Raw genomic sequence first — 286,511 nt, forward strand, 5'->3', positions numbered from 1 at the left:
CAGATCTCAGACGATTTGTTGCTGACCGCTGTAACTGAAATTGGTTATGTAAATTTTCCTAACTACTACAGACTAATCTAGATAAAGTATTAAATTGCCTGTAATAAAAGGAAAGAAAAACATGCATGAATTCAGTTTAGTCTATAAACAACTTTCTATTAGAAGTTTTACAAGTATGTCTTATTGTTGTTAAAGTTATTTTATTGGGCATTTAATATTTGTTCATTTAACTTTATTTGTACTGTCGGCGATTGTGATTGTGGCGTCTTATAAATTTGAGTTGGTAACACTATTTTTCTGTTCTAACCTGTGTTTAAACTTACGTGCTGTGAACAAGTGTTTATTTATCTTCCTGTTTGTCGAAGTAAAACTAATAGAAACGAAACAATTCATGCTTGAGAATAAAAAAAAATATGTGTAATGGTGTCACGTAAAATTTAAAATCCTACATAACGTGATATTAAAATGAACACAAGTTTTACGTAAGAAATTTTAAAAAAGTAGTGCTATTTTTATTCGTTTAATATGAATACTTCATGTGCCAGCAGATTTTTAAAAATTAAACGCAGTCTAACACATAAAGACGTATTATGCTGTTTTTTTATTACTGCTAGGAGTTTTTCCACTAGAGAACTCTTAAATGAAGCGTACTGTCGCACAAAGCTAAAGTGTCGCTGTAAGTGTTATATAAACATTTAATGTAGGATAGTAAAATTGGCAAAAGAATAGTTTTTTATTCAACATTTATTTTAAGCTAAAAAGCTCCCACAAGATGTCAATCCCCAAGGAGTTTTCGCTTGCAACGAGCTTGATCTTTCTGAGGTGAAGGTATATGGGTTTGATTATGATTATACACTTGCTCATTATAAGCCCAGTCTTGAACATTTACTATATAATCTGGGACGGGACATGCTACTTGAAAAATATAAGGTATGAATATTTTATAAACAAAAACATTATATTTTCATAATTAAAGTCACATAAATATATTCTGTTTCCCATTATTATAAACATTCTGTAATAAATAAAGACAAATTTTAACAATTACTATTACTATTTAAACAACCCATATATCCATACAGATAGTTTTAAGAAAATTTGAATCTTCAATAAAATTTTGATAGCCTTGCCTTATAAATACACTTAAGATTGGTAAAAATAAGTGTTCATTAAATAACCTATATTTTTCCTCACTTCCCTAAGGAATTAGAGGTGAGTTCTAGTATTTATATGTAGCTAGTTTGGTTTTCTAATTGACATGTTGTGATGAGTAGTAAGTGTTTAAAGTTATTTTATAATTATTTTGTATTAAGGCAATCTTATTTATTTTCAGTACCCTGCTGGAATAGCTAATCTGGAGTACAAACCCGACTTTGCTGTTCGAGGATTGCATTATGACATTGAAAAGGGATTACTATTGAAATTAGATTCATTTCTACAAATACAGTTTGGGGCTGTTTACAGAGGGTTGACACCTGTATCAACTGAGGAAGTTCTTAAACTGTACAAAAATAGAATTATACCTATAGCGTATGTTGAAGGTGACACAAGGGCTCACAAGGTGAAGAAATGATTTTTGTTATAAACCCGAAACAAATATAAAACAAGTGGTGTTATATTATCTTTGAATTCTTATTTCATTGCTAATATTTTCTTTTTCTTTTCTTTATGAAGTAATCAATCATCGGTAACCCACATTGCTTATACCTAGTTCTCTCAAATAATATGCATTAATAGGTTTAGTTTGGAAATTTATTCAAATTATTACATATACAAAATTATAATATTAATTTGTATTTTTAAAATTCTTTAACTTTATGCTGAAAACGCTGTAAATAAATAACTAGATGTTGAGGTCAATGAAATTATTGTGTTGTAAGCATAAATGTGTGATACATTAAAGTATTGATATAATGAACACAGCACTTGTAAGCAATCATTCATTTGTGATCTCCCCTTTCATGAATTGTATGTTAGAAGCTATACAAACATGTGCAAACTACATGTTGAACAACTTGTGTCCTAGTTTAAATCAAATAATTGATTATATAATTTAGACTCTATATTTTATGACAATTTTCTGGATTGATGTATATCTAATCAATTCCAGCTTGCTAAAGGTAAGCAAAATATTATGTAACAAATCAATGCAAAATACATATTTTTCATGAAACAATTGATGAAAAGACCCCAAAAATCAGGAAATACTGTAGAAGAAAATCGCCAAAAAATATTACTTGAAAAATACAAACTTAAATGGAAATTATCGCCAAAATTTTATGAGATGTGAGTAGAGATGGACAGTGAATAGGTGGTTTAATCATAACTAACAAAAATAAGACATTAATTTATACAAAAAAAAACCTTGAAAACTTTCTTGAGTTGTTACTAAATGGTGTTAATAGGTTTGAATCCTTAATAATCCAGATTTAAAATCTGTTTTTTTTATCTGGATACATTGTTTTGGTAACTGTTTCAGATCTATGCCTGAAGAATTAATTATAATATTTTTAAAACTCCTTACATTTTATATTTTTTCAGACAAATATAGCAAAGATGGTTCATTTGGCAGATTTGTTCTCTGTACCAGAAATGGGTTTGCTGTGTAATGTTGCTGAGTATTTTAATAAAAATCATATAGATTATCATCCAGAGATACTCTTTTTGGATGTCAAGGTAGTATTTGTTTTTATTATCTTATCTTCATTTGAATCTGTATTTATAGTTTAACTACTTATTATTTTGTCATAAAAGTACCTATGTGAAGTTGGTATAACATTTTCTTATATACAAACAACATATTTATATTATTGTATTTACATACATTCTTTCTTGTAACATGTTCCAATACTGTATCACACAATCTGAATTTATTGGATATTTTGATAAAGTTTTAGCGCACATTTTTTTATGAATTTTAATAATCTAAAAGGATTTTTAATTTTTTAGTTGAATATATTTTTTTAGAACTCTGTACAACATTGTCATCCAATAATGCACAAAATCGTTGCTCAAAACGTGGAGGAATACGTGAGACCAAATTCAGGTCTTAAAAAATACTTTCGACTTCTTCAAGAAGAAGGAAAGAAGCTGTTTCTAGTCACTAACAGTCCCTTTCATTTTGTGTAAGTTTTATTTTTTATATTTAAGTTTTTGTAAAATAATATCTTTAGAAAAATGTTTTTGACACTGTTATTACTTATTGCATATAGATGGAATTTGAAAAGATAAAAATAGCAAAGAAAGAAAGTTGACTAAGTATTTGGAATTGAAATGGAAATTTGACTCAAAACTAACTTTATTATATTATTTATGTTTTTATTCTGTTTACTTTACTTTCAAATTTTTTTTAATACCTATGATGGCAGCTAAATAAGGTTATTATTTAGCTAATTAGAGTGTATCATATACATATGTGCTAAACCAAACCTCATTTCAGGAATGCTGGAATGGAAATGCTTGTTGGTCACGAGTGGAGAGATTTCTTCGATGTCGTTATAGTAAATGCAAATAAACCTAAGTTTTTCACAGAAGTTTCAAGGCCAATTAGGGTGTTCGATAAAAATGCAAATACACACATATGGGAAAAAGTAACATCCTTAGAAAAGGGCATTATTTACTATGAGGTATATATTGTTTTCCTTTTTTTTCTTAATAATTATGACTATGAATTATCTGAAAATTTGCTTAGTTATTACATTTTTACATATTTCGATGATTTTTGTCTTTCATATAAACGTGCTTTCGTTGCCAAGTAAAATACCAGATAATTATGCATTATGATTACTTCTAAAGCCAAAATATAAACCGACTTTATAAAAAATGACAAACAACCGCCCGACAAAGGGAAGGGTGTCTTATTAATGGTGTGATGATTAAAATTAAGTTAATTATATATTTATTTATTCACTTATATATATTGATTGTGAAATAAGCCAAGAATAAATAAAATTCACTATATGGGAACTAAATTATGCTTTCTGACGCGACGTTGTCATAAAAGCCAGTTTAAAACTTATTTTATGGCATTTTAAATGCACAGCATATATATTAAGCTAAAGTGCAGTATAAAGAGCTTGTTTATAAAGACGCTTTCACAATAAAAATGTGTGGTCTCGTCTCGGTCTCGGCTGTTGAAGGGATGCTCCAATAAATAACTTCTGCTCTTTCGATCTTTATGAAGCTAGGTGTGAACTAGCCTTTATCTTTTAAAACATGAGCTAATAACTAACTTACGATATATAAGAGGTAGTAGGATTATTAAAAAACTAACTTGACTTATTTAAGTGTTCTTCAATCTAAGTGACACTTATATAACTTATAAAATATATAAGTGTAGTCCTATTGTATATAATTCAAATTCAAAAATGATTTATTCATGTAGGTAACATAATGTACGCTTATGAACGTCAAAAAAAGAAATATACGTTAAATGCTTCTAATTTTACATTTACTGCCAGTTCTTCAATCAAGGGCGTAGAACGGAAGAGAAACGAGAATTTTATATTACAATTTATGAGTGTATGAAACTGACTTTTACATTTTATTGGCTACAAGTGTACGAAGATTGCTAATATTTGCTTTGCGCTTCTAATTAGTAACTAATATATGTCATGAATCTTAACTAATCTTAGATTATTACTCTCGTTTATTTTTTTTTAATGACACAAGGACAAAATATTTATGAGGTAATTGATAACTATTGCTATTTGTATTAAAGGTATATACTATATTATAGTTTTATTTCGTTTTTTAATTTCAATATCGCATATGAGTGATAAGGACAAAACATGTAATAGCAATACTAATAAATTTATAACGTATAAGGGTACAGTGAAGCAGATGCAGGATCTGACGGGTTGGAGTGGCCATCAAGTTTTATATTTCGGTGATCATCCGTACAGCGATCTCGCTGACGTCACACTTGAACACGGCTGGCGGACTGGAGCAATTATTAACGAACTAACGGTATGCATAAATATTAAAATGTATACTACCATAAAGTTTTTTTGTTACATTTTGTAAGGAATTTATAATTTGACTCTACGCAGTATTGCTTCGTAAACTAAAAAGGGGAGCATTTTTTATTTACAATATAAAGTTGGCCAAGGCTCGGCACATTGATACATTGGCACTTATAGACAAACAGAAAAAATCTATGCTAAAAAAAATGTAAACACGAAACTAAATTGAATGCGAAATGTGAGGGGAGCAACTATGGATATAGCTTGCAAAGCAACTAGCTTGTTAATCAAATTTCTCAATCTAGATATCGGTTATCTTTGATCAAAACTAATCCTTCTAAAAAAGACCGTTCGAGTATTACCTAAGAACTAGTGGAGCGAGGGGTCTTTGATTTTCTTCTTTGGTGATTACGTAATATTATTTTTGAGAGTTGCTTAGTTTTGCTGACAAGAGGAACGGGGAGAGGATACTTGAACGACCCCACAGTAGACACAGTTTGTATGCCAGGATGCCTTAGGTATCTTGAGAATAGGAAAAGAAGTTTAAATTTAGTTAAACGCATCTTAAATCTTAATATTTCATACCGAAAACTTAATCTACTTAACGACTGCTACTAAGACTTAACTACTCAATATGCTCTGAAACTAGAAACTCCTTATAGGCTTCAAAAATGCTGCATTGTGATTGGATCCGACTCTTCATGAAATAATAAAGACATACTCTTACTCAAACTAAATCTTAATTAGTTTTATTATTTAAATAACCTTAATTATTAATACATTAAAATGTAATCGAATTTAAATAATTTCAGCACGAAATAAACACACTAAACACAAGGACGTTCAAAGAGAACGCGAACTGGCTTCAAATGCTCACCCAGCTTATCGAGGACCACCAAGACTATAAGCAGCCTGAGGCACTAGAGATCATTGATAAATGGATGGCTGAGAGAGATTACCTCAGGTAATATGTTCACGGCTTAGTGAAGCTCAGTACTATTTATTATTTAAATATATGATACGATAATATGAATAGAATGGATAGAGGACTCAGTAAAACTATATTTGAATATATGAAATATATGTCATATATATCTCTATGTGTCATATAATCAATATGAAACTTAATACTTGGCGATTAAAAAGAGTGGCGGAGAGTTTATTGCCAGTTCTTCGCTTCCGTTCTACGCCCTTGATTTGAGAACTGGCAATAAATGTAAAATTAGAATCATTTAATGTATATTTCTTTTTTTGACGTTCATAAGTGTTACATAAGTTATTTTACCTATATGAATAAATGATTTTTGTTTTGTTTGTTTGTTTGACCGTTGTACTTGCAGTGAAACATAGCAATGACATAATAGTTTGTATAAATGCTGGAAGATATAATAACATCCTCATATGGAACGTTAATATTGATTTAAATTGTCCTTGGACATTTGTCTTTTGTTAATGCCTTGTAGGTGTTTTACCTGTTCCATATATTAACATAAGAAATTAACGAAAATTAATCGTTTGATAAGCATATATTGTTCGTGTGACGTGTTATTAAAAAATAACATTGCTTTTTGTCAATTTTACAAAAATTTTACAAGTTTTCAAAGGAGTCCGTTTAGTAGTAAGTTTAGCTTTTGATATCAACAGATTTCTCGAGGGAATATGAAAGTCGATTAAATTTGTCTAAATTAGGTATTTCTATTATATTTTTTATTGAGTACTTCATTAACTCCACAATGTCTTAGCTTCCTGAACGGGAAACTTTCAGAACACTCTGTCCTGTTTCAATTCCCGCCAATTGCTGTTATTTGATTAAATGTAGTTAAAAATTAATTTATCTTTTCAGAAACGCAACAAAATCAGTCTTTAACCCTCAATTTGGAAGTGTTTTTCGTACATATCACAATCCTACGTACTTTTCAAGGCGTTTATTCCGATTCGCGGACATCTACACGTCAAATATACGACATCTTCTAAACTACTCACTAACTCACACGTTTTATCCTCGTCGTGGTGTAATGCCACACGAATATGGTTCTTATTTCGTCTAGAATAGGAAGTCTATTACAGTATATTATAATATATTATATTATAGTATATGATAATATTATATTAATACAGTATATTTTGCATTATACACGCACAGTATTTATGACCCAATCATGAAATCAACGAAACTTTGAAGGATATTGTATTTTTTAACGTGTTTATTCCATGTATATAAAAACAAATTATATATTAGCTTACGGTTAGATTAGGCGGTAAAAATCGAATACAAAAATCGTCACACGCTTGAACAGAGACGGTACAACTGTGCAAGCGAAACTATGACTACCGCCATTTTATATAAGTTTTTTTTCTATATATCTTTGTTTGTTTTATAGAGTATACTTTTAGGTTCAAAAAACAACGTTGAAAATTTATATATTTTATTACTATTGTTTTATCGATTTTGTTTATTGTTATCTCATAAGCGTAGATATTATACAATTAATGGTTTTCATTACTTCGATATTAATGAATTAATGCCATTTGTTAACGCACTAAGCCTCATCTATTTAATACATTGTCCTTGTTACTCTCTTGGCATTTAGTAAATGTGACAATCCATTCAAATGTGAAGATCCATTACTATATCGAATGGTCGTGGGTGAGTTTAGGAATAAAACTAGTTTTTGATAACTATATAATTAATTTGATTTTTAAATGGCTTATCATTTATAAAGGTCTTGTTACAATTAGTAAGTCCAGCTTTATAACTTGTTTTTATGTATAAAATCCCAGCCGTAATGCTTATAAGTATTAATTCTATATAGGGAATGGCAAAGGCACTAATCTAAAAAAAAACTATCTGGTTGATTGCGATTCTCATCAATACTCAAGTCATTAACAAATATGAATGAAAATCTCTACGCTCTATCTATCTATATGTGAACGCTTTTAATCTACGCTACATTGATAGTTTTATAGAAAATCTCAAATCAACTGGTATTATAGAAAGGTATTGCTCAATAGTAGTTCCTATTAATTAGAAAAACTATCTTTTCTAATTCTTAAAATGTTTTCATAACGGATTTATAAATGTGAGTTACAATTCAATGAAAACCATATCAATTAAACTAGTCAAAGTTAATCAAACTGAAGCAATCATCTCGTTTTATATTTAGTTTTTTACATTAATGTTAAAAATCAAATCAGTGTTACCGTTTTATTAATTTATGATGTGTTTAATGTTTTTTTAACAAAAGATATTATGTAGTGAACACAGTATTATAAATATACGTAGCTTATTGTTTTCTTGAGCTTCATTTATAACAAGCGCTAGATATCATATGAGGTATTATATCGGTACTTTGACATACTATGTTCTGGGGTTGCCATACAACTAAAAATGGAAAGCTACTGTAAATTAGTAGGACGTAAAGTTTTGGTTTATGTTCCAAGAAACTGTTGTTAAGCGATTAAATACATTTATAAAATATTGATGTTTTATCAATTGTGCCAAAATCTACGTCCTACTGTGATGAGTAATAGGCAATTTGTTCTTGTCAATAATTGGAAATGCGATTTTAAATTTATTAAGCTTATTCAGAGCGTTGTGTGCCAAACACCTAATTTATTACTATAGTTATAGTGAAAGTGATCTTGCCATAGATAATTCTCATTGTTTACGCATAGATAAAATTTAATTGTTAAAGACTTTTATTTTATATTTTAATTGTTGTATTATTTCGTTGTCTCAGTCAATTAAAGTAGATATATCATAATACTGTGCCCCTTATGATAACATGTGCCATTAAACAGTTGTGTCAAACTCGTGTTTTATTACTATATTCGTGGACTATAATTATTATATTATTGCAAGCATATTCTAGCGGAAACCTCCCAAATCACTACATTAAAAATGCCTTTAAATAAAAAACCTTTTTTATTAAGGTAGGAAGGTGGTCTTAAACCTATTTAAAATATGACTACCACATTATTTTATAATAATATATGAATTAGAAAACCGGGTATGCAGTGTCGATGAGAACAAGATTTTCGGCTTTCAATGTTTTGGTTTGGATGGTGAATGGTATGTTGTTGTAGTGCAACTTGCAAGGACGGTCCGGACGTGCCATAAAGCATAGAGTGTACAAGGCTGTCTCCAGTTCAGGGGATGTGCCGACAAACATAGTGATTTCAGGTGCATCTTTGGTCTCACTAAGGATCGAATGTTGCTTGAGAATCAGCCCTTTCTGTGAATAATGACTTTCAATTATACCCTTTCAAAATAAAATCCAAGTAAACGTACATAACTAGAATTTTAAGTTATTATTTATTGCTATATAAATATGCCCAAAGTCATCACTGCAGTGTAAGAAGTAATTTTCATTTAAAGATCGTTAAAACACATTAAAAAATGAAAACTATTTGAATATTAAAATCTGTGCTTCAAAAACTCATTAATCTTTTAACTTTCGAAAATATTGTTCGCTTTTGAATTATATAAGAAAATGCGTTCAATAAACACAGTCTATCCTTAATTAAATCTAGTCTGATTACACTGAGATCATCACAATTACAGAATTCTACAATCCCATTAAAGTTGAGTCATGGTAATGCTTTAAGATAGAGTCAACAAAAAGGTTGCGTATATTCTGTATCTGTTTTATGATTTTCGCTTAGAGAAGATATACATGATCAAGAAAGGCTAATGATAATACAAGATTTACTTACTCCTCCTAAGTCCAGTTTGTTGATGTAGCCCAGGTAGTTAGCTTTGCGATCCATTTCTCGCTTCGCGAAGAACAACCAGCTGTGTAGACCTGAAACAAATTATTAAACCATCTTACAATACAGTGTGTACTCATAGCATTGTTTCCTGATAACTTGGATGATATTAATTATAAAATTGTATTTTCTCTCATATTAAAGTTACTCGGAAGGAAGACTTCGTAAAAAAAACTTAACCTTTACTAAATTGTATCAAAATCAAAATTCATTTATTCAGTTTAGATGCATCTTAGGGCATGCTTATGAATGTCAAAAACGTTTACAAAAGAGCAAAACTACGCCATCCGTTCGCAAAACTACCAGGAGGACTTGTTCTGAGAAGAACGGGCAAGAAACTCAGCAAGTTTTACCCTCCCTCTACATAACAATAATTCACAGGAAAATGTGATAAACCACAACGTCATTTAAGTTACATATGTATAAAATAAAAATCTGTTCTGTCATTAACCACATTCACCATTACATACGTAACATTACAATGATACCAGTTTTATTTAAAAGTTTAGCTGTATAAATACTCTATATTTATTAAATATATGTTTTTTACGGGAAATGAAAAGACTTACCTAAAACTTGGTCGGATTTCAGTTCGGCCATGAAGACGTTCTCAAACGCGCAACTGCATTTACACAGTCCTGTCCAATGACGGGCATATTTCGTAAACCAAATTTTTTTCAATAACTCCACTTGCTCCGGATATTCATTCATTTGATTAAGACCTGTTAACATTAAATGTGTTACTTATCTTCTGATGAAAGAGAAATATTGCCTCTTTATGAATTTGTTACTTGCCTTTGCTCACCAGGAATGTCATCAAACTTCTCATAGGACCAGTAGCAAGGATAGTATTAATGTATGTGACTTGTTCAGTCTCCTCCTACAACATAAAACCGTAGGCTAAAATTCTTTGTTTAGTCTATATCCAAAGCAATATATGACATAGCATTGCTTAGGACATAACTTACGTTTTAGTAATTGCATATAATGATTATTCTTTATGTTCAATTATTATTAGTAAGAAAATGCAGTTAAACACAGTTATATATATCTATTATATGTACTAATAGTTGTTATCAAAACATATCAAACGTGCTTACATTTGGTGTTACGAACTCTGGCCTTATCACGTTCTTGTGATAATTATCAAATAATGCCGCGAATGGCCTGATTGTCGGTCCATTCCATACATTCTCCGGAACATTTAAAAGACTGAAAAAAAATTTAAACATTTTATAGATGAATGGCTGGTAGTTTGCTGGGTTATAATAAAGTTACTCTACTTTGGTATATATGACTTTTCTTAAAACTAAAACATATATGTATAAGTGTAGTTAATGTAATAAATAAGCGTTTTGAAAAGTACATTCTTACCTAGACTGTGCTTCGTCGCTCTTAGACATAGGGCTCGTTTTGCCTTGCAAATTTACTTGAATATAGTTAAAGGCGTTGTTTATGTCAGCGTTGAACATTTCCTCGCTGATGCGAAGAAGGTCCTCGTCCGTTGTCGAGTCCTGCACCTGTTTAAGCATCTCTTCATAGCTCTTTTTCTTAGCATAATCAACCACGCCACCGACGACGGTTCCGATTTGCTGGAGAGTGTTTGAAGCGGTGTTGCCCTGTTGTCCGGTAACAGAGTTGCCGATTAAGTTTGGCAGGATACTATTGAATATTTGGCCTGCAGCTGAAGCAATATCATCGGACATGGAAGCCCCCACACAAAGAAATAATATAAGAACAATCCTCATTATGGCTGATACACAACAACTAGAGTTCGTTTACGGCGTACTAGTGATACTCGTGCCCCGTAAGTAGCGATACTGCACGACCTTTGGGTTACGTCATCTACTCTGTATGGACTGAGATATGACACGTTAAGATTCAGCTTGCGGATTTCCAGTTTTAGCATCGTCGGCTGTTGTGAATTGGTAATGAGAATCGCTATGTTGTACACAAAATTGACCTTCATCTTTATTAACACTGGCGGTAATGTGCTGTACAAAAAAGAATATCTCGTTTATTGTTTACTGCATGAGGTACCTACAGTAGTAAAATAGAGTATAATGTGAAAATTTTATAATATATGCAATAGTTGTACATAAAAGAAACTCGATTAGGCTAGACAAGTTATAATGAGCACTTTAAATTATATGTAGAAAGTGGTCAATTAAATAATACGAGTGAGTTTTTGAAAATCATACATGTGAACATAAAAGAAAGTCCGTTGGAAATATACTCAATAGAAGCCCACCGTCGCAGCCGAGCGCCCACGGGCAATGCAGCTTGCGTGATGCGCGCACGTCGAGAAAAATCTTATTTTACTTAATGTATTATGCATCATCTTAAAGCATCTCCGCTCGGGTGCTGGTACAGAACTGTACAAAATAACCGTAATTCTTAATTGTTGTTATTAATACAAAACAAAGAGCATTTGAGACACTATTATGTAATGCGTTTCAGAAATATGAAATTGTATCCATCGCAATTCTCCAAGAGTACAGGAACTACCAACGTTTGATTTGCAACGTATGTGTTTATTAACATAGACGGATGCTTCAATTTACCTACGATTGTGTAGTTCTAAATAAAGGCATTTTAACAAATTATTATCATGACCATACTTTTTATATTCAAAGAATATATATGCCTATATATGCCTACACAATGTTCTTCGAACACGAAATATGAAAAGCTAAAAGACTCAAAAATATAAATTGTTTACATTAAATAAATTTACCTACAGTTTAATCTCAATACTGAGAAGAACATATCATAAGGCCACGACTTGTAAAGGTCAATCGTGAAGCTATCATACTCGACCAGTAAATCGAGAAGGCTGACGCGGCCCCGACATATTACAAACAAGCTTCGACGATTCAGTGTCAAAACATATTAGTCTATAGTCTATACCTACACGACATAAGTACTGTGCGCGGTGGGAAAATGAAGCTGTACGCATTTGTTATACTCCTAGCCTTTTGTTACGTACAATGTGAGTATTCTCTACTTTCATAAATACGCAAGATATAATCTTTGTCAGCAAATTAGTTGAATGTTTAGAAATTTTCGCATCCCATGTCAACTTTTGTTTGGGATTACGGATTAGTGTGTACTATTCAAATTAGTGTAATTTGTCTTCTTTTCCCTATGAAACGGTAGTTAATTAAATTATCATAGATAAACTATTAATTTATTTAAAATCTTTTACAGGCAAAAAAACATATGCGCCCATAGACAAAAATGCTAACATAGCATTCATTAACATGGAAGCTGGTGGTTTGGGACCGGGTAGTAAAAAAGCCCCACCTACACCAGTGCCTAGCAAAGCCCCGGTACCTCCAACTCCAGCTCCACAACCTGTAACTACATATAAATCAGCACCGACTACCGTTAAACAGGCCCCGATACCAGTGGTACCAGCCACCAACCCTCCTGTTCAAATCCGGCCAAAACCAGTAAATCCTAGTCCTGTTGTTAATCCAATAACAACCCCTGGACCTGGTTCCGTGAAGCAACTTGTGAACTTCTACGATAGTCAAGGAAAAGCGAGCCCTATCCGCCCCTACAGTTACAGCCAAGCAGTCAAACAAGGCTAAACTATTTAGAAAGATTGTTACGTAACTCAAATTTTGTGTATAATTCTTTGAGACTTATCATTAAAGCAATAAATAATGATAAATATATACTTAATGTTTTTATACCTTAGGCTAATTTAGAAATTACGAGTTAATCTGGTCAGTATCGCGATTATCAACCGGATACATCTCATGACATAAAAGGCAAGTTAAGACGTAAATAATTGTCGTAAAACCTATTCTAAGTGAAAGTAAGCTAGTTCCGGAACGGGGAATGCGAGGGAGACATTTTCTTGGATGTCTTGGGCAAATGTTAATTGACTAAGAAATTCACCAATAAATTAGATTAATCGGTTTTTAAAACTATTACAATCGATTAATGTAACGATCTTATTTTTCAAAATTATTATTTAGAAATTCAAACTAAAACAGACACACCTATTTTTATCATTAATTTCAATTACTGTTGACTGAATTATGTTATAATAAATGTTATTAACAATAGCTATAATGTATATATTGATTCTGATATAAGGCAATAAATGAATAAAAATAGAATAAAGGAAGTGTCGATAATTTTATATTTATTTTGATTATACTCTAAATTGATGGACTATTTTTAAAACTTCGATCAAGGACAACAAGGCTTGACCCATAGTTAGGATCCTCGTCCATTGCTGAATACCAAGTTTATACTATATTAAAAAACTCGTAAAATAAACTCCTAAATAATTTGTTCCGACCTAAATTATTGTTCAAACCAACTAAATATTATGTCAATGCCCGTTCAGTGTAAGTTCAAACGGGTGGGGTCGGCAAATGTGCTACTTTCACTTTCGATTGTGAGTCAGACTGCTGTTGCGTCTACAGGACCTTTTGCAGTTCACAATACGTACACACGACATAATATTGTGTAAGGCGTCCGCATTTATGCATTATTAATTATATTTTCATGATTCGTTTTGAATCTATCTTTGGATGATTGACATAAGTTAGTTATAAAGAATAGATAACAAGTGTAGCTCTTCAGGGGTTTCTTTAATCTGTTAACAAATCTAGTATGTTAGGTGAAATCCTTAGATTTACACAAACTGCAAGGTTACGGATTTAATAGATGCGAGAAATGCGTAGTTAGGTAATTAGGCTAATCTTCTTTTTATATTTAAATTCCAAAATTTATAAGGACACATGCTGATAGCAGTGGGGAACCCCGCCATTGGCTTAATACTTATTCTATAGAAAACATAACATCCTTTTCGACACTGAAATGAATGACTTCGAATTGCCACCACTTCCTTCACTTCCCTGTAAGTGTTTCTGCGTCATTGAAGTAAGTATAGCTTTGGATACGATGGGCTCCATTGCCAAAAGAGTGCAGGTCGTTTTTCTCACCACGACGCGCTTAACCTCGCCCACTTGCCTCCGCCAATTTCCCAGTCATTTTGCAACGGGAACAAACCCTGTTTATGGGAAGTATCCGTTTCTTGAAAGGTGGGACAGGCTTTGGTATGGAAAGCTACGATGCTGTGGATATGTTAGCCCCGTTTCACCATAACTGAAAACATTCAACGGCAAAAATATGTCTTTTCTCCAACTTTGGTTTTTTCTTTTGCAGTAGATACTCTTGGATCGTGGGGTTATTTCAAGATTTAAGTTGGTAGATAGATGGTAGATGATGTAGATAGATGGAGACCCCAGAGCTGGTGATTTCCTCGCTTATTGAAGAAGTATGGCAATACAGCGAAGAAATGCTGAAAAGGGCCCAAACCTTTTTAATTTATTTTAGTTTTCTATCGTTTCATTTACGATTATGATTAATTAATTTCGAAGAAGACAAAGAAAAATGCCAATTAAAAGTTTGATGTAAAGGACGACGAATTGTAAATCAAATCAATTCTTCATTTATAAGTTTGTATTAAAGCTTAGTTATAGAGATGTCTAAGGTCTTGTCTGCTGCTTATGCCATAATATTCAACTAATTAGGTTCAAAATAAATTTAAAGTATTTAACTATACATAAGTTGACATTGAAATATTCTTTTTAAAGCCCACATTACGCAACAATACAAAGTATTATAAGATAAAATTATTAAACATCTTTTTTATACATCGCTCGTGTATTAACAATTTTACGCTTTCTAGTGGTTTCTTCATCCGGTTTAAGAGGCAAATCAGATCGTCATATTGAGAATGATGAGAAATATTATATTTATATCTGTATGGGCTAAGTTAAAACATTACATAGTTGACGACTTTATAGAGTAGGTATATTATTTTATTGACCCTCCTAGCTCTCTCATGGATAGTGAATATTTTCATGTGTTACATCGTTATTTTATTATTAGCAAGTCAATGATCAATTTTAGATCCCTAACAGTCTTACATTTAAACAAGGTGAATCTCAAACAAAACAAAAATAATTTTAGATTTCTTATTACCCCTAATATAAAGTTTACAAATCATTACATTTTCACATTTACAACATTAAGTATAAAGCTATTAATATGCGGATTTAGACATTAAGAAATTGAATAAATCTAAAAATTAAAAATAAATATAACGTTATTAGTAAGCTAGTTGTCCCCCGCGGTTTACCCTAAGCATCATGTCATCATCATGACTAACAAAATTATTGGTTCAATTCGAACCAGTATCTCCTAAGATAAGGTCTTTCAAAAATATAGTTTTATATATAAAGATCGATCGAAGAATTTATATATTCGCAAATAATATTAGCGTACAAAGTGGCTTTGCCACAGTCGTTGGAAAGGGTAACCTAAAGTTATTATTGAATATAACTTGCAAACAAGAGGTTATTTAATTAGCATTCACGCGGCGAAAGTGTTATTAAACTTTGTAGTTGTATGAAATAATCCCATCAACATTACAAGCTATAAACTTATTAATTGATTGAATAAAAGTTCTTCTGAATTAACGTTTCATGATGCTTAATTAATATTACAAGACATCTCACCTACGCTATGGCACTACGCGACTTATTATCTGCTGTCCGCCTCTATGGCCTAGTGTTTGACCTACGTGGTTATGGTGGTCAATTCCCGAAGAAACAATTTTTTACATGGGAAGAAGGTTGATCAGAATCCCCATGTGAGAGACGAGACCTTGAACCACTCATTTCATTTCAGTAATGGAATAGAAACCTATATATACAAATATATAAACTGAATAATTTGCTAAAAAAGAAATTTTCCCCTTACTGGTTATATCGATGTATATTTTTAATGTTATTTCAAAGGTCTAAAATATATCATAAACTGACATCGTTCTAGCCAACTTCATAGATGGAATATTAGGAAAAAAAAATAAAAAAAAGCTTTGTATAACATTCATTGATTTGGAATTAATTACGTTAGTATTACTATTATTAAAATATTTTAAGATTTAGAGACTCGCAATAACATGCCACTATCATTGAAGTTAAGCCACACAGACCTATGAGGTATCAAGGATTCTAAGCATAAATTTCCTAAACTTTCACTTTCTCAAGGCGCCCCCGGACCTAGAGTTACGAAATAAGATCCGTCCTCATTCCATTCGTGTCCTCATTCAATAAACCTACCTCATTTCTTCTGACGCACATATTATATAACTACTTACATTTTTAGACTTAGGGTCATTGGTATTGTGTTACATTAATCCTCTGAGCACGTACATGACCTACAAATGTATTTATTCTATTGGTATTAATTGTTCAATTGTCAAATCTATTATAGTATTAAGTATTGTCTTTTTTTATTAGGATAATGTATTGAGGCATTGTATGCATGTGTACACAAGACATTTATTGTAATAAAAAACAATATGCCTCTTCTTCTTCTTTTCTTAGTGCATAATAAAATGTAAAGCAATTGACTGTCTTTGTAAGAAGCTGATGCCTATAATAGGACTTGAGAAGCCCTGTCTCGTAGATCATCAGCCTTCCCTTACGGATAGGAAATATATAATAGCGCATTCTTTAGTATGTAATTGTAAAGCGTTTGAAAGGACAACATAATAGATTACTTGTCTACTCCGCTGTAAAGCCGTACGAAATGAAAACATCGTGAGGAAGCCGCCAATTCACAAATTCAAAATATCGACACCATGTACCAGCAGAAGGCCGATCATCTACTTGTCTATGAAATAAAAACTATCGAAGAAATGGCTGCAATTTGAGACACACGTCAGAATTTTAAAAATACATACGCTTTGAGTGTATATGTGAGATGATCATTTAATACACAGAATTTACTCTGCATGTCTTTTTGTACTTTGAGTTGCCATGCTAAGGTACTTCTAAACGATTAACGAAGCCTAATACTAATTATATTGAATATTATTTTTTTATTATTAAACTTGTTTTATTTTCTTTATTGTTCATATTATAATACATAGGCAAGGCAACATCTATTCCACGGCGTACAAGCATAATATGCTAATGAGAACATTTTATTTATCAATGAGTAATCTAACCCGATTTCGAAGTGTTTCATTGATGTTAGTGACACACTATTGTTATGCAAAGCGGATCTGCAAGTGCGAAACGCGGTGGATACAATAATTTAAGTGAAAACTGATAATCCACATTTTTCCGAACATCCGCCTTCATGCAGGCTGTGTTTTCAATACCACGTCACGTGCGCATTTCAATTTATTATTGTTTTGATAAATTAATTGAACAATTCTTTAACAGGCCAAGATAAACTGATCACTAATATCCCGTATAACGTTGATCTATTTATTGATAAAGAAATGGATTTGTTTTTTTAACTAATTCTGTCGTCTCTATTATTGTTATTAACGCATTACCAGCATTTATCAAGTGTTAATCATCTTCCTCTAGATACTACATAAATGTAAAGAAATTAGAAATTTTTATAAAGAGTTATTACATATAATATATACATTAAGATATTTCATACGTCACATACCTACTTAATTATTACGCAACTACAATAAATTAAGAAATTCTTCTAACATGCTGATTCGCTAAAAGTATGAAATTGATGAAAAGAGTGAAATCGAATAAATTGTCCATTGTGAGGTGCACGAATTTGGCAAGCATTACTTTCTGTTTTGATCTCGACATGCGCCGGCGCTGGTGTCGGAATGATATGAGATTATACGCACTTATTAGCGTCACAGTTACGCTTTTACATTTCCTGTATTACAAACATACATTATTGTTTTAAATTAAATTAAGACAGGTTTATTACATACAAATGATTGAGGAAACTAAATCTAATAATAATACAGATACATAATCCAGCATCCTGGAAATACTTACTTACCTATATAAGTAGTTAATCAGTATGTTTTGTTAAAAATCTATATAGATCTTGCAAATACATCGTAAGTCCCTGATACTGTTCTATGTACACATAGAAAGAATTTGTGCTAATTCGGATGCACACCAGGGTTGAATACTTGTTCGCCACAAATGTTACTCTCCTGATAATATAAATGTATGATATATGTAAGGATTATACATGTTGAAACAAAAATTAAATAGTATATATGTAAACATAAAGCAAAAGTTTTTCTCTGCCTGAAATAACTGGGTCCATTATTAAAACGCGGAGTTCAGCAAAGGATTTTTTCTTAGATATTGATTTATATGTATGATTAGATCACATACAGAGAAACAGTTTCTTTGTACGATGTTAGTCGATTCTTCATTTTTATCAAACGTTTAATATTTTCAGATTTATAAGTAGTGTCCATTGGCTTGATGATTTTTAAAGATCAATCTTTCATAAACAATATCAATACTATTTTTTTGTATTGTGTAACGATAAAATTAACATTATGAGTGGATACATGGACTATATTTATTTCCAAAATATTTTGAATATATGTATATCCAGTGGTGTGAAACCGCAACAGGCCGCTAATTATCGAAGCATTATTATATGTGATTTATAAACATTTTACTGACATGACAAATATAATGGACGTTATAGTAAAAAAAAACACAGCTCCTTTGGAAAATGTAGTAGTAAGTATTATTTTTTAATACATATAGAAGTTATATATATATAATACATTACATATTCTTGTATAATTTCTACGGTTAATAATAGATATTTCTATGACAAAAACATTTGTTTGTCTTCGATGCAAGAAAGTTCTCAAGTCAATGAATTTGAAACAATGGAAAGATGAAAGATCATTACTAAAATATAATTTCGAACAGTTTTCTCTAAACTTTGTATACTAACTAAAATTATTTATTATCAGTAAAAAAAAAGAAATAACCCGCTTTAAAAGAATTTAGTTAGACAAGACATACATGTCGCCGTGTAATTCTCTTCGGTTACGACACGCGGATTCATTCATGGTTACCCTTAATGACGTCACAATTTCCAAATCCTCGCCAAACTGCTGGATCCGGGATTCAAGCTCAATGGAAGTCACAGGTGTAGACTCGACTTTCACGCGTATAAAAAGACGCGGGCGGCGGCGGGCGCGACCAGTTCGCTTGCTATCTATCAACTCGCGTGTGCTTTCCTCTCACGAAATCGAAAGTGATTATTCGAATTTGAGACTGTGATTCGATCTGTGTGAATCGATTGTGTGTGACTGAACAGTGATTGGTAGCTGCTGTTATCCTGAAACTGTTTCTTCGGACTTTTTACACTGAAAGCTCATCTGAAAAGGTACGGATTTATATAGATAGTGAATTTGGCTAATTATGTGAAATGAGAAATTTGCAAATCATTGGAACAGTTGTTTATGAATATATAAATGAATACGTAATCCGTAAGACAACAAACAGCTAAAAGATTTCTCATTAACTATAATTTAAATATCTATATATAATATTTTATGTAATTAATATGAATATTACAACAAAAAAATATGTATACGAGAAGAGACAAACTTGATGATTTTTGCATGACCGTTGAGAAAGTTGCGTAATTTCACTTTCACTTATATAATCTAGAATTGTTATCTTTCGCATATCCACGACGTTCGAAAAGCGTTTTGCATGTTTAAATGTGGCAGCTGTTACATTTGACACGGATGAGGTGGTAAAATAGGCAATATGTATATGTAATTAAGAGCTATAAGATCGTAAGAAAATTCTCTAGAAACGATATGTGGAAGGCTCGAGGAAAGTGGGTCAAGCGTCACACAGCACGCATTTTATAGGTGTACGGCGATATTTCTTGTTTCAGTTAATAATGTGAAATGCCCGCATAATATTGCATTTAACATTGTTTTTCATCAAATCTTCTATCTGATAATGTATCTGTACGCATTTTAGAAAATTTCAAATTGATGAACAGATTTTAATTCGTAAATTCTGCGTATATAAATAGATATACTTATCAATTTATAGTTTTAAATTGTAGGTGAAATAACTAATAAAAAAACAGCGAACGAACTAACTATTTAGGATATTTAAGCGTTGTTGTTTTGAGCATAAAATACTTAATAAATATTATTAATACATTTATGGACTAAGAAATTATGTATTAAATATGTAATTTTGAAGTCTCATCTTCAATGTAGCCGGATGCGGAGATATACATGTGCTACACATGAGTAAAGTGCTCTTGTGAAATTCGCCAACAGTAGGTTTTCCCGACTATTGTTCGGACGCACTTCGATTTCGTAACTTTTGAGTCATCTTTATGGCATTTCGAAATGTTCATGAAGCTTAACAATATAATAATGTGCTTTACTTTGAATTTTTTATTCTCTAAGTTAAAGACATAAACGCGTGAACTGTAATATGACGTTCCTTTAAAACTATAACCAATAAATATTTGAAGAAAATGAAATTACAAAGTTTTTACACATGGTTTAATACGTAATAATTCATTCAGACTTACTTATAAATTATGATATTAATTAATAAAATTCCATATTTATTTGTCATTTTGATAACTTACCATATTTATTATTTGATGGTAATAAACGTCATTAAAAACTTAATATAGCTGCGTAATTGTATTAAATTAAATAAGTGATAATCGTCACTTTCTCCCTCGTATAGATTTCATATTTGAGAGATTTTTTGAATGTTATGGAAGGAACAAGGTGAAAGCGTTAATAAGTATGTTAAAATTTCCGTCAAGAAGTCTTATTAATTTACTAATTGCAGAGTAATTAGATGCTACCCACCCCATTCTGTGAATATATTACTTCGTTTAAGCAATTTTTATAACTTTCCTTTTTACTTTTGTTTAATAATATAAAAATTAAATGTAACTACTATATTTAGAACACATAATTGTGCACACATCTATATCTTAAAAACGTAAATCATAGTACATAACGACAAATATGTACAGTACAAATTAATACTTTACATTCCTTATTAAGAACAATAATATTGTCCGTAAACTTGAAAGTTATGTTATTATCCCAAGACTATGGGAGATCAAAGGACCTTTAATGTAGTTTGTTTTGCTGAAAGAAGACTTTGTTTATTGATTTTCTAAAAAATACTTGTCTTGTCTTAAAAAATCCCTAATTTTTTTGATGCCAATAAATAATTATTATTCTTATTTAACATAGTGTTTTAAAGTAAAGTAATCGATGTAGACAAATTAAGAAATCTAATGGTGTTAGTACTGGGGATCTGGCCTGATCGGTCTATTTATACCAAACCAATTAGGAAAACATTGATTTAGAAACTCTTCTTCGATGGAGCGGGTCCATCTTGTTGGGAAATTAAGTTTTCTTGCCGGAGCAAGTAAACTTAAGATAAGAAATCTCACCATGGTTTTCATATCTTTTCTCTTTAAAAACACACAAAGAGTATTTAAAAAATTGGTATAAAAAAATGAGGGCTGCTTTTTTTCACATTTGAGTCGGTTCGATTCCCAGACGAGTCAAATAAGTTTTAGAAATCCTTTTAATGCAGTACTTACTTTTTAAAATAAAATACAGTCTTTCAGCTAAATATCCTATTTTCTATATTTAAGGTACATTCTTTGATGTCCAATAGTCTTGGGTCGCCCTGTACTGTAAACACACCCATGCCGCTTTAACTTGTAATAGTTTAGAAACATTTAATAAGTATCTTATTTTTAAGCCTCTCGCCTCAAGGAAAGTAAACAAACTTTCGCATTTATAATATCAATCGATGTTATTTTAGATTAAGTATCAGAGGCACGTGTTATCTCCGTGGTGCTTGTGCAAAGGAAAGTGAGTCAGTGTGTCACAAGTGCCTCACCACTCCCAGTGGTTATAACACTTCACTTGTTCTAAAGCATTTGTTTTTAATTAAAAATTTATTGCTTCCTCTGCATGCCTTCTGTTGCATTTACATCTCATTTGTTTGTGTAAACTGTATGCAACTCCAATCAATAACTTTCTAATGGAATCGATGTAGAAAATTTCAAGTAACTTTTTATTATTTCTTTTATCGCTTTTTTAATACACATTAGGTCGACATAACAGTACTAATTTACGAGATGTACATTACATTTTAAAATGCAGTCTTACTAAACAAAATACTAAATATAAACTAGAACATTATTTGCTGACATTCATTTAAGAAAAACTTTCTTGTTCCGTCATTGTGATCGAATCCAAAGTACGATACGTCAGTATTGTTCTAAGGCACACTTTACAAGTGGGACTATCTTTTCTTCGGCCTGGGAAATGAGCCACCCGACTCGTTCCGATTAAACGCCAAGTTCACAAGATTAGAACGTCATTTATCATAAAATACTTATGTTATTTTATCAGTAATAAATAATAAATAAATCAGTGGCAACAACCTCGTTAGGTCTTGACCTCATATTTCTGAATGTGTTTCATAATCAATTTTTAAATCTAATAGGCAAGTAGGTAATCAGCCTCCAGTGCCTGATACACGTCGTCGACATTTTGGGCTAAGACATTGGGTCTAAGATATGAACCAATTCGACTTAGGGTCCTTCAAGAAAAGAGCGTACCAATTCTTAAAAGGTCGGCAACGCACTCGCGAGCCCTCTGGCATTGAGGGTGTCCATGGGCGGCGGTATCACTTAACATCAGGTGAACCTCCTGCCCGTTTGCCCCTGTCATATTAAAAAAAAAAATGTCGGTTTCCTCACGATTCTTTCCTTCACCGTACGAGCAAATGTTAAATGCGCACATAGAAAGAAAGTCCATTGGGATCGAACCTACGACCTCTGGGATGAGATTTTATCAGTAATCTCAAACCAAAACTCTGATTCGATGGTAAAAATATTGTATTACGCTTCTGTTTTACCAACAAATATAATTTGAAAAACTTGTTAAGGTTATGCCGACATTGCATAGGTAATTTAAAAAGTTTTCGTAAGCAATTTCACGCCTCAATTACACAAATTATTTAATAGTTACATAATACCTAACAATGGAAAGTATTTAATATAACAATGTGTTAATACTTAACCAGCCCGTATCACTTAACGAGGTGATAGAGCCCCTATAGGTTTTCATTTCCAATCTCTGCACATGAGTTTTCCGCGGGGAAATTGATCTGATTTCACTTTTGCAGCAACCGGTCATTGGAGACATCGGAAATTTCTCCCTTGACATTCAAGGATAAATTGCCTTTTCTGTTGACATTTAGGTAATATGTTTTAATCAGAAATCGGTCGTCAAATTATATGTCGATTTAACTGAACGTTTTACACCCCAGATGTGTATATGAATGATTTAAACTGTTCAGATCAGGAATTGCATAAAAACAAAGTTATATTTATACTGAATTACACATTTTCATACGACAATCAATTTACGTATTAAGTTGTGGAATATATTCATAAGTGATTTACATTACTGTTATAGAATAATATATATACTAACAATCATAAAACAGTTTTCGTAAGTTATTTCATTGCGGTCTGTATTCTTAAGTTTTCTCTCGCATCCATCATCTCATTTACAAGTCCTATAAAATAAGTCGTAGAGAAAACGAAAGTACGTGGCAATTAAACACTACAATGCTCTCTAACTTAAAATAAGAAAGTGGCTCATAGCATTAAGTTAAACTTAAGATTAGCCATATGTTGTACAACATTCTAAATTACTCACGGTTATTTAATAAAGTAATCTTATGTTTTTCTTGGGAGAAAATTTTTTTGTATCGTACATTAAAGCATCTTTGAATGGTCATAGCTACTTTGATGATTCTCTAATACGTCTTATTTGATGGACATATTAAACTGTGATTTTATACTAAATAAAGTACTTTTAACTTTACGTAATTTTATGTAGTATCCCTTTCTCTAGTAAACTAATATAACTGAATATTTATACTTTAGTATAAATATTCATTTATGTTCGTCATTTCGAGAAACATCAGAATTCAATAGATTTTATACTAGTTTAGTCTTTTTTATGCATTTCTGAATTAGCCGCTAAGGATTTGGTGCTGTCAGTTGTCTCTAATTATACCATGTTCGTAACTGGTTAGTAACTAAAGTGAAGGGCTGTCGCTACTAAACTAGTGCATTATTTATTACATGGGCGATTTCCCGCGAGCCGATGGCGTTTTCTCCACTTTCATCTGGTATTTACGGGTGTGCACTTGCTTTACGACATTCTGATATTTGGTCCTATGAATCTAGTCTCGTTTAGCTATACGAACCATATAAGGTTGATAGATATTGTTAGAAAGAAATCGTATTACGGCTTATGTAGCAGACAAAATGGAATTGTATGCCTATTTCATATACTATTACTTTTATACGTATTTTAAATATTTTTTTTACATACTATACTTTTTTTAATATGTCCAAAATTTAGGCAATGTTTTTTGGTAACAACAAAAATGTTAAGCATTGTGTGTTTTGTGATATGGCTAATATTCAAGATATTTTGCTTGGCTATTGTTAGGTGCTTTCACTTTCACGTTTCCGCAATAGCGATACGAAGGAAGTCAAATTATGGCGAAAATAACGCATTGTCTTTCTGTCCTATTGTTGACGTAAGGAAGGTGCCTGGGGCTTAACAATGCTTTAGATAATATATACTAACTACATTGTAACTTTGTAATTATTATTCGTGGCACTTAGCCATAATAAGGCACTTTTTACATAATTAATCCTACGTACGTATCAATTACCTATCAATATATTTATTTGTTTCAGGTTTTCTGCCGTATAGAGTACACGCAAATTTATGCCACCGAAAAATTTATTTGTAAGTATTCACCGAAAGTGATCCACATTAGATCGAATTTTAATATTAACTGAGCAAAATTTATTAAGAACCAAATTTTTTAATATTTCGATGTTTCGATGGTATTTCAGAAATGGTATTCAACAAATTGACAATATTTTTATTTAATTATTCCTTTTTCACCTACGCGAATTATAATTATTACGCAAAAAGTATCAATATCGGCATTTTGAAACTTTTTGCGCTTAAAAACTCTTTCCTATACAAATTATAATGACATTATTATATTCTGTGCAACGCAGGTGTCTTGTACACATATCATTTATCTATATATCTTATAATATATATAATATTGGCAATAGACTGAGTTTACTTCGATATATGGACTTCAGAAAACTAAAGTAATTTATCAATTCGAACTAGACTATGAAATAGCGCGTTTCACCAAAACGAACTTTCTGTTTTATAATATATAGTATATTTTAATTATAACTAATTATTTTCTAAATTTAAATTAAACATAAAATTTAATTTCCGTCTCACCAATTACTTTTAGTTGACGTTGCGTAATACACACTTCAAAAAATATCTCTCACGAACGTTTCTTTGCCAAAAATATAGCACTTTCTCTGAATGTAATTACCTTAGTGTGAGTGAGTTTGCGGTTACGTAACACATTTGTAAGAGTGAACCCAATTAGAACAAACCAAATAGTGAAAGTGGTCAGCGCAGGATCATAACCGTACCTAATAGTTTTATCTCATAAAAATAAATTCGGAATTTAAATACTTTTGTTATAATAATGATGCAACTGAAAGAAAGCGTGTCAAAAGTAACTCGTCCTTACATCGACGTCCGTTTCGACACAAAGTCAAGGGCCTATGCGCCGGCCATTATCTCACGATGTTGCATAATATCGGGAGCATCGGCCTCGTCCTTGAATTGTAAAACTTTCACGACCGATTATTATGGACCATGATGACCCCCATCAGTTTTTGTAGAACAATTTAATGCATTGTGTACTTTTGATGCACCGAAAGAATTTTATACGTTCGATTATTTTTATTGCTACAATGACTTTATTATGAGTCAGCATATTGGAATAAAATAAATTGTTATTAACTTTTCTAATAATAGAAAATGCCTAATTATTATGACTGTATACAGTGATTGTGCAAAACAGTTACAAAAATAATCGTATAATCCTAAGTATTATTATGATATGACGATATAGCAATTTCAGTAGTAATGTCAGTGTCAATGTCAACATCAGTAACCTATGGGCGATTAGATTTGATTAATCATAATTTATTGTATTTTGTTACTTATAAGCCTAAATTAAAATCGCTTACACTTTCAGTATGCAAGACAAAGATGAATCTGTTTTTACAACAGAAATTTCAAATTAAAAACGATCCCATAGTGAGTGTGGTTAATTAAAAGCTTGTCGGGAAGTAGGTGCGTTTTCTATTCTTAGCAAGTGCGGATGCCGTCAATTGCTGTTACACGATAGTTGGATATCGGTTGTCGATAGGAACGAGGTTTCTACGGAACTTCCGGAACTACGAGAATGGAAATATTGGGAAGTGAGAATCAGAAACCGGACTCCATACAATGCCCCACATTTCTAATAGCGCGTAAAAACAACATCGATAATATCATATTTGATTTAGGTTAGTAAAATGTAAACATAGTTGTTTAATGACATGCCAGTACTATTAAAATATTACTTTTGGATAACAAGTTAAACTGGAATTTTAAATCCATTCAATGTGTCTTAGAGAGATTTGTTTAAAAAAGTATGCATAGCGTATTGTGCAATGCGTAGAATTATTATTTTCTAGACAAGTAAAACTCAATTACGCAATAAAGGTCAGGTGCAAACTAATGTGGGTTTGCGAAAAAATCGCACTTGCGGATTCTTCACTGTCATACCAATGAAAGTTACCGGATTATGTGCTAATGCCAAGTGCGGCGAAGAAAGCGAGCCTTGCCGACGGAGCTTTTTAATACAGTCATCTCGCTCTGCCAAGTTTGGCGTGTACTCGTAAGAGAAAGACTATGTACATTTTAAAAGAGAAAGCGGGCCACGTTACGTTTCTCGTTGCCATTATCACGGGCATTGAACGTAAACCGGCATCGACTATATGTTTAGGTTTTTATTCTTAAAGTAATAAGGTATAGTTTTATGTGGCTCGAGCCCGTACTTATGATGCGTTCGGTGGTTTGCCATTGATACAGAGATGCAAAATTCGGAGAGCAACGAACTGTGGGCGGTGAAAGTGTTGCGTGGTGTAACCTTGAGCCTACGTCGCTTTCGTGGAATTTGCTCAAACGCACCAATACAAAACAAATGTTACAGGTGTTTTGTCAACGTAATTTTGATTGATGTTTCTCTTGAATTACGCTACGAAATTTAGGACATACTCGAGTATCGTATCCGTAATCTTTCGAATACTAATCATTCGAAAAAGAATAAACTAACTGAAGAATCTTATAGAATAGCAGACTTTATAATTAAACTAATTCGTATTTTTAAAATAAGTAAATCTTATTAAAAAAATCTAATAAACTTTGCGTTCAGCGACTATAGCTTTACGTACTCTTTGAAATCAGAGATCTACGACAATCTCAGTTGTTTAATGATTAAATTTCTCTCGATCTCTTCATAAAAACAACAAAATAATCGGACTCCATTCATGCGTCTCCAAGAATAGCATATCTGCCAATGCGCCTGCGATAATGTAACGAGCGAGAACCACGTGCCATTCAATTTGTTTTACAAGCTTTCATTTCTAATGAAAAACACTTAAATCGCATCACTCTTATTGTCAACAATGTTTTGTAATTCAATTGAATTTTCACTTTTTAGGTCAATGATCAAAGTCTTACTAATAATACTTTTCTCACGCACCAAGAACCTTATTAATAGTTTTTTAATTTATTAAATGCATATCATCATATAGGTTTAAACTCTAAATATTTTACTCTTAGGTCGTACATAGTAATTTATGAAATAATTTTTGACTGTCTACACGAACAAACTTAAAAGAAAAAATCTTATCGAGGTCGACTTTCGTGGGGTGTTGGACTGAATGAAGTTTTATTATAACTAAATAATTGAGTAATAATGCCTATTCATCGCGGCTTAATGAGAGTTTTGACAGAGTAATCAGTGCCAAACTTTTAGATGTAGACCTCGGTTAGCCCGCGGCGAATATGCTCACGGCACCTGTTATTTGTCTATTTCAATTATATAGTATTTGACAGATAGATCTATGGTCAAATGTCAGCAATCAAGTAAATGAAGACGTCAGAAAAATCCAGGTTAGGACGTAGAGAAAAAAGTCTTAATTACAACATTCGACATAGATTGAGATGTTAACTATGAGGAAGAATTTTTTGCGTGTTAATAATTTAGAGATTATTTTAAAATCTAATAAAATTCTTTATATTTTTATACGTTTTAAACTTCAATGTTTGTGTACTCTTTTAGGGAATATATATTATAAATCGAGAAACGTTTTTTTAATGTTTTCAAAAAATGAAAAGTCGGCGATATTATTACATATATACATATGAAATAGACAATGGTTTGTTTGTAGAATGATCCTATAGTATTAAGTTGCAAGTAAAAATTTTCATCAACAACTAAAGTAAAATTAATAAAACAAGACGAATATTGCAAAAAGTAATAGATTAAATTAACAATTTCAGCTTCTATTTATGTAAAACACTTCTGTGATACTCATAAAATACCAAAAATGTTCTCATTAATGAACATGCATTTGATTGTGATCTCGAACGCTGAGATGTAACTTTCTAACATGCAGTCTGGTGAAATCGGCATCTCCAACTCGAAGCAAACGGGCGTGCCACTAGCTATCCATATTTTGCTCTTAAGAATATTTATAATACAATATTTCTAGAGCTTTCATAAACAGTGTATAAATTAGAATACTCTTACAATATCAAGTTTGCTTTAATTTATGTAAAAATTTGGATTCGGTACATTTATAGTCTTCTAGTTTTAAATAGCAGTAATTTATTGCCATGAACTTATTTAAATAGCATGGTCAAAATTTCCTTAATTAGTATATTGATTCAATTATATATGTATTCCATATATCATAAAATTAAATTATATATAATAAATTGAAAACGACCTTGTGTTGAGTCAGGTGAAGGCCGCTCGTTTCCTCCGATCGCATCAGGAGCGTATCGGAGAAAGATGCATCTGGTGCAGTTCCGGTAGACCGCTGCATTCGGTCAGTGGGTCAATGGAGGGGAGTGGTGGGGACCGGGGTAGAGCTCGCAAGTGGCAGTGTTCGCTGTTCGCCGTCATGCGAACACCCGCAGCGTCCGTGCGCCCGCGCCTATAGCGCTAATGTGTAGCGCAAGCGCGAATTGAATCCACTCATGTGTCTTGTTGGTTGCAGGCCGCTGACTGACCGGACTGCGATTATGAAGACCAGGCTGCTGTTTCTACTCGCGACGCTCCTTTATCAGGTGAGTTTATTAGACAAATTATAGACGACAAGCTAATAAGTATGATTAAACATTTTGTGCTTTACAACAAGCGGCAGTAAACGTTTTCTAAAATATAGATGCTTAGAATTTAGCTAAATTACAGGAGAATAAAGAAAAAATATATATTATATACATTTTTTAAAACATTGCCAAAAAATCATCCCAAACCAAATACACACTACCAGTTCAGCTAAAAATTAGGAAATACGAGTAGCAAATATTTTTCAATACAGACAGCTTTGGTTGACAGAATTGCTAATTTAGATAAAATAAATTATGATATAGCTTGCTAATTTAAATTTAATACATAAAGGCAAAATTTATGTTAGTATATTTATCGTAGATACAGTAAGCTAACCGTTCGTTAAGCAATGAGGTATTAAGGCGATCGCTGTATGTGCAGCGTCATAGCGTTTTTCATCAATTACTAGATTTCACCACAACTGTACTCTACATACAGTATTCCGTTCGTCCATAGACTACTTTATAATAGATTATTACCGTTTCATTTGGATTTTACCGACAAAATTAAGAAAAAATAAGTTAATTAACTATTAGAGGGGCTGACAGAATTATATATTATTTCCCTGATATGTTGTATTTATTTTATTAAAAGAAACCTCTGTCAGATTTATTGCATGTTTGTATTTTTATTTGGCAAACAACGCAACACAGATATCTCTTTCATATTTACAATATAAGCTCAAGTATATTAGATACATACCTACTGTAATATTTATATATACATATTTTGAAAGTCTAGTTGATACATTTTTTTTAAATGCAACATTATACTTAGCAACAAAAAGTACAATGATATGACAAAAGTATGTATATTAAAGCAGTAATGATTGCAACAATATAGTTTTTGTAAAGATTTCACCGATAGCTTTAAAGCGCACGATGTACAATAAATGTAGTTAGACTAATACATCATAGATACTTATATTTGTATAGCAGTAGTATTCAATAGAATGGTTAAAACTCTTATGATTCTTACTGGTTAGTGTTGATATCAACATTCTCGTGCTCTCTCTCGTATTCTCATGCTCGTGTTCTCTTTTATTTATGCGAAAGTCACACATTTAGAAATTATTTACTTGTGGTTTTTACGATATCTTAGATCAATCAAATGTTTATATTTAATTCGATAAAAATGAATTATTGATAGAACTTTTACGGATACAATTATTTTACATGCGATAAACATAATACTGGCCAATTGAGTTTCAATAAAAAAGATAACAAAAAGTGAAATTATTTGCCAAAAATCAAGGTCAGTTACGTAAATTTAAATGCAATCGAGACAGTGTTTATTTCGATTTCTCGTTAAAGACTCTGTAAAATATACGACCAGCATGACATGTCTACCAAAAAGCACTTTCACTGCGGATAAAATTCAAGCTTAATCGATGATATAATCGGTAACAAAATCGTGCAAACGATTTCATTTTCTGTCGTGCTTCTTATTGTATATTATGATTAGATAATATGAATAATAGTTAATGTTGGTACTATGGTGACATAACGTATTTGAATACAATAGGAATTTTATCGGGTCAGTTTCGATTGATTTTTGGCGGCTGAGCACTTATTGCCGAGTGAGTGAAACATGGAAACTAAATCTTTTACTTTGTATATTAATTTTAAAACACTATTAAATAAATAACAGTTCATTACTGTATAGAACACCGCTGGTTTAAATTTTTTATATAAAAGTTTAAATTTTTTAAATAGTTTACTTTGAATTTCAGTTATTTAACTTTCATTCAGTCTCCTTAGTCTGTGATTTTGAAATCATGAAAAGAAACACACTCAATATACAGTATAACACAATTAAATTATGTATTATTATAGGTATTTAATACAAGGTGTCTATGGATATTAATCATCACATAAATAATATTAGCAACCTACAACAATTAAATAAGGTCACAGGTAACAGAAGCCCCTAATATTTTGGCAAAAGGGAAAGGCTTAAACAGGAAGCGGAAGTGGTTATCTTACTCGCTTACCAACTGCTGCTTATAGACGTTATTTTCAATTTGTAGTAAAAAAAATTATATCGTGTAGATGAGCTAATATCGTGAATGTCTATACACATTTCAGTCTCTATTTTGATTTTAATTAAGGATGCAATTTAGTCACACGTTTTTGATAATCTCAGCACATTTTAATTATAAATTAAATCAATATATTATTAATAAAACTAGGTTAAAAATATTGCTTTAAATATTATCAGTTATGTTTCTTACGTTAGCTGAAAGCACCTAATGTATATCAAGAATTTTCCTAAGAAACCTGTAAGGGCCAGTTGCATTTCCTTTTGCTATTTACAAACTCGAGCAGTAGGTAATTTCTAACTGGTTTAGAAAATGCGATCGATTAGAAGCAAGTGCAAATCTTTATTACCTTGTAAGTATATTAAGTTATAATACCGTCAACCTTGTATTTTTTTTTAAATTGCCGTTGCCCGTTATTAAATAGCTATTGTAAAATGATAGTATTGTTATTTAATATAATATTGCTGCAATCACTCGAACCTGATCTAATATCTGCCGCACCATAGCGCCTAAAAAGAAATCGTAATTAATTGTGCTTGTTTAACCAGTTAAGTAGCCAAAATAATTTAAATAACCTCTAAAGCAATTGAATACAAATTATGTTAAATTAATAACAATTCAAATCTTATGCAAGACAGTCGTTAAGTCCGTGAAAGTATTTTACTAGGTTGATTAATATTATAATTTTCTCGTGGCATCCATCAATGTAGAAAGTCGGAAAGATCGGCGCAAGCGCAGGACGGCCGCGGCGCGATGCGTGGGGAAGTAGAGTGCGACGTACCCGCGCATCGGAATGTGCACTTGGCCAACGATGCATTTACTTAATTGTCTTAATAGTAGGGTATGGGGTTGAAGTAACATTTACACATACATAATGGCTGATCTATATGGTGTGCCTCCCAAATTTAATAAATGCATCAATCAACAAAACAAATTTCATTACGAAATACTTTATAACTAGGATATACTTCTCTATAAAAGTGGTTTAGGATAGATTTGGTAAACTAGAAATAACGCAATTCGTTTTCGTTCTAGGATGCAAGATGCGAACCGCCAGTAGACTCAGCATCACTACCACTGGAGCACCGTGGTGGCGCCTACGGCCCTCCACTACCGCCGCAGACAGATGATCCCTGGCCATTGACCTCACCTGACAGTCCCAAAATCAAACATCTCCAAGTCCAATGTGAAAAAACTCATATGCGTGTCAATATTGAGTTCGATAGACCGTTTTATGGTATGATATTCTCAAAAGGATTCTACAGCGATTCACATTGTATGCACTTAAAACCGGGGACCGGACATCTCAGTGCCACTTTTGAGATCTTCCTTAACAGTTGTGGTATGAGTAGCTCCGCTAATCACAATGTAGCAGCATATGGAAGCCCTACGCCTAGTGGATCGTACGTAGAAAACACGATTATTGTGCAGTACGATCCTTACGTTCAGGAAGTATGGGATCAAGCGAGGAAATTAAGGTGCACATGGTACGACTTCTATGAAAAGGCTGTCACCTTCAGACCGTTCCAAGTCGACATGCTACATGCCGTTACAGCAAACTTTCTCGGAGACAACTTGCAATGCTGGATGCAAATTCAAGTGGGAAAAGGACCCTGGGCTTCAGAGGTGTCTGGTATAGTCAAAATTGGACAGACAATGACTATGGTACTTGCAATTAAAGATGATGAGAACAAATTTGACATGTTAGTAAGAAACTGTGTTGCGCACGATGGTAAAAGAGCACCAATCCAATTGGTAGATCAATATGGATGTGTAGTAAGACCCAAAATTATGAGCAAATTCCAAAAGATTAAGAACTTTGGCCCTTCTGCTTCTGTCGTATCGTTTGCGTACTTCCAAGCTTTTAAATTCCCAGATTCTATGAATGTCCACTTCCAATGTGTCATCCAAGTATGTAGATATAATTGTCCTGAGCCTAAATGCGCTGGCCTAGGTGCCGATTATGGGGTTCCATTATTGGGAGGTAACACATTGGGAGCAGGTGAATATGGCCTCCCCAACGGTGAGTACGGACTTCCTCCATCCCCACACTCTGAATATGGTGTTCCACCGGCGTATCCAGACCCTAGGCATCCCGCAGACTCATCAGGTGCTTACTCTGAAAAACGAGACGACACAGTTCCTCCACCACAAGGACAGGCTTCATCTACACCTAATGCTCCAAGTCCTTCCTCACCATCACCAAATAGAAATGATGAAGACGACGTCAACCTTCCTCCACCACCACCTCCGGGACGACGTGGCGTATACAACACAGTCAAGAGGAAAGATGAAGGACACGGTAATCTGGCAACGTTGGGTGGCCGCCCGCGATCTGTTGAAGATTTACCCGAAACATTAGTAGGAGTTAGAAGAAAACGTGAAACATCGACACCATCACGTATCTATAAGCGAGATGCTCAAGAAATGACTGACGTAAATACAAGCAGAACGATACAAGTAGTGGCGCCAGGTGATGTTAACTTTGCTTTAAACAATGCGGCTACCAACGAAACAGTTGTGATTCAATCACCGGGTACTGATCCAGAAACGATATGCATGTCAGTGCCATCATTCGTGGCAGGTTTGGTCATGTTATTATTAGTACTGGTAGTAGCGTCACTGGTAGCTGCTTTTCTCTTTGTGCGAGTGCGGGCGCTAGATAGAAAAGGAACACACGGCGCCACCGCATACTATGAGACGGACTATGTGAAACATACGAACTAGATGCAAATGTGTAGGGTGCGAATGTGACGCGTGGACGTTCAAAGAACTCTTCTCAGATCCAAAGAGCGAGCGAGCATCAGCCACGGCTGGGCGGCGTCACTCACGATGAAGGTGACACTGACGTGAACGCTGGTCAGCCGCGGAAGAGGTTCGGTGACTTGTGACTTATTTATTTAGAGTATTTAATGTGTGTGATGTATTGTTCGACTGCATTTTGTAAATTATTTTATTCGTGTATGAAACGTTCCCTGTACTGTATTTTTAGTCGTTCTGTCTGTTGTAATTTTGTAAAGAGTCGTAAATAAGATACTAGATATAAGTTATATACCAATTAAAGTGTCGTGTGAGATTGTTGTAATTATTTTTTTCTTTAAATAACTCACAATAAATATATACTTTGAGGGAATTGTGCTTTGTGTATGATGATTTGATGTAGCTTTATGGCCCGACCATCAGTCCCCTAATCTTAAGAAAAAATAATGTTACGAATTTGATAACGGCCCAGAAATTATACATATTAAGAAAATAAAAATGGTATGGTACAATATGGCATTATTTAAGTATTTTCTGGCTTGTTCTTGGTTCAATTCCTGAGGTACAATCATTATTTCTAATTAATAGGCATTCTCAATTATGCCTTAAAATACGCTTGTTTAATAATCAATCTTATAAAAATACTTACACTATTCCACTAAAATTCTAGAAAGAAAAGACAATATGAAAACTAAATATATTTATTCATATGACCAAAATAAACTAAATCTTATATAAAAATAAATTTCTACTAAACATAAGTAAAGTAGGTAAGTAATAATTTTCATAAATGTATAATTAATTCTCGCATCTTTTGTACGGTATGTATAGTATTTCGAGATAGTTTACATAAAATTAAATATAGTGAGAATATAACAAAACCTTATTTCCATGGTTTAATCATTTTCTTTTTTGCACATTTTTTACTGGTGTTTGGAACTAAATTCAGTACTGACGACATCTCGGATTTAGTTGGACTTTTATATAAGACTTCCAAATTATCTTCATGTTTCGAACAAATGATATCAACCAGATCCTGCACAAATACGGTTTTTGTAAACATGTCAGAATAAATCAAATTTGTCTTTATTTTCAAGAGTGAAGAATATTAGAATAGCTCATAAAAATAATATTGTTATAAAATCTAAGTACGTGGACATATGATGACATCTACATACGACATCTCTATACAGTATTTATTCAAAAATGGTTTAGTAACACAAGAAAGCGCCTAGAAATAGATAAAGCTAAACTAAAAATATATAAAAAATACTAAAACCCGTTACAGGAAATGGACAAAAACTTATTTCTTCCTTTTACTCTCTTTAACCAGAAACTTGGGGGCAGGTAATTTTAATTATTACAACAAAATTAATAAAACCAATTAAAAACTTTTAAAGTCATTTTGATGGTTACTGCTCAAAATATATATACATGTTTAATATATTACCGTCTTGAAAAATGGAGATTCAATTGTTCGAGTTTTATTTTTATTTGCCTGCAATTTCTGAGGTCGTAGCCTCTGTAGTTGTTTTGGTGAATTGGGCATGGTAGCAGCATCAAGACTCCCCCTACACTCTGTTTGTGTGTATTTTGTCTTCATTTTAGTTTTACAAGGTTTTACATTGGTCTAAAATAAATAAACTGTATTAAGTACAAAAATAGGTAGGAACGATAAGTGTTAGGAGAATTATTGTGTCCAACTAACTCTATGGTTTCATAATTCAGTGGGTAAGGCTGCCAAAGCTCATAGCCAGAACAATCCATAAAATGGACGCCTAAGATACCTTACAAGTTTTGTCCTCGTATTGGGGCGGTGGGTTACAGAGCACTTAATTTTTCCATAATATGTTATGCAATCGTTATTTAAAAAATATAAATTAGTGTTGTAGAAAAGGTTAATATGATATCTACTACTGATACTTACGATATTATTTTGATTGCGCGTTGGCTCCTGATAAACTTGATTGGATTTTGACTCTAAACCAAAATTGTTACAAAGACGAGGAATTCTTAACCTGGTCTCAGATTGCGTATGTTTGCGTACTTTTCTTCGCCTTCGGGTTCTTCTTTTTGAGTTGCCTTCGCTATGTTTTGGATGCTAAAAAATTATATTTTTAAGAAGATTGAAAATGTTTTCATTTTTGCGGTAAGTATATAATTAATAATAAACATAGGTTATATTGAGTTAATACATGTTCGGTAAAATTTTTAAATAAAAAAAAATAGTGTTTCTGTATTTAAAATTCAACATAATACTCGCATTTAAAAATAGAATTATAACGTATTTTTTATGGCATTAAAAAAATACTGATAGCGATCCGTTTGTTGCTATATGATCACACACGACAGTATATAATATATAATATGACGTTACACATTTATAGCTAGCTAGTTAAGTATAAGCAAGAAATTGCCGTAATAAATATTAAGGCGCAGAAGGGCAATTCTTATCAACATGTTAAATACCTGTATCGACGGCAACGCTAAAATCCTGTGGCGTGGAGTCAATAAAGGATCCTGCGGCGGCCTGCGACAACGCACTGTCGATGCAGCTGGCTGCATTGGATAATAAACGGGAGAGCTCGCACTTTGCCGCTGACGTAGCTAATAGAACAGGCCATACTTTTAGTAGCTTGCATTTTTTTTCTTTCAGTACTTATAACTTTGATCTTATTTAGCACACGGAGTATTTTAAAAAACTGTTTGCAGTAAATTCGAGGGGGGGGTTGCCTACCTAAGTATACTTCACCGCCACATTCAACCATCTACAAAATATACATTGATTAAATATAAAGATGTAAGAGACAGGCTCTTACATGCGATTCACCTGGATCGCGGTGTGTGCTTCCTGGAGCGCCTTGAGGTAATTGCTTGGGTTCGTCATCACCTGCAGCATCTTGATGAACATGAAGCTTTATCTTATTGCGCACTAAATGCGGCTTTATTTCATCAAACCACACATCGCACAACTGAATGAGAAACATATTTATATTTTTTTCAGTCGTAATTTTCTATGTGTACGACCTACGAGCCGTTAACTGCTTGTGTTTATTAGCTTCCTCATACTTTAATGTATAATATGATATGTATAGGAAAACTATAATTTTATGTTAAATTTTTAAGTCGCTTGATCACATCGACCTTAAAACTAACAAAAGCAAATAAAACACTAAATTGGTCTTAAATAATACTTAATATATGGTCTAGCAAATCATAGAATGATCATAAATATAATATAAATAAGAAAGGTCAGAAACCTACATTAACTAATGCATTTTCCAGTTCATATCGCACAGTTTTGGGAATTTTACTTTTACTCCTTGCTTTTGCATTTTTATCCGTCACATCTGAGATTTTGTTGGGTCGGATAACGTTCTCTTTACCCACTACTAACTTTTTCCCTACGACTTGAGCCATTATTGTTGCATTTTTTTCTTAGATGAAATCAAAATAAAATCTTTAGAAGTTTCTTTTAGGCATGGATATTTTTCACAATATTTTAAACAAAATTAATTTTTGACACGGTTGTATTGAATGACTTTGACCATAGATAACATAGAAATATTTTTGGCAACTTCAATAGAATTCCATAACCAACCGAAAATAATTTTTATTGCTCTCTGTCCTAAACAATACTATTCGATTTTTGGTATTACATTAGAGGGTAGATGCAAAAAGTGATTAAATACTCGATTTTCGCTTAAAAAATAATAGTTCTATTTTGGAGTCGAGACATATCGTTCAAAAACACGTTGAAAACAGATTTATAGGCCATTATGGATTTTCTTTTGTGGAAAACATTAGCTCTTACCTTTTCGAGAAAACTGATTAACCTACGAAAGAAGTTTACGGAGAAAAAAAGTGACGCGATTAATGATGTCCTAATTTACGGAAGTAATGATACCGAGGAGTGGAAAAAGCAAGTGGGTCTCAACAACCTTTTCTGTATTTTGTACATGATAGTTCATGCTGCACGAACAATTAATGTATCAATACCCAGTCTGGAAAGTGATTCCATAACAAAATCTCTAATACAAGTGAAAATAAAAAATAATGTGGAAATAAGGCTAATTGTGCACAGATATGCTGAATATTGTAACTTACAGAATTTAGCAGAAAACGGCATACGCGTCAAAGTTATAAATTCTACAGTGAAACTTGAGCATGAATTCATAATAATTGATGGAGATGGTAGTGATTCTGTTGCTATTTTGGGTTCATTAGATTTTGAAGTGAATCGCGTTAACTGCTCCAGGGATATAACTATTCTATCCTCAGATTTTGATCTTGTTTCAAGTTTACAGCGCGAATTTGATAGAGTGTGGTGTTCGGTGGACGACACAGAAATAAACAATTTTGACGATATCGACGAATAAACATTTAATATTTTTCTTGAATAAAATTTTTAAATATTCATTGATGAAATCTCTTAATATTTGAATGCGTAATTGTAATTTTAAACATATAATAATAAAAGTCAATTTCAGAAAATACTGTTTTTATTATTTCCATAAAAAAACAAATTTTGATTTCCTCAAAAACCTATAATTTTAAGGCAATTCCCTCATTATTTGTACTCGAGTTTTTATAAAGAGAATTGTTTTATATGCCAACTTCTAAAATAATAAATCATATTTATAAAACATATGCTTACAACAAATAAAACACTCCTTACACCATAATCGCTAAAATGGAACTGTACAAAGTTTAATTTTATTATTTAGATAATTAAAAATATAAAAACTATTAACTAGTTTTACTATCTTATCACAATGTGTGTTGTTAAATGTCACAATTTAAATACTGCTTCAACAAATTTTAGGGATTAAGATGACTGAGACTTATTTTAGAATGTCATAAATTAGTGCATACTTTCATCTTTGTTTCGTCTATAAAATTGCTAGTATGGATAATACTATTATAGTATTTGCAAGTATGAGTCACACTTAATAAAACAAATAATTATTATACAATATATACAAAATACATACATTCCAATTTTTTAACTATATGTGCATATAAAAATATTGAATTTACAATAACTCCAGTTACAGTTAAAATTATTAAACATATAATGAGACCATTCACTTTGTTTTTAGAAACGCTTTCCTATACTTACTCTTATATACAATAAATTATTACATTGATAATAATGCAGTAATTTGGAGTTAGAATATCTATATTTAATTGTTTCTCCAACAAATTAATATTGAATATTATTTTGTAGGATTCAAGGAGATTTTACTGTTATTTACTGGTACAGACAATTGAGTAAGTAAAGTAAAAACAATTGTGTGTTATTATGTTTTGTCATTAAAGTTAATTCTGTATGTTAATAATGAAAGTTTGACAGTTTGATGAGAGTAGGTCACATAAAATATTTATTTTTATAATAGATCTTTACCACTTTGTCACTGAGAACTGTACATCCTATTTTGCATTTATTAGCGCAGTATGTCTGATATCCTCACAAAAAAAGGTTTTCTAGTCATTTGTAACAGAAATTGACTGTCATGCATCTAATTCCGGGTCACTCATTATATCCTGTGTGCCTGTGGATTGAGGTGATGGCTCAGTATCATTTGTTCCTCTCGGAGAATACTGACCATATTCACATGGAGAGCTTAAATTGTCAGGAGAGGCTGGGAGCTCTTCATCCATTAATATTGTAGCTGGTAAGGATGCCGACACTTCTTGTATTTGGCTTGTGTATACTGTAAACAACAAAACTTAATAAAATAATAACTAGGAATGGATTTTATGATATATACAGACTGTAGGATGTAATCAGTATAACATAAATTTATATAGCCAGTGGTTAAAGTATCTTCATACAATACAATTTGCAAAATACGAGAAAGATTTATTTGGTAGTTATTACAGCAACATGTTTTATGTATGTACACTTTTCTGCACACAGTAAATAATAAGCACAAAACATTTGATTAAAGTCCAAGTTGCAGATAATAGGTGGAATATCTATTACAGGCAACCCATTCTAAAAGAGAGCTAAGAGTAACACAGAAATGTATAAAAATATAAACATAAAGTAAACATAGTCTTTAAGTTAAGATTTAGTTTAAATTTAATAATATTTAAAAATTAAACTCTGTATAAAGATTACCTTTGAGACTCGGTGACTTATAATCTGTACTGAACCCAAGAGATTCTTCCATGGCCTCCATTGTAAGTGAATCAGTATCGAGACTGTCCATAGATCCTGAACATGATGGTGAACTACTTGGATTTATATTAAGTGATAATTGTAGGGTATCTATATGTGGTAAGTGTGGACGAACCTGAAATTTTAAACATATTTGTATATTAAAGCACAGCACTTATAATGGGTATTAAGTTGAAAGTGTTGAGAGTTAAGAGTGTTGAGAATTGAGAGAGTTGTCTTTAAAATATATATTTTTTACCTTCAATCCATCTGCCCTATGTGGATTTCTGCAACCTTTACATTTACATTCGGTACAAGGCTTACTCTCAACATAACAGGGACAACGCTGACCACAGCAAGTAAGTTTACCAGGAGTTGCTGTTGCATTACCACAACGGCAACCTTTTCTTTTACTACCAGGGTTGCGTGATCGGTTTGAAGGCTTCTTAAAGGGAAGTTGATTCACCTGAAAATGGTTAAAGTAAGTTATTCATTTTTCATTCAGATAAAATTTACAATATGAAAGGCACATATAAATTTTGGAAGTGAAAACATTCTTACTTTGCCATCTAGTAAGCTATTCTCACTTTGTGTTACTTCTGTGTCATCAGCATTTTTTCTTTTAATTGTTATTTTGTTGCCAGATCCTGCATACATAACTGAATATAAAGGAGATCCATTGGATATATCTCTGTTATTGGTGGTGCATTTATTAGATGACCTTGTTTCTATACTAGTTGATGATGAAGCAGCCTGGGTTTGAGTTGATGAAGAGTTATAGACACATGGCAAAATACTATATGCTGATTTTGATAGGCCAGCATTACACTTATAATCATCATCAAAACGGGCTCCCTCCCTTATCAAATCTATCAAACCTGAACTAGCAACAACACCACCATTTTGCCCAACTACTGAAGCATCTTCTTCTACTAAAACTCTGTATGTTTCTGTATCCATAAAATACTCACAAAGTTTTTTGTAACATTGAAGAAGAGTCCTTAACAGACTGTTTTCGGTATAATCCTCATAATCCTTACACTCACCACAAGAGGGCTTTAATTTCTTTCTTCCACCTATGCAATTTTTACACACATGGTGCTGGCAATTAGAACTTTCAGGAGTAAAAGGCTCTTTTAGTAAATTTCCGCAAACAGTACATGATAATGATTGTCTTAAATAAGGAACAAGACGATATAAATCAGACCAAGAACTTTTATCCGATGGGTCAGCTAACAGTATTAATCTTGAAGTTGATGTGTATAAACTTGTAGCATTCATCTTCATTTAACTATAGCGAGAATTTTACATGAGAAACTGTTGTAGTCTAATTAATATACACCAAAACACAAAATAACACTGGGCAAAAAGCCGCTTTGGAGTTTGACTAGTTTACATTTCAAAATCATTAAATGTCAGTAATGACGTCTGATAGTAGTCTGTACATTTTTTTAATTTTATGACCTGGTAACATAGACCTTTAAGTCATAACTTATTACATAAAATGTTCAATACTTTGGAGTCACAACACTCCACTAAATTTCGTCATTTAAATTGTTTGAATTGTATTTTTATAATATTAAATAGGATCTTTTAGTAAAACGTTGAGTGGCGGCAGGCGGGAGGAAGAAACACATTTTTATGCATTGGTAACACTAGGCAACACAAGTTTTTGAATGAGAAAACTTTATGGTGGGTTTACACGCTTGCCATGCCTTGGCAAATTGCAAACTGTGCCAAACCTCTACAATTCTCGTTTAGTGTTTGGATTGCGTTTACACGCTTGTGAATGCGTCAGTCTGCAATATACATCCAAGCATGGCGGACACCGAACTTGTGACGGCTATTACATTTGGTTTAACGTACTTTGAAACATCATCAAACCATAATATGATATTATGATATGATCTTTTTTTACATCGGATTCCAGATACATGGTTCCATTTGGTAATGTTCCAGAAACGAAAGACTCTCCTCATTAAAATAAAAATAAAATAAAATACATAGATCACAATAGCTTCTAAACGCAGACCAACATGTAAATGCATCGCAAGCGCTTGCCGCAAACGCCCTTTGATCTGCGTTAAAAAACCGACACTCGACTGGATCGGAAGCAAGCCGGCACAAGCCCACGCAATCCAAGCCAAACGCCCTGTTTACATGCTTGCGAATGTCGATACTTGCCAAGGCTTGGCCAGCGTGTAAACCTACCATTAGCAATTGAAAGCAATGTGTTGACTGTTGGATCGTTCTTTCTGATTGACATTGATTGTCTGAAACAATCCCAAATGTTGCATGGTGTGACGGCGCAGTATTATGACCAAATCTCAATCTGTTTATTGTTATAATGAAATCTCGAGTTTCACTAGTTTTGAATTTGTTAATTATTAGTTATATTGAATTATTCTGTATATAACTCAAGTAGATACAGATAATAAACAGACAACCCTTTAAACTTAGATTTTTTTCAAATTTAACAAAACTATAGTTTTATTAGCGCGCAATGAGGCTAAAACACAACTTGTGCTTGGGTATTTTGCTTACGTTAACTTCTGCATGCTTGACGTAGGTGCTATATAAAATGAATTAGAGAGAGACTCAAATTCCGCGTGCGATGAAGAGACAGAATCGACACTCCACTTAGCAAATGAGTGTCCAAGATAGACACTCTACTCTAGTAGATATAATCGATACGAACGAAAGCAAACAAAATACTCTATGTTCAAGAAAAACCTCAGCTCTGGCGGTAAAAGGTTACAATAAAAAACTCTCGTAATTTATACAATATTTTATTGTATAGACAAAAATTGATGTGTTTATGTCACAACCGCGGTCTTCCTGATTTTAGTAACTATGCGTAAGGTGATTAGTAAGATGATTGATATTGAGAGTGAGAAACCTAGAAAGTATTTTTTTTATTAATTCTAGCGATTACTTATTGAACGGTATATATTGGTTATTATTGGATTTTGACATTTGTAGTCATAGTTCGCGCTAAGTCTCGTTTCTGAATGTTACTCAAGACCGCTAGTAGCCCGCAGCCCATAGAAAAGCAACGCTGAGCGATGTAAATAATGTAATTGATTCGCATCTTTAGAATTCGAAGTTTAGTTATTTTTCTCATAGAAACCCTTTCCATCGTTTTATGCATACGAATGCCAAATAACCAAATATAATTTCGATAGCTGATCTATAGCTAATATTATATTATTTATTTACATGTAGGTAGCGTATTACGGAAATTATTATGATGAAATAATTTAAACGATATTTGGCACAATTAACTAATAGAGTCGTTAGAGATCATAATAAAATAGTCAATTAAGTATCTATCTACCCGAAGTGTGTACTTATAGCTCCTTCATAAACAAAGAGACTTATCAAAGTACTCTAATACACGACTTGGACAAATAATCGCACAACCAATCAGAACATATAGATAGGACGTCAATTACACTAGATATTTGACTGTGACGATGTTGGTTCATATAGCCATTGTCTCAAAGTTGAATAGAACGGTTTCGTTGATGGACAAGAGCTGATAAAAGATAACCGCGACAGTAGCATTTGATCCTCTGTATGGAAAACATCTCTATAGTGGTCGTCGGTCGGGAACGTCCTAATTGAATCAATTGAACAAGCGTCTTCCGTTAATTTGCGGGTCTGCAAAGTGCGTGTGTCTGCTAATGTTTGTGTGATGCTGGTGATGTGGATACCGGAGTTCGATATTCGATGATTATTGCTGACTTTAAAATGAACAGGTATTTTAATTAGCTTATCTGATCGATTTCTTGATGATAATAATTGCCAGTCGAACTGCAGTTAGAAACAATGTTAAGATTATATTTTACATATCTAGAAAAGCAACACTGAATAAACGCACATCAAAGTAATTGTTAATAATAACTATGAATTATATCTCGGTACCGTAATCGCTATAAAATATAAAATAATCAACATTATACATGAATTTTTACATTTCTTTGGTTTTTTAATAAGCGATGTAATGCTTACTTGTATGAATGAATATTTTGTTGTATATTCCTTAAATAATAATAATAATAGAAAAGCAGTGAAGTTTTGTTGGAAACTTTAATTCTGAGGTACATATTATAAAAGCAGTTTGTCGTAATGACGCCTAATCGAATTATAATAATCTTCTTTATTTTAATATATATTTATTATTATCTATATACTATATATAAATATATATGTATCGGTAATTGTCGTTAGTCTGAATATAATAGGTACATTATATTAATTTAGGCACACCTCTTTTGAAATTATCAATATAAGTCGCATAAATGAATCATATATCAAGATAACAAAAAAATCGGTAAATAATCACTATTTTCTGTTAAAACAATGTGTCGCCTGAATTCATAGAATTATATTTGGAATGCTTATCATAATAGTTTGTGTGTATATAGGTATGTTATAGAATATTTTTAGTCAGATTAAAAAAAATATATTTTTGAGATGACTTTGTGATCAACAACAACTGTTGCCTAGTGGTTTAGTTATATATATTTTAAGAAAATTTGGCAGCAACTAAAATCAACAGTGAAAACAATTGCTAAACGCAGTCTCGGTCAATAATTTCCTCTTGATTAACGTCGTTAGGGCGTTGGCGCATCATAAAGATCAATCAGACAATTGAGGCCGTTACGGATGATGCGCAGGAGTGTCCCTAACAATGTAGGTACAGCTTCCGTTAAAGGACATATTTCATTCGGGAACTTCCACTGAAAGTAAACTTTTATTTTTCAACAATTTGTTTGCGGTGTATATATCTCATTTTAGTTGCAATACTCTTCAAAACGATGTCTGCATATTTCACGTCCTTGTAGGGGGCGCTTGCCGATTCTTTAACACAAGTTTGGTGTGCATCAAACTCAAACTCAAAAATATCTTAATTCATAAAGGTAACCTTTGTACACAACGTCAAAAAAAATCAAATTAAATTCATTGTAAATTTACATTTCTGTAAAGGGCGTAGAGCGGGTAAGAAGAACTGGCAAGAAACTTTCCGCCACTCTTTTTAATCGCCAAGTTTTTAATACAAATTGTTTGAACTGATCCCAAGGATTAGGATCATTTAATTCATCATAATGTATTACAGTATTAAAAAATCTAAACAATTGAGAGAGCATAAAGAAGTAACGGGCCTTATTATAAAGATTATCAGTGAGTAGCGTTGCAGTTTTTCCTCTTAACAAAGGAGGTATTTTCAGGGCTTATGAAGACAATTAAAGAAATTAATTTGACCTCTACCAATTAAGAAGTTCAGACCCCCAGTGTTCGCAAGTGATGTACGCTTCAGATGATTCACAACTCCATGTATTTTGCAATATCAATTTATGGATATTTATCTAGATTTGATATAGTTTTTAATCTATAATAGTTATATAAAGCAATATAAAGAGTCTGTTATATTGATAGCGAAAATATGGAGTACATAGTTACATAATATACATATAATAAGAACAATCGTTGTAACCTATTGGTTTTCTTATGTAATATATAGAAACAGCGTGCATGGTCACGGTGACCACGTGACCACGATAAAGCACGCGTAATGTCGGAAAAATTTAAAATTATGTTAAATAATTATAAGCTATGTTAATAAAAGACAATACTATAGAAAACATAGTTTGAATAAAATATAATTACATTTAGGAATATCGGAAATCATAAAATTTGCTGCCCTATGTAACTGAGAGACATGCTCGGTTGTCCCAAAATAAGGGTTAATATTTAAATAGGTTTTTGGCATAATAGGAGTTCCAGTTTTCGCTTAGTCTTAGCAAACTTGAATGCGTTACGAACTAGGCCACGTAGGCAGCGTCAGGTATAATAATTAATCAAACAGTTTTATGACAAAGTTAGTTAGAGATAATATAAACTACAGAGCTGTCTGTGTACTAAGCCTTGTATATTTTTTATCTTCATAAGAGCCAAAATACTGTGACACATTTACTATCATCTGATCAAGGCTGGATAATATTTTAAATCTGTAAAACATTTTTGCTACACATGTAGCAATAACGTGATTCCAGAAAAATGTTAGGAAAGCTACACAATTCATAAATGTTTGATGGTCGTCAGTTGTTTTTTATGGATATCTCATACAATAGTTCTCGCTGTCATATCACGAGGATGTTCCATTATACTCTGCACTATTATTGCATTACTTCAGGACCGCTAATTTGATATTAATTTAGCTATCATTATTTTCATTAAATAACGTGACGCCAAGAATAAAGTTATTCTACAATGTCAGCGTGTGACGATGGAAAATTATAGGGCCGATGTGTATGTAAACATAAACACAGTATTTTTCAGGAAATGTTTGAATAGAGATTTGTCATTCACTATGTACTTGCTTTATATCATAATACAATAGATACTCGAAATGACTGTTAAAGAGTGATTTTATGGCTGGATTACGTGGCCTCATTATTAGATTATTTTCAGCAATAGATTAATTTTACTCTGATTTATCTGATTAGGTTTTCAAACTATTCTATTAATTACTTGATAATGAAATCCGAAAAAGTTATTCACAATATTGAGGTAATTTAAATAATCGATTTCCTCAATTCCTTTGTATGTATTTAAGATTTAAAAATCGCGTTAAATCTAAGTACATATTTCTTTAGAATGTTGTTTATTATATTAAAACTTTTTCTGTTTCAATTCCGAAGCCCTTCAATGGACATACGACATATTATTATAACATATATTACGTAATTTTTTATAGAACAGGGGGCAAACGGGCAGGAGGCTCACCAAATGTTAAGTGATACCGCCGCCCATGGACACTCTCGATGCCAGAGGGCTCGCAAGTGCGTTACCGGCCTTTTAAGAATTGGTACCCTCTTTTCTTGAAGGATCCTAAGATTCGTTGTTTTCCAGACTCTCCGGTCATGTCTAATAACTAGTTAGCCACACTGGTGTTCGGTTTTTTTCATTTAAAAATATTGATAAACATCTTCTTGAATCTACATTATAATGTTACTAGGCCAACAACAATGGGTTTATTTCTTTCAGGAGCGAAACAAGTATTAGACACTTAAGATATAGCTCCTGTATGAAAAGTCTTCAATTTCTAGAACAAAGGCGTAGAAACTTGAATCGTGTTTAAACACGGGATCATAATTACTGGTACTTAGCGACAATTTGCTCTGTTTATTTAGATAATGCAGAAAGTAAGTTTTATAAGAGAAGCGTAATCGTAATTAGTGATATGTTTACAACATGAATAACATTTACAGTATAAAATAGTGTACAGAAAAATTTCGGAGCCTATGTAGACTATTACTAGTACTATAGTTATAGACAACGTTGATGGTCTAAATTACTAACCGTGTCTATATTAATAAAGTAAACGAAACAGTTCAAATATCTTCTTTCGCTTCATTTTTGATAAATTTTACTATGTTTCTGAAGTTTGTAACTGTTATCGAAAGTGCTTGTGGTACCGTCATAAAAATGCGGTCGTTGGTAGCCCACCTAGTTGCCTAATATTATTTATACGTACATTATGGTGCAAGTGATAAGCACATCAAGACACGCGCCAATATCTATCATAGATACGTACTTACGTTAAAATAGATTCTATTTCAATTCATTTTTATTTCACAATGACATTAAAATGTGACGTACATATAACGAACTTTTTTATTCTTATCCTTAAGTCTATTTTCCTTTTATTCAAACTTACACTTACTAGTAGTATTCACGTTTTCTTAGTACGTACATATCTTATCTCAGGCAGTAAATACAACAACTCGTCTTTGTTTATTTGAACTTCTGACCCGCGGACTGCATTCCGATAACATCATCAACCCTTTCTCAAGTCAATAAATATTTTTTTACAGATTACAAATATGTATACTGGTGTTATTCAGTTCTGTATCTGCTAAACAGATGACGGATATTGAAGCTCTTGCATCAACGCCAACTAGATGCACCTATGAATATGCATATGATATGTACGGGGCTCACTGCGGTGGTCTCAGACTAAATAAGATACCAAGTCTTAGAGCTGGAATAGAGGTAGGTTTGAATAAGTATAAAGATTGATTATTTATAAATGTTATATGATTCTGATACTTAAGTATATATAAGCCAAGAAACTAAGCCGGGCTGCATTTTTACAACCGTGCTTACAAATCATTGAATTCTATTTTTAAAACATGATTCGGTGTTGACACACCTAAAAACAATACATTTTATCATGAATACAAGACAAGTATTAATACACTTGTCTTATCGACAAAATTTAATTTAAGTACTTTTAAAATATATTTTTTTAACTTTATAATGAACGAACAATATTACCTTCATGATAAGTTGTTCAATGATAAGCCTGTTTATCTCGACATCGCATCTTATCTTGAAGTATATTCCTAGTCACCGTTAAATTAGAGAATGTAGAAAATGTATTTAAAATTTGTAAAAGGAGCGTTAGTAAGACTGATTCAATATCCGCAGTGAGATTTTCTATAGAACAGGGGGCAAACGGGCAGGAGGATCACCTGATGTTAAGTGATACCGCCGCCCATGTACACTCTCGATGCTAGAGGGCTCGCGAGTGCGTTGCCGGCCTTTTAAGAATTTGTACGCTCTTTTCTTGAAGGACCGTAAGTCGAATTGAATATGCAGCAATTTGTAACAAAAGTGTCTGCTTCATAGCTCTAAACTATTAAATATGTTGTATATTTAATAAATAATCAGAAGATGGTTCGTAAAATTTAACTTAATTGATTTCTTATTTCAGATCCTTGACTTCAGTGACAATAAACTACAAGAAATACACGATGACACATTATCTTCGTATACCAGCATAAAATTCCTATATCTGTCTGAAAACCAAATATACTCTATCGACGAGAACGCATTCTACTACCTAACCAACCTCCAAACTTTAGATCTGTCTAAGAACGTTATTCTGACCCTGCCAGAGTCAATTTTTCACTTGCCAACCTTGCGTAATCTGTATTTACACGGAAACCCTCTGCTACATATTCGTTTAAGCAACCTTCAATTGACTAAGCCCATTAAAGCCCCGTTAGAACTTTTGGACTTGTCAGAGTGTAAGTTAAAAGTTCTACCGGACTGGGGTATTTTGCCTCAACTACTTCTTTATAATATATCACACAATCCTTTAACTGCCCTTGAGGCCCAGCACTTTAGTTCCATGTGCAAGTTATCCAAAGTGGATCTGACAGAATCTATAGACAGTCTACAGTTATGCGACATGAGATCAACAATATCGTGGTTTCAGCTCAAGAACATATACTTCCAGTTAGCAGATTATACCAGGCTTAATTCTCGAGGTAATTTTTTATGGAAAAATCATACGCCTTATAAAATTAGTCATATTAGCAGTACATAAATATCATTTGTTGCGTTTGAATTCAAAATTTATATTACAACACAACAGTCTCACTGGCCTTAGGGGGTGGCAAACAGAACAATAACCCCAGGCCTCGCTCTGGCAAGTACCTCGCGCGCAAATTCAATGACACAAGATTAGCTTTCAGCCCCTGCTTTTCTTTCAATCGAGAATAATGTAGCTCATTTACTAGATTATTGTGCCTTTATTAAAGAATTTAGCCTTAGCAGCCCGCAAACATCAATTTTCTAATGTATCATCTTTGTACTTGTTAATTTAGTAAACCTTTCAATGTAAAATATTTTAAAACACAAATTTCATTTATATGTATAACTTTAGCATTTCTCCACAAATATGACAAAATACCTAAACCAAACACGTATTTGTAATACATAAATCTACGTATGATTTTATGCATGAATTAAAAAAAGTTGTAGTTGTAAATATGCGCGAATAAGACATATTTATTTATATATTTCAGATCTAAGACAACTGGGACTTTTGTAAAGTTGTAAAATTTTTTTGGGAAAGACTAGTTGTATAAAAATCTATCGTCTAGTATTTTGTTCTTTTCAGAGTTCGAGCACTGTAAACAAGAGGAACTGCCTGATAATCTCAACATAACTTATCATCAATGTCAGAATCAATACACGCAGGTGAGTCCGACTTCCTTTTTAATAAAATGCAATGTTGGAAACAAAATATGTCTACCAACAACCAACTTGCCAACTTTTGAGTCTAACGATATATTTAACGAAAAAACATTTGACCAGCAGAACACGGCATAGTAATCATATATTCATATTGCTATTAAAGAAAATTTAAATGAGAAATAAGAGTAATTATTCATTATTATTTTTATTATACAAATTGTGATTATTACATTTATTAGCTTAAAAAAAATCATAATTTCAAGAACTCGCTAAAACAATTCCCTCGCAAGATGGCGTAGCAAACACGTTAAAAGACATCAAGTTTTTATGTGTAAATTGTTATTCTTAAATAACACAAATATGTACCTTTATTTCGATGATAAACAGTCTCCAACGATTAAACACCAAGATAGCATAAGAATCCTAATTTAATGTAATTTAGACACGTAGACATATTTAATTAGTTGTACGGTGAAGTACCACAAATAGTATAATAGCGTAGATTAATCAATATCTTTTACTATAAATATTTATAATGAATTAAACATTATTTACAAGTTATATTAACTCCATACCACTTTTTAATGCTTTCTTTTATACAGATTAGGTACTTTCTCAATCAATAACATGTATTTTTAATTTTTTAATATTGTCAAATAGCCCATTCACACGTTGTGTATTGGAACATATGTTTACTAAGTAAAAACTAGTTACAATTAAAATCACACTTGTACCAGGAGATTTAGAATTAAGAGTCTCAATTTATTTTTTTATGTTTTTAATTTTCAGGCTCAGATAATAAAGTCTTCACGTCGTACATGGCTCACCATCGGTGGTGGTTTGGCCGGATTCCTCGTAGGATTCGTCTTATTCCTTTACGTCATGCACAGACATAACGTCGCACAAACGAAAAAGCTCGATAAGGAGACCAAGAAAATCCCTCCCGATGGCGACAAACAAGCATCTACCGTCCTTTTAAATGATGTAGCATAAGTTAAATGTATACTTTTGAATTAAGTGTCGAATAAGTAATAAGTAATGCGCTGGCCAAAATGGTTTACATACTTTATGATGTATATAAAAACTAAATCAGTCTATTTGCACTTATTTAATTGAATTAATCTTTCGTCTGTTTCTGTCAATTTTATTCACGCTGCGATGAAGATACTGATGAGTGAGTATTATAGTGAAAACGATGCAATAAGAGTGATTTATTAAAAAAAAAGACCGATATTGGAATTTTAATATGTACATAGTTAGATGGCTGTAAAGCATTGAGAGACCTATTCCAAAGAGTTTAAGTTATTTATAAGGCATTTTCATTAAAATCGCGTAAGAGATTTGCAGCTATAACTTTAGTCATGTGACCGTATGTATTTTACCCAAAGATGTAATTAAAGAGTACGTTAAGAACATGCGAGGCTTAAAAGGCTGACTAGAATAACATATACCAAATATTGGTGTACGCCATGTTTGCATAACGTATAGAATAATATTAGAACCACTTTAATATAAAGGTAATTGTGCGTTTTAAATAATGTTAAAGAATCTCCGGGTTTACAGAAACAGCACGTGATTTAATAAATAGCATAAAATGTAAAACAAAACATAATTTCGTATTGATTTCATTAATTTATTATTTTTAAAAACTCAACCCATTCTCACTTATATGAGGAAATGTTGAAACTAATGTGTGAATAAGAATTTATATTATTAAAGAATTGATTTTGTTTTGAATGAATTGGATTGTTTATGCCAAAGAAGTTATGTTTTTATAAAGGACAGTTTAATATTAAGTTTAAGGGTTAATATTCACTTATGACATGTTTAACTAACTTTCTGTGATAAACATAATATTATCAAAGATTAAAAATATTTTATTTAGCCAAGCCGTTTTATTTTATTTGACATTCAACATATTCCCTCTATCTATCTATATATACATATATATATATATAATGAAAATGGTCTTCGTTTGAGGCTCAATCACGCCTAAACCACTGATCGTATCGACATTAAACTACGAAATTTTTCCTGGATGGTTTATGGCTATTTATTTTTCGAATTCTAACGTTCCTTCATTTTTTATTGCTGTTTTACTTTTATGAACATTTAACCCGCTTCCCGCAAGCGTTTTCTCTTGATTCTTTTGTTTTCATGGATTTCAACGGAGTTACTAAACGGATAATGTTCTTTTACATTCAGCTAAGAATCTACTTACAAATTTCCATGCATCCCACGCACCCCTGCACACCCACTCTAATTTTTTCATAAAAATAAAATGCCGTATCTATGATCGAGTATCACTTGATAACGGCTGGACCGATTGGGTTAATTTTTTTTTATTGTCTTCAGAATTGTCAGGAGAATGTTTATATGTAAGAAAATTTGTAAAGTCTGCTAAAACGTTAAAAATTTCGATGATAATCGAAGTATTCCAATTTCTATAGTTACTCATCACGATATCTCGGGAACTATAGGACTTAGAAATGTGAAACTTGGTAGGAATATTACTTTCGTTATGTAGAGGTCAACTAAAAACGGATTTTAAGAAATTAATCCCCCAAAGAGGATTGCGGGGGCGTTAACAATGAACAATTCCCGTTTTTAAACTATAGCTCCTATAAATTCCAAATTTGGTAGGAATCTTCTGTAAGAGATGTAGAAATAGTCTATGGACGAATTTTACGGTAGCTCACCCCACAGGGGGTTGCAGGGGTGGTTTAACAATGAAAATTTTTCTTTTTTAAGCCGTAGCTCCTACAGACTCCAAATTTAGCTAGAGTCGTCTATATGTGACGCAGAAATGATTTAAGAGCGGATTTTACAACAACCCACCGCCGAAAAAGATTGCGGTAGTGGGTGTTAAAATGTGAAATTTCTATTTCCAAACTGTAACCTCTATAGACTTTAAATTTGGTAGTAATCTTTTATTTGTCATGCAGAAATCATCTCAAATAGGATTACGAAATTCTATTTCCAATAGGGATTGCGGGGGCGGGTGTGAGAATGTTAAATTTATGTTTCCAATCTGTAACTTCTACAGACTCCAAATGATTATTTTTTTACTGTTTAAATAGAAAAGGTTAAAGTCAATAGTTTTTTTTTATTTAATTAATTTCATTTGTTTTTATATAACCTAATTAATTTTATGATAAAACGTCAGTTCATAAGCGGTTGAGAAGTGAAATAAAAATGTCAGACAGATAAAGTATTGAAAGTTTATGTTTGTGTGCTGACTATGTGTTTGGTTCTAAAAACTGGTCTCATGAGATAAATCTTATATATAAAATTCGTGTGTCGCGGTGTTTGTGGTTAAACTCCTCCGAAACGGCTTTCCCGATTCTCATGAAATTTTGTGTGCATATTGGGTAGGTCTGAAAATCTGACAACATCTATTTTTCATCCCCCTAAATGTTAAGGGTAATCAACCCCGAAATTTTTTTTTTCAATTTCAGATATTTTTTTTTTATGACACAGCATTAGTAAATACATATAACCCTGAATTTTCAACCCTTTACAATCAACCCCCTATTTTAATTTGATTTCTTTGATTCTTTATTTTTGATATTTAGATAACTAGCAAAAATTGTAATTTAAAATATATTCTCTACATTAATAAATATTGATTTATTACCCTACATAAATCATTCTTTTGAATACTTACAGTAGATAATTATTTTTATTGACCTAAAAAATGTTTCTTACAAATAATATACATGGCAAAACAACGTTTGCCGGGTCAGCTAGTATATACATATATATATAAGTTAATATGCTCCAAATATCTATTGAAATGTCATTACAATATTATCAACTTATTGATGTTTATACACTGATGATTAATTGGATACAACTTTAGAAATAAGTCAATCCTAGGAAATGGGATATAGATACGAGAATTCATTATAATAATATATTTATTTTCGAAAAACATAAATGAAACATAATCTTATTGTAAATGGTATGTTTTAAGACGACCTAGCTAGTGTGGGCATGTAAATTAGAATAAGGAAAATATGTATAATTTGTCAATTTTACAGTTTGATACACAACCATTTTAATTGTTTAAGAGTTTTAACTTATAATTATTGGAATAATTAAACACCATTGTACTAAAACAATTATATTGAAATGAAATAAAACATGTCAAACTAAAAATCGCAAGTATTTATGGAGCATCAAATGTAACATTGCTTTGTTATGAACATGAAATTTCCAAGGCATTCATATTGCGTAAAAACTGTAAATAAATAAAAACTTTGCACATTGTACCCTCAGTTGGCGAGTTCTAAAAGTCACCGTCGTCTCATGGAAACTTACTGAATGCCATCATCAGGATAATTCCGTTGATTGTTGTCCAAGATAAGGAAGTCACGACAAATGTCTCAAGTATCCTTTTTTTCGCTTTCGTTAACCGTCTTTGAAGTGGGAGGGTCTTTATCTTTTGCCAAACGTTGTTTACTGAACTTCCCCATGCCCGGTTGGTAAATAACGAGGCTAGGGCGATCCTGCAAAACATTTACTTTTTCAGAATCAATACTATACAGAAATAAAAACATCACAATACACTGGCTAAAAGTTTACAGAACATTGGAATGTTGATAAAGCACCTTAGCCACACTATAAAAGGGACATCTGAAATTTCTTTCAGAAAATCACCATTTTTTGATGAAAATAATTAACCCCAATAAATGTTTACCTTATTTCTGATTCTTCTCTCAGTCCGGCAATCAATACTTTCACCCTTTTCTTTTTCCTCAGAACCTTCTCTATCTATAGACCTACTCCTGTCATCTAAAGATTTCTGCCTTTCTAAACTGCCTTCTTTACTCAAATCTCCTGGATCCAAGCTATTTCTTCTCATTCTTATATCATTTGTATTAGTAATATTCTTATTTATCTTTTCAGTTTTTGATAATTTTGAATCTTCACCTTTTGTTTTGCTTTCCAAGAGTTTACTCAAATCTTCTGTTTTAACATGAGGCAACTGTGTAAATGGTTTTATATCATCATGATTCAAGTTCTTGGGCTTCTCAGATATCATTTTATTTATAGCTGAATGTTTCTCTGATTTAGCATCAGTGATTTTGAATCTTTCCTTCCTTGAATCACTGTACTTTTTACTTTTTTGTTCTCGAGGGGAATCAATTTTTTCACCCTTGTCTTTTTTTATATCAAACTCATCTAGATCTTCTTCACCTTTATAGTTTCCTTTCTTATCTTCAAATTTCTTCCTCTTATCACTGCCAAACGCAATTTTGCGATCTTTATATGTGTGTGAGTCATAAATGTCACTATCATCTTTCACATCATTTGATCTATCTTTATCCCATTCTCTTGGCTTGATGATATTCTTAACATCATTTTCTATAATAATATCTTCTTCCTGTAAATATATATAAAATTCAAAATATCATTTCAGTGTTTACTTCATAACTGCTAATATTTAAATAGTATATTATTTTTACAATTACCAACTTCACAACAGAGAACATTATGATACATATAAGAACTAAAGAAACAAATGTAATAAAATAATTATTCTATTTACAATAACGATACACAATCTAAAATACTTTAAACAATAATTGTTATCATGAATTAAAACTGAACCTTTAAAAAAGGGTCACCACCAGATTTCTGACTAACTTCAATTGCACCTTGCTTATCATTAGCTATTGATGAAGTCAAAGTAAAAGTATTATGTGTTTTCATAGTAAGAGCAGGAAACTGGATATTCCAATCAGAGCCTGTATTGATTATGTCCTCAGGACCTTGACATTTTACTAAATCATTTAATTCAGAATTGATATTATTATTGCAACTTCTGGTTTTATGATAAATTCTTTGCTCGCCATACCATGTACTCTGCTTGTTATGTTTTCGGATGATTTCATGTCTATCATGAAAGCTTTCATCATCTGACAGATCTCCACATTTCTATGACATAATTAAGTGCTTGTATCTTCAAAATATAGTTTTTTTTAAAAAGAAATAAGCACAATATAGGACTTACTCTGATTGAAGAATCTTTAGACTTCCTTTCAATTCTCATTTTACGTTTGTCATTTTCACGCCTGCGTCTTTCATCTCTACCCCTTTTGTCTTGTTTTCGAGCAGCTAAGTATTCAAGCAGTGGTGTTGTTTGAACTTTCTTATCATTGCCTGAAACATACATAGAGGACAATAAGCTGTGTATGTCATGTGACTATACAAAATAATATAATATTATGTGAATAGTATTAAAACTATTAATTCATAGTATACTTTAAAATTAATTTTATTTTACTACATTAAAATATATTTTGATAGTAATCTGTATTGGTTACAATAGGTTCTGTAATACCTTCTATTTGGCATTCAATAGAAAATAATATAAACATTTCAATCCAAACCCTTAATAGTTACCAAATATTGCTTGCACTTCCACTACATTTACAGAATTTAATTGTTTAAATTTCAGACTACTAACCATCATTTACAGGATATGAATATTCCAGTTTTGGTTGGGTGTCAGCTTCTTGGTCTTTACTCAGATATTCTAAAAATTCCTGATATATTGGATCACTTTCAAGTGTTCCACATTTTGGATCCTTTTTTTTCTTTTTCTTAGGAATTCTTTGAAATGGTGCATATTCCACAATACCAACATACTCCACACCTAAAATGGAATCCAATTAGTAGCTACTACGTACACAAATTAATTGAGTAGATAATTTAGAATACCTAAAATCCTATATGAAGATAAATTAATTCAAAAAGTTATAATTTTTATTTTATCTTTATTAATTCTAGTTTCATATTAAACTTACCCTTTTCATCCAAAAAAATATAACCATCAAATTTATCCCTAAAGAGATAAATATCATCAACATTTACAAAGTTAATGTAAGCCCTCGAGTAAATATTGTTACCAAGAGACGTGTCTGGCTTTGCAAAATAGAAATAGTCGTGTTCAGGTATCGGAGACACCTGCTCAAGAAATGCCTCTTCCGTCATAGTTGCAGGCAATCGCCGTAATATAATCTAAAATAAAAATTCTTATGATAAGAAATAATAAATATTAAACTTAAATGAGGCTACTCCGCATTGTGTCAACTTACTTTAGTGAGGGGTCGCTGTGGTTTTGCTTTTTTGTCTTTATTCTTACTGACAAAAGTTTTACTGCCTGAATCCGAATGGGAATCCTTCGCATCTTGGTCTTCGGTCATTTTTATTTGTTTGAATCCTATATAATACTTAGCATAATGAAAAATATTGGACAATTCCGATTTCCATGCTATGATGTGAATTGTGACGTTGAAGCGTGTGCAATTTAAAATTTTATAATGACATTGATATTTGATAATAAGTATTTAATTCCTTACTGACGGGCATAGTTTTCATAGTCTGTGGCGGTGGTCTACAGAGATATATTCTGTATGTTATCACGCTGCTTACCTAAAGAATAGTTAATAGATGCCCCCGGGGTCTAGCCATATTAGAGTCGAAAATTTTTCGACTTACACTACCGCTTTAGGTTATTGTATTGTCGAAAACGCTTCGTTCGTAGCCAAGCTACATGTCAATTCACTATCGCAAAATCGATAGCGTAGCTCCGAGCTGCTGTTCGTAGCACCTTGGGGTCTAGTCAAGACAGCTTAACAGTAGTGTATGTAGGATACAATAAGCGAGAATAAGACAGTGCTACGAAAAGACACATTAATATGTATTTTGTTAATGCTTTGATCAATTTAAAAACTGATAAACATGTGTAAGATAGCTCCAAGGTTTATTCAGTAGGTAACTTTAATATTAGAACATTAAAAATCACTTAATTTGTCACTTTGCTGCTTATTGTCAATTAAAGTCTAACCAAACAACGTCAGTAATTCCTAATGGACATGAAAATTTAAGTTTTTTTCATTAACTCAATTACTTCAATATTAACTTAGTAGGTGATGAATAATTAAAGAAAATTGCTGCTTACTATTAATTATCGTTCACTCGATTTGATATTTCCAAAGTTCATGAAGCATAAATCTAACTTGAGTTGATAAATTTAAGTCAATATCTTCTAATATAATATATAGTCATTAGTTTCTAATATAATTACAATAACATATTTATATGTTCATTAGCGTCTGCTTTAACATCTGCAATTAATATTAAATGATGTGATTTAATATTTTACTTTATGATTTAATAAGCAATATGAAATGGCTAATGATGTTTACAAGAAACAAGTATCTTTAGTAAACAAGTCACATAAAGTATTTTGCAAATTAAAGAATAATTTAATTAACTTACATGCAATGTAGTAATAAAAGATACAATATAAATAATATGTTCGAATTTCAGTCTTCAGAAAACTACTTTTAAATGGAAGTAACTAATACTACTATATACACTACTGTTAAGCTGTCTTGACTAGACCCCCTCGTAAGTTTGTATAGAATATAGCATAGAAGAATAGGTAACCTACCTACTTATGTAACAACAATTTTTCTATGGAGATAAGTATTAGAAATCCCAAAACTCATCTGTGGAACACGGTCTTGTCTGTCTTGTGAGGTTAAAAAAAAATTAAAAAAAAATCTTGTGAGGTTAAACTAATGTTTACAAAATTTATTTAAATTCTCATAAAATAAAATAAAGTTTAAAATAAAAACCGAATACTAACTTAATAATGGCGTGGTTGCTTCCCTTGACTAGAAATTTAAAACAGTTGAATTTGCCAATTACGCGTAATCTAAGCACTACTAAAATAATGACTTCTCAAACTCTTGATACGTCTCAAGAAAAACTTGGTGGATTTGCAAAAGCCTTCGAAAAACAAAGCCATATTCTTGAGGAAACCAGTGGCCCTCCGCCTACATTTGCATCGCTTCTCCGGAATTCAAAACTTATTGATGTAAGCATAATTTAGGTTGTTTCCTAGGACTTTAAATAGGGAGTAATTTATATCACTAGAATTTAATTAAGCCTTATAAAGTATTACAGTAAGAGTAAGAATCAATCTATTTTATACCATTTCATTTATTAAAATTATGCTAATTGGTATGATTTATTTTTAGCTTGGTGACCCCGTAGGGAAGATCGTTGTGGGTAAAATATTTCATGTTGTAGAGGATGACCTGTATATCGATTTTGGTTGGAAGTTTCATTGTGTGTGTAATCGACCATCTACAAGAGCTGAAGAATATGTGAGAGGGGCAAGAGTACGATTACTAATTAAAGATCTTGAGTTATCATCTAGATTTCTTGGCTCCAGTACTGATTTAACTCTACTAGAAGCTGATTGTAAGTTACTTGGTATTGTATCAAGTCCTATTAAACCTGGTGAAAGGAACAAATAGTGTATAACTTTTAAATAAATTTGTAATTGTTGTTAGTTCTAGTAATAAATATTAACTATTATTTAAATTGCTTATTACACAATACCCTGAATATTTGTTTTAAGGTCCCTTTTAGTGTTTGAAAAGCAACAAAATATTATTTCTGGCCGTAATAGAAAATGTTTTCTTATCCTCTGATGCCTTTTTTAAATTTGTGGCATTTTCATAAAAAAAATGTTTCAATTATAAGATGAAATCATATTGTTTTAAAATTGTCAAGTTTAGGGTTAGGCTCCGCTCGCAGTTATTATACAACATTTGCTTTCTAAAATAAAATGCATTTTATAATTTTTTGATTTACATGTAAATGATACAACCACCCACTTTTTCAACTTTAATTGACATATTGAACGGGACAATATACCTACTTAATCATAATTCAGTTAACACACATAGAATTATTACTAGAAATATTATTGTCATATATTTTGAGATAAAAGTTACATTAAAATATTTAACATTCCAGTAACAAATTGTTAATTTTTCTGAGAGAAATATGATAAATGACATATTTCATGGAATGTCTCATGTTATTATTGGACAAAACATATTTTATTGAAATATGTAGTAAGCAAGTAATTATGTATTGAGATTAAAATTAATATCACAGCTTATATAAGCAATTTCTTCTATAATCATAGATAATGTGTAGTACACAACATATGAAACTAGATCATTTAGTAATTGGATATTACAATTAATCATAAATTTAACCTTTTGTGTTAAAATCAATCAAACTTTTAATATGACATAATTGACAGCTGCTTTTTTTATTTCATTCAGTAAGTTTGTATTCATTTAACATTGACCACATACAATAATTTATTTTTCTAGTGTTTTATATAAATTTAACAAACCTAGTATACAAGGTTTTAAGTAATTTTAAAAAGGTGTTTCACTGGTAAATGCAAGCCAAATTGTAATTTCTGCATGCTTAAATATACACAATATCTGGTATCTACTATAGGTAACACCAAAATATACTTTTTTATTTGAATCAATGATTCCACATTATGTATTTTAATTTACTTTATCGCCATTTCTTTTCACTATCTCTTGGATGCTTGGATCGTTAACAGGATCATCAGCTTGAGGTTGGACATCCAAAATGTCATCAACTGAAGATGAGGGTTTGGGCTCCATTCCAAGCGGGTGAGTTATTTCCCATTCTTTCAAGTACTCCACTACAGATGTGTGTCCAAAAGTCTCCGCCTCATTAAGGGGTCGGCTGCCCCAACGGTCCTGGGGGTCGTGGGGTACATTACATTGAGCCAGGAGGAATTCCACACATGCCTGATGCCCTTCAGCAGCAGCAAGGTGTAATGCTGTACGTCCGTCGTAATCAGATAGCGTCATGTCCATGCCGGAAAGATGTTGTCTAAATTACAGAAATATGTTAGATCAGATAAAATAAAGGTGATACTTGGAGCTAAGCAGTGGCAAAATAACATAATACTAATACTTTACTGCAAGTAAACTTAGTGAGAAATAAAATATAAGTTTCCTTCCAAGCGACGTAACTTAAAGTAATTCGACAATGTTGGTAGGACCTAGTAATACAATCGTGATGTGTTTATTAGCAAGAAAATATTGATATGCTTGTGATGATGGATCGTAAGTATCTAATTTAATAGCATAACGAGTTTCTAAGCATGACAATCATTACTTGGGTTACTGTAAATTGTCTTTGTCTGGAGATGGGGTCACCTGCTCGGGTTCTTTAGATTGGTTTGATGTTCTGACAAAAATTTATTAATTATACAACTTTTTTTCGCATAATATATAACATTTAAATATAGACTATACATACCTCCTTAGTGCACTTAAATCTCCACTTGCAGCAGAGAATAACAAATTAACAATACTAAGTCCTGTGGATTCGAATTTGTAACGCCGAGGGTCTTTCTTATGACTGGCATACCGAATGTTATCGTATTTATGGAAATTGAACCGCTTAATAAGCTCCTGAAAAGGTAATTCAAAAATTAAAGAATAATCAATTTATATTGTGCATTTTACAATGCAAAGGTATTTGTTACGTTTCTCCTGCTTTGACGGCCATGTGCGGCGGAGCTAACTGGATTTTATATACACTTATATAGGGAATCATATATAGGGAAACCCTAGATACTTAAGTTTATTTCTTTATCTTTATTATAAAATATAACACACCTCACAAAACTGCAAGCCCCTGCAACTGTTTCCTAAAGGATCAAGCGGTGGCGACCATGTGCATATACCCATAACATTTGGTACCACTATAAGCATAGCACCAGAAACTCCTGACTTCGCTGGTAGTCCTACTTTAAAGGCAAATTGTCCTGAATAGTCGTACATTCCACAACTGTGCATAAGTGATAGAACATTTCGCACTGAATCAGGCCTTAGGACTTTCTCATCCGTAATAGGGCAGATTCCTCCATTAGCCAATGTTGCAGCCATAATCGTCATTATATCGCAATTAGCTTCCATAGAGCAGCACTGCAATGTAAGATCGAGTTAGAAAATTAAAATAATATAGTAATTAATTACTGTATTCCATTCACAAAGATTCATTAAATTGTAAAGCAATACCTGAAAATAGAAATCCATACATTCTCGTAAATTAGTCTTATCGGGATAACATTTGTGCTCTCGCATGTAAAATCCTAGCGCGTAATTCCTATCGGCTGCTTCACGCTCCGACAGAAATACCGCGTTATTGAAGCCCAAAACTTCATGGCCAGCCAGACGGCTGAAGAAAGACATAACGTAGTCAAATTTTTCCGCCAAGGTCATTTCAGGCTTATCCAAAGTCTTTAGTAATGAGCAGACTAATATTGCCCCCGCGTTAATCATGGGATTGTGCGGCTTCACTGAAAAGTTGTACTTTATGTAAATCACGAATGTAGGTACTTAAGTGTTGTATGTAATAGTTATTAAAACTAAGTATAGGTTTACGTGCAATAACGGAACGTGTTTAAGATAATTCTTGAATATTTATATTTTTAAATGACTTACTGTTATGATCTAAAACCAGTTCATTGAAGTTTCTGCCGCTTGGTTCGGTGCCAACATATTGATGAACGACGTCGGGGCCAAGGGTCTCAAGTGCCATTGCATATGTTAACGGCTTGCTACAAGATTGTAGAGTGAATGGCACATTTACATCTCCTGAAAATGTCATTACATGTTAACGATGATTGGTATTAGGTACGAGCATGTTTCTCAACATATTAAAAAAAAACAACTTTATAAAAACTTGTTATTTTCTTTTAATTTTGTTATATGTAAACCACTTAAGTGGTTTAACTCGGTCAAGATTAGGCTTATCTGTGATCATCCTAATGAAATTACGTTTTCTTTCCAACGTTATTAATAATTACTACTCACCTATCGAAAACCTTTGTCCATCAATTGTGCAAACACTAACTCCCCAATTGTCTGAATTAGCTCTAGCCAGTTGTGGAATGTAACTGGCTACTTTTCCATCCGTAATACTTTTTGCTGTCCAGTACATTTCTTCAATATCTTTAATAAAATCTTGAAAATCGGGGATAACGAACTGACTTCTAAATGCGCGTGTTATTAACACTATGTTTGGCGCAATGACTTCTTTGAATCTCTTTTTATCTAACTTGAGTGTCTCTGGCGATCCTCCTTCGAAGTTAGATTCTTTATGTACTTTGTACAGATTGTGCATAACTTCTTTAACTCTTGGGTCATTCTTTTTTATTCCGGTGGTTCGCAGAGCCTGCGATTAAAAAAACTATTATGGTAGACTGTTATTTTCTGTGTTATGGGTCCAGAAACGCACCACTCTAATGATCTGAATGCAGTACATTAAGCATTGATAAAAAAACAGTGAATTTAACATACAGCCAAGAACTTTCCAACGGGTAGTAGTCCTGTATCCTCATTCTTGAACATGTCAAACAGCACATCATCAGCATTTTTGTGTGATCCTTCTTTTACCCTGTGTAAATGGTATAATAAAAATTATACAAGATTCTTAATGGAAACTCACATTCTAGACAGTATACAAGTGAAGCGTTAATCTTATCTACAGTAAATTCCATGATCACGAATACATTGTGTTGTCGAAGTGATTACAAGTGACGTAGGCGGGTGTGTCCGCAACGTAGTTGTAACAGTCAACATCACCTGACAATGTTGGGTTTTAGCCAAAATATCAATATTAATTTACACATTCTTTAGGCAACATAAAACTAAATTTTCACAAATTAACTAAGATTAACAACCTTTCCGGTGACTGTATACGGTCATAATTCGTAATACGATTTGATTATATTCGTCCGGGTTTAATGTTAATTTTTTTAACCGACTTTCCAATCTGTATCCAATCCGAAGTCGAATGTGTGCACGGAATATTATTATAGAAACATTTATCACCGAAAATGTATTAATACCTAATCCTAAATGTTATATGTTAGGTTTTAGTATTCTAAGCTGACATTTATAGCAAATAAATATTTAAATGTATTAACAATATCAAAACTCCTTGCATGTCTCTCATGAGTTCTCTAACTTTTACCAGACCAATTTTATAAATTTCATGTTGCTTATTTGTAGACGTGAAAAATTATAGCCTTTATTATGAAAACACTTCACAAGAACATTCTCGCTACATATTTATTGCGATGCAAATATTTAAGATTCCAATTATAATCGAAGCATCTATAACTGAGCACACGTCAACACATTTGTTATTAATATAAATAGGAAATGTACTATGTACACAGCAGTGCTAGCCTAGTGGTAATGCGTGCGACTCTCAAACCTGAAGAAGTGCGTTTGGACTAAGGCTGTGCATTATTGATAACTCCTTTATATTTGTTATAATTACTACGATGAAGGAAATCGATATAAGTCTAAGATTAAAATCGATAAAACAGACGTCTGTCTGTGTATTTTGAAGCTTGTAAGTGCTTTTTTTATGTAAATAAATAGTGACATATTGTCGAATTTATTCAGGTTTATAATTACAAACACAAAAATCAATTAAAATTCGTCGATATATATATTACAATATTTATTTGACGCTGAAACTGTAAATGTACGAAAAATAACCGGAATGTCTATATATAGGTACTGTGTTTTATATGCATGCAAAACCTTAGCATAATTTTTAAAGTAGCTTTGTTCAAGTCATGCAACACTCATACTTACGCAGGATCTATGTTGTGAACGAATGAGTAGAATCTGCAGCATGAAAATTGAGAATAGCGTAGTTAAATTTCAACAATCCAAAATACAAAATAATTTTTCGCATACACATAGATTCGCATACTTAATGTCTAGACATAGTGCTAACACTTAAAAAAACTGTTCTAACCACCACTGTACCACTGAATAATTGTTTTCTAGGTACCCACAATACGGTGGTGGATGGTGATGATGAGTCGGTGTGGGGACTACCGATATATGAAATTTGTTACAACCATTTTGTAATAAATAAAGTTATTGTTATTATTAAATTTGAGTATTAATGAATATGCGTGATAATATTTATAGAAATATTATCGCATAATATTTTTTTCATTTAAACCTGATAATATTGAAAACATGATTTTATTTTTTTCTTAATTTACGTGAATAATTTCTGAAGTAACGAGACGGTGCTTATCTTGCTAGATAGCAATGTATCTTGTAATAATAATTTTCAGTCTTGAAAATGTATTAATTTATAATTATAGCATATGATAAAATATTAAATTCAGTTGGTCACCGTGACCACGCACGCTTTAAAGCACGCGAAACGTCGGTTTAATTTAAATTATGTTTAAATAATTATAAGTTTACAATAATACATAACTTTAATCCGTTAAAAAAGTGTTTTCTTTGAATATTAAATTCCCTTTTCACTACTTTATTATTATGAAGTGTGAAGTTTGTTACGATTTTAACAGTTTTCGAAAAGGCCGTTTTCAAATGAGTACCTAAATAATTTATTATAGGTACGTTATTTCGTTCCTACACGAGAAATATACTGCAGTTTAAACTGTTACTAAAAGTTGAAGCGCCTTATCTTATCTTAAGATTCATAATTTTGTGTTACGTATAACATCCTATGTTTCTACCTGATTATGTATTGTTAAACGTTATAGTGAAATTTTAAATGTCAAGGGTGAGACAGATTTGCTGCCGGCGCCTGTTATATCAATACGGTCATATTACGAGATCAATAGGAGTCGATGTGGGTCATTAAAATTAATTTATTTTCAATAGAATTCTTGATATGAGTGATTATTTTTTATCATTCTATATTGCAATGTAATTGAAGTGTCTGAGTATTGTGTATCAACTAACCTTGCATCGATGGATTGAGCAGCGTAGAAACTTTGTGCAGAATTTCTCCATTTCTGAAATAAAAGGTTTAAAATCACTATATTGGTCAAGGTTTAGATACTTAGGGGCACATAAATGATGGAAAAGGAACACTTACAGGTCTTTCTATTACATAAACGGGTCTTACTTGGCTGTAATTACGCTTACAGATACATGAAGATTGTTGTTTCTGTAATGATTTTGCGGCTACGGCAATTTTCCGAAGTTGACGCGTATTCATTGCGGAAGGCTGTTTCGAAAAATGAGGGACACTGACGGTGCGTAAGCTCCTAGCCGACGCGCATGCGCGAACTGAGTCGGTCCAACTTGCGATTTCAATAGAATAGTGATTTTCACGTTTATCTAATTTATTTACTCTTATGACGCGCCTTTACGTGTTAATCAAATATTTTAATAAGTAATTGTGTAGGTGTGTTTAAGTCACGTTTAGATAAATTGGTCTATATAAGTTTATTTCTGGACTACCAATATTTCATCTCTTAAACATAAGCTTATAAAAAAATCCAATATTTACTTCTCATTCAACCTAAAAACCCACCTATTACTAAACGTATTCCAGAAGCGACGGTTTGGGACTGAGAATGTGAAACGAAACGACAGTGCATTATGTTCATTCCCTCTCCTCTTTGATTATCTAGTTGATAAAAGGCCCTGGGACTAGTGCTGGGCAGGCTACTTCTAATTAATTTGCTATTTCTGTTGTAGAATTGTTTGATGATTTGCTTTTTATTTATTTTGACAATGATTATTCCATTTTCTGTTATAATGTAATAAAACAATCAAATTTATTAAGTAACTTCTTTATCTGTATACACAGTAGACATAATATTGCTAAAGTTTTTATAAAGGCCACATAGTTTATCGTTATCGATTACAAAAAATAAAACAGATCAATAGCCATTTCTTACTTTAAAAGTTTAGACTTTTAAGGTTGAATCATTAACTCCATTTTCTTCCAGTAAGCTCTGCATTCACTCTCAACCTCTTTATTAATGCCGTCACTTCACCTACTCAGTGGGCGGCCGCGGAGTCTTTTGTGCTGTCGAGGTGTCCATTCAAGGAGACTGCCTGGGTCCATTGGTTACCACCCATGCGCGCTATGCGATCTGTCCGCCGCCACTTAAATATTGCGACAGCCCTTACTAAGTCGCTCAAGCCGGTATTTTCACGAATGCAGTTGCACGCTCCATCGCCCGCTGTGCGTTGTATGAGCGTTATGGTTTCGGAGCCATAATTAACAAGTCAGTGTCTAAAGAAATGACGCACTGATTAAAGATCTTTCTTTTGTGTGCTATAGAGAGTGGACCCCGCATTGTCTCTCCATTTTTTTCGCCCCAAAAGCTGCCCATGCCAGCGAAGTGCATCTCTAGTATTGACTTTCACATCCCAATGAAATTTTGTGCCGGTGGTTGTTGTTGCCTGGTTCCTTGGAAGTTCATCGTTAAAGCCAACTTCGCAGAATTCAGGTTTAGGTTGCTCGACTTAAAACTACAGTATAGATAATTATTTTATCCATATGGTTGACATATTTAATGGGATCAACGTTGGAAGTTGCAGTAATAAGACATTTCATTCAAAACCGATGAACGTCGACCTTCAGACACACATTCACCGTCAACACACACATTGAAACGTAGATGTATTTTTTTTTGAAATTCTTTTGATTATTTGAGTACCAGCTATTCTTATTATTATTTAATAATTTTCACAATACATACAATACGTTTTATATATACATTTCTGCTTTGCTATGTATAAAATTATATATATTTATATTTAATCTTAGTTTAGTGTAAATTAAGAATTCATATAAGATATTTGGTGTTAAAAATGATAATTTTTAGAGCCTGTCGTGAATTATTAGGAAATATTGTTGAAATAAAATTTGCCAAATTTCGTAATATAAGATTGGACGGAGATGTTTCATTTAGTAAAATTAGAAATTTTACAGCAATTAAAAACACGATTCAATTTGCAGACATAATATTTTTGTAATTAATAATTTTACCGTAGTTATTATTTATTAAAAAAATAATTTATTATCATAGAAACATAGTTACATAGTTACACGAAATAGTATTTTTTTGTTTTTTTTTATAGAACAGGGGGCAAACGGGCAGGAGGCTCACATATAGTTCCGACAATATGAAGCATGTTAACTGTTATGTAGTAATCCAAAAATTCTATAATTAAATAGCGGGTTGCGGGTTGCGGGTTGCGGACTTATAAAAGAAAATAAGTATAATCGGTTATTGTACCTCAAAGTTACTGTCCGAAGCCATAACGAACTCTTCAAAACTACACTTTGGAACGTAACGCATGCGTGAAAATTAAGTTCACAAAACACCTGCGATGGAACAGGCGGAGTACCACAATCTCAATCAACTGAAGCTTTCAGCCAGTCACATATAAATATAGTGGTGTATGAGCGCCAAGATATGTAATATGTTGTGCGAATCTATAAATAGTTCGAATATTAGTCAACGAATGAATCTTCATGGACAATATTTCAGAGCGTTGTATTGTGCGCCTACTAAGCGCCTGTAAAAATAAACGAATATATTGTGTCTTTATTTCACGTGCCATTGTTTCACTGTTATATTAATGCGAAACACAACATAATGTCTGATATACTAAGTAGGGATATTAATGCATGTAGTAAATGTCTTTATATGCTGAGCAAAAATGGCAATAAATGGTCTACCTCTAATCTAATTAACAAAACTTTTACTTCTACTGAGGTTCCATCTATGAATTTGTTAAACGACATTTGTATCGATGTCCGTGTATAATATAAATTTATTTATTTTTAAAAAAGTTTTTAGCATAGCAAAACTGCCAGTATGTACAATGTACGCGTCAATGCTATTTGATTTAAACATTGTTTTTTGTACAAAATATTATTAATATATTAAAAAAAATCAAAATAGCCAAATACTTTGTACAAACAATGTAGACGTCTGTGCAGAGATTAGGCGGGCGGATCACAGACTTGTGGACGTGGGTGCGAATCCCAGCTTAAACTTTTCTTTCTATGTACACAATTAACACTTGCTTGTGTACGGTAAAATTCAATAAGAGTTTAAGATCAAGTATGTAAATACAGAAACCTGATCACATACATTATTATATAGTGTTAAAATTTAAACATAATCCAAATTATAAAAAAGGTATTAGTACTGGAATATTTTATTTCAATATACGGCTACAATAGGTACTTAGTTTTAAACAATATTTTATAATAGAATATAGCAATCTGGTAAATCATCATTATCGTTTAATAAACTTAAGATATATAGGTTTTGAATTTCGTAAAACTAAATCAGCTGTAAACTCAAGGTCTTTCGATGTTGTGACTGGCAACAGCTTGTACTTTTTCACTAAAGCTGATAGCGCTGACTTCATTTCCATCATTGCGAACTTTTGACCTGAAATTAGTAATGATTATAGGTTAAAATCGCAGGGAAAAATCAAGGCGGACCCGCTTGGGGTGCCGGGTATAACTGTACCCTAGAAAATTGTATAGTTTTAACTAAAATATCAAACAGAACCCAGATAGTCAAAATAGGTAATGCTCAAAGCTCAGAAATACCAGTAACATGCGGCGTCCCACAAGGGTCTATACTGGGTCCACTGTTATTTTTAATATATATTAATAACATTCACGAGCTCGGTTTACATGGCCAAATCACTCTCTACGCTGATGACACCTGCTTATTTTATTTCGGTATAAATATCCAGACTATGGTTGCTCGAGCTCAGTCAGACCTAAATTCTCTATATTCTTGGTTTCAACAAAATCTGCTAACCATAAATATCTCAAAAACATCTTATGTAATATTCAGAGCAAAAAATAAAATCATTCCTATGTTTCAACCGTTAAAAGTTAAAGACGTTGAAATCACTAACAAAAAATGGGAAAAATATTTGGGTCTTAGAATAGATACATATATAAAGTGGAACTTTCATATATCACACATAATTACCAAACTAAAATCACTTATAGGCAGATTTTGGTCAATATCAAAATGTATTCCTCAATCCGTACGTCATTTAATTTATAATTGTTTAGTCAAGCCACATTTCATATATCTAATTGAAATATGGGGTACGGCATGTAAAAACATAATTTCTAACTTACAAACACTACAAAATAAATTAATAAAATCATTATTTAGATACAATTTTTTAACACCGACTAATAAAATCTACCAAGAAACCAAAATTATGACAATTAAACAACTGTATGTATATAGCACCTGTATTTTGATAAAAAAAATTTTAAATAACTCTATCCATAGTTGCTTGTCGTTTAAAAAAATCAAACACACAACGACACGCAATACTCGTCGAGCGAGTTTGCTTATCTTACCGAAGCCGCGTACAAATTATTTGAAGAAATCTATTAGGTATGAGGGTGTGCAATTATTTAACCAATTACCATCTCAAATTCGCAATATTAGAGTGTTTGACAAATTCAAAAAGGCATTAAAGATGCATGTTAGAATGAACATAGCTGACTAAAATTGTTACGGCTAATGGCGACGTGTATCTCGCTCGTATATAATATATATACATATTAATATTAAGTTTCTCATGTAAATAAAATATTTCTGTTTTTGTAATGAGAAATAAAGTTCTTTAAACATTAAAATATGTTTTATAGCTTTATCTCAAATTAAGTGAACCTTAAAAAGTATTTTTATAATAATACCTTGAGACGTACCTAATAGCAACCAATTGTATTAGTTTTATACGGAAACAAATATTCTCCATATTATATACTGGGCAATTCCTTTATAAAGATTATTGTATTTTTGATGTGAAACATCTATAGCCGCACGTAAAACCGATTTCTGGCGTGGCGACGCATGCCGTGGCGACGCGTCGCCTCGCTATATGATATACAGTCTAAATGCAGTAGTAAATTTCACATTAAAAATATTTAATGAAAATAATGTTTATTCAACAAATAGTCATCGTTATCTGGAAAAAAAATCGTAATATTTTATTTTATCATTATGACAAATTTACCTTTACATACTTTTACTAAAAAACTCAAACAATACCTATCTTGTTACGCTGTCCTATACTGATACAGAAAACATTATTATTGTACAAAAATAGTAGAGATATAAATTTGTTAAGTAAAATTAATTATTTAAATAACGTTTAGATGTAAAAGGAAGAGACTGGCTGCCCACAACACAGGGAATCCTAGTGTGGGGGCCAGTGCACACTACTTTATAGAAACATTAATGTATTTTGTGTCTAATAAAGTTATTTCTTTCTTTCTTCTTTCTTTCTTTCACCTGGTTCCTATCACAGTCTGTGCTTTTCTGCATATTACTTTTACAAAATAATGTCGATGTTTCACATCTGCCAGGCGTCCCGTTACGGCTCACATTTTTTAATACATTATTACTTACTCACCCACTACATACTCATTTGACATTACCGCCACAATGATGATTTTCGACATCATATTTACGTATAAGAACAGTAAACTTACTACTACTTACTATAAGAACAGTAACTCTACATCCGTCCAACGCAATTCAAGGGTTGCTAAATGAACGCTACAGATATTGAGAGAACTACATCGAACTTGCTTACCTAAACGTTGCTATTGGAAGTTTTAGTTCGTACTTAGGTTATGGGCGCAGTTGCTCAAAAGTCGTAATTAGGCTGGTTGTTATTGTTAATGTGCGAACTTTCCCCTACCTAGATCTTGCCAAGTTTCATAACTAAAAAAATTAACCTACCTATACAATTTCTAGGTCCTGCACTGAAGGGGACGTAAGAGTAAGGATGTCGTCCAACACTGTTTTCAGGCAGGAAACGGTCAGGATCGAATTTTTCAGCGTTCTTGAATAAGCTTTCCTGACGATGTATGTCGTATATGTGAATGTGACACATAGTTCCTACAGGCACTGTGTAGTTACCTGAAAATGTTTTAGTAGATATCGTAACATATAAAACGTTACTGAAAACGTGGGGTTTATTTTAAGTCTCTATACTACTATTCTAACTTTTAAAACATACATAATAACAAACATAAATTAAAAGTCACTTAGCTTTCCACATTTAAACCGTAAAAAGTATTTAGATTGAATTTGATTTTCAATAAAAGAACTCTTTTATTAGAAAATAATAGAAGCGTTAATAGCGTAAATAAAAGAATGCATCTGTACTAGTTATTATAAATAACGAAATTATTTTTATATTATTTTAAAACAAAGCGTTTTGGAATTGTCTCTGGTATATATTATGAGACCACGTACCAATCGAATTTATTAACGTAATATTGTGGTCAGTGAAAGATCAAGTTAGATACAATTCAGTTTAAAGAAATTCACATCTTGAGTTTTCAGACAATTACACATACTTGTTATTAAAAAAAATACTTACTCAATTTAACTGTTTCACTCAAAGTGCGACTAATGAACGGAACAGGCGGGTACAATCGCATACTTTCTTTTATGCATCGGTCCAAATAATTCATCATTGTGAAATCTTCTAATGTTACATCTTCCCTTCCGTTAAATATACTTTGCAATTCTTGATAAATTTTTTCCTGAAAATAAATAAATCAATGCAACTGGCGGTGCTCATGAGCAAGACGTTCTATGGGCACAACCAACTCGTACAGCAGTAAAAATCACGAAAACAATTTCATGTCCTAGACCCAGGTTTATTTTTTATTTTTAAGGATATAAGTACTATAATTATATATATATATAATTATATATATATATATACATTTTATTATAATACTTCTGTAAAGTAAAAGTAAAGTAGGTCTTAAACATGTGTGGGGCACAAATTGTTTAAGACCTACTTTACTTCAGAAGAAAATAATGCAAGAAACGGTCACAATCTCGGATCAAGGCTCATATTGGGTGGTAGTGCCACAGAGTTATTATTATTTATGTTTACCTGAACATCTTGATTCTCGGCTAATGTCATTAAACAAAATGTCAACCCGGCCGCTGTTGTATCATGACCCTGAAATATAATTTATTTATATTTATAACCAGATGCAAATCAATCCTCTATTGGATAAGTGTGATAAAAATTCGAGCAGAATATAATTTTGGTTGTTCGATTTGCCAAACATTAATGAAATTAGAATTCCTCCCGGATCAAATATTATTTTATCATTTTCGAAATTAAATTATTAATTAACATGTCTACAGTGGATTTCGCTTTGTTATCTGGATTTTATCTGTTATAGATTAATTACTTGATATCAATCTGAATCTAATTTGACTATGCTAATTCATACAAATAAATGATGCAAATACATATTTATAACTTTAACTGCCTCTTGCTAAGAAAATATTAATTGATAATAATGAGTGTGAGCTCTTAAAAATAAATATCGATTCAAATCAATATAAATTCGATTGCAAATGTTGCCAGCCCACCCAGCTTTGTAATTGAATGAAGATGATTAATGTAGGATTTCAGTAATTAATTGTCACATATAGCGGGTTTATGTTCACTTAATATTAATCATACTGAGATTTTACCTCAAACATGAATGTGTTAACTTCTTCTAAAATCCCGTCTTCGTCAATCAAACCTTCCTTCTCAGCTGAGATCAGCAAATCTAACATTGCTGCTCGTGTTTTCTTCTTATAAACGTACTGATCACTGTCAGCTAAGGAGTCGCTTTCTATTTCATTATTTTGAAAATTTTGTTTCCTTTTATTAATAACATTTCTGATAAACGTATGAATGGTCGATAAATATCGCACCTGTCTGATGCCACTAGGACTTAAGTTAAACAAAAAATCTGGATAAAGGTAAATTCGAATGAAACGATGGAGAAAAATTTTAATTGTTTCGTATACTGCGTTCTTATATGTGAGTCCTGAATACATGGGGTCGTTATCAAGCTCTACCCCCATTGCACTTTCTGTAAAATAGAAAAACCTTATAAATAAAAGAAAAAGATAAAAACATTATTATGTGTAACATAATAGATGAGATTGATACCGTGATTTTAGGTACTTGACGTAATATTATATTCTTTACTCACACACAAATAAACCTACAATTTTATAATTTAACAGTCAAAACCGTTATCCGACATCATAAATCGCGACATTTGACATTTTTTTGACGAAATCGCTTACTACAACATATCTCAGTAAGCGACTACATTTAACTGATATTTTGGAAGAATTATATTTGTTAGAACGACCAGCCGTATTGTAAACATTTGATTAGGTGAGGGCAGTATGCCCTTTCCATATCTGGCATACTAAAGTCATTAAGATCGCAAAAGTAAACAACACCCAATTGACTTTGCTAATTGAATTTAAGGAATTTAATGAATTTATTAAATTTGTGTTTTAACCATCAAATGTTACATCTCTACTACAACCAATGAACCAAGGTGTAATAGGATTTTGAAATCTCATTATTGAACAAGATTAACATAACTTTAAATTATCAGTCGTTTCGCGTGCTTTACATCGTGCGTGGTTACGGTGACTGAAGACAAAAGGTGCTGAATGCCAATAACAACTTTTTCTATAGCTGTGATACTTTTCATGTGTATTAAATAAAATGTACTTTTATTATATACATGAGTAAATTAATAATAATACGTTCAATAATAAGCATTATACGTACTTAATAACAACGTCATAGGCTAATACGACTGTCGGTTTTACGACCAAAATAAGTAGGACCTTCGATGTTGTTATAATAGATTTTTACTATACTTATGCACAAAAAGTAGCTTAAGTAGCTATCTGCTATACACGATGTTGTTAAATAGAATTTAATGTATTATACTAAATAAGTCAGTGTTGATCACTTAACAAATCATTACATTGTCTGTGACTGATAAAATATGTAATATAAATATTTTTATAGATTTATTGCACGTATTATTTACTATTCGAAATGCCCTGTTTTAATTAAATATCACGTGTAACATATGTATATGTTATGTATTAAAAACTAACCTACCACTTATAGAATTAAGAGTATATTCGCTCAATATTGGAACGATATCAACGGATTCACCACTGATTTCGCCCATTACATTCACCAGCTTCTGGCTATTTTCTTCAATTGTGAGAAAATATTTGCGCAAAATGTTGAAATGAAATGCTGACGTAAGAATTTTTCTTCGTTCTTGCCATTTTGATCCTTGAAAAATATAGTTAATGATACATATTAAGATGATACATGTTTTAAAATTGTTGCTCATTAAATTTTTTTATCGTTACGAAGCAATACGCAACAGCCTGTAAATACTAGTTTAAAAAAAACATGCATATAAATCTCGGTTACTTTTCATAACTTTTCTAGATTCACATTTCACATTTTTGATGGGACATTCTTAAATAATATTTAGTATTACGCTATTTAAAGAAAATAGCCATAGTACTTAACGTCTCGGGCAACCATAGAGCAAACAATTTTAATTTGTATTAATGTGTGAAAAACAATTAAACATTGACACAAATTTGTACCTTTGCTTACCAATAAACCGTCATGAAGCCATGGTTTGAAAAATTTATAAACAATACTTTTCTCATGATGCTTCATAGTTGACATGACAATCTGAAAATCAATATGAATCATTTGGTATACCGTATTTATTTGGAGATAGGATTGATATAATTTATAAAAAAAAACAATTTCGGTAATATAATAATTTTAGAACACTTTAATTTTGATAGTATAATATCAAATCATTTATTCTTTTGAACGTTAAATAAAATATACAGATGCTTCTAGTTGCCTCTTTCAAAAGGTACTTTCGTTGGAGAAGAATGGACAAGAAACTCCACACATACTCTTTAAAATAGATTTTATAATATTTGTATACATTAGTTAAATAATTATATGAAGACAATGTACTCTTAGAATAAAACTACTATACAGGTTTATTATTTTAATGTTAGTATACATTTTCCTCATATACTTAGAAATATCGAAACCGTAGAATATTATACATACATACAAAGAGTAATAAAAAAAAAACAATAAAACAGTGTGTGAGATATATATCAAATACAACACTTTGTATTATAAAACAAAAAATAACAATATATGTAAAATTAGATCAGCAACCTATTGGTGCAGGAACAGCATGTTTTTAAATCTATATATATAAAAATCAATCGCTGTTCGTTAGTCTCGCTAAAACTCGAGAACGGCTGAACGGATTTATCTTATCTTGGTCTTGAATTATTCGTGGAGGTCTAGGGAAGGTTTAAAAGGTGAGAAAAATTCGAATAATTGCCGGGAAAATCCTCAAAACAGCATATTTCTATTTCCCATACAAACGTTTTCTAAATAAAATGGAGAGTCAATTTGTAATTTATTACCGCTGCATAAAGTTCAAATTCGCGTGCGCGTTGGAGGACCTAATATCGCGTTCTGAAACTCAAAAAAAGTGACAGTGAATCTCGAACGCGACAAAATTGCATAGTCTCAAAATACATAGTACATAAATAAACACAATTTTAGCTAACTTCAGTTGTTACTCTGTCCGATTATTTTTTTATTTTAGCTAACTTAAGTTGTTACTCTGTCCGATATTTTTTTTAATAAGACTATATAGAAATCGAAAGATAAATCAATAATAATAAAGACAAATTAAATTATAAATCTTAAGTTAAATTCTGAACGCAATCTCAATATGTATTTGACATTAGATTTGACAACCAACTGATATGTCATTCCATCCTGTCGCATTTCAGAGCACGGAAAAAATTATATTATCGTTATATCTATCTTTGTGGCTACGTGCGCGAGAACTTTCTTTACTTTGGTGATCCTTTGTGATAGTGACATTCCAAGTAATGTGTTCTTTTTTGTGATAGTGACACTTTACTGCTAAATGAGCGGGAAATTTTCTCACTTTGATTAATTACAATTTACGATGCCGAGGAGAAGACGAAACACCAATTTGCAACATCGCCAAAAATATCGCAATGGCCAAGATCCTACAGGTATGCAAATTAATTGTTTGGGATGAATGCACAATGGCCCATAAGAGGTCACTGGAGGCACTGGACAGAACGTTGAAAGATCTTCGTGACAACCAAAATATTTTCGGTGGGGCCATGATTCTGTTGTCAGGTGATTTTCGTCAGACTCTTCCAGTTATTCCCCGATCAACTGTTGCTGATGAACTAAATGCATGCCTAAAATCATCAAATTTGTGGCAGTACGTAAAGACACTCCACTTAACAACTAACATGCGAGTATTTTTGCAACAAGATGAAACTGCTAATGTGTTTGCGAAGCAGTTGTTAGACATTGGAAATAATAAAGTTGCAGTGGACACCTCGACCGGATTCATCACATTACCTACAGATTTCTGTCACATCACAGACTCAAAAGTGGAGCTTATTCAGCGAGTTTTCCCAGATATAGCGCAAAAGTTCAATAACCATAATTGGCTGGGTGAACGAGCAATATTAGCAGCGAAAAATAATGATGTAGAGGATCTTAATGCGACCATTCAGAATTTTCTTCCAGGACAGTTGGTTTCCTTCAAATCAGTCGACACCGTAATGAACCAGGATGACGTAATCAACTATCCCACTGAGTTTTTAAATTCACTGGAATTGCCTGGATTACCACCTCACAATTTGCAGTTAAAAGTAGGATCAGTTGTCATCATGCTGCGTAACATTAATCAACCTCGACTATGCAATGGAACAAGACTGGCTGTGAAAAGACTGATGAATAACTTCATTGAGGCGACAATCATAAAAGGAAAATACAAAGGAGAGGATGTCTTGATCCCGCGGATACCGATGATTCCAACGGACTTACCATTCGATTTTAAACGCTTACAATTTCCAGTACGTCTGGCCTTTGCGATGACCATAAATAAATCGCAAGGACAGTCTTTAGAAGTTTGTGGAATCAACTTGGAGTTTCCCTGTTTCGCGCATGGACAATTATACGTCGCGTGTTCGCGCGTCGGAAAACCGTCTTCTTTGTTTATTTACGCACCACAAAACAAAACAAAAAATATAGTTTATGAGAAAGCTTTAAATTAATTAACAGACTGTATTTTCACTGTGTGTGTCTGTGAATACCAAATTTAAACCTTATAAATAGCCAGTATTTCAGGAAAACTCTGATTTCTAAGTAAGCAACATGATGTATCGAAAATAATAATAAAACTTCATGCTTTATTCAATAAATGCTTTTTCATTAATAATTATTTTGTTTGTTTTAAAATCATTTTATACAAATGATTAGGTCTTTTATTTATCGATGAGGCAGTACGAAGTCTGCCGGGTCAGCTAGTTAATAAATATTTTTAGATCACCCACTTTAAACTTTTGTTAACGTAAGTATAGTAAGTAAGGTATAAGATAGGCTGTAGAGGACTTTTTTTAGAACTCTTAAGGAGAGGAGGAATTTCAAATCATGTCCGTTCTTTTAAACATTTTTCATTCGCTTTGCTTCTATTACTAGTAGTATCCTTTCTCGATAGTGAAACCAAATAAGTATTTGACCTCCGTTCAATAAATACCACAAAACAGTTATGTATACATCTTAACTTACGACGTCACAAAGGGCAAGATAAAATTATTTACTTAATAAGAAATTGTTTTGTGCTCAAAAAGTTATTGACCTGAAATTAATATCTATTTCATTTCAAACTTCGTCATACAATAATGTTATTGAAAAATTAATAGCCACACAGAATGTAACTATGTTGAGACTGGGAATTGTTATAATTTAACTGGTTTTCATTTTATGAAGTTAATAAGTGTTATGTAACTACAAAATATACTTAACAACACATTTTTTTAAATATATCTTCTTATTTCTACCTTGTTTTTGGTACTGTTACATACAAATGTCTTGTTATTAATTAGTGACAGATAGATGGAATTGTAATATGTTGAAAAGTATATTTACTTCGGTAAAAAATTAGATTCAGAAGCGAGAGATGTGATTGAGATAAAAGGGAGAAGAGTTAAAAATACGTGAAATAAATATTAAGGTTGTAAAGAAATATTTATTTTTGCCTATAATACTTTAGAAGAGAATTTGGAACTTATGCCTTATTTCATGTGTGATCGTGTTGATGACGTCATGATGCTATGGCATTCCAAAAATGGAAATTTACATGAATGCAAAAAACAATGTAAATATATTATGACAACGAGGCATGGAAAGGAACATGCTTAACATTAAAATGCTACACAAAAAACTGTTTACCTTTTGTTTTGTTTTATGTAACTTGTATCAGTTTAGTTTATTTTTATTTCTTTTTGTTTCTGTTAAGTATGTTTTTTTTTTGTTTTCCCTTTACTATTTTTGCACTTCTTGTCTACCTTATCTAATATACTCATAGTGGTTTTTCCCTTTACTCACAGTGGTTGTCTGGAAGAAATCGCTCTAAAGCGATAAGGCCGCCAGTTGCTTGTCATTAAATTATGTTTAATATTTTCCTTTTATGTAATGCAACGAAGTGTTTAAAAAAAAAGGAAATAAACATGAGATCAGCAACAAAAAAAGTGGAAGAGGGCGGGTCATGTAATATGCCTCACAGATCACAGGTGGACGAAAACAGTAACTTCATAAAGTAGCCCACCAGGTAAGCGCTACAAAGGCAGACCCAAATCTAGATGGGACGATGACATCAAAAAAATCGCGGTTTTATAATAATCGATCCAAATATCTCAGGATAGAGAAAGATGGTAAGCCTTGGAGGATGCCTTTGCCGAAGAGGGATACATCCTAACTGAAAATTATATAATTACTAACACATAGGATACATTAAACGGACATACCTCAGCGTCATTGGGATTAAAAACATGAACTGATGCTATGGATAAACTGTAGAATCTAAAAATTCCGTTGAATTGTTTAGCACATTCCCGGCCTAATTTGAACAAACCGACTGCAACAGAATTATTTTTTAACATAAACTACGCTACGCATTCTTACGACAGAGCTATCAAAATCTTTTTACTTGAATCCAATCCAAAAACAGTAGTGGAATTTCCAAAGAAAAACACGTCTTTGAAGCCTGGAATTTTCTTTATAGTTCTGGCGTTTTCATTAAAATTAACGAACACTTCCACCAAACATAATATCACAACTAATGCGAATAATATAATTGTAAACATTTTATTTTAAAAAAGTTTCACATCAACTACACCGTTCTTATACGCGACTCGTACTCGATGCCCACTTCATTTATGCTGTATTTAATAACACAAAGTATATTTAAGTACGTTTGAACTTGTAGATTGATTATTACTGTTTATGTTACCGTCTGAACGTAATTCAAATAAAACATTTAATTAATATAATATTGTGAAAACTCCTGTTTACATGTCATAAAATGCCATGCCGTTATAAAACTAATTGAAATTTCTGGTGGGAAAGTTCTTACTGCTTGAAACGTGTAAATTCCATTGATTGTGAGGAGAAGAGGTTTATTATAAAACGAGAATTAAGGTTCGAAAAATAACGGTAGCACCTGCGACCCATTGGCGGAGTAATGATTCATTTTTATTCATTCATTCATTTGAATGGTGAAAGGCAACTTATCCTTGACTTGTTATTTTATATTCTACATATATTTATGTATTTTATATTGGATAAAACTGGATGGAAAATTTTAATAATACAAAATATTGTGTGGAAAATGTTAATAACGTCAATTTAGTTTGGGAGTTTTACACTATACCTAGTAATCGTAATTTCGAAACACATTAGACAGTCGTTTAACTAATTTTTCGATATTTACTACTTATTTTCTAATGTGATATGGATAATGGCATTGTTTTTACTCCGTGCACATGATAAGAATTTAGGGCAAACCTTCTGAACTAATGCAACAAAGAAACCTTGTTGCTTGATAATATGCTAACGGAACTCATTATTGAAATTATGTACCTACAGAGAGATAAAGTTTACATTACTAATAAATTTTATATCATCAAATATTTTATACCAAGCCTTTGGATGAACTTTATCTTTACCAGTTCTGAATTCTTTAAAATTATATCAGCTGTAAACTTTAAAAAGATATATATTTAATACAGAAATAACATAATACATAAAAATATATCTAATAAAATATATTCTCATTTCGCGACGGGATTATTTTAAAATCTTCTAAGTACCTAATGATGATAAAACTGACTTCCATCATCGCAAATTTTTGACCTGAGATTTTATTGTTTGACATGTAGGTGTGTTTCATAGGTGCATATAATGTATTCATCGGTGTTTCATTAATCATTAAATTAAAAATTGTATAGCCTATTGTAATAAACCTTTACGAACTTAATATTTCAAGCAGAGTACCACAATCGATATAATAGTAATACAATAGGTATTTTTTACACGTTGGGTTACGTTATCGATGTATTAATACAGATCCCTGCATGCGCAATGTAAGATTCTAATGGTTAAAGATTTTTGGTCTAAAAAAATGTCTCCTTCCTTAAATATTATTGATAATATAAGTTGATATATTATTTTAATAAATTACATAATAGCAAAACAGCCTGAACATAGAATATACGCCGCGTCAATGCTATTTGGATAAAAAATTGTTATTTGTAAAAACTATTTTTTATTTTTGGATGGATGGACGCTTGTGGATATGCACCCCAGCTTAAACTTTTCTTTCTATGAACAGAATTAAAACATGCTTTTGCACGGTAAAAGTAAATACAATAAGATCAAGTATGTAAGCACAGTAAGCTGATCACATACATAATTTTATACTGTTAAGATTGAAACATAATCCAAATTAAAAAAAAGTTATTTATAATGCAATATTTTATTTAAATATCATAAACTTTTTTTAGTTTCGGCAGGTTTAAACAATCTGATATAATAGCAATCTGTTAAATCATCAATGTCTTTTAATAAATTTAAGATATATAGGTTTTGCAGTTCGTAAAACTAAATCCGCTGTAAACTCAAGATCTTTCGATGTTGTAACTGGCAACAGCTTGTACTTTTTCACTAAAGCTGATAGCGCTGACTTCATCTCCATCATTGCGAACTTTTGACCTGAAATTAGTTATAACAGTTAGTTAAAAAAACCAAACCGGGTATATACTACTTACTCAACTACATTTGACATTACCGCCACAATGATGATTTTCGACATCATATTTACGTATAAGAACAGTAAACTTATTATCCACTCTCCATCCATCCAACGCAATTCAAGGGTTGCTAAATGAACGCTACAGATATTGAGAGAACTACATGGAATTTAGTATTGTCTTTTATTAACATAACTTTTACACATTTAAAGAAAAGCACTTTTTAACGGATTATAGTTATATCGACTAAAATATGTAGTCGATACCAACTCCGGGGAAATAAATACAGATAACATAACATTTTCTGCAGCTGTAATACTTTTTGACATTTAACACCTTTGTCTTCAGTCACCGTGACCACGCACGCTGTAAAGCACGCGAAACGTCGGTTTAAATTTAAAATGATGTACAAATAATTATAAGTTTAAATACAATAATATATAACTATAATCCGTTAAAAAGTGTTTTTCTTTATACATGGAATTTGCTTACCTAAACGTTGCTATTGGAAGTTTTAGTTCGTACTTAGGTTATGGGCGCAGTTGCTCAAAAGTCGTAATTAGGTTGTTATTGTTAATGTGCGAACTTTCCCCTACCTAGATCTTGCCAAGTTTCATAACTACCAATATTAACATACCTATACAATTTCTAGGTCCTGCACTGAAGGGGACGTAAGAGTAAGGATGTCGTCCAACACTGTTTTCAGGTAGGAAACGGTCAGGATCGAATTTTTCAGCGTTCTTGAATAAGCTTTCCTGACGATGCATGTCATATATGTGAATGTGACACATAGTTCCTACAGGCACTGTGTAGTTACCTGAAAATGTTTAAAGGATATCGTAAAATATAAAACGATACTGAAAACGTGTTGTTTATTTTATTTTTCTGTCTATTATTATTTTATATTCTACCAATATCGCTTTTAAAACATACATATACCGTAAAATGTATTGAGATATTCCCCTTTAGTATAATAAACTAATTTTTACTCTTGTATCATAAAATATAGAAGCATTGGGTAAATAACGTAAATAAGAAAACAAAACTAGAGTTTCCAACTATTCGACTAGTTTTTATAAAGACAGGAGTCCTTTTTTTTTGAACAAAGCGATTGGAATTGTCTCTGGTATATATGAGACCACGTACCAATCGAATTTATTAACGTAATATTGTGGTCAGTGAAAGATCAAGTAAGATACAATTCAGTATAAAGAAATTCACATCTTGAGTTTTCAGACAATTATACATAATTTTATGAAAAAAATACTTACTCAATTTAACTGTTTCACTCAAAGTGCGGCTAATAAACGGAACAGGCGGGTACAATCGCATACTTTCTTTTATGCATCGTTCTAAATAATTCATCATTGTTAAATCTTCTAATGTTACATCTTCCCTTCCGTTAAATATACTTTGCAATTCTTGATAAACTTTTTCCTGAAAATAAATAATTCGATTACAAAAAAAAAATTATATTAAAAATTATAAAAATTATTAAATATTGAAAAAAAATATTAGGCTGTTTATTACAGCGGCTTTTTCCATGTGTAATTGTAACAATTGCAACAAATATGGCTCTATTCAATATTTTTGCATAGAAATCATTTAACCATTTGAAATAAAACGTAGGATGTAATTTGAAAAAAAATCAACTGTAAGATTTTTAGCGATCAAAATCAAATCAGAATATAATATGATAAATTTTGTAATTAGCAGTTTAAAATTGTGTTTATCATTGAAATATCTTTTGAGTATATTATAGGAATATACCTAACAATAATATAAATTTATTTTTGCTTGAAAGCAAAACTTCCATATAAATAATAGTAATTCTAACCTGACGGAAATAATAATTTAAATAAATAAATAAAAAAACCTTAATATAGTGTTGGTCTAGAATCTAGATGCTTAAGTGTGAGAATGGCGGTGCTCAACAGCAAAAATTTTCTAAGGGTGCAACTAAGTCGTACAGCGAAGTTAAGTGTGATATTAAAGAAATATAACATGTTTCGGGCTCAAAGGGTTACCTACTTTTCATTAGAAGAAAATAATGAAAGAAGAGCCCATTATTATTATTTATGATTACCTGAACATCTTGATTCTCGGCTAATGTCAATAAACAAAATGTCAAGCCGGCCGCTGTTGTATCATGACCCTGAAATGTAATTCATTTATGTTTATAACCAAGACATTGCGTCTATTTTTAAAATAGGCGAACAGGTGAAAAACAATTCTCTATTGGTATCTATAGATGACTCCGGAAGCATCAGTGTGACAAGAATTCGAGCGAAACACAAACTGTTGGTTGTTCGATTTGCCAAACAAATTCAACCCGGATCTAATTTAATTGGCTATTTTCTAAATTAAATGATTTAACATGATAACAGTGGATTTCGCTTTGTTATCTAGGTTTTATCTGTGATTGATTACTTACTTGATATCAAACGTGAATTACTTTGTAATTCATACAAAATAGATTATGAAAATACATATTAATATAAAATATTCAACAAGTACACGACCATACAATAGAACTTAATCTATATTTTGCTGAGATAATCGTATATAAGTCAAAGTCAAAAATGAACGTCAAAAAAGAAATATACTTTAGGTGCATAATTATTATTTTCACCGATCAACCTCCTTCGTGCCTTCTCTATCTACACGACACTGGCGTGTAAGTACCTTGTGCCCAGTTGGCACAAATTAAAGCCATTAGAAAAAGAAAGAAATATACATTGAATGCTTCTAATTTTACATTTACTGCCAGTTCTCAAATCAAGGTCTTAGAATGGAAGAGTATTAATAATATTGAAACTTACCTCAAACATGAAAGTGTTAACTTCTTCTAAAATCCCATCATCGTCAATCAAACCTTCCTTCTCAGCTGAGATCAGCAAATCTAACATTGCTGCTCGTGTTTTCTTCTTATAAACGTAATGATCATTGTCAGCTAAGGTATCGTTTTCTATTTCATTATTATGAAAATTTTGTTTCCTTTTATTAATAACATTCCTGATAAACTTATGAATAATCGATAAATATCGCGCCTGTCTGATGCCACTAGGACACACGTTAAACAAAAAGTCTGGATAGAGGTAAATTCGCATGAAACGATAGACAAAAACTTTAATTGTTTCGTATACTGCGTTCTTATATGTAAGTCCTGAATACATGGGGTCGTTATCAAGCTCTACCCCCATTGCACTTTCTGTAAAATAGAAAAATCGTATAACGAAAAGAAAAACATAAAAATTTGATTGCACATAATAAATGAGAGACTCCACTCCCACACTTGTCCCTTGATTTCGTGTCATGGGCATTCCATTTGGCATATTAATGATTTTAGGTACTTGATCTTACATATTCTACATAACACCTACAATTTTATAATTATACTTCTGATGCACAAGTAGTAGCTACCTACTACAATGTTGCTAAAAGTTGCAGCAATTATTACTAGTATAAAGTGCGCTGTTTAAATTTAATAGGTGAGCCTCCTGCCCGTTTGCCCCCTGTTCTATATAAAAAAAAGTGTAACAACCGTTTGTATTAAAAACAACATACCACTTATAGAGTTAAGGGTGTATTCGCTCAATATTGGAACGATATTGACGGATTTGCCACTGTATTTTTCCATTACATTTACCAGCTTTTGGTTATTTTCTTCAATAATGAGAAAATATTTGCGCAAAATGTTGAAATGAAATGCTGACGTTAGAATTTTTCTTCGTTCTTGCCATTTTGATCCTGGAAAAATAAAATTAATTATGGATATTATCTATTTGACATGGTAAATTGTATCAAGATTGTTGGTGATTTAAATATTTTAGCGTAGGACTTTTTTTTATCTCACAATTAAAGAAAAATATATTTCAATACTTGCAATACAATATTTCTCGAATTACGTGATACACGTCGATAAATACGCCACTGCTACATTGTTAATATTTTCATTTTTAAATAAATAACTCAGTGGCGCTACAACCTCTTTAGGTCTTGGCCTCAGATTTTTGAATCTGTTTCATGATCATTCTTAGGCAAGTAGGTGATCAGCCTCCAGTGCCTGACACACATCGTCGACTTTTTGGTTCTAAGATATGTGTCGGTTTCCTCACGATGGTTTCCTTCACCGTTCGAGCAAATTTAAGCAAACAGTTAAATGCGCACATAGAAAGAAAGGTCATTGGTGCACAGCCTGGGATCGAACCTACGTCCTTAGGTATGAGAGTCGCACGCTGAACCACTAGGCCAACACTGCTCATTTTAACATTTACAATTAAACTTTTTGTGATTTTCCATTGAACTCATTTCGATACGGATCTACGATATTGAATGAAAATAGCCATAGTGCTAAAAGTCTTGGGAAAGCTTAAAGCAAACAATTTAAGTTTGGATATGCATGTTAAATATAGTTGGTCAACGACACAAATTTGTACCTTTGCTTACCAATAAACCTTCATGAAGCCATGGTTTGAAAAATTTATAAATAGTACTTTTCTCATGATGCTTCATCGTTGACATGACAATCTGTAAATCAGTATACCTCATCATTTCCTGATATTTCATTTATCCAATCGACCTACATTTTCGGGCTTTTAATAATTCGGTGGAAAATGGTTCGGTCGTAATTAATAACGACTTTAATAATAAGAAAAGTAAAGATTTTTTTTTAAGTCTTACAGAGGAAGTGAAAGGAAATTCATGTCCGTCTTTCAAATATATTAGTTTTAGATTAAGCACCACGCTACTACTACTACCTTATCAATAAATAAATACTGAATTCAAAATATACAAATAAAACAGCTATGTATCATATATATATTTGATGTGCAATAAATACGACATCAGAAAGTGCAAGGTATAACTGTCTACATGATAAGAAATTGTTTTGTGCTGAAAATAGCCAAAGAAACATTATTGACATGATATTAATATTTAATTAATTTCGAACTTCGTCATAACATACAACAATTTTATTAAACAGTTCATGGTCACACATAAAGTAGATAACTGTGTCGAGACTTGGAATTGTTATAATTAAACTTGTTTTCATGTGATAAAGTTGATAAGTGGTCTGTCACTATAAAATATACTTAACAACACAACATTTTTACAATAAGTAATGTTTAAATTCTATCTTGTCTTTGGTAAGCTATTTTATTATTATGGTATTGTATACAGTATGTTACGTACTAATGTCTTATTATTAATTAGTGACACATAGAATAAATTAATAAAATCACACTAAGGCCTGTTTCACAATGTATGGATAAAGTACCAAATAGCTATGCAAATGCAACACATTAATTGTTTAAGGGTTTGTTTGATTAGGATTGCCTGGAAGAGATCGCTTGTTAGCGATAAAGCCGCCGGCTGCATCCCTTGTATTTTTTTATTTTTGTTTCTTTGCAACGAAGTGTTAATAAATAAATAAATTATTTGAAAGATAAAAAATCCGAATAAGACACTTCGCGTTTCATGTCAAATACCGCTATCTGACAGTCGTGAAACGCAACAAACACTAGTTTATCCTACCAATAAATAATAAATAGCTTAATTGGAACTTATCCGGACATTGTGAAACAGGCCCTTAGAATATTTAAGATGTAAAACATACCTCAGCGTCATTGGGATTATAAACATTAACTGCTCCTAGGGATAAACTGTAGAATCTATAAATTCCATTGAATTTTTTAGCACATTCCCTACCAAACTTGAACAATCCGACTGTAACAGAAATGTTTTTTTTTAACATAAACGCTTCGTATTCTTACAACAAAACTATCAAAATCTTTTTACCTGAATCCATTCCAAAAACAACAGTGGAATTTCCAAAAAAAAACACATCTTTAAAGCCTGGAATTTTCTTCATAGTTCTAGCGTTTTTATTATAATTAACTAACAATTCCACCAAACATAATATCCCCACTAATGTAAATAGTATAATTGTAAACATTTTATTAACAAGGTTTTTTTATATCGTTAACAACGTACTTTATACGCGTCTCGCAAACAAAGCCCACTTCAATTATGGTGTTATCATTATAATTATATAATGATATATCTCCCTATTAGATAAAATAATTAATAATACAATAATATTTATGTCCGTCTGAATGTCTATATTGATTAATACCGTGGTTACTTCGGAACCTATTACCAGTAAATCATTTAATTAAATGATTAAAATGGGGAACGCTACCAGTATCTTCGGAACCTTGCCTAAAGGGACTCCTTTTAATAATATTTCTTAATCTTTAAGCTTAGTTATTAGATACATTTTTATGTATTATGTTTGGAATTGTATGTAAATAAATTTTAATTAAAATTATATTGTCTTCAATGTGATAGAATATCATTTTATAAGACTACCTGAAAAATCTTGCTTCGCGGAACGTGTAACTTATTTGAAATTGTCACCATTTTATATTAAAACAAATTTATTCTCTGATAAATATAAGTATAACCAAACTTTATTTTGTGATTTTTTTAAGCCAACAATTTTTTCTTAATAGATAACTTTAAAATTGTTTCTATTTCATTGACTTCATTCAATTATTTGACCTCAAACCAATGTCCGTTTTTGAGTCAAAGTATCAATGGTCACTTTATATTGAGTTTCGAATAAGTACAGCAACGTTTGGCAAAGTGTGTACGTTTCAGCCTTTTGGTGGCAGGTCGGAATTGTCGCTTAACATCAAGTGGAACTCCGGCCTGTTTGTCCCCAATAAAAAAACATGTCTTTGACACCGTATATTGTTCTACTCTATATTCATGTACATACAAAAGTCGATGAAAAATATTAATACGACAAAATGTTGTGTGTCAAATGTTAATAACGATTACATATTTTGGCAGTTCTACACTATACTAATTAAAAAATAGTACTTCCTAATACATAATACCAGGATATTGTTTTTAACCGCGCCCTTGATATGATTCCAGTGCTGACCTACTGAACTTATGTATATAAAACATAGTTGCTTGATAATATGCTCATGGAACTCATTATTAAAATTATAAATATATAGATCAAGTTTATTACAAATAAATTAAATATCATCAGATCATATTTTCACCAAGCCTTCGGATGAACTTCATCTTTATCGGTTTTGAATTCTTCAAAATTATATCAGCTGTAAACTTTAAATCTTCACATTTTGTGACGGGCTTAATTTCAAATCTTCTAAGTATGGATGATAAAACTAACTTCATCTCCATCATGGCAAATTTTTGACCTGAAAATTTATTGTTCGATGTGCATGTTTTTTAGGTGCATAAAATGTATTTGTGAGTGTTTTATTGGTAATTAAATTAGAGCAATAAAAGTATAAGCCTTTTGTAACAAAACTTTACGAAGATAATTATTTCGAACACCTTACCCGCTTTTTACTATGCAGAAATTAATCATGGACGAGAGAATCTATTTTTAAAATTTCTTATACTGTTAATGGTTTTACCCAAATCTTACACGTAGTTATTAACTCTTAGGTGCTAAAAAATTTATTAAAAAAAATATACTGATTAAAAAGTTACCAATACAATTTCTTGGGCCAGCACTAAACGCGATATAGGCGTAGGGGTGTCTACCCACACTGTTTTCCGGCAGGAAGCGGTCTGGATCAAATTTTAAAGAATTTGCGAATAAACTTTCTTGCCGATGAAGGTCAAAGATATGTATGTGGCACATCGATCCTTTCGGCACCACGTAGTTACCTGAAATCCAATAAAATCAACAGAAGACTTTAAGACAACTCTTCAAATTCTGAGTCCGAAAACAAGTGAATCGAAATCTAATTCGGACATAATTTTTAAAGAAATTTTCATTGCCAATGTTCTTCAAAGCATGCTTTATATTATACCTTTGTTACAAAAAAATAATATAAAGTACATCGTTTTATTATACATTACTTTTATAACAGCATTTTGTAATTAAGATTTTTTTATTCTCCGTAATATCTGATATTATTATTGGTTACCCGAATAATGCAGTATTTGATTATCACAATTTTACATTTTTTTTTAATTTTCACTTACCATTATTTTAGCAGCAACATTCAACTTACTCAACCCGTTGAAACGGAAAAAAGTAAATCTTAAGCAAATGCCGGGATTCTATAAATACAATATAATCTACTATCTATCTAAAATATGTATGTATTTTTGTATTACGTATGCGTTGTATTCAGTACCTTCTCTACCACATTGAAATAGTAAGAAAAATCCTTATTATATTGTGCAATTATCTTTAATATATTAATCAACACCAAACTTTAATAAATTGATATGTTTTTAAAATAATAATTTATTGTTTGTTTATTTAACCTTACTTAAAGTGACGGCTTCTGGTAGTTTTCGACTGATAAATGGCACTGGTGGATACAACCTCATGCTTTCTTTGATGCAGCATTCGAGATAGTGCATTGACGATAAATCTTCCAATGTAGCGGTTCTTGTGTTGCCCATAAATATTGTTTTTAGTTCATCTACTACTCTGTTCTGCAATCATTAAGGATTTTTTTGTACATTATTATCTTATATCTAAGAAATTGTTAATTTAATTATAATACAGTGTTTTTTATTCGAACTCATGAGTTTAAAACTCTTACCTGTATCGCTTTATTCTCTGCTAACAATAGTAGACAAAACGTTATGGCAGATGATACAGTATCGTGACCCTGAAAACATATTTTGTATATTTTAAGTAACTCATTAATTAATGATATTAACAGAGGTTTCCTGCTTACTTCGAACATAAAAGTGTCTACTTCTTCTTGAATACCAATATCATCTGTTAATCCTTCCTTTTGCGCTGATATCAAGAAATCTAAAAATGCTGTCCGGTTTTTCCCATAGTGGGAATCTTTATCAGTATCGTCATTGACAGCATTCGTTTCTGAAATATCTTTGAGCTGTCCCTTTCTATTTTTTATTACGTTCTGAGTGAATTTATGAATGGTCGATAGAGATTTTTGATGGCGTTTGTATAAAGGCGTTAAACGAAATATAAAGTCTATAGCAAGTGGAACATAAACGAATCTTTGAAATAATACATTCTTTATATCGTGGATAGCGTCTTTGTACTTTTTGCCACCAGCGTCCTCGTGTAGCTTTGTTCCCATCGCTGTTTCTGAAAATAAATAAAGATGTTTGAAACTGATATAAAATTCTAAGGTTTAATTCTAGAGGCTAGTTCTATATCGTATTCGTGACCTTTTTTATTTATGAAATTATATTGTATTCTAATAATTGACCACGATTACTGTAAATTCTTACTCTAATTCACGACAATGATTTGTCATTCTATTGGGTTAAGTGTAAAATTATCTCTTGTCTCGTGTGCTACAAGCCGTTTCTTAACCAAATATGATTTTTTTCAATTTATTAGATTAGGAATCAAAAAAATATAACTGAAATTTCACAAAACTAGAAAACCACGTAAGGTTTACTTTGTTCTTCTTCATATGACAAAAGCCCTATTCCTTACATAGAATTCATAATATGGAGTAAAATAATAGAACAATAGGGGAAGAGAAACAAAAAGCAAACAATTTTAAAAAGTGTATTAATTAAAATTAAGACCTACTTTACGAAGGAAGCAATTAATAATGACATTGTTTTGCGCAATACCTACACAGATTCAATCTTCAGGCCAGGCCAGGAATACTGCGATAACATGACTGAACAAACATCGGTGCATGAGGACATTCTCCTATACTGTCCGGCGTTTGGACACACAGTTAGGAACTGGAGCTAAACTAACATAGCTATGACAAAAACTGCATTGCCCCAGTTAATGTTAATATTAACACACTCGAAAACATAATGCAGAATCTATGTGAATGGATAGTTCAGAAACATCAAAAAAAAAATCCCATGAAAACATAGTCCCAGCAAATCAAAGTAAATACAAGATGTAGTCTATTACAATAAAGTCCCATCCGTGTTATGGAGGAGATCGAAGTAAAATTTTATAAAAAACAAAAACTATATTTTATAATATTTTTTAGCATAATATTTACCGCAAATGGTTGTCAAAGTAAATTCCGATATGACAGGGGGTATATCCGTTGCTAATTCATTTATTTTATCTAATACTTTCAAAAGACGTTCCGTATTGTCCACCATAGCTGGATAGTATTTTTTTAAGATATTAAAATGGAATGTAGGAGTAAGAATTTTTCTGCGTTCTTGCCATTGTGGTCCTTAAAATAAAAATGATTAATAAAGATCATATTTTTAATATGAACTAACCTAAACAAAACTTTAATCAATATGTATCACTATTATATTTGTATCTCGAATAAAATAAAAGGAGAAAAAGCAAACGGGCAATAACAGTGAATTGTAAACCTTAAAAAGTTATATCAGAACCTATCCCATGAGTAATTCTACATATTAAACAGACAAATACGCGCCAGAGACCAAGGTTTTTATATAATATAAATGTTAGACATTTGCTGTCCTATCAAGCTCTAGAACTTATTCATAATCTCCAATATGTCTCAACGTTAAAGCATAATACGTGAGAAGCGTTTTCTTCGTTGGACCGTTTTTAACCGATTAACTTTGCATAGCCGGAAAATAAATATTTCTTTATATCAATTAAGAATAAATTCTATTGGTTCATTCTATTGGTAAATCTTCAAAATCGGTTTAATAGATCCAGTGATTACCTTCTCACAAACTTTACCTTTAGTCTATTAGTATATATTATATTGACATTAAAATACCTTTGCTGACGAGAAGCCCATTTTGTAGCCAAGGTCTCAATAACGTGTAAATCATACTTTTCTGATGATATTTGAAAGAAGAAAGTACTATCTGTAATATAATACTTAATATACAAAGCGATAACTTACACTCTTTTGTCTCTTAGTACGTAAATATGTGCTTATTGCTGTATAGTAAGTTCTACTGCAAATCACGAGAGTTCAAGTACCAACCGAGCTCATATATAAACAAAGAAAGATCACATCCCAAGCACGCGGTATCATATTTTTTATAATAGCTTGAAAACGTTCGACACACAAGATTTAATATAACAAGCACTTATAGGCATTAGGCTAACATAACAAACACGGAGAGAAAAGAAAATTCATCGATTCATAAAATATACAAACTTAATATAAATTAATTTTGAAGTAAGAGGGGAGAAACGATAGATATCCTGACCAACATAATTCGTTTATTTGAATTCTTCTGAAAGGAGTGACAAATGAGATTATGGGATGAAGGTATATCTAGAGAAATTTAAATTTTTGAAGGTTGGGGCAATTACCTGATTTTTAAATATATTAAACGCAATGTATATTTAAATAATTTATCATACGCATTTTTATCCTAGGTAAATATACACTATTATATTCATTTTATATATGATATAGCGACTTACTTTAACATCTTCTGCATTGTATATGTTTATACAACTATTTGGATACACATAAAATCCATATATGCCCTGAAATTTTGTTGCCCAAACTCTTGCCTTAGCGAATAATTCCTCTACAACAATATATTGATTAAAAATATTTTAATAACTTAAAAGCTTTATATCGCGTTGCATTTAATATACATATAAAAGTTACCTGGCGACACTAATATTTCTAATGCGTTCCCAACTATAAAATTAAATCGAAATCCTGGAATGTTTCTCATCATCCTTGCTGTTTTATTGTAATTAAATAAAATATGCAAAACACATAATATGCCAATAACGAAATACACAGATAAAAACATTTTGGTTTATTTCCTTAAAAACATTCACTCTTAACAAAACGAAACATATTCTTATTAAACTAGTGTGAAAACGTATTCGTCAAAAACATTCTTACGTAAGTTGTAAAATAATATAAAGGCATTAAATTTACAGCATTCGTGGTTAATAATACGCTGTAAAGTCACGATTATTTCTTAAATAGCAGTTAAAATTAATTATAAGACCTACATTCTTAAACTAATGGATTACACTCGTTTTTCAAATTTGATTAAAATAGGCTCTTTTGGGCGGAGTATAAAATCGGCAAGGTATATTATGTCATCTGGTTTTGTAATCGGTAGGACTCTATAACGTCGTAGCACCGTGGATAATGCAATTTTCATCTCCATCATAGCAAATTTTTGACCTGAAAGTATTTAATGTATTGACTTCCTGCACGTGAATTTTAACCAATCCAAACTCATTTCATAAAAGATAACATGTTAAATTACCCTTGACACAAGCGCAGACATCAACAATTATCTCCATTATTTATTACACATTTTCTTAATAGGGGTTAAATCAAGATATACTCATTTTAATTAATTATTTTGTGTGCAAACTAATAACTAACTTGTGAATGAACTTTTTTAAGTTATCTTAAAGTCAAAGAAAACTAGCATACATCTTAAATCCAAAAATCAAAGTAATTGCGTCTGTCACTGAATACTATCGACAAAATATGTATGGAGGCCAACGCTAACAGGATAAGGGTACATGTGTCATATATGTATAACTATAATCACCAATACAATTCCTTGGTCCAGCACTAAATGGGATGTAAGCGTACTGGTGCCATGTTGGTTTCTCCATAAATCTTTCTGGTATAAATTTAAAAGGTTCTCTAAACTGCTGACAGTCGTGGTGTAGTTCACGAATCATTATGTTCACATCTGTACCAGCTGGGCATTCAAAAGTTGCTACAAATGTAAGATATAATATATATATATATATTTATAATAATGTACTACTATTAAGATTGGAAAATAGTTTTGTGTTAGTTATATAGTTTGTTATAGTTTGTCCAGTTATCGGCGCAGTATTAATAATGCAAGTACAATATCGCTTTCTATGCAAGTTATATTATTTTAACAGCAGAGGTATTTATGAGTAAATGCACTAGAATATAGTTTAGATGTTCTTATTTACAATAAGTATTATGCTTACCTAATTTAACTGGTTTCTCAATTCTTCTAGAAACAAAGAAAACTGGTGGAAACATTCTTAAACTCTCTTTAATACAACATTCCAAATATTTCATTTGACATAAATCATTTATGGTCGGAGTTTGGTCGGAGGTAAGAATTTGATTCGTTTCTTCTACAATTTTATCCTGAAAAGTGTATATGATCGTGAGTTAGTTTTCTATATATAAAATATTCCACTACTTACTTACCTGAATATCTTGATGGTTAGCCAAAATCATAAAAGTGTATTGAAGTGCTGTAGCTGTCGTGTCGTGGCCCTAAAAGGATTTTAACACGTGTTATAAATGAGAATAAAAGAAGAAAAATAATTTACGAACACAAGTCACGACGACTTTTTAAATTGTATTAGCAATAATATACTATTTAATCCAACGTGGATTGTTTGATGACGAGACATTTTTACAATATAGGTTTTAGTCAAATAATCTAATTGTAAAAGATTTCGATTGAACAAAACAAAACCACCAACCTCAAACATAAAAGTATCCACTTCTTCATCTATTCCATTTCTGTCAATACTGCCATTTTTCTCAGCTTGAAACAATATGTCTAACATAGCTAATCTCTTTTTCCCATAAACATTTTGGTCTTCATCAAGTTTATCAATATCCTTTTTTATATCAACGAATTCTTCTCTACGTTTTTGAATAACCTTGTTTCTAAATGAACTAGTCATGTCTAGAATCCTTTTTTGACATCTTCCAAAATGTGAGAATCGAAATACAAAATTAGAATACATCCAAACCCTTTGGGCTCGATGGCAAACAATTGATCCCAATTCATGTATGGCATTTTTGTAAGTTTTGCCGAACTCTGATGTTTCTTCATCTAACCTGGTTCCCATGGCGGTTTCTGAAAACACTTTTATCACTCGTACCTTCCTACAAATATATCCATGATCATTTTCTTAATTCAAGTCAATTGATCAAATGATTGTTTGATGTTTTTTTGTTTACACCAAACAGCATTTTCTATGGTATGCACATTATTAATATTTGTTAGAATAACTTTAAAGTCCTCACCGCATATAGATTTTAATGTAAAATCAGTTACTATATCCATAATATCAGTTTGGGGCTTTTCTGTCTCAAATTTGATTCTTTGCACAAGTTTTGCGGAGTTTTCAACCAGAATTGTGTTAAAACTGCGCAGAATGTTAAAATGGAAAGCTGGTGTTAAAATTTTCCGTCGCTCATGCCATTTTTCTCCTAAAAAGCAATGTATTGTTATTATTGTATTATAATTATTGTAATCTTAATAACAAGGACGCAAATATTTGGAGTTAATTCAATTATTCATACATGTTTAAAAGTTTATTATTTAAATATCCTGTAATTATGTATGATATCGAAATAGATTCTATGTTGGAAGGAGTATAAAATATGATAGAGCAATGACGTATACTTCCTTCACCGAATATTTATTTTGGGCACAGAAGGCAGTGAAGACAGTAGTCACATAATTGCCAGTCAATAAGAAGAAAAAACAATTGGTCAAAGTTCTCATTATAATATTCTTCTTTTATGGCAATGTATATAACTTTTGTATTTAACTTTTTCCGATCAAATCGTCTTTTGGCAACTATAAAAATATTATAGATACTATACCATCGCTCAAAAGCAAGCCATCTTGGAGCCATGGCTGAATGAAACCGTACAAAAATCCTTTTTTATTATACTTGGTCCCAGATATAAGAATCTGTGAAAATGAATGGTTTTAAATAGTTTCCCTTTGGCTTTTTATATGGGATATATATATACAATACAATATTGCAATAAATTCTTATCAGCTCCCCTATTATCATGAAGAGACAAAAGGCTGCCGTCCAATATAACTTGAGCTGTCATGGACTTATGTATCTAACATACCTCAACGTCTTCAGGATTGTGAAGAATGACAATTTTCCTAAAACCCAATTTCACTCGAAATATCTTTTTATATTTATTACATAACTCCGTAAAATATCGGAATGTTGTAGCTGCAAAAATACACAGATCAATACACGATTTTTTTAATAATCATTTATAATTTAAAAAAAACATACCTGAATCCGTGAGAAAATCTAAGGAATTTTGCAATAAAAAAATCCCTCGTGGTCCAGGAATTTTATCAAAACTTTCATTTTTCATTAACAAATCCAAAGCAATAAGGAATACGAGTATAATTATTAAAATAAGCCACATAAAGATTGTTGACATTTTAAAGATTTAATTACGAATAAAAATAAAGATCGAAGAGACAATCAAACTCTTCACCAATGTGTGAATAAATAAACGAATCGGTCGTATTTATTGTACAATTAACAAATGCCTGATAAGCCAACATTATTACAGTAAAAATGACCCTTGACCCTTATCGGCAAGGTTATTATGTTTTAAGAAAAATACACAATATAACGCAAACATCTAACATCTTAATATCGTACATTAGTGTGTCATTCAATACTTTTTAATATATCGTGTTGTACATATTTTGTTATTGATTGACGTTTAGGAGATGTTGTTACATCTCCTACTACAAAGAATTAAAACTCATCAACTCAAATTCTGTCTCATTAGTGATATATGTGTAGAACATTAAATCGTCCAATATTTTTTTTATATTTAAACGTGTCTATGAAATAAATACAAGTATTGTATTGTAGTATACTTCCAAAGTAAGACCAAAATTTTTTTATTGTCCCTTCACTAACATCTATTTTTATTAGACACAGTTATCAGAAATAGGGTGAAAAAGTGTATTTTATTTGGCCAAAAACAAGTTTATTTTCGTATGTACTAGGCTTGTAAAACATCCATTAATCAGGTATCGTGTGACATCTGTAACACTAACAAGTGCAATGCAATGAATAATTAACTTTTATGTTAATTTGTTTTTTTTATTCAAATTGTTATTACGCAGATTTTTCTTTTTATTGTTTCAGTGAAGCTATGAAAAGGCGTACGTGGCGTGTTTTAATTAATCTAATATTTTAATTAGTTTTTCTTACACACAAACGTAACAAATAGAGATTGTACATTTTACTCATAAAGCGACGAATATAATTCACTTTAATTTTTTTTAACTATCTTCCTAATAGTAGCCCGGAACTCCATTGTTGTCGTAAACAATAATTGTTTAAACTTAAAAGGAAAAAACATTTTTCTTTTATATATAATGTATATTAGTTCTTTAATTTAAATAAAACATATTAAGACGACATTTAATTCACTTTATTCTGCTTCCTTATTTCGCTCTTGAAATTTGACGTAAATTGGTTGCGTCGTTTGTAGAACATAGTCCGTAGCAAATACAAGGTCATCGGTCTTTGTGACTGGTAAAAGGCGGAATCGTCGTAGCAGTGACAGTACGACCAGCTTCATTTCGATCATTGCAAATTTACGACCTGCAACAATCAAATTGCAATAATGTTCAGAATAATTGCGAAATTGAGAACTTCGTTAGTAAATTAATCCACTACTCGACTATTCAATTGGAGCCCACATAATATAAACAATTCATCACAATAAAACTTTTAACTTGTATAATATTATAATTCTTTAAAGCAGTTGTGATGATTTTTGAATGCTACCACAATTAAGTTTTTGCTCACATTAGGTTGGGGAAAGGTCTTTCGCTTTATAGTATATATGAGACATGGTAATTTATATAAATTTAATTATGTATGATAATTGACTTAATTGATATGAATCTGACTAATAATGTAAAATCTAAACTAAGATAAATTTGCGCGCCACTGTGTGTGGCAGAATATGCGAACGACTGACAATTGTACCACCTTGACTTTTTATACCATATTCGTGCAATGAATAAATTATTATTATTATTATTATTATTATTATGAATCTATCTATCTCATCTGTCATTATAGTATATCTCTTTGGCTATGCTATTTGTATCTAGCTGGTTTTGGGATCGTTAAAAGTTCTGAAGAAGATAATTCCAAATTCCAATAAGGAAAATGTGTGATTTTTATTTGTTTTTCGCACTATCAAGATGAGTAAATCTAATGAAGAAATTCGATACATTTTAAAATTTCACACCAAAAATGGAAAAAAAATGCAACGCAAGCCGCAAACAAAATTTGCGATGTTTATGGACCTAGTGCAGTCTGTAAGAGTGGCATAAATTTGGTTTAAGCATTTTCAATCCGGAAATTTATTGAAATTGTACCTACATAGTTGAGTTAAATGTAATTATAAACTATATTAAAAAATGTTGTGAATTTTCTTAAAAAATGCGAAGAAACTTTTTCCCCAGCCTATATAGAGATAATACTATTACCTATACAATTTCTTGCGCCAGCGCTGAATGGTATATAGGAGTAGGTGTGCCAAGTTGGTTCGGCTAAAAATCTTTCGGGCTTGAACGCCAAAGGTTCAACGAACTGATCAGCACGTCGATGCAGGTCGTATATTAAAATAACAGCTTCCGTTCCAGTTGGGATTTCATATCCTCCTGTAAAAGTTAAGTATAGAAATATATTGCAATTTTGATAATATAAATAAATATTTAAAGAATCATTTATTCAACGGGTATTTTTATATCCAAATGAGCGCTAGTAAAACCTTGTTTTAAATTAATTAATATTATAATTAATAATATAATAATATTAATATATAATAATTCATATATTGTTAACTTATTGTTTTATTTTCAAAATTAAAATACTGATATACGTATATCTAAAGAAATTAAAAATACAAAGTGAAACTTGCTGTATTTTTTAAGCTGTTGATATGGCATATTATCCTAAAATAGTTTATGATTTAAATTTGAATGTTAACTTACGAAGCTGCAATGGTTCATCAATATTTCTGGTAATAGCTGGTATTGGTGGATACAATCTCATGGTCTCTTTTATACAAGCATCCAAGTATTTCATTTCTGCCAAGTCTGCAATTGTAATTTCATCTTTGGAGGAGCCCAATATGGTGTCCAACTCTTCTATTATTTTCTCCTATAAAATTATTCTGATTTGAATCAACCTTTATTCTATAAATTAATAATGAGCATTGCTATCTACACAGAAATAAAACAACTTTTATACACAAAATTACAATGCATAATTCTGATCCCCATGATCATAATTATTACAAATACCTACTGGTATTTGTAATAATTATGATGTAGTCACCGTAACGAGAATATGTATAATTAAATATAACCCTGTATATTTTAAGCAGATAGAAAGAATTGAGAAGTTAATTAAGTATTCGGTTCATTCAGTGTTATATAAAATATAGCTGTCCCGTCATGATGTGTTTTGCATATAAATTGACCAGTAATCGACTTAAATATTACCACAGTAATAATATCGCTATTTAAAAAGTATCATAATCATTTTTTTTAAGTTAGTATAAAGATTAATGTACATATTTTTATGAAATTCAAATAATATATACAAAAAATATTCCAATAAAAACAAGTTCAGTTAAATATAGTTTACGACTCATTCTCAGACCAAACTGCCTTATATTGGTCAAGCTGTTTCGGAGATTGGTTACAAACATTGTGACACAAGAATGTTAATCTTTATGTATATAGATTAAAATATTATAAAACCTACCTTAAAGATAATATCACACTTAAGTGCAAAAAGATTATACAACACTTATCTATAAATGGGTAACGGCTTAATCTTATCTTAGCTGTTATTGAATTTTTTTTTTGAGCTACACCGTTTTAAAGTAATTATTTAATCAATCATTAGACACATTTGGACAACTCCTACATTAAACAAACAACGAAACATACCCAAGAATGTGTTTTTATAGTAAAAGTTCTTTTACTATAAAAACACGTTCTAATTTCATTGTTTTATGTATTGTATACATAAATGTGTTTTAGTCAAATATGCTCCTTTGCATTGCGATTTTGATTTTCGACTAAAACTCACACTACTTACGCGTTTTTAATCAGTTATTGGTTGAATACGCGTAAACAAAATATTGCGTATATAAGTTTTATTGGATAAACAACAACAGCCTCTCTAATAAAGATTTGTGCACATCGTATAAGCCTGTTATAAGAAAAATGTTGCTAATAATTCCTGAATAGGCAAGTCTGATGTATACGGCTGTTATATAACGTATTTTGTTTTTGGGGAGACCTGTACAATGCTTAGGCGGCCCATACATCGACAATAATTTTAACTCTTTGAATCCAAACGTTCACTAATATTTAGCAATAAGATTTACAAACGATTCACGTCAATATTTTCATGCGAGAAACATGTCTGACGACGAAGTTTGGCTATGCTAGCTAGTTTGAGAAACAGTGAACTAAAAATATATTGCGCAATACTAACCCTATACAGTATATATAAATACATATTGCACAATAAAATTTAAGCTCGCTCAAACTTCTGTTCAATACTTGAGAAATTTTTCAATATTATCCCTACACTGCTAGTAATATTGTACAATCAACTATATTGTGCAATATTATTGTAGATGTATGAGCCCGCCTTGAAAAACGCAGAAGCCTACTTTACCGGGTGTATAAGACAATAATGAAAAATTAGAGAAAGTCAACTCAGACAAGGAATGGAGAGTGGAGAGTTTCAAGGACGGATTCGTGAGCTTCAGCAAGTTCCTTTTTTAGTTTAGTTTTCTGTTTTAGCCATCTGCCTAAGTTTCGTTTCATGGTTTTCCTGCAAGCATTGGAACACTGCCTACCTTTTCCACAATTTCCTAGTTTGGGGCGCGCACCCTTTTTACTTTATTTTCTGTACTTTTCGAACTACGACAAAACAAAAATACGAAAATCAAATGGCAAACAAAGTTTTTGTCGATTGCCCGAACCTTCTATCTAAACTTAAATTTCGTGTAGGTACCTTCTCGATACCCCTGGCATCCCAGACCAGCTCACCGATGTAAAGATTAAGCATTTTGATAAATGAGCTAGTTCTGAATATCCATAGTTGCTCACCTCACAGATTAAAATCAATTTTTGTTTAGGTTTTTTGTAAAAAAAAATAATTGTAATTTTTGTTTTGTTTAATGTTTGTATGATCTCTTCGTGTATCTCACATGTGCCTATAAGTGCGTGTTGCTATAAAAAAAGTATTTTCTAGCTCTTTTAACTCTCATCGTATATCGTCTTCAATATAACAGTGTGCCGAGCGTTGGCAAGTTTTTATTAATAAAAAAACACGGCGGGTTGCCAGGGTAACAAAAAATAATATTCGACCGATATACACATCGATTATAGGTCAAAGGTGTGTAGCCCTGTACAAGCTATAGCTTATCCAGAGAATATATTACAATATATAACTATTACGTTGTTATAACGCATGTATAGTGATTTTTTATTAGTAACACTGCAAGGATTTATTCTAGATATTTGATTACATACCTGAACATCGTTATGATTGGCCAGTAGCAAAATGATAAATTTTAAAGCAATCGCAGTTGTGTCGTAGCCCTGAAACAAGTAAAATAATATTTTTTGCTTATATATATAAATATAAAATGAGATTAATTTAATTAGCTATATACCAACCTAAATTAAATGTATTTAATACTAGTTGTACTATGGACTGCATTTTCGGTCTACGTATAAATTGTGTCACAAAACAAAAATTAAAAGTTTTTAAAATAAAGTAAATTACAAGCATAATAATATTATTTTTTAATCAATTATTTAATTATTTAAAAATTATTCCGTTTTTGGGGCGTTTTTATGCTTTTTGAGGAGCTTGAGAAATGCATAATTTCATTTTTCAATTTTAGAATTAGAGCAGGTGAAGCACGTCAAGTAGTACAGATACAACTAGGTAATAAGGAAGTATTATTTAAATCATTATCATGTTTCTTATTTTGGTGTTCTTAGTTTTGGTTATGGTTTATCTTTAGTATCAATGCCATCTGGACGAGTTTTTTTAAAGCATTCTTTAACTAATTAACATAGATTAACACGTGTTCAAAGAAATATATACATATTCCACTTCCGGTGCTGTGTATTAGAAGATGAAAAAAAAAACACACAATCACCTGTATATACATATATTATATATATTATATAGCGCTTGCCCCGCGGGACAGAATCGTAAAAGCAAAATTTATTTTTACAGGTATCAAACAAACTTTATTATTGCAGTTATCATAACAATATATGTACAGTATTTATATTTTTACTAAGTATGTGTGTATTGAATATAGGTATATGTATATTAATAAAAGCTATTTTTTCTATTTGACGTCTTAAACAATGTTGTTATGTATATAGTGAAGTGTTGTTTAAAACACAATTGCTGTAATGCCCACAACTGTAGATTAATAACTGATCTGTTAATATATAATAATATAAGATTTATAAGTATAGATAAGTATGGTCATCATACTCACCCCAAACAAGAAAGTGTCGACTTCTTCACAAATTCCATTATAATCAATTAAGCCGTCTTTCTCAGCTTGCAATAAAATATCCAGCAACCCCAATCTCCTCTTTGATGACTCTTCTTCATCATTTATCCATTCATCTTCAGTTTTACATTCCCGCCGCTTCTTTACTACTTGAGCTCTGAATGATTCTAGAATGTCCAAAGATTTTCGTTGCTTCCGACCCAAATTCGTTAAGTTAAAAATAAAATCTGGATACATCCATAACCTTTGAGCCCTGTATACAGCGTAATGCATTAATTTGCGTATATTCTCCTTAAACTCATTATAATCTCCGCTTTTTTCATCTAATTTGATAGACATCGCTGTTTCTGTAAGGTGTTAAATCAATCAATCAATCAAAATATCTTTATTTATACTTATAGGTAAACAAGTACACTTATGAACGTCAAAAAAAAAATTGTAAATTTACATTTACTACGAGTTCGCAAGTCAAGGGCTTCCCTACATATTATTTGATGAAAGTTAAAATACACACTTTGGAGGTTAGTTATGCCTGCCTTAAATATTTTTTAAGGCAATTGTATTTTTAATATCGTATGGTTAATAGATCGTTTTCAAGGTCTCTTCTTTTTATCTATCAGACCTTTTTATCTCTCTATATAATCTGACAGATGCTAAGCTTTATTTTAAACAGACAAAATGCTTACCACATATAGTATGAAGTGTAAAGTCGTGTAAGAATTCCGAAACCTCTGTGTACGGCTTATTAACTTCACTTTTAAAATGATCTGTGAGTTTTTCAACGTTATGTTCCATGATTCGCTTAAAATTATTTAATATATTGAAATGAAACGTTGGTGTTATCATTTTTCTTCGCGCGTGCCATTTTTTGCCTGTAAACATTATTCAGAGCTATAATTACGTAGGTATTACAATAAATATTATTTGCCTCAGTAAAAGCTATTTGTGATAAAACCACTTTACTATGAAGTTGTCTTTTTGTTTTTATTTGAGTAAAAATATATAAAATAAACATAAAAGTCACAGTGTTCATAAATAAAGAAATAAAATATATTATATTCAGCATAAGTATAAACCTGGTTAATAAATTCCCAATTAACAATTCATTTACAAAAATGCTAGACGATCATAAATTATTCTTCACTAAAATCAATGACACAAGAGTGATTTAAATCGACTTTTGAAATAAATGTCAAATTGTGGGTTTGTATTTATTCCGTTCTGAAAGTTGATCCCATAAGAGCAGTCAAATTAAAAATATATTTATTTATACGAATTAAAAGAACAAGTCATTTTTATAGATCCCGTGTATGGTCTAAATGGTTTTTGAAACAAGTATTAAATTCACATTTTATACCTATAAAAACCATATTAATGCTAGTTTCAGATGGATTAGATATAGAGAGATGATTTCTATGATCTTTTTTTATTTCTAGAGGGTCTCCGTCAAGAGAAGCCATTAAATAACGGCAATAATTATTTCATATTAAGTATCAAATCCTCAAATCGCAGAGGCCCTCACAGATGACTAACGAGCCTATAAGTACGACCGTATGATGTGGTTAATTATTGTATTTGTCTTCTTTATTCTGAATCATTTCTAGAATATTTTTACAGATTACATTTACAAAAGATCTTTGGCTCAGGTCAAGTACATTTAAGCTTACATTTTAGCTTTTATTTTAGCGTAGCAAACACTGGCCATTTCAGAATAAGGTGCTTGATACGCTTTCTTGGATATTCGTTTTCAAAAAATGTTTATAACATGCAAGATTTTATACATAATTATTGCCTATATAATAAAAGTATCGTACAAACAGTGTTAGCCCAGTGGCTCAGCGTAAACTATCATTTCGCCGAATGTATCTTCCTGGCGAGTAAATGAAGGTGTGTGAAAAATATAATATAACAGATTAAGCTCATCCAGTACCTTTGCTTGTAAGTATGCCTTCCTTTAACCAGGGCTGGATGAAGTAGTAAAGGAATCCCTTAGTTGTATATTTTGTTCCATTTATCACTTTCTAAAAAAATATTATTACAAGCATTATTTAGCAATAATTACGAGAATTAATTAACATAAAAATGCCATATAACTAACTCAACAAATACTTAATATGCCTTTGTTACTTATGCGTAACTCTGTATATAAGAAAAACATTAATTGAAATTTGTATATAAGAAAAATATTTATTTTAGAAAAGCATTTTTGCATTTACCTCTATATCTTCAGGATTATGAATGAGTATAACCTTAACTGGTCCTAATTGTAATCTAAAGAGGCTTTTATAAGTACTGGCCCAGGTTCTTAAATATGAAAACAGTTTCGCTGAAAGTATAAAATAAGTTTTTTTAAACAATCAGTTAAAATCATTAGTCAGATACTAATTAATTCATTTTTTTAAATATATATTCATCCACGTATCTATTTTTATTTTTATACAAAAATAGCTTTTTATTACTAAATATATATATAGCGAACGTGATTCACGTTAATATATCATATTTAAAAATGAAATAAAATAATTACTTCTAATAAATGAAATTAAATAACTAAAAAAATAAAAAAATAAAAATCAACTTATTAAAACAATTGTTGAATCTGACACTTGAACAATTGAAAAATGATCAGAGTAACAATATAATCATATGGCGGTATAACTTAACATCAGGTGAGCCTCCTGCCCGTTTGCTCTATAAAAAAAAACAAAAATCAATTAAATACATAGGTACCTGGTTCAATAATGACATCGAGTGCATTATGAAGTATATAAATTCCTTTAGGTCCGGGTATAATTTGAAATTCTTTACACTTCACTAACCACTCCACGCAAACCAATATAGTTAATATTACCAATAAGATCCACCACATAGTACATTCGCTCCTAGAGCTGTTAAGGCAATAACACACACACTGGCACTGATACACGTGTGTCATCTGTTTTATAGACTAATTATTCAATATATACGAACATCATCGCCGAATATGCTTTTCGGTTATAGGATATAAATAATTTACCAGATTTTTCACGTTTGTGGCGTGGCAATTTTAAATTATAAGGATCATATGTCACGATCTCCACACAAAACCCAATCTCACAGTAATTATGATAGTCGATTGTCAACCACTTTTTTTACTTAATTAAGGAATGAAGAAAGATATCGCAGAGAGACTAAATTTAATTTATAAGTTTTTTAGTAGTTCATTAGTTTTATGACGACAAACTCAGTAAATCTACTCAAATATTTTACTACAATATATGAAAATGTTTCATATATATACGATATCCGTATTTAAATTTTGATAAAATCAACGCAGACATGAAAAAAATAACAATAAAAATATCTATTTACTGCGGAAACTATGGACAGTAGAGAAGTGATGTACTAAACTTTTACAGAAGACAACAAAATTCTACAAAATTGCCTGCAATATCTCATATAAAAATAAACACAAAAAACAGTCGTAAATATTTATTTTTAAATTCAGGTGAAGATTCTTTATATCTACACTGAAAACTTTATTATATAAAAAGTACATTCAAAGTTTTATCAAAAGTTTTACTACACTCGGTACACAATGCAACGTAGAGGTACAAAAATCCTCCCATTCTTAATTTCTATTCGCGTAATAAACAGCTCTCATTAACGAGATTCATAAATATATTAACGATATTTATATAGTTATCACCTATTTAATTTACGAAGTTTTGCTTAAATGCTTACGTACCGTATATGTATTAATTTTTTTATAATAATCTTGCATTATGTTTTAAAATACCCTTTGCTTTTGTTAGTTTAATCTGGATATTATATTATATAATATTATTATATTATAATATATTTAAGAGATTTTATGCAAAGTTTTGCTTGTTATAACTGGATTTTGCCTTGACATACTATAATTAATTTCATCTTTCCAGTTCCTGTGTATAATCAATTAATATATTTTATAAAATATTACGTAAAACCAAATATTTATAAATAATGCTAATTCAAAACCCTGCTCTTAACTAGTTTGGTGGAACGCAATTAATTAAAGTGCGGGCATGTAGAATGGGTTGTAATTTATAAAACAAAGTTTAGTCTTTTAGTTAACTGTATGAATGTTTTCGTGACTTCTTTTGTATAGGCGGTGTTTTTGTTATTAGGTGTTAGTCGTTAAATTATGAATGTAATAAGAATGGTATTTCTTTTTCTTAATTTATTGAATAAATAGCACGGTTTTGGTTATTTAATAATATGCAACATTACAAATATTTTTTAAACATTTAATTAGCACTAATCGCAACAAATTATTACACAGACCCTTACAATTGTCACATTATACATTAGTACCTGTATGACCGAGGTTTCCTCAGTATTTTTTTTTATTTTTATAAATTGTGTCCTTTGGAAATAATATTTAAGAACGAATCACCTACTAATCAAATGATGAAATTTGAATATAATTATCGAATAAAGATAACTACAGTTATTCATATTTAAGTTTTTATTTGACATCTTTGAACGAGCAATTCTATGATTAAGTTGATAAAACAAGAATATCATTACACTGTCTAGAAATGATTCCGAGCTAGATCGATTTATCGCCCCTGAAACCACCCGTATACTAAAATTCATGAAAATCGTTGGAGCCGATTCCGAGATTCCAATTTTATACATATATATATATATACAAGAATTGCTCGTTTAAAGATATAACATAAGATATTATAAAAATTACCAGACTTCTTAAAGTGTAATAACTTAGCCCTGGGGAAAGCTATTACTACACTTTGACTTAGTTGCGATGTATATATATACAACAAAAATTGTTTTATTTACTTGCTTATTATGATAGTTGAAGCTGAGAGCATAGCAAAAACTATTTAATAGTATTTGACAGGAAATCGAAATCTATCCCGTAAAAAGTTTATTTTGTATAAATCCTTCGCTGATACTAAATTTGAATTCAATATCGTTTAAAGAAAAACACTTTTTCAATTTTCATAATTTCTTAAAATTTTAATTCTTTTCATCATTTAAAAAAAAAAAATTTAAAAAAAAGACAATACTTCAATATCGTTTTTGAAATTTTACGTAAACTGGGTGTTTCGTACGTAAAACGTAATCCGTAGTGATGATTAGATCGCGAGGCGTAGTCACTGGTAAAAGTCGAAAACGACGAAGTACAGTCGTTACAGCCAACTTCATTTCCATCATCGCGAATTTTTGACCTAAAAATACGTATAATCAGTAATTTTTACACCAACGAATGTGGCATAGATAAAATCTGTATCAGTCAATGTTAGTATCTATTGTTCTGCTACATGCAATTAGCAAATTTCTCGTCGCTTATATTATAGAGAATAAATACGCAAAAAAACGTAAAAAAGGTTCTAAATATAACTATTATATGCTTTATTTTTGTAATAATATTATACATGTAATAACCATCGTCACCATGGTAACAAACACAGTATAATCTATGTTGTAAATGTTAAAACGAGGCCGATGTTGTTAAGGTCCGTACATTTTTTATACGACTACGCATTTTGTTTAAGTCTTATTCAAAGTTTAATTAATTTAATTACTTACCATTTCCGCAACTTAATATCTACGTAACGTATAAATCTAAATTTATAACAATTACTTGCTTTGCAAGCTTCTGTATTAGTAACGTAATTAGTATAGCTCAGACATATTCATTAAATTCCATTTTATTTTAATGTATATTTTAAGTAATTGAAATTAACAATTACAAATATGAAATGCTTACAACATTAGCTTATTTAAATATAGATTTAACAATAAAATACTGAAATATAAAATAATAATAAAATATTAAAATGGCAATTAAAACTCGATGCTTTGAATGCTTTACATAAGTAAAAAGGTGAGTATTTTCGAGTATTTCGTAAGGTATACTCGCATTAAATTGCTAACATTAAAATTAAAGGATTTTAAATGTTGTTTATTTTAAATAAAACACATTTTGCTAATCTTATCAGTAGCTATAAATTCTAAATCTAGCGTCTGAAATAAAAAGTAAAATAATCAATATTATAATTTTGGTTTTCTTCAATTAAACATTTCTTTATTAATATAAAATTTATGACCCGTTTAATATTTAATATATCACTTTGAAAATGTGTTTAAATAAAATTACCGAATTTAAAAAGTATTATATTTCTTGTTATCAATATACCAAAAAAATACAAACGCTCTCCTTCTTAGTTGTAATTATTATAGCAAATTATAATTTATAATGAAAAGATAAAATCTTCACAACTCATGATTATAAAATTAGCAACCGTAACTATGTTCTACAATATCCAAAAATGTATCCTTGTACTAATTTCTTAATCCCATAATTGAAAAAAGTTCTTTCAGTTTTTCACCTTGACATTCCATCATATATTAACCGAATTAGAAAATTTCTATATTATTACAATTAGTGTAATTACGAACCGTGTTAAATTTTTACGATAGTTCAATGCGTTTTTAAAATCCATATATATATACATTACATTTAAAATAAAATAAGAATAAAATTAACAAAATAATTGATTTGTTTTATATCTTGTCTAAAATGTCGTTTACGTTATTAATTATATTCTCAAGTATTTCATCATGAAACTAAATATATTCATTTTAAAATGCGTAATTCTTTATAATTCTGACGGTATAATTAACGAGAGGTTTTACCGCGGGTTATCGCCATTTCTACGTTTAATTCTAAGAGTATCTATATAGTTTATTAAGCCTATAATAATACAGAATACAAGTAAAATAATAATTTAATTCCGTAATATTTTTCAAATTTTCTTCTCTGTCAAGTTTTAATAAATTTAAAGATTTGGCTATGCTTATATTATAGTATAGTTAACAAATATTAATTTACATAGCTAACCTCCCGAAGCTTATAAATATTTATCGTTAAAACATGTTACCTAAGATAATTAATCGGACTCCAATGTTATTATTTATGTTTTGAAAACCAAACTAGAAGCATGCCAGAAAGCAATGGAAAGAAGCGTACTAAAAATAAGAAAAATACATAAAATTAAAACCGAAAAAATAAGACGAAAAACAAGTGATAGGTGCCTTACAATATGTCCTAAAACAGAAGTGGCAATGAGCGGGGCATATAGCAAAAAACACAGATAAAAGGTCTTTAAAGATAACTGTATGGAATGGACCAAGGTGAATAAATGAAGAGGGCGACCCAGGAAGAGGTGGATAGAAGAATTAAAAGCGGTAACAGGAAGCGAATGGAGAAAGAAAGCCATGGACAGAGTCAGTTTGAAAATGCTGCACGCGAAGGATTTCCGATCGCCGGTACTAAATTTAGCTAAGATATAGCATATTATATAACTAGATAAATATAATAATGTATACAATGTAAACATAAGCTGTATATTATCTATTTTGTCACGATTGGAATTTAAACAGGCTTTATTATTATTATTATCAACACAGGTATCAACCATCTCAATTGATGGATGCCTTTCAAACGGGAATGCCCCTATTTACGATCTATATATCCACAGGGTTTATGAATTACTGCGGTGTATTATTTGATATAAATATGCACATACATTTCGAAGCAAATAATATAATAACTAAAGTTACCTATACAGTTTCTAGGGCCAGCGCTGAATGGAATGTACCCGTAGGGCTGCCAAGTTGGTTCAGTTTGAAATCTCTCAGGTCGAAACTCCAAAGGCTCAACAAATTGATCAGAACGCCTATGCAAGTCGTATATCAGGATACCGCACTCCGTTCCACTTGGTATTTCATAATCTCCTGGTAGCAAAAATATATGTACTTTAAAATTGCGCATATTCTATATATTGTCTTTGTATACGCGATTACTATTCTATGTTTGATATTAACTTCTGCTTCTGCATTCGTAGTCAGAAAGTCTCAACTATCTGTTGTAATGCATAGGAACGTTACCTTTAATAAATATGAGGAACTTACGGTATTTCTATTAAATAAATTTATTTAATGAAACTTACGAAGCTTAAGTGGCACGTCAATGTTCCTGGTAATAGCTGGTATTGGAGGGTAAAGTCTTAAACTCTCCTTTATACAACATTCCATATATTTCATCTGCAATAACTCGGCCGTTGTCACATCACCGTCGAAAGAGCTCAATACGTTATTTAATTCATCAACGATTTTTTCCTGATAAACAACACATGGATTTAGTTATGTTCTATTTCAACAAGGATATAAATAAAGTTAAACGTATAAAAAATACATTCAAATGATATTTTTAATAATTGGTGTTAACGGTGTATAAATATGCTATTGCACGTATAAAATCAAACGGATAGGATTACTTTTTGACAACTTATAAATGACGCAAATAAATAGCCATGTAAACTTAAAAAGGTACAGCCATATTTATTCTATCACATTGAATTATGGGAAAATATGGTAATGTGGGTATGAAGGCTTTATTACACATCCAGCACATGCCACCCTGAATTCGTATCATAAAGACTTAAAACTATTTCCAGTTGCCAAAAAAACGCACAGTAATTTGAAGTTTAAGTTTTGCTAGTAACACTTCTCTATCTATCTACATATATCTATATACATCTATCTTGTATATTTTGGTTGACATTATTTTCGAAAATTAAAATTATCTTCACTGATTCCAAAATAGTTTTTATAGCTCTGCAGGATATTCATCCTCGAATTGACCAATGTCTAATTTTCTGAATAGTCTTTCTTTAAGTTTATCGAGAAACATCTCTTTGGCTACATTGAGTATAGAAAAATATAACGTCGATGCTGATAGGACCATAGTTACTGTGACACTGTAGATTTCACGACACTAATAATTTATAAAGATTCATATATGTCATAAAGATTCATTTTAATCATAATCATGGAAAAAAAGGAGGACCCTGGAAGATAACATACCTGAACATTCTGATGATTGGCAAGTAGAAGAAATATGAATGTTAATGCAATAGATGTTGTATCATGGCCCTGAAACATTTAAAACAACAATATATTATCCGCAAATTGTCATAATAAATTGTTACGCCTGATTAAATATACTATCCAAGTGTCAACTGTAACATATTTCATATACAATATTTTCTTAATTTGATTCCTTTTATCAAACTAAACCAACGTCAGATAAAGTCAACCAAAAATGTCGTGTTTTAAGTCCAGAATCTTAAAACACGACATTTTTGGTAAGTCCAGAATCTTACCCCAAACATAAATGTGTCGACCTCTTCCCCAATCCCTTCAGAATCGATTAAGCGATCCCTCTCAGCCTGTAGCAATATATCCAATAGAACAACACTCTTCTTTGTTTGTTTAAAATCCTCTTGTCCATCAAGGTTTTGTTCACGTCTTTTATCCACAACTTGTGTTCTAAACGACGATAATATACGCAAGACCTTCTTTTGTTTTCGACCTATATTAGTTAAGTTGAACACAAAATCGGGGTACAACCATACTCTTTGGGCTCTGTACACTGCATACTGTCCTAATTTATGAATACTTCGTTTGTATTCTTGTACGCTGTATGTTTGGGTGCTTTCTTCGTCTATTGTTATGCCCATTGCTGTTTCTGAAAGTAACCCTTAATATAAAAATCAAAACGTCTAGAAATATTACTATCGTGACAGGACACAAGTACGGCCCAGCATTCATGGTGAATGTCATAGAAATGGATGAAGATACAGGTATGTCAGGCCCGTAACAAAGAAGGCATGATTGTATAGATATCAATATTATTGACATCCAGAGTCACAAAATATTCAGGTTTAAGAGGAAACAAGAATTGCAACAAATTAGAACAACAGGCCACTAAGGTGTTACCAGACCTATCTCTAACTTTAGCTAGTTAAAAAACTATGTTACATACCACATATCGTATTTAGAGTAAAATTATGCAAGAGCGGAGAAATATCAGTCTTCGGTGATTTGGTTTCGCGGTCCAAAAATTTCAGTAAATTTCTGGCATTCTTCTCTATCACCAATTTAAAATTATTTAAAACATTAAAGTGGAATGCAGGTGTTATCATTTTTCTTCTTACGTGCCACTTTTTACCTGTTAATATGATAAATCATTGCGTATATAATTATGATGCGAAATTATTAGGCCAGTTTATTTCTTCAGAATTAAATGTTTAGTGAATTAAATTATTTTAATTATTCATGAACTTAATATATTTATAATATTAAAATAATATATTATACCTTTGCTTAGAATTAAGCCTTCTTTTAGCCATGGCTTAATGAAGTTATAAACGTACCCTTTAGAAATATACTTTGTGCCATTTATCACAGCCTGAAAGGTAAAATCTTGCATAAAATTTTAACCCAAAAAAGTCAATAATAATCTATGAACGGTATCAGGTGCGAACAACATAAAACTTATAGGATTTTAAATTGTTTAATACAGAAAACGATGAATGAAAAAGCCAAAACTAGACTTGGCAGAGACATATTAATTTTACGAGCATATACGACATATGAAGATAAAAAGAAAAATCTTTTTCTTAGTCTATGTTTACCTATTAAGCTGCTTAAAACAACAGAATTCAAACATATAAATAATTACCTCAATATCTTCCGGGTTATGGATGATAATTACTTTCACTGGTCCTAATTGTAGTTTAAACAAACGTTTATATGTATTTGTTAATCCCCTGAAATAGTAAAAAAGCTTCACTGAAAACAATACAAATAACATGAATAAACTTAGCTTAATTGTTCTTTAATAAACGTATAATATTGTTAGTACATTTATTACGACAAAAAATCTGGGAGCAACAAATAATAATTGTTTGAAAAAATATTTTACAAAATTAAGTTGTCTCTTCTATTTCTTTCACATGAAATTCTTAAAGTAAAACTGTTTAGAGCAAGAAGAAACTCATGGAACCTGGAAACCGAACCGAAAGCTTCCACGCGAACGAAATGTAGGTAAAAATTACTACTATAATACCTGGATCCATCATAAACTCCAATGCATTGTGAAGTATAAATATTCCTCTAGGACCCGGTATAACTTGAAACTCTTTACATTTTAAAAACCAAGCCACACTTTTTAAAATAATTATAAATATACACAAAATCCGCCACATTTTTATTTCTATTTCTATACTATTAACTCACTGAACGTTAGGTAGGTATAAATAATTATGATTTCCAAAAAGTATGCCACATTTAAATGAACTGACAGCATTAAATGCCTGAACGCGGCTTTGTAATGCTTTTAAGTGGGTTCATATCATAATTTTAGATAACCTTAATGAGATTTATTTATTCATAGAAGTGTTGAGAATTCATTTAAACGTTTCGGTCCCTAACTCTAGTTTGAAAACTTAATATTGTAGGCTTTTAAATAATTAAAGCTGACAATTTCCAATTTCAAGCTTATTTATAATTAGATTCAGGCCCGGTGTTTAGCGAAAACGATATTGAATTTAATATATATAGGATAGGGTAACCCTTAAATTTTATCTATAATTTGGATTAAATACTCAATCTAAAGGTAAAATAATTTATTAAAATAATAAATATAAAGATCTATTTTATTGCGGCAACTATTTACATTTATATTACATACAAAACAATACATACACATAAAAAAATACATTAAAATATTTACAGAAAGACTTACTGACTTATTTCTAATGGTATAGGAACTGACATGAAGCGGACTTTTTGTCAATTCACTCATCGGACATTAAACACGTCTGTCAATCTATGCAGTTCATGAATTATTCAAACATTGTGTGCCCTTTTCAGGAGGTTACTTTTCGCTGAGGGTAGGTAGATAAGGCGATTCTATTCTATATTAAAACGTAATAAATATATCCTTAAAAGATGAAAAAACCAAGAAAATAAAATAAGATACGAATGTCGTCTACGAGCAATTTAATAAAAACTTATTAATCGTAACATCAATTCATTTCATTCAAATTTGCATACTTTTAGAGTCAAAAGGTTATAGTCGATTTAAAAAAATAAATACTATGTGTCACATTAAAAAAGTTAATTCAGTTAAGATACAAATACAAAATGACAATGACAAAAAGCCACAATCGAATCCAAAAGAAACCAACAATAACATATAATGTAGACGGGCAATATTTTAAATACAATTACGGATTACATTTCAAAATTAATATGTATTAAAAAATAGAAATGAAGCCATATAGACGAACAAACAAAGCCTTCATGGTGCAAGTACGTAAATTATAAACTTATTGAATTAGAAGCTAAGTAGCTCCATTGTCCATGTAAAGAAAAACACTTTTTTGAAGGATTATAGTCACCGTGACCACGCACGCTGTAAAGCACGTGAAACGTCGGTTAAATTTAAATTATGTTTAAATAATTATAAGTTTAAATATAACAATACGTAACTATAATCCGTAAAAAAGTGTTTTTCTTTAAATGTGTAAAAGTTATGTTAATAAAAGACAATACTACCTCAAATATACATTCACAAGAACAGTCTTAATATAGATATTTTCTTAATTCATGTTTCTGTTAAAACGTGGTGTATACTTTTGGATAGCATTCGTAACATTCTGTTTGATACTTGAGATTCGAAAGTGTTTTAGATATGTAGGCACAGATAGCAGAAGGTTTAGGTCCCAAATTATATCAATGTGACAGATATAAAATGTCTCTTGAAACACTGAATTTGGCTCAATTCCCGCCAAAACAAATATTGTTAATTTGCCTGTTAAAAATTTCCCGTAAATGATACCTCCGCGAGTCGAAACTTGAAATGTGTCTTTCTATGAAGGTTTAAAACTAAACATGAATTAGCGGTATTTCCTTTTTACAAAAAAATGTGACCTTTAAAATATATATTAGTTCCACATGTTATATATTACTAAGAGCAACCAGGGTGTTTTGGGCAAAGGATTTTTACCCCAATTTATTGTCTAAAACGATTAACGATGTATGAAAAGATATTCTACCAGTAGAAAGTCAAGGTCAAATCATTTATTCCAATTAGACCACCTAAAATAGCATTTTTGAACGTTTAATAAAATATATATGATGATTCTAGTTGCCCCTTCCTAAAGGTAGTTTCGTATGGGAAAGAATGGCCAAGTAACACTTACTCTTTTAAAATAGATTTTACAATAGTTGTATACATTAGTTAAATCATTATAAGTGAAGGCAATGTACTCCTAGAATAAAACTACTATATAGATCTATTATTATATTGTTAGTATATATATTAGTGTATATATTAAAACCGTAGAATATTATACATTAAAGAGTAATAAAAAAAACAATAAAATAATGCGTTCGGAGCATTATTTTATTGTTAGCAAAGCAAGTTAGTTAGTTTTTGTGTTAGTTAGCATACAACAAAAAAAACAAAAATATGTAAAATCAGATCAGCAACCAATTGATTTTGTCAAGGCTCTATGATTGTCCAATGGAGCAGGACCAGCTAGAGCTAAATAAACAAGATTTAAATACAATATTATGGAGATTGTTGAAAACCACCTCTATATGAAGTGATTAATCACGCACAATATATTACTTCCACGTTTTTCTGACAATATTAAAAAATAAAGTAGATGACCGGTGAATGAACTTAAATTTATAAGAGATTTTTCCTTCGAAAAGTTAAATTAAGAAATAACTTAAAAACTTGAATAAAAAATTACCAAAAGCGATAAACATATTATATATAGCCCAATTTTACACTGCCACATACATATATACTCTCATAGTTTATGTAAAATTAACATACCTAAAATTAAAGATATATCGTGTAGGTATGTAACAAACAAAATACTAGAAAAATTTCAACAAATAAAAGAGAAAATAGATATATAGAAATAATAGTAATAATAATAATACATAGATTTTTTTATGTTCTCTTGCGCCTTTACCAGTTCCGTTATAAAAATCAATAAGTTGTGATCGTGTATTTAAAGTTTAATTTAGTCTAGCCTAAGTGTTTAAGCCTAAGTGTAACATAAATAATATGCATGTTTTGTTTCAGCAGCTTCGGTCTTCATCTGGTTTTGGTCGTGTGCGGGTTCTATGTAAGGAATTTCTGGGAGACATCAAAGCGCTGTGGAAATACGGTGCACCTTTTCCCACTTTCCTCAAACTCATTGGAACATTGCTCTTGTGCCTTATAGTTATGATGCCTTTAATCTATCCATTATTCATTTTCGTTGTTACATACGTCACTTGTGAGAGTTTGTTCCTAAGGTAATGTTATACTTACACCTTATCAAATTCAAAACTAAATTTGAGAAAAGAGAAGAGAAGAGAAAAGAGCGTACAAATTCTTCAAAGGCCGGCAAAGCACTCACGAGCCCTCAAGCAACGAGAGTGTCCATGGGCGGCGGTATCACTTAACATCAGGTGAGCCTCCTGCCCGATTGCCCCCTGTTCTATAAAAAAAAGAGAAATTAAAATTATTAAACTACAAGACAAGTCAATTGAGGTTGTAATCGTTCTTTCGCTTAGTCATAGTTATTTATACTCAAACATACATTTGCATTATTAAGAACAATTTCCCATTCTAGTTGGTGGCTTGATCAACCGGGACGATTTCAACCAGTCGCAATAATAAAACGTGGTTTATCGTTTGTATTTCGGCAATTCAGCGCAACAGATACGTGGAAAGTTCGCGAAGTTCTCACTCGAGCTATATTACTTGCTCATTCATTCGCTACTTCTGTGGACTATCTCTGTGTTATGCAGGGCTTACTTGATGAAACATAAAAGATTCTTTCAATCTAAGATTTCGTATCAAAGGTGTCGATAATTCACAAAAGTATTTCCTTGTGGTGAATACGGCTTATCAAATCCACCCAACTATTGATATTTCTTCTGAGATATAAAGATTAGAGCCTCCCCAGAAAGGGTGATTATATAATATCTCAAATAGATAGCCCAGTCTTATGCGGATCTATATACTATTTTGACATTATCTGAAGCTATGCCACTTGAGATATGAAATGTCAACGTTAAAAGGGGAAAGTATTGAGGCGCTTCGCAGTGCGCGAGAGTGTAGCATCGCCAACGCACGATGGCTTGGTCTCATTTTATCGTCCTCGTGGCAGTCATTTGTGCGTAAGTACATGTTTGCTTACTTTCCATAGCCTTAAACAGCTGATAAGACTGCTTTGTTTTTGAAGTAAAGCAAGTGGATACAGAACAAGTTAACGTCAGTCACCCTTGAAAACTGTCACTAGTTGGTTAATAAAATGTTACTTAATTAACATGTAATATAATAAAGTTTTATAACGCCAGTAAGTAATAAAATCATTATAAGACATTATCAACTCGATTTGTATAATTATAAATGAATTTCATGAATATTCAATGTCATAAAATCAATTTGTTGTTGGCATAAATAATATTGATATTTAGCCATTGTTTACATTAAAATTAATAAAAACTGATACAGGTTTTGACCACGATGTTGTTTTAAGCTCACGTGTGTGAGTTCGTTCTAATAAATCTGTCATTAAAACAATATAATTAATTCAACTTTAATACGCGTTTAAACGATTTTTTTTTAATATTGGGTCGATTTTAATTTAAATCTGTTTTTGTGACAGGAGCCAAGCACACTATACCAAATTCCCTGAGGGATTCACATTTGGTGTCGCCACAGCAGCCCATCAAATCGAGGGAGCGTGGAACGTCAGCGGTGAGCGATATATCATAAACTAGCAGACTCGGCCAAGCGTTGCTGTGGCTAAGGTTTTTGTTATATTACATAGTAGTAAATTAATCAAGGGAAACCGTAGGAGAACTTATGTGAAACGTTGGTACCACGACACGGACCTAAACTAAACTACCTTTAACTCAGCGCCATCTGTTAGAATTGTATCAAATAATAAACAAATGTTAATGTTATCGTAATTTTAGTAAAGATGCCTATTTTTTTTGAAAATGAAATATAGCCTATGTCACTCAGGAATGATGTAGCTTTCCAACAGTGAAAGAATTTTTCAAATCTGCCAAGTAGTTTCGGAGCCTATTCAATTCATACAAACAAACAAAAAAATCAAACCTTTCCTCTTTATAATATTAGTATAGATAATACTCATCAATATTTAAATCTATTTTATTTTATTTTATTAATTTATTCTTATTATTTCCTTCTTTCACAAGTCGACTTATTTTAAACTCGATTTTTTTTATCTTTGCGTACAGAGAGGTAGACATGCCTTATTTATTAAATTGTATTAAGGATTATACCGTGTTTGTTACCATGTTACCTTTACATGTTTATTAGATAGACCGTTCACACACACTACCATTACACAAAGCTTAAGTGGTAACAAGTCCATGATGAAAGATAACCAATTGATGCAACTTAATTCTTTCTCCAGGTGACTAAAACTGCCACCTATACAAGAGTAGGTACAAAAAACCAGAGTTGTATATGGGATTATAACTACACTAAGCGATAATGTAACATATCAATTTTAACTTGCTTGTCAATTATGTATTATCTCCCTTCCTCTCATGTGACAGATTTGAAATAAAAATAGATTATTGTTCGGTACTGATAAACATTAAGTACGCTGTCACAGAACACACCTCAAAAGATTCACGTGACTTGAATTTAAAAACACTTATTTAAGTCGTATAGGAAGGTGAATTGTAATGAAGATTAAAATTATAAGTTAATTCATAAATTCTAGAAACAGGTTTGGTTCGGTATTAACAGTTCAAAGCCTACTCAATTTTTGCGAAACGTTTGTATTCCATTCTATATACGAAATCTATATATATAAAAGAAAGTCGTGTTAGTTACACCACTTATAACTCAAGAACGGCAGAACAGATTTGGGTGAAAATTGGTATGAAGGTAGCTTAGAGCCAGGAGACGGACATAAGATACTTTTTATCCCGTTCGACAGCGTTCCCGACTTGACATGAATTTCCAATAAAAAAAAACAAACTGCTTATTTATTGCCATTAAGGTGGAACAAAGTTCGCCGGGTCAGCTAGTTAGGTATAATTTTGTTGTATTGCAGGAAAATCTGAAAATGTCTGGGACCATTTAACCCATACCAAACCATGGATGGTAGCTGACGGCACGAATGGTGATGTAGCTTGCGACTCCTACAACCGGTATCTAGAAGATGTTGAGGAACTGGCCTACCTTGGCGTAGACTTCTACCGATTCTCCTTCTCTTGGGCAAGATTGTTACCTACGGGTCGCGTCGACCAAATCAATCCTGAGGGTGTGCAATATTACCACAATCTTCTCGATGCTCTTGCTGAAAAGAATATAGAGCCTTTGGTAAGTTTTTTTGTATCACAAAATAAAAATGTTGTTTGTTTTATATTGCTTCTATACCTCCCAATCGGTAAGATTCTGTATGGCGCCGCGAATGGAATTCATATACTTCTCGGCCATTAACTACTGAGGCTAGGGGAGGGTAGACACTTTGTAAACCTATGGCTGAGAACTTAAAACTACTTATGACTTGGATGGATACTATATTTTTTACTTGAGCTATAATTAACATTCGCTATTTTTGTCTCATTAAATCAAATCAAAATTCATTTATTCAGTTCAGATGCGTCTTAGGTCATGCTTATGAATGTCAAAAACGTTTACAAAATTAGGGAAAGAGCAAAACTACGCCATCCGTTTGCAAAACTACCAGGAGGCCTTGTTCTGAGAAGAACGGGCAAGAAACTCAGCAAGTTTTACCCTCCCTCCCTCTACATAACAATAATTGTTCAACAACAACAAATGTCTGCTCTTTAAGCATGATAAGAAATTAACAGACAAATTAAAAATAAGATGACTTAATTTTTTATAATTGACTTCTCGTACTTAAGTTATAAGAAGATAATACTTTTCTTTCTACTTTCGTTTTGTCTTCAGATATAAATGCATCGTTAGTAAGTTACACTTTACTTTTTTAAACATAGCTATGACATTTAGTACCAAACTGATGGCATATGTATCTTACAGGTAACATTATTCCACTGGGATTTACCTCAAACCCTTCAGGACTTAGGTGGTTTCGCCAATCCTAAAATGGTTCAATACTTCCGTGAGTACGCCGATTTCTGCTTCCGAGAGTACGGAGACAAAATTAAATCCTGGATAACTTTCAATGAGCCTTACGAAATTTGTGAAGATGCGTACGGTGATATCAAGAAAGCTCCAGCTATTGACAGTCACGGTGTTGGGAACTACCTGTGTAGTGATAATCTATTGAAGTCACATGCTGAGGCATACCATTTATACAACGAGAGTTACAGGCCAAAACAAAATGGTAGAATTATGATCTCCATAAACTCTATCTGGTATGAACCGGCAGATCCAAATGACCCAGAACAAGTTGCGTTAGCTGAAGTGGCCAATCAATTCAAGGTAATTACTTAAAATATAAGAAAATCTTGCAGTAGCAGGTTAAACATTTTTGGAAGAAAAAGATGTACGTTAACTTGTATGATAGATGATCTTTCTCTTGCAATCATATTAAAAAATAAGTAGGTTTTTTTTTAAACTAATAAATACGTAGTAATCGTAATTTTGTATTATGATAATTTTCAGTGGCATAATTGCCAACAATTACATGTCTTATTATTTTTTATTTAAGTCGTTAAGCAAGAAATGAAGAAATACATTTTACTCAAAAGTTATTTAAAAATGTAAATAATTTGTAATTTTATAAAAGGCTCGCATTGTTAATTGGTGTATACGATTATTTCACAAAACAAAAATCCTGATCCAAAGAAGCTATGTACTATTATTTATTAATAAAATTATATGATATATATAGAAGAATATAAGAACTATACAATATTCATCAAGTTGAGTTTATATTATTTCCCGGATGTATGGTTTTTAATAAAACGTTTATGTTTTAATAATGCTACGAAAATTCCACTTTTTATTTGGTAAAATTACTACCATTCGTAAATCAGTTCGGTCAACTTTTTAAAGTTCTAACTGTAGGTGTTTAATTTAGTCTTGAATGCAAAAATTGAGATGAGGCAATTTTGTATAGCCTACCGTATACCAATCATTAATTGTTATTACAGTTCGGTTGGTTCGCACACCCTATCTTCACAGAAGAGGGCGGTTATCCACCAGTGATGATTGAAAACATCGCTCAAAACAGTCAAGCCGAGGGTTTTCCCACGTCCAGACTAGAACAGTTCGACGATTACTGGATTGAAAGGATTAAGGGCACGTCAGACTTCCTTGGAATCAACCATTACACCACCCATTTAATTACGGGCCCAGGAGTTGACCCTATCTCCAAGTCGCCATCCTGGTTGAAAGACATAGGAGCGGTCACGTCTTTAGAAGTTGGCGAGCCTACTGCATCTGAGTGGTTCCGAGTAAGTAAATTATGTTAAATATTCTTGCGACACAACGAGAAGACAGTACGAAATAAAAGGAATGCGGGCGATGTTATCGCTAACAATTATCTAATACAGCAATCCAATTATTATAATGTAACGTTTTTATTTTAATGGTTTTAAAATAAAATTAACATTTAAATCAATTGCTGTAGCTAATTACTATTCAAAAGACGTTCATAATTATAATCCTTAAGCAGAGCGTTATCAAGTTCAAAAAACAACCTTGAATTGTAAGGACGTTCCACTTAAAACATTTTCCTTCCTTCCTTCGTAGCATAGCGATATTATTATTATGTTTATAAACAAACTAGCAGCTTAATAAGCTGATGCGCGCGTATTTTGGGATTTGGAGTTAATATCTAATCTATTTTTAAAAGAGTTTATGGTGCACTGATTTCACTTTCCGGAAGCCTAATCCAGTCGGCCACTACCCGGTTTGGGAGAAAGTTCTTTAGGGAATTTGTGTTATGTTGAGTGGAAGAACTACTGCTCAAATGTGTATTTTCACTTAAAATAAAGAGCTACTCAATTCCTGGAACATCATAATGTCCAGTGAGGATTTTATAGGTTTCAATGAGATTTCCTCTTAATGGCCTACTTAATAAATCAGTAAGGTCAAGTGCTTTCAAATGCGCAAATGCAAAAATTATAAGATTTGTTTCTGATTGACCTGATCATTTTCGTGGTTTTGTTTAAACCTTTTCAAGCATACTTTTGATATAAAAATATCCTTTATGATATAAAAATCCCAAATGCTGTATCTATACTCTAATAGTGGTTTAATGTAACATTTATATATTTATATGACTAGCCTTGGTCGTTATTTCTTTATAACTTTAATTAGCTACTACCTCCTACACCTAATACTACTGTAAGATATTTACCATTTTGCTTTTAAATGTGAAAATTTTAGGTGGTACCTACAGGATTCGCTAACTTGTTACGTTGGTGTAAGAGCAGCTACAATGACCCACCAATTTACATTACCGAAAATGGCTACTCAGACCGCGGGACTTTGGAAGACTACGACCGCATCAAATACTTTAATGTGAGCTAAATATATGTACATTACTATTGCCCAGGCATCGCAACCCTTACGGGTAACTTTGAAAAATTATGTACCTACCCTTATATTATATATTAGTGAACGGCAATAAATATCGTGGGGTATTATTTAATTAATCAGGAACATACACGCCTAAACCCAATAACCTATCTCAATCCATTTTTGACTATCTGACATCTCAATTGACGGATTGTATTAGCCATCTGTCGATACAAGCTATCGGTAGGTAGGTAGGTCGGATCAGTGTATGTGGATGGACCCTTGTTAGAAAATAACAGTTTAACTGTGCCAATATCTTATATTAACTTACACCTGTTTTTAAAATAATTAAAAAGCTATTTGGTTTTTATTGATTATCAAATATGAGTGTAAAGAGCAAAGAGATTGCATTCTATCCGTCGCCAAAAATGTCTTCGTAGGGTATGGTTATTGGGATGCAGATAGGAGATCGATCGACTATTACGGTGGATTAATTATTGGGTTCGGGCGATAGTCAGAGAAGCGCGGCATTGGGCTTGTTTGGATGCATTATTAAGCTTTCCAACTTCTCATTGCATTTCTTTCATTACATTGAACTTAATCACACCAAAGGCAGTGTTCGTTCGAAACGTTATCGTTTGAGCGTTTTTACACCGCAAATCCAACAACCACTAACCTTTCGTTGAAATAATTTTAAAAATCCGATTAGTAGATGCAGAAGATCTCCCACAAAAACTTAACCTCTTTACAATTCTCAGTATTATTTCAGGGACAAACTTTAAGTATGAAATAATACTTATTGTAACTTAACAATTGCTTACGTAACTTTTGTTGTCGCATGTACATCTGACTAAAAATGTCACATTGTGTTTGTAATAATTGACAGTTTATGGAAAAAGTTCGCTAGCAAAATAATTTAATTCAACAGTAATAAAAAATAAATTACAATACACTAAATGCACACGAATGTCTCTATCGCTCGTAAAAAAAAAACTTTTATCCTAACATATAATATATACTCGAATCATATTTAGAAGATCAGCTTGACTCATTGCTGTTTTTTGTCAAGAATATTTTATCAAAGAAATTACATTAACTGTATAAAATCTGCAATTTACATATAAGTAGTATTTTTTGCCCGTAACACTCAATATGAGTGTTCTCAGGGCTGTTATATATATAAGTTTAATGTAATTGTATTTTAGGACCACCTGGGAGCTATACTGAATGTGGTTAACGATGATGGTGTGAGAGTGCTTGGATACACCGCGTGGACTCTAATGGATAACTTTGAATGGAGAGCTGGATTCTCGTAAGTATCCGAACGAAGTCCTATCTGCCATTGGTCACACCAACAAGTACACTACATACTTCAAAAGGGGACGTCTGATTTAGTAACCACATAGAAAAAATATCTTTTTCGTCTCTTAAAACAAAATTCGCTCCCAATCTTACTTTCTTTAAGATACTATTTTAGCTAAAGTACGTTTTCATCTCTTTCTTATTATATGTTGTTGAAAAGAGATCACTGTATTTTGTATTTATCTACTGGTTCGTTGATCTTCAGAGAGCGTTTTGGCTTCTACCACGTAGACATTACGGACCCAGCTCGCCCAAGAACAGCTAAGCTATCCGCTGAGTACTACAAGAAATTAATCGCCAACCGCGAGTTACCGCAGGACGAACAGTTTAAAAAACCTTCGGTAAGATAATTTTTTGTATAAAATATGAATAGTCCAGTCATTTTATACATTTTTTTTTTACTATTATTTATTTAATTTGGAAAAGAAAATGAACCGAGAAAGACAAATTTTGGATGTTACATGGGGGGCGGCAAGAAAAGCTTAAGTTCAAATTGTCGACAAATACCCTTGTGCGTATCTCCATGGGGAACCAAGCTATTATGAAAAAACTGAATTTATTAACAACAAATTAATTTTTAAACCGACAATCTGAACTTAATTTTTCCAGCCACCCCCCACGTAATATGCATTTTTCCAGTTTCGTAATATCCAGGCTTTCTCGGTTCATTTTTTTTATAACCCGACTTTTCCGACGTAATGACGACTATACAATCTCTCGGTTTTTATATACTAACTTGAAGTCTGAAGTCGAGTGTTTAATTTCCGACTGTCCCGATACCGATATTCGGTTTTTCTTAGAATGCATGCACTGTAAAACTTGCGCTCTTGCGGTGAAGGAAATAAGTAAAAGTCTGAGATAAAAAACCTTATGTGTGTCAGACACAAAGTGATGATCATCGCTATGCTATATCATTAACTGACACGCAGTCTCAAGCTTTGGACATATAACAGACCTCTTTTTGCGTCGGAATTTAAAAATGATTAGTAATAAAGATGCGGAAATTTCTTAGCAACATTCCTAAATAAAGATTTTGGAAAGACATACATAATACATAATTAGACTTTTTTATTAGTATTTAAGTAAGCATAAGGCTTAAAACGTATAAAGCATCGGTCTAACATTTGCTTGCCGCTTAATTAAAAAAACTGAGAGTTTAAATTGAATTATTTGGGTAAAACATATGAGGCCAATATGGCAATATTAGTTCACGCATTGTCATATGGCCCAATCACTGCGACTGGTCTGTTTCTCGAGTAATTTATATTGCATAACAATTTAAAGTACCTAATAGCAATCCTGCTTTCATGGTTATAGTGCCACCTTTGATACCAGGTACTACCTTCAGCTAGCAATAATGCTTATAACAGTATTAATTACTTTTAACAGGAGAGACGGCGGTACTAAATTATTAACAAAGGTGAAACAGGAAATCTGCTTATCTAAGAAACTAACTAGGTATTTATTATGTATATTATACTAACTATGTAAATATATTATTTAAAATATATCTTGTTTATTTATTTGCCTTGTGTAACATACAACACCTACGATTGTTACATAGATGATGATTTGATTTCAGCTACGCATAAAAATGGATCTCTGAACAAGAAATAAAAATAACAATAGATATTTAAACAAATATTTAATTCATATATCAAATTATATACAATGAAATCGGAGAACAAATTTCATTGCTATAACATTGACTCATGTAATGTACACTACAGTGAAAACTTGCATGTCAGACTGAAAGATATGTATGTATTAAGGCTATACTTAGACATATTTACTTCATATATTGTTCGGAAAATTATTCAAGCCAGAAACACCGAACTGACGCGACGGTAAGCAACATGGAATGTTTTGTAGTAGCGACGACATAGTAGGTTTATGTATTCTATACAATTATATTTTGATTGAGTATTAAAGGCGCTAACAAAAAACAATATTTTAGTATATTATATGTATGTTTACAGTATCGTAAACTTAATCATTATTCGTATATGTGCGAAAATTCTGACATAGTTTTGCAGTTTTGATACAATTTTTATTGAGCTCAATTGGTTGTTATCACTTCTAAAAGACAGATGTAGACATTTAATTAACACCTACTAAGTTATCGCTATTGGCTTGACACATTGCAATGTAATATTATTCCTGAATTATTCCTTAAAATTAATCGAATACGAAGCTATTAACATTGAACGACTTAGTCATCTCAGCTAAAATCTAAGTTAAGAGGAAACATGCAATACAGAATAATAAACTGAACAATATGAAAAGCGTAACTTAACAAGAAATTATATACGACAAATACAACAAGACATCTACAGATTACAAAATAAAATGTATAATAAACCCAGCACCGTTACAACTAATTATAATAGTTACACAGTTGCTATTTAAACTATTTATAATCGATTACATTAGTCTTACAAAGATAGTACATTTACTAATATGGCAAAGTTTTCAATGTAGCATTCGAAAAATAAAGACCTAATTTTATTATTGAATTTATACAAACTCTATACTAGGTGGGCTTTTGAAGTTAAGCCTAAACCAATGAATTGTAAATACGTTGAGTATATAACGAACAGAGTTGTTTAATGAATACACAATCATGTGGTAAAGCATACAGCAGGGTATTTCAATCATACAAACATGTACACGTATTACCACCTTCGATGTACGGTTTTGTCGAAATCTCATATTTTGTTAATATTTCTAGCGGCACCCGCACACACAAATGTTTAGATACATAAACAATACATTGTCCACTTAGAACCAAATATTATCTATAAACTTAATAGCTGCCAAAAGAACTAAGTTATGATTAACTAAGTCTACATCTAACATAATCTCGAAAAATACACAAGGACGGTGTAAGTAGACAAAAAAAAGTTACTACAACACATACATAAGTAGTTTAATTATGTCCAAATAATACATGAATCGATGTTCATCGATCGGTAAAAATTTGTAGAAATATATCTTTATAACTATTACCTAAATAACACAATAAATACATTTTAAAAGGCACAATAAGGCACTGTTACGTCGAGATGGTATCACAATCAATGGCGCATTCTAAAACGTGTTTCAAACGTAATTTCAATTTGTCCATTATTTTTTTAATGAAAATATTCTTGACGGGTCATTTAGAATACCTTGAGAAACGTTTTTGAATACGGACCATAATTTCCTTAATGAAATTTATTCTGTTATCTTCGACATCTTAACAATAGTCTATTCTATATGAAGAAGGATTTCTTACGGTCTTATCTGAAAGAGCATAGAAACCTTGCTTACGTGTAAATTGCAAACTGAATTCTTTCATTAACGAAAGAAACAAATGCTAACACCGCTCAAAACCGGGGGCCAGTTCAGAAACCATTCAATGATTATATTTACAAATGAGCCATCATTCAATGACTAACTTTTCGAACTAAACATGATTTAATCTAATGATCCACAGACTATAAAATGTAGACTAATGAATTTGCGATTTTTGTACGACAAGCATTACCTAGTTTGATTAGCAACGCAATATTACACTCTAGGAAATACACCAATCGAATGTGGCTTTTAATCACATCCCATTTTAATAAATGCCGGGATGTTTTACCAATTCTTAAGAAACTGAATAGCCCCTTTTTATTTATTTATTTTACGAATTTCAATTGGTGTATTACCGATTTGTCTTTGAGCCGTTCTTATTGTCAATGTTTTATTTGTGTAAAATTAGATTATAGAAAGCACGTTGTATTAATTGTACGTTCAGCGAATATCAATCTAGAGCCATGTCAGAACGTTGTCTGGTTTGTTTGGTGTGGAGTTGATCAGCGACTGCACATCATCCAGAAGTATGTCATTTGTGAAGTCACCCAACTGAAATAAATTTTATTAATTTGAAAATTAATTAATTGATATTTTTATTTCCTTAAATTAGGCATATAAAGGTATGTTGTGAGTATAAGAATTGCATCCTTTGAGTAATTATTTTTTGAAAGGGAGAACATTATATATGCCTTCCAAACCTTTTTTTCTTTTGTGAATTTACATATTACAATCAGTAACAATACCGCCTATCGACATATGTGTATGTTATGATAAATTACTGTAAATATTAATTGCTATGCAAGTATTGTACCGCCCGGTTGTAATGGGTGAATTTATATTTTTTTTTCATTTCATTACATTTTTTTTGCTCTATTGTGCCTGTGCTATAGAATTGCAAAATTTATCCGGTCACTGAAATTAGTTGTTTACGTTCATAGTAATTAGCACAATCTAACCTCTCACCACCACCACATATAACAAAACCTTTACAAATATTTAAATTATTACCAAATCATCCGTGTCTCCCAAAGCCATATCTGTATCGAGGTTCGCGCCGGCCTCACTGGTGCAGTCCATGCGGTCATCCATGCCCAAAAAACCTTCCGGAGTATGGGGCATGGAATAGGATTGTGATACAGCCATGCCCAGGCCGCTATCGGCTGACTCCTGGCGTTGATGGTCATTGAGACCTGGGAGGAAGGGGTCCAGAGATAGGTCTGTGCTCGTCGCGGTACTATTTGTCAAGGAGGACACGATGGATGAAGACTGCCGCGCCATTAATTCTTGCTGTAATATTTTACAATAAATTAGTTACCTACACAAGTTTTAAGCACTTATCATTACCTTGACAATGTACGATAAAAACTAATTGTAATCAGATTCATTCGTATTTAAACGAATTACTAGATAGATCTACATACATAACAGAACATACAGGCCCGATTTCTGCTTAGTCTAAATAAATTTCCTCAAAATAGTAGAACCCTGGACTCCCAGGAGATAAGGAGACCTGAATGAAATATTAACTGTGATGTGAAAGAATGCAGCCTAAAACGTGGATTACAATGATTAATGAGTAAAATACCTGGAGCCGTATCTCCTGCTGGCGTTGTTTCAGTCGTTCACGCTCGAGTTGTAATGACTGTAGACGCAGTTTCTGTTGGCATGCTTGGACCGATGCGTTTGCCCACCCACCGCCCGCCGCTCCGGCGTTCGCCGCCGGCGTACGTTGCAAATGTTGCGCTGTAATAACAGAAAAATCTCGATTAGTGTATACGTAACATAATTTTGTCTTTTTTTAAAGCTTTGGTGTGGTGATCATGACGCACAACGCTGCGGTATGCGTTGTCGGACACTCAATCATATGAAAAACGTCGAGAATGTCCTCTTGTTCCGTCGCAGTATGCGTCAGCGGCGAGAGGCAAGCGCGGTGAAGTGGGTAGGTGTACTGCCGCACAGCGCGGCGTCATTCTCGGTTCAACGCTGCGGTGTGCGTCACGAGTGAAATTGTTCATGTTCACGTCTACCTTGGTAGCTGCGGCAAAATCAACTGACCACCTCTCCGCAGGGACGCTAAATGCGATGCTGACGCTGCGTTGCGGCGCATACCGCAGCGTTGTGCGTCATGATCACCAGACCAAAGCTTTACTCATAATCGATATTTCTGGTGGTATTGTTCGCATTATGGTAAATATCCTAGATCTTAAACGCTTAAAAAGAGATGACGCGAATCGACGAGTTCATTAGAGATACTTACGTATTCTAGGGTCGAACCAAGACGTTGTGCGAGCGGCGTGGTTTATAAAATAAATTTCTCCCTCAGGAGTGGTGGCTTGCTCCCAGCCGTCCGGCAACGGCCCTAGGGGGTCCGTCGTCGCCGAGGTACTTGTACTCTTCGCTGCTGAAATTATCAAATGCCCTGGTTAATATAGAAAAACTTTGAAAAAATATTTGAATTTCTCAACAGCGACTAGTTGCAAGCCAGCGGTAAATATAACGTGCTCGTGATTCTGATGTTTGCAAGGTCATTCCGGTTCCAATAAAATCACGAAAACAACGCCAACGGAATCATAGCAATGCCACTTCCTAGGAAAGTATTAGGTATAGTCACAGTAGTTTACGTGATCAATTGAAAACATGCCAATACACTACGCCATCCATGTTTGCTCGTGCTTTTTGTTGGACGTGTTTTGAACAACATTCAGTTTCGTTCAACTGGCTACTTTTTACACTATACAGCGTGAACACGTTGAACAGTGTATTACGTAAGTACTTGGAAATTGGTAACGCGTAAAAAAATCCGACAAGCCCTAGATGATCCTATGGTGCTGAAGACATTCTTGTTATATATGAGTAATATATTTAGTCTATAGTATATAGTTAATATAGTTGTCAATCAATATTTTCGTCTGTACGTCATTAGATTGTCACGTGACAAGTCCTTTCAAATTAATCATAAGTTATTATAGACTATGTGACGTTTTGCTTGTCTACATGGCATAAAAAATACAACTTGTATTAAGTTCGTCTTAAAAGCACCCCGTAGACGTGATGTGAATCATCGCCAGCGGACGCTCTCGTCTCTACCCGTTCATACATTCATCTCCAAGAATATATTTATGTATTTTGTTCGCAACAAAAACCGACCATTCATAAACGAACTGTATACATAATGCATAATTACGATTTAATTATAATCATCATGACTAAGAGAATTTAACTTTGCAAACTGGTAATTACATAAAAATTACTATTAATTGTATTATATAAACGTATTGTACTGAATCTCTATTATGGAAATTGTTGAAATGAATAGTTCTTTTAATATCACCGCATTTTTAGCTAATTTAACACGCACTAGTTATTTAATATTCTTGAGAGGGAAGATGTTTTCCTGCATACTAGATACTGTTGTATTTACATGATATGCATCAGGTATATTTCAATGTTCAATACAAAGTCGTGGATATCAGCTATTTATTATAAAAAAGTACAATTTAAAGACGATATTTGAAGAATTTGAAATTAAAATGAAAAGTGTGATTCGTGAAATTTATACGATTTCGATTAACTTTATAGCCACATAAATATTACTCATATTATGTATTAATAGATGCTAATCAATTACTATCATTAGCGGTAAATATTAACGAACATTGCACTAAGCGAGTCACGTAATTTAGAGGCCATTGTCAATTATGTGTAATTCGCAAATTATTATTCAATAATACAATGACTTGATATAACGTTCACCTAATAAGGCAGAATGTAATAAAACTGTTAATATTAAACTTCTTTGTGTAATCAGATAGGCCGCTTACAAATAACTATCAGTCATGAGAATGATATTTTATATGAAAGGTAATGTTATCGCGACATCAGATTAAAACAAGGAATGCGCTAGAAAAACATTATTCGTGTCAGGTACTCTCCGACTACGGCTAATATTTGTTGACTCGAGTCTACAATGAGCCGGCGATAAACTTCCAGGCACTTGCACTGATTTAACTAAAGGGATTCTAAAATTTCAAAACGTGCTCTTGTCACGTTTTGCCTAAAACTATTGCTTCTGTTAGTAATTAATTTACAAGAAACGTGCCATATATATTAAAATGCTAACGAAGGACTATACAGTCGTTATAAAATATCATAAAATGTATTTAAAGAAAACCTTCACTCGCGCTGTATAAAAATAGGTAAACAGTAAACACAACTTCTCAATGGATATGTTTACCATAGAAAATGGGTTCAATCTTTCTCGTCTAATTTACAAAGATACATTTAGCTATTTTGTTTCATACAAATGTAGCTTCTATTTAAATGTAAAAGCTATTGTGAAATTACAATTAAAGGTGTACCGACTAACAGAACATAAACATGTAGATGTAAATGTCTTTACTTAGAGCCTTTTCCATAATTTCTGTCCTAATCCAACTATGACCACACACACATGTAGATTGGTAATTTGAAATTGATATTCCCAAATAGGGCGTTTGACGCACTTAAGCGGTGACATGCTAATTTCGGCATAGAACATGCTAAATGCTTAGGATTTGTAGACATCTATAACGCAAGAAGCACAAACATGTCTGACTCGCGCGGATGTGTCGCAAGTCGCTGAAAACCGGCGCAGGCGCCACGGTTTCGGCGCCGAAACACCAATGTATTTTCTGGGCGCCTTTCAACACTCGTCTCGCATCGACCAACGGAAACAACGCGTTAATTCCCGTCATAAAATCAGTTTTAGAATTTGGGTTATTTACTTATTTTTATTTTAGTTCCATGATAATTTTAAACACTGTTGCAAAGCCAATTAGATCACGTGAAAATTAAGATGTGTTAACTCATAACTGATGCTATAGGTTGATAAAAGCTAGTTTAAATAACTATCAGCTATGTTTTGCAAACTATGAGATCATCCGGTTGCACGGTTTTGATCTGCCTTTTAATGCCTGATTTAGTAACTCCATGACAATTTAGATAGTTAAAGACTTAGGTACCTGGAGTGGGTGTTGGAAGGTTCTGTGGTGAAGGAGTCTGTGTAAGTAAGGCTTCCGCGCTTTGATGCTGCACACCACTGGCCACTGTTTGCGCCGCCAATGTCTTGCGAGGGTCCTCCCATGTTGTGGTCTTTGTTATATGGCTGTAAAAGAAACAGGTTTCATAAAACTCTGTTTAAAATCTAGGTGAAGATCGTCCGAATAATATAAATACGTATATCTATGAAAGGTTGTTTTGTTTCATATGTTACATATTCATGGAAACAGATTGATTCAGTTAAATAACTGAATAAGGAAGGTTCTTATTACATACTGTTAATTATTACGTTTAAAGAACTTTATTTCTCATTACAAAAAAAAATATATTTACATGAGAAACCTAATATTAAAATGTATATATACGAGCGAGATACACGTCGCCATTAGCCGTCTTAATTTTAGTCTACTGTGTTCATGTAGTTCATGTATTATAACATGCATCTTTACCGACTTTTTGAATTTGTCAAACACTATTTCAAATTTGAGATGGTAATTGATTAAATAATTGCAAACCCTCATACCTAATAGATTTCTGCAAATAATTTGTACGCGGCTTCGGCAAGATAAGCAAACTCGCTGGAAGAGTTAAGCGTGTAGTTGTCTAATTGATTTTTTAAATGATATTATTAACATAATAAATCCGATATCTGAATATTCTTTCATTAAACAGAAGATTAATAACGCGTTACCGAAACATAAATCAATTTTTGAACAGTATAAAAAGAAATCGGAACAGCTTTTACTTTTACAAAGCGGTTGTTCGTAGCTCATTAAAAAGTGCCGAAAACTAAATGTATACTATGTATGTATAATAAAACTGCAAGGTTCGTGCGATACAATGACGTGCCTCAGACACACCTTGCAAGCCGAATCTTCCTACTTAGCGGTCGATGTGACCAATTTGTAGGAAACCGGACGCACGACGTGTGCGCAGGCGACCTAGTGAAGTTGTTAGTTACTACGCCGCTCGCTTACTTTACTTTCCTTGCAATTAAATCAGCCCGACGACAATATACACGTAAATTTGAGTTCAACAATACAATACAACAAAGAACCAGTGAAAAAGGATGCCCCTAGTAATGATCGGTAGGTAATAATAAATAAATAAACAAGAGAAGCAGTCAACCGATCGGATGATAAGAGAAATGGAGGTATAAAAATGAAAGATAAGGAAAAGGCATATTGGAAAGCTGATGGAGCATGACCATAGAGAATCGATTTGCACGGAACGGTAATGAACTTGGCCCTGCTATCAGCTGTTGCTACCTAGCACCTGCATCACACTAGTTTTTTTACAAACCCTTTTTTCGGATCATTGCCTACCTGCTGATATTTATAAATGATCATAAGGTCAATTTTTATCCTGTCTTGAAGGTTTTTATGCTTATACCTAAACGGTGTAATTGGATACAATAAATAGCCTTGTTATTTGTTGCCATGAATTTCATATTACATAATAACTCACGAAATAAAAGAAATCATAGGAAATAATATCAACGTAATATAATTATAAAATAAAACAATAAACCTATAAGAAACATCAGTTATACTTGCATTGCAAGTCCTAGCTTAAAACTCTGAAGTTAGCTAGATGTGGTTGATACGTGGTGTCGCAGGTAACGCGGGTGGTAGGTTTGCGGGATGCGGGGTGCGGGGTAGTGGCGTGTAATTACAGCAGCCTGCCGGCGCGACTCGGATTGCATAACATCAACCAAACGTTTCGTGCACCCGCGCATGTTTGTACACAATTAAATTATTCATCAACACCCCGTAATCGTGGGCTGAACAATTGACAAAAATTATATTTGCGATTCAATTATAAAGTGAAGGCCGACCTAAGACGGTTTCGATTTGGATAGTATAATGAATTACATGGGAAGCTTCATGCCATTCTGAAATGCCAATTAGGATTTGAAGTATAATTATTGATTTCAATCAAATATAACTACTTTCGCCAGATTTGTTGATTTTATGAACGAGTGTAATATAGTGTGCCGTATTACTGAGAGATGACGTGAGAGAAGGTGGCGATAATAAAGTTTTTGACTCTTTCGGTTACAATATTGATACTACTTTTGGAGTCGTTAATAAATTAAATAAAATCGGGACTTGAAATTTAACTACATGCAAATGCTGCTCTTGCCTTTGTAATAGGCTTATAAATTGACTGATAGTATGAGTGGAATATCTGTCAACCTATCTGATGAAATAAATAATACAATCAAAATAAATTGACCTCTGTTAAAAATATCTGCAATCATTGCAGGAAAGCAACATTTACAAACAATAAGCAAGGGCGGCGAGAATTAGCTGGGGTTTACAAAATGTAATTACGGCAAAATAAAAAATTAGTAGAATGAATGCCGTAAATAATTATTAAAATTATTTACGGCAGTCATTGAGCCCATAATCCCTTAAGCCATAGCCCATAAGCCACTAAAAGGCTAGGAATTAGGAAGCAATTAAATTCAGTGCAACGAAGCTTCGAGCTAAAACTCTATAGAGGTTACCGAACCATATTACTAAAGCCAGCTTGTTCCTCGCCCGACTACTAGTTACTACCTACCTACCTACCCCTAGATCTTAGAAACCAAGAGGCCGTTATACGAAGCAAAGAAAAGAGAGGGTTATTTTAGACTGAATTGAGAGGCGACCTGTACAAAGAGTGTAAAAGAGTCTTAATATCAAAGATAGATGGAGAGCATAGATGCACCTCCAGTAAAGCTAAACATAAACAGAAAAAGAGTAAAATAGAGAGGAAGTGTTTCCTTTTGGAAAAATGGTGCCGAATGAGTCATAAATTTAAAGTATCTTTTTGCTGTTCAAGCTGAACTGGGAGCTATTATTAGGGAAACTCAAAGGAGCTTTTGTCAGAATAAGGAAAAGACTCCCGATGTGCACTCGAAGCTATTGCAGATGGACGCTCAATGCCCTTGTTGTTTCGACCTATTCAATAATTAAACAAATAAAACCGACAGGATTAATTACACAGACTTTGCCAGATAGATCACGGTGGATTGGTGAATCTTCACAGGCTCAGAGTTAGAAAAAGTGCTGTCTGCTGTCTGAAGAGACGGTATTATATGTCCTGACTGACTGTACTCTGTAGCTTGTGGTCATTCCCACTTGGTCAATGTTATACCTGTGTATAAGATTGAAAACGAAATTGATGTGTATAAGACCAAGTGGGAATGGCGATCGATGTACGACTTTAAAGAAATAATGTTGAACAATAGGTTAAGAGATAGCTTTTCAAAATTTGCTAAAATATTATACAAAAAGTAAATGAAAGAAACAAGTAGTGCTTAATTATCAATTACCAATGGTATTTACTAAAGCTATACATAAGTTATCTAATACCCCCGACGACAATGTAGTCGTGGAATTAGATAGAAATAAAAAATATTATGTATATCCAATAACTATTTGAAGGTAGTGAGTGACTTCCACATGAATAACGCTGAGTATATTTAAAAAAATAATTTATGCATAGCGAACAATCACTAGATGACAAGAACATTGAGAAACAAAATATCTTTCTCTTGCGAAGGCCTTCCACGCTTACACAATATAATGTTGCAGTTTCTCGATACCTCAATACGGGTTTGTAACAAACATGTTTGGCAAAAGATTAAATGTTAAGTGTAAATTAAATAACAAATGTTTTCGGATAACACCTAAGTAATGTATACTCAAAACAAATTTCTAGGCACATCTAAGGATGTGTGTACCCTTTTTATCCACTCATGTATCCGACCTTATTTATTCTTGGTTCTGTGGGCTAAGAACTAAGCGTACGCCGAGAATTCGCGCTTGTGATGTACTTAATAAAATTGTTACATGGAATAGCATAGCATAAATGTACCTGATGGGTACGTCAGAAGGCAACATCGTCCGCCGTTACTTCATGTGCCCACAGCTAGGCCTTACCTTCTGAAAAGGGCACATATGATTCGGTGCCTTAATTAGGTTAACGAATTACACAGGTTAACGGACCATTTTCATTGTCCGTTGAGTGAACTGGCAAAATTTCTATTATTTGTTAGAGTAGTCATTTAATTTGTTGTATTTTTATTATAAAATTTTGTTATTCCTAATTAATTTCGTAAGTTTGCGTTTTATGTTTTATCTTTAAATATCACTTATCTACTCTTGTCAATTTAGGGTCGCCTGTTAGGGCAGGAGTATTTTTATAAGAAAAAATAAATACTAATTAAATATTTATATAATACTGTAGTACCTAGACTTTGTACCTATGGTAACGGGATTGATAAAAATAAATAAAAAAATATATAATAAAATATTTTCAATTCTTATCAATAAAAAATAATTTTGGGTAACCAAATTTAAAATCCGTTTAGTAGTCAAAAACTCAAACGTAGACAAACTGTATTGTGTAAGACCCGTCCTTGCCTGAACTATAACATTTGACACTTTATAAATAATTCTGTACCTATATACGTAAAGCTTTAATGTAACATAATTTACAAAGGAAATGCAATATTCGAGAGTGGGATGACCAATTTGGAAAAAAAGGTAAAACAATAAAATTTGTAATAACTTTATTTTTCTCTATTTTGGAAGTATAATATTTTTACTATCTTATATAAATTTTATGTTTACCATATTTGTAGAATAGATAGATTGTATCTTAAAATACTATAGAAATGTAAAAAAATTATGAGATATTAATACTATGACTAAGAAATTGCATTAAGTCGAGTAAAGTAAATACCAATTTTACAAACACTTCAATTACGGACAGAAACGGATACACGTCAATTCGGACGCACATCCTCCATCATGTGATTTTCCTGCTTTTACACTTGAACTGAAACAGATGATATATCGTAATCAGGCCGGAAGCAGCTCTGTCATGATTACGTAATGGTAAATAACGCTGAGGCGCTACAAAAGCAACACTAAAGTCTAAGGGAAATTAAAATTTAATGTAAGCCCGAATTGAGATTGTTCTTATTTTAGATGATAGTTATTTTTACATTATTTATGGTTTTGTTGAAAACTATAAGCGAGGAAAAAAATCTTTTTAAGTGCTAAGACAGCTTAAGTCTCTTACAACTTGAGTTCTACGGATCATAGGTTTTCACCGAGAACAACATGGCGGAGACGGCGTTCTAAATTTGAATCTCGGACGAGTCGGCGTTCGCGTATACGTAAATAAACGCACACATATGTAATCACTAACCCTATATAAATAATTAAGCGTACAAATGATTGTATGTCGCGCACCTCGTCATTACGTTTGTATAGTGAAAAGTGATACTCATAACATTAGATGAACAACGGTATTTAGAAATTGAAAATCGGCAACAAAAACTACTCGTGTGTATATTGTCTACCCACACATTTGCACGGTTGCGACTACACAAACTAAATTAGACGAAAACGTCGAAATGACGCATCAACTTCCGGCCGATGATTTTATTATGGGATCTACTGTTTCAAGTAACTGACGTTTGTTTTTATATAACTGTATTTGTAGCGCTGAAAATACTAATTGTTACGCAACTTTTAAAGTTAATAAATTTAGCTGAAACTCTTGTAGCAGGTAAATTAGCACATAGATTTTCTTATAATCATGCATAACAGACTCGGAGAGTGAGTAGTGTAATAATATTAGTAGGACAAGCAGAAGGCGGTCGGGACGCGGGCAAACTAGTCGGCCTTGCGGCTAGGTGGTCCACCGTTCGCCGCTAGAGGTTAACAACATGTTTCATCTAACTTTAGAAAGTACCCAGATAACGCGCTAACCTCTTATCGGGGCTAAATTATGCTCTTTCAATCTTAATTAACACATGACAACTAGTGTGAACTGTACCTCACTTCTCTTAATGAACTTTAAAAACATAGAATTAATTTGTCTTTAAAAATAATCGCTGAGCTTTATTTTGTAATAATAATAATAATTTATTTATTGCAAGAATATGGTACAAAATGGTAAGGTGGTACAATCGTAAGTCGTTCGTATATACTGCTGCTATATCTTTTAATTTTTTCGGTAATTTATTGTTAACTTTAATTGCCATACAAAAGGTGTTTTTCCGAAACAGTTCTAAATTTATTTTTGGACTTAAAAATGTATATTATAAGGATATCTCTAAAATATAAATACATGGAAGAGATAAAATTTTGAGTTTCTTAAATAGAGGTATGCAACTATCAATACAGTTTGCTTTAAAAAGCTACCGACAATACGCAAGTTGTTGATCAGTCGCAGTTCTACCGGAAACCAATATATTTATTTCCCTGTTCAAGTTAGCCTTGCTCATATCGTCATTAAATATCAAAGGTGCTATAAGGTGGGGCAAAGATGACAATCGTGCTTCAATCGTGACCTGCCAGCTTCAAAGATTGAGTCAAGCTATTTACTGCATCCGGGTCGTCATTTACAAGCTAAATTAAAAATCAATTCCCCGAAGATTTTGTCTGTATTAAAAGATCCAAACCGGTTTAAAGGTCGCTTAGTGTCGTTGGTGAATAATAAAATTACTTACAGAAAATCATAAACGATGACCAGAGGTTCTGTTATTCTGTATCACTCCTTAAACTATGTTTATTTAATATTTATAGATACTTAAATATAGGTTGTAAAAAAATAACGCTCGATCGACGCCTTTTATTACTATTTCTTTTATAAGTTCATGGAAGTGATAGTTAGGAATTTGGGATTTCATTTTACTTTCACTTTAATTTAAAATATAAAAAAGCTTATCAAAGGATAGTTACTCAATTAGATCTCTATTCAGCATTTACGTTCTCAGTAAATTATTGAGCTTTGAAGTTCTGTCACCGAGCTTTTGGAGCCAAACATTTACCATCTACATTCTCTAAACAGCGGATAAAGTCGAATTTATTTAACAAATTACGCCACGTGTACATCAATATAATAACCAATTTCCTCTTATTTTGCAAAATTCCTTACATCACATGACCGTTATACCAGTTGCAATAAACCAACACCCACAGCGTCGCTTCCAAAATAGTGCAAAATCGTGCATAAATACACACAAGTCAACGAGTATTGTACTGTTATTGCATCTGACTCATAGGGAATCTTGGAGAGCTGTAGCCCTATAATTAGACATTAATCAGAAAAAGGCAGAACACGGAGCATGTGTCCGGCGCCAACGGAAGCCGGTCTGGCACGAATAATTCATTGTGCATTACGCGATACTCATTCATATGGCTTCTAGGCAGGTTGATAGGACGCCCATTCACCGAGGAGCAAGTGCACAGGAAGTCCTAATGGCCGCGGCCACTTGCTATTGCACCGGATTTACAATTGACCAGGAACTAGACAGTTATCACATGCAGGAGTAAACCAAACACATTCGCTAGCAGGATTTGATTATAATTGGTTGCCGACTTGAATCATTTAGTACGTAAATGTTTTAATAATATGAATCTTTTGTTTCTGTAGTCGCAAATAAGCTTTCATTTTCCTGCACAGGTGCGGATGTATTGTATTATGATTTTAAACAATATTGAAACTTAACATTTTAACAGGAAAAAGTTTCGCGTTGTCAATTATTTGGTGATTATAGTTATATGTTAATATTTAGATAAGGAGATAATAATACGATTTAATTAATCCAATTAAATATTTTTAATATTTTGTATATCTAATTAATCAAAATTGTTTATAAATGCTTTGTTTTGAAAGCAGTAAAGTTGTCAACAACTTGTTGCAATGACAACGGTATTCTAATTTAAGTATTCCATGTGCGTTTTATTCTGTGATACCAGGACCATAGGTACTAAGAAGCAACTGGTTTAGAGCCATTCAAGTAGGTATATCGCTATGCATGCAGCGAGGCTACTGTCCTATAGCGGCCGCGGACTTTAGACCCGAGTGTTTGTATGCATGTCCCGTTCTCTCCTATGCTATGCCTGATAGTTTTGTCCCGTTCTGCCATCCTTCCGAACCATCATTTACCTAGGCGCATATTCGTTTCGATGTCGGTGGACTTTTTGCGTCACAGCCTGCCTCAACTCGTGAGATGTAGCCTTATTCTTAATGGAAGATTATCAAACATCGATATTTTTTTACAGGCATTTTTAATATGTTTTATTACAGATAGTTTAATTAAGATGTTTACACTGCTTTAATTCACATATCATATATCGTGCTACCTGCCATGAATTTAACCCAGGCGGTAATAAAACTGTATGGCTTTGATATGTAGCAAGAATGAAAAGTAGGCGCGACGCAATCTTTGTCCTAACCAAGTCAAAGCTATCGTAAAAGTCATTCAATTTAAATATCATGTAAATTGCAAACCGTATGCAACAATGTGCTTTAAATGTATTTGTAATAGTTGAAGCCTACTTTTAAATGTCAATTCATGCTAAGATTATATTTCAATTTTACTATAAGTGATACCTACATAAAATTTGTACCTATCTGCAATTTTCGTATAACCATAGATAAAAATTACAATGTACACACGTTTCTCAATCCTTTGTTTTATGTAATAATAAAAAAGGATCGTCTCATTAACTGCCTAAGGTAGTGTAATATGTAATTTCGAAAGTGATTCATAAATTATAGAAGCATTTTTTAAAATATAAATGGTAAAAAAAACATCTAAAGGTTTGACAGGATACTGATTCTCAGAAATGTGGGTGGTGGGCCTAAGAAATGTGCTCTAAGGGGTTTGAGAGAAATACGTAAAAAACATTGCCCATACAAAAAATTAAGATGAATGAAATAGCCGCTTAAACTTTTAATATAAGAAGCAATTCCAGTAAGTAACACAATTTTTTGTCTCGAACTAAGTTACCAATGCTACTTATATCACTAAAATTAAATCACACTAGAATATAAATACATACGAAAATATAACATAAGAAGTAACAGACCATAGAGGTAACAAAAGAGAAAAACACAAAGAAAGTAAGAAACGAAAGAATAATATATGCGGGGCGCGACGGGAGCGATGGTCAGTTCTGAGAAGCTGTATCGGGCATCGGAGGTTGCGGCAACATCACACACCGAGATCTCGTTAACTCATGGCATGAGGTGAAAAACGAACACACGGCGGATACACTTTGAAAGCACTCAATTAAATTTTATACAGCAGCGCCTACATTTTATTTTTTGGTTAAATTTTTCCTACTAATAAATTAACGTAAAATTTCAAACATTAAACAAGTATCCGTTAATTACATGAAGTTTTCATTCACCGAATAACGTTCGGCGATGTATAATAAACGCAAAATAAACCATTATATCCGAATATATGTTACAAATTCACAGATAAGTAATTGGTACTAAATTTGCGTCTGTTTTTGAATGTTTAAAGCATACTGTATCTATGGAACAAACGCATGCAGCGTAGTGTTCAATGGAAGACCGAAGGAGGCGCGGGGGCGGCGGGAACGGCGCTCACGCGCCAAAATTAGACGTAAACAAGACGAGAAACGAGGCGCCGCCGATGTCGGCAACGACAGGGCGTAATCTGTTCTTACTTTTTACCACTCGCTACCACCTAAATATCAATCGGGATCGTAAGGTGGCCAGGACTCATAAAGTAATGTAGCGGCACTTGACAAATGTATGTATTATACAACCTGCTAAAAGAAAAAAAAGATTATCAAGATCCTAAAGGGGCTATTATTATCTTGCCTCGTACGGCGGTAATTGAAAATAATTTTACAATTTTCGCGGTGGATTATAATATAATATAACAGCTATTCAACTTCATACAAATAATTGAAATTATTTTTTTTGATATGGTAATTTGTTCTGTTAAACGCCTTGCGTGGGATTAATTTAAATGTAACTTAACTTCGTCGAAACATATTAAAATTAAATATAAAATCACTTTTCCTTTAAAAAATTGCATAAACATTATAATAACTGGAATCGATGAAGAAGTCAATGTTAATTGTTCTGTATCGTTTGTAAACTTCAGCCGGATGTCACCTTTCGTGCATCATGCTAAGACAATCATCTTCAATTATGAAACGATTGTATTATTCAAATTCAGAAATTATCCTTTCAATTTGTGCGAACGCTAATTTGGCAAAATCGGTATTGGAAACGGGAGAGAATATTTTGTATAAGCCTTGTGACTGTACAAGTGAAAAACAAGTAACTAATCAGCATTCTACAAAGGCACGTATGGCAATGCCTGTTTCCAACAACCCATACGTTGAGATGTGGTTTTGAATGAGTAATAGTCAATAGAGTACCTTCCGTTCACAATCACTTACTTGAACTGGAAAACATTGAGTGCAATCATGACTTATTAGGATTTCCTATGTCTTAATGCTGGCGAACCGGAATTTATTTATTAAACTGTGACAAAAAGCAATCGGCATCATTTCACTCTCATGGACAATGTAAGATAATCTCAATGAAAATCTTTTATATGTAATAAGCATACAAAGTGCGGTAAACTAATCAATAAAATTTAAGTTGTATGGATACGTAGTCTACTTCTCTGAGTAACCACATCATTGAGGACGTAAAAATATGTTTTGACCAACGGGAATCACACTAAGAGCGAAGCCTCGACTCTGATTCTTTTAATATTCAAGCAAGGAAGAAACAGTTTATACAGTAATTCACTTTTTTAACATATCTTGCAAACTGAGAGACTTTTGCAAGTTTCTGATTACGCGGACATGACTTATTCCTTATGAACAAGGGAAAGAGTATCTTTCATAACACTATACTTTGTGTATTATAATTAGTGATGTCATCACCATGAAATACAAATTGTATTCATTGTTTAACTGGCTCGGTCGCCCGGCATGACGTGGGCCCTAAGGCGCCTGTCGATGTACACACTTGACCCCTTTTGATCCTACAATTAGGCCTGGAGATACTCTCAAAGTACATACTATTTAATAACAACCAATCTTAATAACTTTACTTGTTCTGTGATAAGGAAATTTCTTAACACCACATGAGCCAAAATCTTTAAAACTTTTTAAAAATATGTTTCTTCATTTAGCCTATATATATAAGGGTTTCTATATAAACAAAGTTTTTATGTAAAATATTAAAAATAATGTTTATAAAATAAATAAATATAAAAATTATTAGACGTAGTTTGGTTTCGTTAAATAGAAAGCAAATTGCAAAAGCCGGGTTTTCGTAAAATGGAATCCACGACTCGTAGCAATAACCGCTGGCATTAAGGATATAGAAACCCGGGCGCATTCTCGGATCAGTTTCGTCTAAGCAAAGTATACTTTATCAACACAATGTGTGGTCCGAGTTCTTATGTCAGTATCACAAAGTCAGCGTTGTTATATTATACGTATTAATACCGATGACACAAGATGAAAACCATTTGTGTCCACAGATCACAGACTAATGTGACGTACTAAGAACAAACAACTATCCTTGAGCAGCCGCTGACTGCTGTTTAAATAGTTATTGGAGGTAGAAGGAGGTTAAATGCACTGAATGCAACTATTTGGAATAATTTTAACGGGAAATTTTATACCAAACATAAGTAACAGTATTCTATTTCATATGACAAAGATTATTATGTATTTTTTTTATTAATAACCGAGGTGAAATATTAAATATCTCGAATATTAAATATACTGTTTATTTATTATTTTTTTATTAAAGAACGTTTTTGTTCTACGACTGTTGGTCCATATGCCTGCACCTGTTCATCTCAACACATAGATTTTTTTATTGAATCCGCTGGCACTGCGACCCAAAAAGTATCTTCGGCTAAACGAGATATCTCCAGCGCTCCTAGTCCTGTGCCGTTTCCCGGCAATTGCGGGCTTATCTCCAAACGAGAGGATAGAAGATTAGGCGTTATCGGCCGAATGATCAGGTGGGAAAATATTTTTTTAAAACGTTTAAAGATGATTAAATATTTAATTTTGGTGTATTCTCAACTATTTTTTAATAGCCTGCCCATTAATAATACACTAAGACCCACTATAACAACAGATTTCCTAGATAGTATATATAGTTTCTGATCGGTTCCGATAAAGACAATATCTCAAGCCAACATCCAGTAATCAGAGCGTGGAAACTGAGTACCTATGTTCTTTTTCATCAACATGTTGCGTACAAAAACCTAGTGTAAAGCAGAGTTTTAAGGTGCATAATAGCTTTTCACACATTGGTATAACACTTACTGCTCTTAATGTAAAAGGAAATAATGTCACAATATTTTATTTAGTGGCTACGTAAGCAATATCGAGTGTTGAAACATTTATAGTTAGGTGCTTAAATAATAGTTTGATTATTTAAAACGTAAAAAAATTAGATTGTTTCTTTGTTATACAATATTATATGATATAACCGATCTGAACACACTAACTTTTTAGTTCGTGAATAAATCTTTGATAATTGTTTAACACTAGAAAGACGGGAAAATCTATCTACCTACAAAGACGGCGACCGGTCAAATGACTCCTCCAATATATTACACCTTTTTTATTATTTTAGCTGTTAAAAATGGTAACTATAGTAATAAAACAGGGATGTATGATTAATTATAATATTTATACACATATTTTACATTTTAACATTTTCTTTACATTACAAGAGCCGCAAAGTGGCTTTTTACAAGTGTCTTTATTAGTTTTATTTTTGTACTTTTGTACATAACATTTTCCGAGTTTCCGGATTTTGAGTAGAAGATCGAGAAGAATTGAAAAAATGTACGGCCACCTTCGAGATGTCGCTTTGACACTATGATTTTATGCCATCTGGTAAGCCACATCCACGCCGTACTTGGTAGCATTGTAAAAAGGCACAGTTTTTGGCTTTTTCTTAGGGTGATTGGAGTCTATTTCAACATTGTTATGTAACGTGCTAAGGAATAACACGTTCTTTTTTCGTTTTCCTTGATAAATTGTGAGTGTACATCTATCGGATTTCAGGATTGTTGTTTCAAACAAAATCATATGAAGTGATTAGAAGTAGGTGGTAGGTAGAAGAAGTAAGGTGGAATCTCTCGTAGTGCCCTGTATATAGTTCCTACAATCGTAGTGCGTTTTGCGAGCAAGTTATTTACCAAGCTTATCGATGTAAAGAAGTTGTCAGTAGTTACATTTCGGACAGTATTTGCAAAAGGTTCCACGAGACGCATAACAACGGATTCACCAAGGCTTTGGTTTTGTGGCCTGCTTTCGTCCTTTCCTAAATAAGGAAAGCCGTTGAGCACAAACTTTGAATCCACATCGACACAAGCAAGAAATTTTATTCCAAACTGCATCTAACCTTAGTAGAGAACAGTTCGTCTACTGTAAAATTTTCTCCTGGCTTGTAGCATGATAAGCAGTTCTCAATAAATTTCTTCCAAACGTCTGATATTTGTGCAAATTTGTCTAGTTGAAGTGACCACGACGTACCGTCGGTAGAGGTGATAAGACCTTGAAGTTCAAAAACTTTTAAAAACATAAACTTGAAACTTATAAACACTTATCGGATCTCAGCCGTCAAATGACTGCCGCCGTCTTTGTCGGTATATCAAGATTTTAAATAATAAACAAAAGCGATGTGAGTTATTTTGATACATAGTTTCATTTAACTACTAATATTAATAAAAGTCACAAAGTTTCAATACGTTACGTCAAATGGTTTGTGAATTATTCAACATTAAATTCAAATTTACAGTCAAATGACTGCTCCCGTCTTTCTAGTGTTAATGTAAGTGATATTTAGAAAGTAATATTTTCATAATTGGTGTGAGTTCTTTCTAAGCATGCGCTTAGTCCAGAACGGCTTTAAACTGCAATCCAACAGTGAACAAGGAGTTTCACGAAAATAAAGTCAATTTCATACTTATATACTATCTTCTAATCACATTTTATGTGCACTCTTCCTCAGTGTATATGCGTATTGAGAAAAACCTACTCACGTACAACTAATTAAAATTAATTGTTGATAAACAAACTTAATTAAATGAGGTTATAAGCATCGTTTTACCGCATTTACGTAATACAGTTCTATAGAAATGCCTTTGTCCTGACAACGAATCTTCTGGGTAATGTGCCGTTAGGTTTTACCTGTCGTCTCTCGCGACTCGACTACTTCTGAGAAGATGTATTTCAAATGTTATCGCATTGAATACACAGCAGACTGCAATAAGACTGGTTCAGTAAATTTCTAAGATATGTGAAACAATTGCAAACTGCCCTTGTAAAAAAACTTATCGTTTTACTTGTATTCAAAACGATGATTAGACAATAGTTTCATCTTTATTAAAAAAAAATTAAGAACCATTAAATTTAATATCACGTTGCTGTATAGTTTGAATCAAATCATTAGATCGTCCGATCCATATAAATTATTATATTAAGTAATACGTTTTTATATAAAATTAAAATAATTTTATAAATAATATAAACATGAATTAATTTTATTAAAAGGTGAATGAACCCACGTACATTTCGAATTAAGATACATTATTATTTGTATTCACTGTGACAAGTTCGGCTGATTAAAGATTCAAGAAACGAAACTTCAAAAGGAAATATTTTCAGATGCGTGTACAAAATATTACCACTATCTACCTATAGTATTTTCTTCATACAATTGTTCATGGAATACAACTGTATTTAGAAAACATGATAAAGGCAGGTTAAAGTTTAACTAAGACGAACAGGTGCGAAATGTGAATTTATATTTTACCTATACAATATTTTTAAAGACGTCTTTACAGAGTGGGAGAGTATTTAGATTGTGTAATTTGCTGATTGTGCGGGTTTTTTTTATAATTAATCAGAATGTACCACTTTTATTCATTTATCAATTTTTATTAAAAAAAATAAGGGCGAAGGTAAACTGTAACCAATAAGGTGTTACACTAGCTACAGACCGATAGCGCCGTCTTGGGCGATCGCCAAGGTAATTTGCATCGCTACCCATTTCGGAACATCGCCAAGTCTAGCCGAACAAAACCACAGAGAATTACCCTCCATTCCAATAATAATTAAAGCAAACATTTTGCTAGCAAGACGTTCGCTGGACGTTATGGAGATTATAAAACATCGGTCCGGCTAGCAATTAAGAAACGATGCGCGCGTCTATTTACCGACACGGAAGAGACGCACCAGTTGCAATGTTCCATCGCTGTGCTGTGCGTAGACATTTGGCAAGCAGAACCAAGCGTTTAAATTGATGTTTTGGATATTGAAATAACATAATTTTGCAAGAAAATTTATGAACGACAGGTTTACTTGCCTACGTGTTTGCTAACGACTGGTCTTTCTAAACAAGAAACTGCTAGGTCTCGTTTGAATCTGTTACTTTCTGTTATTTTAATATTTTCTTGAAGTTGAAAGTCTTGTACCTATCTGTACATCGTTTCTGAAGTACAACGTATAGAAGCATATATGTATTTTTCTAGTTTAGTAGACGCTATAAATATATTTCGCATTTAACGTAATTCGCAAAACTTAATACATTTGTGCCAATTATTAGCATTTTTAAAAGGCCCTTTTAAGAATACGATTAGGAAAATATGAAGCTAAAATTACTACATACAATATAAAATAGAATAATATTAGGTTTGATGAATATTATGTCGGTTAAATTTATTTATGATGTGAGTGAAGCTTTGATGTCGTATTGGCTGTCTTCCACGACTAGACGAACGGCTTGGTGTTGAGATCCGACACGGTAACTAACTTTGTTAGCAAATAAACAAACAATATAATATAATATCAGCATCTAATAGGATCAATGTATAGTCGAATTACATAACTCCAACGAAAGACAACCCAAACCTTAACAATCACACAACCTTTTAAGAATTGGTACGTTTTCTTAAAGGACCCCTAAGTCGGAAAGTTCGAAAATACTTCAGTAGGTAGCTGGTTCCACATAGGTGGGCGGCAAAATTACCTTAAACCACGCTCAATTGTGATCAACGATGTCGAAGTGATACGCGTAGATGAAACACAGCTGCAGGTATAATGCGAACTACTCCTCTAATCAATCTCCATAGTATGTATGAAGATGAAAATATAGGAAATAATTTATTTTCCAGAATTAAGTTGCTTTGTATCTTGAGCACATTACGTTAATGTTTACAATTAACAGTAACTTACTTTCATTAATTAAACGTAATTAACCCTTAATTTTTATTTCCGAAAATGTACCAAAACTATTAAATTATATTATAGTCCCTAATGTTCTAAGAACGCAAGCAAGTTGAACAATAATGACAATGGCGCCACCCCACGATCGTTACAGCATATTATCATCGTTCCGATTTCAGCTGAATAAGATGCAACCAATTTGTAGTTCATACAGAATTATATAACGTAATATCATCTTATAAATGATTAATTTAATAATGCTGTATCCAAAATCAGTCGAAATGTTAAAATAGATAATAACAAAAAATATATTGGTTAGAGGAATAGACAACAATCTACATTCAACTTTGTTCTGTTAATTTTATGAGTCACTTTACAAGGTGTATTATACTCATTGTTAAGCACCGACGAAAGGTATACGATCATGATAAGATAACAAATGACGACTATGTTTTCAACATGAAGCAGTAGATAAGGACTGATAAGCAATAACCGTGCTCTTTCTAAAATTCTCAATTATAATTTAGTTGGCGCTCTTCAACATTATCACCTTTCAAATGACATCACAAGTCATTTATTGTAAACCATTGACCGCATTGATACGCTGAACGTAATAAAGTGGGATTTCAATAATTCCTAAATCGTTAAACAGGATAACCGTAGTGCACACTATATTTAGTTTAATATACTTAATATACGCAAAATTACTTTCTTCAACTGGGCGATATAAGTTTTAAAACTTTCAAGAATTGTTATCAAACGAACTAAATTTATCAAATTGAACCCGGATAACGGAGTGAATGTGTTGATTTTCATTATAAGAGAGATCGTTTACGTTTTTTATTTAATTACAGAAAATAATATGTTGCTAATTTTGGTTAATAAAAGAATGTGTTGGTTCGCAGGTATAATAATATATTGCTTAGTTGTTTGCCTTTGATGTCTCATTGCCTAGTTTCTTTTCCTTTAAGAAGTCTATAATTGTTTTAAACCCTTAAGGCTCAGGGCCTTCAGGGGTCATTCTAGGAATTCTATCCCATGAACGAGAACATAATAAAATAACACTTAACATATTTTTCAGTTAACAGTTATTTTGACCGCTTTGTGTTTTGCCTATATAGGACTCCTCATAACACAAATTACACAAAGATAAGACTGGAAACCTATGCTTTTAAGAAATAGTACGAGGATAATATATGAATTGAAGATCGACGAATCCCAAACTTTACCTCACTATACAAGTATAGTTTGACCAACCGCTTAATCATCTTTAAATGGCAGGGTAAAATTATAAATTCCTGGTTTTTAATCTATTACGGCGTCGCAACTGAAACACAATATTATTGTCATTTGTAAGGCTTCCATCCACTGCCGTGGACGAGTGAAATGATTTACCCTTGTTTAAGTTCAAAGTTTGTCATGATTGTAGGTCAGATCTACAACACTAATAGCAATTGATTTACAGAAAATAGTCGATATGTTATATAGTAGAATTAAATAAGTTCCAAATACATTTATATAAAATAGAAGACCATAGACAGTAACAGGCCTTTAATCATTCTAGAATATTGGATATACAAACATAAAAAATTGGTACTTTTAGTACTATGATTGGTGTATATGTACCAAAATATGAGAAATAGAATATACATACATGCAATGGCGCTACAGCCCAAATGGGTCTTGGCCTCACATTGCACCTGTTTCATAGAAAAATAGAAGATAGGTACTGATAATAATGTACTTCGTAAATTCGAAAGACTTACTTAAGGTAATATATTTGGCCCTCCGGGGTTCTTGCTTGTTCCCATCCTGCTGGAAGCGGGCCTAATTCATCTGGTAAGTGAGATCCAACATCATAAGATCTTTGCTTGGTGTGTTGATGGTGTAGAGGCGGCTGCTGGTTTTGCTGCCCGGCTGCATAGGTCTGCTGCAAACTGGCCGGTGACGAGTGCGCACGAGAGTGAGAGACCGGTGCAGATCCCGTCGCAGACGACGACCCGAACGCGGAGTCAGCCGAGTTTTCTCGCGAGTGAGACACAGATGGCGACTTAGAACCGGTCGACGGCGGGTTAAAGAACGACTTTGGAAGCTGTCGCATACGCAGAGGCACCTGTAGCGGTCGTTTCGAGTCCGGCTTGAGCACAGTGTCGAACAACGATTGTAAAACCGAGTCAGAATCCTGATCCACGCGGAGGACCAGGTTCGATTTCTGTTCGTCCGAATTAAGGGCCATTGTGTCGTCGGAACGAAAAATTATCGAAACCGACCTGGCCCACCGCTGTGACACAACACTCGCACGTTACGGGCCGGCGCGGCGCCACCCGACGTTCTTGTAGTATAGCGCTCGGTGCGCGACTGGCCAATGACGCACGCCCCGCGCTCCGCGCGTCCCCTGCCCACGCGCACCTCCGCCCGCTCCTCCCGCGAAGACCGGTCTTCGTTGCCCCTCAACCCGCCTTCGCCCTGCTCCTACCTGTACGAACTGCGGTGCGCCTACTCAATGCTTATCCTTCATTGCTCCTTTTCAACAATGCGACCAGCAAAACCTTTTCAACCCGTCTAAATCGACGTCCGTTCCCATAAACTATCAGGTATTTATAATTTACAAGTGGATCAGCATTTACTTGTTTCCATTGAAAGTACGAGGACATGTTTTTTAGGATTCCGTTCACTTTTTTAATTCGTAATAATTGTTATACATATCTTAACTGTTATGTATTTACGGTGATTGCGATTTAATGAATTACTTAAAAAGTAGGCTATTTAAAAATATTCAAATTTTGTATCTGGTACATTTATTTATAAGTTTGATGTGAAAACGGCGTGTTTTATGTATAATATTATATTGGAAAGACTTTTTATTTCTATGGTTATTATAATATGTATTATCTTGATACAGTTCTTTCGAGAATATCAGAAGTATCATAAAAAATACAAGTTTATTATGGTATAGATAAATTATAATAACGTTTTGTTATATCCAATTTAACATATAAATTTTTTCTGAATATACAGAAAACAATTTATAAATTACACACATTTTAACAGTTAGCATTGCTGAAATTATTAAAATCGGTCTAAGGTTTGGAAGTTCCTTTGCGACGTTCATATAAAGGCTAAAGGTACATTTTCTCAGAAACATCTTTTAAACATATTTGATGAAAAGAATTTTGAAATTGTTTTGAACTACTTACTTATTTCAATAAGATATATTAGGGACTGGCCACTGTCCTATATAAATTAAGCAGTTATAACTTGATTTTTAAAGTATGAGACAGGTTTTACAGAACCCAAGACAATGACAACTAAGCACTGGAAAGGCTTCGACTTTAAGCTCTTCATGTTATTCTGCTTTAAATCAAACGCGTTATATGCTTATAGGACTCTTTTAATAGTTTTTACAACTGGAGCCTACTATAAGTCCTGCTGCGTAGATATGAAGTTAGATAATACATAAGTTCGGTGGCGGTGGTTGGAGGAATGTTCAAATGTATGTTAAATAAAACTCTTTGTTTCATTGGCTTTAATTGTTTAATATATGAGCTTATAACTAACTTAAGGGTAGTGGGGATGAGACGCTAGATTAACAAAAATCTAATTTGGCTTATTTAGGGATTCTTAAATCAAATTGCCATTTAAATATAAGTTTAGTCCACCTGATGGACATTATCGGAAAAAGGAATTGTATTACAATTTATAAGTGTGGGAAAAAATAAAGGGCTCATTTTGGCTTTAAGTGTGCGATGATTGCTAACATTCGATTTACGCTTCTAATTATTTACTTAAATAAATATACTGGGCGTCCCAAATCTATGGATAATCAAGAGAAAGTATCTTAAATATCGTAGATAGGATATTCAGCTGAAACAAAACTTTATTTTATTTTGAAAGTAAGTTTTACCGCATTTTTAAATTTTCTAAAAAAATGTTGTTTCGTCTTGGAATTGAACGAACTGAAATCTAAAAAATCACCCCTAATTTTTTTGATGCCCATCAAGAGAATGGACACAAAAATTCTTCTTAAGTAACATAGTATTTGGAAATAAATGAACAACGCAAAATTGTAAGTGAAATTGTCTGCCGAAGTCAATTAAGTATTTTTTTGGAACGTAATTAATTAAATGCTCAAAATGTAATTCCTCTCGTCTTACGCAAATAGCCAACCTTTTATCAAGTCCGCACCTGTTAATTTATAATCATATACGTGAATACTCGATATCAGATATGAGGTGGCTCAATTCTGTTTGTAACTTGTCCACGTTGTTGTATCGCTTTTTGTACAGCTAATCTTTCACGCTAATCACCAACGAAGAAATTATGGTGTTAGTACTGGGGATCTGGCCTAATCGGTCCATTTGTGCCAAGTAGAAAAACAATGATTTAGACTACTCTCCGACTGTTATAACCCGGAGCTTCATCTAGTTAGTTATATATCACGAATTACTGACCTTCTGGAAAGATTTGTTGGATCCAACGAACAAATGAAACTTCATCTATAAAATCGTCGACCAGTGGTGCATCTACTGAACAAATTGCAATTAATCCTCAGATCTCACAAATTGGAAATAAAATTTCTATTGGTGAACAAAAACTTTAATTAAATTAATTTAGATCGTAACGTTAAAAACCCTATAAATTCGTCCATATCTACATAATCCATGATATAAAACAAGAAAATATTTTAAAGGAATTATTTGAACACAATAACCGAGAGAAAAATATTATCCTAGTTGCACTGTCTGAACGACCATTACCAAGTACTGATAATCAGCGTCACCCGGAAGAATCTGCAGTTTGGAAACAAACATCCTTACGATTCTCTAAAAGAATCCTTGCAAAAAAAATATTTTAATGATTGTGATACACCTAAAGTAGTATTACACAATAAAAGTAAGTTACCGGAATGAAAATTTACTCAGATCAGACTTCGTCTCAGCGGAAATATTTAAATTGCATAAAGGATGAACTGGCTCGTCGACAAACAAGTGGGGAGTCTAACATAACTATTAAATATATAAGGGCATACCAACGATTATAAAAATAAATCTAACGTCAAAAAACTCCAAACATTTAGCTCTAACAAAACAAAACTTGTAACACATAACCTGCTGATATCAAGATCAAGATCTACAAATTGTAAGCTCACGTATGATTTTTTCTATGCAAATGCTCGCAATATATATCGTGCAGGTTAATTTGATGAAATGAAATGCCTACTGATGTGTATTAAATCCAAGACACACATATATATTACATATTAACCGAGACCTGGAAAATGAAGAGCATGCTCGTTCATTTCATCTTAAAAGTTATACGCACTTTTACTACCTCAGAACTAATAAAACAGGTGGCGGTGTTTCCATTTTTAAACACAATGATCTAAAACATATCATAAGTGAAACAACATTCATAGATGGATGTTTACTTACGGGTAACACTTGTGAACTATTCGCTTGAAATTGGACTTATTTATAACCCTGGTAGTACTAATTATATTTTTTTAGATACATATGAACCTCAGAGAAATGAAACCGTATCATCGTTTTTGGTGTAGTAACAGAAATACCACAATATATAAAAATCTACTTCAAGGAAGGTTACAAGTTATTGAATAAAATTTACCCAATGTACAATACATTGGGTCAATACTAATACTGGAGAAACCCATTCAAGTAAGACAATAATGGATCATGTGAGTGAAGATTTGCTAAATGGTAACTTTCACTTGTCAGTATTTGACTTATGGCGCTTCTAAACGGGCCATGTTTTGCTGCAATTGATGGCTGCAACACATGGCCCGGCAACATTGCAAACAATGTCAGCCACACTATGCAATATTGCATTAATGTCCCGGCCATATAGCCAAACATGTTTTGTGTAGCCACTTATGGCCGATATTGCCCCGATGTGTTGCCGGACGATCGCTAGGCTATCGAATTCAACTGCAATATTGCACAGCCAGTTCTATTGTTGTTTCAGTCACTCTCTTTGTTATGGCATAGTGTATCCTTTTCTACGCGACATGAAGTTTGCTATGAGTGAAGTGTGCCTGTTGCTATATTCTGTGTTTTGCGATCAGCTGCATTTTGACAACTACGTAAAAATGGTTACTGGTCTAACAAGACAATTACTGATTTTATTAAAGAAATACATTTACACCCCGAGTTGTGGGAAATAAAAACCGGCACATACAAAGATAGAAATGCTAAAAAAGATGCATGGAATGAAATCGCTGAAAAGTTTGGCATAACAAGTAACGAGGCTTACAAAAAATTAAGAAGCCTAAGAACTTACGCAAATAATGAGGAGAAAAAGAAGAAAAGTGGTAGTGCTGGCGGTAAAACAGTAAAGTGGTTTGCTTAAGATGCGATATCGTTTCTCTTTATTCAAAATACCACGAAAATAGGATTACATACTGAAAATGAAAACTTCTAACGTAAGTATCTTTAATAAAGTATTTTAGTCATTATAAATGTACATATCTCTGTATTACGTATGTATCATATCGATTGATAAATTGAACTTCTTCCCTCGAAATCTTTTGCAACTTGTTTCCATTCTGTTACTCCTGACGGCATCTGAAAGGCTTAAAGATAAACTAACAATTTTATGCATTCACAGGCGACTGAAACTACCACTCAGTGCTGACCCACGTGAAGTCGTAGAATCAGAAACAACCGACACTTTGGAAGCCGTCAATACTACTCCAAAACCACGTACTAAAAGGCGAAAATAAAAACGAATATGCTGCTACTAGATACCTATTATTATTAAATTTAAAAAGTACATAATAGTTACTACCTATTAGTAACATATTTAATAAACCTATGTTAACTTACCTTGATGTATTATTTTAATCCTTCTATAATAGCTGTACACACCTCTGGAATAAAAGTTGAAATCTAACACTCAGGTACATAAAACTTTTAAATGAATCTCCTGTTGCCAAAAACCGTAGAGTTATCGCAAATCTCGTGATGGCGATGAAACAGGTATTGCTGTATGAGAACAGCATTTCTTCTCTTTGTATCATTTCTTTTTATTTTTGGTCCAATTTTGTTTAAGAGAAAGTCAAAGTCGCCTTTTGAAATTCTAGCCAAGTTCTTGAATAATTTATTATCAAGGCTTATTACTGCTAGACTCAAATTGTCTACAGTTTCACAACTATTTAAATAAGGTCGAATCCTCAATCTCTTCTTTTTCTGTTCTTTTAAAATTAATATAAGCTGCTGCGACAAGTGTGATTTCATCAGCCATTGTTGCCGGTATGTGTGGCCCGTTTAGGAGTCTGCATCATGGGCCATACTATTGCTGACATATTGCAACACATGGCCCGGCCATAGATTGCTCGGCCATCATCTGCATTAAAACATTTTTGTGATGGCCGGACAATTAATTGCCAATAGTGCAGCCATCAATTGCAGCAAAACATGGCCCGTTTAGAAGCCCCTTTACCTATGTTTGACCACAAACAGATAAATTTGCAATGAGCATGCATCAAAAGAACTCCAACTGCCAACTCCGAAGCAGCGAATTCAATATGACGCTGTAAATTATGAAAATTATTAAAAAATTGTATAGCTGATGTCAACATTAAGAGTCTAGATTTTGAATACACAGTTCTTGGTGACTTATTAAAGCAAAACGTTAAAAGAAGCAAAGTAACAAAGACCACAATTTTAAATACTCCACGAAATGGTTGGATTTATAAGAAAATAAATGATGATTATAAATTAAAGGAATGGCATGTGGAATAAACACAAAAATAACAGAGATAACTCTAGATTTTTTTTATGTTTAGTATTTCTAGTATATTATACTAGTAAAGAAAATGACGTTCATAAAAAAAACAGTATCTAAACTTATTAAGAAACTTAGGATAGCTATTATTACGGCCAATATCTATAATGCACTACAAATTCAAAGAAAATGTGCTGTATATTAAAAGAACTTGCCGCAAAGAAAAATAAAGATAACATTGCTCTCATACATGTTAATTCATCTATAATAACTGTTAGTGATTAGACGATTACCAAGATTTTACCCACAATTGGTGAGGGTTAAACTAGCTTATCTTCTCGTAATAAACAAAACAAATTTAATTTCATCTTACCAAATAACTTTACATTAGTATTTTTTATTAACATAGCTTTTACACATTTAAAGAAAACACTTTTTTATCGGATTAAAGCTATGTATTATTAATAAATAAGTGAAAATGAATTATTTTCGGTATATAGAAAAAAAACCAGTGCTGCTCCAACCTTTTAGGTCTGGGCCTTAGATTTCTCATAGGCTATCAACCTGTGTGCCTGACACACACACCGGCGACTTTTAGAGCATGCCGGTTCCCTCACGATGTTTTCCTTCATCGTACGACCGTTAAATGCGTACATAGACTGAAAGTCTGTTGGTGCACGGCCAGGGATCGACCCCAGGGATCACTTGTATTTTCTTATAGACAACTAGGTGTTTAGCCTCATGTGCCTGACACACTTTTTTCTTCACGATCTTAACCTTACCGTACCCACGAGCGAGCGAGTGTTATATTTATTTATTTATTAAATTTTCATATGTGCGTTATCTGTATAAAGAATCAAAAATAACCTAACTAGAAGGTATTTGATAGTTTTTCGCCCGCAATTGTCCACAATACAAATACAATATTATACAATACCTAATTTTTACTTAAAATTACTTCCATTAGACTTTAAGACATACAAAAGATGTATTAGCTACAATTAATTAGACGTTACGTCTTTGCAACAAGAATATAATATTGGAACGACACTTCACGTACGATGCTATGAAAATTAAGGAAAGTTCAAAAAAGTATAAAATCTAACCGGCAAACAAAAGTTCAAGAAATTATTGGGCGTTGCGTCGTAGCTTTGTATCATGTAAAGGTTAGAGTTTGCGCAGTTCTTTATACCAGCATAATATTGTCAATAGCACCGGCGCCAATGCGCATGCGCGACTACACATAACGAAGCAAGCAGCGCGACAGTGCGCCATAATAAATCCAATACATGGAATAATTGAAACTCTAAATGGATTCATTTGAAAAGCGTTGCAGACTGTGTGCGAAACTACATGAAGCTTCGATAATGATATTCGGCGCAGAAACAGCTTCTATGGAACTCCAAAGCAAGTTGAATAAGTATCTGCTGCTAGAGGTGCGTATTGATTTAATTCTAATAATAATATCAATCTCGTTCTTATAAAAATATCAATATAAAATATAATTTGGAAAATCTAACCATGTTAAATTTTATATGGTTTTCGATAATAAGTATAGTTACTATAGTTATTAAAACATTTATATACAGGCCTTAGCAACGAAACCGGGAACAGCTGCAGGAAAATCCCCGCCCTGCACCGTTCGCGCAGCAATAGAAATGTAATGCGCTCATGCGCCTTCATCTTTCATATAAATAAATGGCCCTACAACCTAAGTCTGGGCCTCAGATTTCTGAATCTGTTTCATGATCATTTTTCAATCTAATAGGCAAGTAGGTTGTCAGCCTCCAGTGCCTGACACACTGACTTTTTGCGTCTAAGGCAAGCAAGCCGGCTGCCTCACGATGTTTTTCTTCACCGTTCGAGCGAATGTTATATGCGCACATACAATGAAAGTCCATCGGTACACAGCCGGGGATCGAACCAACGATCTCACACTGACAGTCGCAAGCTGACGTTACTGCATCTGCTTTATCTATTAAATTTAAGAAAAATCTCGCGAATTAGTTTCTTCACGCTGACGATTTAGTTATCACTTGTTTCTATGATTATATAATCATTCATAATCTTTATAAAAATATTGCTGCTCATATTAATAAAATTGTTGTCAGACAATTTAATATATTTCACCTGTTATTAGTGGTAAGATAGCTGTCGATAAATTGAATAAATTAGGTTCGTGATTCGAGGTTTGGGTACAAAGATTGTCCGTAGATGCAAGTATTAAAAAAACAACATATTTTGAATTGCAGGTTGATGAAGATGATAACTTACCTAAAAGCATTTGTACCCTGTGTTGTAAACAATTGCAAGAAGTTTGCGAATTTATTGATAGAACTCGTGAGGCGCAAGAGATTCTTTTAAAACAAAGCACGCTTCATGAACAGCTTAAAAACATCGAAAGGACTAAAAAATCACAGATGCCTCAAATAACGAACATAACATATCAAGGCTCCAACAACCAAATATCAACGACGGTGTCAGCAGATGTTACTCTAGATTTCGCTGAGATAACGTACTTACATGGAGCGGACGGAGAAAATGTAACCCTAACTCGCAATAAGGGTAAAGCCGCATCCTCTGATCCAAAAGAAGTAAACGAAAAACCTTTTGGTTGCAATTTATGCTGTAGGAAATTTCTAACAGAGTTCGCTCTTAAGAACCACATCTGGTTACATTCATCACCTGGTGCAGACCATACTTTTGTCTGTACAACTTGTGATAAAATATTTTATGTAAAGAATGATTTCTTGGCGCATTTTAAGGAGCATAAATATTCACGGTATTGTCCTAAGTGTAAGCGAACGTAAGTAAAAAAAAAACCATAATTAGATAAAATAAAATCAATCGCAAAATTTAGTGCACTGTATACTAATACATAATTACCTAGCGCTTTGATATAAAACTTTTGATAATCTTTGAATTAATCTCTTACGCCCGAATCCAAAAACTAATCCACAATCTGAGATTGAAAACTATCTGAGATCAGACCGAGACAGTCGATCGATTTCCTATGTGCATCCCAATAACCAAACCCTACGCAGACAATCCATTTTTGGCGACGGATAGAATGCAATCTCTTCGCTCTTTACACTCATATTTGATAATCAATATAAATCAAATAAAGTATATAAAACCGTACAGATAATATTAAAATATACATGTCTATGTTTGAAACATATCAAATAGCTTTTTAATTATTTTAAAAACTGATGTAAGTAAAAAATTTAAGATAGGATATTGGCACAGTTGTACTGTCATTTTCATACAAAGGTCTATCCACACACCGACCTGGCCTACCATGGATAACTTGTATCCACAGATGGCTATTACAATCCGTATATTGGCACACTTTTATCAATATAAGCATTAAGATTACTATCTAAGATGGTCAAAAATGGATGCGTTGCTCAGATTTGCCTCATTAACTGTTTAATCAACAAATTATCTTAAGTAAGTTTCTCAATATTTTTTTTTAGATTCAGATCAGATCGGAATTTAAAATTACACATGGAAATGCATAGTTCAAACAAAAGTCTCTTTACGTGTAACGATTGTGGACGATCATATTCTACGAAGAACAGTTTGAAAAATCATATGATTTCACACAGTGATGAAAAACCTTTTCAATGCACGGAGTGCAAGAAAAGTTTCAAAAGACGTCAAGAGTTGCGAGTATGCTATTTAATATTTACTTTATTAGATGTATTTTACAAAAATGTGACACTATTATGTCTACTATTTGGAATTTATAAAAAGACAAGTATACATTTTTCAGTTTCATTCAAACAAACACACTGGAGCGCGACCATTTAAATGTCCAAAATGTGATAGCTGCTTTACAAGTTCGGGCAACTGTTATTCACACAAAATAAGAATGCACCCGATGGAGCGTGAAGAAAAGGAAGCTGTAGAAGTCAAATCTAATGGTGACGAAGACATCAAATATAAGTCCAAATACAAGTGTCGTATCTGTTCCCATACATTTAATCAAAAGAAAAATTTTAGAGTAAGTAAAATACATATTATATTTTTAAGTGTAATATAGATACTATATTTTAATCAGTTTGAATTCATATATAATCTTCGATCACATTTTTGCTTTCAGTACCATATGTATCAACATACAGGTATAAAGCCATATCACTGTATATATTGTATAGAAAAATTTGTAACAAGAAGAGGAATTCATCTCCATTATGAACATAAGCATCCAGGGAGAGATCGTCCACTGGCTTTACTGACTAAAACTGACAACTTTTCACAGAACTAGAAATAAAATAATGCTACTAATAGTAAGGTTTTTATTGATACATGTCCCCGTAATTAAAAATAAACTCGATTCAGATCTCAGAGCAATAATAATACTCAATAAGGGTGTGCCGTAGGTATAACTAGACACAATAAAACATATTATGTGCATTAAAAAAATATACCTAATGCAATAACAATTCATAAGGATTCTAATATAAGTATTAATAAAAAAAATCTTGCCAACAATGGTCACATTAGAAGCTATGTAAAGCATGAAATAAAGTTTCACGCTACTTTTACAACCTATTTAGAGGCTTATTACACTATGCGATATTCAGACTGACTTAGTAAGACTGTCTTAAAATCTAATTAGCAAGCTCGCTATTACACTAGACTGAATACCGCATGCTAACTCATTTTTACTCATTTGCAAAGCGTACGTAGTCGGTGACGGATGTCGCCATGTGACTTAAGAAACTACCTTAGAGTAGGAGCTGCCGAGTTTGAATGACTATTAAAATGTTATATTAGTAATTTATATTATTATATGTAATTTAATAGATACTCCATACATTCAATATGGCAATAAAAATGGCATGTCTCGGTACAAATCAAGAACAGAACCAGGCTGGCACACTTTAGTATGTTGTCATTAGAGAATCGCAGAAAATTTATTTAAATTTATTGACACATCGTTTGCAGCTAAGATATTCTATAATAAGATTGATTGTCCGAACCTTCTTTCTAAATTTAAGATTCATGTTTGTTTTTACCAATGTATCAGTGTGTCGAGCGTTGGCTAACTTTATCTATAAAAAATAAAAAACATTCCAAAGTACTTTTTTTCTTGCGAACACGCCATGGTGCACGCGGCCACAGAAAACAAACATGTACAAACGTCTTTGCTCTGCGACTGCCGCGCGCTGACTGAATGATTTAGCGTGCTAAGTCTTATTACACTACACGATATTCAGCAAGTAAGCCAGTAAGCACCGCCGAACCCATTCGGTCGGTCTAATTAGACAGGCTAACTGGCTAACTCTTATTACACTAGGCTGAATCTTAGTAAGACTGTCTGAATATCGCGTGGTGTAATAAGCCTTTAAGGTGTGTCCATCAAACATTAAAAAAAAGTAAAACCGCAGATTTAAAAACTTATGTATATGTAGCGACATTTACAATCTGGAAATAAAATCAGCAGGATGACGTCTATCCTGAATCGCGCTATCGGCTGTCACAGCGTTTCCTATGAGTATATTATATAATATTATGCAACATCTCGACATTACCTCCTTCAGGCCGGACAGTCAGTGTTTCAACTTATATGTCGCTAATCCTTCTCGATTGAAAGACTTCAAAAGTTAGTTTTTCTTATTTTAATACAGCGCAATCTAGTTTGTTTATGTAGAACTTCATTAACTTAGTCATACCTTTAAGCCTGAATAATCAATTAAATCCTAAGTTACAAATAACGTCTAGCGGATGATCTCTTAGATTTATTTTATTTATTCCTTATTAAATATTAGCTTAAAACAAAACAATATAAATAATCATCAATCATGTCCCTATCCGAGTACAATAATTTTGTACTGACAACTGGAAATGATGGTATGTCAATTGTCACAATTTAGATTCTATCGGCTATCAATTCAAGTAGTGTTTGGCGCGGTGATAAGGGTAGGTATCTAAGGTCGTTAGATCACGATGTTTTTATTGTTACATCTATTAGTCGCTCAACAGATATTGAACATTAATCACGTTTGTTTTGTTAATAAGAAAGAAATACTTTCCGTACACAATCATAATGTCTAAAGTTTCATTGGATGATAAAACTATGGCAAGGCAAAACGGAATCGTTCAACCTCTACTTACTGGTAAGATTTTGATTTTTAATTGAAATTTCCATAATATTTAATTTATAAGTAATATGATGCACTGCGTGACACTAATATTACAATCAATTAACATCTAGTAAACTCAAGTGACCTCAACAAATTTTATTTTATGTTTCTTGACGAGATAATGGACTTAGAAACTCCAACGAATCTAAATTAAAAAAAACTGGCCAAAGAAGAAAGCTTATAGAATAATAATATATTTTTTTACTTTTAATGTTTTGTGAGATATATTCTTTACTCTTAATAATTTATGCTAAAGATTATAGTTACATACAAAGAAAACTCAGAAGTTTTATCTTATCAAACCTATTTATATCTCATTCACCATAATAGAGGTTTATAACATTGTGTTTCTGTATGCTTACCACATAACTAACTTTTATGATATTTTAAAGATCCTTTAATAAATCAAATTTCTATACCCATACCTACCAACGACTTGTATTTAAATATTTAAAATCTCATTTATATTTTATTAAGCCTTAATTGAATATGTCTTTACCTTTATTAAAATGTAATTTGATATTTTCATATTACAATATATTAGCATTTCCAAATGTACTAGCTTGCAACTATTTGTCTAGTTTGAAACAATTTGCTGATTGGCTTGACCATTTCAAAACTGTATTTGTGTATTCTCTAAGTTAAACAATTATTATTTAATTTTTCTTTCACTTATATGGTGTAATACCACTGTTATAAAAAAATATATACAGCTAAATTAATTATTATAGATCTTTATCAAATAACAATGGCATATGCATATTGGAAATCTGGTAAAGTGAATGATGTTGCTGTGTTTGACCTATTTTTTCGCACAAACCCATTCCAAGGAGAATTTACTATATTTGCTGGTCTTGAAGAATGCTTAAAGTTTTTACAGAATTTTCATTATTCAGACAGTGGTAAGTAACTTTTATATTCTTTAGTAGTTAGGAGTATTTAAGCTATGAATCAAATTTTCCGTTTCTTTATTTCAATTTATAATTTCTATGTCTTACAGATATAGAATACTTAAGGCAAACATTGCCATCAACAATAGAATCTGCATTTTTTGATTACTTAAAAGATTTAACCTGTAAAGATATCATTTTAAGTGCCATCGAAGAAGGATCTGTTGTATTTCCAAGGTATGTTGGTATATTTTTTACACTTAGTTGTAGACTTAAACTCATTAAACGTCTTATGAACAGAAGAATTTAAGTACAACCCTTTATCCCTTATAATTATTAATAGAAAAATAATACATGATTTCTAAAATGTAGAGTATAAAAACACCAAAGATTCAACAAGACCAATAAATTAATTATGACACTGATAAGATTTGCTAAATATTTGCTTTAGAGTGTATGTTCAGTCATTTTAAAGAATTGGTTGTATAAGGCAGGCCTTTTAAATGTTGACAAAATTTTAATTTTAAGGTATGAAAGTGTTAATAATTTAAACACCATTTTATTCCTTTACACATTTTTATTGTTTAATAAAATATATGCTAAGATTTTGTAAACTAGTAACGAAGCAATTTCATTGTACAATGAACTGAAAGAACCCTCGTACACACCGCGAATTAGATTACGGCCCAAATAATATACGCTGGTATATAGTACTTATAATAGAAGAGGATTCATACTTATGAAGTCTAGTGCCCTTCATATAAATAAAAGTATTATGTTCAGGGTTTAAAAGCATTACTTAAGAGCAATAATTCTATGTTGTAAGAGGTACACAAACTTCCCTTTGTGCGGTCATTAAAAATAAACAACATTAAATTAGACGTCGCATTGATCTCGTCATGCAATAAAAATAAACGCGTACTTCTTGATGTATGACTCAGAAACATGCCTGTTACGTATTGATTATTATATAATTAATTTCCTAGCATTGTAAACAGACATGTAAATTTTTTACAGCAAGCAATTGTTATTATATGCCTTTTATGTTAATGACATTATAGCCACTTCCGGTTATTAGTGGTTAACGCACAAGATTAGTTCGATTCGTCGTCACAGAAAGTTTATGTACCTGTCCAAATATTTTTAAAAACAAATGCAAAAGAAAAGTCAAAAGTGGCTGGTCTGTGCGTTTTCCATCGAAATTGTAATTACTCGAATTACTATGATTCCTTGCAGAGTTCCATTATTAAGAGTCGAAGGCCCGCTGATAATCGCTCAGTTGTTAGAGACAACTCTTTTGACCCTGGTTAATTTTGCAAGGTAAGTCGCATATATATCTATAATTAGGCATGGCTCATAATATTTACGAAAATGTTTTAAGTTAAGAACCTTAAGCGTTATAATTTTGTGCTAAGGTCGCGCGTTGCTTACGACAGAACGTCATAGTAATAAGGTATATGAGCTATTAAATATATTTAAACTTAGCTATAAATACTATGTGTGTATAGAGTACCCGCCGATACTGAAGTGAATGACAATTGTCATCAAATAATATGTTTATTTAAATTACTTTACCAATGATTTTAAAGCTATAATTGAGAAATTTTGTTTTGAGTTAGAACTTGCTGAGTTTGCACGGTCTATAGAGAATTTGTGATATTTTAAAATCTGCTTGCACGAAAGTTCATTAACTCTTACATTACTTTTTATATGTAAGAAATAATTGTACATACAAATCATCTACACACTTATTCCCAAGTTAAAGAGCGATAATTCAGACTGTGACCTTCATTTAGGCTCGGAATGTAGAATTTGGATCAACGAAAATCAAAACAAATGTTCCATATGATTTACGTGTCTATCAATACTACTTTGTACGTCTAAAGATGCGAAGTGGGACCTAGATCAAAATCTAGGTAAAGAAGTCGTGAGAATTTAGTGATCTGTTGGTATATGACAACGTTAACGATCACAAGATACTTTGTTAAATGGGATTTAAAAGAATTCTGAAAAGCGCCCTAAATACAGTATATCGATAACAATATCTGATACGCTTGGCTAACCAAGTTAATTACTATGTGCAGGTTATACCTCATTTACTATATAAGTGCTAAGTTCTTTATGATTGTTTAACATGATAATGATTCGTGCTAAACTTAAAAAAAAGGGCACTTTATTTGTAAAAAATGGTGAATAATTTAATATGTACAATTGTACAATATAGCTTCATAGTATAGGAACGGTATAGTGTAATAATATTGGGTAATTATTACAGTAACTGTTTTGGATTGGAATTAATCCCCTTTCCAGATAATTTTGAAAATGGTTATTGTATATCTCTTATAATTTCTAAGCCAATTTTGCTGGCTGATGGCAGACGAAGATAGCGACAGAAAAAGAAATTAAATTAGATATAATCAAGCTCATATCGCTAACTTGATCCCAAAATATTGCATCTTATACATACTTTATCTAAGTTATTATATGCTCCTATGTTATCTATGAAATATAATGATATTTCCAACACAAATATACACGATTTACATTATTATTCACCTACATAGTAATAATATTAATAATACTAAAAAGTTTAAATAATATAAAACTAAAAGAAATTAAAAACTACGTCGTGGAAGTGTACCTTCAACGCTGGCAGCATTTCCTCGATGTATTGCGATACTTATTTGTTGAGCGAGGAAAGCACCAGGATCACCAATATCTACCAGTTGCCAACTTATATCTTTAATTACCGCCTGTGCACATGAACCTCGACCCCGTAAGGGTCTTTACTCCAAAGGGAACAAAATTAAAGTTGGAGGAAGTTGGTTCACCGGCTTTACTGCCGCGCCACTGCCATAGCCGTCCGAATGTTTGTTATATGTATAGGTGTTACATATATAATTAAATAATTCTGGAAGCATCCATACATAACGTTCAAATTAAATTATTTATTCCAATTAGTCCACCTAAAATAGCACCTTGAAACGTTAATAAAAATATAAAGATGATTATAGTTGCCGCTTCCAAAATAGTTTCGTGTGGAGAAGAATGGGCAGGAAACTCAAAATTTATAACGTTGTTCATGTACGTACTCAATTTGCAGTCTTATGGCTACAAATGCAGCTCGCTACAGAATGTTTGCTGGCAAACATATCTCTTTATTGGAATTTGGACTGAGAAGGGCACAGGGACCGGATGGAGGACTTTCAGCATCGAAATACTCTTATATTGGTGAGTATATGTAACCAAAATATGCTTTAATCTGTTCCATTTCTCTCTCTCAATTAGTTCGTATTACAGAATACAAAAATGACTTTATTCTCGTATTTTATAACGTCAAAATAACTAAATTAAACCAAAATGTTCTTTAACGAGAATAAATGCATATATCGCAGTTTTATAATTATTTATTAAAAATTATGACTAATAAAAATATTGGATTTTTTAGTAACATATAATTTGAAAAATTTCTCAAGGTAAATTTGGCGTATTATTGATTAAGTAGCGTTGTCTGCGGCTTACATTGCTGTGAAACTAAACCTCGCGGTGCCAGGCACCATTTCTAAACTTCTATACCGCGATCGAATGAGTTATCCATTCATAAAAGTTTCGAATACTTTTATTAATTTGTTTTAATCACGCAACAATAACCCTTGACATTGGGTATGTGCTATATATACATTTTATTTGTCTACGATGATTTACATAACAGATTATGACGATTTAAATCGAATTTTGTCGCTAAATCATATACACAAATCTTCAATTATTTACGTCACCGGAGCCGGAGTTTTTAACCAATTACTACGTTTTAAAATTGTTTTATTATTCTTCTCGTAATTATTAAAAAAAAAGTTTTTTTATGAAAAACCCTTCATAACATTTTGCAATTGCCAAATTCATAAAGGAAATCGAGTTAGACATAAATAAAATACATCTTTCAGGAGGTTTCGATGGTACGAGCAACGTCTTAGCGGGCAAGATGTTCAATATCCCCGTAAAGGGGACGCATGCACACTCCTACGTGACGTCATTCAGTACACTTGATGACATACAATGCGTTACATTGCAACACGCCGAAACACAAGAGCAATGTAATCTTTTAGAGAAAGCTTTAGATTGGCGGAACAGGCTCTCGCTGATATTGGACGCGTCTCCCGAAGAAGCGAGCGACGGAGAGCTGGCGGCTTTGATATCGTATGCACTAGCGTTTCCTTCGGGTTTCCTCGCGCTGGTCGATACCTACGACGTGAAGAGGTACCGCTTTGATGGCTTGCACAGGCAACACATGAATGGGCATTCCGGCTACAATAGCAACTGTGGAACCAATGGTATTACACCGGCTATCCGTAGTAGATGTGGATACACGGTCGAACGCACACTGAGGTAAACATGAATGCAACATTGACCTATCGCTCATTATGTAGGGTTGCCACCTCCACGATTTATTTCAATGGAAATGGATTGTCTTGGCTATTTGACTAAGGTTGCAACTCTACTTAAAGACAGAACAGTTTCATTATCATCGGAGGGCATGACACATCTCAAACGGCACACGGTCAGGGTTGTCAGAAGTGCGTAGACGGCGCTTCGATGTAAATAAAAAGGCACCAGGTCTTTGCTTCAGTGTGACGTCACGTCCCATTCGGACAGAATCATTGGGCACAGTTGCATTGTAGGGATTGCACATACATTCCGTATAACATTGACCTACACAAAACTCATACAAAATATATTAACAAAATATATTAACAAAATATTCATGGATGTGAGGTCAGTATGATATTGAATGTTTCATTTGTATGTATTACGTATTCACATAATAATAGAGTATGTTAGATAGTTTAATAAATATTGCATTTTAAATATGTGAACGAAAACAGATCATAATGATTTCATTATTACATACTTATTTATATTTTTTATTTCAATATCGAGTAAATTTCAATATAGTACGATAATTGCTTATTCATTGTACAAGTCTCTTATCATTGCCTCAAAATTTCACCAGTTACACGTTATCATTACTTTTTTATAAAACTAATTATATACAAGGACGTTTTTTCAACTTTTATGCCACAAATGCATATTCATTGCACGGTTATTGTCACCTTTTTCCAAGCACTTTTACGATTATTATATATAATTTATGTTTATTTTTATATAATACAACGCATTCCCAACCCATAGACACTCATTTTAGTGGGTGCGTTGCCGGTGTTTTAAAAGAATTAAAAGATTACTCCATCCCATATACATTTTCAACCGTGTTTGTAAAGAAAGATCAGTAGTATCAATTAAGAAAAATCTATTCCCTCAAAAAAACGAATACACTAATTCAAATTTTTCAAAAGTCATTGATTCATTGGTACAATTTGTGTATGTGAAATAAACGCCATCTCATAGCGGCATTAGATAACAAGTGAGCAACACCTTGTTATCATCCATGTATTATTGAACTTTGTAATATGCTTTTTTCATTAGGGTTTCCTCGATGTAAAGTTTATACTTAGTTAACTGAAGATTGGTTTTATCTGGAATTTTGTTATAATATATATACATTTTCCCATAAATTTGTGAGCAGTTTTATGGAGTCTGAAAGCTGAATAAGAAAGTCTGTTCCTACTTCTTGTGTTCAAATTGTGACAGTCACTGTGCTTTAGAAATGTATTTTGGGAGAAAACTGTTAAAATTATTAGTTTAATTAGCGCGTGTTGCTAGGACCCTCGAGTCTCGAGCCTCGAGTCGAATTGGTTCGGAAATAATAATGACTTATACACCAAATTGAAATTTAGCTTTAAATAATATTTTTTAATAGGAGCGGTTTACTGAACTTTTGCGCTGTTGCATTGGCATTACACGAGTGTGGATATACAGCTGTTGGGATACGAATCGACAGTGGCGATTTGGCTTACCTCTCAGTATTAGCGAGAGATACCTTCAAGAAAATAGCTGACACTTTCGCCCTGCCCTGGTTCGCTAAGCTGACTATCGTCGCCTCAAACGATATAAATGAAGACACCATATTGAGTCTTCATGAGCAAGGTCATGCAATTGACTGTTTTGGCATCGGAACACATTTAGGTCTGTATGTTTTTTTTTATATTTTCACTTGTAAATGGACATTTTTACTTTTTATTTAGGATTACAGATAACGTAACTATATAATAATATAGTAAATAAAAACAATTTGAATATATTATAGTACTTAATAGTAGTGTGAGAAAATAAAAGTGGATTCAAGATATGTAGTGGAAAAAATGTTGTATTGTGCTGGTAGCCGATTAAGTTTCGTGGAGCTGTCGCAGCCAACTAGATTAATTAGCAGTTCAATTAACAGCCTAGCCTTTTAACAAAAAGGCGCGATTTAACTAGCGGCCTAAACGATGTTCAGCCAGTTGATCAAACAGCTAGGCAAATGACTTGAACAAATTGTTGGGGGAGTATTAAAGGCTATTTAGCGTAGCAATTGAGGATAATCGAATCGAAATTATTGAGTAAGTATAGCAGTGTTGGCCGTGCGACTCTCATACCTGAGGTCGTAGGTTCGTACCCCGGCTGTGCACCAATGGACTTACTTTCTATGTGCGCATTTAACATTTGCTCGAACGGCGAAGGAAAACATCGTGAGGAAACAGACATGACTTAGACCCAAAAGGCTGATCACCTATTTACCTATTAGATTAAAATGATCATGAAATAGATTCAGAAATCTGAGGCCAAGACGAAAAGAGGTTGTAGCGCCACTGATTTATTTTTATTTTAAGTCGTATAGGAAGTTAATGTAATTGTAATTGACGTCTTTATGGTGCTAATATTAAAGATGGAACACGACTCCCCATAATTTTGAAAATAAAGTTGTTGTTTAAGAGAGATTTGTTGTAATTTTTCAATGTGTTTTTATAGAACGTCATAGATAGAAGAATGAAAATTTAATTTATTTAAATATACAACAGTTCATGACAAATATAAAAATCATTACTTTACCTAAAATGTATATACAATATAGGATTATAAATGCTTCCTTCCTTATTTTAGCAGCAATTAATTTCCTACAAAATATATTAAATATGATTGTTTAATTACGCTTTATATTTGCGGTGAAATGGGTATTACCAGCGAGCGATTCCCGCCAAAAATGTAATTAATACGCCTTAAAAAATGTGTCTGCATCAAATGTCCGGGTATCCGGGTATCTCGGCAAATCTATAGTTTTTCATTTAATTAACATATATAAAAGTATACGTACGTACATGTAACGTTAAGTATTTTTTAATTTTAAAATACATAATAAATAATAATAATTTATCAGTTACATGCCAGCGTCAGCCAGCCTTGGGATGTGTCTACAAGTTGGTAGAAATAAATGGTCAGCCACGCATCAAGCTCAGCCAAGATGTCGGAAAAGTAACAATTCCCGGTCACAAAGAGGTAAGAATACTTAATTATCATCTTATGCGAGTATTATACCTTTAAATAGAACTTGTTTATTTTAAAGGTGGTCTCAATGACCATGATTGCACTTGAAATGACGATTTATGACACTGGGTTAAACTTAAAACTATTGCCTAAATATATATATATTAAAAAAAGAAGCTTTACCAACTACTATATGAATAAATATGAATTTCGAATCTTGACGAGTTACGGTGATGAGGCAAATGACTCAATAGTCAATAGTTGGTAGTTGATAATTGGATGTGCGCGACACCAATGACAATTGACACCTGCCAATTGTCATTACATTTGTATGTACAATACAATACAATTTACAAGTGTTTAATACTTGTAAATTGTATTGTATAATCAATCAATAATGTATTAAATAGAAATTTATTGAACTCTTGATGCTAATTTAAATGTAGTGTGTATACTATATACATATTATAAATATCAAAGTGACGCGCACATCCAAGTGTTAATCACTATCAAAAATTTCTAAGATTCGAACGCAGGACCTTTAAACGTCAATGTTGTATTGCAATTATATGAATTATACTAAATGTGACGTAAAACCTTATCGCGTTTTAAGTTACTTTCAACGCCATCTTGTGATGAAACAATTCTTTACTTTTATGTACTTAGCCTAAATATTCTTTTTCTTATTCGATGTAATTCATTAAATTTATTGTTATATCCGTTAGAATTTATTAAAATGGTTAGAAAATTTTAAACACGAGTTATAAAATCTTACGGTAAGGTTTTTCTTATTTGTTTTTATTTATGACCTGTGCTTAAGATTGTGCTAAGCGGAAATATTTTATGTATATTTACATTATTTTATCTTATCTTTGTCAATATGTATAATAATAATTTGTATAATTATGCATCAAAGTATTCTTGATAAACGGCAAGAATTAAGAAACTATTTGATATCAATGTTATGAACCTTTCCCATTTGAGCCCTATTAATGAACAATTAATTCTCATAAAATATATTAATTAAGAAACTCAAATGAGGCTTAAGTGATACCGCCGCCAGTGGACACACATTAGAAGAAGGCTCGCAAGTTTTTTGATAGCCCTATAAAAACTGGTACGCTCTTTTGCATCCTAAGCCAATTGGTTCGGCAATACTTCTTTCACTTCAGTGGGCAGCTGGTTCCACATAGTGGAGGTGCGCTGCAAAACTTAAACTACTCCAAACGAGGTTAAAAAACCTAAAGCTATAGTTCAATGTGAACAACAGAAAATGTTTTTTTCTTCTCAAGCACGGTCCGTTTATAGTCGCTCGAAATATTTTCACTTCGGGTAAGCTGAGGTTGAACCAATTCAACTTTGCTTTAACCGAAGGGTAGAGCTATTTTTTTTGTTTTTGATTTGATAAAGGTCTGACATAATCGCTTATAAATTCAATATATAAATTATATTGTATTAGCCCCGGCTTTGAACGTGCGACCCTATGCCGTATATATATAGGTTATAAACATAAAAACAAACAAAAAAGTTAGATATATACTAACGCTGACTGTTTTGTTGTGGTTTTTTGTATTATCAATCCCTACAACTTTTATCTACTAGACTTCTAATCTATGTGAGCATTAAACATAAAAGTAGACAATACACGTTCGTACAGTGCAGGAAATCTTGAGGACACAAGCATGCCTTAAACTGAAAAAGTGCTGCAAATGTCAGGTACAACGCTAAGTAGCAGTCGATCAAGGAAAATAAATAACCACGAAACAGATATACAAATCTGAGGCCCAGATGAAATGTTTATTTATTTATTTAATAATAAGTAATCCAACAGCTACTTAACATATATTATTATACAAAACACAAATACAATACACAAAGCCAAAGCATAAAAAGACAAAGTGTCATTTAAAAGAAAAACAAAAGAATAAAACTAAAAACTGCAAAATTAAAAAGAAGCAACAAATAATACTAAGAATTTATTAATTAAAAAAAAAAACTACTACTTAAAAAAATCGGAGTCTTCCCGCTTCTCCAGGCAATGTCTTGAAAATGGTTGTGATAGTTCGACAAAACCCTAAACATTGGAGAATTACGCAGGTAATTCGACTTCGTACGAGGTACACTGAACAATTTTGAGTATCTTGTCGCATACGCAGGAGGAATTTTAAATGTTTTATAACGCCACTGATTTTTGCTTAATCAGATGTCACTTGAACATTGGCGAACTGCTGACGCTACTCACGTGGATGTTCCACACTAATACCTGAAGATGCGATACACCGACAGCTCACACGAGTTATTTTAAATATGTGGTATTTGAACGTTGACGAACTGCTGACACGGGTCACGTGGTTGATATTAATCGCTGAAAGTGCGCGATACACCAACAGCACACTGGAATAATATTGTGTGTGTGTGAATAGGTATACACCACCAACATTAAAACAAGGTTTTATTAAAATAAATAAGGTTTGAATATGGCGAAGACTTTGCTGGTATTTTTTTTAAGTGAAGCTTGAACCCGGGTAAATTTGGAGCGCTGTAACAGCGTTTCAAATTAAAAAAAATATATACAGAATTTTGATAAAGTCAGAAGAAAAGGTTATAAAGCGGAAAAGGAAATTTTTCACTGTTTTAGTTATAACTTTTTGAATTTTGGACTAATGATTATAAGTTACAGAAACATAATTGTAGACATAAACAAAACAAATCTTTCCGGTATTTTCTTAAATAGTGTATATTTTAATTGTAATTTTTTTCTTTAATTTAATTTTACCTTAATTTTAATACATTTTAGATGAAATTATTTGTTACATATTATTACCGTAGATTTAGTACTATGTATGATGTGGTACACTTTAAAATAAAAAGTCTTCAAGCCCTTAATTGTCGAGTTAATTAGTGAGAATGCCCGATAGATTTAAGATAATTCCTTAATCTTTGATCCAACCGCAGTGCTCTGTCTATTAGTGCTTAGTCTTATGTCTCTTGGTGCTTATTCTTACATTTATATATATTCACTATTTAAGTGCTACGGTATACCTATATGTACAGAGTATCTGTAGGGCTTAGGTATGCGTTAGGTCCTTAGGTTTCATTCTCTCATATATTTATTGCTAATACATAAACTACAAATACCATACAGATACTCCTGAAATGTACACATGTTACATATAATTTTAAACACATTTCACAGTCCACTGGCTGGAAAGCTGTTCACAGTTATAACAGCTCCATTTATACGCAGTGTTTCTAGAAATAAATGCAATATTTTTGTATATTCCTGCAGTAATTGCAATAAGGTTAATTTTAAGTAATAAGGCCAGTGAGAAGATCGGCCTTGGCGCATCATGCATTCCACTCTACCTCTGCTTTATTTTCAAGATCATCTATTGGCACTGAAGAAAAATGGGTCCACTTGCCTGATAATTCTACAAGGATAGTTAATGTATATACTTGATATTTCCAGGCGTATAGATTATTCGGCGCGGATGGTCACGCGCTGATAGATCTATTGCAACGTTCGTCGGAAGCGGCGCCTGAGGTCGGGCAGAAAGTACTCTGTCGTCATCCCTTCCAAGAATCCAAGAGGGCTTACGTTATACCCAGCAAAGTCGAACATCTTTATAAGGTAAAGGAATTGTAAAAATACTTATTTTTTTTATTTTCAGTTTGACGTTCCTATAAGGTTCAGTCTGATAGTAATGCCCGCTCCGCTTAAGACTATTTATTATCTATGTAAGTTGTTTAATCACCTTCCTAGAAGTTATAGATCACTGCCATGTAATTATTTCAAGGGGAAGGTGATAATTATTTCAAGGGGAAGGTGATTAAATTTTTAAAGGCAAGTTTAATTTAGACCATCATTTTGACACCAATTATAAATTATAATTAACTTATTATTGTGACATTGTGTTAATATTCTTATTATACCATATTGTAAAAATTAATAACATTTGCATGCCTTTTTCTAAATGGCTGATTGTGCGGATTGTTGATCGATCTAATTGTTTTCTATCTTGGCAAATAAACGATTTATTATTATTAAAAGACCAAAACCAAAAACTATATAATTATTTGTCCAATTCATTAAATTATTTTACGTCTGATACTAACTATCAAAATTAAAGTTACGTATACATATATGAATGAATACATTGGCGTTATACATTAACACTTACGTAGTGTCTTCCTTTCACTATTGTATTATTTTGTCTTATTCTATCAAATTGTGTTTACGCTGTGATCATGAGAGATAGATGTGTGAAAGTTGCAATTGATTATTTTTATAAGGAATGAGTCACACATTGTATGTATTAATTTATATATTACATGGTTTTCTTTGAACCTGTCAATGTTATGGATAGTGGCGTGAAATAAAAAATTTCTGTTAGGTAAACTCAGGTTGGCGATCAAAATAACGACGTTCTTGCCAATTCCTCTCACACATACTTGATTTGGCAGCCTGGACATTCATAAATGTACCTTTATGGATACAATTTTGATTGTATTTAAAATAATTCAGATATACTGGAAAGACGGACAGATCAGCACCGCACCAAAGCCGTTGTCCGAAGTTCGTGAAAGAGTTCAGGCCTCGCTAAGAACTCTACGTCAGGATATCAAGAGAAATTTGAATCCTACACCATATAAGGTATTTATTTCTAACAAAAGTATCAATAAATTAGCTTTTATAAAAAATAAATTTAATGATTATAGAACTTAGTATTCCCTCATACCCTATCTAGTAAACATCATCCACACTGTCCACGACGCAAAGCCGTGAGTGTGGACGGTGCCTATTCCGTATTCCCTTGTGTTCCTTGGCCTCGCTGCCGTTTCAATACCTAAAATCGGCGGCGTATGGGTTCAAGTATTACGTAAACACTATAGACGCCAGGGGGTCTTTGATTTTCCTAATTCGTGATTACGTCAACAGTAATTACTTACTTTTTCACACAAATTACACACACATTGTCTATGCTTGATAACAAAACGCATTGTCGAGGATTCCTACAAAACGTTAACATACGTTTATGTCCATTATTTGAGAGTTTTGCTTACTTGAGCAGGGGCGGCGAATAAAATGCTGTAAATCAGCTTACGTACTACTTTAACGGCCTCTATGGTATTAAGGTCTAGTTAAGAAAAATAACCACACCACAAAAAATATAAGGCCAAAACCAAGTACTTATATTGTCTGTAAAATTAATGTTTCAATGTATGATGTATTAATATTTATTAGAGAATTTATTATTTTCAGGTCGCAGTTAGCGATGACCTCTACAGTTTTATTCACGACTTGTGGCTACAAAACGCGCCGATCGGTGAATTATCTTGAAGTAAATCCAAAACGGAATTTAACCGGAATAAAACACGTAAACGTTAACTTTTTAAAATTTAAAATTATTAGTAGATATTTCATCTACTAACTAAGCGTGTATAGGCTTGGTTAATATATAAAACTTACAGATGACCGTTATAACATGTTAATGCATGTTTACTGTACCTAACTGACATTTAAAATCCCCGGTTGACAGTTTAATGATGGCATAGTCAATTTGTGACAATGTCAGTTATAAACTGTCACATTATTAGAAAAAATATTTTTGAATCAATTTCATTATTTTACTGTATTAAATAAGAAACAAATATTTTTTGGTGATTTCGATCAAATTTATATTGGTTTTAATTTGTAAATAAAATTGAAAATCATGTACATTTTTAATTAATTATAATGATTAGGGACCTGTGAAACTAAACACTGCATTTAAGGTAGAGATAGACGATAAAAATCTATTTTCAATCAAAACATATAATTTGATATGCCATATAAATGTTACATAGCTAATGTGGAGGGTATATAATTGATGTAGCAAAAAAAGCTTTTTTGTAAAACGACTCGTAGCCATTACGGTATTTAGGTATATGCTGGTTAACCAAATAAGAATAATAAGTATTCGCAAATAAACAATATTTTTACTCTTCAAAGTATAAATGTTTATTCATGTATTGTCTCTAAATTGTGTACGCGCACAAATTGTGAACAAACTTATAACGATTACGACTACTAATATAAAATATTTACTACATTTATTACCTTCCCCCCCCCCCACAAATGTTTTTACAAGTGCTAAAAATGTATCATTGTAAAGCATAACCGATTCATTCAGATACCAAAACGGTGGCATTTTGCTTGAGTGTCAAAGAAATTATGTGACTTTTTTAGACAAGACAAGGACAATCAAAATGGGGCATGAATATCTAAGCATCTCCTTGAGACGGCTAATCTTTACTATATACTTATATTCTCCCTGGTTTTCTTTCTGTCTCTGAGGAGTATTTTTTTGCCATGTACCCCAATTTTGTCTTTCTTCTAACATTCTTGCAAAGATCTGTCTGTATGCGACAGGCATTAATTGTTTAGTTTAAAGTGTGGAGTATTCATGAAAAATATCTAAGTCTCAGCCCTTTTCTTCATGAATACTAGCTTTTTCCTTGTTGTTATTTTTTAGATCAAAATTAACATTGTTATTAATTTTGTTCTAAAAAATAACTACAAGGAAAAAGTTGTAGTGAGTTTTTCCCTAATAAGATAATGTATAAGAAAAGGTGTATTTTAGTGCTTCATAAATGTATTTTAAATGTTAGTAATTGTAATTGGTAGTGATGATTTATTATTTTAATGACTTCTATGTATATAGCAGAATGTAATATAATTTTGTTTATAACAATTTATATTTTATTTTGTATAATATATAGATAGATGACTCTGAAGAATAAAGTTTTCTGTAGTATGTAGAAATTATGGTTACTTGTATTATATATAAAAGGAAAGTACTTTTTAATTATACTGGTATGGATTTTATAATATTTTCCTATAGTTTTCTATTCATCGATTATTAGTCTAAGTGTAGATATATGATCAAGTTTTTTTTGGGATTCAAAAATATTTATCTTAATTTTAGATTTAGAATTTGTTAATGCTTGAATTTTTTATACCAAACTGCTTTAATTCTTTTAGTTAAAACTTTGCTAAGAGTTTTAATTTTTTTATGATATAATCTTAATGGCTTCCAAAAATATGTGAGCTCTGTAGATATCGGAAAATATTTTATACAATTTATGTATGTATAAACTCTTATTCATAAACATACTACCTAACTCTTATTCATAAATATAATGCTCAAATACCTGAGTGCATTTAGTGACCACCTCCAAAAGTAAATGAATAAGACAAAAAAGTTACTAGTATTGCATGTTTATGAAAAAGATAGATATAGTTCTTGTTATACTTACTGGTTGTTTAATATTTATTGAGATGTTAATTATCTAAAGAGTTTTATCTGCCTGTTTTACACCGACAAATTATTAAGATAGATTAGTTTTAAGGCAGTATTACATAAGTCACACAATCACTAGAAAGAGCAATATATTGGTGCCTTCAAATGCAGCAGTTCAGCACATATTTTGTGATTGTTTTAGTATTTGACAAATTTTTGGCTTTTGCTTCTATAATGTGGTGATGTATATTACATAATAAATTGTTTTATTGTAATCAATTTTTTATTTTAATTGTCTATGACTTTTTATTGATACAAATATAATAATTTTATAATAATATAAGAACATTTACTACAATCAGTCGAATCTTTTGATAAAACAGTAGGTTTAATCATTTAAAATTATCTATATAATCTAGCCAAAAATACTACCTATATCTCAACAATTGACAAGTTGGAAAATACTAAAATTGTTACCTATTTATTTATTAATATTTTAAAACGTTATAGGTATGTTTCAGATATTATAATAAAAACGTAATCCTTCACTACAGTCTACAGCATAATTTAAAGTATATTTCGTTGTCTATGCTATTGAGAATTGTCGTGCGAGACATCACAAACAATTAAAGTTGCTTTATGTAAAATTACTTCGGTTGTCTTTGGTAACATGTATTTCGACCATAGCCACAGTCAAAACTTCTATTAACATGTCACATTGCGTCAGACACTAGACAGTTGTTATTTATATTATATGTTTGACATACAAACATCGGCGATTTGACATTGATGGGGAAATAACCTAGCAGTAGTAATAACTAAATCATACAAGACTGATTTTTACAATTTTGTAACAGTTAAATATTAAATTCAGCTTCAGCAACTTTATTACCATCGTCTCACGGGGCAGCTTTTCTTTGGTGAGTGATTATTATTATCATCTTATCAAAATAATACATTAGATTTTCTAAGACTAATGACGCCCGCTCGATTATTCACTTTAAAATTATGTTTTCTAAATAGGTACTAATATTATATTATCTTGTACAATCATTATGACTAATTAGGCACGTAAGCTGTATTTAGATATTTGACTACTACGCTACCACGGCGTCTTCCATCTAATAGAAAATAATAAGTAGGTACTGTTTTATTCCAAAGGGCCTTCTATGAAATACATAGAGCATAGCCTTTTTAATAAAAAGCTCATCATAAAAGTGCTTTAAACAACTAAATTCGTTATGTTTGATATAAGAGTCTGTGTAATTAAAATTGTATTGTCTACTAATTAACATTTATTTACTAATCCCTTAACTGTAAAGAAACAGTCACAGAATAATCCAATTTAGAATAAATTATGTATGCACTTTTTTGGCTTAGTACTTTCTTTACAAGTAATGTTTTATTGATAATAAGTGCACATCTATGTAAATTAAACATATATTTTGTTTAATATTACCATATTTCGAAATTATAAAATGTCTCTGGTTAACAAGCTGCAAGAAAAGTCATGGTTGTAAGAGCAGCATTTCTTCTAATTTTAAGTTACTGTTTGTTATTAAGCTTCAGCCAATTGTTTATTTAAAAGTTATTCTAGAACTTAGAATACATAGATACTTTACAAAAATCAATTATGAAGTCAAACAAAACCAAAGAAAATAGATGTCAGATACAAAATAACTTAAGAATATTAATATAATCTCAATTTTCCATAATTTATAAATAGGAAATAGAATTGACTTCAATGTAACAAATATAAAATCAGTTTGGTAAGAAATTCGATATTAAGTTTGTAACTAAAGTTATTTCTTTATTTTATCTATTTTCCTGTTAACTATTGTAGATTGTGTGGCTCAAACACACTGTATTGTTTGTTAAGCTCTCAATTGTTAAACAAATTATTTAATTTATTTTTATATTTTGGTAATAAAATAGTATATAATTTACTGATGACTGGCTATAATATAATACATACAACATAAATCTTTGAAATCTAGATAATTTAACAAAGATTTTTTAAGAAAGAGACACCTTGAACTACCATGCAAATTAACCATGTATTAACTATATTAAAGGAGCAACAACATGAGTTACACAACCAGGTTTGGTTTTGAAAAGAGTAATAAGTATGTTAGATACAGCAGTTGCTGTGATGCATATAATTGAAGTGTCTTTTGCTTTGTATGATGACTAAACATAATTTAAAAAAGGAAGAAAAATAAGTTTATAACAACTTGATTATAATTTGTGATTTGTTATTTAGCTTTCAAAAAGGGGTGATGGTCTTTTAAAAGTTCTCTACCAGAACACTTTCCCAGATTGTAATCTTGTAAAAAATGTACAAGTGCTTAATTTTGGTGTGTGGTCCTCGGCCTTACTACCATTTTGACCATAATGTACCCTAACAAACATACCGTAATGTATAGGTTCTGCCCATATTTCTTTACCTTTTCATAATCAGATATATTATTTGCATTTTGATAGATTTTTTTTGTTGAAATCAGATTTTACAGAAACTTTATAAAATCTTAACTATACCTGAAACAAACTATGTATTTATTATTGCTTTGCAAGTAGCAAGATGATACAGAACTATGCTATGTTACTTTCAAACCAATATGAGCTGTTTGGTCATAATCAAATCATATGCAGCAATTGTATAATTAATTGGTTGTGTATATGGACAATATTTATTACAGTTTATTTTATTTATACAAATAAATCTAAGTAAAGTTTATTTTTAAATCCTTATACATATAAATAAGAAAACTTAGAGATGTTCATTATATGTGATTTGCATGAAATACTATCTATTATCTACAAAATAAATTAAGATAAACTATAAATATAATGTACGAATAAATTTTATAAAAATTTACTTATTTTAAATATTTAAACATTGAGATGGTACCAAAACTAATCACTTAATTTTTACTTCAAAAAGAAACAAGCGTGGCCTCAATAATACTCTACGGCCTAAAATATGCAGCGTGTGTACACAAAGATTCGTGGGCTTTCGAGAGCTCTGCGGATCGAGGGTGGCAGGATGCGCTAGGCGGGCGGCGCATTCGCCCTGCGTCAGACTGTCAGTCGCCCGCCGCCGTGCGTCCGGCCGGCCGCCGACCTATTTGACTTTACATCTTATAACTGAACGACACCTATGCTGAAATAAAACAAATTATTTAATTAAAAAATGTTTAATAATAGTATTTATGAATGTTTCTTATATTGATGTTGGCTCTTTGACTAGTTTATGCATTGTTCATGAGATACCTATGGTTTTTGTTAGTAACTTGAGTGTATAATTATGTTTAAAAGTTGTTGTGCACGGCCAAATAAGAGGAATAATAAAAACAAAACAAAATCTGATAATATGGACTCTATTAACAGCGTAAACCCAGAGGAATCTATCGAAAAATCAGAAAAAGATCTATGTGCCCAAGAAAAATCCGAGATTATCCATGAAATAAAGACTATTGAATGTTCATCAAATACACCTAAAGAATTCGCTGTAGAAAAGCCAAAAATTGACGAAATTGAAACATATACCGAGAACTTGCCAGATTCGACTGTGATGGAGACTGAAAAGGACCCCAGCGGTAGTGACAAAGCTGCTTCTGTAGAAGAGGATGAAGATAATGTCGATGACGTTTTTTCAAAACCTGACGTTATTAAAAAACGGTTTTCTGTTGACTATAAAAAAACCGCTCGTCTTGATTTCAAAAGGTTTTCTGTCGACTGCAGCCGGAATGTTACCACTCTTGAAGAACTAACTAATTTAGAGCGGGAACTAGCCAGAACAAACGTCGATGTTCGTCCAACAAGGCGCAAATCGTCAGGCATTTTAAAATCTACTACAAGCAGTAGTGAATTTGTAGATCATCGTTATACACCAAAAGATGACTCCGATTGCGATGACGATGTATTTGAAAGGGATGTATCCCTCTCCACTGATATGGAAGGGCCAAGAGAGCCTCCGGCTACTCCTGTTGGTCGTGATGAATTGGCACTACGAAGGCATCGCTTCTTCTCCGATTTAGTGTGTGCTGCAAGAGCTGCCGTTGAACACCGAGTAAGATTCGATCCTTTAGGTCCAGTTGTTGCGGATTCAGGTATGAACGCAACAAAATATTCATTGAATAATTTTCATTGCTTTTAGACATATGTATTGTTTCAATATTGTATGTATTATTAAAAAAACATTATTGAAATATAAATAATTTTGTTTGAGGCTAAGTCGACATTTATTTCGCGTTTTTAAAACCATTTAAAAACTCTAAATTATTAATAAGTTATTATTTTATATTACTTTATCTGCAGTTTAGTAGTGTCTTAGAAAATGTTTTCTCACTAATTATTCGCCCAAGTTAGAAAAATCCATTAATTCAAAGCCGGATGCACGGTACCCAATGTCTAAAATTCCCGCTACTAGACTTACACTGCTAAACATTAGTAACGATTATTATCAATTTCTGAATAAAATAGTGCCACGCCCCTAAATAGTTAGCTAATTTAAAGTCCAAAAATAATGTAATACAAGTTCTGCGTCATTACAAATGATAACAGGAATGAGTCATTTGTGTACTTACAGTATAGCGTATACTGTTTGGATTCGAGACGTGTTTGCCTCAACAGCCGGTCGGTTTGAGTCAGAGTTACATCCGTCCACGGACATTGCCAGTGGTAGCCGGCACAAGCGCATGATTATACGCTTATGTGCTCATTTTATCAGTGCATGAAACCATAACGGTTTGGTGATTTAGTGAATTTTGTGGATTGTTCTTAAGATTAATAACTGTATTGTTCACCGGTAAGTCTCGTTTATATTGTTTTAAATGAATCGCTAAGAGCCAACCAGAGTGACTAGAGAGTAAACTATACTATTATTCTAGTTACAATAAAGTAATAACTTACTAAATGTATACTTTGTATGGTAAAAATGAAAAGCAGAGTTGGGCCAGTCACATAAACTTTATTGGGCTTAATAAAACGTGTTTTTAATGTATGTTTCCTTCATTGAAAACCGTTATCCTTTTGAAAAACATGTATTCTGTTTCTATTTTTGGTAGTACAAGTTTTGTGAAATTATCAGGATTATTTACAGAAAGAAATACGTTTGAATTAAGCATAAATAATATTCAATACATATATTTTAACTCACCGTTTATCTGGTGTCATTTGATGATATTTTTTATCTTATCTTATATATATTTGCGATTTTGTACAATGCGTTTGGCAGTACAGGATGCAATGTATCACGGTTCATTAAATACAGAATTATCGTTATCACCTTTAAAAGTTAAAAAAAAAAAAATATTTAGGCGTTATTTAATTTAATTTTTTGAAATAGTAGCATCAATTTATAAACAATATTCTTAAGAAAATCTGAGTTTTAAAAACTCTGTAACCTTCGATTGTTTTTGTTACGCTTGATGATGGGTGTCTGTATAAAATATAATTTAAATAATATTTGGATTTTTGTTATTTTTAAAGACTAGTTAGGTTTTATGAAAATCTATTTTTGTTTCTATTTCAATGTTCTGACCTGGCTGGCAAATCTCCCATCTAATACATTATGTTTTAAATTTAGAACGAAGATTATTACTGGAAAGTTGTTCTTCCAACACCTCTCGTAATCTCGAGTGTAGAGCTAACGGAAAATATTTTGTAAGTATTTTGAATGATTCTAAAAATGAATACATAAAACTGTTAGGATCACATGCCACTATAGTGCCTATCTAGTATATTTATGAAATTATTGCGGGTTCACCTATTTGTAACAGCCTCTCAGAACTCTAATTGGGTATAATAGGAGCATGATTCGTGTGACATACATAGCATTTCATACCTTATATCGAAGTAACATTGTTACCTTCCTATTATGGACGACTCTTGATCATGTGAAACTAAACATGGCGACCAAGTTTTTAACGCTTCGCCTGCCTATTAAAAGTACCTAGTAGTTAATTTGTTAATACATTTTATAATTTGTTATCAAAATTTAGATAGTACTTAGTAAATTAGCATTTACATCACTTGCAATTGCCAATAATTAGCTCATTAACTTAATCGTCCAAAGTTGGTCATTAGCCTGTATTTAAACAGATCACTTACTTTCAAATTAGTTCTCGTAGATTTCAGAATAGAATGCTGGTTTGTGGTATTCGTATTACCGTTTGTGGTTATTGTATTGAGAACAAATGTATCTTGATAGCGAATAGTATTGCATTTCTAATGATCTCCTGTTATTTGGTATTGTATTATGATTTTCCATAGAAAATATGATCACAGTCTACTTTTAATATTGTGTATATATTAGTCCTTGGTGCTCTTTTATAAGAGGAATAAACAGTTGATCTTCAAGACAATATTCCGCATGTGCTTGGTAGCGTTTAGTCATCTGGAACAGATGACGTAAGAAATTTAGACATTATAAATGTCCTTGGCAGTGTAACGTATATATGTGTAAGAGTTTCTTCGGGGTTTTGGCCATAATTAGATTACCCATTATAATTAATAGGAAAACGAGCGTGTTGTTTGCATTTAAAGTTTTTAGAAAAAATATTAAATCAAAATGCCTCCTTATTGTGAGTCTATTAAAACGTTTAGTGTAGATATCTTCGCCTCTGTATCTGAATTTAGTTGTTCTCTGTGAACAAAGTATGTACAAATGTCAGAAGTGTAAAGTAAATTAATTATGACTAAAGTAAAAGACCCAATAGATGATATGCTTGTATGTTTCATATTAACATTCTTTGTATGTTTATATCTATATTCACACATCTATTTACACACTGTTTACGTGCTAATGATAATGTAAATAAATAAAAAAACTGCATTTACTGCACTAGACGTTATGCGACAGATTTGCAATCGAAAGTTCTCATATTATGTATCTACTAAACGAATACATCAACCAATAGCATTTCACGATCTCCCTTAGTCTCTCTCTCCCGATCTTTCTCATATCACCTCTCTCCCAGCTCTCGCTCCATGGCACTGTGCATGATGCGAAGTTCGCTCTGTCTCACTCTCTCTCGATATTTCTCACTTGCTTGCACTCTCGCTCCATAGTTTTCCTATCCTATTTGCCGTTATCGCTACTTTCGCCTTTTCTCACTCTCTCTCAATCGGTCTCTCCCTTTTCTTCGACAAAAACGCTGCACATCTTCGTGATGCTAATATTATTATTGCGTTTCATCTGTAAAAAAATTACCTTTATGTACCTAAAGAAGTTTCACTTCAATAAACAGACTTATTTTAGGTCTGTATTTAAGATTTAAAAAATCTATCCACGTTACTAGTTTCCGCTAAGTATTTGGTACTGAACTAACTATTATTGTGTCATCGACTCCTTGTAATGATGGGTAGACAATGGCATTTGGTTCATCTATATTTATAAGGAATCGCGAAAACATTGCGTTCAATATTTGTCAAAACGCCAAAGTAACATTACTTAAAGTGCGTGCATACATTTTTATTTTTGTTTTAGAACAATAAAGTTTGTTTTTTCTATAAAATTCTTATAATCTCGATCGCATTTACCTGAAATAGTATCATGTTTCTGATTACTTTATCATCACTTTTGTAATTCTATGTAAGCCATTATCGCATGTATCGTAGTCATTTGATAGTGCTCGACGAAGCGAGCTTACCTTTGGAATGGAATTTTTATTTCAAAAGTATCTTTAAAAGTTAGTGATTGTGAAATATGGAGCGGGGGAATAAAGACATGAGAAGTTTAATTAAGCTCTTCGAGAAACGGGAGAAGAATTCAACTCAAAGCGTGGAGGACGCGGTAAATAATGTACACAAACAGACGCCAGAAAAAGAAAATGGTACTGGCTGTGTGGTTTTAATTATACTAATTACTTATTTACTTAAACTTATGTATTTTTAAACGTACTAAAATTCAAATATTCAAGTTGAACAGTATATTTTAAAAGAATTCTGTTCGATACATTTTCATATATATACCTTAATTGTTTAAGTGTTTTATTGAAAATACGCTGGGGTTTTAATGATTCTAGTACGCAGGTTAAATTGGAAGCGAGGACGATGTAAAAGGAAAATATTTTTTCATTTTGAGGGTTTTCATAATTTAATTTCATAAAACGCGACCTCACTAATGAAAAATGTCACTTCTTGAAATTGGGTTGGTTCTTAATTTTATATTTTTAATAAATTTTTGTAAAATATTGACTTAAATTCACAAGATAATAACGACGAGCCGTTGAACTCCATATATTGCGATAAAGTATAATTTTATATTATTTATTGTTCATTATATGTTTAGGAAGATACAGTAAGCCAATTATATAGTCCGATGATTATAGTATGTATGTATATTAATACTTACACAATAATATTCTCCGGGGAAATTATCAGCGAAGAACGATTGTACTAGAGTGTCACTGTACGACATAATCACCTCACAACAACAATAAAAGGTGTAAAACATGCTAATGTTCATAACGTTATATAAACATAAATATTTGTAAAGTTTAAAGCGTTTTGGCACGGCAAATTCTATTTCCTTTTTAATACTTAATTACTCAAAGTTCTCACAAACGAATAATGTACGTCTGTTGATAAAAGTCTTAACATACATATATTCCAGGCACCGAGGCATCAGAGACTCAAAACCCAGCGGCGGATCTTGAAGCTCTTATTGACCGGTTGGAGCGTGTAACGTTACGTCTGGAACGCCTGCCCTGCTTCAGGGATCCAATACCAAGTCCCAAGTCTCAAGTCTCGCCCGTGTGCTTAGTCACACCACCGCAAGTCCTGATCCCAACGGACAATATGAGTATCAACGGTTATCAAGACATACTGCAGGTGTGTAGTACTTTATACATTTTTATCATGTAAAAATTAATCTCGCGAGCAGTATTGGCCTGTTGGGTACAACATGGTAGTCGATTATTTTTGTGTCAGACTGAAGGCTTCTCATCTACATGTCTATGAAGTTTTGTGATTCTTTTACCTTTGTAACAGAGTGCCGAGCGTTGGCAAGCTTTTAGTAATAAAAAAAGCGGATGCAAACAGGTCAAGACTCATATAGGGTTGTAACGCCACATAATATTATTATTAAATCATCACCTCGAGGTATGGAAATGAGACTCGTTTAATAAGTATAAACTCATCCCTAATGCTTTTATTTGAAATATTGTAAAAGATGTCTGTATATCATACGCATAGATTTTATATAAGGTAAGTTAATGTTTTAAATTAGTAACAATTTTGCCATAATATACGAGTTTTAGTTTTGCTAGTTCAATTGTGGACAGCGTATGAAAAATTAATAGGGCCCATATTATATTTACCTAAGTAGAAACAACAATGCAATTCTACATTTAGATTTAATACTTAAGACATATATTTGTCTATCTATATCTACCTATAGTGATATAGGCTAACATAATAAAGTAACTTCTAATATCAAACATAATAAACTCCCCTAAGAGGCAATTCGAAAGATATAACGGAAAATGAGACTAATAAAACTGCTGTTACTAGTGGCAATTGGCTCTACGAGTGGCCCGTTGTTTGAAATATCAATTTCCTCTTTTGTTCTTGTAAACAAATGCCGATATCTGCGATATGACCTGCGTTCTAAATTTGATTATAATAGACAACAAAGAGGGGCATTTGTTTGGATAACCTGGATAAGTTATCTCTCTCTACAATTAAAATTAACCCTGAGAGCTGATCTTGAAAATCTGTGGCTGAGAAGCTAAATTTCAAGGGAGTTTCTGTTTCCAATAAAGGAATTTTGTTGATATCGACTATACATAAGTTTACACGTAAAATTTAAATTCTTTGTTTGGTTTAAAAAATGTTGCTTCGTTGGGCGTATTAATTTCAGCTTTTACCACTATTCCCGGAGATGTAATTGATTCGATTTCGAAAGAAAGAAAGGGTTGATCTTCAATTATTTCTAACTCGTCGTCGTCTTCGTCCAGAAAACAGCTTCGACGATGAATTATATCTTGAATCTTAAATGAACCCTTTAATTAATTAGAACGCCCGTTATCCTCGGATTAAATATCGTTTTCTAGTAATTATGCAAAATCAAAATCTTTTATTAATTTAGGTAACACAATGAACTTCAATAAATATACACATATTAAATGCTTCTAATTTTACATTTACTGCCAGTTCTCAAATCAAGGGCGTAGAACGGATGAGAACTGGCAAAAATTTAACGACACCGAATAGAGCACGGCGCAATTTTTTATTAAAGATTTAGATGTTTGCAAAAATATTAGACAACAACGAACAAATAAATAGGCAAATTGAAGTTTAGACATTATAATATATTTATTTTATTTAAGTATTCCTATATATAATATTTATTTTATAATGTATCAATATAAACCATTTTCAAACTGTTATTGTTTTCTTACATAACATTATTATGCATGTTTAATTCAAATGAAGGCATTTTTACACACAAGAAAACAATTATTGGTTTTCGAGTGAATTTGTAAGATACTTTATTATAACTACTCTGATTATACAAGAGATGTGGTGACTAAAGCATTCAGTTTTTTTTCTACAGATGTTTGATTGATATAATGAAATAGAAAACATGCTAAAAATATGTGCACTGTTTCTTAGTTCACGTTCTATACAAAACAGATGATGCTGTTAAAAATATATAAGTTATTCTAACCTTAAAAATGCAAAAGTCTGCACTCGGGAAGTAATTTCAACAACTTCGACAGTCTATACTGTCTAAACTCATAAAAATGTCTTATGTCAATACATATTTTACAATAAATACAACGATAATAAGTTCGTCAAAATCAGTATTACGCAATAGTAATCTGTGAATTTTGTAAACAGGGACCCCTGCGAACATACCTCGAGCTGTCCAAACAAATCGGCGGCGATGTGGCCACTCATGCAAAACTCGTCAACGAGGCATTCCAGTGAGTATTTATTGTAACATCAATCTTAGATTTACAATCATGTTTACCTCTTTACATGAATGAAGGCATTTTTTATTTCGTTAACAAAAAAAAATAACATGTTTTTTTTGTTATATTTTATATTCTATGTTATTCATTAATCAACATGCTCTAATAATGTAAAGCATTGTCGAGCAGTCTTGGAAATCTATAACAATTGCAGGGCCCAATATGGCTACATTCAACTCGCCGCCTCTCGGAGCAAACCTTCCCAGGGAGAAGAGATGCAACTATTAGCGCCAACCAGTGAGAAGATCTCCGCTATCCAACAGTTCCGCGAGAAGAACAGGGTGTCTCCCTACTTCAACCATTTGTCTGCAATTTCTGAAAGTATACCAGCACTGGGATGGGTCGCCATATCTCCCACTCCGGCGCCATACGTCAAGGAGATGAATGACGCTGGCCAGTTTTACACGAACCGCGTTCTCAAGGACTGGAAGGAGAAGGATAAGACCCACGTAGAGTGGTGTCGTACATGGGTGCAGCTTTTATCGGATTTGCAGGCCTATGTCAAACAGTACCATACCACAGGTCTTGTTTGGTCTGGTGAGTATTAATAATAAATAATTTAATGATATTTATTATTAACTAAGAAACCTTCGAAACTTCGTACCCTCTTGATCTAAATGTAAACATTTTTAAATAAAACCATTGCGTAATGTGCCGCAAATGTCGTGTTGAGATTTATTAAAACGCGCTTGAAACGTTTAAAATCTCTCAAAAATTTCCTTGAATGTTTTATGAAAACGCAAAAGTAATTAGCATGAGACTGTTAAGAACATTTTCACAAATTACTATGCAACTAAAGCGAACTCTTTACGATAAAGTTTTAATGAATTTTTAGCTTTGTGAAATACAAACTTTAAAATTAAGCAAGCGAATGCAAGTGTTAACTTGCTGCTTAAATAGCAAATACTTTGATTAATGTTGCTTACACAAAACAAGAAATACCTTAATAAAACTAGTCCCAACTGGCTTCAAGTTGCCGCCCACAGTTTTTTTAAATTTTTATTTATATAAAGAAAAAAGAAGTTCACAGTAATATGGTGGAAACATAAACTTGACACGGTGGGCCCATATCTTGTGACAGCTAACTCATCTTACAATATATGTGTTACATATTGCAGTGTAAACGAATAAAGTAATAATAAACTTAAAAAAGTAATAAAAACAAGAACAAAATTCCTGGGCCAATGAGACTAAATTAATAAGTTTCATAATTGCTTATAGTAAACGCATCACACAATCTTTATTTTTATATCCGTTAGTATCATTTCATTAATTTACTCGAAAACCAAATACTACCCCGTTATTTAAATATTCCGTTACATATAGACAGTGCATAAAAGTAATTACAAACCGTTACGTGACTTTAACCAACAGACTACGGTAATTTTTACAAACTAATAACGTCTAATTAATTAATCTGGTAATATTCGGGTTGGGTACATATTATAGTATCGTGTAACAGACTAGCATACATGGTGAATGTCACGAAAGTAGTTGAAGCGATGTATGTCGCTTCATGAGTATTTATTTCCCTAAGGAAAAACGGCGTTATAATATGAATATATTAATAATTACGAAATTAAGATTATTCGTATAACTGGCTGATGTCCACCAAGACCCATAGGCCCGGAAAATTTGAATATTGGCTTATATTTGTATATACATAATCGTGATTATTATGTGAACTCTCGTAACCTAGCAGATGGAACACATTTATGTGACGACTGTCTCTCCGTTAGTGTCTCCGTTACCTAAACGAATCGACCGACTAATCGTTCAACTAGTCTAGATACTGCGGGCGAGCGTTCGATGTAAGACATAAAAAAATTACGCGAATAAAACATGCTCACGGTTCTAAATTATTATCAGGCTAAAATCATTTAGTAATATTAAAGGTATAACCTGCGGTGAAAGTCAATTTTGTGTATCGTAAAATGTACCCTACCTCGTCAGTAATAAAGTCGCGTCATGAAAATTAACGTTGTATTCTAAGTGTCTGTATTGCTGAAAATTATTGTATATGTTATAGCAGGCGTGTGACCCACTATCGCAGAATTTCTATGAAAATGCCAAGTATAAGTTAATATATAGCTTACGGTTTACATCGTATATTTCCAAGCGAGATTAGCGCTATGGAGTTAGTTCATAAAACGTGTTTTCTGTTTTCATCGTTAGATGACGTCATAATCTTTGTTATTTTGGGAGGTATTTGTTAACGATAAGGCAGTTGTTTGAGGATTCTTAATATTTTTCTCACATAGGAAAGGGTGGAGCCCCACCACCACCTCCACCTGGTGGCCTGCCACCACCCCCGATGCCCGAGGTTGACTTCTCGAACCTCGCTATTGACGATCGCAGCGCACTTTTCGCCGAGATAAACCGTGGAGAGGGCATCACTAGCAGTATGTTTACTATCTTATTTGAATACAATTAAATTAAATCATCATCATCGATTAATATAGCAATGACTAGGTTCTAGGATCGATAGATCATAAACACCTCAAAAATATTGTTAACCCAGAATAAGAATTTAAAGAGGCATACAACTTAAAACCTTACAACTAACTATGAAGACAAATCCTATATTTACAGACACTATCTTATTAAGAGTGACAATATGTGAAATAAGTAATTAAAATATATAAATATTAGTTGTAAGTTAATATGGTTTTTTACATAACTACACACTAATATTTTCCATTGTTACCTTATTAATGTAATACGTTATTTGCATTTTACTCAGACATTTTTTGCGACTTTAAATAAATAGGTTATATACTCAATATTACTATTTATGTGCATATTTCGTATTAGTAATGTATTTATTGCACTGAAAGTGGTATTGAAATATGCAGAGCGAGCTTTCAACTTTTGGAGGCCAATAACGAAGCTGGGAGGAATATTATTCCGCATTGAGTTTAAAGCGAAAGCAACAGAAATAAAAATTTGATTGCATTTAAAAATCAAATTAAAATTCACATAATGTCCGTATATTAAAACTAAAATAGGCATAATTTTTTGTAACTCCACCAACTACGCTGTTTGAGGTCGTAGTAAATGGTAAATTTAACAATATCTCTTAGCAAATTATATAGACAACCAAGTAGCCATTGACCCATGTTTGCACAGACCTCCGTAAAGTGACGTCAGAGATGCAGACCCACAAGAATCCCCAGCTGAGAGAGGGTCCTGCGCCTTTTAAAGCAGCACCCAGAGGCGTACCAGCTAAGCCGCTGCCTACTCCCGGTGCCGGAGCCCTACCTGACAAACCACCCGTCTTCGCTCGGGACGGCAAGAAATGGCTCATTGTAAGTATTTTGAATATAATATATTTCTATAAATGATTCCTAATCTTTTTTTCCTTCTAAAACACAATTAGATAATCAGCCGTCTGTGCCTGACACACGCAGTTGATTTTTGCACGCTGAAGCTATTCAAAGGTCAAAATAATTTTATTCCAACACTGCTTATTGGGTATATATTCCCGTAGAATATTAAATTCAAATATTTATCATCATTCTACATTTCCATAATGCTATTTTACTCAGATTATTAACTTATGTAATATTTTATAGTAGATTTTGCAATAATATATGCTTGTAACTTTATAAAGAGATAGAAATAGTGTTTCGGGACACTTTCGAGCGTTACTTTTATTCGAGACTGCATCTTGGGTTTTTTGTATATCAATGCTTGAGTATTACATTTTTCCTTAAATAGTATCAAGCAACACTGGTTTTAGGTTTTAAATAATAATATAAAAATAACTATAATTCTGTCACTAACAAATTCATTGAGAAATTTATCAATACTTTGTAAAGAGCATCTAAGCGGAAAAAACGGTCAAGATGAAAACAAAAAGTTGATATTACGTAAAATACAAAGAACATTTTATCGAGCTTTTGTGTGCCTCGGATCTTGAAGTGGGTAAAGACCCGGTACGCATTTATAATATTTATATTCTCTGTAAATTGTATAAAATTAAAATTACAGAATTTTGACTAAGAAATGCAATAAACAATTTGAAATACCGAAATTTTACATGATTGTGCGACGTACAAGTGTGAGGAGTGAGGAGTTTTGCAGAATAACCCTCATCAATATAAGGCAAATTAGGGCAAGCCCAACATGTGCCTGCACTAATGAAGAACAAACAGTGAAACATGTGCTTCTACACTGCCCTATATTCGCATCGTCCAGGCACGACCCGGAGCAACAAATGCATATGACTCTTAGAGTATTAAGCCAGAAAGGAGACGCCATCACTCGAACGATGCTAATTAATTTTTCTGCCAAAACATCGGCGGGGGACGAGGCACTCACACAGACAAAATTTTACTACAGAAACAAATTGCACAATGTTTGTACACACGCACACAAACCTAATTTGCTTACACAAGAGTAACCGCAACGCACACATTTAAAGAAATCGTATCTTTACACGTTACATGTACAGCACACATACGCAACAATCCCGAGATAATTAGAGCTACCACCATGTCGATAAGGAATGTCGATAAAATTTATTCATTCAATCATTCAGTTGTTACGTTTTAAATATTTTAACGTTTTACGTTACGTACTTAAATATTTATTACAAAGAGGTTAAAAAGTACAACAGGGGGTTTCTAAACACATTGTCAATCAAAGTATTTATTAATATGAAAACATCATGTAACTGTATAATCATTTGACATTAAAACAATTTATTTTTATTGCTACTATACTATAATAAAAATAAAACTGTTTTATTTCAAACTAAAAAAATGTATCCATAATTACAGTATATTGTTCATTCGTTCAATAATTTATCGATAAAAAATAGAATGTGTCCCCTCTCTAAAATGACGTAAACCGGCGTTGGTGTGGCTAACTACCAACTTAGGAAAATAACCATTATTAGGATAAATTCATGTGATAAATTTTTATAATTTTTCACGCCCTTTCTTCATTAATTAAAGACATTAGTATAATAAGAAAATTTGAAGTGTCGGGTAAACCTTCAAAGTACTTGTGAGCGAATCCACGAACAGGACAACTAATAATCAATAGTAAAGCATATTTACTTAAGTCATTGAACAATATGATCCCTATGTAAGTACCATCTGTTAGTAAAAAAATTATGCAAATAAAAAATTAAGCCACAAAAAACGTCATAGTGCGGAACTTTGCAATAAACTGGCAACATTGACTCGGCATTACTCGGCAATGAATATTTATTTGATTTTCACGTATTCTTATAATATACGATAATATTACCTAAGAAAATACTTACAGATGAAATGTCACGTTGTCTTTTTGTACACTCGATGTGTCAGACCTTTTTTTACAGCCGAATACACTGCATCCAGTCATTTTTGTCGGAGCTCTTTACACTAACAAGCGTCGTACCGGAATGGCGCGGAAGGGTCGAGAAACAGTTTTATATAACGGGTATGTCCAGCGGGTTCGTACTTTGACAGAGGGGGACGCGCGTAAAGGCGACTCCTTTCTGGCTTAATACTCTAAGATATGACTAGAAGTAACAGCCTACAGGATATGTTAATAAAGCACAGACCGTGCCTGGAACAAAAAAAACATATTAAATATATAACGGCGGCAAACAAGACTGAAAGAGCGGGTCTCGCGGGGATTTTTGCTCCGGCCCGCCCATGAATATTGTAAATAAAAATATTACCGATGTAGCCGGGGCGCATTTCCCGACGCGTAATACGTCATTTGTGAAATAGTGTATTGGAAGCAGTGAAATGTATTTCTTTTTTTTTCTTTTTTTTATTTATGAGCTAGAAAAGTCACGATGGCAGGAGAGTAGAGTAAATAATAATAATAAAAAAGCAAGTGTCGCGAATCTTTGGTTTTGCCTCAGGCAAACTTCCTTGTGTAAATCGATTATAATTAATATTCCAACGAAACCACCGGGTTGTAGAATCTGCCTAAAGCGTTGTTCTATACCCTGACGTAGTCAGTTCTTACATTATTGAGTGCGTATCACGTCACCAATTAGGGTTGATTGATGTTGTTTTCGTCGGTCGTGTTTATTAAAAAAGTATTCGATCCGCTACGAGGAATATTTCCAAATAAGGGCTTCCAAGAAGGCATGACATTTTATACTAGATACTGCGAAAAAATAAAAACTCATTTTTTAGCTACATACATACATAGACCTTTTAGGGAACTATATATTTTTTTTCCAATAATATGAATACAAATATTGCCGTCAATATATTATTTCAAGTTTCTTGGCCAAAGACTGGCATTGTTGAAAAGTTGTGGACACAATATCCAAGAATTTATTAGCTGTAGTCCCTCGAGGATCTCATATCAAATTAAAGGGACGTGGTTTTTTCTCTTAAAAAACAAAGATAGAAAGAAAACTTTGTTGAAATACTTCTGGCTACATTATTAACACTCTCTGACGGCCCGCAATAAATGTATTGAATCTTAAATAACTTAATGATAAAATGTGTCATTGGATATATAGGATACCGTTTACACGTAGGATTAAAAGATTCATATGCGTGGAACTGTCATATTTATGAGTCAAATAACGTGTAATTTAAATTAAATATTTTGTGCTTGTAAGAATTGATTTGGAAAAATTTTCATTTATTAAATAACGATGCTGCCAAATTTTATACCTTAAATTAGGCTCTGATTTTTGAAAACACGAAAGAAGACCGATCAATAATTGACAACCTTCCGATTCGGTAAGTAAGTAACCGTTAACTCTTAATTTTTATTAAGTTACATTTACTTTAATGCTGTATATTTATAATCCGGTTTAATGTTCATAACGGTAACCGATATCTCAACACGAATGAAACACAATTGTTTGTAAATACATGGCGCTACAACCCTCACCTAACCGAGGCCTTAGATTTTTTTTTCTGATAATTTTTTTAAATAAATCTGGCGTCTGGCCGTGCCTGGAGTATCCGTCGATTTTGGTAGGTTCTAAGTCCAATCGGTTAGACTTCGCGCCAGCTTTGTAAATAAAAATTCAGACTCCCGTGCATATGCCTAAAAGTTGTTATTAGCAATGGTTACTAATTAATAGGTTGTTGTTGATTTTCCTATATGACCCAATTAAGGGCCTGGGTTTGACACGTATGATCAAGTATTGATCAAGGTGTTATCTGTGGTAAAGATTTCATTTAATAGGCTGGCAAAGAGAACGCCCAACAGAGTTCCATAAAATAGGAAATGTTAACTTTATTTCGTCTATAAATTACAAGTTAAAATAAACCCACAGTTTTGCATTTTACTGAACATACTGAATAAATTATTGAACGAACTCGCCAAGTGTTTCGTGGCGTAAAAAGCTCCTTTCGTATAAATTACTTCGCGTCGCCAATGTATATATAATTAAACTCGAAATTTTAATAACACCAAATTGCTTTATATATTTAATCTGAGGATTATTCACTTATAGGCTGTGGTCTTAAATTGGTTTCAGAACTATGACAAAAATTATTATTGATATAAAGATGTATTATATATACTGTGATTTTTTATCTATATATCGATGTTACGATCTCTAGGCTACATGCTATAAGCGCATTTTTATTTGTATATAATAGTTCTTTGTTGATTTTTTTATATAAATACAAGCAACGTCTCATTTGTTAGAAAGCAGGAAAGTAAGAATGTAGAATATAACGATTGTGATTGGTCAACAAACATTTCTAAACCGATCACAACCAAACATTTGTATTTATTTATATGCCTCATTATACTTCAAAATTTACAAATATAATACAGTCAAAATCTGTTATAACGACATCGATGGGTCTCATATTTCGTCGTAAACGGTTTGGACGGTACAAAATACGGAATAGCGATAACGAATACATCACGAATGGTTATTAAGAGGTAATGAAAATATAATATTGTTACAGGAATACCAAAAGGGTAACTCCAACTTGGTTGTGGAGAACGCAGACATGAACAACATGGTGTACATGTTTAGATGTCGTGATTCGGCGCTAACTGTACGCGGCAAGGTGAATGGTGTGATCCTAGACTCTTGCACCAAGTGTGCGGTGGTCTTTGACAACCTCGTCTCAAGTATCGAGTTTGTCAACTGTCAATCCGTTCAGATGCAGGTATGTAAATTGAAAACTTTACAGTTGAGAAGTAGATGTCACTTTTAAAATGTCTCTACCAAACTTGATAGAATATTAAAAGTTACTCACGCAAAAATCTGCGCTTAAAAGTTGTTTAAAAATTCTTTTTGCGCGTACCCACATAATTAAAATCAGTTAAATACCAGGATATGAAATACTTGTAATTATTATTAGATATAAATTGAAACATACAACAAATACACAGAAACATAATTTTAATACCTTAGGTTTACCTTTTTTTAACAAATCGTTGACTGAAATGATAACGTTATTTAATGTCAGTTTAGGGTAAAATTAAATAATATTGTTATTATAAAATAAATATAAAGGCTATACAAAAAGTTAAATTTACCATAAATAATTGTAGTTATAAGAAACAACGTCGACCAGTAGGAAGACAGAACATGTGTTTACAAAGTAGATTAAATTAAAAGAAAGTAATGCGAGTAAAAGATGCTTTTACGGTTAGAGGTTTACCTTTAGCGAAATGACCAATATTACGAGTTCATTGGGCCATTTTACCAAGCGTGGCTTATGTGGATTCGGAATGTAACTCAACCGGTATTTTGTAAACGAAATTAGACAGCAAAAACATTAATTAGTTTGCTTATTAGTAGCGCTTTCTATGGAAACGTACGATTTGTTTTTTACAACACAACATATACTTTAGCATGTCTATTTCGTATTGTCTTTTATTTACATAACTTTTACACATTTAAAGAAAAACACTTTTTTAACGGATTATAGATATGTATTTATATTTAAACTTATAATTATTTGTACATAATTTTAAATTTAAACCGACGTTTCGCGTGCTTTACAGCGTGCGTGGTCACGGTGACTGAAGACAAAGGTGTTAAATGTCAAAAAGTATTACAGCTGCAGAAAAATGTTGTGTTATCTGTATTTATTTCCCCGGAGTTGGTATCGACTAAAAGATGTAGGGTTTTTGCAGAAATTGCTCACGGTGTCCTCCATTTTCGCGGGTTGTTTATTTTGAGATTTTAATTTGGATATTATTGGATCCCAGGTGTTTGATAATTTTAGGCCGTCCTCTCTATTGAAATTGGCGTGTTTTTTGATTTCAATGGCTTCGCGTACCAATCTTGGGAAGAATCTTTTTTCTTTCGCAAGTACTTTCGGTTGGTCAAAGCGTATGTAGTGATTAGGCCTATCTAGTGTGTGTTCACAGACTGCTGATTTTGTGTGTCGTCTATGTCTTATGTCCGCGATGTGTTCCTTGAGTCTGCTGGACATATTGCGTTTAGTTTGCCCTATGTAAGACAGGCCACAGTCGCAATCCAGTTTGTATATACCTGCATCTTGCAATGGGGTGTTACTTTTGATTGGTCTTAGGAATTGCTGAATCTTCTTGTGCGGCTTGAAAATTGTATTAATGGAAGCTCGTTTTAGGACCCGGCTAATTCTATCTGTAACTCCCTTCACATATGGCAGGTAAGCTGGCTGGCGAGGAACTGTTTGTGTCTTGTTTTTGTTTCTGTGATGCAGCCGGGGGATGCGCAACTTGTTTCGGTGTAGCACCTGTTTGACATGCTGTAGTTCCTCCTTGAGGTGGGCCGCATCACAAAGACGTTGGGCTCTCTGAAACAAACATTTACCGACAGAGAGCAGTTGTGACGGGTGGTGGTGGGATTCACCACCAGGATTTTTTCTGCAGCTGTAATACTTTTTGACATTTAACACCTTTGTCTTCAGTCACCGTGACCACGCACGCTGTAAAGCACGCGAAACGTCGGTTTAAATTTAAAATTATGTACAAATAATTATAAGTTTAAATATAAATACATATCTATAATCCGTTAAAAAAGTGTTTTTCTTTAAATGTCTATTTCGTTGCTGCCTTTCTATGTCGATCAAAATGACTATGATAAAAAGTATATATATTGCACGTACATTATTGAACATTATTAAAAATACACACTAGCTAACTAGTAATTTCGGCAGTGTCGCCTGTAACGCTATATTTTAATAAACAAAATAATACTACATGAATTACAATCCTATACAAAATTTTACTTGTATTCATTTAATAGTCATGCGGCTCCAAAAACTTGTCTTTATACCTATTTTGTAAAACATCGCTAGATTGATACAGTTAATTAATAAAACATCGTAAATCGTAATTTTTATTTAAACTAAAAATCCTACATGGGAACAAGATCGCGACAATCCCCATCTTCGCTCGCCTCGCTCCTTATTTCCTCTATCGCCATTTGACTCAGCGTTTCCTCAGGAAGTGCTACTAAATAACCAGGGCCGGATAGTTTACAATCTGTCTTTAGTTGTTGATATTTCTCATTCATATCTTCCTGCTCGTAAGATTCCCTGGACACTGCTGTTTCATAATCCTGTGTTTAATAATTGTACAATGTAATCTCGCTAAGTAGGTTTTAAATAAAGTTTTTATTACTGTCATTAAAATACTTACATCATAATCGCAACGACACATGCTTCGTTGCTGCAAATAGGTATTGTGTGCCCAACTCAAACTATATTCGTCAGGCGTATTATCATTATTACTACTATTTCGGAAATCGCTATCCGAGTCTGAGAAGTCTCTATAATTCGCTTGTGAACCGTCGCCCATTGCCTCTTGGGGTGTCATAAAGCATTGCTGGTTCATACTCAGTAGCGTCAACTTGCTGTTTATCACCATGTTTAAGGTTGTTTGCCAATCCTCTAGCAGCTTCTTTACGCTGTCAATCTGCAAATAATACGATTGTGACATTGACTGAAAACTTACGTGTTTGAGGGATGAGATCTATATTGGGACATATCACCTTTTTCTTTAGGATTGCTATTCTATTAGCCCTTCGTAGTCGAGTCTGTTTGATGTAATGTTTAAGATATGCGACCTTATACACGTTGGTCACTTTTACAATCTTGATGTTACAGTCTTGCGTGCTTTCCGAATCACTTATTGTGGAGTATATGCTGTTCTCTTGAGTGGCTAAGTCGTCCGAGCTGTCGCCGGGTTTGATCTTCTCACATTCTACAATCTGATCGCTCTGTAATCCTTTGAGCATCTTTAATAGCGATTCACAATCTGTAAAAACAATAATCTATCGGGTGGAATTGTAAATACTTTTTTATTTTTACAATAACGGTGTAAAACAATATGTTCCACAGTATAATCATTCTCGTTCTTAACTTAATACATTAACTAAACCAACTGTCTAAGTGAGGTCTTACCTACTGCCGAACACTGTGCCGTAATCTCTGACTCGTACTCCATAATGTTACCAGTGTTGATAGTGTGTCGTATCTCATCATCGGACTGAATGAGGCTCCGCACTTGAGCACGTCCTCTTCGAAGTCGGGAGGTACTTTTATTTAACTCTTCTATTCTCTCTGCGTATTCTGTCTCTTGAATACTTATCTTTGTGTTGACTATTTGTATCTAGGAAAAACAGTATGATGGTTTATTGTTTTATAAATAAATAAATCAATACTTTTTTAACCGTAATCTTAAAGTATAAAATTTCACCTGAAGTTGAATATCTTCAATTTCGTTTTGTTGCTGTCTTAATTTTTCTTGTGATTTTTTGTTAATTTGTTTTATATACTTATGCATAAAGATTCCTGTTGGAGCGAATTTGAAGAAGAACACTGCCTGTAACCATTTCATTTAACTTAGCGAATTTAAAACTCCTATTAAAGCGTGCAAATTTATAATATGTTTGGAGGCTGAAAAATTAATAAATAAAGTAAGAAAATATTAAGTACTGCCTGCATTACATTGGCTTACCGTATTGAAAAGGGTTAGTCGAGTATATATTGTGTAAATAACACTTATAATATATTGGAAAAACAGGATTGCGTATTTATTGATAACAAGATCCCAGTAATAGTGAATTGATGCTGTATTCGCTAATTCTTCTTTATTAGTGAAGAGCATTTCACTATCTCGATCCATTTGCAATTTAACCAATTAGTAAATAATCATTAGAAATAAAAATATTATTGTATCAAAAATATACGGACGAAAATGACAGATGTCTTCTGTTTGGCAAGTTCTAGTTTTAAACCTGAAAGGAGTTCATAGATGTTAGAAGTGTAGAATAATACTTAATGATTAATTGTTAATAATGGTATTATTACAGTTATAGTTCTATATTTGAATTGGCAGCATTTTCAGTATGTTTTTGTGTGATTTATAATCGGGAGTTTGTGCTAAATCTGGACTGTTGACTCTTAGTCCCGTCTAGAACGTCGTTAAATCTATTTTCAAGAGCTGTTAAACCAATTTTTGTATGAATTTTGGCATATTGTGTCAATTCACTTTATTTTAAAGGCGACTTCTGTGTCAATCACAATTCCGCCAATGTGGCGTTCTAAGTGTATCACGGTGAGGATAGATTTGATGGATTGAATTTAATCTAAGCAGAGTTGTCCAAAACAAAAATGACTTCACATAAAAAGACAACACACACAAAGTTTACATCATTCACAGATATATAATAATATATACAAGAGGTTAACATTATACTACAAGTTATGGAAGGGAGAATCTTATAAGTTTAATTTATTAACAGAAATAAATGCCGGTTTCCTCATGATATTTGGTTAGCATGTAATTGCGCACATAAATTAAAATTTCATTGGCGATTTGAACGCTCGACATCAAGATTGAGGGTGGCACGCTTAATTCACTAGGCCAACAGCCCTAGGCAAAACCCTAAATTTATATATTTTATTTAAAATGATTGTATATTCATAAATATTTTATATGTTCAGGTACTAGGAAAGGTGCCGACCATATCGATTGATAAGACGGACGGTTGCCAGATTTACCTCTCGAAGGACTCCCTCGATGTGGAAATTGTCAGCTCCAAGTCTTCGGAGATGAATGTGCTCGTGCCACAGGCGAATGGTGACTACGTAAGTTCTCCATCATATATTATTCAACGAGTTCATTATGTGGGTCATTTTTTTTAAAACAACCCTTACTTTCAGACGGAGCACCCCATTCCAGAACAGTATAAGACCGTGCTGAATAAGCCCTCTGGCCTGACCACGACGCCCGTCGAAAACAAGGGCTAAGTACATCGACGTTTGGGGTATTTTTGAACTTGGAACACTGACATTACTTTGTAGTAAGACTGGCTTTTGCCTTTAAGATTCTAATACACAAATTGTCTCCTGAATCCATGAAACATAAGAGTTCCAAGTTTGAAAATATTTTTCTTATAGCGGTCTCGGCTTCCCGGGACAGTTCTTATATACTAACAAGGTTGGGACGAGGTTAATTTAGTCATTTTATGCATATTTTGCACTATAGTTGCTAGTTCACTCGACGTCCCGAACTCAATGCACAAACATTACTTTAAGTATGACATATATTCTCGGGAACTGAACTGTCTCTTGCTCATTTCGACTCGTAAGATAAATGAATACGTAGATAACTTCAATATTTACTGGCCTTTGTGTAATGTTCCTTATATTGGTGTTTTACTTTGACATTGGAAAGCCCATGCGTTGATTACAGCGTTGTACGGCATAGATTTAGATACGCAGGTGATATACCAATAGAGATACAAATTTATTTGTTTATAAAAAAAATAGTACCAATGTGTTTCCTCGATAATACGCGCTCATTGAGGCGTTGCGATTAATGAATAAAAATTCAACTAATTCAACTAATTCAAAGACTATCTGGTCATTATAACAGCTTCGCAAATTTTTAATATTAAAATACATCGAGTTACAGATAGGTTTCACATATGTCTATTGGTATCTCTATGCTTAGATGTAAGAAGTGTGAATGTTTCGAATTAACATAAGGGTCCTGTCAACTCGTCGCTTCATAGTGATTAACCCCGACACGATTGAACCAAACGGCTTTTCTAAAACTGTATTTACTATTTGTAATTTTATCTCGTGACAGTTTCTCAGTAAATATTTTATTCTAGGACCTTGAGTATTTTAAATAAGTGATTTGTATTGTGTTAAAAGTATTACATATGAGAATTAATATTTAATCATTTTGTGTTTAATAATGTAACAATTATTTTGACGGACTGTAATTATTTATTATGCCATCATTATTTTGAAACATAATTTTATTTGTCGAGAGATTAAAATACTTTATAAGAAATGTGTGTTTTATTTTATTATGCTTTTTTAGTTTCGAGAATTAAATAATAAATCAGTGACGCTACAACCTCTTTAGGTCTTGGCCTCAGATTTCTGAATCTGTTTCATGATTATTTTCAAATCTAATAGGCAAGTAGGTGAGCAGCCTCCAGTGGCAACACACGCCGTCGACTTTTTGGATCTAAGATTTGTCGGTTTCCTCACGTTTCCCTTCACCGTTCGAGCAAATGTTAAATGCTCACATAGGAAGAAACTCCATTGGTGCACAGCCGAGGATCAAACCTACGACCTCAGGTATGAGAGTCCCACGCTGAAACCACTAGGCCAACACTGCTCTCTAGTTTGACATTTACAAACAAATATATTCTCTTCAATTTAGATATCCACGGAGGAAATAAAACACGATTAAAGTTTAAAGATTTATTCATGGCTCACATCGTCCATTTGAAGGAATAAATAAGAATTCAAACGGAAAAGGTTATCCATGCTCAATAAATAGTTACATAAAGCGACAGTTATCAGGCACATCTATATGTACAGAGCCCTATATAAAACATCTTATTCTACCTATAAAATATCAGTCGAAAGTCGTTTATAATTACTGGCTCAATCTTGAGTTAGAGTTCGATTCTTGTTGCATTGTGATTCATCACTTCCGTCTGAACATTCTAAAAAGCCATTGCACACGCTAGACGCCGGCAAACATTCGCCCAAAGGACACCGGAAGCCCCTGCATGTGTCAAATGGTTTGACAACTGCCCGCTTGTTCTCGGCCGTCTCGAGGTCAGCGTAGAACTCTTCGCTGGAGTCTGTTTCGTTGATCGGGGATTCCGTCTCATTGTGTGGCGTGTATGTTTCTATGACGCTGTCGATCCATTCTATGTAATTCGACACTTTAGTATAAACTCCGGGGCGATTGGCTCGCGCACATCCGTAGCCATTACTTGTGACGCCGTAGATGTACCATCTGTCCGATTCCTGAAATATTTATAATCATTGTGATTCACTAAGTTGATAGGTGTTTTTTCTGGTAAATCTGTACCAGTAACTCTCTTGTAATACTCATAATTAGTTCCGAAATTCAATGCAATCAAAAGACAAGCGATTGTAAAATTTGGCTTTACTTTGTCTAGCCAACCAATTAGATACTCGCAGACTACGATGAAAGTGCTGAAGTATTTACTAAAAACTAAACTCAAAAGCCTAACCACGTTTCGACATAAAGACCAAATGCTACTTAAAGCAAAGACATTAATTCTAAGAGGGTTCATAATAATTTAGTCTAATTGCACCGTTTAACTAAAGTACCTACTCATCTATCTCGTTTCATCTCGGCGTAAACACAGTTTTATAGAGACAATACTTTACGCACATACTTTTTTATTATTGAGCATTTCATATCAAAGGTATTCTAAATAATTATGTTATACCTGGCACATCAGAGGTCCCCCCGAATCGCCAAGGCATGCGTCTCTTCCGCCTCGTTCATAACCAGCGCAGAACATGTCTTCAGTGACACGGTAGAGAGGCAAAAGACGCGTTCGTCGACGGCATTCCGCCGTTGATATCACCGGCAATTCCACCTCTTGTAAGGTATCAGCTATATTTTAGTAAAATAAATCATTATTTCATTACTAATCATTGTTTTGTTTTCATATCATGCACAAATGGATGAATGTATTGTGTTTACTATTGTAGTATTCTCTTTATTTATACCTATGTGTATTTTTGATGAAGCTATATAAATAAATAAAAGTTAAAGATATATTAGCTAAATTATATTTCTACAAATACACATAAGTCACAAGAAGTTTCATACCATTTTACTGAAGTTTTAGGTATATCAGCATGAGGACAAGATTTTCGAACTCGTTTTTAACCAACATCCCATAAAATAATTTGAGAGATTTCTATATGATAACACTTGCATCTAAATTGTGGAAGCTGTCTTAAATAGTGACTTCAATTTGAGCAAATTAAATCTACCCAGTTCTAGTAATAATAATAATAATAGTCTTTATTCATTTAAGTTGGTACATTTTTCTTTTCATAGTGTAAGATTTGGGAACCCTTTTAAGTAAATATACCTGTGTTAGGGTTCCCAGCTCTTCCATAACAAAGTTAATTACATAAAATAATTTAACCAGTTCATTTCCTTTTTAATTTTTACTTGTTAAACCGTTATCATCACACCTGATTGTGTGCATGAGTAAGTGTGTGAGAGAGTGAATGAGTGAGTGAGTGAGTAGGTGAGTGAATGAGTGAGTGAGTAGGTGAGTGAATGAGTAACGTGTAGTTATTCTAGTTATATCATAATAAGTTTAAATTGCAACGAACCGTCCACTTTCCTATTGAAACACCAAAAAAATAGTGTCAGATACGTTTTTCAACATCTACAATTCGTAGAAATTACGACTGAAATTTTTTGAATTGTATCAAAACTACTTTTTTCTAGCAAAAAATTAGGGAAAATATGTCGATTTTTAGTACACAATACACATACATATACTAATACCTACAAATAAACATGTAAAGAACTACAAAATATACTCTATTAAAACCGTTCATAGCTAATAAATAATATAACAAAAAAATTACTTACGAAACACTCGCTCGTGTTCATACAACTGTCCCCATCCAACGACAGTGCAGTATTGCCCCGCGGGTGGTTGAGTGCGAGCTGGTGGCAGACATGCTGGTCGAAGCCGCGCGTGTAACGCCTGAGGATCGATCCGTAACAGCGCGATGTCGTTGCGAAAGCCGCGCGGCGCATAACGCGGGTGTAACACGACTTGACGCACCCGAGCAATTCGTTCCCAAGGACCTCGAGGCCACGCTCCCCGGCGGAGAGCACCTAAACGAGCGACCCAATGTGCTTCTGTTGCCCTGTAATTTGATTTATTAACAAGCTAGCCAAGTTATAAGGCTAAAAACCGTCTTGTGACTGCAGTGCTAAATTAAATTTTTTGGTATGTGAACAAAACTTTTGCGTCATTATAGTTCGACAGTAATCATCTTAGTACTTTAAACTAAAAAATTAAAGGTTTTGTTAATAAATAAAATGATGCGCAAATAAGATTTATACTCTCCACGCACAATTTTGGTAAATTGACATAAGGTTCTATTATGAATGGCAGCATCAATGACCTGCAATTCAATTGGTTCATGACTGTCAAAATTATTTTTAAAGATTTTAAAACTTCAAAATATCCAATGAAACTATAACCCATTACCCATTCTATTAAATTAAATTATGTTTTTAGGTTCGCTCTGCAGCTCGCTTTGTCGGATGAAGTATCCCTGAGTTTAATATTATAATACTCATAAAATGGTTATTACGTAAACAGAATTTAAACTCGGCTTTTGGAAATATTTTATGAAAAGAAATATGCAATTATAACTTATACATTATACAAATATAAAATAACATACATATATAATAAACATAAAAGCAAACTTGCCCTACAAATTATGCTCGTTAAACTTAAAATGTTTCTACGTATATTTTTCTCTTAACTATGTTGACGACAAAACTCGAAGTATTATAGGTCATTAAGCAGAAATGTTAGGGAATATATTGAGTTTTTTTAATGTTATTAAATTACAGCATAATACGTAAAAACCGAACTATCATCGACTATCAAATATATGCAAGATAATGTGCTAGCTTACTCTATTATCAAATTCACGTGCATTATTTCTTTCTATAAGCATTCATTTTTAGTACGATGTCTTTGCATACATACATTTTATGAACAATTAATGGCAAAAACAAAGACAGTTAAAGTGGTATGACCAATAGTTATTGCATCACACAATCATTATTTGAGGCCTAGCTAATGATAAGACAGATATCTCTCATTGGTAGAATTATGAGTCTTCAGATATATACTTTTTAACGAAGTATTTAATGTAAAAGTACTTATTTAAATGTAATAAATAAAGAGAGAACTGTAAATATTTATCAAAGCAATACATACAAAAATATTTAATGCAATATATATTGTTTAAACTTACTGGTAGAAACAATGGCTGGCGGAGAGGAGCCACTGAGAAGAAATCAGGGTTGCGCCGCACTGGAAGTCCCCGTCCCGGTAGAGAGCTGCCTGCCAGGGCCAAGCGCCCGCCGCTGCGCCGCCGCCGCCCACCACCCTGCCCCACCGCACGCGATTAGCTCCCCTACCACACACCCACACCGACCGTATTCGCTAACCTTTATACTATAGGCCTACATTCGTGCAGAATGGCCACAATTTTAACTTCAATATGTCAAACTAAGTATTCTTCCGTACATTATGACCCAGATACTATAACTTCTTTGACAGTTTGTTTTATTCTACTACTCAGTTTGTTTATTTGTTTAGATTCTGATGTTTGAATCTCAGACCAATAAAGTTTGAGTAAAATCTAATTCTGTCCAATGCCCTAAACAGGAACTGTATAAAATCGTTTCTGAAGTAAACTCTCTAACATATATATTGTTATTGGAAATCATAAGTTCGCACAGATCCATTCCGAAAAAAATTCTAAGCTTACTCTAAGGTACTCAATGGAATTTATGATCAAATACTTTAAATAGGTTTTAAATGAAAAAAACTTTAATCACCTCGGTTGTTGGGCATCTGCGTGTGGTCGAATGCCACAATCGAGATCCTTACAACGCACTCTCAAGGCACGATGGCGCGCGCACGTCGATCGCTTGAAAGTTAACCGCGTGTCGGCTGCGCGTGCGTTCGCGTTGTGCCAAACCTCCCAATACCCTACTGAACTGATTTTTCTGCCTTCCCTCGCTTCTCTTACGATTGGGGCGTCTCTAAAAATCCAAAACAACACTATATAGATATATATTTGTGGAATATTAATGCAGCTAAGACATTTTTGATTAGCACGTCTTTAAGATCAGCGTAATTTTAAATATGCGTCGTGTGTCAGGTTAGCTTTTATTGAATGCATAAACCCATTTTGTTCACCTAGTTAATTAGTATTTAGACTGTCAATTAATGCACTGTTTATTAGTTATCTTTCAACAAGAAACTACGTTCATCTAGATACTGTAATATAAAATTTTAAAGCGCGTTCAATCATCTCAATTTTATAATTAACTCTAATTTAAAATTGACATTGACTGACAGCATGCACTGATATAATTTTCGATTTTAATCTGTAATATTAATTACAATTCTCACTTTTTAACCTTTTTTTACTTATATTCTTAAAACATAATATAATATTTATTGTATACTTACTGGAATGTCATAGCTCGACACACGGCTTTTCCCAAGTCCGGAAGCTTTAGGGAACTGTGTGCTTGCGCAACCACCGCATCGAAGCTTTCCACGCATAGTCTTCCCCAAACACCGCGCTTACGTACCATTACGAAACCTGGAATTATTAAACTTCCATTAAACTTAAATTAAAGTATAACATAATTTGCCTGTTGAAAATTACTCTTATACATAAAATACATTACTCTAATTATTTTCAATGTAATAATGAAAAAATTAAAATGAAATGTCTACAGCGATAACATCCAATGTGTAAGCATAATAAAATACTTTATATATTAAAATAATGTGTTCACATTCAAGTAGTTACTGGTATCCATAGCTAAGTTGCAACGTATAATGCTGAGTTTACCACTTGGATTCGCAAAGAAACTATTGTATGACTTTGAACGCTGTAAATTTGTCTACTATACATTCTACTTCACACAAATTTTAGATGATTTAATTATTCTGACCTTCTTCATTATACGGTATGACGTCATTATCTCCCATTTCTTCACCCAACGCGACGCAGCTCTTTTCATCATCGCCCAATGGACAATCGGGATTTCCGTCGCAAACTTTGTTCATTTCCACACATTGGCGGGCATTTGCGCAAACGTACTGACCCTCTTCACACCATTCTGAATATAATTGTAAAGTTAAATGATTGAACAAACTCAATTTCAACAGTTTGTTAGACGCAGTACTCCTTCAGCGATCAACGGCACTTCCCTTGAATACATTAAAACATATTGTTTGCCAAGGGAGTTAAAGGCAAGAGAATATTATTTTAATTCAGAGGAGAGAAAGGGATACGAAGTTGACATTCTAGCTTTGATGCTCAATTTACTTTTATTTTCATGAGACCCCTATGAAAATAAAAGTAAATGGAGATCATTAAAGAGAACTTATGTTATATTTTTCATCATATTCTGATTTGAACAAACAATAAACAAAAAAATATGCAACTCGCACTTTACTTTTTTATTGTATTTTTTTGTGATCGACCTCATTCATGACAGTAACGTTTAAAACCCATAACACGTTATAAATTTAAATTATTAAATTGTATATGATTTAAATTTATTTGTTTGATCTTTATGATTACAAAGGATGCTTTTTTACAGTTTTTAGTACAAATAACCTATCTAAATGAGTGCTTTTTGATTATGAAATTTACCACATTTTTTCTCATCAGAATAATCCCAGCAATCCACTACGCCATCGCATATTTTCGATTGGGAGAATTCCGCTCTCAAATAATCAGCGCACGAGCAAGCCCTTTCGTCTTCTCCTTCTGGGCAGTCTATTAAACGATTACACCGTGACGTAATAGAGATGCAAGTTCCTGATGTACACCGGAATGATGTTGAATTATCACATATTTCTGAAAATTATGTTCACTTAAAAACAACAATTTCTACTTTAGGGTAAGATTTGGAAACAAGACGCACGCTTTTGACATACGGAAATCATACTGCAGTCTCGTTCCTTAATATCACCCTTAATTTCGTAGTCGGTAATATAAGTTTTTGATGAGTGGACGCAGGAGAATAGAAGCTAAAAGAACTAATCATGTTTTGTGGCTTGTGACAATTACTTAATTCACTCATTTCTTAATTTTCTCAATATTAGTAACACTTTTGAGTGAGCACTAATGATTAAATCAAGTGACAGTGCGATAATATTGTTCATATTTAAGGTATATATGAAGACTAGAATAGAATTTATTGTAAAAATACCTTCTTCAGCCTTTTCCACCACCGTCTCTTTGTCCTTGTGCGCCTTTTCTAAGTATGGCTTGCTATAAGTTTTCTCCGAGTTATCTAAACTATTTTCATCCTGTTTCGTAGATTGTATTTTATTAAATGTTTTTGTTAAAATTTTAAACCCTGCCTGATTTAAAGTATAACTAGAAGGAATAGCTTTTGTTGAAATTATACCGCCGGAACGAAATAAGCTATTGTTCTTATAATTCGATATAGTGGCCAAGCTAGCGAGTTGTTTTAACTTATCGATCGAGAGAGTACTCGTCTGGTTGACAGGAATCTCTAGTACCACATCCGGTTCTAGGGCTAACTCATACGCAGGCAAAACTTGGGTTTTGTTTGCTTGTTTACTGCTTACGCTGCCAGTGACATGGTAAGACACTCTGTAGGTTCCTTGTGGTATATTTGTAATATTAAATTTATCGCCAATAGTTTTATCCTCAAAAGATGAATATGTGTTTAAGTTGTCATTTGACTTAGGCAATCTAGTTCGATGGTGATGAGGACCTAGGTTTGTGTCTTTTCCATCTAAGCCTTGAGGTCCTTTCATACTTGTCGACACTGTCACGATTTCAGAAGCTTCGGCCGTATTATCGTTTGACTGAACATCATGTTCACTATAGGTAGTGTCGCGAAAAACCCCACGTTCTGAGTTTTTTGAGGTTTGCGTTTCTATTTTCGGACGTGGGCGTAGAGGCCTATTAACACCAAGATTCGATTTTGCCGGTAACAACGTAATAACGGCGGCTGTGGTTACTTCTACTTCATCATCTGAGACCACCTCAACAGAACCTGGCATGGCAACATCGTCTTCAATACTAAAATCATCAGACTTTGCCATTACTTCTGGTTTGTTGGTTTCAGGTGGTTTTTGGGAAGTATTTTGTGAATATTTCTTAATTATATCGGTTAAATTCCGGAGAATTGAGATCTTACTTTGAAACTTTGGTGTTGTGTTTGGAAAAAATGCGTCATTTTTTGTAATTATAGCTTGTAAAGTATCGTTGTAATATTTGTCAGGTGATGCTTTAATACTTGATTCATTATTATTTGTTGATGTATTTACTAGTTCCCAAGTGTGAATCGGAGAACTTGTTGTAGGGATCAGCGACACTTTATTGTTTGGCCTCTTTGTAGTATTTTCTTTCATTTTATTTTCAATTATATTTACAGTTGTCATGTTTAATGGAGTTTCAATGGGTTCGCTGACATTATATTGACTACTTGTTGTTTCTACAGGAATTGCAGCCATAGTACTAGATAAGGTTGAAGTGTTGTTTATTTTGACAATAGTTACTCCTTCCACAGAAATTTTCTCTGTGTTATTATCTTGTTGAAATGGCATAACATTAATAGACGCAAGTGTTGTTTTATCTTTCGGTGGTCTTTCCATCGGTTTCCCATCATTGTCATCAACATTTTCTTTTGATTCTGGAATATAGTCTACAACACCACTAATTTTGTCTACTGGTAAAGGGTAAGGCTTTGGATAACTAGACCCTAAGGTCTCCATATCTTTTAATGGTGGGGCAAAAGTTGGTAATGTGAAACTAGTATACACAGGACTTGGAACATAAATATCTGCCGTTAGTTTCGGATCAACATTGTAAAGTCCACTTGGACTATGTAAAGGATTCTTTTTATGTTTACCCGGAGGTATTGGTGTCAACATACTTTCAAGAATTGAAATATCATCCACTACTTCTACAACTCCAATTCTATCATTAACACTTGACTCACTTGTTTTATCATCTAATATTGGATCTTTACTAGTAGTGTCATAGTAGGGTTTAGTGATCGGACGCCATGGTTCATTATCAATAGCGACATGTGGAACGGTAAATAAAGTATCGATTTTCGGAAGATCCTTGTCATGGTTGTCATTTGTAAGCAGATCTAATAAAATTTGTGACACATTGCTTGTGGTTGTTGTGATAATATTAGTGGTTGGTGTTGTAGGTGTTGTTGTTGACAGTTTTACGGTTGTCGCCTGTTGGGGTCTTCGCGTGGTCCGCGTAACTTCATCAGTCTTCTTTGATACCGTTTCCAATTTTTGTTTTATATTTATAGCAGATTTTATCGTAAATGGCCTATTCTTTGATGTCGAAGATATAAATTTCCGAGTGGTAGTCTTAGTTGTAGTAGATGTTGTGGAAGGCTTCGAAGTTGTTGATGTAGTTGTGGATTTGGGAGTTTTAGAGACTGAGCTATGTTTGTGATTAAACTTGTCGTCGTGCTTAGCTTGTTTATTTTCAGTTATATCAGCTTCTGTTTTAGTTATTTGAAAGGAACCAAATGAACCTTGAACAACTGGAATATTTTCTGTGTCAATATCAGGTTCATCAGGATCATTCTTATTCCCTTGCACATTTGGTTTTATAGTTGTTTTTCGTACCACGCCTATTCTACTCTGTAGGGTTTTGTCTTTATCATTCTGGGGCGAAGAAAGTTTTGGATGACTTGTGGCCATACTTTCGTTCATTGCTTCTTTAACATATTGTTCTGAGTGGTATGTATGTTCTAAATCTCTTTTTATCACTATACTGGTAGGATCTATTTTTATTTGTCCAAAAGCAGAATGTTTTGATTGTGAATCTTGTATGAGTATATTTTTTAACGTTTCTTCTATATTTGATAAGGAGCTGAAAAACAAAAAAAAAAACTTATTACAAATATTAATGACAGAAGTATCAGCATTGAACCAAAACTAAATAAAATTGCTACCTAGGTATTTTTCTTCTATCTAGATAAAGTCTGAAATGTACGTCCAAACGTCGGTCTCCAAAGCCAGTTACGATGGCGCCGGTAAATGCTTGTCGTAAGGGTGACGGGGCGGCATAGACCTGCCTCAAAGACACACCGTATCGTCGAGCTCTCTCTCGCCAGGCTGGACTTCCCGGTGCTCCTCCGTAGACGTCTCCTCGTGTCACCCTTAGCGTTCCCTCGAAAGTTATTATTGCTGAAATTGTATAAAAATCTTTACACATTTGTTGTGAGATTTTTATTTCAACTACTACTAGTACTGAATCTACTTCTAGTACTAAAAAAACGTTTAAAGCAAAGCAATATGGTCGTTTCTTTTATCAATGTATAATTTTGCTTCAAATAAGCCAGGCTCTTCATCTTAGGTAATAACAAGTAGTTTATAGATACAATTTAAACTGCAAATAAAGAAATACAGCCAAACTTACGTTCACCATTATCCGGTCTTAAAGCGCCCATGTAGAAGGCAAGTGCTGCCACTGCCAGTACTGCTACTGCGGCAAGAAGCGCTCCTCCAACCAGAGCAGCCGAGCAAAGGCCGCCCCCACTGCGGCTCCCACCTCCACTTCCCACTCTTGGATACCCTCCACCAGCAAATCGATATTCACTCTGGAAAATTAAGTTTACTTAATAACGTTATTCACCTCGCATTTTATGACAATTCACTTTGTTAATGGTTTATATGGTGAATCGTCAATAAGCAATACTGTTTAACTACCTTAAGTATGGGATTGAGTAGGAAAGACAATTTTAATAAATTGTAACCACACGATATTGACAAATTGTACTTAAGTATAAAACAGCATCTACTAGAAAATCGCTCTTTCACGTGTGTGTTATTAATAATTTACATAAACAATAGAAGAAAGACCAGAAATTCACATTAAATATTTATTTTTGAAACATTGTTTTGGTTATTTTATAAGGTCCATATTTTTTTCGTTATAGTTTATTTATACTTATAATTGTTGTCATTACATTAGAATATATTTTTTTTATTCCAATTTCAAATTTTGTTTATTATTCCTTGATATGTATATGATATTTCAGCCTCGCCAAATATGTGGTTCATGACTGCCCTGGCAGTTATACCAGTGATTACCGCGCCAATGTCGATGGGAACATTCTAATAGCTCTCTGGGAAACGCCGCCGGTGGGCCATATATCAATATGTATTATCTGGCTGCTCTATCATCGTTTGGCAGAAGTTTTATTGATTTTATACTAGACCTACCGCGATAGGAAATGAACAATGAAAAGCACAATGTGTAAATCCACACTTATCACCTCGATGTTCTTCGTTATACAACTGAGAATTTCTTAGGGGACATATGTGGAACTAACTGAACGTCAAGGTATTTGCGAACCAATTCGATTTAAGATCAATCAAAATCATATTATTAGGCATAACGCATTTATTGTTTTAAACAGTAGCTATACGACTGCTAATACAGAGATTTATATATTGCATTAATAACGTAAAAATATGTTTCCTCAATGACACATAAAAAATATTTAAAAATAATTATTTCTATAAGACCTGTTGTCAATTAGTAAGGCTAATAAATAATAGTGTTCGTAGTAATAAGTACCTACAATGTCTTTATTTTAAGACTATCTAAGCTTAGTTTTTAGTATTTCACAGATTACATTTAACAGGAAGTAATCACAGCTTAACTAGCTTTTTAAATTGTAACTCAATTCTCAATTCTCTTGTTCTGTATTGTCAATTATCCTACAGTTTATATTACCCATAAACGTAAAACATGCATGCCACAATTTTCGCTACACAAGTAATTAACGAGTAGCCGGAATACAAAATACAAATTAAGACAGGGCATAGTCATTTCCATGGAATGGACATTAAAATACAACAAAGCTTTTGAAATTCTCCAAGACTATATAATGACATTCATTATAACTTAGAATTTATAAACACTTAAATATTCCAAAGATCCTATGCTACGGTAACTTATCTCTTTTAAAAAAAGCTCCGAATTACGACGAGACAAATATTTCGGTCTGTTAAGGTTTTTGCTGCAATAATTACAGCATGGTGCGGCATCATTATAAGAAGAATAGCATTTTATAAAGACGAAGAATGACAGAGGTATGAGACGTGGAGATGCCTTCCTGTCGCATCGAATGAAGAGTAAAATACGGGTGAGTGTGATCGTGCTCATTAAACTAATAAATATAACTCGGAACATACCACTTCATTTATATAATTATCATTATACCACTTAATAACCAACGAAACTCTCATTTGTATATAATCCCTAATTTAAGAAATTGATTTCTTCATGTATTTAATGGTAAATATATTTAAAGTTAATTTACGACTAATTTAAGTTATATATTTGACGAAAAGCTACACAATACAATTTCTTTAAATGTCATAACTAAACAAAATAATGTGGCCCATTCTAAAACCCTGAATTAAAAAAAATAGAATGGTGGAATGACAATATTACTTTTCAATTAAACTTGAATGTGTTAAGAAGTCAAAATTAACTTGGACCTCTTTCTCCTCCAATCTCTATAGTTGTGAAAGGCACTTTACGAAGTTTTCGTAAAATTGTCAAGTTTTCTCGTCTCGTGGTACAATACCATTGAACCCGATCACAGTGATTACTGGAATACCTCATCTTAAACGACATCCTTAAGTAATTGTAGTGATCGTAACGAGGGTTTTGAACCGCGTTCGATCAGATCAGAAAATAAAGTAGACAGAACTAAATTTATAAATTCAATTTATATTTATTTTTTGCAGTTACTATAAATTAGTTTTTTTTTTACGAAATACATTCAATATCTCAATATCAATATCTAATTTATTTGCTATATTCGATTTAAAATAAGTATTGTTTGGTGATTTGCTTTTTTAAAAGAGTAACGAGAGGTTTTTACACCGGCTTTTTCTCTCGGCCAACACCCTCTGTCTTCTTTGCCGATGAGTAGGAATGCCTACAGGTTCAAATTTAATTACATGGAATAAGTGATACCCTGATGATCTTACATAAAACATAAATAAAAAAAGTACAGGTTCCACCGAGATTTGAACTCGGATCGCTGGATTCAGAGTCCAGAGTGCTAACCATTACACCATGGAACCGTTGTACAATTAGTCGAAAGTTAGTAATAGAATCTTCGCAGGAGGGTTTATTAAAATGTACTTGGTTAATTATGTATCTGTATCACTATTTTTTGAGACTGTTTTATTTCATACGGTAGCACTAGCAGTAGTTCGATCTTTACAATTTGAAACTTTTCTGTTGCAATATAAAGTAAAACAAATGTATTATTTTCAGTAAGATCAAGTATATAAATGTATACAGTAATTGTTATTGGCAATTATGACGATAACGATGTATTCCCCTTAGGAAGTGACGGGCGTGACCATTTGTTATAATAATATAATTTTAATAATAACCCTGTACACTCCTAAGCATGTTATATCATATTTAAGATTTAAACCCTGTAAAAATATTTCTTTGTATTTGTATATACTGGAATACTGCTATTTCAAGTAACTACTTATGTAAATCTAAATGCTTACATAATGTAAAATCTTTATTCATGTATCATCTCGTTAACCTATTTTTTACTATTGTAATTTATTCATTTGTACAAAATTCGCAGTTCTTTTTGCAGTCAAGAATCAGTCTGTAATTACAGCAGGCGTTCTCTGACAACTGAACCTTGTTGACAAAGTAACTAGCTATTCTAGACAAATTATCGTAGCTTGATTATTTCTTCACGAAATGTACTTGTCGAGTCAATACAGCTAGAACTAAAGAACGCTTCGGGTAATTTGCCAACGAAGCACCGCTATGCCGGCCCACATTACATCTAGTATCATTTAAATTAAATACTAGACCGTACATCGATTTATTAAATTTTCAACATCATATCAACTCTCTAAGATATTTATACTACGTACTAATCTACAAGGTGCAACTAATCCTAAATAGTTTGATCATATTGATTTTAATTTCAAGTAGCGTTTGAAAGTCAATAATACAGCAAGTATTAGTTTATTTGTACTACTACTAACAATACTTAATATAAATTTTAATGTATTTTTAAGTAAATTATGTGTACAAACGCAAAGCAACATTTACAAGGTACATGATTTTTATTTAAAGATATTTGTAAAGCTAAGCAATGATTGAATTTCTAATTATTACTTAGATTATTTGATGCCATTGATTTCTGCTTGTAAGGGTCGCCATCGTACCAAATTTTTTAGTATACAATTTATTTTAATATAAACATATTTGGTCTATTATTTTAACTGTCCGTGGTTATAGCTAGACGATTTTGCGCTAAAAAAATTACACATGTAAATGTTGCTTTGAGTTTGTATACTGTGTTATAAAATTTTGTAAATTTCATATTTCGGATACAAATCATGACATCTTTAATAGGTATCTGTCGATCATTTAAATAAATTAGCGTTTGTATCGATTGCCATAATCATTACCAGACTTTAATTGTCTTTGCTTATAAGGTACATGATATAATGTATCGCCGGTAGATAACGAATTCAGATTCGGGTGTAGGAATTAATTCAAAGAACTGTCAATATAACATATACAACCTCTTCGATACTAAGATAATTTATTACTTCAGCTCCTTAGCCCTCAAGTAATTATCGTAATCTCAAGTTACGTCTCGGCTCTATTTCAAGATGCACACTTGCCCTTGTAGTTAACTACTGGATGGCCTTGTGGGGTGCGCGAGCGCATGACCTCACGGTATCTAGTTGAGTGCTTTAAGATCAAACACCTAAGATTCCTCGGATTTCTCTACAATTTCTCCACAGAACGAAATTCAAAGGTAGACAAATAGTTGGTCTAAAATACTAAATATTGACACGCTCCCAGGGATTCGAAAACAAAATTATCCATTTTGACAAGTGGCAATACTGTCTACTTTGTAGTCACTTTTTTTTTTAAAGTCGATAACGTTTAATTTTCTGTTTCATTATTGTTGTTAATTACAGTTTTTTTAATAAAATTCATTCAAATAGATTCAACAAACGATGCGTCAAATTCCAAATACAAATATGTAATACATTTTGTTTAACTTGATAACGAAATATGTATTATAATTTCACAGAATATGCTAGGTTGGTTTCAAGTCGTGATCATGATGAGTAAATACGTAATTCTGTGGTAATACTTCTGAGTTCACGGCGCCTGACGCACTCGTCATGCTAACTTAAACACTATTTCATCCACGAGATAATACAGCCGAATAACATAATTAATCTTTCATAAATAGTGCCTTCAAATTCAATGTATAAAAGAACACATCTTGGCCGTTCCAAATAATTAAAATGATACGTGATTCACGAATGTCTACATGTTATTATCTTCTCCCGTGTCGAGTCTTGTGAGTTGTATGCGATTTTTTGTAAATTTAAGCCCATATAAAACGTTTTTATACGCCAGCTCAGTAGTGTGTAGTGTAAGGTAAAAATTTTGATTACTAAGAACTTCCTGTAATATTTCGTAAAACAAAATGTTAGACTATTTGTAGTGCTTAAAAAAATAATGTTGTATTTTTTCTATTTATATTTGTGTGAAAAACTACTACACATGTATCATATTAATTTGAATAGCCTTCTGTGGTTATTACAGCCAATCAATTTAACTACTGTACCTACACGACAGGAAGACTTTTTGTAATAAAACCTTCAAGATTGTGAAACTATAATATGACAGCAAAACCAAACAATGGTTAAACAATCTTTGTATAAATTACTGAATAAATTCAGTAGGTACTATTTATTGAGATGCTACTGCGTCATGCTTGGTTGTTTTCTCTACAAAAACAACTCACTCACAGAATTATTGAAACGAAAAAATAGTTTCCTCCTCATGAAAAATGAATGAATTAAGATGATGTGTAGGAGGTAAACAAATAAGGAAGATTTATAGAACAAAATTCTTCAGAATTCAACTACAAACAAAAAAAACTATATGGTTTATATTTATAAAAAAATAGAACGACGTACGTAGGCGATACGACTTAGATAACTTTGTATATAAATATTGTGACAAAAAATTATGTACGGACACCTGAACATCTCTAAGTATCTAATACATAATAACAAAAAATATCACGAACGTAACTGGAGGCTTTGAACCGAATCAAGGTTAATGGTTATGGAAGTTAGTTCAATAGGTTTGTAAGATATTCTTGCTTCCTGCCATTTTCTTTATATGAATATTATACACAATTTATATTATAGACCTTTTATTCTCACTTATCCTGATTTTAAGTAACGAAGGAGGTTTATTAATATTAGGCTATCCATCTCGTACGTTAAGTATGACAAAAATTTATTCCTATGAATTCTTTGGCAATAAAAATTGTTCAAAACCTTCCAAGAATTTTAAGATAGTGTTTGCTAAAGCATTTGTTTTGTCTCTTTTATCTCAGACTACAACATCGGGAGTAAAAAAGATATGGTATTTTGATTTGCATTTGATTTTGATTGCCAATTATTTGATGAATGAAAAAAATAAGGAAGATACTATGATAAATTTCAAGATTCCTTTTTCTCATTATTATACCGTTTACCCTGGTAAGCAACAATTATGGTTCACTATTACAGATTTTCCGTAAGCGTGGAATGCGTCATAAAGCTGTCAATCAAACCGTTGTATGCGAGATTGAAGATCACATTGATTACTTCTATATCACACATTCCAGACAATAGATTGCACGTGACTTAGCGTTTATGGTCTCATACTTATAACAGCAGATAACGACTCTACTTGTCATCGGATCGTACTTTATATAACTATAAAATATGTATAGAATGTTCTACAGAATCCATTATTTTTTACAGGATCTATAGATTAAATATATACAATAACAATATAGATAAAATAGGATATTTATCGTATGTATCGCATAGACTTGTACTTATGAATTTAATGCTAAACAACACGGCAATGTAACGATCCAAGTGTTTTGAATATCGGAGCATGACATTCGAATGCAACGTCAGCATGGTCTTGGAGTTAGGAGTGTGTCGAGTAACGGTACAATCGTCACTCGTCACGGGCTACGCAGTCGCACGATACACGATACGCCTCACCGGCAAAGTAACGCCTCGACACTCGATAAAAAATACCAGTTTTATCTAAAATATATTTTTCTTTATAAAAAAGTTCCTTTGCGTCAATGATCATACAAATCTAGTTAATCAAACTGTTATTATTGAAGGTCGACAGAATAATGCTCAATGGTGTATGGAACGGTGAACACAAGACAACAAATACCTTTATAATATGTTTTTTAATTAGGATATACAACCAAAAGAATAGTTTCGTGAACCCGGGTCAGAGAGGTACATGTTAAGATGTATAGGAACGATTACCTTCATAAACAAATAGCAGATTTGCTTCGTAGTTAACGGTGACCCAACAACATACCAAGAAGTAGAAGAAGGCTAAAAATACATGCGGAGCATACTTAGTGATTTTATTTAGTGCACATATTTTCCTTTACTATGTATTTATTTTAATTTTATTTATTTACACTTCGTTACATTACAATATAAAAATTAAATGAAAAGGAGAGCAACTGGTGTCATTATCGCTTTCGAGGGATCTCTTCCAGGCACTGTGAGTAAAGAAAAGAAATTGTATTAAATTATATAAAAGGCAGGCAAGAAACGCAAAAATACATATTATTTATTGAAAAATTTTACTAACGGTATTTTATTCTAGTTTTCATAATCGATGTGGTATTTCGTCGTACTCGTTAAGAATTAAATAACATGCATTTAATGCTTCTACGTTTCCAATTATTATTCTTATGAATTGCGTGTATGTCTATAAATGACCGATGTTATTCCACTGTTAATTAATATTAGAATGCAATATGTACTTCTGAATAGTTTAACTTCGTCTCTGAGATTACATATACATTATTAATTCTTACGAAATTCCCTAACACTGTTTTCAAGAAAATATTATTTAGACTGTGTTTAATACACAATTATTAAAGAATGAGGTCAAATATCTAAAAGGTATTTATAGATGGTCCTATACACGGCATATCATCAATAAAACAAGCATTATAATGAAAGTTATGGGGTGACCTTGGTCCAACTCATTTGAATTCCAAGTTTCCATTTTGGTATAAACCAGGTTACTAAGTTACATTAGGACATTTGGTTTCGATATATTTTTTAAGGTGATAACAATTATAATAAAATATCTAATGTTACCTCTATGCATTTGCATTCAAATAGATTTTTTAATTTAAGAAATAAAGTGTATAGAATTTTAAAGAACTTTTAGACTAAAACCTAAGTCGTTTGTCGGACGAAAAATTCTACGTGTCTTTATTATGTTATACAAACCGTCTTTTCTAAATTTTAAGACATCCATACCTTTTTTTAGGTCCTTGATAAACCAGTCACGTTATTAAAGCAATGCTTTAATATAAAGGTTCTTTCAATATTTATTGGAAAGCTCAGACCCGGTGAGCTTTAAAGTTTGTACGATATCGGCAGGTTTAATTTGTGACCCTTCATGATCAAAGATTTATTACTCACACATGAATGATGGGACATGAAAATATGATTTAAGCTAATTATTAAATATCCTTTGACGTAGTGCCGATGCGTCACATAACTTAAATTACACTTCAATCTCATTAAAAAACGAAGTAAGCAAATATAATTTCAAATAATGAGATAACGAGTAACATAAAAAAAATTTATGATTACTTTTATAAACACTTCTCTATTTCGTTTTGAAAAATGATAATGAAAAAGTGGAATTATGTGCGTAAAAATTCTCATCTGTTATTTATGAGTTAAAAGTTCGATTATTTATGAAACGATATTAAACTATTATTATAAACTGATAATTCCTTTGTATTGTAAATTGCACGTGCAATGCTAAGGGCGGGCATTGTAAATAAATAATTAAATGGATTACCCTATTATTACTGCAGATGGTTTATATACATTTTATGATTATAATTTTTATATTAATCTGTTCGTAGGATTTAAGAATTTATTATAATATATATATATATATATATTATTTAACGATACCAAATGACTAATATTCCTTTTAATAGACATTTTTCATCTATGATTTGATTGATTCAGTTAATTATTTTTTGCTAGTGGTGTTTGAAAAAGTGTCTTTTTGGTGTGTTGCTAACTAATTAGTAACTTTGGTCTAGGTGCGTACGATCAATGAACTCAGTAAGGTCAAAACCCTCAGTACGAGAACTCATACTTTTATTTCTTCTTATTCATTTCATTTCTGAAGTTTACGAGCGCCTCAGTCGCAGTTTTGTCCCTACTTCGAACATCGTTTGTATTTTATAGTGGTCGCGCCCATTTGTCTCAGTTCAATAGTAATATTGATGTCACTTATACAGAGTACGCCTACTTCAAGGGGATAAAACATTCATTCATATATTTTACTTCTTAGAAATTCAGTATATTAAAGTTTGAGCACCGGTATATTGCCAGGTTATTTTCACTGAACATTGTAATGATGTATTCAGATTAATGCCGAAGAAAGTTACTTCAAACCCATTCAATATTTTACCCCAAAGTAGGTTGAGACAACGCGTTCGAGAGCAATCAAATGTATTTAAATAAGATAAAGTCGCAATAACATTCGGCTGTAACAAAACTAAGGCACTTTCATTTGTTATTTATGAAATAAATAGACAATACCACAAAGAGATTTTTTTGTTTCCAACTGAGAGAAAGGCAGGGCCCACTGACACACTTCGGCCATCACTTTCCTTGAGACATTGGCAATGCCGTAAGCAAATGTTTATCAAATTCTTAGTTCTTTTAACATATTAATACTAACACTATGCAGTTCTACATCAGTAGTCCAACTCTTATTTTATTAGTTTTTTATATATTTGTATTTATAATATAGCTTTAATGTAAAATGCTTTGTTGGATGAAAATCTATGTTCTATTCATGTCTTCTTGGATTTTTTAATCATATGTCTTTGTTGATTGCTATTTATATATAAGAAAAGTACAGGACACATTTTTACGAATAAAAAAAACAGTTGCTAAAACATTATCACCCATGCTTTATTGTGGAGTACCAAGAAGTAAGATCTACTTTTATCTAGATATTTTAGTTAGTTAATTGGATACCATAAATTATGGTCGCTTAAATATAATTTATTATATAAATATTTAATCAAATTTCGAATGTCCCTGATTTCACGAATTAATTCTTACGTCACGAAACGAAGGAGCACGGGTGTAATTACGATTAGTCCTGGCCTTAACACAACAAGTGTACAACCTCAATCGATTGGCATGTCGTGTTCGCTGGTTGAAACCTGCTTCTCCACGGTCGGTTGTTGCACTGCGGACCATCAACCAAGAGCAAGGCGATCCACTCGAGAACAACGTAACACAGCATTATGATTACAACAGCAATTGTTTTTTTACATATTTTTATCCTTTTACAGGCATATACTTTAACTAGGAGAATTACGACTTATGGCTTGCAAACCGGTAATTTTAAAAATAGGAGCATCTTCGCGTTTTGTATAGTGCTTTATACCATTGGATGAATTCTTTATAAAAACGTTATTAAAACATTTTACATTGCTTATAAATTGTTTTCAAATAGTATGTTAAAGTGAATAGACTCGTAATAATGTTATTTTGGAATATTTATTTCTCATTACAAGTAATTAACTTGTAATATACCATTTTAATAATTTACGTTAAAGAGCTTTTTGTCGTTACTATTTATTAATAAAACCAGGTCCGGAGGTCGGGTCCATACATTATCCCTCTAAGCGAAGCTCACTTTAAATTATAAGATGTCCCTCTAACAAGATAATATTTAAGTGCTGTCTCACGTTCGCTAACACAATTTTCCTTCAAAACAATTTATTAAGATAATAATTTTTTATTAGTATTAAAATTTAAAACTAGCTCTCAACACATCTGCTCATAGTCTAGCTGACTGGTTGCAAGATAAAGACTTAAAAAATAAAGTATTATAAGTTAAAACTATTCTCTATTACATGTGATGTACCTCTTGGTTGACATTAAAACGTTTAAATTTTTATTAAGTTTGGATTTGTTTTTTTAATTATGTACTTACGAATACACCGTACACTTATTGAATAATTAAGGTTCAAGTAAAAGCAAGTTTTCAGCGAACTAAGTGGTTATTCAAATAATATCTAAATTTAGCATTAATTAGATTAGTAACAAATTAGCTTTGGATCTTTTAATATGTGGAACTATTGAACACCAATATTCTTTATAAGGCTAACACAGACGTGCCGGAAATACGAGCACCCTTAATTACATATTAGAATGTTTTTTGTAACATATTGTTGTGTGTTTTTGATGATGTATGTTGATGACATAGCAATGTATATCACAGACAATGTCCATCACCTACACTGTGTAATAAAAAAAGTTAAACGAAAGTGTTGTTTAACTTGGGTTTGCTTCCATATAATGTAAGTTTGAGATATTTTTGTTGCAATGGCTCGTCATTGAGTTTAATATAGTTTTTACACAGTAGCCCAGCTAATCTTTGGACATGTGTGTAATCTGTTTTTAAGTAGGTACTCTTTGTAAATGACCATTTAAATGATTGTATACAGGCATAAACAAGAATTGTTCTTCTCAAATAGCTCAGAGTATCATATAAATAAATAACTCGTTAGAAACCGGAATGTCATTATCATACCAATGACGTTTAAACCTGTACGACAAATAATATGAAGCTCGACAATTGATTAACTGTATTTTATTAAATCCAGCAAAACCAGTTCATAAATAGAACCGTTCGAAAATATCTTAAAAGAAAATGTAGATTTAGCTGACAAGAATTGTGGTCTGTGAAAAAACCGTTAGTTGACACTTGACCGGACTAATATGCATCCACTGGGCCAAGACTTTTATAATTTTAACCGTACTTAAGAATCTAAAGTTTTACCCACGTTTTCAATGAATGTCTTAGATAATTTCAGTTTAAGAAGATATTAGAAAAAAATTATAGGTTTATCGAGTATCAACAGCAAAGTGAACTTTGAAGTAAAAAAAAACACTAACGTGCGTTGTCTCCGCAAACCCACGCATTTTTACAATCTAACTTTATTATAATCTGAAATAATGGTACCCATTTTTCTAGATTTCATTTGTTAGGTTTACATATGAAAGAAAGAAAAATGTTGTCTCAACAAAAATTTTGAGTAAACGCAATCATTGTAATAACTATGATCATAATATTGTACCTAGTTTTAATAATGTTATATATTTGACATACTGTTATTCATTTTATAGAACTCTATTAACGGTTAAGTAAAATTAAGTTAAAAAGACACTATTATTTAAGAGTTAAGTCATTCTACATGTTATATCGATATATAAAATGTTGTAAAATGCGTAAAAAATGCAAAGAAATAAAAAAAAATATCAACAAAAGTATACTATTAGCCGTAAATTACAATTAATCACATGGTTGTTTTGTATCGTGGTTCAAGTACTGTGTTAATTATGAAAACAGGCGGAAGATAATTCTTAGCATTTTCATCTTTATTCATTAACAGCATCACGGGCAGTCTTCCTGGGTTTTTCAGTATGGACTGAAGCGAAGATACTCGCGTGCGCTTAACGCTTAGTGCGTCTGACGCATTAAATTACATCATTATTGTCCATATGAATTCGTTTCAGTCAATGATTTTTAATTAATTCTTAACAGTATACACTTGATTATAACTGTTGTTCTAGAGTGTGTTTTGTTCATCCGAGGAGAAATTATGATTGTCATTGATATGCATCTATTAACAAGCGAAAAATATATTATCAGCATTACTAAAATTTTCTTCTGCTTAAGTCACCTTCATAGGAGCTTTATTAATAATTTATTCTCATCGGATATATTACATATTTTCTTAATATAAGAGTTTACACAACTTTATAAACCAAGCTGTAACATCTTTAATGACAATTTGTAGTTAAAATGGATACAGATATTTCACGGTGGTATAAAATGGTGTAACGGTCTATCGAACCTGAACGATTCCTCGCACTAAATCGAGATTCAAACCATCCATAACATAATTATGAAATTGTAGCAATTTCACAGATCTCAATCGATTTCTAAGGTCAATGACCTAGACATAGATTTAATTATATTCAATTGACCAAACTAAGTATATGCGTTTAATCGATGCAAAAGACGATTATAATTATTTAAGTAATTTTATTCCACAACGTCTAGATAAAAGTAGTTATATGTATTATTTTTTGAAGCGACCGTCGTAATGAAAATAAAATACATAAAACGAGAGATTTTTGATAAGCAAAATATTATGATTTCATTCATGTTCGTTCGAATGCCGTTGGCATCTAACGGTACCCTCCCACTGTTCGCCCTTAGGTCGCTCTAAACCCAGATTATAACTTCGTGTAACTTATAAGTACACGGACCAAAAGCTTCTGACTAAACCTATTAAATACGTCACCTATCCCTTGTTATATACGTCACCAATCCATTGACCACTATCTAAATAAATATTCTACTTAGTAAAAACGCAAAAAAATGATTGCCAAACTCTCAAATTTTATTACCATAAAATATTGTAATAAAAACCGCGAATAAAATAAATATTTTTATATCACTCACGTTTACGTAATATGTAGATATTATATGAAACAAAAATTGCATCTTGAAAGTCGAAAACCCAAAGATAAAATCTAAATAAAATATTCAAAAACCTGGCTAACTTGAATTTCCTGAGAGCAGTATATCAGGGCCAAATAATCAGAGCGACTCAAAATGTGTAATTTAATTATTTCGTAAATAAATACACTTACCTGTGGGCGTAGTGTTGTGTGTCGGGAGTAATAATCATGTTGATAAAAGTTGGTCGGTGATAGCGGCGGCCGATATTTTTTATGGCCATAGCCTAAAGTGTCCATAGTATGCATTTTTCTGATGCACTTTTTAGTTTATCATGTGTAACACATGTACGAATACTTCACGTCACATATTTATCTGAAACAATGGAATCTTTTATTAATTTAAGTAACCCTAGGACATTAACTTTATCAACTATACGGTAAATTGGAATTTTTATGTTATTGTAGTTTTTAAATTAATTAGAAGATTTAGACATAATATTTATACAGGCTTAAAATTGCCTGTTTATTGTATGAACACAAGAATTACTTTTACCCATTTTTAGAATCATTGCGTTATTTAAATTTTTTTCGTAGACATTAGTTCTAACTGTAACAAAACCATATCCGGCCACGCTATGTTAAAATCTTAAGTGTGTGATTACCGCCTTGTTGGTTTTACTGTTTTTAATCGCTGCAGAAAGCAGTAGGCACGGTTTAATAATATGATGCAAGTAGGCTTATAATAATTCAAATGAACTCGTTTGCTTAGGAATCTTGCCTGGGACCACCTAATTAGATGTCATTGCCCGTTCCGTCTGCCTTTCAATATTGGTATCGATGGGGTTAACATTATGATATATATTTCATAGAGTTTTAACACACATTATGATTCATTAAGAAAAATCTCATTCTGGGAAAGGACACAGTAATGATGATGATCTTGTCTAAGGAACCGTGGAAGGTATAGCTCGTTCAAAAGACATTCTTCCTTCTGTACGACATCACATACAAATAAAAATAACAGCCTAGCATTTGTCAATATATGACTAAGCATAGGCATAGTCCTCAAACCGTAATTTGGCCTTAGTTATTGCCATAATGTGGTCTAATTGATGTCTGATTCTTATAGGCATTTAAAACTTATCTTTGTCTAAATACAGACTACGTTCTTTTACATAGCTCTCATGAGTTCCTTCTATATTTAATAACACAATTTTTTATTAATAGCATTCAGGAAGGCGCTGATATCGTCACTACTATCGTAATTGGATCTTAATTCGCATATAAAAGTAAAAAATATTGTAATTATGCTCAATCAGATATGTTTACGAAGCAGTAGACTCAAATCAATAGTTACGTAACTTGGTTTTGGGTGTCGATATTTTTACCGAAAGTATATGTGAAATATGAATGTATTACCATGTCAATTCATCTTGTACGATGTTTTATTTAGAAAGGTAAAGGAATTAAATTTCATAATTATTAACCAATTCGACTTAGGGTCCTTCAAGAAAAGAGCGTACCAATTCTTAAAAGGCTGGCAAAGCACTCGCGAGCCCTCTGGCATTGAGAGTGTCCATGGGTGGATGGTATCACCTAACATCAGGTGAGCCTCCTGCCCGTTTGCCCCCTGTTCTATAAAAAAACAGTATTTTTCTATATTTATCTATCTTTCATAGAAAGACAAGTTTCAGGTTCAAGTTCTAGTCTTAGCGCAAAATCTTATTCGAAAGGATTGAGACTGACTCATTTTAAAATTCATAAAAATCGCCTCATCACACAAACCTATTCAACGTACTTCCAATACACTATTTCACAAATAGTAGCAGTGAAATGTTTTTTTTGTTTGAAAAAAAACAAATAATTGTGAGATATATAAAGTCCCTGGACACGATGGCAGGGGAGTAGAGTAAAATTAAAATGTAAAAAAAAACCTATTCAACGCTAACAAATTACTAGTCTTTAAAATTTTTAAATGTGAATTCGTTAACAATACTAAATTTTTTTTCAAAACTATTCGAATTTGAATGGTTAAAGGCCCTGTGGATGATAACACAGTTATCACGTACATTGCTTAAGCAGAGCGGAACCTTGTCCGTCGGCTTGACTCAGCCCGCATCGTGGGAATCACAGCTTTATCAATGAACCTTCGCTTCAGCAAATTAAAATTACTATTGATATGTAATTAACTGATCAATCAGCTGCGTCATTGTTCAATGAATAATTAGAACACGGTATTATAACTTGTAAACAATTTTGTAGCGAATTTTCAATTATAACTGTCGTGGACGGATCAAAAAATAAACTACATCGACTTAAAGTTTAACAGTTGACCATTTTATGTTATCACAGTCGTAAGTCATCCACACAAATAATTTAACTAAACAAAATTCTACGAAGAACAGTCAAGAATTTATTTTCTTGTGAGACCACCAATACATTGCAGTCGCAGAAGCAAATTAAAAACAAAATTGAACAAATACCCCAGTCGGGGAAAACAAAATGATCGAGAGTTCAATGTTTCTCAACGACTGTAGGGTCTTGATATCTCAAAGTCACCTTGTACTTGCTTATCTTCAATGAGATATTGCATTACTTTAAAGTTTGCATACATACATCATGTATACATAGTATACATCGTGTACATACGAAGCTTCCGTTAAACCCTTCAGTGTCTAATTGAAGTACAGTGCAAACTTATTAAACTATATATTATATATATTCAATAACAGTTTAACTTATACATTAAACGCTGTGAAACTACTTCTAATTGTTTTATCCATCTCTAGATTAGAGTCGCAGGTATGAGTAGTGATGGAATGAGTGTGGTTTGGTGTGTGTGTTCATTGAATTTATCATGTGCAAGTCGGAGTTTTCGCGTCGAAATCACAAGCTATCATACTTTATTAAAACTTTAAACCAAGCGTTGGAGTAACGATCTTGAGGTACTTTTTAAGATACATTGTTATAATTTCTAAAAAAAGAATACATTTTCTATTATATTTTGTGATTCAGGTATCCCAAGTAGCACATTATGTAGGTGAAGTAACGCGAAACTACGGAATTCGAACGTTACGGTATTTAACACGTGCAACGCAAAACTTAACATAATATTAGAATAAAACTACATATATTTATAGCATCAACAACGAATAAAGCGATTATACGAGGACTTTCAATAATTTTGCACTGTGAATGTTCAATATATGTTTGATTGTGTTTTATAACAAATAAGAATACAAAACTTTAATGGTGATGAATATTAGTTGTAATCAATATTACAATAATTTTCGTAATTATAAGAACCTTCTTTAAATAAAACTTGTATTGTACAAATACACACTTTAAACAAAATCACTTTCTTTTCATAGTAGGGACTTTAAATTAAATATACTTTTGACAGCGAACCATTCAAATTATCAGAGATGGGACACGGCACTTAATATAAGATGTCAGAGGGAAATGAAACACTGGCAGAAACGATTTATTTCATTTACCCATATCAAATATTTAAACCTGCCTGTAAAATTATTTGTATTTAAAACGTAATAATGACCTTGTGTTGATTCTCTTACTCTTTAAAAGATTTCATTAAAGCACGCATTAGTTCAATTTCTTATAAGTAAAAATTAAGTCTGTATTTTAACCTATCATTATTAAAATACAAAGTACATAATAACCATAACTATTGTGATAAAATAGTCAAATTAATTTAGAAAAAACCGTTTTAAATACTAAGAACAGTAAACTTTAAACATTATTAATATAACGGTACATCTATGAAATTGTTCTCGTTAGGGAAAAACCGTGTAAAATATTTGTTCACATGTGTCCCACATTGTAAACCTTTCCAAATATTACATGATTCCTTATGCATACTAAAGTATCAACTACACCGAAGTATGACAAAAAATAAGTTTTTTTCAGCCGTGGACAAGACGTATAAATCATAACAGTGTACCAATTCCATAATTACTTTGTCGTTTAATTACATTTCTTAAAACTTTAAGTCCGAAATGGAATCAAAACTTATAATTAGATATTCAGCAAAATTTTTGTTGACGCTAGGGCTAAGCATACTTATATTGTTTGATTTTGAATCTTAAGATAGTTAACGTTTAAGTTTTACAAGACTACGAATTGTCTGCTAATTTTGATATCTGTTTTAAATTAATCAAACTAAAATTTACGAAATGTATTTATCGGAAGATAGGTGCAAGCGTTTTAAGGTGAGTAAGTTATGAACGAATCCTTACTAGGTATTAATTTGTCACCGTGACCACGCACGCTGTAAAGCAAGCGAAACGTCGGTTAAATTTAAAATTATGTTTAAATAATTATAAGTTTACAATAATACATAACTTTAATCCGTTAAAAAAGTGATTTTCTTTAAATGTTTATTTACTTTTACATACTTTTATTTACTAACCTAGCCTAGGTAATGCGCAATGCGGAACTCATAACCCTTGAATCCCTATAATGTTTGCTTTATGATTGGAATAGATGATGATAATGTCTTAACTCTTCCCCCCTCTTTTCTTTTTGTTATTATATTCGAGGATGCATTGAGGCCTACTCTACTGAAGGTAGCAGGGGTCACGTGTGGTACAACAAATCTGACTCGCTGTGCTCCTTTGTGCGTCTGGTAATAATGGATACAATTTACTTTCAGTCAAGATGGAAACTAAAGTGTGTATTAGAAGAGTTTTAAAGCGACACTGCCTCTAGTACTTTTCTTCTTCAGTCGCGCTCTTCATTTCTGAATGTCTTGTTAGTGGAGCCGCATTACTTTCACCACTCTCCCCAGTCTTCGGCTTGCCTGGTCCAGCGAATACGGTATCGGCCTCGAGGTCTGGTGCAAAAATATTGGTAACAGTGTGAAAAGACGACTGTTGTGCTTAGAATGGATACGTTACTTTCATTAGCTGTTGTTCACAAAATTAATGCGTACTTTTTCATCTTTTTTGCTATCAAACTTCATCATTTTTGCTATACATGATAAGTGCCAACCCCCCTCTAATCTTAACATTTAATTACAAAAACTAAATTGCAATTGTAATGAAGACTGTGGCAGTGAAGACAAATTTAATACTTAGGTGTGATTATTTACCAAAACATAATTGCTACGCTCATGTTGATGAAGTTATAATAAGGATACGTAGATTAAGCTGCATTTTTTTGTTACTACATTAGTTCAATCTGTTATCACCTATTGTATCACAGTATGGGGTGGTTGTGCTAAAGTTCTAGTACTAGAAAGAGCTCAGAGAGCAGTTATAAAAATAATGTCACTAAAAAAAAGTTTTCCAACTGAAGAGTTGAGTTGCAAACTATACCCCAGCTCATTTGTCTCAGCCATTCTCAGTTGTGTCCTTCTAAGGCACGCAACCTCTCCACAGTCCTGACACCAAAAAGAACCCAATATGCTACGCAATTTGCAAGACCATCATTGCACGTGATAAATACAATTATCGCTCAGTCTATCTCTATACAATAGTTTAAACAAAACCCTTATCTTTCATAATCTTACATACCTAGGTAACACTGAAAATATTTAGAAAATGAAAAAAGTGGTCAATACTTTAATTGTTTTTCGAAGTAATAATTCAAATAATGAACCATGGTTTTGGGACTTCAGACTTTGTCTAATGCTTCCGATAAACTTTGAAATTGCACGGTTTAAATAAAAGCCTTAAGCTACTTTCTTGGCTTCCTTACATGGCATTTATCCAACGACGTTAAATAACGTTTCACGTTAACTTAATGAGAGTTGCAAAGTAAACGTTATTCTTTACGTGCATGACACGGTAACTGTTCTCTTCCATAATGACAATAGGCTAATGTGACGTCACTCAAACTACTGGGACCGTGAATGAATAAGCAATAGTCTGGAACATATGAAGACGAGTTATGCCTTCAAGGTATTGTTTTGAATTATTATTACCACAAGTTCTTGAGTTTTTAAGCGCTTTCTTTAAGACTACAGATTTCGAACAAGTTTGTATGATGTGTTAATGGATGTAAAAATTAAAAAAAAATCATTCCACCAAAGAAATAATAACTTACATTAATCGATTATAATAAAAATTAAATTGTTCGGTGTTGCCATTTTGTACTTGTAAGCGTATGAGAACTTTTCATCAAATTTACCATAGGTATAATTCAAATTTTTCGTGAATTAAATTAATAACCAAATTAGTATGTTTTACATAACAATATTTATAATTAGACAATATAAGTAACCTTCCACATTATTGAGTTCAAGACCAAGTTCTTATATACAATTCTATTATTGTTTTCCTTTACTTAGTTTTAATGGCGTGGAACAAGGTTTATTAATATTTTTTTAATTAATTTATAGTTCATAAATAAAATTCCTACCCAGATTTAAATATTTTAATTTTAAAAACCAATCTAGTTAACTCCTGAATTAAAGTTTAAAGATTTATTCTCCACAATCATTGTGTATCTTAGTATAATCTTGTTATGATTACTAATCAAGTCGTTATTTGTGATAAAAAGTAACAAAACGTGCGTCTTTTGTTGATGATTGCATTTTGTTGAGGATTTGTGACTCACCGGATGCTACACAATCCCTCTGAAGATCCTTCGAAATATGTCATGTTTATGAGTATCGTATTTATTTAAAGCAATATTAATATTTATACTTTAAAATAGGTGACTATAATTACAAATTAAACACCAACGGATGATGGATTTTAATTCAGATATCATAATGTCTTTATTATGGTTTCAGTATAAAAGGATAATTAATTCTCAAACACAATAAGAGCACATTATTTAACTGTATGTATTTTAAAATAGAGATCTGAATACATTCTTTCATAATAAATATCAAACAGCAGAACGTCCTGAGCAGTGCTTGCATCTGCTGCCATTCCATAATAAACAATTAATTTACAAAAACTTATTTACCAATGTATTAGTTTAGCACACTAATACATTGGTAAATAAGTCACATATATATTTGAATAGTAATTTTATTTTATGAAGGACAATATTCCTGTATAAAATTCCAGCTGGTGAAATCGTGAATAGCTTAATTCACATTGTTGATATGCCATTGGCTTGTTTTACTTCATAAACTAAACTATTTTTTTTATTATCAAAGGCAGGAAATGCGTAAAATAAGTATGCAACATTGATATAATATCATTATTACGCTATGATCGTTGATGTCTTTTATATAGGGCAGGAAACTACGTTATATCTGGAGGAAATGACTATTATATACAAAATATAAGAGGGTTTTTAGTGCCTCAAAAAAATATTACATTTAATTTGACGAAATTAATAAATACTGCGAATTATACAAATACGTAAAGGCCTAGATGAGTTATAGAATTTGATTTAAACTATTTAACTAAGTTTGACGAATTATGGTGTATGTATTAAATTATCTACAATTCCTAATTATATAAAGAAGAACATTTAGCCATGTACTTATGTAATACTTGTGACGAATTATGCTGTATATATTAAATTATCTACAATTCCTAATTATATAAAGAAAAACATTTAGCCATGTACTTAGATTGAATGTAATATTTTTATATATATATATTTCATATATTTCAATAATTTAATTTAATACTAGTACAGTAATAAAAACAAATACCGTTATTTTTTAGTCGAACCGCAAATCTTTTTCCAGTTAGTAAACACTTCACTCTAGTCTCAAATAAAAACAAATTATTGTCTGTTACACAGTGATGATTCTAAAAGTCGCGCCGCCAAGCTGCAATGAACTTATGGGGTGCGCCCGCGCAGACGTTAAAACCCGACCGAGTTCAAGCATACACTACTCCAGCACGCCTCAGAAAATACATCAGCCTCTTTAAACATAACGGGGTCATTCTGAGTCAAGCGATGGACAAACCACTAAGTTCAGAAACTGCGGTTTAGGCGCGAGATAGTTTAATCGAATTTAGCATTAGACTATAAATTCTACAAACTTTATCAATATGAATCAAAATGTAATATTTACTATGTTGCACAATAGTTAATACATAACATCATTAAATAATTTGTTAAAATTACACAAATGCTTCTAATAAGCGTTACGAATTATGTTCATGTTTTTAAATTAAAATTGAATCGTGAGTTGCAATCGTGTTTGAAGGTTAAAATAGTTATAGCATCCTGTGATCCTAGGCGGGGAGCGGAGTGGACACGACCGGCGACCGGACATCGAACCCAGGACAATGGTGACGCGGCGCCTGCATTCGCTACTTGCGAATGAATTCTTAATTTGAAATAACAGTATACGTTTTTACAAATAATATTGCTATGGAATGGATTAAGTGTTGTAAAAAGATCACACATATCGGTTTTTGTTTTGAAGCTTTAAGGTCAACGAACTCTGGAGCCACACTGCGAATAAAAAATAAACACTGATGATGAAATATTTATTTAAGCACTAGGAGTGAAGTTTGAGCGTACTTATAACTACAGATATAAATTAATACATATCTTCGAGTATATGGAAACAAGAGCATGAATTTCTTTCACTTAATTACTAATTGACTGTCGTTTCCTCATACTGAACATATTAATGCCTTATTGGTCTTCATAATGTTTTGCGATAGCGTTGAGAATAAATTGGAAAGTCGAAGGACTCATCCAACTTAAACCGGATAACATTTCGGACGGATCCAAACTTCTCGCTTTCCTACCGACGCTTCTCTCCAAGAAGTAATCGTCATATTCCAAACTGTAATCTGGTAGGACGGGGTTGAATTTCGCGTAGTAGATGGCAGAGAAACAGGCATACAAAAGAAGAGCAGCAGTAAACAGCTGCAAAGAAACACATAACATTAACACGTGGTTTGTAATAATTTAAAAAAATACTGAAAAGTAAACTTCTTTGATCATAAAATTCTTAATATGTAAGTTTGATTTACGTACACACTACAGTCATATTTCTTTACGGTACAGTTGGTAAAAGTTAATTATTATTTAAAAAGCAGATGAAGATTAGTTCCTCAATTCCTGTTGAGCGGGTTTGAAATTATGTTTGATTATAATTATATATAACAATATATAGTTCTAAAAGTATGAATTTCATTTAAATTTACAATAATACAATACGACAATGGTTCTTCTATTAGTTCTATAATTAACTAGTTTTCTATTAGTTCACCTATATTATATGCAACTGTTATATTATCTATTGAGTAGAACTTGTTACAATACTACAATAATATAGTCAAACTTGTTGTCTTTGGTACTACATAAAATATCCCTCACCTATCCAGTGTGCGTACTGTTTAATTTAATAGCAGTAATGTAATAGTGTCTTTCTTCACTGTTAAACTTTTTGGGCGCATATTAATGAATTTATTAATTTAAAACGTAGTATAAGTAAAGTTAGTCATGTAAACATACTGTTTTACACAACGTGTTATGACGTGTAATGTTATGTACTATTTTAACTTTACGAAACTTAGTCAGTACCATATAACCTTTGTCGGTAGCAGATGGATTACAAGCTGCAAGTTCAATAGCACGACCTGCACGCTCGGCTTGCTTCACAAATAACGTCATGAAAATAACTAATAGTCTTTTTTACACATCATCATGGTTTAAAAGTTAAACATTATAATAAGGAAATAAAACGTGATGCGCGAGAGACGGACATCAATAAAAATTAAAAGGATTCCTTGTTCATAACATTTGATTTTGATTAATTATGATGCAGTTATGTATTTAATGTTTTTTTTTAATTGCCTAAAATGGCTTAGCATGTATTATCATCAAAATAATATCTTTATAAAATAAGTAATTAAATATAAAAACTTTCGCATTTATGTAATATGCGGAAGTGAATCTCGCCCAAACCATTCATCATATAATAATTGCAGTCTGTGTTGTAGGAAGATCTGACAATTCCTATTACACTTTATGATCCACTTAACAATGAGATCTAATAAAAAATCCGGAAATATTGTCTAAAAACCTCTTTAACTACGGCCGTGAAAATAATACGTTGACTGACAACATCTCAATTGGCTACGTGTACTCGATAATCGCTGTAACACACTATAATACAGATTACGTGGGAATTCTATGTTATGAGAAGTCACAATAGCTTTGTCCTTTGTCATATAAGCGTTTTGAAGACATAAACAGGTAAATAGCATATACAAGGCCCTTATAATAGATACATTACGACTAACATTATGCCCCGTATGTGTTTTATATATGCATGACCATCATTTCAATGTATGTCAATGTTATGAGTTCTACGTCAACTTTCGGTTGGACAACAGAATCTTTGTTTTTGCAATCGGTAATTAACAACAATAATTTTTCGCTACGATGCGCTACAATGGGTTTAAGGCCATATCAATTTATAACTGCCTTGTGACAAAATGTTGATTTATTTTTCATGTTATTAAAATATAAACAGTTTCAGTTCCGAACCATATGTTATAGTGAATTTAACACACAAAAACTAACAATGCCTGATTGAGTTAATGATTAAACAGTTAAGAACTATTAAAGGGCAAATGATGTTCGTCATTAATAATAAATTAATTATTTTTACAGCTATTTCTTTCTTGCTAAATAACTGTTTACTTTGCAAATGTTAATTATTTTTTTAATACATAGGTTTATGTAATAATTACTAACGTACTCATATAAATCGTATATATCCTTCTACAAATATCTATTTATTTTTTATAAAACGCAGTAAAATTTTTCAAATGATAATACCTGGAAAACGCTCCAAAATTTGAAAGATCCCTCGTTGATGATCCAGTCATAGTATCCAGCCCATGGATCAGTATATCTTCCCTGCTTCATGGGCTTGGCTGTGGTCGTTTCGACTTCGTGATGATGGTCATGATGCTCGTCGTAGTAATCCTCAAACCCTCTTCCACTGACAGTATCGTTGCTTGACTGTCTACGTCTGTGCTGTAATTATACATTTTGAAAATAAATATTATGAAACTGCATTTTTGCATGGTTGAACATTATTTTAGTTTAACATCGAATTACAAAAAAATTACTTGGATAGTCCAGGAAGGCTTACACAACGATTGAAACTATTGATATTTAACAAAGTATCAGCGCTACAATTATCTGGCCTAATCTACCTAAGTTACTTTGGTAGTTTTATACGTAATTTTCTCCAGTGGCTTTTTACTTGAATGGCTTAGTAATAAATATATAATCATATCGTTTGATAAAAATTCAGTAAATTCATGTAGAAAAATCATCCCTATAATATAGTGAGACTAAAAACTAATTCCAACAAGTCTCTGTGGCAGTTGCTGCAAATACAAGAATTTATAAAAAGAATCACGTTTCAATCTTAAGAATGTCATTTCCACTGAAGGTATTTTGCATCTGTAGGTCACGCCTGCGCCTTAAGTTCACTTTAACTTAACAAGTGTTTAGTCAAATAGGGATGGCCTAAAGTGGACAATTAGCAAGAACGACACCTGCTAACCTAGTTCAGTGGTCCCGTTACACTGCCCTGGTTTTCACTAACCTATTGTAAATATATTTATGAACATAATACATCAAATAAATTATCATGTAGTAAAGAAATGGTAATGCGCAACATTTATTTGAGTACAAAATAGACACATTCTGTTTAATTAAATGAATTTTATGTAGATAAGCGTTTAAATTTTATACAGCATTAAAGTTATTAAAGTTCAAAATGAATTCTAAAAAAAACACTTATTGGCTAGGTACATTAATCTCGATAAAACAGATTTATATAATCCTAATTACATTCATATGACAATCGAATCATATAAAATTATTTTAAATTTTTTTGGTGATAAAATAAATAAAGCATTATATATATATATATATTTGGGTATATACAAATATATGTTTTAAAAGGCACCGTAACATTATTCTGCTAAAACAAAAAAGTTCCTGGGCAAAAGATTAGAGCAAATACATTGACAGACGCCAGAGACCAATATCTCGTCTCATCGTATCATCGTCTTAAAAATAGATGTATGTTATTTAGAAATGTATGAAAAAATTATTAATATATAGTTCTTTTCACCAAGCTCATTATTTTATTATTGTAGTTGCTCTTAGGTAGGATGGCTGAAGCTATTTCGGTACCAATAAGTAAAATTTTTTCATTTACCTTAACTGAAGTAGAATTACTGTTCCTAGCAACTGCAGGTGTATTAAGCCTATTTTTGTTCATATTTCTAACAACATCTAGGGCAGTCCGCAGGGCGGTGAGAATCATTTCTGATGGAGGCATCCCTGATGATGGAGATTCCTCCTCGGACAGCGAAGTAACTTCATCAGGTTCACTGCTGAAATAACCAAATAAAATGTCTAATATTCCTAACTGTTAAACTATCAAATTAATTATTTCCCAAAAATTAAAAAAGACACAATTAGTGCGAATACATCCGATCTCTTTAACAAATAGAATGTTATGATTTATGCGTGAATTTCTGTAATGCTAAGGATGTGCATTACAGAAATTCACGACAAATTTGAAAACTCTGTCCAATTATAATTATGTTTTTGTTATTATAAAAAAATACAATTTAGGCCGACGATTAGTTTTACCCCGGTGCTCTTAGCTCGGCATAATATATAAAACAACATAAAACGCGGAAAAATATAATTATCGAATTCTCTTGTTTTTCTTTTTTCTATGCTAGCTATAATTATGTATGCGCTAAGGATATGATTACATGATGCTGTATAATGTACTTATGTAGGAACAACTGGCTGAAATTAACTAAACGAAACTTCAAATGAAATTTAATCTTTATTATCACTAACTTAAAAACTTACTGCAAAGGTACATATTTGTATTTGTTGTAGGGCGGCGTATAAGGAGTCGCAGAATCGTAGCGCGCCGCCCCAGCGTTAACGCCGGTCGCCAAAAACGCGAAAGCTATCACGCCCGCCCATACTAAACCGTGAAATGACATCACCAATATATTTTTCGACATCACTTATAAGTTTCAAAAATTTAAATGCACTGTGCTCGCTGTGGTGATGTGAAATAAACTGACATGTCTAATGTCGTACGTTCCACATAACGACGCAAAGGGAGCACCTGAATTATGAATTCTACAAACAAACCGTAAACTCGAAGTGTCAATTTAATTTACGACTTTCTAATATGCTACTGAACTACAGCCTTTATTAAATCTTGTCTCATGAAAATCGACATTTTACTGTATTTTTAAATCTTTTTGTCTGCACCTCGAATTCCTGTATTTCTTTGATGAATATTTGTTCCCGTGCCTGACACATCTTGCTGATTTTTTGGGTCTAAGGCAAGCCGGTTTCTTCGGGACGTTTTCGTTCACCATTTGAGCAATGTTAAAGGCGCACATAGATAGAAAATCTATTGGTGCACAGCCGGGGAGTGAACCTACGACTTCAGTCTCTTGCCTGACATGTCTAACATCGTACGTTAGACTCTCATGAATCACACACTAACCCACCGGACCAATATCGCCTGGTTGGTCGAGGGTAAAATATTTTATAGTATATTTTAGATTGGAAAGCATTGGACGTTACGTATTTTTTTTAAAACAAAATATCTGTATCCAGATGGCACGGAGGTTTGCAGACCGTTGTTGGGACAGTTATACTAACAATATCAAATACAGTTTTTATATCATTTTATATTTTTACAGCTAACAATGTAAACAAATTAACTTAATTAAAGAAATGCTTTTACATTTGCTTTTACCAATAGCTCGCAGATCCTGCGCCACTCTTATTAAGCGAAGTTATTTTTTTGTCATAAATAATGTTTGTACAAGGCTGCACCCATAATACTATCCGTATTTTAAAGTGATTAATATAAATAAAATATATATATAAGAAACACAATTGGGTCAGCGTGAAAGTGTGAAACTTCAATTTCACTTAATCGTTAGGATTACTTTTTTGTCGATTTCATGAAACTATTCCGTTTATCGTCCAGACTCTATTTATCATTCAGGTCCTAATTGTAATAATTTTAGGTGTGACCAGCAAATTTTCTGTGCATTATTTAAAATTTTCATAATTCATTTAGCGTCTCCTAAAATTCCTTGGATCACGACTTCGATGAATGAAAGAAGAAAGTTGAACGTCTTAAGCGAACGGTAATTCTTCGAATATTTAATGTACCTAACTTGATATATAAAATTTTACGTTATCTATATCTATACCTACATCTGTTTGGAATTAATTAGTCATAGTCTATTAGTAATATTTTTTTTCGTCTTTTATCGCTATTGGAGTAACATAAGTGGAGCGGTGGTAGGTACATACAAGCGGCAGATAGGCGATTCCTATAAATATTAATTATCAAATTAATTCGCAAAATCGCTTCAACTAGAGTAGTCATTGTTTGATTATGTATCTTTAGCCAATTGCAAAGTAAGCTAAGCGAACTATCTAAATTCGACCCGAAATTCATTCAGATACTCAATTCCCCTCTTGGGCAGTGTTATTAAAGCCGAAATCATATCAATCATCAGTAATAAAATACGTACAGCATTTCAACTATATATATGGCTTCTTATCTGACGAGGTCCCATTAACCAAAAATTTCATCAAACCGTTAAAATTCAGTTATTTTTTATTAATGTAGCAGCACTTTTCTTTTCGAAATAGAATTACAAATCAACTTCTAATGCGAACAAAATAAATTTTCCTTTCGTTCATCGCCTTAGCTAAGTGAAATTAAAAATTAAAATAAAAAGGGGTGTTTAATCGTAAAGATGAAACGTTAATTAAATATTATTAACCTCTATATATTTGTAGCTTTGCTAACAACGTATTTAAGAGTTATGTTTTGAGGTATTTAAGAAAAACAAATTTTGTAAACTAAAAGGTCAAAACTAACAACTTGATTATAACTTTATCAGTATAGTAGATATTGGCATGATTATCACTGATAATTTCGGATTATCAACATTATTAATTAGATCCTTGCTTATTTTTGTTTCATTCATTAATTTAAATAAGTTTAATGCAACCCCAAGGAAAACCGGATCTTCACCTTGATTTCTTATATGTAATAAAAATACCTACGAATATATTTATAATTATGTATAATTTTATTATTATTATTATTATTGCCTTTTTTCTGGTCTTCAGGAATGGGTACGAGTAAAAGGTAAGATTTATACATAAACATATTTATTGATGTTGAGCAAATGAACAAATATTTAAAATAAATAACAATAATTTTACAATGTATTAAATATGTCCAGATCGCAACATCATATTATTAGTTCCTTAAATTAATAACTGTAGCTGTGTTTTGTTAGATAATTTTCTCATATGTACAGTTCAACTTAAACAGCAAATATCTTATACAAGATTATTTTCTTTTGCTCTCTGTATATTTTTCTGCAGCAGTCGCTATCGCGTGAGTTATCCGTCCAGTCAATTCGTGCATGTTATCGTGATGAAGGAAATCATCCACTGACCTCTTGGAGAAGAAACCAGCCGTGGTCGTATTCGGCCTCCAACTGTTAGGGTACACAATTTTATGACGAAGTACTGCCTTAATAATTAAAGCACCCACATAAACAATAAAGTAAACGCTGAAGTATAGCGGTAAGTAATATAACTTTTTCCCCAAATAATAGTAACTGAATCTATTAACACGAGGCATTTCTGTAGAAGATGGTGGGTGGTCATGATGCACATGGTGATCATGATCATGATCATCGAAGTCAGGAGGGAATTTAAAGTCTGTTGGAAAATCACTGGGAAAACCATGGTCACTTGGGGGACCACCGTAAGGTGTTATATCTGGTGGTGGCATCATCCCAGCATCTTTAAAATCGTTACCATCAGAATTAGGGAAAGGGAAATTATGGTGATCAGATGGGGGACCTGAATCACCATAACCTGGTGCTGAACCATATGTCGGGCCAGAATCTGGATGACCATAACTTGGAGGAGAATCATATGTCTCAGATTGTGGAGCCTGAACAGAGGGTTTCGGTTTACTATAGTGATATCCTTGAAAACCTTGATTTTGGTCCATAGTCATCATGGAGTTAACGCTGTTGGATGGCATATCTGGCTTATTATATGAATAACCAATAAATGGTTTACTTATTGGTGCTACAGTGGGTAAAAAAGCTGGTGACGATGGGGGAGAAGGTGCTTTATAACGATATCCAATATCCATCGATTGCCCATCGCTTTCTCCACTAGGACCAGAATATGTATCAGTCGAATCATCATTACTGGGAGTGATTACTGGTGGTGATGGGAGTGATTCAGGTACAGGGGCTGATGCTGGAGGAAACGAAGGTGCAGAATCTAGGGTGTATGGGGGAAATGAATCATAACTTATGGGAGATGGCAAATTGACCCCGTTGGAAGGTGGAGGTGGGGGTGGAACCAAGCTAGCAGTGGCTTTTGGTGGTGAAGAATTTGGGCTTGATTGCTTTGATTTGCTACTGTAGGCCTGAGGTAAATAAGGTTGTGCGGGATTATACCGATCAATGGGCTGGTTCATTGGAGTATTTCCGAAATCTTGCGCTTCCCCTCTTACTGGATTTTTGGTTTCGAAAAAATTGTCTAAGCTAGTTAATAAATTATTTCCCTTTTTACTATTTGAAAAAAGGTCCAGCATAGGTTTTTTCATTTGAAACGGTTTTAAATTAACATAGGGAAATCGGATATTTTGTTCAGTGCGAATTGCTCTTGACTCATTTTCAGCCGCGCTTCCACTGTTGGTTGAGAATCTGTAATTTTATATTGGGTTAAGCAACTACTAACAAAATAGATAATGTATCAATATTTCATTAATGACAAATCTATTCAAATTAAATTACGTAATAAAAATAAAAAATTACCCTGGCAAAGCAAAGTTTTCGTCCATTGATTCTTCATCTTTATCAGTCTTTTTAAGGGAATCATTGGGTTCAGCTTCTGTTATATGCGCACCACTGTGGTCGTCATTATTCTCATCACTAGTGTACTCATAAGATGGCAGTGCCACTTCATCCCACTTTCCTTTATCTTCATTAAGCTTCTCATTATCAATAATATGCCAAATGTTTTCTACATTACCAATTGTCGTTGAGGGTGTAGTCGTGGAAACTATAGCAGGTCGCTGTGTCGTTGAAGGCATGTAAACGGGCGCTGGTACCTTATTGTAAAAGTTGTTATACATGGAAAAATAGTCGTTATCTACTTTCTGGTTTTCTATCTTGTGACCATCTCTTTCCAAAGGCACGGGTAAGCCGTATTTATTTTCATCTGATTTATAAGACTCACTTTCAGGTACATAAATTGGTAGGGCAGTAGAGGTGGTTGATTTCGGTTGAACCCTTTCATTTTCCAAAAGCTTTCTTATTGACTTTTTCATGCTTCCATCTGACTCAAATTCTGCAAAAATGAGATCAGGCGTTTTCACTCTCGGAGTATTCGTCGTTGTCGAAGTCGTGGTCGAAGTTGCGTTCTCACCAGAATCCATTCTTCTCATCCAATTGCGGTAATAGAACGGTGCTGGCTTTGCATCCACTTGAAAAGGTCGAGGAGCCGCGGGTGTGACGACATAAACTTGAGGACCGGGAAAACTAAGAGCCAATACATAATCGCTTGTGAAAACTACTAAAAATATTTGTATAACTTTTTTTGTAACCATCTTCACTGGTTAGTAAACGGATTTCATAAATATTCGCGTCTACGAGCGTTCTGCTCGGAATTTGATTCGTAAATGTCCAATATACTGAAATGTATCCATATGCTATCTATTGTCAACTTAAATAAATTGTGATAATTGTTTACGGTACTTTAGTAAGTAGAACAGCTGAAGCACGAGATGACCCAAGCCTATTTGTTAGCGGGATAATAAATGTCATAGTCTGAGGCTCAAAAGTGTTACATATTTAGACAACATATTTGATATTGTCAATTAATATTATATATATACAGATATTTAAACCCGTTGTAAATTTCCAAATCCGACTGGATTTTGGAAAGTCACAGTGCCAGTCACCCGCATTTAAAAGCACTTTAAAGATACTTAATACATACGAGTAATTTATACTAAATAAATATCAACAGCAAAGAAACGTATTATTTTACAATAGAAAAATATAGGCAAGGTATATCTATCAAGCATCCATCACGCAAAATAAAAAGTTACAAGTCTATGAAAATTAATGTATAATTTAGTCAAATGTATAAGTTAATCAAATCAAACTGAAACAAAAATTGGAGGCCTAATAAGTTGTAGTGCTACTTTTTTTAAGGTCACATCAAGTTTAATCAGACCGGCTTGCCTTAAAAAAATACAGGTGCAAGAATAAGTTTGCCGCATTCCCATCAATCCTTTTAGTTTCAAATAATGTGCTGAATAATATATCTCTTGTATAAATATATTTTTACAAAATAAGATGATAGATAGAAAGTTTCTTGCCAGATGTGTTGCGAACTGGTAACAAATGTAAATTTAGAATTAACTTCTTTTCTGACGTTCATAAGACTTACGGGCTATGTTTATTTGGAAACTTGAAAAGGTTTTTTGTTTGTGTATTTGTAAGGATTATTTAGTCATTAATTTGATCTAATGGTTCTTATATTTTCTATAAGAGCTATGTTGCGCCCGAAAGATAAAAAATGGTTTGCTATTTATCGCGCTATATAACAATTCAGACATAAAAACGGAAAGATATAGAAACACACATATAGCTATGTAAAAATATATTATCATATTCACAATAATTTAAAACTTAAAATTAGGTTAAGCGCTTTTCTTGTATTTTCTTTGAGTCATCTTTGCATAATTCATTATCCAAATACGCTGGGTTTTCTACACCAGAGTCACTGCCGCCATCTGTTGTATCCTTAACTAATTTCAAACGGTCCAAGCCAGTCATTTCACAAGAGGTTTTGTCAGCGACATCTATGGCAGCTTTTATATCTGAAGTCTCGCACGACTCTACATTTGCATTATTTTTAGCAGAGATGTCGCTTTCTCTACATTTCACAAACTTTCTTATACAAAATCGATTGAAAACGAAGTAAAATAAGCCAGTGACCAACGTAGCTGCCGCAAATAGTCGATATGTCAATCGAGTACCGAAGAATTTCATCAAATAACCACCAATAAGACTTCCGGCGCCTTTACCTACAACAAGAAGAATTCACAATTAAATTATTAAAAAAATAATATACTAAAAGATACACAAGGTCAAATGTCTCAATCTTCGGTTACATTTGCATAATTTAAAAAAAAACTGGATTTTTCGTTTCCTATAATGCATTCAACTACTTCACGTTATGTTCAATTTCTATTACGGATGCAGAGCTACTGGTAATCTATGGAAATTGTGCAGAATTCTATCAATACAGAGAATCCTAGTGTGGGAGCTAGTCTTGTTTCTTCGGGGTCACCAAGGCCAAACACATTTTTACTTAATGAGTCATAAATATATACTATTCTTACAGTAATAAGCCAATACGGTGACGTTGAAAGTAAATAAATATAAGAATATATATCATATAAAATACATAATATACACAATATCGTTACTGTGAGCTCACTCTGCGAGCATATAAATATATCGATAGAGAGATATTGATAGTGAAAAACAGGAAACGGTAAGTGCAATGTCTTTGTTAGAGGATCGGTGCTGTGGTACAATACACTAGTCCTTGGTCCTTGCCGTCGCACATATCCCCTAGGTACAAAGACACCGACTTCCTGGGGGAACACTTGGGTTGCTGCACACTACCGCAAGACTTTATGTAATATAAACTTATAGTATAACGTATAAAAAAGTATATTTAAAAAAATTTTTTTTCAATTTTATGGCAATAGTTATGTTATAATTTTATGCCAATTTTAAGACGTTTTATATTTATATATGTCATAATATGTAATTTATTACAGACGGCTATTATAACGATATTTTTTTCATATTAGCTATTTCAGATTGTCACTAAAATTATATTTGACACATACAATTAAAAAGCTTTTTGTATTAAAATTGTAGAATAGTGTATTTTTTATATAATACAAAAAGTACCATAAGACTGCTTTACCGATACATAATCTGTAAGTAATTCAAGAGACCATTTTTCAGGAATCTACCGAGTTTACAATAATTAATGATAAATCCCAAGATCATACACAAAGCAAAACATCGGCACAGATTCGTAATTTGCAATAAATAAATATTTTATCGTGTATTATCTGCCTATTCAATGCAAATCTTCATCAAACATAATAACGTACCAACGCCATAATAGAGTCCTCCCAGTAATCCTTGTACGGAAGAATCGGTGGTAGTCGAGGAAAGGAGTGCCGCATACGTGACCGCCGCAGTGAACGACAAAGACAAAGTCACCGATTCCATCGCTTCAAATATTAAACTCAGCCACGGGTTGTATATGAACGAATAGCCTGGAATTATAATAATTCTAAATAATACTTCTAATCTTAATTATAATAATGGAATTATAAATCGAATTAATTATAAATTCTTCGGAACCTTGCCTAAAGGGACTCCTTTTAATAATATTTTTTTAATAATTAAATTTTAAGGTTAGTTATTAGATATATTTTTATGTATTATGTTATTTGTTTTGAATTGTATTTAAATAAAGAAAGATTTATGTGTCTATAAAATATGTGTCATTATAAATCTACATTTATAAAATAGCGATTTATAAATTAAAACAAGTTTTATGATTATATTTTGTATTCTAAAATCCCAAATAATAATAGATAGATCGTATAAAAATTTATAAATATTAAATGAATGAATCAGTGGCGCTACAACCTCTTTTTAGGTGGTGGCCTCAGATTTCTGAATCTGTTTCATGATCATATTTAAATCTAATAGGCAAGTAGGTGGTCAGTCTCCAGTGCACACACGTCGTCGAATTTTTGGGTCTAAGACATGTCGGTTTCTTCACGATGTTTTCCTTCACCGTTCGAACAAATGTTAAATACGCACATAGAAAGAAAGTCCATTGGTGCACAGCCGGGGTTCGATCCTACGACCTCAGCACGAGAGTCGCACGCTAAAGCCACTGGGCCAACACTGCTGTATAAATATTTATACAGATCTATTTTATTTAAATATCTATTTAATATTTATTAAAATGGATTTCATACCCAAATTTCGCATATTAAAAAGTCTATTTGGCTATTAGCACTTTTTTATATATAATTCAATAACACTATTACAAACTTGTTTTTCGCAATGGCGACATGTGCAATGCAAAACGGTTTAAACATTTTATATTTTTATATAATATTTATATTATATATATAAAATGTTTTTGAAAGTAAAGTTTATATATATATTATGAAATTAAACTTTACTTACAAAGTCAAAATAACTATATATTTAGGTAAGCAATAAAAGGGTTTAATCTAAAGAAAATAATAAAATGACCCCAGTTTTCTTGCTCTGATTTCTCATTTATAAACCAGTCCATAACGTGTAGACATCTGTTTGTCCATGAAAGGTTTGTTGACTTTACGATACACTCTCCAATTAATTATCAAAGAAATACATACCAAAAAGACGAATGGCGTAGAAGATGAATCCGATGAAAAGTACATTGGAATGTCCTATTTTTTTAATGATAGGACCTGATAATACTAAGAGAGGTAAGCCAGCGACCCCACCCACTGTGATAGTAATGCCCATGAGCGATTGTGACGCTCCTAGGTCTTGTAGGAACCAGAATAGGAAGCTTTCGAGATATCCCCAGGCAGTTCCTGTAATATACGAAAAAACAAAATTAATATGTGAAGTTCTATAAGTTATATTGTGTATTTTAATCAGAATGTTGACAATACGAAAACGAAAAACTCAATTTTAAAGTCAAAGTAACTCAAAGTTTTAATTATATATGTTTTAATATAATGAAATGTTCAAAAGCAAACTTTTGCTCTTGAAAATTGAATTTTTTGAATAGACTGTGACACCTTGATAGTTGAATCTATGTTCACATTTATTGGTTTAAAATATATTTCTAGAGTTCATGACGAGAAAAAAAACGCGATAGAGGAAACATTTTTAAAAACAATTCCCAGAACATGAAAAGACGGAAACGTAACGAGATATTATTAATAAATATTATAATTAATATCTTGTCGTAAAAAAGCTAACAGGTACATTTAATGCAATGAACTCGTGCATCAGGATATAGATTTTGGAACATTATAGAACTCTATAGAAATACATAACCGGTTATTATTTGTATTGCCGTTGTGAACTACTTACCCATTACAACACAAACGATGAGAAGAGCGACGATTTCGAAGTTTTTAAATACCGTGATAACATCTTTTACTAGGGTTTTTGCAGGTTTTTTAAACTCAAGGTCAAGGCCTAACACTAGGATCCCAGACATTACCTTCAACACTGCATACATATAAAATGCAGGCCTGCAACATTATACAAGAAAATCTAGGGTATTAGAAACTGGTTCGAGACTACGAATATGGTGATACTTAACAAATCTTTGTTTTCTTTTGCATCTAAATAACAAGACTTCTAAATAAAAAGTACTAGTCGTAATTGCTACAACTCGTATTTCCATAGAAAGCTATTGTTGACAGCGGTATTTTCCTATAGACCAACCTACGATACGTTGTCAGTACAGAAGCCAATTTTTGTGTTAATAAAAACTATAGTTTACGGCTATATTTCTAATTTATACTCAATAGTTCTTCATTGTTTCCTTTCAAACCTACAAGTACGAATTATATAGGTAGCCTACAAAAAGTCAGCCACGCATTCGAGAGAACTGTCAAATGTCAATGGTAATTAGGTATATAATGTATGACCGCGGTTTATGCTGAAAGATGAACCTCCAGCTTTAGAATTTTAAGATAATAATACCTGAAGTCTGTATATCCTTTCCCTCTACTAGCATAATCAATGAACAACCCTGAAAGTGGTGAAGAAATCATGCCTCCAACACTTCCATAAACTTTCTGCATTCCGTAGTCGGCTTCTTGCTCTCTAATTATGGCTATTACAGCACCTTCAAACAACGCAAACGATGTTCCACTAATAATACCAATAAACACTCGAAGCTGCAAAAATACACATTTTAAAGGATTGTCATAGTTTTTAGATTTAATTTGCACTTTCAAATTTTTTCTCCTATAAATGAATCAATAGATTTTAAATGTATAAGTGTGCTAAGGATTATTTGAATATCTAGGAGAAGGTTAGACATACATTAGGTGAACGTCTTATGTAATATACCAGTTCTTCGCTTAAAAACTTTTGGACAACAGTTAAGTTAGATTGTTACGTGATTTAACTGTCACGAGAAAGTTAACTCTTGGCTTCAATACATACCTAAGTATGAATGATATGTTGATTAGATTTGCTACTGACGTTTCCTCCAAAACATTTATCAAATTAAATTAAGACTTACAGCCATATAACTCCAGAAAGTAAAAGAAGGATCTATATCAATCTTTTGTTGACTATTTTCACAGAGACTTGCCCGAGGTGTTGTCATGGCACAAACCGAGTAACATTTAGAAAATTCTTTATCTCCAATGTGAACTATGACTTCAACGTCGTTTTCAGCCTGAAATTTTCATAAATAGTCTTCATTTCGATCAAACATCTCACATAAGGTTTTCCATTTCAAACAAAACATGGAAAACCTGCCTACATTAAAAATTACTCTTCAATAATAATTATCTTACAAGTAAACAGAAGAGAACTTAATTTATCGCCATACACTAAAAGAGGACAAATAATCAGCACTTTATTGAATGTTAATGATAAAGATAATGAGCTTTAATAAGCGATCCGTAGACTCTGTAGAATGTCATTGTTCTAAGTTTTCTCAGTATCTGCCTTGACCTTTTGATAGATTAGCCCATGATAAGTATTAGGTAGGTACCTATTATTAAATACAGCAGATTTATTACAGTCGCTATATATAACAAATTTAGATGCCACAACATTTCTTATTCTAAATGTTTTATTAACATTTCAACAGTGATACTTACTTTCTTGAACCTATCGATACATGTTGTACCATCAACTTCTTCAAAATCTTTAAAGGGTTTATTTTTACTTTGTATGGCATTAATTGAATACATTGGTGATTCATCCACATCATCTTCTATACGCCGTGCTACTCTTGCCCGATAATCTTCATGCATGTCCTTTTCTAATTCCGAAATTAAATCAAAGTTTCCCAACAAACATGTGATGTTATTTAAATCATTACAATTTATAGTATACAATTGCGGCGTAGGAAAATAAATTTTGTAATCGGACACTTGCGTCATGGTTGAATTAAAATTTGGATCGTTTGTCAGGATACGAACTGTTTTTCTATCATCTGAATCGAAATCTTTGGATATTTGTTTTATGGCGTTTCGATATATAAGCCGCTGTGATTGTGTCAAAGACTTAAAATTAATATTATAGGATTTACTTTTAAGTACAACATTCATATCTGTCGATGCGTTTTGAGATTGGCAAATAAATCCGCACGATTGTAACCTTAAAACAAAATACATAATAAAATACCAGAAGATACAAATCAGACAGCAAAGAGGATCCGACACACTTACGTCAAATTGATATCATGTTCATATGGATGTAAAGGATGACAAGAATATTGTCTAACATCTTGAAGTTGCAGAACAGTATTGTCGCACGAGGCTAGTAATTCTACCGCGGGTGGATATGTTATGGTATATCTACCAACGGGCACAAGAAGTAGTAGCAACGCTGATAAGCCACCCATAGCTGATGTAAGAGCCAATAATAACTAGAATTGAATACAATTTAAAAAATCCAAATAAAATTATTAAAGCGTAAACATAAACGTAATTTCAGAAACAATTCCTAGTAATCCACGACTTTGACTTTTTAAAACCTCCTGATAAGCTACTGATTATAAAACAGGATGTAACGTTTAAGGTAATCATTAGCGAAACTAATAGAAGCTACATTTGAGTCTCAATTGTATGTCCATCTGCAATGAAATGACATTGAATAATAGAGTCATCGATTTAAGTGCACAGACCGTAAAATCGTCTCGTGATATTTTTTCATAGACTTTGTATATGGCAAAATCACTATTTTATTACTGCCACAACCACAAAACGTTATTGTTTAATCAGTTGGTCAGTAAAAATGCTTGAAATTATATTTTTCAAATTTATAAGTTTTGTCCTTATTTTTAAGCCAAATAAAAATAAGAATTTTAGAAGGAACAGAAAGTTGATCTTATTTACGCGGCAAGTATTATGTTTTGTTGTATATTATTTGAGTGAGATAAATTATTGTCCCCATAAGATACGTAAGAATAACTATTATTAAAATTACGACAGACAATGGCATGCTTTGATTGGGGTGTGTATATTTTTATATCGTGTGTGTATTATGTTTTTACATAAACGTACGTAATCAGAAGTTGCCTCTTAAATGTTAAATACTTCCTGTAAAAATTTGGGGGATTATTATAAATACTCCATTGTTATATTTTTTATATAATATTTCACGGCTTGTTTACAGCCAACGGAATCAGTTTGGCGCTTATAACAATTTATTTATCATTATTAATAATTGTAATAATTTAAACTTACTCTAAAGTTACCAATTTTATCGGCAAACAATCCGGCAAGTGGAGGTATCATTATCAAAAAGAGCGGTGTCAGAGACGACATCACAGCAGTTTCTTCCACATTTATACCCAATTCCCGCATGTGTATTGTTAAGTAGGGATATAGAACCAATTGCGCTACAATGAAAATCATTATTAAAATATGCCATTTTCAATAGGAAGTGCTTCCAAGAACCCAGCATGTGGCTGACATAATAGGTACTATAATTTATTATACAATGTAGTTCTCGTAGGTACTTTATATCTCTTATAGAAGAGACATTTACGCCTCCAACCCTCAGAAGTTACTACAGAAGATACTCATTATCATTTTGAGGGTGAGCAAGACTGTGTTCAGACAAAATTGCTGAATGCACCTATTTACTCCTTGCAAGCAGGCAATGAGTGTAATGTAAAGCGTGTAGCAGTGATTCCACGCGTGTACTGAATAGTGAGTCAAGAAGGCAGAGGCACCAAATAGAAGATTAGGTCGACCGAGTGAACGTGGGTGCATGTGAGTTCCTTCGAGACGAAGTGACTCACAATTCGGTGGACGCGCGATACATGAAGATCTAAAAACATCAGTTATCTATAAAATGGCCAATGAGGAATTGTGAGGCTACTTACTTGAGGCATGAACAAAGCATAGTATCTTAAGGGGCATCAGTTTTTTCTGTCGGAAATCATCCAAAATTCTTTTGAAGAATAACCGGATTAAATGCATTTTTCAATAAATTATCTTTAACACTAAGTCGGAAAACTCGTCATCGGTCCTTCAAAAAAGTTTCTTCTTCGATACACTTGATTCATGAAAGTGTATAAAAATAACCTTCCTGTAAAATGATTGTTTATAAAATATTAAATACATTTGTTTTTTTACTCCATTGGTTCCAGTCAATTTGGACAGCTCAATCAAAGAAACTGACTGTGTACTTAAGCTTTACTCACACTTATGAATTTTGTACGTAAAATATTGAAAACTGTTTAATATCTAAGATATATAAATATCAATCAAGTAGCAACAACCTCGTCGATTTACTAGACAAATCGCGGACATACGATCGAAAATCATCACAACCCGTTTCTCAAAGGTCAATAAAAACTGAGTCTCAAAATTCGTTTATAAATTGTGGAAATCTGAGTTAGGTAATATTACGTCTAATTAAAATGGGATCATCCTAAAAATATAATTTATCAAATAAACTAATATAATAGCCAATCGATAAATTACACTTAAAAAAACAAAAGAACTTAGAATTTGTATATTCATATTTGTACTTTTATAATTTATCTCGTTTACAGACGTAAAAGTGTGTACTCTATGTATAAAGGAATTAGTCATTGTGTACAAGTTGCATATCAAATACAATCTTCATAATAACGAGCTACTAACACAATAGAAACCTAACCAGGTTCTCATAACAATATACAGCGTTTAAACAAAACCATGCTAGTTGAGTGACTAGAGGTCACAGGTAACTGTATTTTGTACTAATTAGTATAGACACTTTTCCTTAACAGATGTTCAAAAGTATAGTTATAACTGAATAACTGCCTAATGTAAATATATTTTAATCATACACGGATATTGACATAAAAGTCGCGGAAAACATTATTGTCTTTTATATCAAAAGCTAACCCAAAATTCTGAACATTCAACGTACGTACACTAAATCACTGGGGCACAGTTTATATAGCAAATATATCTATTCTATCTATATAATTAAAGCTTGTACGGTATTTTAACCAGAAAATACTTTACATTCTGATAAGTATTAAATCAATTCTTCGTGGAAGGTCTCATATTTATGGATGATCGCAATAAATAAATACTTTACACATTTAAAATTCTTGCAGAGAAGTATTTTCTGTTTCGTAACCATAATACTTATGAAATAACGACTGAAATGTACAAAGCTTATCTACTAAGACCAACGTAACCTACAATTAAATTTATATGATATGAATATAAATTTAAGAATTTTCCTGAGCTCAGGATGCACTCAATAATTTTTTTACTCCAGGAATAAAACTTTATAGAACGAGATGGATTTATGAACATAAAGCAATTTAAAAAAAATATAATATAGAACCCTTCATACAAACTCTCTTCTCACGATTATATAAACGAATACAAATTAGTATTAAAACGATTTGGATTCAACATGTTAAGCGAAAATACTTTTAATAAATACATAAGTATGATTTATGGAAAAGAATTAGTAATGTGTTTGCATAATTTCAACGTCAAACGCAACAAATTGCCAAAACTATCAAACTACTTAAAAGCCAACAGTACTTACCGTCATCGATAAACTTAGTTACAATTATAAGTTCATAACTCTGAAACTCCTTTACAATACAGCCAGTTTTGTACAATATTTTTTTTAATATTTTGCGCGTCGTTTTTTCGCGTGTTGTCCGCGCGCGATTCGATTTTGCTTTACGACCACGCTAGCAAAACTCTGTCGTGCTCTCACATACACCTACTGGCTCACAAACAATTCACCAGTTAACTCTTGATATACATATGTATATTAAGTGCACACCAAGGCACTCAAAATTTACTAAGTATATATTCGTTATTTAGGAAAAAAGTTGTGTTTATCATTTTAATGTGTTGTAGGGATAATGTGAGTATTAAGATATTTAAGTTTTTGCTTCAAATCATTAAAAAGGCGCATTAGATGAATGAAAACCCAAGAGTTCATTGGAATGGACATTAAATTAGGTTTTTCTTGACAGTAAATTAGGTTGTCATATAATCAAAATCAGATCTTCAGACAGATAATTAGTTTTATTTCTATGATATTAGTTAACTATAAGGTTACTACGTTAACAAGGACAGCAATTCGGCAGTACTTCAGTACCTTAGCTTCAATGTGCCTGATGGGTACGTCAGAAAGCGACATCCTCCGGTATTCATGTGCCCATAGCTAGGACTAACCTTCTGCTATTCATGTTATTCGCAAGGGCACATGTTATTCGGTGCGTTAATTTACTTAACAAAATACATAGGTCTGGTTAGCGGACCTTTTTCATTGTCCGTTGAGTGAGCTGGGAAAAGTTATATTATTTGTTAGTTCCTACAGCTAGTTAGTAAATTTATTGAATTTTAAGAGACTTAATTCGCCGTGTAGTTTAAAGCAGGCCATGTCCTCTAAAACTGACCATAATTTTAAGACTAAAGGGTTGAAGTCTGCTCAGTCTTCAGCTCTTACGAAGTCCGGAACGTTGGTTTCAAACCAGGCTTAACCAGGGTAGTTTGTGCTTGGTGACCAGGTACAGAATCCTGCTGAAAAGTCCGCGGTATATTTTTATAAAGTGTATCGGTGAGAGGTTTCACAACATGATGCAAGACCATTTGATGTGCCAAAGTACACTTTGGCTAAAGTTTTCACTCGTTTTTCACAAAAATGTAGTTTTGTGACTCCATGATGAGACACGCCCCACGAAACCATCACTGACGCAGGACTATGACCACGTTGTACCTTTCCGACCACTTAAGCAGCATCTTTAGAACTGTGAGAGCGTACACTTGTTCATTTTGCTTATTGTAGTGTTCTTAAATCGTAAAAAAATCCCGCGAATCGCGGTTGTAAAGACTGATTTAGGCCATGTATATCGGACGTTAAGCACAGACCAGCAGCCCACTGAAGTATTTCCGAACCAATTCGACTGGGGTCCTTCAAGAAAGAGCGTACAAAAATCTTAAACGGCCGGCAACGCACTAGAGCCCTCTGGCATCGAGTGTCCATGGGCGGCGGTATCATTTAACATCAGGTGAGCCTCCTGGCCGTTTGCCCCCTGTTCTATAAAAAAAAACCTTCAGGTCTTCTTTTATAATACGCCACAGAGTCCTAGCGGGAATTTTCATTTCTCACGATAAGATTTTATGCTTCTAATGGGGTTTTGACGAATGGCTTTAACAGCTTATATAGTACTACAGCATGCGGCCGCCCCGATTTTTTCTAGTCTTCGACAGTTGTTGTGTTACAAGTGTTGTATCTGTTGATAGTACGATATACGAACATACGGCTGATACCAAGCTTTTGCTGTGTCTGGAATATGTCCGACGGCTCCATACCCCCTTTGTGCAAGGCGATCACTGCAAACCTATTTTCCTTAACACTCCATTCAATATTGTAAATTGATAATGAACACGAAAAAATAAGTCAAATGGCGCAAAATCGAAAGAAGTTTTTACAATAATACACTTATGCGTTCCAAATTCAAAATTATAAAAAGGTTAAAAAAGAAAAGTTTTTATGTAACAGTATTTATGGCCCAACTAATTACATACTATTTTACAAATCGAATACTTGTTCAAGATATTTGATATGCGATTCAGAAATGTTGACGTAATTATATGAAAATTGCTCAGATACAGATTACTTATTAAAAGGCATTTACAATTACTTGAATGCTTTGTGATAACTGTTTTTGAATATTAAAAATAAAACGTTATTCATGTTCATTTTACTATAGATATGTACCACATATGATTTTTACTAAATTCGTAAAATTCATTCAAACTAGGATAAAATATGCATTACGATGACGTCATTCACTAAAACGCACGACAACTTCACGACCTTAACGAAGATTGGGGCAAAACAGCCCACTGAGTACTGACCAGTCAGTGGTAATAAAGTGTAAAACGAGCAAGAATTCTCGCTCCCTATATTGATGGGAGGAATAGTTCACATTCTGATTCCTCAGTCACAGGCTTTAATGAAATGGTTGTTAATGAGATTTACATTAGGAGACAAAATGATAAATTATGCTCATAATTTATTTATTAATCCCACAGTAACAGCACAAAATATAATCTAATAACTAATCAAAATCAGTCTTTTATAACCTATTACATATATGACTAACAATTGTGTAGCAGCCTAGAAATATCGTACGGAGAGTAATATTATTTAGTACCATTTATTAGATTAGATTAGATAGATTGGATCCATTTACTATATAATCTCTCTCTTGAACCAAAGATTTATATGGTATTTACCACATATTTGCTTATAGCAACTGAAAAAAATGTTATCGGCCAATGCAATATTCAAAGAGCAATATTAAAAAAAATTGAATAATATAAAAGCGTGATAGACCTTCGGCTTCAAAAATATACCTAATATCAGTAAATAAACATTGATATAAATCATAAAACATTACAAATTTAAAATTTTGAAGAAATATTCCACTTCAAGTAAGCCATCCTCTGCTAAGTCACTACAGTGTACAGCATTTTGCACCTTTGTCTTCCCAAGATTAGCTCGCATTGTGTTTGGACGTAATAATCTTGCAATTTCCTAAAAAAATATTAAGAAACTTTTTATATAATTTATTTATTTCTTTATAAAAGCACTCCTGCCCAAACAGGTAACCCTAAAATAATAAAATTAAATTTTCCAACGAAACAAAAAAAACTAAATGACATACTTAAAATACAAGAAATATACTAACTGCTATAGGCACTAAGAAATAATAAAAAGATTATTTTATAGTAGAAGTAAGTATATTTTAAAAATATCTTTAAGTTTTCACTCTTATCAATTTAGGGTTCACTCAACGGACAATGAAAAAGGTCCGTTAACCTATGTATTTCGTTAACTAAATCAATACACCAAATGGTATGTGCCCTTTGATGAAGGTTAGTTCTAGCTGTGGGTACATGAAGTAACGGACGATGTCGTTTTCTGACGTACCCATCAGGTACATTGATGCTTAGGTACAGAAGTACTGCCGAATTACTGTCCTTGCCATGTAACAATTTTATTACGTAGATCACAAGCGCGAATTCTCGTCGTACACTTAGATCGTTGTAGCCATAAGCCAACAGAACCAAGAATAAATAAAGTCTGATACATGAGTGGATAAAAAGGGTACACACTGTACATCCTATGATACATACACATCACCTTATACTTAAGTTAAGGACAGCTGGTCATGATTAATTTATTCAATAAAATAAGCCCCGAGGAATACATTGTTTTGAGATTACATCAATTTTTCAACAAAATTAGCATTTACTGGAATTCACTACTTTTAACTATTTTAGCTTTTAACACAAGCGGGTGTTATGGATTCAAACTCAGAAAATAAGTTGATGGTGATGGATACTTAGAAAATTTTACTCTTTTAATGTATATTGCGTATACATACACGAAGGAAAACCAAAATGTATTAAAATCGTTTCGACTTATTTGAGTCTATAAAAAATTTTTTTTTTGTATTAGCGAAGGTCAATGAAAGAGATTAAATTACTGGGTTTCAGTCCATGAAGGTCAGTGTGAATGACTTCATAGAAACAACTTCAAAGTTTGGACTTAAGTGAGTTTGTCCAGAACTTAGGCGGTATTAATCATGGTTTCCAACAAAAACATACCGGATCAGATGGTCCCACTAATTTTCTAAACTCAATAGCTGTATTAGTACGCTTATCCTTCGCAACAATTTCCATTGCTATACATGGACCACTTGACAGCTCTTCCACCATTCCCTGTAAATGCAACATCTTAAACAATTAAAATAAAAAAGATTTCATGAAATGGTAAGGATGTGGCCATTACAATAACCAAAAGTAAAATTCTCTATAGGAAGTCTACAAAGAAAAATAAAGCCTTGAAATGTACCTTATATTCTTGAACAATTCCCTTATAAACTTCATAGAACTCTGCCGCATTGATATTTTCAACTATGAACATGTTCAAAGCTGTGATATCAAATCCACCTTCGTCAATTGCTTCCAATGCAGCACCAAGTTTACCCTCTCGTATGGCATGTGGTTTCACAATACATAGCGTGCAGTTTGACAGAGTGGCTGTCAATTGAAGCCTTGTTAAATGAAATGGTGGTGAGGGAAAAAAATATTCCACATCCTATAAAAATAATTATAGAAATTAGAGTATTTGTTGGTCAGGCCAAGCAAGACATTTTTAATATTAGGCTGGTAATTTCACCATACATTATAAAAAAGTTTAGTACAAGCTCTATAAAAAAATTGCAAAAATGTGCTTTATGGTCAGTAGTCTTAAAAAGATAAAGGACTTAACTATAGCTATAACATAGTTTTAACTATATAATATAATATAGTTTTCAGTTAGAAGGCACAGTAAGTTAAGTCAATCAATCAATCAATCTTATTATATGAAGAAGAATGCATGATTATATGAAGACTTCAGCCGAAAGCCTGTATAATATACATCTAATATACCTGAATAGCAGTTTCAGCATCATTGGAGACATCAACACAGTTCTTAACAGGATCAGTTCCATAAAGTGCCCTTATAGTGCCTGGTTTGGCTTTCATTGGATCTTTATCACCAATTATCTGTTTGGAGAGGGCAACAGCATCTTTACCAACAAGCTCCATGCCATACACAAAGTCTCCCGATAGATGCTCCAAAAGAAACCTGGAGATATTATAAAGCTCTTGTGAAGTATGGCTAATGTGAATTTTAATTATCTACTATCAACTTCAATTTGGATTTCAATTATTTGTATACAATTATAATTGTTTTTAAATTGTATAATTTTGGTTATTTTTAAATTAAATATAGATTTATCCTAGTGTGAACTTATTTAAGAACCTTCAAATGAAAGATAGATTCTGAGGCAATTAAAAATTTGTTATTTCTATAATGTAATAGCCAGCAATGTAATGTTGGCCCATAATATATCAAAACTATATCAGTGAATATTTAAAAAAACTAGCCTGGCTATAATATGGAAAATTACAAAATGATGGCATTTCTTACTTAATTAAATTAGGAATTTTATTATCAAACCACAAGAATCTAAGAATATTTAGCGTATTTAAGTTTCTAAGATAATTCACCATATGAAAAGAAATTATAGAATTACTTACGGAAATGTGGGATCTGATAATTGAGACCTATAAAGATAATTTACATCATCCCCTGTTAGACGGGCTTTTTTCATTTTAGTTATCTTAAGGTTGTGTTCATAGAAGTGGGTAATAATTTTTCCAGTAATTTTAGATGGAATGGGTTTAATAAGGGCAAATGTGCTGTAAAAAAATTATATTTTTAAACATGAAACATTAAATCAATTAATTTTAATATCAGACTTAAATCTCACACTTCCATATCCTTGTGCAGTTTTTCCTTTGTATGTTCACATGCAAAATCAATAATTTTAACCAATCTTCCTAATATGTAAAGAGAACTCCCAATAAAGAAACTGTCAAGCGTTATACCATTCACTTTTACTCTTCTTAAAAAGGTCTTCCTGTTCTTCAGATCATACATCTCGATTGTATCATCGGTCGGATAATAAAATACATTAAATCTTCTTACCAGGCTTGCTTGGTTGTCATACCATTCCCCTATAAATGAGTATTTTTCTTTATATGCCCCTTCCTATGGATAAATACATGTTCAGAATAATGACAAATTTGTATTACATATTAATACTCGTAAATATTTATATATAATACAAATTTGTATTTATATATTAATACACAAAATAATTTGACTACTTGCCATAATAATATTTTTTACTGTTAACAAAATATTACATGTACATACTCGAAATTAAAATAAACAAGGGCTAAATTAATTATCGCCTAATTCTGTTTACAAAATATAGAAACAACTCATTGTGTATGTTTTTAAATCTAAAACGAAATTTTCAGTGTTCTCAGCTCTTAAAAATATTAACTGTTTGTATATTGAAATAATATTAAACCTTATACTCTGGGTCTGGTAAGGCAATGTAAGTCTGTGGTTTTGTTAATATTGTCCCGGCGGTCCCTATCCCTAATATCTTGTTCGAACTAGAGATATCCTAACGTATATAAACAGCCAAAATATATACATGTTAATCTATTAGAATTGAAAGATAAGGTAAAAATAAAACAATAGGATTACTAGAACTTTTTCAGAGGACAAACGGCCTGACGGGCGTACAGTGGACACATGGCTATATTAAATGTACGTATCGCTATATCGGCGCCGTCCCTTCCTGATTAAAAAGGCTCGCAGGAGGCCCCGACACATATTAACGGATCCGGATGATCTAATCACAGTAGCAAACGATAAATTAAAAGCCGCCCGCGCGGCCAATAATAATAGTAATAAACAGACTAGGGTTAAAAACCGCCTTCACCGGGGAAGGCGAGGACCTTTACTTCGCACTTCGCTCACTCCAGTGAGCTTCCGTCCTGCCCTTCAGGCGATTGACCCCCCCGCGACGGCCCAAGCCGAGGTTCGAGTCTCACAGGAGACGACCTTGCGCGAGTCGCGGGAACCCCACCCATTCAGGCTAAGCTAAGCTCGCCAAACAGCCTGTGCTGAGCTGTAAAGGCCCTTAAGGCCAACAGCGAGATTCCATTCAAAAAAAATCGGCGCCGTCATCTCGTTCTTGATGACGTCCCGGAGACGGCGGTAGTGGACAATCGGCCTAAAATGTAAAAAATATGCCTACATTTCCTATATTTTAAAAAACCGAAGAAGGCCTCAATTTCATCATGACAGATAACTTGATGCAGTCTTGCTGCAGTCAAAGAAAAAAACCATACATATTACTACAGTTCAAACAAATTTAAAACTGATTATATCGAATCTGATATCTATAGAATTGTACCTATTGAACTGAACTTGTTTCGTTTTTTCTGTCCGATAGTTCTGAAGCTTTGATTATATAACTGTCAATCAAAGCTGTATAGTAAAGGAATATAAAAATAATTTAAAATACATATATTAAATTAAGGTTTTTTGTATTTTCCGTTTACTTTTTTGTAAAATGGTATGTTCGTTCGTATCGTAAACATTGCACGCTGTATATTAATAAATGTACAGTGTTGTACCAATAAAATACTTAATATTTCATTTCATTACAGGTGTATGATTACTTCGATAAGTATACATTTCTTTGCGAAATGTATGATGAAGAAGGAGACGAGATCGTGGAATTAGTTCTTAATTTTTTCCCTTTCGATAATTCTGTACAAATAATCAACACGAAAAAGGGTAAAACTCTTTTGAGACGCGTACAATTGCCTTCATTAAAATTAGAAATGCTTCAAATAGGTAATGTTGTGAATATATTTTCAAAATTACTTAACATCATCGACTGTGCACCTTTGACTCGAAGAACTCTTTTTAAAAATGTGGAAAGGTAGCTTATACTTATGTATGTTATAGAATGTAACTATTTTTTGATAAATAAATAATAATAAATGTTACTTGCAGTACTTTTGCTATGATAAAACCCATCCCACCAAGCGAACATGGCAAAATTTTAACATTCATCATGAAAAACGGATTTCGAATTGTTCGTATGAAAAATGGCAAGATCAGCAAGGACTTTGCAATTATACTGTACCATAACATTTCGGGAAGCAATATGATGCCGTAAACGTTTTATGTTTCTTAGTTTAGTTTTGGTTGCAATAAATGATAATAGTACATATAGTAGTATATACAGTCAAAATATGTAATAACGAAATCGAAGGGACTACCCATATTTGGTCGTAAAAACCGATGATATTGTTAATAAGTAGGTAGGTAATAAAATAGAATTCAGCCGGGACCTTTGATAATGATGATCGTTAAGAAAACATATATATATATATATATATATAATCAACTATCAATCATATATATATGTTTTCTTAACGATGTCGTCGTTTGACTGTATAAAAAAACAGTAAGATAGGATAAAGAATATTTATACAGGTTTTGACTGTAAGTATTTATAAAAACAGATAATCAGTAAAATGTTATAAGTAAAAATATGTTTTCATGATTTTCAGAATAATAATAGACTACATCACGAGCGGAGAGGTTATTGGCCTAGAACTGGTTGCTCCTGATGCTGTAAAAAAATGGCGCAAATGTTTAGGGGCAACCGACCCATCAGAAGCTGCTCCAGGAACTTTACGTAATTTGTATGGAGAAAATACACTAAAAAACATTGCTCATGGTTGTAATACTTTAGAGGATGCAACCCAAGTATGTCCGTTAATTACGTAAAATGGTTACAGTTAGCTAACTTTTAGCTTGCTTTAAAATGACGTACGAATGGTACTCACATTATTTTTACGCGCCGTTAAATTCTTGTATTATTTTTAATTAATGCTCCTTCTCCTCTTATTTTTGGTGATGTTATACAGGTGGTCCAACTAGTGACGCCAATAATTTTTTTTTAGATTCCTCACATCTGAACCAGGCGTGTACGAAAATACCCCATGTATGTTCCGCGATTTTTTGTACTTTTTGAGTCATATATTTTTGTGTTTTCTCTTTTTAATGTTTTCTATCAGCGAGGTTTTTAAAATTCATATTTTTTTGCAGATTTTTTTTCTGTGAAATGATTTCTTAAATGTTTTTCAAATAAAATAAAATCTCGGCTTCCTAAAATTCGTTAAAGCTACACAAAAAAGGTTTTAAAGATAGAAGTTTAGTTTTTAGCTGGATTTGCCGAAACATTCGACTTAAATTTAAAAATACAAAGAGAAGCTTTAACTACATTGAAGAAGAGAATAAGTACACACATGGGGCATTTTCGTAGGTAAACGCCCAAGTGTGAGTGAATGAATGAATGATCTATGAAATGATCCATGAATCTAAAAAAAATTATTGATGTCACTATTTGGACCATCCTGTATATGTTTCAATGTTTGGCATAGGTAAAGTAGGTAATAATAGGCTTAACTACTTTACCTATGCCTATGTGATAAATATTGTGAACAAGATAAAATCACACAAACTCTATAGCTTTATAATATGCATATTGATTATACCATACCAAAGACAATATAACAATAAATAAAATAATGTTATAAAGTTATAAATATTAATAGTTAATAAATAACATCTACTTTATTTTCTCATTTTCTCATCATTATTTCACTTGTATTATGTAAAAATTGATTGTGCTAATTTGCCTAAATTAATTATTTATAAACTAAAAATTAACTCAGCTTGGAAAATTGTAATTTAGAAGAATTACAAGAAAATTTATGTTAATTGTAGATGTTAGAGCTGTTTTTTGGTTATGAGAAAGGCATACCACGAATTCCATATAGAGCTACTTTAAAAAACTGTACATGCTGCATAATAAAACCTCATGCTGTTATTGATGGTAATATTGGCTCCATTTTGGAAGTTATTGCTACATCTAAAAAATTCTATATATCAGCCATAGCTCTATTTTCTGTTAAGCTGATGAATGCAGAGGAATTTTTTGAAATATATAAGGGTGTTCTGCCAGAATATGAAGTTAGTACAAACTAATATATGTATAAAATTATTTAGCTCTTAGCTCTTCTTCTTAGCATAAATCTCCTGCTAAGATTCTAAAACAAGATAGCACAAATTATCACTCCATATCTCAAAATCCAATATACTTTGACATACAAGAGTCACACTGAATCATGTCATGAGAAGCAAGTAATGTAGGTAACAATAGGTTGGTCCCTTTATCACTATTTGTTTTTAAACATTCAATAGGTTATAGATAAATTTTAAAAGGATAAGAAATAATTAATCTATGAAAAACATAAGTATTTTAGTTTTTTACTAGGCCAGATAGTTCTTTTTTTAATGTGGGAATTGTTTCAGGCAATGTGCATACATTTAGCTGAAGGGAAATGTGTTGCACTAGAAGTAAAGTCTGATGATCCAAGTATTAACATTGTGTCTGAATTCAGAAAAGTTTGTGGACCTAGAGACCCTGTATGTAATGAAATAGATTTATCAATTGAGATATTTTATTTCAATATTATTTATTTACTATTTAAAAAAATATCTGTTAAGTTACATCATAATTACAGTAAAACAAAGCTTTTCTCTTAACTATATTTATTTCAGGATTTAGCTCGACAACTGTATCCCGATTCTATAAGAGCTTTATATGGAAAAAGCATTTTATATAATGCAGTCCATTGTACAGACCTCCCAGAAGATGGTGAGCTTGAAGTGGAATATTTTTTTAAATTACTTGCCAATGATTAATATTGTTTAAATCATAGTTCTACTATTTTTTATATGTATTCTTTATAACAGAGTCATTTCCTTCAATTTCTATTTTTTCATACATCCATTTCCGGTTAACTCTGAAATTAAAAATAATTGTGATTGTGTCATTAATAAATTACCTTTAGTTATAAAATGCTAGAAAACGAAAGGTATTATTACCTGCAATCAAATCCACATCTGTTTGAACTGCATTTAGGACATGGAAAATGGCAACCTGGGCATTTTTCATCTAAACAGTCGCAAAGATCTTGCCCTGTTGCACACAGCTGTCCACGGTCATTGTATAATTTTTTAGATTTACGACTCCAAAAAAAATTAAGAAATCTTAGTAACTTTGTTTATAACAAAATTATATTAATAGAATAAAATAAGCTACAAAAATATTTTAAATTAAGAATTTTTTTATTTAATCCTTACAGTTCCATTTAATTCCTAATCTTTGGACTGAACCATTTTGATAAAATAACAAATTATTAATAGTAAATTACTTACTTAAAACAATAGTTTTTTGGGTTTAACTTTCTTCTTTCGCGTGTTCCAGTTATTCCAAGTTCCAAAGATAAACTCGGCATTTGTATTTTTTACAGACAAAACTTTCTGATAATATTGTTACTTGAGAATTGAAGAAATAGCAAGTCAAAAGCTATATAACAATAAACAAGAGCTTGAGTTAAATCTTAAATGTATTTGTACTGCGTGCGTACATATCATTTCCTATATAAGAAGTTACTCTATGGTATATATTATTATTTTTTTTGACATTGACACTGTGATTTTTTTTTAATTTTATGACCTGGTAACCTAGACCTATAAGTCATAACATAGAGGCTTATTACACTATGCGATATTCAGACTGACTTAGTAAGACTGTCTTAAAATCTAATTAGCAAGCTCGCTATTACACTAGACTGAATACCGCATGCTAACTCATTTTTATTTTTTACTCATTTGCAAAGCGTACGTAGTCGGTGACGGATGTCGCCATGTGACTTAAGAAACTACCTTAGAGTAGGAGCTGCCGAGTTTGAATGACTATTAAAATGTTATATTAGTAATATTATTATTATATGTAATTTAATAGATACTCCATACATTCAATATGGCAATAAAAATGGCATGTCTCGGTACAAATCAAGAACAGAACCAGGCTGGCACACTTTAGTATGTTGTCATTAGAGAATCGCAGAAAATTTATTTAAATTTATTGACACATCGTTTGCAGCTAAGATATTCTATAATAAGATTGATTGTCCGAACCTTCTTTCTAAATTTAAGATTCATGTTTGTTTTTACCAATGTATCAGTGTGTCGAGCGTTGGCTAACTTTATCTATAAAAATAAAAAACATTCCAAAGTACTTTTTTTTCTTGCGAACACGCCATGGTGCACGCGGCCACAGAAAACAAACATGTACAAACGTCTTTGCTCTGCGACTGCCGCGCGCTGACTGAAATCTGAATGATTTAGCGTGCTAAGTCTTATTACACTACACGATATTCAGCAAGTAAGCCAGTAAGCACCGCCGAACCCATTCGGTCGGTCTAATTAGACAGGCTAACTGGCTAACTCTTATTACACTAGGCTGAACCTTAGTAAGACTGTCTGAATATCGCGTGGTGTAATAAGCCTTTTATTTGGAAAATGTTCAGTACTTTGGAGTCATAAAATTTCACTTCACTAAATTTCGTCACACTCTGTGTGAAACTAGAATGTGGATGGAGAACATACGTGTTATAGATTACAAATAGACTACGTATACTTTTTAACTGATTGTGAATTTTTTTATTATGATTATTATGAATAGTGTAAATACCGTATATTGTTTTTGTGCTGGAGATATATCGAATTCGATTTTATGTAGAAAATATGATAAATAATAATTTTATGTAGTACATAATATATTTGAGAGCAAACATATTACGCATCTGTGGTTTTGATATAAACTACAGTATAATGTATTTGTATTATTATCATAACCTATATAAAAGTAGTTGTAGTCTAACCAACTTTTTGGGAATAATTAATGATTTTAAAATAGATAGCTACTGAAAATCGAAATAACCAATCTTTTTTGATATATTATATATAATGGCCGATTCGAATAAAGAATCCGTCACAAAAGTACCTATGATTTATGTTTGTGGAGGTTTGTCTTATTTTAATAATAGTATTTACATGCTTTTTCTTTTTGATAGAAGCTGTAGCTGCTTCTTTTAATATATAATTGTTTTGTTTTTAGAATGTCACAGGGAGAATGAAATAAAGCCCCGAGATCCAATCAGATGCCGAGAATGTGGATACAGAATAATGTACAAAAAAAGAACTAAAAGATGTATCCTTTTGAGACTTATCAACATACAATTCATTGTATATTATCATTATAAACCCCAAGTCTTGCACAAAAGGAATAATAATAATAGCCTTTATAGCTATAAATACTTGTACACGTACATAAACATGTGAAATACTAATAATTAACATTAAAAAACACTAATAATTAATCTGCAAGAGGGTTAATTTCTTTTTACAGCTTCTCCTTGGTCATAGGCTTCCTCTAAGAGCTTCCACTCTTCTCGGTGTCTAGCTATTCATTGTTACTTGTTTTTCCATGACAAATGACAATAATATTTTTGTAAGTTTGCACTAGTGTCTACTGTAGATCATAAAAAAAACTTGTAATGCAATTTTTTCCTGCATCTTATGTTCAGTGGTTCTTAGTTAGGCTTTTATTATGACCATGACTATTCTTTTATTATGTGGGTGGGTGGTTATATGTTTAGAACTGCAATGCTCTGTGTTTTTGTAAACAATTTTTCTTAACTAGGAATCTGACACTGTAATTCTGCAGTTTCTTCTTTGTTATCTTTTATATATACTTTATTCCCTTAATTCACATGTTCTCAATATATCCCATTAATGTTACTTTAGGCTAATTTGAGTTCATGTAATTTATTGTCTTGACTGAGGGATCTTGTATATAGAGTTGCTAAGTAAAGATCTTGGTGTGTTTCATTAGGTTCTGTTATCATGTGTGATAATCTTTAGAGGGTTTTGGTCTCAATCCTCACGATGATGATGGCTTGGGAGATTTACTCATGACTAATTAATTTTATGAATATTATAAATTTAGGAGTCAAGGTTGAATAGAACTTTCAAAGATTAAATATTAAAATCAAACAAGAATAGGGCAGGTATTATTTAGTTTTACTGATACTTTTTTAGTATAAAATGTTCAGTGTAAAACTTCTCTCTTTATACTTAAGGACTTGTGTGTGGTTGTAACTTACCAGGGTACACACTATTTATTCATACCATTTATTTCCTTAATAGATATTTCAGTGGTGGTTTTTGATGCACGATAGCAGGGATAAAGAGAAGTTCAGAGGTCAAATACTTTTTTATTACTTTAATATCCATATGTTACATTAAACATAAAGTAAACAATAAATGTGCAAAAATTTGACATCTTTGTATTTATTTCAGCTATGTTATCCTTACTTAATCTCAAATATGTACATAGATAAAATTGTTGGACACACATTTACTGAACATGGATTATTAAGGTTATCAAACTAGATTTGTATTATAATATTTGAACACTATGGGAGAAAAGGCCCTCAGCATGAAGTCTTGACTTACATACCTATGTTAATATTCTAATAGACATACAAAAGTCAATAGTTCGCACAAGTATTGTTTCTGAATCTGTTTTTCATGCAAAAATCTAGTTTGAAGAGAGAGTTTCTAGTTAAAAATCTAGTTTGTTTAGAAAATGTGTAAATATGATTGTGTTTTCCCATATTACTATTAATAAATTGATTATATTTAGCCATTTTAATTAAAACCAACCAGGATTTATATTGAGAACAATAAAAGACATTTTGACATAATATATAGTTATTTATATATAATTTATTATATAAATATATTTTATATCTAAGTCCTACTTGTAGGATCATGTAATGATGAAAACATTAGCTACAAGTTAAATATGTACCTAGACCATGAAGAGTAGCTAGTAAAAACAAATATCTAGCACAAAAACTATTCATCATATATATCATATGGAAGACTTTATAAGTTTAACAGGTTTACTACGTTTCTTTAGTGGATGTTGATATGCCAATTTTACTTTTAAAGATAAGGATTTGGAAGTAGATATTTATAATTGTAAATACAAGTGAGTAAAAATACATACAAAAGTGTCACATTAAATGGTCTATCAAGATTTACTACAAGTTTTTAAAATTTGTAATATGTTTCATTGATATTTCAAGCTTGACTTAACAAATTATGGACCACAAAACATTCTTATGGATATAAAACATTTAGTAGACAAGCTACAAGACATATCTTAAAATAAAAAAAATAACAAATTCACTCCTTAGTTACAAATTCCTTAAGACTTACCTATTAATAACAGATAGTGTAATATAAGCCCTATGCTGGAAGCAACTATAACAACATTATTATTATTATTTCGGTTTCATATATTTACAGGATATTTTATTTAAAAAAAATAGGTACATGTTACTTATTAATTAAAGCGCATTATTTTGTTTTCACACAGTATCGAGTCTTCACCAAGTTTTAAAATTACATCTTAAATTATTTATCAATAAAAACAAAATTGCACATAAAATATACTAAGAATTATTTTGGCACGAATTAATTATCTGTGGCACTAAAAGTATTATGATCAGAATTCTTACATTCCATGTTTTCAATGCTTTTCTTTAAACTATCAATTTCATTTTCACACAGTTTGTCAGAAGATATTGCACCTTCTTCATCTTCTGAAGACTCCCTGCATGCAGGAGGCGCAGTTGCCATGGAGATAGTCTGTTCTCTGTATTCTAATCTCGATGGATCTTTTTCATGAAGTTTGCGAGCTAAGCATTGTAGACTAGCTAATGAGCTAGCACAATCAGTTGTATCAATATCAGTCAAACTAAGCCCCGCACGCTCTATTTCCGTGAATGTTCCAAATGGTAATTTAAAAAGACATTCTAACCGCATAACATGCATTTTACTACGTAAATGTTTTGCTAAATGTCCATGTATTCTGAAAGCTATATTGCAATCTGAACAGCGGAATGGTCTTGGATTAAAAGATGTTGCTGCTCCAAAAGTAGATGTCATTGAAACTTTGTTATGATGTGAACCTGATCTTTCATGTTTCTGTAAGTGCCCTTTAGTACGAAAACTGACAGCACATACACTACATCGGAATGGTCTTTCCATGTAGTGTATATTAAGGTGTAGTTTTAGCTGCGATGGCTTTGTAAAAGTTTTATTACAAAAGTCACAAACTCTACGACCATCGTCCATAAGCTTGCTGGGGGAATAGGGCATGGATGAGTCAAACTCTTTATCCTTGTTAACTTTAAAGGACACTCCACCTATTACAATATTGGAAGTTATAGAATCTTCAGTTTGTTTCATTACCTCTCCATCTATTGAAACCTCTTCTAATTTGGTTTTATCTTCAACATTTATTTTGCTACTGTTGCTATCATCACTCAGATTTTCATGTACACTTGATTCTTCATGGCTTTTCATCATGCTTATTCTAGCATGCTTAATATATTCAGACACCACTTGTTTAGCATTTTCAGAATTAGAGTTACTGGATATCCGATCTCGCTTAGAATCTTCAAGCCCATTACTAAGCAAATTAGAGTCCCTGTCTACAATTTCACCCTTTGACATACTTTTTACGATTTTATTTTGAATGTCATGAGAAGTAACATTCTTACTTATATCAGCCTTAATATCTGTATCACTAAATGGGTGATGACTTTCTTTAGTGTCATTTCTTTCATTAAACATTGATTTCTCTATTTCAATTTTTCTTATTTTACTGGAATTACTAGCTAATTGGCTTTGTTTTATTTTTGAATCCAAAAGTGCTCGTTCTGTTAGGTATGTATGTAGCATAGGCTCTCCATTTACCCACTGACTTTGATGTTGAGGTAATTTTGCAGTATTGGAAGCCAATGATGCTAAGACACTTGATTCTCTAGCTGTTGGAATTTCCATCATATTTGATGGTGTACTTGAATCTGTTTTGCTAAGATCAATTGGTTCATTGTTATCATTTTCTAATCTTGGTTCAACATTTGCGTTTTTAGTTTCTTGTATAGTGTCTGTGTGATAATCAAGAACTGCATTATCAGACATAATTGGTGAGTATGGATAAGTGGATGGTCTTGCACTTGTGATTAGGCCAGGTGTTGTTGTTGTGGTAGCAAGCCGATTACCTCCCAAAGACAATAAGCAATGTGCAGCTTCATGCTCTGGTAATCGAGATTTGTAGAACTCCGTATCTTTAAACAAAAAAATATACATTTCAAATAACATAACCACGTTAAATTAAATAAGTATTCAGATAAATAGTTTATAGCACTTGTGTCTTGCTTGCCATTAGGTTCGTTCCATGTAAAAATAACCAAACTAACTGACCGTTATAAGAAAATAACCTATTGGTACCCTAATAAAGGGAGCTGTTTGATAATGACAGTATATTGTAGTTTTCTAATTTGTAATTAATAATGTCACAATCAATCCTATTTTAACACTCATGCTCCAATTACACATATACACACACTTACGCATTTTGATTTATTTTTTTATTTTATGTTAAATACGCTTTATGGTTTTCTAAATACATAATTAATTGACAAATATTATTTACCACTTGACTCCGTCTCGCCTTCATTGCCGTCATCGCCTTCGGACTCAGATTCATCGTCTGTTTCTTCAGGACAAGGATGCATTTCGATGCCTTCAGAGTCATTTCCTTCGTTAGGATTTATTCCCAATTCACAACATTTCTTGTAGTGAGCTTTACTCTTCATATGTTTGGTTAAATTTCCCTTTGTTTTGAAACTGCAATAATTTTTTTTTGTATTAATATATTCCAGTTCTTTAAAGTATGTGTTATATAATATTTTTTACTTACCTAAAGACACAATGTATACATGTATATGGTCGTACATCGGTATGGGTACGAATATGTTTCTTTAACATAGATGGCTTTTTACACCTAATCCCACATTCCAAACAAACATAGCGCCCTCTGCCACGACCCCGAACATATGTATATTCTTCATTACTTTCAAATCCTCCTGCTAATTCTTTTTTATGTGCTATAGCGCCATCTGCCATATTTGCTTTGTTATCTTCCTTTTTCATATCGATAGATGCCATTGTCTGAAAATAAATTAAATCCTAGATATTGTGACGTTTATTTCCTTTTACCTTCTACTATTAGAACATTGATAGCAATAACGACTGGATTTTTGGATATAGAACCGCGTAATGTTATGTATATAATTTTCTAAAGAGAGCGTCATTTGTCTGTCCTTATAAAACATAACACTGGTAATTTGGATAGAAACTAAAATAGTTCTGACCACAGCAAACAACGAAAAATAAGAATAACAATATTTTGGTATACGTAAAAAGATTAAACATTTTCCATTGGGAAAGCAAATTTTCTCAATTAAAATGCACTAGGAATGAGAGTAAAACGAAAGACCAAACGATTTTGCGTTCCTTCATATTGTTGCCAAACAGAATGATATTTCCATACTAATTACTCAGATTTTGATCGCGGAAATTAATTCGAATCAGATTGTATTTTATGCATACCTGTTTGTCTTTAAAAATTTTATTCCACTGTGATGAATGAGTCAATATCAGATCCTGTTTAATCACAGCGACGGTTACGGTTTGCGGTCGATGGCGCGAGTCATATAAAGACATAGCAGACGAAGCTGACAATCCCAACGGGTCCGCTGTCAGCTCAGATAATAACTATAAACAAACAAGCAAAACTGTAAATTCATTGCACCTTAATATACTATTTAATATGTATGTAAGCAATAATAATTACCTGCCAATTACTATACATAGAAAGAAAATGTTGGTTCGGGACGTATGTTGGTTGCGGCCTATTAATAGTACAGTAAAATACTTTTGCCGAACATTTAAGCCCTAGGTATGTGTATGCATTTCCGTTTAAATATAACTGGCCATATGCCTTAGCGGGCCGTGGTGTTTCTGGAGATACTAATGGCATTGTATTTGCATTTGGAGTTATACCATGGTGTCTTTTAGGTGTAAACGTTCCTGGTTTTAAGGGCAACGAAGATGGTCTTAAAAACTTAGGCTTTCTATCTTCAGATGCTGATGTAACACCTAGGTTTTTCTGGAAATAAGATTTTTCGGATCTGTCATTATGAGTGGTCTGCAACGTATCTTGGGCATTAACATTTTTTTGTACTTCCGATGAACTTTGAATTTGAATATTATATATTTCTGCTTTTGTTATAAGGTTTTCGAAATTAAATGAATTAATTTCATTATCTGCTTCTTTCATGTTATTCTTGTTTAAATTAATAATTTCTTTGTTTTTGTATTTGGTTCCTGGGTAATTGCTATTCTCTTTAGAAATTATTGTTTTGCTTCCTTCTGCGTTCCGTTTTAGATGATTTTCTTGCTTACATATTGCTGTTCGGTAGCCAGGTGTATACTTCTTAGATAACAAATTAGGGTCGTCAACATTTTTTACAGTTATCAAAGGAACATTATTCTTTTGGCTTTCTTTCCCACGCTCGTATATCCCCATGTCTGTCATCGGTAAAAATTTACTATTTCTTGGTTTATACTCTTTATCCAATGATAGACTTAGTGTTTTACCTGCTGTGCGATGAACATCTGTCCCTTCGCTTACTTTTACACTTTTATACATATCTACTGATTTAATGAGACTTCCACTAGTATTTCCAACATATATACCTGTAGTATTTGGTCCAGGTATTCCTGGGACATGTGGAATTATCTTTCCTCCGTGTAATATCGAGGTCGCACCACTTGGCGATGATGTAGGGCTTAAAGGGGGTAATGTAAGTGGGTTATAGGCCGTAATAGCACTTAGTGGGGGAAACTGAAAGTGTGTTATATCATGGATATTTACCATACCGGAATTTTGGATATTTGACGCAGCAGCAGACATTCTTGGTGTTTGGGGTGTATTAATGTTCTCTTTTGGAGTTGGTGGATTATGTACAATAGTACCACCTGAATGGAGACCTGATCTTACAACAACACTACTGGCTTCAGAGTCCGACAAAAATTTTGAAGGTGATAGATTTTGTTGAATCATAATTGGAGATAGTTGGTTTTTACTGGGTTCAATGCGTAAAGTTGTTGTACTACCGGAGTGATCAACAATCTTTACCTCTCCACCAAACATTTGCAATGACGTTGAGTTATGCCTCATTTGTAATTCGTCTATAGACCTTAATATTGTTGAATTGTTATCAATGCATCTTATCTTTGTTTGTGAATATAAATCGACGGAACGTGGAGAAACGTTATCCATTAACCGAGGACTGTAAGAATCAGATCTACTATCCAGTCTTCTTCTTGGGCTATGGTCTTTACCTTTTATTCTAATATGTTCTTTATTTCTATTTAATTCAACTGGTAGACGAGTATCAACTAGTCGAGTATTCCCCAATAGTGGTCCTGGAGATGGCAATGGTGCAATTACGTCATGTTCCGGTTTGAGGATAATTAAATTATCAGGTTTATTTTTTAAAGATGGCGAATTGCTGGTACGATTGTTTTCAGAAGACTGGTTTTGGCTTTCTGATAATCTTACATTAATAGAGTTACTTCTCAAATAAACATTTTCAGACCGCACACATTTTGTTCCCCTATTTATGATAGAATTACCTGAAGTATTATTTGACGTGTGTCCTTTACAATAATATAGTCGATGTATCTCCAAATTATCGGCACTGCGATACATTATTTGACATAATGGACAAATAAACAGCGGTCCAACGCCATCTTCCAATTCGCCTGGTAAGGAATTTATTCCATTTGCCTTTGTTTTCAACAATAGATCTTTTATTATAGAACCCTCTGGATTTAGAGGGTGCTTTGTGTCTTCTCCTGCAAAGCTTTCTGAATGTGACCGTTTTCTAGATAGGTTTTCAGACTCGTATGTGTTTTTAGTTAGATTTAAAGGTGTTAACTCTTGCTTAATATCTCGTTCATTAAAAAATTGTTTACTTTCTGCTATTTGTTTAATTTTGTTATATTTTTTTTGTAAAGGTGTTTCTATAACATCAACAATAGCCTCGTTATCAGATATTATCTTTGAGATATGTTCAGTTAGAAAATCGGCATTCGTCGTAATATTTTTCTTTATCTTATCTTTTTCTTCGTTTCCTTGGTAAAAAGCAGCTCTAAACTTAGGCTTATAGATTGTCTTAGATTTATTATCGTTATTAAAAGGATAATTTGCAGTAATGTCATTTGTTAATTCTGGAGAGGAGAATTCATTAGGCCTCGAATGTTCCACTCGAAGAAGTGAAGCATCGGATCCTGTATCAGAAATTGAAGCAGGAGTTACGGATGTATCACTTTCAGAACCACCAGACAAATCTTCATCATTAATTGAAGCATTTATATCAGCTCCTTGTGAACGCAATGCGTGAGTTCTTGATCTTCTATGTTTATATAAATTGGATTTTGTCTTAAAAGCAAAACCACATGGAACACAAGGATAAGGTCTTTCATTTGTATGAGCTCTGATATGTTTTTGCAAAACAGAAGGTTTGGCACAGGGAAGTTTACAATATGGACATACATATCGCCCCACCCCTCCACTATGCCCATCTCTGTTTGAATCATTTTCATAGTTCTCAGTCTTTTTTAAAAATTCATCAGAAAAACTGGTTTTACCAGAAAAAATTATATTATTTACATCATTTAACCTACTGTTTTCATCGTTATAATTAATTTGTACATAGTTTTCGACTTTTGCGTTTTTGCCGTCGTAGTTTTCCTTTATTTTCTCTATTTCTGGATGAGCAGCTGCGATACTTCCATTAGATATTGAAGTATTACTAACAGATTGCACGGAGCTGGTGTCCCTTTGGACGTTTTCGTCACATTTTTGTGAGTTAGCTGGAAGCACTGAAATGGTCGATGCCATTTTTTTGAACTTCTTATGAAGATAGCTGTGATCATTGTTGTTTGAAAAATTATCCAGACGTTTCTCTTGTGTCAACGGCATTTTTACCGCGACTTGAAAACCTGAAATGAAGAAAATAACCAGGTTTATTCGTTATATTTAGGACATCATCTAAGTACTATGCAGCTAATGATAACAAGAAAATAAATTTAGAATCTTGTCAAAAATTCTTCATTAAATCTAGATTAAAAGCTACAAAACTATAAAGTACTAGTACTAGACCTACTATAGAGTACCTACTCTCTCGATATAACATTATTATTTTCAAAACTATAAAACAAAGTGGTGTGTGAAAGAGAAGTCACATTGCGCATGTGCGGCACTGTTGAGTCTATTAATGTACCATGTGACATCATCATGACGTAGGTAGGTACGAACGCGCTGGCGGACGAGGATATCCCCAGTCTCTACAATACGCATTACGCAAGTCCGCTTATTGTATGTCGCTTTCGCGGACTAACAGCTATCTATAAATTCCTTAAGATTAAAAAGGCTCAAATGAAATAATTAAAATGGAATTTGGAAATATTTTAAAAACCTTTTCAAATATTCTAGCACATATTTCTACAGTTAGAAACGTGGAACTGCGAATTATATTTAAATGTATACTTACTATTTTATTTTTACAAATCTCTTTACTCTAGTTCAATACAAGTATCGAAGTGTTATAAGAATGAGTGAGATGAGAATGTTAAAATACTCTTTTAATGTGTGTGTGTGTATCTAGACGTAATCACGATACATGTTGTTGTGCGAATGGCGACCTCGCTTCGCTCACTCGAGGCATTTGTGGACGGCTGCGTTTACTGCGTTCTAAGAAGGCGTTACAATTTCTGAGAACTGGAGACAAGCAAGCCGCTCCACAAGTATAAACGAGCGAGCATATAGGCTTAGTACGCACATTAATGTAAATCGCTGTACCTTCGTGCATATAAACCATGCCTATAAATACTTAGAATTCAATTAGGTATATAACACCAATACTGTCACTTGGCCAATTAAGTAACTTTGCATTAAGACGAATTAATTTTATATAAGTTGGTACCTAATTATATTCAGACATTATTACGAATTAATCTGTTATCAATCTCGTGTTGTGTGGTTCACATAAGTATTAGTAAATATGGATTTAATAGACAAAGGAATCCCAGCGAGCAACAGCTTCCCGCCGGCCTGGCGCCAGGCCAGCCGACCCTGGTGACGCCTGTTCTCCCTGATTGCCGCCAGCACGCCGCCATAATACCTACCTATCTATTATTATACAGTATATAATCTACTCTTTTACAAGCAACTCTAAACACTATGTCAGCATTATGTAAAAGTATGTTTTTATCTGATAACATTTGGCAATGAAGTGCTTTATCACATACTGGATACTGGACTGTACTGAACCTTTATTAAATTGACAACTAATGCATTTTTTCGCGAATAACCTCAACAATTTTCAATTAAATTAAAAAAGAATCCATTCATGACTAGGTAAAAATCTATCATTTTTATCTACATACGTCGTCATAGTTATCTTATCATACAGAATGATACTATTATAAAATAAGATTTCCGAGCTATGGCAATGCTATATCACTTATACTTAATTCATATCTAATTTTGCCAAAATTGAAAGTAGGTGTTTCATTAAATTCATGTGTTCATACTATAGGAACCTTGGAACCATCGATCGAACCTTGGAACATCTATCCTAAGCAATATTATCGCGACATCCATAAACTCTTTGGAAAGCAGATAATACGTTTTCTCATTACTAATACACAAAAAGTTACAGAAATACCAAAAACCTCACCTGCCGCGGAGTAATGAATCAGTCCACCATTATACTATTATATTGAATTTGATATCATTTGTTTACGCCTCCTAAACATATGTCAACAAGTCCGATAGGCTGCATTTCACCCGCGCACAAGTGAATCATCGTTAATAATTGCGCGATCCACGCCACCACACACTTATGCACACCTTTACGTTGTCACACGCGTTACACTAGCACTATGATCGGCGAACCTCTCTCTTTTTCGTTAACTAAGGTTACTCTGCTTTACCAAATAATATTAATTGTGATTGTATCGGATGAAAGCACATTTCAGAAACAAGCGACGCAAGCTACCGCGCCGCGGTTGACTGTTCAACTGTTTTTAGTTGTACTTTGTCGTTAGTTCGTTTCGTTCCGTTCGACAGTACAAGCCGTTCCCCTCGACGCCCGCACGCCTCCACCTCTACGGCTGCGAGTTGCGCCCGTTGTGACTTGTGAGAAGTGATTCATGGCGCGTTGTATCTATCTCATTCCTTCACAACAACCGGATCGGTCGCTCTTTGTAAATTATTTAGGTACACGTAATATTATGATATAGGTGAATATGCGCGGACTTTATACTCTGTGCGGTTGTAGATATAATTTTATCATTCAACAAGGATTGTCAATAAAAATCTCCAATTCTGGAAAGCGTAATTAAAGGAATCCGTTTATTTTAGCTAAGCTTGATTGCTAGTAGTAAGTGACGGAGTTTATATTACGTTACGCTAGTCATTTTTTTAAAGGATTTAAAATAGAGATTTAGGTGGTTTTTGTTACTCGTGTAATTTCTTATTTAATATTTCTCATAAGTTACTAAACCTACCGTACACCCATGACCATATAGAGTAGGTTTGCGATTTAATTTTACGCCACTTAAGTCTTGTTTATTATAAGTTTATGATATTGAATTGGTATTTTCCTATATATAACTTATCGCTTGAACTCTTATATCTCTGCAGACCTCTTTATCAAATTCATTTATGGACATACCTACAAACCATTCGTTGAAAGACAAATAAGTTCGCGTCATTCCATTTAATTTAGTGAATAACATGTTCATACTGTGGAGGAACTCCTCACTCCGCATATAAGATAATATGAATGTTTGAACATTATTATTTGCAATGATAATTATTATACGCGCTTATCAGTCGTGTGGTGGCTATGACGCACGCTCTTGGCTGATAGCACGCAGTCGCTATATTTTTTGCTCATAAAATGTGTTATATTATAATTTCATTAATTATTATATTTAATAGTATATTATAGTAGTAGTATTTTCATGTCACTTTCTACTCATTATGACACATTCTTAAAAAATATTATGTATGTATACAGTATAATTTAATTCGTTTTATATAATGTCCTCTCGGTCAACTTTTTATTTTTTCTTTTTTTGCGTATTTTTGTTTTTTTTTGGAAAATGTAAAGCGTTTTGGGTCAAATTTCACATTGTGCGTATGCCCGTTTTCCCTTGTCGTTCAATATCGCAATCTGAAAGTATTACCTATATAGCTATCACGCAGCTGTAGATTGCAAAGGTATAGTATGTTGAGCGGGGGCGCTCTCTGCGAGGCACTTGTTGCGCTGTTTTGTTGGCTTTCTCGCTTGTTGCCGATGGTGACGTCATAACACGGCCTTGGGCCACGCGCCATTGGGAACGTTTACGATTTTTAGGTAATGCTTTGATTTGTACTTTTAATGTCCTCGATTAATTTTCCACCAGCACCTTCACCCTGGCGTTTTCCTATAATTCAAAAAATAAATAAATGTATTAAAAGGAAGAATCTTCAATAGTAGAATTTGCAATGTACCATTTGAAACAACTATTGAGTAAATGTGTTGGTCCGGTCGGCGCCATGAAGTCGCGTGGGCGGGAAACCCGTCTTGGCGGCAACTGGCAAGCGATGAAATAAACACAATATTTGCTCACACTCTGTCTCTCCTATTTAAGATTTTTATTGACAATTCAATTTATAATGATCACATTTAACTGTACAGAAAGGTAAGAAAAAAATTAAAAATAAAAATTGCAAGGGAATCGTTCAGTAAATACTTTTCTAATATAGGAGCTTCCCTAGAAAACACGAGACAACGCCTGATTAGTGTTTTTTTTGTCACCGTTACAATATAGTTTTTATCATTATCAGTTATCACGTCATGTTTCTAAGGTGAAGTCGCTCACGAAGGATAACAGTGACAATTTTTTTTTAAATCTAAGCGTCATTTACTGATATGGATTTGGAAGAGACAGTCGTTGTCAGTGAACTCTTCAGACTCACAAGATAAAAAAAGCGAAAAGAATGACTGCTAGTGAGTGAGGAAACAGTCACGGTGACAAAAGTAACCCGCGCACGCGCTAGACCTAACACTACCGCTATGTTGACGTGTTGGAGACACGGTCGCGCTTGGTCTGACGTTTCTTATGTATCTCAATTCTGAAGTCAATTAAATATATTCTATCCATAAACACGGTTTCATAGATCTTGAAACTAGGGACTTAAACATAAGTAGACTTATGATTATACTCAGAAACTACTAATTAATCGAAGTTAAGAGTGAGACACAAACGGTTTGGTTTCAAAACTCAATATATTACTGACCTGCACTTTCTCAAAATAACCTACGTCTTGAATTTGAACAAATAATAATATTTGGGCTCCCTGAAATAATTTCCTTGTCTAAAGAAAATAGCGCCATCTTTGCTAATTTCTGGTGACGTTTATAAAACATCTGCCAAATGTGCGATTGTGACAATAATATTGATGAATCAGCGAACACTTGACCAAATAAATGTGACTATTCGTCAGAGCTTGTATAGGTGTTTGTAAGTTACATAAAAAAAAATTCTAATAAATTTATTTCCCGGTCTAAGCTTTTTTTTTTTGTATATTGTGTTGGTCTTGACAGCATTTTTTATTGAGGCATTCCACGTTTCAAGCGGACAGCGAAAAAAATCGAGGACGTAGAATTTGTTTTTGATTTATATATTCGAGTTAAGCATACCTCTAGTGGATATGAACACGAATACGTAACATTTTATGATGTTTATGTTCCAAGTTATGGGTCTTTAAAAAATAATGCGTCATGTCTAATAAATAAATCGGATTGACAAAGTTGAAATGTTGATGCCCATCATCGGTTATGTAATTAATTTTCACTGCAACTATTGCATTAGGTGTTTTTATAGTATTTTTTTGTAAATATATACATACCTTTAACATGTTTTCATGTAAAATAATAACGATGCTGCCGTGTTTTATTTCAATTCAAAAATGATACAGCTGCCATAAACTAGTATACAGTAACGTCAACTTCAGTGCGACATTAATTCACCTAACTTCCTAACTAGAAACAATTCCTATTCTAGTATATGCTTCAGGTAATCTTAAAATATACTTTAAACAATTTTTTGGAACCAAAAAAAATCTGTTTTGATTAGATTTTTTTTAAATTTATTTTTTCAAAAAGGGAAAAACGATCTATACGATTCGCTAAACGTGATATTAAAAAAACAACATTAAAAAGCGGCATATTAATTAGCATTATTTTTTAAAGGCCCTCAAAACTTGAAAAATAAACATCATACAAAAAAGACTACTTTTTTTCGCCATCAGCATTACGTAAAATGACGCATAGCCAAAATTTGGTCAAGAGTAAAACTATTAATTATTCCAAATGACATAGTATTCGCAATTCTAAGTCTTAAGACGTCGCAATTCTAATTCAAGCCAGGTTGGTGTGTTCTTAAAATAAATTTGAATTTGGCGTTCCTTACTTCACCTCGGTCGCAGAATATGGTAGAGTGACAAGACCCAGCGATCATTACTGGACTTTCGCCAGAACTCGATCTTGGGTTGTTCCTGCTTCCGAGTATTGATGACAATATACTATTTAATTTGAGTTTCGAGTTATTTTGACGCCCTGTGCATCTACAAGATAATTGCAAGATTAAAAAAAAACAAGAGAAACTATTTATTTTATACAACACTATTTGACGAGGAATTTACATACTGAAGATCTAAACGAATAACATCAGATTTCAGCCTTTGTAGGAGGGAGAATCTTACACCAAGTACACGAACGTTTGTGCCACACAGCCATTATTTAATTTGCAACAGCTACTATTACGTAATATTGTTGCTATAGAAACGGAGCTATAATCGAATTGATATACGATATATATTACCACGCATAGGTCTGCATGGACACTAAAAATTTAATTTAAGCTTAAAAACATCGAAAATATTAATTGCTTAAACATCGTCAGGTAGCCACTAAAATGTATTCAATAGCAATTTCTGTTAAAATCCGGCTATTGGCTTTGTCGATCCTGTTTGTTAGATGATTCTTGGAAAGGCCCAGCACGCGCCATAGTTAAATGTTATAGGGATCGCCGTTCCCCTCCCCGCTCCTCGACCCGTCGCGTCAAGTTACCAACTTTTTCACGTTTACCGTCCCTGTATTTCCGAGAACCCGCTTCGTTTCTAATAAATAACTCGTCGCTTGGTATTATTCTTTCGATAATAAGGTACCATTTATACAGACTCAGCTTCGTCATACGACGCCTTACGTCACACGGTCAAAGGTTCCTCACCTAACATACATTTGCGTTGTAATGGAATCTGCCATAATGAATTTAATTTATTAAATCCAATACCAACAATTGTTATAACGGAAAGCATTTGACACTGCGATTAACCAGTAAATTTTTGTGACATGGTCAAAAAAAACATTTACTTGATATTAAAATAATTATTCATATAACCTCGATATGATTTTAATAATAAACTTGGCCCCATCGAATAGAGTATACTTATTCCAACTTCTCATCACAATCAGGTTATTATTTTTGAAAAATTTTCAACGGGCATTAGATTGCGTAAGATTTTAAAGTATTATCTTGAACGACAGTGGCCGAATAAATGGCTTGATATTGTCGAGAATAATTCAATAGGTATTCAAAATAAGGGGCACCCTCTATTGTGTTCTCGATGACCTTTCTGTTGTAAGTACAAACAAATATATAAAATATTTTATCCTAACTATTAAGAAAGAAAACAAAAGAAAATTCAGACGTCCATCAATGTATTAAATGTTACTAAATCACTAAGTTAGTTCATCACTTTAATTTAATAACAAACAGATTAACTTTAATTTAAGTTAGGTTAGCTTAGTGGTCACTAGTATTAGTTAGTATAACTAGTAGAGTTATCCATTTGACAATTAGGTGTCTGCGGAGTACAACTTCAAACTAAAAGTGATACAAGATTATTAAAAACAAAGCAATACATTTACCTACAATCAACGAAAACGAAGAATTGATTACAGCTGATAGTGGTAGGTCATGTAAGCTTCTGGTAAGCTAAATACCACGTGCAATCTATTTTTTTTTAGGCTTTTCAATCACGTTACAAATGACATAAATATGAATCACACTAAAATAATTTCTTTATTAAAGAAAGAACACTGACTTATCTGGTGCACCCGTTAGCACCTACCCGTGCAATAATGTCCTTTGTCAAAATATTCGGATTATGCCTAGCTCCTATATCTGATAATGTTAGGAAGAAGGTTTTTAATAGCAAGTTTATTTGTTAATCGTAAAATACTTAGATATACAGTATTTTTTAAAGTACGTAGCAAAATCGCTGCATAATATTATAAACAGTCTTGCGTAAAAGTGTTCGCATTAGGCACAACGTAAAAAATAAATTGTGTAGTAAGTAGGTAGTTGACTAATGTCTATTAATTATTCAATCGTATAGTGCATATATTTAACAAAAAGTATCTTTAAAACCGTTGTAAATGAGTAAAAATTATATCAAAGGGTTTAGGAAGACAAAAACTAGTTTTAGTACAGTATCTTAACTAATACACTGAGTTAAATATTTTCATTACGGCGTTAAGACATTTTTGAGGCATCGTATTATTGTCATCTTATTCATAAAAACTTAATAATCTTTCTCTTTTCATCATAGCGTACACACTCTTGATAGAAAGAGTAAGTATAACATCATATTTATATTTTCACATCTTTGGATTTACTTCGAATTATAATATTATTATTAATATTATTTGGTTGAAACCATAACTTTTTAAAAACATGCTTAAATTAATAATTAGATATATTTGTGATAACAAATATTTTTATACCGTTTTATATTTGAAATGATGTTAATTATTATGATAAGAAATGCTATGTACTTATCACACTGTGATACTTTTACTTACTTAGCAATATTAGTATCAGTTTTCAATCACTATCTTAGATTTATGTTATTTTTATTCGTTTAAGCTATATCTGCAACAGTGAGCTCCATGATTAGTAGGTACATATTTGCATATTTCATAACTGCTAATTTTATTATATATATTCAATACAATTATAAAATTGTGATAAAAAACGCGTCATAACTAAATGAATTGTTTTTTTTTTCTTCTAAGTTAGAGCTTTTAT

At 32.3% G+C, this 286,511-nt stretch overlaps 30 protein-coding genes and 1 non-coding gene across 44 annotated transcripts; 13 read left to right on the plus strand and 18 right to left on the minus strand.

The window, feature by feature from the left end:
* The first annotated feature begins 283 nt into the window (after positions 1-283).
* Positions 284-8,775, plus strand: LOC110995833 (5'-nucleotidase domain-containing protein 3). The gene is made up of 9 exons (XM_022263189.2): positions 284-676; positions 755-930; positions 1,334-1,561; positions 2,542-2,676; positions 2,968-3,125; positions 3,440-3,626; positions 4,828-4,968; positions 5,777-5,928; positions 6,808-8,775. Exons 1-9 carry the CDS (start codon positions 526-528, stop codon positions 7,010-7,012), a joined length of 1,533 nt encoding a protein of 510 aa, XP_022118881.1. The 5' UTR covers positions 284-525; the 3' UTR covers positions 7,013-8,775.
* Positions 8,776-8,903: 128 nt separating this feature from the next.
* LOC110995831 (endoribonuclease CG2145-like) lies at positions 8,904-11,564 on the minus strand. The gene is made up of 6 exons (XM_022263187.2): positions 11,109-11,564; positions 10,835-10,946; positions 10,530-10,614; positions 10,304-10,456; positions 9,681-9,769; positions 8,904-9,199 (listed from the first exon to the last, which is right to left on the minus strand). The coding sequence occupies exons 1-6, from the start codon at positions 11,480-11,482 to the stop codon at positions 8,963-8,965; spliced, it is 1,050 nt and encodes a 349-aa protein (XP_022118879.1). The 5' UTR covers positions 11,483-11,564; the 3' UTR covers positions 8,904-8,962.
* Positions 11,565-12,542: 978 nt separating this feature from the next.
* On the plus strand, positions 12,543-13,419 carry LOC110995807 (alpha carbonic anhydrase 8). The gene is made up of 2 exons (XM_022263150.2): positions 12,543-12,726; positions 12,945-13,419. The coding sequence occupies exons 1-2, from the start codon at positions 12,678-12,680 to the stop codon at positions 13,328-13,330; spliced, it is 435 nt and encodes a 144-aa protein (XP_022118842.2). The 5' UTR covers positions 12,543-12,677; the 3' UTR covers positions 13,331-13,419.
* A 6,380-nt stretch (positions 13,420-19,799) lies between these two features.
* On the plus strand, positions 19,800-35,100 carry LOC110995819. Of its 2 annotated transcripts, XM_022263170.2 has the most exons (4): positions 19,800-19,967; positions 25,392-25,443; positions 29,862-29,931; positions 33,051-35,100. In XM_022263170.2, exons 3-4 carry the CDS (start codon positions 29,887-29,889, stop codon positions 34,740-34,742), a joined length of 1,737 nt encoding a protein of 578 aa, XP_022118862.1. In that variant the 5' UTR covers positions 19,800-19,967; positions 25,392-25,443; positions 29,862-29,886; the 3' UTR covers positions 34,743-35,100. The 2 variants fall into 2 exon arrangements, with proteins under 2 accessions (XP_022118862.1, XP_045484332.1); XM_045628376.1 differs by lacking the exons at positions 19,800-19,967; positions 25,392-25,443 and having other exon boundaries at positions 29,745-29,931.
* A 110-nt stretch (positions 35,101-35,210) lies between these two features.
* Positions 35,211-38,300, minus strand: LOC110995821. Its single transcript, XM_045628391.1, has 6 exons — positions 38,040-38,300; positions 37,606-37,747; positions 37,245-37,382; positions 36,703-36,876; positions 36,226-36,405; positions 35,211-35,811 (listed from the first exon to the last, which is right to left on the minus strand). The coding sequence occupies exons 1-4, from the start codon at positions 38,193-38,195 to the stop codon at positions 36,863-36,865; spliced, it is 450 nt and encodes a 149-aa protein (XP_045484347.1). The 5' UTR covers positions 38,196-38,300; the 3' UTR covers positions 35,211-35,811; positions 36,226-36,405; positions 36,703-36,862.
* A 109-nt stretch (positions 38,301-38,409) lies between these two features.
* LOC110995822 lies at positions 38,410-39,263 on the plus strand. Its single transcript, XM_022263173.2, has one exon. It carries the CDS (start codon positions 38,555-38,557, stop codon positions 39,152-39,154), a length of 600 nt encoding a protein of 199 aa, XP_022118865.2. The 5' UTR covers positions 38,410-38,554; the 3' UTR covers positions 39,155-39,263.
* A 58-nt stretch (positions 39,264-39,321) lies between these two features.
* On the minus strand, positions 39,322-42,337 carry LOC110995820 (E3 ubiquitin-protein ligase MSL2). The gene is made up of 4 exons (XM_022263171.2): positions 41,503-42,337; positions 41,201-41,407; positions 40,903-41,077; positions 39,322-40,492 (listed from the first exon to the last, which is right to left on the minus strand). The coding sequence occupies exons 1-4, from the start codon at positions 42,226-42,228 to the stop codon at positions 40,290-40,292; spliced, it is 1,311 nt and encodes a 436-aa protein (XP_022118863.1). The 5' UTR covers positions 42,229-42,337; the 3' UTR covers positions 39,322-40,289.
* Positions 42,338-44,412: 2,075 nt separating this feature from the next.
* On the plus strand, positions 44,413-52,881 carry LOC110995798 (toll-like receptor 2). The gene is made up of 5 exons (XM_022263128.2): positions 44,413-44,702; positions 48,825-49,002; positions 49,727-50,285; positions 50,921-51,000; positions 51,787-52,881. Exons 1-5 carry the CDS (start codon positions 44,674-44,676, stop codon positions 51,988-51,990), a joined length of 1,050 nt encoding a protein of 349 aa, XP_022118820.2. The 5' UTR covers positions 44,413-44,673; the 3' UTR covers positions 51,991-52,881.
* A 2,226-nt stretch (positions 52,882-55,107) lies between these two features.
* Positions 55,108-58,326, minus strand: LOC110995812 (regulator of nonsense transcripts 3B). The gene is made up of 6 exons (XM_022263157.2): positions 58,104-58,326; positions 57,813-58,026; positions 57,473-57,661; positions 57,017-57,165; positions 55,700-56,386; positions 55,108-55,508 (listed from the first exon to the last, which is right to left on the minus strand). The coding sequence occupies exons 1-6, from the start codon at positions 58,209-58,211 to the stop codon at positions 55,386-55,388; spliced, it is 1,470 nt and encodes a 489-aa protein (XP_022118849.2). The 5' UTR covers positions 58,212-58,326; the 3' UTR covers positions 55,108-55,385.
* Positions 58,327-59,555: 1,229 nt separating this feature from the next.
* On the plus strand, positions 59,556-60,405 carry LOC110995816 (28S ribosomal protein S28, mitochondrial). The gene is made up of 2 exons (XM_022263166.2): positions 59,556-59,893; positions 60,057-60,405. Exons 1-2 carry the CDS (start codon positions 59,669-59,671, stop codon positions 60,336-60,338), a joined length of 507 nt encoding a protein of 168 aa, XP_022118858.2. The 5' UTR covers positions 59,556-59,668; the 3' UTR covers positions 60,339-60,405.
* A 293-nt stretch (positions 60,406-60,698) lies between these two features.
* On the minus strand, positions 60,699-69,174 carry LOC110995815 (glutaminase kidney isoform, mitochondrial). 4 transcript variants are annotated; one of them, XM_022263163.2, is made up of 10 exons: positions 68,984-69,174; positions 66,687-66,739; positions 65,547-65,579; positions 64,236-64,332; positions 63,750-64,110; positions 63,378-63,530; positions 62,952-63,232; positions 62,550-62,858; positions 62,188-62,342; positions 60,699-61,755 (listed from the first exon to the last, which is right to left on the minus strand). In XM_022263163.2, exons 1-10 carry the CDS (start codon positions 69,044-69,046, stop codon positions 61,398-61,400), a joined length of 1,863 nt encoding a protein of 620 aa, XP_022118855.1. In that variant the 5' UTR covers positions 69,047-69,174; the 3' UTR covers positions 60,699-61,397. The 4 variants fall into 4 exon arrangements, with proteins under 4 accessions (XP_022118855.1, XP_022118853.1, XP_022118856.1 ...); XM_022263161.2 differs by lacking the exon at positions 68,984-69,174 and adding an exon at positions 66,823-67,039; XM_022263164.2 differs by lacking the exon at positions 65,547-65,579 and having other exon boundaries at positions 68,984-69,161.
* A 734-nt stretch (positions 69,175-69,908) lies between these two features.
* Positions 69,909-81,298, minus strand: LOC110995826 (cytochrome P450 4C1). The gene is made up of 9 exons (XM_045629442.1): positions 80,707-81,298; positions 80,525-80,634; positions 76,223-76,313; positions 75,714-75,896; positions 74,261-74,649; positions 73,665-73,733; positions 73,137-73,302; positions 72,491-72,670; positions 69,909-70,153 (listed from the first exon to the last, which is right to left on the minus strand). The coding sequence occupies exons 1-9, from the start codon at positions 80,861-80,863 to the stop codon at positions 69,996-69,998; spliced, it is 1,503 nt and encodes a 500-aa protein (XP_045485398.1). The 5' UTR covers positions 80,864-81,298; the 3' UTR covers positions 69,909-69,995.
* A 1,219-nt stretch (positions 81,299-82,517) lies between these two features.
* LOC110995796 lies at positions 82,518-98,035 on the minus strand. The gene is made up of 27 exons (XM_045630786.1): positions 97,821-98,035; positions 97,645-97,754; positions 97,384-97,474; positions 96,799-96,984; positions 96,246-96,628; positions 95,965-96,033; positions 95,736-95,901; positions 95,315-95,488; positions 94,779-94,935; positions 94,399-94,556; positions 94,206-94,315; positions 93,544-93,634; positions 92,833-93,015; positions 91,558-91,940; positions 91,420-91,488; positions 91,141-91,309; positions 90,347-90,526; positions 89,875-90,048; positions 88,610-88,780; positions 88,428-88,537; positions 87,247-87,337; positions 86,375-86,557; positions 85,630-86,018; positions 84,894-84,962; positions 84,079-84,244; positions 83,445-83,624; positions 82,518-82,769 (listed from the first exon to the last, which is right to left on the minus strand). The coding sequence occupies exons 1-27, from the start codon at positions 97,972-97,974 to the stop codon at positions 82,609-82,611; spliced, it is 4,527 nt and encodes a 1,508-aa protein (XP_045486742.1). The 5' UTR covers positions 97,975-98,035; the 3' UTR covers positions 82,518-82,608.
* An 880-nt stretch (positions 98,036-98,915) lies between these two features.
* LOC110994420 (cytochrome P450 4C1-like) lies at positions 98,916-107,066 on the minus strand. The gene is made up of 9 exons (XM_045629450.1): positions 106,876-107,066; positions 106,362-106,471; positions 106,076-106,166; positions 104,832-105,017; positions 104,128-104,492; positions 103,136-103,204; positions 100,568-100,736; positions 100,061-100,234; positions 98,916-99,161 (listed from the first exon to the last, which is right to left on the minus strand). Exons 1-9 carry the CDS (start codon positions 107,012-107,014, stop codon positions 98,989-98,991), a joined length of 1,476 nt encoding a protein of 491 aa, XP_045485406.1. The 5' UTR covers positions 107,015-107,066; the 3' UTR covers positions 98,916-98,988.
* Positions 107,067-108,696: 1,630 nt separating this feature from the next.
* Positions 108,697-115,371, minus strand: LOC110994344 (cytochrome P450 4C1-like). Its single transcript, XM_022260934.2, has 10 exons — positions 115,112-115,371; positions 114,725-114,834; positions 114,361-114,451; positions 114,026-114,211; positions 113,364-113,728; positions 113,065-113,133; positions 112,149-112,317; positions 111,760-111,933; positions 109,200-109,361; positions 108,697-109,095 (listed from the first exon to the last, which is right to left on the minus strand). Exons 1-9 carry the CDS (start codon positions 115,248-115,250, stop codon positions 109,201-109,203), a joined length of 1,464 nt encoding a protein of 487 aa, XP_022116626.2. The 5' UTR covers positions 115,251-115,371; the 3' UTR covers positions 108,697-109,095; position 109,200.
* Positions 115,372-118,100: 2,729 nt separating this feature from the next.
* Positions 118,101-118,988, plus strand: LOC110994346. Its single transcript, XM_022260937.2, has 2 exons — positions 118,101-118,365; positions 118,686-118,988. Exons 1-2 carry the CDS (start codon positions 118,133-118,135, stop codon positions 118,882-118,884), a joined length of 432 nt encoding a protein of 143 aa, XP_022116629.2. The 5' UTR covers positions 118,101-118,132; the 3' UTR covers positions 118,885-118,988.
* Positions 118,989-119,098: 110 nt separating this feature from the next.
* LOC110994342 (myrosinase 1-like) lies at positions 119,099-127,433 on the plus strand. The gene is made up of 9 exons (XM_022260933.2): positions 119,099-119,235; positions 119,727-119,818; positions 121,158-121,426; positions 122,111-122,515; positions 123,190-123,492; positions 124,430-124,564; positions 125,767-125,873; positions 126,129-126,264; positions 127,313-127,433. Exons 1-9 carry the CDS (start codon positions 119,192-119,194, stop codon positions 127,328-127,330), a joined length of 1,509 nt encoding a protein of 502 aa, XP_022116625.2. The 5' UTR covers positions 119,099-119,191; the 3' UTR covers positions 127,331-127,433.
* A 118-nt stretch (positions 127,434-127,551) lies between these two features.
* On the minus strand, positions 127,552-152,714 carry LOC110994345 (transcriptional coactivator yorkie). Of its 2 annotated transcripts, XM_022260935.2 has the most exons (6): positions 152,127-152,714; positions 134,266-134,408; positions 131,523-131,666; positions 130,851-131,008; positions 130,274-130,552; positions 127,552-129,814 (listed from the first exon to the last, which is right to left on the minus strand). In XM_022260935.2, exons 1-6 carry the CDS (start codon positions 152,594-152,596, stop codon positions 129,719-129,721), a joined length of 1,290 nt encoding a protein of 429 aa, XP_022116627.1. In that variant the 5' UTR covers positions 152,597-152,714; the 3' UTR covers positions 127,552-129,718. The 2 variants fall into 2 exon arrangements, with proteins under 2 accessions (XP_022116627.1, XP_022116628.1); XM_022260936.2 differs by lacking the exon at positions 131,523-131,666.
* A 127-nt stretch (positions 152,715-152,841) lies between these two features.
* Positions 152,842-162,376, plus strand: LOC110994419 (gastrula zinc finger protein XlCGF57.1-like). Its single transcript, XM_022261041.2, has 6 exons — positions 152,842-152,954; positions 159,316-159,539; positions 160,356-160,909; positions 161,583-161,778; positions 161,882-162,112; positions 162,212-162,376. Exons 2-6 carry the CDS (start codon positions 159,414-159,416, stop codon positions 162,374-162,376), a joined length of 1,272 nt encoding a protein of 423 aa, XP_022116733.2. The 5' UTR covers positions 152,842-152,954; positions 159,316-159,413.
* A 1,628-nt stretch (positions 162,377-164,004) lies between these two features.
* On the plus strand, positions 164,005-179,084 carry LOC110994336 (nicotinate phosphoribosyltransferase). Of its 2 annotated transcripts, none has more exons than XM_022260912.2 (11): positions 164,005-164,231; positions 164,990-165,160; positions 165,259-165,385; positions 166,385-166,468; positions 168,252-168,379; positions 169,093-169,534; positions 170,967-171,232; positions 172,461-172,579; positions 176,037-176,198; positions 177,093-177,221; positions 177,831-179,084. In XM_022260912.2, exons 1-11 carry the CDS (start codon positions 164,162-164,164, stop codon positions 177,906-177,908), a joined length of 1,776 nt encoding a protein of 591 aa, XP_022116604.2. In that variant the 5' UTR covers positions 164,005-164,161; the 3' UTR covers positions 177,909-179,084. The 2 variants fall into 2 exon arrangements, with proteins under 2 accessions (XP_022116604.2, XP_022116605.2); XM_022260913.2 differs by having other exon boundaries at positions 169,093-169,405.
* Positions 179,085-180,623: 1,539 nt separating this feature from the next.
* LOC110994421 (adenylyl cyclase-associated protein 1) lies at positions 180,624-204,535 on the plus strand. Of its 4 annotated transcripts, none has more exons than XM_022261045.2 (9): positions 180,624-180,770; positions 188,471-188,688; positions 190,702-190,787; positions 190,990-191,372; positions 193,097-193,237; positions 193,965-194,143; positions 198,734-198,940; positions 203,720-203,863; positions 203,939-204,535. In XM_022261045.2, the coding sequence occupies exons 2-9, from the start codon at positions 188,656-188,658 to the stop codon at positions 204,023-204,025; spliced, it is 1,260 nt and encodes a 419-aa protein (XP_022116737.1). In that variant the 5' UTR covers positions 180,624-180,770; positions 188,471-188,655; the 3' UTR covers positions 204,026-204,535. The 4 variants fall into 4 exon arrangements, with proteins under 4 accessions (XP_022116737.1, XP_045486934.1, XP_022116736.1 ...); XM_045630978.1 differs by lacking the exon at positions 180,624-180,770 and adding an exon at positions 183,143-183,962; XM_022261044.2 differs by lacking the exon at positions 180,624-180,770 and adding an exon at positions 184,457-184,660.
* Positions 201,052-203,159, minus strand: LOC110994423. Of its 2 annotated transcripts, XM_022261046.2 has the most exons (6): positions 202,731-203,159; positions 202,470-202,595; positions 202,175-202,382; positions 201,763-202,028; positions 201,411-201,686; positions 201,052-201,330 (listed from the first exon to the last, which is right to left on the minus strand). In XM_022261046.2, exons 1-6 carry the CDS (start codon positions 202,896-202,898, stop codon positions 201,127-201,129), a joined length of 1,248 nt encoding a protein of 415 aa, XP_022116738.2. In that variant the 5' UTR covers positions 202,899-203,159; the 3' UTR covers positions 201,052-201,126. The 2 variants fall into 2 exon arrangements, with proteins under 2 accessions (XP_022116738.2, XP_045487068.1); XM_045631112.1 differs by lacking the exons at positions 202,470-202,595; positions 202,731-203,159 and having other exon boundaries at positions 202,175-202,393.
* Positions 204,536-205,483: 948 nt separating the features above from the next.
* LOC110994394 (uncharacterized threonine-rich GPI-anchored glycoprotein PJ4664.02) lies at positions 205,484-236,379 on the minus strand. 3 transcript variants are annotated; one of them, XM_045628788.1, is made up of 13 exons: positions 236,201-236,379; positions 228,754-228,934; positions 215,306-215,486; positions 214,839-215,073; positions 212,088-214,756; positions 211,526-211,732; positions 210,819-210,986; positions 210,325-210,460; positions 209,685-209,891; positions 209,096-209,230; positions 207,681-207,964; positions 206,509-206,678; positions 205,484-206,056 (listed from the first exon to the last, which is right to left on the minus strand). In XM_045628788.1, exons 2-13 carry the CDS (start codon positions 228,865-228,867, stop codon positions 205,685-205,687), a joined length of 4,878 nt encoding a protein of 1,625 aa, XP_045484744.1. In that variant the 5' UTR covers positions 228,868-228,934; positions 236,201-236,379; the 3' UTR covers positions 205,484-205,684. The 3 variants fall into 3 exon arrangements, with proteins under 3 accessions (XP_045484744.1, XP_022116699.2, XP_045484751.1); XM_022261007.2 differs by having other exon boundaries at positions 209,096-209,257; XM_045628795.1 differs by lacking the exon at positions 236,201-236,379 and having other exon boundaries at positions 209,096-209,257; positions 215,306-215,503; positions 228,754-228,888.
* Positions 217,921-217,992, minus strand: Trnaq-cug. Its single transcript has one exon. It is a non-coding gene; the product is annotated as a tRNA-Gln (tRNA).
* Positions 236,380-236,659: 280 nt separating the features above from the next.
* Positions 236,660-241,589, minus strand: LOC110994390. The gene is made up of 4 exons (XM_022260996.2): positions 241,375-241,589; positions 240,704-240,881; positions 239,302-239,502; positions 236,660-237,378 (listed from the first exon to the last, which is right to left on the minus strand). Exons 1-4 carry the CDS (start codon positions 241,533-241,535, stop codon positions 237,142-237,144), a joined length of 777 nt encoding a protein of 258 aa, XP_022116688.2. The 5' UTR covers positions 241,536-241,589; the 3' UTR covers positions 236,660-237,141.
* A 2,157-nt stretch (positions 241,590-243,746) lies between these two features.
* LOC110994418 (ENHANCER OF AG-4 protein 2) lies at positions 243,747-246,253 on the minus strand. The gene is made up of 2 exons (XM_022261040.2): positions 245,409-246,253; positions 243,747-245,297 (listed from the first exon to the last, which is right to left on the minus strand). The coding sequence occupies exons 1-2, from the start codon at positions 246,200-246,202 to the stop codon at positions 243,914-243,916; spliced, it is 2,178 nt and encodes a 725-aa protein (XP_022116732.2). The 5' UTR covers positions 246,203-246,253; the 3' UTR covers positions 243,747-243,913.
* A 1,003-nt stretch (positions 246,254-247,256) lies between these two features.
* LOC110994397 lies at positions 247,257-256,628 on the minus strand. Its single transcript, XM_022261011.2, has 11 exons — positions 256,476-256,628; positions 254,800-255,005; positions 254,156-254,310; positions 253,136-253,335; positions 252,563-253,064; positions 251,974-252,132; positions 251,427-251,623; positions 250,806-250,969; positions 250,094-250,297; positions 248,801-248,968; positions 247,257-247,690 (listed from the first exon to the last, which is right to left on the minus strand). Exons 2-11 carry the CDS (start codon positions 254,894-254,896, stop codon positions 247,299-247,301), a joined length of 2,238 nt encoding a protein of 745 aa, XP_022116703.2. The 5' UTR covers positions 254,897-255,005; positions 256,476-256,628; the 3' UTR covers positions 247,257-247,298.
* Positions 256,629-258,960: 2,332 nt separating this feature from the next.
* Positions 258,961-263,231, minus strand: LOC110994364 (nucleoside diphosphate kinase 7). 2 transcript variants are annotated; one of them, XM_022260965.2, is made up of 7 exons: positions 262,686-263,231; positions 262,282-262,562; positions 262,049-262,210; positions 261,395-261,593; positions 260,814-261,059; positions 260,567-260,680; positions 258,961-259,490 (listed from the first exon to the last, which is right to left on the minus strand). In XM_022260965.2, exons 1-7 carry the CDS (start codon positions 262,686-262,688, stop codon positions 259,350-259,352), a joined length of 1,146 nt encoding a protein of 381 aa, XP_022116657.2. In that variant the 5' UTR covers positions 262,689-263,231; the 3' UTR covers positions 258,961-259,349. The 2 variants fall into 2 exon arrangements, with proteins under 2 accessions (XP_022116657.2, XP_045486062.1); XM_045630106.1 differs by lacking the exon at positions 262,686-263,231 and having other exon boundaries at positions 262,400-262,528.
* An 800-nt stretch (positions 263,232-264,031) lies between these two features.
* Positions 264,032-267,146, plus strand: LOC110994348 (nucleoside diphosphate kinase 7-like; the record flags this gene model as incomplete). The annotated part of the gene is made up of 6 exons (XM_045630790.1): positions 264,032-264,321; positions 264,396-264,557; positions 264,959-265,157; positions 266,181-266,426; positions 266,769-266,882; positions 267,018-267,146. Coding segments are annotated over exons 1-6 (1,089 nt in total), but the record flags the coding sequence as incomplete, so codon positions are not given.
* Positions 267,147-269,126: 1,980 nt separating this feature from the next.
* Positions 269,127-270,648, plus strand: LOC110994351 (DNA-directed RNA polymerases I, II, and III subunit RPABC4). Its single transcript, XM_022260943.2, has 3 exons — positions 269,127-269,331; positions 269,425-269,517; positions 270,525-270,648. The coding sequence occupies exons 1-3, from the start codon at positions 269,274-269,276 to the stop codon at positions 270,545-270,547; spliced, it is 174 nt and encodes a 57-aa protein (XP_022116635.1). The 5' UTR covers positions 269,127-269,273; the 3' UTR covers positions 270,548-270,648.
* Positions 270,649-271,217: 569 nt separating this feature from the next.
* LOC110994347 lies at positions 271,218-280,493 on the minus strand. The gene is made up of 6 exons (XM_022260939.2): positions 280,043-280,493; positions 275,086-278,303; positions 274,842-275,006; positions 274,150-274,400; positions 273,883-274,076; positions 271,218-273,514 (listed from the first exon to the last, which is right to left on the minus strand). Exons 2-6 carry the CDS (start codon positions 278,281-278,283, stop codon positions 271,854-271,856), a joined length of 5,469 nt encoding a protein of 1,822 aa, XP_022116631.2. The 5' UTR covers positions 278,284-278,303; positions 280,043-280,493; the 3' UTR covers positions 271,218-271,853.
* Between the last annotated feature and the right edge of the window lie 6,018 nt (positions 280,494-286,511).

This window comes from Pieris rapae, chromosome 1, assembly GCF_905147795.1.
Source record: "Pieris rapae chromosome 1, ilPieRapa1.1, whole genome shotgun sequence".
Classification (NCBI taxonomy): domain Eukaryota; kingdom Metazoa; phylum Arthropoda; class Insecta; order Lepidoptera; family Pieridae; genus Pieris; species Pieris rapae.

Coding starts and splice junctions, on each gene's coding strand:
- LOC110995833 (XM_022263189.2), top strand. CDS start 526: ATGAATACTTCATGTGCCAGCAGATTTTTAAAAATTAAACGCAGTCTA. Junction 931..1,333: donor TGCTACTTGAAAAATATAAG/GTATGAATATTT, acceptor ATTTATTTTCAG/TACCCTGCTGGAATAGCTAA. Junction 4,969..5,776: donor CAATTATTAACGAACTAACG/GTATGCATAAAT, acceptor AAATAATTTCAG/CACGAAATAAACACACTAAA.
- LOC110995831 (XM_022263187.2), bottom strand. CDS start 11,482: ATGAGGATTGTTCTTATATTATTTCTTTGTGTGGGGGCTTCCATGTCC. Junction 10,947..11,108: donor AGCGACGAAGCACAGTCTAG/GTAAGAATGTAC, acceptor ATTTTTTTTCAG/TCTTTTAAATGTTCCGGAGA. Junction 10,615..10,834: donor CAGAGTTCGTAACACCAAAT/GTAAGCACGTTT, acceptor TTTATGTTGTAG/GAGGAGACTGAACAAGTCAC.
- LOC110995807 (XM_022263150.2), top strand. CDS start 12,678: ATGAAGCTGTACGCATTTGTTATACTCCTAGCCTTTTGTTACGTACAA. Junction 12,727..12,944: donor AGCCTTTTGTTACGTACAAT/GTGAGTATTCTC, acceptor AATCTTTTACAG/GCAAAAAAACATATGCGCCC.
- LOC110995819 (XM_045628376.1), top strand. CDS start 29,842: ATGTGTCTTGTTGGTTGCAGGCCGCTGACTGACCGGACTGCGATTATG. Junction 29,932..33,050: donor TCGCGACGCTCCTTTATCAG/GTGAGTTTATTA, acceptor TTTTCGTTCTAG/GATGCAAGATGCGAACCGCC.
- LOC110995821 (XM_045628391.1), bottom strand. CDS start 38,195: ATGGCTCAAGTCGTAGGGAAAAAGTTAGTAGTGGGTAAAGAGAACGTT. Junction 37,748..38,039: donor TGGAAAATGCATTAGTTAAT/GTAGGTTTCTGA, acceptor TTTCTCATTCAG/TTGTGCGATGTGTGGTTTGA. Junction 37,383..37,605: donor AAGCACACACCGCGATCCAG/GTGAATCGCATG, acceptor CTGTTCTATTAG/CTACGTCAGCGGCAAAGTGC.
- LOC110995822 (XM_022263173.2), top strand. CDS start 38,555: ATGGATTTTCTTTTGTGGAAAACATTAGCTCTTACCTTTTCGAGAAAA.
- LOC110995820 (XM_022263171.2), bottom strand. CDS start 42,228: ATGAAGATGAATGCTACAAGTTTATACACATCAACTTCAAGATTAATA. Junction 41,408..41,502: donor ATAGCTTACTAGATGGCAAA/GTAAGAATGTTT, acceptor AACCATTTTCAG/GTGAATCAACTTCCCTTTAA. Junction 40,493..40,902: donor TAAGTCACCGAGTCTCAAAG/GTAATCTTTATA, acceptor TGTTGTTTACAG/TATACACAAGCCAAATACAA.
- LOC110995798 (XM_022263128.2), top strand. CDS start 44,674: ATGATTATTGCTGACTTTAAAATGAACAG. Junction 44,703..48,824: donor GCTGACTTTAAAATGAACAG/GTATTTTAATTA, acceptor ATTTTTTTACAG/ATTACAAATATGTATACTGG. Junction 50,286..50,920: donor TACCAGGCTTAATTCTCGAG/GTAATTTTTTAT, acceptor TGTTCTTTTCAG/AGTTCGAGCACTGTAAACAA.
- LOC110995812 (XM_022263157.2), bottom strand. CDS start 58,211: ATGACCGAAGACCAAGATGCGAAGGATTCCCATTCGGATTCAGGCAGT. Junction 57,166..57,472: donor TTCATATCCTGTAAATGATG/GTTAGTAGTCTG, acceptor TGTATGTTTCAG/GCAATGATAAGAAAGTTCAA. Junction 55,509..55,699: donor AGAGAAGAATCAGAAATAAG/GTAAACATTTAT, acceptor AATGTTTTGCAG/GATCGCCCTAGCCTCGTTAT.
- LOC110995816 (XM_022263166.2), top strand. CDS start 59,669: ATGGCGTGGTTGCTTCCCTTGACTAGAAATTTAAAACAGTTGAATTTG. Junction 59,894..60,056: donor GGAATTCAAAACTTATTGAT/GTAAGCATAATT, acceptor ATTTATTTTTAG/CTTGGTGACCCCGTAGGGAA.
- LOC110995815 (XM_022263161.2), bottom strand. CDS start 66,945: ATGAATACGCGTCAACTTCGGAAAATTGCCGTAGCCGCAAAATCATTA. Junction 65,580..66,686: donor GCTCAATCCATCGATGCAAG/GTTAGTTGATAC, acceptor TTCATGCTGCAG/ATTCTACTCATTCGTTCACA. Junction 64,111..64,235: donor CCGTTGGAAAGTTCTTGGCT/GTATGTTAAATT, acceptor TTTTAATCGCAG/GCTCTGCGAACCACCGGAAT.
- LOC110995826 (XM_045629442.1), bottom strand. CDS start 80,863: ATGTTTACAATTATATTATTCGCATTAGTTGTGATATTATGTTTGGTG. Junction 80,635..80,706: donor TGTTTTTGGATTGGATTCAA/GTAAAAAGATTT, acceptor ATTCTGTTGCAG/TCGGTTTGTTCAAATTAGGC. Junction 70,154..72,490: donor AGGACCTAGAAATTGTATAG/GTAGGTTAATTT, acceptor TACTAATTTCAG/GTCAAAAGTTCGCAATGATG.
- LOC110995796 (XM_045630786.1), bottom strand. CDS start 97,974: ATGTCAACAATCTTTATGTGGCTTATTTTAATAATTATACTCGTATTC. Junction 93,016..93,543: donor TGGGCTTCTCGTCAGCAAAG/GTATTTTAATGT, acceptor TTTTATTTTAAG/GACCACAATGGCAAGAACGC. Junction 91,489..91,557: donor TAGACACTTTTATGTTCGAA/GTAAGCAGGAAA, acceptor ATATGTTTTCAG/GGTCACGATACTGTATCATC.
- LOC110994420 (XM_045629450.1), bottom strand. CDS start 107,014: ATGTGGTGGATCTTATTGGTAATATTAACTATATTGGTTTGCGTGGAG. Junction 106,472..106,875: donor CGATGTCATTATTGAACCAG/GTACCTATGTAT, acceptor TTATACTTTCAG/CGAAACTGTTTTCATATTTA. Junction 100,235..100,567: donor TGATGAACCATTGCAGCTTC/GTAAGTTAACAT, acceptor TAACTTTTACAG/GAGGATATGAAATCCCAACT.
- LOC110994344 (XM_022260934.2), bottom strand. CDS start 115,250: ATGTGGCGGATTTTGTGTATATTTATAATTATTTTAAAAAGTGTGGCT. Junction 113,134..113,363: donor TCGACACATTTATGTTTGGG/GTAAGATTCTGG, acceptor TAAATGTTTCAG/GGCCATGATACAACATCTAT. Junction 112,318..113,064: donor CCAATCATCAGAATGTTCAG/GTATGTTATCTT, acceptor GTTGTTTATCAG/GAAAAAATCGTTGATGAATT.
- LOC110994346 (XM_022260937.2), top strand. CDS start 118,133: ATGCATGTTTTGTTTCAGCAGCTTCGGTCTTCATCTGGTTTTGGTCGT. Junction 118,366..118,685: donor TGTGAGAGTTTGTTCCTAAG/GTAATGTTATAC, acceptor TTCCCATTCTAG/TTGGTGGCTTGATCAACCGG.
- LOC110994342 (XM_022260933.2), top strand. CDS start 119,192: ATGGCTTGGTCTCATTTTATCGTCCTCGTGGCAGTCATTTGTGC. Junction 121,427..122,110: donor AAAAGAATATAGAGCCTTTG/GTAAGTTTTTTT, acceptor TGTATCTTACAG/GTAACATTATTCCACTGGGA. Junction 123,493..124,429: donor CTGCATCTGAGTGGTTCCGA/GTAAGTAAATTA, acceptor TGAAAATTTTAG/GTGGTACCTACAGGATTCGC.
- LOC110994345 (XM_022260935.2), bottom strand. CDS start 152,596: ATGGCCCTTAATTCGGACGAACAGAAATCGAACCTGGTCCTCCGCGTG. Junction 131,667..134,265: donor CCTTCCAACACCCACTCCAG/GTACCTAAGTCT, acceptor TGATAATTTCAG/CAGCGAAGAGTACAAGTACC. Junction 130,553..130,850: donor AGCAGGAGATACGGCTCCAG/GTATTTTACTCA, acceptor AAAATATTACAG/CAAGAATTAATGGCGCGGCA.
- LOC110994419 (XM_022261041.2), top strand. CDS start 159,414: ATGGATTCATTTGAAAAGCGTTGCAGACTGTGTGCGAAACTACATGAA. Junction 159,540..160,355: donor ATAAGTATCTGCTGCTAGAG/GTGCGTATTGAT, acceptor TTTGAATTGCAG/GTTGATGAAGATGATAACTT. Junction 161,779..161,881: donor AAAGACGTCAAGAGTTGCGA/GTATGCTATTTA, acceptor TACATTTTTCAG/TTTCATTCAAACAAACACAC.
- LOC110994336 (XM_022260912.2), top strand. CDS start 164,162: ATGTCTAAAGTTTCATTGGATGATAAAACTATGGCAAGGCAAAACGGA. Junction 169,535..170,966: donor ACGGTCGAACGCACACTGAG/GTAAACATGAAT, acceptor ATTTTTTAATAG/GAGCGGTTTACTGAACTTTT. Junction 177,222..177,830: donor TGAATCCTACACCATATAAG/GTATTTATTTCT, acceptor TATTATTTTCAG/GTCGCAGTTAGCGATGACCT.
- LOC110994421 (XM_045630978.1), top strand. CDS start 183,158: ATGTTTAAAAGTTGTTGTGCACGGCCAAATAAGAGGAATAATAAAAAC. Junction 188,689..190,701: donor GTTATCAAGACATACTGCAG/GTGTGTAGTACT, acceptor TTTTGTAAACAG/GGACCCCTGCGAACATACCT. Junction 191,373..193,096: donor CACAGGTCTTGTTTGGTCTG/GTGAGTATTAAT, acceptor TTTCTCACATAG/GAAAGGGTGGAGCCCCACCA.
- LOC110994423 (XM_022261046.2), bottom strand. CDS start 202,898: ATGGATCGAGATAGTGAAATGCTCTTCACTAATAAAGAAGAATTAGCG. Junction 202,596..202,730: donor GACTAACCCTTTTCAATACG/GTAAGCCAATGT, acceptor AAATGGTTACAG/GCAGTGTTCTTCTTCAAATT. Junction 201,331..201,410: donor TGTGTCGTTGCGATTATGAT/GTAAGTATTTTA, acceptor TATTAAACACAG/GATTATGAAACAGCAGTGTC.
- LOC110994394 (XM_022261007.2), bottom strand. CDS start 228,867: ATGCATACTATGGACACTTTAGGCTATGGCCATAAAAAATATCGGCCG. Junction 210,461..210,818: donor CATACCGTATAATGAAGAAG/GTCAGAATAATT, acceptor TAATAATTCCAG/GTTTCGTAATGGTACGTAAG. Junction 207,965..209,095: donor GCCAGCCATTGTTTCTACCA/GTAAGTTTAAAC, acceptor ATCAAATTACAG/GGCAACAGAAGCACATTGGG.
- LOC110994390 (XM_022260996.2), bottom strand. CDS start 241,535: ATGTCGAAAAATATATTGGTGATGTCATTTCACGGTTTAGTATGGGCG. Junction 239,503..240,703: donor GTAATTCTACTTCAGTTAAG/GTAAATGAAAAA, acceptor GTATAATTACAG/CACAGACGTAGACAGTCAAG. Junction 237,379..239,301: donor AATTTTGGAGCGTTTTCCAG/GTATTATCATTT, acceptor GTTTCTTTGCAG/CTGTTTACTGCTGCTCTTCT.
- LOC110994418 (XM_022261040.2), bottom strand. CDS start 246,202: ATGGTTACAAAAAAAGTTATACAAATATTTTTAGTAGTTTTCACAAGC. Junction 245,298..245,408: donor GAAAACTTTGCTTTGCCAGG/GTAATTTTTTAT, acceptor ATAAAATTACAG/ATTCTCAACCAACAGTGGAA.
- LOC110994397 (XM_022261011.2), bottom strand. CDS start 254,896: ATGCATTTAATCCGGTTATTCTTCAAAAGAATTTTGGATGATTTCCGA. Junction 250,970..251,426: donor AAAGGATATACAGACTTCAG/GTATTATTATCT, acceptor ATAATGTTGCAG/GCCTGCATTTTATATGTATG. Junction 247,691..248,800: donor AGGACTCTATTATGGCGTTG/GTACGTTATTAT, acceptor TTCTTGTTGTAG/GTAAAGGCGCCGGAAGTCTT.
- LOC110994364 (XM_022260965.2), bottom strand. Junction 261,060..261,394: donor ATGCTGAAACTGCTATTCAG/GTATATTAGATG, acceptor TTATTTTTATAG/GATGTGGAATATTTTTTTCC. Junction 259,491..260,566: donor TAGTGGGACCATCTGATCCG/GTATGTTTTTGT, acceptor ATATTTTTTTAG/GAAATTGCAAGATTATTACG.
- LOC110994351 (XM_022260943.2), top strand. CDS start 269,274: ATGGCCGATTCGAATAAAGAATCCGTCACAAAAGTACCTATGATTTAT. Junction 269,332..269,424: donor TATGATTTATGTTTGTGGAG/GTTTGTCTTATT, acceptor TTTTGTTTTTAG/AATGTCACAGGGAGAATGAA. Junction 269,518..270,524: donor CAAAAAAAGAACTAAAAGAT/GTATCCTTTTGA, acceptor TAGATATTTCAG/TGGTGGTTTTTGATGCACGA.
- LOC110994347 (XM_022260939.2), bottom strand. CDS start 278,283: ATGCCGTTGACACAAGAGAAACGTCTGGATAATTTTTCAAACAACAAT. Junction 274,401..274,841: donor AAATTTTTAAAGACAAACAG/GTATGCATAAAA, acceptor ATTTATTTTCAG/ACAATGGCATCTATCGATAT. Junction 274,077..274,149: donor TGTATACATTGTGTCTTTAG/GTAAGTAAAAAA, acceptor AAATTATTGCAG/TTTCAAAACAAAGGGAAATT.